This window comes from Chelonia mydas, chromosome 9 (genome assembly GCF_015237465.2).
Source record: "Chelonia mydas isolate rCheMyd1 chromosome 9, rCheMyd1.pri.v2, whole genome shotgun sequence".
NCBI lineage: Eukaryota > Metazoa > Chordata > Testudines > Cheloniidae > Chelonia > Chelonia mydas.
In genome coordinates this window covers 27806498-28064990 of record NC_057855.1, presented here as the reverse complement: position 1 = coordinate 28064990, position 258493 = coordinate 27806498, and the positions used below count along the sequence as shown (strand labels likewise).

General features: G+C 41.9%; 4 protein-coding genes, 1 long non-coding RNA gene and 1 pseudogene across 7 annotated transcripts; 2 read left to right on the top strand and 4 right to left on the bottom strand.

Moving 5' to 3' along the window:
- Window positions 1-28134: 28134 nt before the first annotated feature.
- On the bottom strand, window positions 28135-43723 carry LOC102941625 (annotated as a pseudogene).
- A 15241-nt stretch (window positions 43724-58964) lies between these two features.
- On the top strand, window positions 58965-68836 carry TM4SF4 (transmembrane 4 L six family member 4). Its single transcript, XM_007057442.3, has 5 exons — window positions 58965-59299; window positions 59587-59676; window positions 62722-62855; window positions 67426-67615; window positions 68318-68836. The coding sequence occupies exons 1-5, from the start codon at window positions 59126-59128 to the stop codon at window positions 68333-68335; spliced, it is 606 nt and encodes a 201-aa protein (XP_007057504.1). The 5' UTR covers window positions 58965-59125; the 3' UTR covers window positions 68336-68836.
- A 12514-nt stretch (window positions 68837-81350) lies between these two features.
- WWTR1 (WW domain containing transcription regulator 1) lies at window positions 81351-202640 on the bottom strand. Its single transcript, XM_037908471.2, has 6 exons — window positions 201142-202640; window positions 132908-133044; window positions 108033-108238; window positions 93539-93672; window positions 92487-92599; window positions 81351-84914 (listed from the first exon to the last, which is right to left on the bottom strand). The coding sequence occupies exons 1-6, from the start codon at window positions 201555-201557 to the stop codon at window positions 84730-84732; spliced, it is 1191 nt and encodes a 396-aa protein (XP_037764399.1). The 5' UTR covers window positions 201558-202640; the 3' UTR covers window positions 81351-84729.
- A 329-nt stretch (window positions 202641-202969) lies between these two features.
- On the top strand, window positions 202970-212089 carry LOC119567031. Of its 2 annotated transcripts, none has more exons than XR_006284086.1 (3): window positions 202970-203264; window positions 207219-207304; window positions 211668-212089. It is a non-coding gene; the product is annotated as an uncharacterized LOC119567031 (long non-coding RNA). The 2 variants fall into 2 exon arrangements; XR_006284085.1 differs by having other exon boundaries at window positions 202970-203573.
- Window positions 212090-214268: 2179 nt separating this feature from the next.
- Window positions 214269-219685, bottom strand: COMMD2 (COMM domain containing 2). The gene is made up of 5 exons (XM_037908472.2): window positions 219502-219685; window positions 218956-219033; window positions 217189-217271; window positions 215456-215629; window positions 214269-214855 (listed from the first exon to the last, which is right to left on the bottom strand). Exons 1-5 carry the CDS (start codon window positions 219566-219568, stop codon window positions 214658-214660), a joined length of 600 nt encoding a protein of 199 aa, XP_037764400.1. The 5' UTR covers window positions 219569-219685; the 3' UTR covers window positions 214269-214657.
- Window positions 219686-223009: 3324 nt separating this feature from the next.
- ANKUB1 (ankyrin repeat and ubiquitin domain containing 1) lies at window positions 223010-256305 on the bottom strand. Of its 2 annotated transcripts, none has more exons than XM_043523170.1 (6): window positions 252982-253154; window positions 251971-252114; window positions 242881-243097; window positions 236514-236628; window positions 233364-234293; window positions 223010-223938 (listed from the first exon to the last, which is right to left on the bottom strand). In XM_043523170.1, the coding sequence occupies exons 1-6, from the start codon at window positions 253087-253089 to the stop codon at window positions 223854-223856; spliced, it is 1599 nt and encodes a 532-aa protein (XP_043379105.1). In that variant the 5' UTR covers window positions 253090-253154; the 3' UTR covers window positions 223010-223853. The 2 variants fall into 2 exon arrangements, with proteins under 2 accessions (XP_043379105.1, XP_007057503.2); XM_007057441.3 differs by lacking the exon at window positions 252982-253154 and adding an exon at window positions 254218-256305 and having other exon boundaries at window positions 223012-223938.
- Window positions 256306-258493: the final 2188 nt, after the last annotated feature.

Sequence of the window (258493 nt, the reverse complement as noted above, 5' to 3'; positions counted from 1 at the left end):
GCCCTTAATGACCTCTGGCACCTGCCTCCATCCACAGCTTCTCCTTATACAAACTGAAACAGACTCACACATGAGCAGCCAACCTCCCAATACACAGGTGCTACATTGTTCATGTTTTCCACAACCATCCATAAAATCTCTACGCTGTAGCTATTATTTTCCCCAGCCACACCGCCCACGGACATATATCAATCACCACACCCTGCAAAAGAACTCTCAGTGAGGACCTCAGTTCTGCTAACATCAGAGCTGGCCAGGCTCTCCTGCACAAAACTGACTGCAAAATTTCCATATTATCTGCTGCCAATTAGTTGATTCAGCCAAGGAATTCTAATGTAGTTACTTCTGTGGTGGAGGTACTAACGCAGCCCCAGCACCAGATTTCTTTGGACTGTCGAACAAAACTGGATAGCCATGCCACAAGTAACATTTAATATACACACATCCCTCTTGCAGGGACACACAAGCTACTTTGCAGCACAAACCAGCCCCCACAAACCTAGTATTTGTCAGATCACTGACAGCTACATTACATAGGAACTACACTTGTTAGTGTGCAACATCATTGCCAAGTATAGCCTCACAGTGCCATGGTGTGCGTGATAGGCATATAATGCTTAGTGTGCAAGTAGTAAAGCTGTTGGAAGATTGCCAGCAGTACTGAAATTCAGCAAAGAACAGAAAAAATAATTGCAATTTTTGTCTCACCAGCATTATTAACCAGCCAGTTTTGAGAAACTGCAAGGCTACTGCATTTTGCTAAAAGAGTATAATCACTGAGTCTGGGCTCTAATGATGTAATGCTGCTACTGGAATTGTTTGTGCTAGTGGATTCTGTGGGTGGAGTTCTGTGAATCTTATTCTGGATTGGTCTTGATAGTTTAGGGAACAGCCCAATTTTCCTGCTTGGGCAGCTGAATTACACTTCTTAGTCATTAGCTGTTTTTTCTTTTTCTTTCTGTTTTGCCTTTGTCCGTGTTAATACTCTTATTGAGTGTTCTGTTGCACACGATGGTGCTATACAGCCAGTTTCACCAACGCAACAATTACACAAAATGGTCATCTTTGGACATGAACTAATGCCTTGGTACAACCGCCCTGGGACTCAGAATGCTCTTAGAGCCCTCGTTCACAGTGTTCTCTGGTCAAAATATCTGTTTCAACAAGAGCTACTTTTTGACCGTGTGTATGTATGACTGTGATGTTGCATACAACACTGAACCTGTGTCAGTGTTTAAAAGATAAAAGCAGAGGACTAGGCTAGCTTGAGCTCTATTCGTATTTCTGCCACTGATTCACTTTGGACAAGTCACTTGATGACTATTAGCCCGTTTCCCTCTCTGTAATACAGGGACAGTAATACTTGCCCACCTTTCTAAATGGCTTTGAGATTTTCAGATGAAAGGGGCAATGCAAGTGCAAAGCACTATTAGTAATGTACTGCAAGCAACTTGTACTGCATACCGTGCATGGTAGTGGCAGCATGTTAATCAGCACAAACTAGCATATTGCTGGCACCTCCTGGCTGGGTAAATTGTATTCCCCCAATGCAAGTGGAACACCTGATACAGTTTCTACATGTTCACGGTGGTAGCACACAGCGCTGTGGAGAACCTTTCCCTTTAGACTGAATGGCTCAGAGGCTAGCGCAATGGACCAGGAGCAAGAAAACCTGGGTTGTACTCTTAGCTCTGCCATTGATTTGGCAAGTCATTAAACCTCTCTGAGTCCTTCTGCAAAATGGAGACAATATTAACAATGGAGGGGGGGAGGGAAACATTTACCCACCTCTGCAAAGTGTTTTGAGATCTATAGTTTAAAAGGGATCAGTACTGTTAATCATATCAGATTTTAAAATATATTTGCAGAATCAGAAAAATTGTACCTGTGCTCTCTTTATTAGCATAGGCTATCTCAGGTAGTAGCAATTAATAAACAAGTTGCTGATGATAGTTAAATGTTTTTCTAATTATTTTTGCTGGATAATGTCATAACTACTTCTTTGCAGTGTTGTTGTAGCTGTTGGTCCCAGGATATGAAAGAGACAAGGTGGGCAAGGTAATATTTTATTGGACCAATTTCTGGTGGTGGAAGGTTTCAGAGTAACAGCCGTGTTAGTCTGTATTCGCAAAAAGAAAAGGAGTACTTGTGGCACCTTAGAGACTAACCAATTTATTTGAGCATAAGCTTTCGTGAGCTACAGCTCACTTCATCGGATGCATGGTGGAAAGTACAAGCTTTCAAGCTACACAAGGCACTTCTTCAGGAAGTTGAGGGTCTCAGCTAATTGCAAATTAGGACAGATTGTTAAACAGAAGGTGTAACGCATGTTGGAGGCAGTTACCTGAAATAAAGTGGGCAACTGTGGGTTAGATTATTATGCATATAGTGTTTGAAGCAGGCAATTAAGTGTAGCAGGCAGTTTGGTGCCTTACAAACTGTAGTAATGAGCCATAAAACCAGTCTCCCTGTCCAGTCCCTGGTTTTTGGTGTCTCATAGAGTTATGAACATAAGTTCCCAGGCTCGCCTTCTGAAGGTGTTATGCAGGTTTCCTTTGAGGACAAGTATTGAAAAATCAGATATGAAGTGATTGCTTTATGAAAAGTTTCAGAGTAACAGCCGTGTTAGTCTGTATTCGTAAAAAGAAAAGGAGTACTTGTGGCACCTTAGAGACTAACCAGTTTATTTGAGCATGAGCTTTCGTGAGCTACAGCTCACTTCATCGGATGCATAGCATATCGTGGAAACTGCAGAAGACATTATATACACACAGAGACCATGAAACAAAACTTCCTCCCACCCCACTCTCCTGCTGGTAACAGCTTATCTAAAGTGATCATCAAGTAGAGCCATTTCCAGCACAAATCCAGGTTTTCTCACCCTTCCCCCCCCCCCATACAAACTCACTCTCTTTGAAACCTCTCTTTATAATGCGCATGATAATCAAGGTGGGTCATTTCCAGCACTAATCCAGGTTTTCTCACCCCCCCCCACACCCCCCTCCAAAAACCACACACACAAACTCACTGTCCTGCTGGCAATAGCTCATCTTACAATGTGCACAGCAATAATCCAAGTTTAACCAGAACGTCTTGGGGGGGGGGGTTGTAGGAAAAAAACAAGGGGAGATAGGCTACCTTGCATAATGACTTAGCCACTCCCAGTCTCTATTCAAGCCCAAATTAATAGTATCCAATTTGCAAATGAATTGATTATCATGCGCATTATAAAGAGAGGTTTCAAAGAGAGTGAGTTTGTATGGGGGGGGGGGAGAAAACCTGGATTTGTGCTGGAAATGGCTCTACTTGATGATCACTTTAGATAAGCTGTTACCAGCGGGGGAGTGGGGTGGGAGGAAGTTTTGTTTCATGGTCTCTGTGTGTATATAATGTCTTCTGCAGTTTCCACGATATGCTATGCATCCGATGAAGTGAGCTGTAGCTCACGAAAGCTCATGCTCAAATAAACTGGTTAGTCTCTAAGGTGCCACAAGTACTCCTTTTCTTTTTATGAAAAGTGTGTGCCCACAGATGATATGGGTTTTTTGTCTTTTTCTGTGCGAGTTCATTCAAGAGCATAGTGATTGTCTGGTTTCACCCATATAAGTTGTTTTTGGGGAATTTGATGCACTGGATGAGGTACCTCACTATGTGCCTGCTACCCTTAACTGCCTGCTTGAGTGTTGTGTGCAGGGAAAGTGCTGGGAGTTTGAAACATGGTGGCCACCTCCTTCTCCCACTTTCTTAAAATTCATGGAATTTATTTATGTCCATTCCTACCTCCAATGCAGCCGTGGAAAGAATATGTTAATTGTGTTAACAGACTTGGACAGATTGCAGAAAACTGCTAAATATTGATTCCATTAAGGCTGAGTTTCAAATTAAAGTTAATTTCAATTGTACATGTAGCATTTTATGAAGTGATTTAAAAAAACAGAGGCATTGAAATTTTAAAACTGATAAGTACCATTTTAAACATTAAATTGAAGCTTATGATCATTGCATTCTATACTGAAGGGCAGCAGAAAAGTACACTTGAGAGAAAAATACATGATATGTTAATGAGAATGGTGTTTCCCTAAAATGTCTCTTAAGAAAAAGCATTGTTCCTTACTTTTCATGTACTTTTCCCTTATTTCCATGCAACAAAGGTGGTCACTCTAGACAGGAAACCAATTCTTAGGGCACATTGGGCAATTAATTTTCCCTCTCCTTCAGTTTATATTCTCTTTCAATTACTAATGCACCTGTCAAAGTGTCAAGGCACAAAACAAGATAATCGAAAATGAGTTACTGCGGTCCAGGAATGGACTTTGGTTTTTGTTTTGTTTTTAAAACTCCCCTGTTTGGGTGAGTGTAACTCTAAGCGCTCTTTAATTAGTTTTCCACAAATATGCTGCAATAGTCAGCTAACATTTGCTGTTAATATTTTTGCCATTGTTAACTAGAAAAATCATAGAAAGTGAACACAGGCAGAGGGAATTCATTTAAAACTTCAAACCAAAATTCACACAAATTTTAACTGAAGCATTTACCCAACTCTGCTTGCTACCGATTCCCCAAGCAGGCTTCAAAGAGATGATTAAAGTAAGCCAGATTAGACTCTAGGAAAATATCCTCATATCAATCTTTAATACACTTAAAAATTGCATGCAGTGCTTGTACACTGTCTTTGAAGAATGAGACCTTTGATACAAATTATACAGTGTTTAACATCTCCGAGTCCTTTGGTAGAAACAGAACATGAAGCTGATCTGAAACTGGCTGATGGCTGATCAGTCAGCACTGGGATAAAGCACATAGATCAGCAAGGCCTCTGCTCTGCTGTGCTGTGTGTTTTCATGGCCTGTCCAGAGGATACTGAAATGAAAGGCTCTTAAATAAGCAGTGAATCCTTCTGATGTTCTGCCACACATCCCAAAGGACTTACATTACTTACATCCTGCACGTGTCATGGAGGCTGCATGAACCCACCCATTACTTCAAAGGAGCACAAGAGGTCCCCAGTGTCTGCTGCAGGAGCAAGGGCAGGAATGATCATGTGGTACGGCTGTTTTCTCGGGGCGAGGCAGTTCAGGTGACTGGGAGATAGTGAGAAATTGAATTCTCTATTCTAGAAAACAAATACAAACCCTTACTAATAGAATAAACCCCCTGGGATTGCCAAACACAATTCATGTGGCTGGACAAGAACCACGCAGCCTAAAGTAAGCATGCACAATAGTTACTAGCTTTTCCAGTTGTTGGCCAGCTAGTCCATTGACTGACATCACACGTGGCATCACCAACATGTACCCAAAGCTGGGCAGCAGTGAGAGCAGCTCACAAAAGCTATTCCTATGCAAGACGTGGAGCACTCAAGTAGGCTCTTGGATATAGGCAGGTGATGAGACTATACACAAACGAGCCCGCCCATGCACTCCTGGGGAAATGGCCTGAGCATGATCATACTAAAAACAGTGAACAGCTCTCAAATGGCAGCATTTTAATAGTGACCACTGTAAAACTGTTTGGGCCTAGCATCATGCCTCCAAAGTGTGGGGTCCATTTCTGGGCCTCATCACTGAAGTCAGTGACTGTCTGTGGAGCTCCTGCTCCCCTCTATGGGTAAGTTTGGCCTGGAGACACAGTCAGGAAAAGTTCTAAGGGAGTGTGGGTTGGGGAAGGAGCAAACATGCTAAACAATGACCCAATACTTGCTATTTGCAACAATGGTCACATGCAGTCTGTTCCCGGTCCCACCTTTCCACTCCAATCAGCAGAAACTATACAATGTGTCTCACACCCACACAATATGCATTCTGCCAGCTGCCAGACATAAAACCAACACATCTGTGCAGAATACAACACAGTACAATGGCAACACAGCCCCTCTGCAAGCATGTACTCAAAGCTTAATATCTGTCTACTCAGTATACTGTATATTTTGTTCAAAGGGTGAAAGTGACAATATTGTGCTGAGTGACCTGAATAAGACTAGCTAAGGAGACTATATTTTCTTGCTGTGTGGTTTAGTACTGTTTCTGCTGTGTTGGAGCATCCTGCCTGTCCAGCATCTGTCAAATGTATTCGGGAGTTTACCATTCTTATGATGGAAGCCATGTGCAGCTGTTGTAAGTGTTCCAGATGTGTACATTCCAAAACACGTCTCTGCTTGTGGAGAGTGTCTGTATACTGAAGCACTTACAATGAGTGTATTCAAAATCTGCTATACAGTTCTGACTCCCCCAGCTGTATCATGACAGCAGAGCTTAGCTGAGTAGTCTATGGTTGAACAGGTGTTGCTGATTTAATGATCAGTGCATGCATGAAGTAGGACCAGCCATCAGTACAATCCCCTCATGACCAACGTCAACTACTCCCATAAACCTGCATGCTTGTGCATATCCTTCCATCTATATAATGTATGGGGTATGTTTGATTTTCTGTATTGCATAACCACAATGTTCTGTTCTTTTATGTTCACTGGGCTCTTTTTCTCTGTCTACTCCCCTTTTATATAACTTGGGACCACTTCCCCGCAAAAGTTAACCTCATTTTCTTTCCCTCTTTCACCTGTCATCCCTGTGCAGCAACTGCATTCTTTGAAGGGAGGAAGCAGATATACTTAAGGATATCTTGCATTTCATAGGGCATGCACATGGTACGCAGGGCAGCACACAATTGTGTTTCGTATGACAAACCCAATACAGTATGTTACAAAGTGTGAAAGTAAAAGAAAGTGAAAGAAGGCAATAAATAAAAATACCATACCCAAATGAGGTAAGACAGAACAAGGCAGAGAATCTGAAGACTGATAAAAACAAGAAGAAAAAGGCACACGTAGAACAGTTAGTGCCAACATAGTCAATTCAAGAAAAATTTATAAGTAGTACCATGCCAAGAAACAAGTGTATTACAAATGCGTTGGAGATCACAGATTCAGTCTTGGGGTACAATTTTCAGAAGTGCCTATGTCACTGAGGGTATGTCTACACTACGAAATTAGGTCGAATTTATAGAAGTCATTTTTTTAGAAATCGTTTTTATATAGTCGATTGTGTGTGTCCCCACACAAAATGCTCTAAGTGCATTAAGTGCATTAACTCGGCAGAGTGCTTCCACAGTACTGAGGCTAGCGTCGACTTCCAGAGTGTTGCACTGTGGGTAGCTATCCCACAGTTCCCGCAGTCACCGCTGCCCATTGGAATTCTGGGTTGAGATCCCAATGCCTGATGGGGCAAAAACATTGTCGCGGGAGGTTCTGGATACATGTCATCATGCCCTCTGTGAAAGCAATGGCAGACAATCGTTTCGCACCTTTTTTCCTGAGTTACCTGTGCAGACGCCAGAGCACGGCAAGCATGGAGCCCACTCAGCTCACTGTCACCGTATGTCTCCTGGGTGCTGGCAGACGCGATACTGCATTGCTACACAGCAGCAGCAACCCATTGCCTTGTGGCAGCAGATGGTACAATAGGCCTGAAAACCATCCTCATCATGTCCGAGGTGCTCCTGGCCGCCTCGGTAAGGTCGGTCAGGAGCGCCTAGGCAGATATGGGTGCAAGGACTAAATTAGGAGTGACTCGACCAGGTCATTCTCTTTAGTCCTGCAGGCAGTCCTATTGTACCATCTTCTGCCGAGCAGGCAGGAGATGAGGATGGCTAGCAGTCCTTCTGCACCGTCTGCTGCCAGCCAAAGATGTAAAAGATAGATGGAGTGAATCAAAACAAGAAATAGACCAGATTTGTTTGGTATTCATTTGCTCCCCCTTCCTTCCTCCCTCCGTGAAGTCCTGCCTGAAATACCAAAGGGAGGGATAGCTTAGTGGGTTGAGCATTGGCCTGCTAAACCCAGGGTTTTGAGCTCAATCCTTGAGGGCGCCATTCTGTGTGACAGTTGTTTTTGTTTCTCCTTGATGTAAAGCCAGCCCCTTTGTTGATTTTAATTCCCTGTAAGCCAACCCTGTAAGCCATGTCATCAGTCGCCCCTCCCTCCATCAGAGCAACGGCAGACAATCGTTCCGCGCCTTTTTTCTGTGCAGACGCCATACCACGGCAAGCATGGAGGCCGGTCAGCTCACTTTGGCAATTAGGAGCACATTAAACACCACGCGCATTATCTAGCAGTATATGCAGCACCAGAACCTGGCAAAGCGAAACTGGGCGAGTAGGCGACGTCAGCGCGGTGACAAGAGTGATGAGGACATGGACACAGACTTCTCTCAAAGCACGGGCCCTGGCAATGCGGGCATCATGGTGCTAATGGGGCAGTTTCATGCCATGGAACGCCGATTCTGGGCCCGGGAAAGAAGCACAGACTGGTGGGACCGCATAGTGTTGCAGGTCTGGGACGATTCCCAGTGGCTGCGAAACTTTCGCATGCGTAAGGGCACTTTCATGGAACTTTGTGACTTGCTTTCCCCTGCCCTGAAGCGCATGAATACCAAGATGAGAGCAGCCCTCACAGTTGAGAAGCGAGTGGCAATAGCCCTGTGGAAGCTTGCAATGCCAGACAGCTACCGGTCAGTTGGGAATCAATTTGGAGTGGGCAAATCTACTGTGGGGGCTGCCGTGATGCAAGTAGCCAATGCAATCAAAGATCTGCTGATATCCAGGGTAGTGACCCTGGGAAATGTGCAAGTCATAGTGGATGGCTTTGCTGCAATGGGATTCCTAACTGTGGTGGGGCCATAGACGGAACCCATATCCCTAACTTGGCACCGGAGCACCAAGCCGGCGAGTACATAAACCGCAAGGGGTACTTTTCAATAGTGCTGCAAGCACTGGTGGATCACAAGGGACGTTTCACCAACATCAACGTGGGATGGCCAGGAAAGGTACATGACGCTCGCATCTTCAGGAACTCTTGTCTGTTTCAAAAGCTGCAGGAATGGACTTTCTTCCCAGACCAGAAAATAACCGTTGGGGATGTTGTGTTGGATCATATTAAAGAAGTTCTGTATTAAAATCACAAATGAGTTTGATTCCCCATAGTTTAAATTCCAGGGTATTACTAATTAAGAGGTCTCTGGGTTTTTGGTACTGTTTCTCTCCCTCTGTGTGTGAAACTTCCAAGCTGCTAATTGTGTTAGTACATTCTAAGACAGAGTCTGTTCTCAAAGCAATTCACAGAGAGAGAGACTCAAAGCAATACTCTAACAACAGAAACAGCACTCAGAGACTCCCCGCCCTTTTGTTGTATTAACAATTGTGATTAAAATAGAGATAGAGGATGTATGTGGATGGATGCTTGGTGTGGATAATAACTGAATGATCAGGGAGGTGCCAGCCTAAGAATCCAGTGTCCATCGGCTGAAGAAGGCGTCAAGTGGAAATAACCAGAGGATCCCCAGAGGGCAGACTGGAATCCACCCAACAGCCTCAAGAATGGGAGAATCAAAGAACAAGATAACATCTAGCAGCAGGGAGCCGTCAGGAATGTGCCATCTGCTGATTGATTCAGCAACAGCATGATGAAGCAATTCCCATAGACTGGCATAGGAAGAAATTCCTATAAAAATAGACTCTAAAAAGTGAGAACTTTGGGGTCTGATTCTGCAAAGCAACTTCCAGGAGCATCAGATGAGCATCTGACAAGGCCCTGCTCCCTCCTCATGTCCAGGCCACCTGGCCAGTGGCTTGGCATGAGCAACTCTAAGGCTGGTAACTATGATAACAACCTTGCAGAACCTGTGTGTGTGTGTGTAAGTGTGTGTGTGTGTGTGTGAATGTGTGAATAAATATGAGATTGAATGGAATGTTATAGCTATAATTAACTGCTTACTATGATAACAACCTTGCAGAACCTGTGTGTGTGTGTGTGTGTGTGTGTGTATGAATGAATGTGTGAATAAATATGAGATTGAATGGAATGTTATAGCTGTAACTAACTGCTTACTATGATTCTTTCTGTATTCACAATAAATGTGGTATTTTGCCTTTTTCCCTTTAATAGATCCTGCTGGTTTTTAATTTATTGGTATAACATTTTGGTGGAGAAATGCGAAAGGGGGAATATTGATAAAAAACCTCAGTTATTGTAAATATTGGTGTGCACACCGCCAGCTCTATTGAGCTAGGCATTTCTATTAGGTTAACCAGACCTGCTGGCCTCCGAGAAGGTAGCAGGAAAAACAGATTAAACCAGACCTGCTGGCCTCCGAGAAGGTAGCAGGGGACCTGCTGGCCTCCGAGAAGGTAGCAGGGAAAACAGATTAAACCAGACCTGCTGGCCTCCGAGAAGGTAGCAGGGAAAACAGATTAAACTAGACCTGCTGGCCTCCAGGAAGGTAGCAGGGAAGAACAGGTTAACCGGACCTGCTGGCCTCCGAGAAGGTAGCAGGGAAGAACAGGTTAACCGGACCTGCTGGCCTCCGAGAAGGTAGCAGGGAGAAATAGGTTAACCAGACCTGCTGGCCTCCGAGAAGGTAGCAGGGAGAAATAGGTTAACCGGACCTGCTGGCCTCCGGGAAGGTAGCAGGAGAAAAACGCATAGATTAAGCTATGATTTCAGAATCTAGGCTGTGTCACTTGCTAAGTAATACCATCAGTGACAAAGAGATTGAAATATCCATATTAAGATGTTTAAAAGAAAACAGGGTAAGCCAGTACCAGAGGGAGGAATGGAGTCAGAAGGAACTCCAACCTCACCTTTTGTTAAAGAAATTACACCTTTTAAACAAATCCTTCAAAAATTTGGCCACAGTCCTTGGACTAAACAAGCCCTAGCTGATGTCTGCACTATTTCGGACCTAGAGGATAGATTGGCTCAGTATATCCTCATATACAAACCTTCTAGTGCTGCCAAAAGAGATGCAGCAGCAATTTGGTTGTTGTGGGAGGCATGTAAGGATTCTTCCCTCCGCTTGTCTTCACGTAAAGAGGAAAAGGCACAAACGGAAAAGGGAGCAGACAATTGGAAGGTGCTGGCTACAAATACCCAAAGCTAGCTGAAAATAGTGAAAGAGGCACTCCAGGAATACAAAAAGAGTGAAAAAGTTAACTCTGCAGAAGCTGGAGGGAGGCAGGTAAAGGGGGAGAAGGTCCTATGTACGGCACCCCCAGGCATAATTACAAAGAGAAAAGAGAGTAAAAAAAAAAAAGTTAACTCTGCAGAGGCTGGAGGGAATGAAGCAGTTAAACTTTGTGAAAATGTTAAAAAGGAAAAAAGTGTTAGAGAAAGAGCATTCTTGGTTTCTTTGCAGCCATTCTGAAAGAAAAATGGGCCCTTTTCCAAAGGAATGTCTGTAAATTAGCCAGGCAAAAATAAACTATCTGATTAAAATCATTTGACTGGACAATTTAGTCAAATTTGCTAAAAGAACATAAGAGGGTTCTATTGGAACTTAATTGCCTCAAATGTATAAAGGGAATGTAAGATGTAAAAAACAGAGCAGTGTGGAAGGGATGTTAAGGAAAAGAAAATGTGTATGTATCTGTCTGTGTGTGTGTAAATATGTAAAGTTCTAAGGACCAGTTGGTTTTGTTTTTGTTTTAAATAATGCCACTAAAAATCCATTTGACTCTTTAAGTCAAAGTTGCAAAACTGACAGACCTTTTTGCTAGACACAGGTAATTAGTGTTGTTTGGCTTTGGGATTTGGCATTTAACCCTTAAAAGGTAACTCAATGCTTTACAAAATTTAAAATGTTTTTAAGTTGTGGCTGCAGCAGGGCAGTCAAAATCAGGAGAATATAAAAAAAAAATTCTGGACTCTTTTTGTTTGTTTTTTTTTTGTTTGTTTGTTTTTGTAACAAAATAGCAGATGAGAGTTGTAGAAAAAAAAATTAAAAAAAGACAGTGCCTCTCTGAAGCAACAGCAGGGGTGAGGTGCACAAAACAAAAAGAAGCAATGTGAGAAACACTGAATCTTAAAATGGCTCTGAGTAATCAGACTGTCACTTTGATAAAGGTACATGAAATCTCTGTAAGCAAAAAAAGAAATAGTGACACCTTATGTAAAAATGGATCTGGATAATGTTATAGAAGTTAAACTATGGAAGGAATGTGCATTTGCCCCAGAACATGTGCAGGGTATATTGTAGAAGGGGCAAAAGAAATGCAAAAATACCATGCTACTTAATTAAAATGCTATTAAGGCTCCAAAGGGAGCCACAATAAGTTGGGTTTTCTTTTTCAGATTGCTGTGTGTTTTGGAAGCAGAAGTTAAAAGTAATCAAAACTCTGGTGAAAGTTGATTGTGTCCCTTTTAAGATAGAGTCTCTGAGGTGCTGATGGCTTTAAATCCAAAAGCAGGAAGCTTCTGTGAAAATGCAAATTACCTAAATGATAAAGGAAGGAAAGAACTAGCAGCACAAAGGAGCTGCAGATAAAGGACATACCTGGTCAGCAAACAAATTGTCTAAATAAAAGGCATGGGATAACAAGATAATTTTAATAAATTTAATGATAATAAGTATCCCTGTAACAACATATAGTGTGTATGATTTTTGGAAAAACCCTTTAAGGTCATATGGTAATGATGCTTCTCAGTTATTACCTGTAAATAAAACTTAAAGCTTAACACAGCAGGAAAAACATTATAAACTTGGTCTGCTGTATAAGAAGGAAAACTCAGGGATTTAATGACTAAACAGTGGGATAATTTCCCCATAACCCTTAAAAGATAAAAGCCATTCAAACCTGGCCTGCCTATAGAACAAAAACAGGACAATGTGGGGGCAATTCCTCTGTTTTGCCTACAATCAGCAAGGGTATTTGCAAAAGAAATATTTTAAGCAATAATCTGCCACCCCAAAAGGGGTAGAAACATGTTCTTTTTGTCTTTCAGAAAATCAGGAAAAGCTGATGCCAGCTGAAAAGCAACCCAATACCATGAATCTACTGTCACAATAGAAATTGTGTTTTGTGTTCTATGTTTTGTCTTGTGTTTCTCTTGTTGCTAGCACTGTTTTGTATTTAAAAAAAAAAATACTGAAGACCTGCAGGAACTTAAAAATAAATTAAGCTTTCTGTCCCAGCTACAGGACAGCCTGATACAAAAACAAGTACATGCCAATGTAGACTTGGTCCAAATTGGTCTGGGTAACCTAAAAGGCTAATGGAATCTTTAGTAATGGCTTAATACTATCACATGGCTTATCCATAAGAAAAAAAAATATTAGAAATAGGAAACTACACAGCCATAGCTATGGGATGCACTGAAATGCAGATACTTGCACTAGCTACTTTGGAACACAAAATGTTCTGGGTCATATTGGGAAATATTAAGGGTTTGATGCATTTGTTAAAACAAAGAAAGAGATCATTGTTTGACACTTATCAATATGAATGGATGCAATATGTTTCCAGTATTGTAAAACCAGACTTGTTAATGGGAGAAATTGTTGTCAAAATTGCACACCAACAATCCCTGGAGGCAAAGGTATTGAAGGTTAGCCCACTACCCATATTACACATGGGATCCTTCTGGCTACCCTGGACCTCGAGCCAGTGGGCTGGGGAGGGAGGGAAGCTATTGGACACTAGAGGTTGTACCGAATGGACTCCTCAAAAGTGGGTGTGCCTCACCTTGCCTGTTGCCCCAGAACCTTGTAGTAAAGATACATCACTAGGATCGTGTATGTGGCATGAATTGGAATCACAAACTCAAATTGCCTCACAGTACCTTCTCTTGAATAGGCTACATAGAAAGTGACACTGACGATTATAAATCTTAGTGTCAAAAGGGGGATTATGTTGGATCATATTAAAGAAGTTCTGTATTAAAATCACAAATGAGTTTGATTCCCCATAGTTTAAATTCCAGGGTATTACTAATTAAGAGGTCTCTTGGTTTTTGGTACTGTTTCTCTCCCTCTGTGTGTGAAACCTGCAAGCTGCTAATTGTGTTAGTACATTCTAAGACAGAGTCTGTTCTCAAAGCAATTCACAGAGAGAGAGACTCAAACAATACTCTAACAACAGAAACAGCACTCAGAGACTCCCCGCCCTTTTGTTGTATTAACAATTGTGATTAAAATAGAGATAGAGGATGTATGTGGATGGATGCTTGGTGTGGATAATAACTGAATGATCAGGGAGGTGCCAGCCTAAGAATCCAGTGTCCATCGGCTGAAGAAGGCGTCAAGTGGAAATAACCAGAGGATCCCCAGAGGGCAGACTGGAATCCACCCAACAGCCTCAAGAATGGGAGAACCAAAGAACAAGGTAACATCTAGCAGCAGAGAGCCGTCAGGAATGTGCTATCTGCTGATTGATTCAGCAACAGCATGATGAAGCAATTCCCATAAACTGGCATAGGAAGAAATTCCTATAAAAATAGACTCTAAAAAGTGAGAACTTTGGGGTCTGATTCTGCAAAGTAACTTCCAGGAGCATCAGATGAGCATCTGACAAGGCCCTGCTCCCTCCTCATGGCCAGGCCACCTGGCCCATGGCTTGGCATGAGCAACTCTAAGGCTGGTAACTATGATAACAACCGTGCAGAACCTGTGTGTGTGTGTGTGTAAATGTGTGTGTGTGTGTGTGTGTGTGAATGTGTGAATAAATATGAGATTGAATGGAATGTTATAGCTATAACTAACTGCTTACTATGATAACAACCTTGCAGAACCTGTGTGTGTGTGTGTGTATGAATGAATGTGTGAATAAAGATGAGATTGAATAGAATGTTATAGCTGTAACTAACTGCTTACTATGATTCTTTCTGTATTCACAATAAATGTGGTATTTTGCCTTTTTCCCTTTAATAGATCCTGCTGGTTTTTAATTTATTGGTATAACAGTTGAAATTCCTGTAGTTATCCTTGGGGACCCAGCCTACCCCTTAATGCCACGGCTCATGAAGCGATACACAGGCAGGCTGGACAGTAGTCAGGAGCTGTTCAACTACAGGCTGAGCAAGTGCAGAATGGTGGTAGAATGTGCATTTGGACGTTTAAAAGCGCACTGCCGCAGTTTACTGACTCAGTTAGACCTCAGTGAAACCAATATTCCCACCGTTATTACTGCTTGCTGTGTGCACCACAATATTTGTGAGAGTAAGGGGGAGACGTTTATGGCGGGGTAGGAGGTTGAGGCAAATCGCCTGGCCGCTGATTACGCACAGCCAGACACCAGGGCGGTTAGAAGAGCACAGGAGGGTGTGGTGCGCATCAGATAAGCTTTGAAAACCAGTTTCATGACTGGCCAGGCTACGGTGTGAAAGTTCTGTTTGTTTCTCCATGATGAAACCCCCCACCCCTTGGTTCACTCTACTTCCCTGTAAGCTAACCACCCTCTCCTCCTCCCTTCGATCACCACTTGCAGAGGCAATAAAGTCATTGTTGCTTCACATTCATGCATTCTTTATTAATTCATCACACAAATAGGGGGATAACTGCCAACGTAGCCCGGGAGGGGTGGTGGAGGAGAGAAGCACCAGGAGGGGTGGTGGAGGAGGGAAGGACAAGGCCACACAGCACTTGAAAAGTTTAAAACTTTAAAACTTATTGAATGCCAGCCTTCTGTTGCTTGGTCAATCCTCTGGGGTGGAGTGGCTGGGTGGCCGGAGGCCCCCCCACTGCGTTCTTGGGTGTCTGGGTGAGGAGGCTATGGAACTTGGGGAGGAGGGCGGTTGGTTACACAGGGGCTGTAGTGGCGGTCTGTGCTCCAGCTGCCTTTTCTGCAGCTCAACCATATGCTGGAGCATATTAGTTTGATCCTCCAGCAGCCTCAGCATTGAATCCTGCCTCCTCTCATCACGCTGCTGCCACCTTTCAGCTTCAGCCCGCCACTTACTCTCCTCAACCCACCACCTCTCCTCCCGATCATTTTGTGCTTTCCTGCAGTCTGACATTGTCTGCCTCCACACATTTGTCTGTGCTGTGTCAGTGTGGGAGGACAGCATGAGCTCAGAGAACATTTCATCACAAGTGCGTTTTTTTCGCCTTCTAATCTTCACTAGCCTCTGGGAAGAAGAAGATCCTGTGATCCTTGAAACACATGCAGCTGGTGGAGGAAAAAAAAGGGACAGTGGTATTTAAAAAGACACATTTTATAGAACAATGAGTACACTCTTCACGGTAAACCTTGCTGTTAACATTACATACACAGCACATGTGCTTTCGTTCCAAGGTCGCATTTTGCCTCTCCCCACCACGTGGCTAGCCCCTCCGCCCTCCCCCCACCCCATGGCTAACAGCGGGGAACATTTCTGTTCAGCTACAGGCAAACAGCCCAGCAGGAAGGGGCACCTCTGAATGTCCCCTTAAGAAAAGCACCCTATTTCAACCAGGTGACCATGAATGATATCACTCTCCTGAGGATAACACAGAGAGATAAAGAATGACGTTGTTTGAATGTCAGCAAACATACACTGCAATGCTTTGTTCTACAATGATTCCCGAGTACGTACTACTGGCCTGGAGTGGTAAAGTGTCCTACCATGGTGGACGGAATAAGGCTGCCCTCCCCAGAAACCTTTTGCAAAGGCTTTGGGAGTACATCCAGGAGAGCCGCAAATGCCAGGGCAAATTAATCATTAAACATGCTTGCTTTTAAACCATGTATACTATTTTAAAAGGTACACTCATTAGAGGTCCCTTCTCCGCCTGGCGGGTCTGGGAGGCAACCTTGGATGAGTTCGGGGGGTACTGGCTCCAGGTCCAGGGTGAGAAACAGTTCCTGGCTGTCGGGAAAACTGGTTTCTCCGCTTGCTTGCTGTGAGCTATCTACAACTTCATCATCATCATCTTCCTCATCCCCAAAACCTGCTTCCGTGTTGCCTCCATCTCCATTGAAGGAGTCAAACAACACAGCTGGGGTAGTGGTGGCTGAACCCCCTAAAATGGCATGCAGCTCATCATAGAAGCAGCATGTTTTGGGCTCTGAGCCGGAACGGCCGTTTGCCTCTCTGGTTTTCTGGTAGGCTTGCTCCTTAAGTTTCACGCAGCACTGCTTCGGGTCCCTGTTATGGCCTCTGTCCTTCATGCCTTGGGAGATTTTGACAAATGTTTTGGCATTTCGAAAACTGGAACGGAGTTCTGATATCACGGATTCCTCTCCCCATACAGCGATCAGATCCCGTACCTCCCGTTCGGTCCATGCTGGAGCTCTTTTGCGATTCTGGGACTCCAACATGGTCACCTCTGCTGATGAGCTCTGCACTCACCTGCAGCTTGCCACGTTGGCCAAACAGGAAATTGAAATTCAAAAGTTTGCGGGCCTTTTCCTGTCTACCTGGCCAGTGCATTTGAATTGAGAGTGCTGTCAAGAGCAGTCACAATGGAGCACTCTGGGATAGCTCCCGGAGGCCAATACTGTCTAATTGCGTCCACAGTACCCCAAATTCGACCCAGCAAGGCCGATTTCAGTGATAATCCCCTTGTCGGGGGTGGAGTAAGGAAATCTATTTTAAGAGCCCTTTAAGTTGAAAAAAAAGGGCTTCGTCGTGTGGACGGGTGCAGGGTTAAATCGATTTAACGCTGCTAAATTCGACCTCAACTCCTAGTGTAGACCAGGGCTTAGGGACTCAAGTCCCATTTTCAAAAGTGACTTAAGCCTTAGAAACCTAAGACTCCTTGAAAGTTAACAGGACTGAGGCTCCTATGTGCCTAAGTCACTTCTTAAAATGAAACTTAGACTCCTAAGTCACTTAGACACTGAAAATATTGCCCTTAGTCTCTATTTATTTTTAACATGATAAAACTGACCATTTTATGATATTCAAGTGAGAGTTCAATCCAACCATTAAAAGCCAAATGGTTCTTTAAGTATTATTCTTTAATTCTAGTGTGCTAGGTAAGGAAGGTGGGGTGGAATACGGCAAGGGAATGTGGGAGTGAGGAGAGGGGCATGGGATACTGGGGGAGGAGGATGAGATGGGGAAGAAAAGAGGATAGGGGAATCGCGGGGGAAAGTGGGAGCCCGGCATCTCCCTGGCAGCAGCTGGGGCTCCCCTGTTAAGGAGGCCCATCAAACTGGAGCCAAAAATCAGACACCTGGCAGACACTAGCTGGATCCCCTGGGCTGAGCCCCAACCACTTTCACCTGGATCCCCGGCAGAGACCCATTGCCCCTGCCCCTGCACGTGGAACCCCCTTGCCCCCATGACTCCTGGTGCATCCGGATCTCCCACTGAGCCGCCCGCACCCAGCTTGCTCCACACAAAGAACTCTCACCCCACACCTGGATCCCCCCACACCAATCCTCTCCACACTTGGATCCTTGGAGCCTGCCCACCCAAACCTGGTGCACCTGGTGCAGAGGGGAACGGCCCCTGGGTGTTTCTGGGGCAGGCCCAGCCCTTGCACTGTGTCAGGGTCAGGTGCAGCCTCCCTGTCGAGTCCCTGTACTGGTGGTGGCTTCAGGGTGATCTCCCACCTCAATGCAGCCAGTGGCCCGTGCGTCCCCACTGCCATACTGGAGCCACGTTTATTTATTGACAAAATTGCAATGCATATTGTGTGCATAATTTTTATTTTTTTGGTGCAGAATTCCCTCAGGAGTGTATAGGGTATGAAAGGTACTTTAGACAGCAAATTCTCAAAAACAAAACGTATGAAATAACCTCCATCTCTCAATAGTCTTGGCAATATTCACATATATTTATAATTCATAATCTCCAAATTATTAATTTTTGAACTGCCACTTCTAGTCTTTACTTCTGTTTAATGCATATTACTTAATGTGATGTGGCTTAGCCATTTTGCTAGAGAAAAGAACAAGATATTTCTACATATTTTATCTAGGTATAACACTTACAACCAGTGATGAGCTGCCAAAATCTTAACAGTGGGTTCCCTCCTCACCCCACGAGGGGGTCATTGCCCACCCCCGCCCCCCGGGACTCCTGCTCCATCCAACCCCCTGCGTTCCTTGACGCCCCTCCCAGGACCCCTGCCCTATCCACCCCCCTCCCCTGTCCCCTGACTGCCCCCAGAACCGGGCAGGAGGGTCTTGTGGGCCACCGTAGTGGGTGCCCACCCCGCCCCATCCCGCCCCTAAGAGCCAGAGGGACCTGCCGGGGGGGCGAGGTGGGGAGTCCCAGAGGTGCTTACCTGGGGCAGCTCCCAGGAAGCATCCAGCAGGTCCCTCTGGCTCCTAGGGGCGGGGGAGCATAACTAGGGGGGAGCAGGGGGAGTGGCCGCTCCCCCACTGATCACATCAAAAGTGGTGCCTTAGGCACTGACTCCCTGGGTGCTCCAGGGCTGGAGCACCCACGGGGAAAATTTGGTGCAGAGCACCCACCGGCAGCTCCCCACCCCGCGCCCAGCCCCAGATTGCCTCATCTCCACTCCGTCTCCGCCCCTGAACACACCGCCCCGCTCTGCTTCTCCGCCCCCCCCCCGGCTTCCCGCGAATCAGCTGTTCAGCGGGAAGCCTGGGAGGGCTGAGAAGCAGGCAGTGGCTTCACACTGAGGCCGAGGGTGGCGGAGGTGAGCTGGGGCAGGGAGCGATTCCCCTGCGTGCCCGCCTCTACCCCCGGGTTACCTGCTGTGGCGCGGGTGGCCCTCCTCGCGCCCCTCCCCCCCCCGCCCCAGCTCACCTCCGCCTCCCTGGGCCTGGGCGGGAAGCTGCGGCCTGCTTCTCAGCCTGCCCCAGCTTCCCGCGCGAACAGCTGATTCGCGGGAAGCCTGGGGGGGCAGAGAAGCAGAGCGGAGCAGCACGTTCAGGGGAGGAGGCAGAGGCGGAGCAGAGGTGAGCTGGGGCCGGGGGTGGGGCGGAGAGCTACACCCACCCGCCAAATTTTCCCCTTGGGTGCGCCAGGGCTGGAGCACCCATGGAGTCAGCGCCTAAGGCGCCACTTTTGACGGGTTAAATTTAGAAGCCCTTTTAAAACCGGTTGTCCCTCGCGGAACAACCGGTTCTAAAAAGGCTTCTAAATTTAACAACCGATTCTAGCGAACCAGCTCCAACTCACCACTGCTTACAATCTATTATGGTTCTCTCATGTGCCAAAGACTTTTTATAATACAAATTCAAATGAAAATGTACACTCTAAAAATATAAAATTTGAATGTATCACAAATGTATACCAATTTTTCTTGGCTGTGGGGGATAAAATAAAATTTGAAAATATGAATTTTGCAATTCCATATCCATAGTTACTTATAGCTAATATTAACTGGCCAAAAATAAATTAGCAAAGGCTAACTCATTTTCACTGCCCAAGAAATGATCCAAGGAAGAATGTATGTAGTTTATGTAGGAGAGTATTGAAAAATCTATATGGGTCCCTTTGTTCTCCATCTACTAAAAACTGACTGGACATGTCATTATGGTGACCTGCTGACCATGGCTGTTTATGCTATTAACAGCAAGTGTCAGGCAAGTCTGAGCTTGAAGCATCAAACTTTGTTTATAAAGAATTTATCATGCAAACTTGGTATAAAGCCAAAGAAATACCTATGAAGATTTGTTTATTTGTTTTTTAAACACTGGTCAACTCATTTCACAGTCTGATCTAAATTAATAAGAAAACATACATTAAGCAATGTAAGTTTAGGATACTGTATAGCAAAGCACTCTAACTGCTTTTTTGGAGAGTTTTCATGCAGACTAAAACAAGTTATGTTTGGAAAAAATTTCTCACTTGTAAAGTAAATCCACAGCCACCTGGTTCCAGTCCTATGCCAAAGCCCATATAGTTGCTATTGATGAAAGAACTGGCATTGCCTTGAGCTACGACAACAGTGAAGTAAACTGTGTCACTTCCTACTGGTAGCAAGTTTCCTTTATTATAGTTGTCACTGACTCTAAAACAGCGAACATAAAAATCATTAGCGTGCAACAAAAATCATTATTTTATGGCCCAATTTAAATTGCATCGTAAGGTGTTGCTCACCTTACTCCTACAAGTAATCCTAGTTGAAGTCAATGGGAATATTCCTATAAGTATGATGAGCAGCATTTGGCCCTGAATTTTTTGGGGTGGGTTTTGTTTATTAAAACAAAGGGCCAGATTCTGGTCTCTACTTGTATAATCTGGATTAACTCCAAAGACAGTAGAGTATAACGAAGATCAGAATCTGCCCGCAAAGGGACATCATGTAAAATTCAGCTGATATCATTGAAAGATAAGGCCCAGGAAGGATCCAAAGTCTGTAGTCCTTTTATGACCAGGTAATGCCTAGATCAATAAGTGGTTTCTATTGTATATCGTATGTTTGGTTAAGTACAAACATAGTACTGCCAACAAATTTAAGTAAACACTCTTATCTAAAGTACACAAAAGCAGGCTAGCACGCGTTGGTACTTAAAAAAAAAATCACATTTAGAAATACCCTGTTTTAGTCACTGTTCTCTTAAATTTTGAGACCTGTCATAAGAGTCTTTCACGCAGTTCATGCAGGTCATTACTTTAAGAAATATATTTAAAATATCCTTTAAAACCACCCTCAATCCCCTGGCTTTGCTATCAACTAATGGAATTATTTCTCACACATTTCAACTAGAAAGAGGGACATAACAGGGTTGTCCCCTCGTCCCTCCTTTTTAATGTCTCACTTGAACCACTGGCAATAGACATATGTCAGCACTCAGCTATTGAAGGCGTAACTATAAAGAGGAAAAAAATACAAAATCAGTTTATATGCTGATGACATTTTTGTACTATTGAAGAATCCATCCTCATCTATCCCATCATTATTGAATCTAAGTTGACATTTTTTGAAAGATCTCTGGTTTTTGCATGAACTGGAATAAATCACAAACAATGAAAATATCCAAAGACCAGCTCCTTCTCAGTTTCAGCATTTTCCATTTCAAATATACAAGGCAATATGCAAGGTGCTAATATCTGTCCTAATCGTCCCAAAATTGTTTTTAGAAATATGAACTATATATAGAAGTTTCTAAGGATGTAGAGAGGTGGTGTCTCCTCCCACTATGCTTTCTAGGGAGAATAGAAATAGCCAGAATTGATATCTGCCCAAGAATGACTTGTGTCATTAGTCTATTGCCTTTCAAGGTCTCTCTTTTGCTCTTTGCTCAAATAAATAGGCAAGACCATTAAAAAATCCTGGGCAACTGGAAGTAGGGGGTTCCCAGATTTGTTTCTATATTATCTAGCATTCTAAATGCATCCCATTGTAAGGTGGTTCCCTTCCAGCAGCTCTCTGTATACACACCGACGTGGTTGGAGACTGACAAAAGCTTAGCTATGCCATTTAATTCCCTCTCTCCTTTTATATACCGTAGGAGGCTACCCACACCATTAAGTAAAAATCCAATCTTTGCCTTTACATGGGGTATTTTGCAACTTGTTAAGATGATTACAGCATCTGATCTTTCTAATTCTCTTCTCATACCACTATGAGCTACCCCATGCCTCAGGATCAAGGCCAATGGCACATTTAAGACAACTTGGATAGAAAAAGGATTAACAAAAATTAAAGATACAATACAAGATGATAGACTGGCCTCCTTCAATTACATTGTGTCACAAATATCAGATACTTCTGCCTCACAGTTCCTTCTTTCAGTGGCTAGGCTCAAGAATTCATGAAAAGATAGGGGACAATTGGTCTGTTTCAACTCTCTCATCTCTAGAACATGTTAAGAAATAGGGAAACAAAAGTCACTTTGTAGGAATTACTTATAGTGCTCTGCATTACCCTCAATCTTGGTGTCAAACAAACATGGGAAAGAGAACTTAGCCTTACTCTCACAACAGAAACCTGGCAGGATCTCTGGCTTCATGTGAGAAATACTTCAAGTTCTTTATCCTTGCAATTCTTCCAGAAAAAGATATTGAACAGATACGACTAGACTCCCGAACATTTGTTTAAGGCCATGTCTACACGACACAGTTTTGTCGACAAGTCAGCTTTCGTCGACAAAACAGTGGTGGAGTACACATTGAAATGCTCCTCCCACCGATGTAAATCCCCTGCTGTGCTGACATGATAAAACCACCCCGACAAGAGGCGTAGGGCTTATGTCAGTGTAGTTAGGGTGACATAGACACTGTGCAGACACTACATTCCTTACATTGGCTGTTGGCTATCACTCTTGTCAATTTGGAGCCATGAAATTGACAAGAAAGCTGGCTCCCAGTTCCCTAGGCGGGCCTCTGCTGGGTCATTGCCCCAAGCCGGGCTACTGTCCTGGGCTCCCAACTTCCCTCCCCACACACACCCCAGAGCTCTGCTGCCGACCGGGAGAACGGCAGCCAGCCGGGAGAATGGCAGCCAACTGGACTCCAGGTGTGGATCTCCCCACTGGAGGCGAGAAGCCCCAGGTGTGAGGGCAGCTGGGCTGCTAGTGGGGAGCTGCGCGGAGCTGAGAGCCCTGGCTCTCAGTACCCCATAGTGCCCCTCTTCAGTCGGTGGAAGTGGTCCTGGTGAGGACGCGCACCACGAACAGAAGGAGGGTAGTGCGGACATCAGCCACTGCAGTAATTAATGCCATGGCTGTAAGTTGACCTAACATGGGTCAACTTAGGCTACATCTACACTACAATCTAAGGGCTAGTCTACACTGGCCATGTTAAAGCGCGGCCATAGCAGCGCGTTAACGTGGCTGTGTAGTCGCGGCAGAGCACTGGGAAAGCCAGCGCTTTAAAAAAACCACCTCCACGAGGGGCTCGCAGCACTGGGGCACTGTCTACACTGGCACTTTACAGTGCTGAAACTTGCTGCACTCAGGGGGGTGTTTTTTCACACCCCTGAGCAAGAAAGTTGCAGCGCTGTAAATTGCCAGTGTAGACCAGCCCTTAAGCTAGATTTGCAACACACAGTGAATGTTGGCGATGCAAACAGTCACATGCCAATCATTCACACATCCTCTATACCTGTCAAAAAATGCATGTGGCCTGGAACACAATATTCAGTGCTCTCTCAAAAACTTAAAGTGTTGTTATCTTTCCTTCCCCAAGCTTGTGTATTTTACGGGTGCTGGATGAGTTGGTATTACATTGCAGTAACTATTTTAATGGCCAAAAGAGTTATTTTGATAAAATGTAAATCTGAAATTCCTCCCTCGTACACAGACTGATTTAGTGAGTTCTCTACGACTGCATTAATGGAAAAAATGACTCTGTCTAATAGAAACATTTTTGGGGGGAGGAGGGAAAGGAGGATGTCTGGTCACACATGAAACTATTGCATAATTTTGCAGTTTAGTATATATTAGTCCCTGATACTTATAGGTTATGTTCTCGACAACTGGAGAAGCGTATCGGCTGCCACTGAACATGGTGCGAGGAACGCCAGGAGCTGGGAGTCCTGGTGCCAGAGGTGAAGAATACAGATCACACTATCATCACTCCGAGAGCCAGAACCATGCTGGCGGGGACGCTGAAGGATGCCATCCGCTGCCAATATGTGAAAAACCTGAAACAGAAGCCAGATAAGGGCAAAGCATTCGAGGTGACGTGCAAGTGGGACGCCAGCAACCACTTCCTCCCTGGGGGGCAGTTTCACCCAATTTGCCAACTGGAGGTTCATCCACAGGGCCCAGCTCAACTGCATCCCACTGAATGGAGCCGTCCGCCATGGGAATCGGGACAAGCGATGCAGGAAGTGCAGCTACGCCAACAAGATGCTACCTCACGTCCTGTGTAGCTGCAAGCCCCATTCGAGAGCTTGGCAGCTGCAACACAACGCCATCCAAGATTGCCTGGCCAGAGCCATCTCACCACCCGTGGGGAAGGTTACCATAAAATCCGCCATCCCCAGAACTGACAGCCAACTGCAACCAGACATCGTCATCACCAACGTGGACTGGAAGAAGATCATCATGGTGGATGTCACAGTGCCGGCCGAGAACAGGAACCCGGCCTTCTAGGATGCCTGAGCTTGAAAGGTAGAGAAATATGCCCCTCTGGCCGAAACCTTGAGAGCTAAGGGTTACCAGGTCCAGACGCACACACTGATCATCGGAGCCTTAGGCATATAGGACCCCAGTAATGAGCGAGTGCTGAGAGAATGCGGAATCAGTCAACACTATGCTCGGCTGATGCGGCAACTCATGGTGTCGGATACTATCAGGTGGTCGAGAGACATCGACATAGAACACATCACTGGACATCAGCAATACTAGGAGGCATAGGCACCAACTTTCCGCAGCACCAGTGGGTGCTCGCGCCCCCTGGCCTCAGCCCCGGCCCCACCCCGACTCCATCCCTTCCCCGCCCCTGTCCCGCCCCCATTCCAACCCTTTCCCCAAAGTCCCTGCCCCAACTCCACCCCCTCCCTGCTCCTATTGGACCCCTTCCCCAAATCCCCGCCCCGGCCCCGCCTCTTCCCCTAGCGCGCTGCGTTCCCCCTCCTCCCCCCTCCCTTCCAGTCACGTTTCGTGGCACAAGCGCTGGGAGCTAGGGTGAAAATGCAGGCATGCAGCATGCTCAGGGAGGGGGTGGAGGCGGAGGCAAGTTGGGCGGGGGGGGCGGGGCAGGGAGCTGCCGGTGGGTGCAGAGCACCCACCAATTTTTCCCCATGGGTTCTCCAGCCCTGGAGCACCCACGGAGTCGGTGCCTATGCCAGGAGGGATGAGCTGGAGTGACGATGAGAAGCGCAGTCAGGAAAGTAACAAATATTTTCCTCATGGATTGTATTTTCTAAATGGACAACCAACCTAATTCTCAATTACTGAGGGACAATCTCCAATCATTGGTATATTTTGCTTTCCACAACCAAATCTCTGTAGAACTTTTCATGAGTGATCTACCCAAGTATTCGGGTTCTAATATCTAAACTATATTGTTAAATCTATTCACCTAAATGTGGGTTATTGCTGATTATGTACTCTATGTATCATATGACTTTTAAAAACTAACTTTGTATTTGTGGATAATCTAAGCACTGTAACCAGATGTACAGACACTCTTTTCCCAGCCTATGTATTATATAATGTTTTTAACTTTAGTTTTAATATATTAGTCCCTGATACTCATAGGTTATGTTCTCACATATTTATCTCTTTAGTCACTTCAATAATTGATGCCCTGCATGCCCTCTATCTGGTCAGGGGGTGGGGGATTGTTTGTTTTTGTTCTGTTTTTTCCAGGCTTTACAAGTAATGAACACTGCATTTTGTTTTTGTATGGTATTTCCATCTTGTATATGTATTTAAATATGTTTTATTTTGTGTTTATATTTTATATAAAAACAAAAGAAATAAAGTTTAAAAAACCCACCCTAAATGTCTATGCTTAAAAGGGCACTGTAGAGTTTGACCAAAATGAAAACACCTCCAGCCTCCAATGTTTTATTCCTCCCCTCCTGATACTAATAAAACTATCAGCCATACACATAAGTAAAAGAACAGTGTTAAAACTCCAGCTGTTAAGCTGGATGAGCCACCAGCGATGTGCTCAGGGAGCCGGATTTGTTGCAGTGTTGGATCATATTAAAGAAGTTCTGTATTAAAATCACAAATGAGTTTGATTCCCCATAGTTTAAATTCCAGGGTATTACTAATTAAGAGGTCTCTTGGTTTTTGGTACTGTTTCTCTCCCTCAATGTGTGAAACTTGCAAGTTGCTAATTGTGTTAGTACATTCTAAGACAGAGTCTGTTCTCAAAGCAATTCTTTGTAACAACAACTACTCACAGAGAGAGAGACTCAAAGCAATACTCTGTAACAATAGAAACAGCACCCAGAGACTCCCCGCCCTTTTGTTGTATTCATCTCACTTTGTTAACAATTGTGATTAAAATAGAGATAGAGGATGTATGTGAATGGATGCTTGGTGTGGATAATAACTGAATGATCAGGGAGGTGCCAGCCTAAGAATCCAGTGTCCATCGGCTGAAGAAGGCGTCAAGTGGAAATAATCAGAGGACCCCCCGGAGGGCAGATTGGAATCCACCCAACAGCCTCAAGAATGGGAGAACCAAAGAACAAGATAACATCTGGCAGCACGGAGCCGTCAGGAATGTGCCATCTGCTGATTGATTCAGCAACAGCATGATGAAGCAATTCCCACAGACTGGCATAGGAAGAAATTCCTATAAAAATGGACTCTAGAAAGTGAGAACTTTGGGGTCTGATTCTGCAAACCAACTTCCAGAAACATCAGATGAGCATCTGACAAGGCCCTGCTCCCTCCTCATGTCCAGGCCACCTGGCCAGTGGCTTGGCATGAACAACCCTAAGGCTGGTAACTATGATAACAATCTTGCAGAACCTGTGTGTGTGTATGAATGAATGTGTGAATAAATATGAGATTGAATGGAATGTTATAACTATAACTAACTGCTTACTATGATTCTTTCTGTATTCACAATAAATGTGGTATTTTGCCTTTTCCCCTTTAATAAGATCCTGCTGGTTTTTATTTTATTGGTATAACAGCAGCGGCTCATGCACTGCATGTCACATTGTTTATTGTTTAGTCTCCTGCCACCTTTATTCTATACTAGCTGGCATGGGACTAAACAAGAATCAATTTTCTGCCACTCTGTCAGAGCAACAAATTCAGAGCCCGGGAGTCTGTTTTGCAGAGGATTAGGAGTTTGAGTGTTTCAGTCCTTCTTTCGGAGAGCTGGCAGATTTTTCAGTATCGGGGGCAGTGGTGTATTTACATATGCGTCAGATGGGCCAGTGGCCTGGACACCAGCACTTGAGAGACAAAGAGAAGGGTTGCACAGATGATTTTTCATGCATTGTATGTTTCACTATGGCCTCTTGGATGGCTCTCGGATCACAGGGATCAAGATACAGGGCCTTTTCTTAAATAGAGCAGGCCAGGGAAAACATTCTTAGTCTGGGCTCTGAGCAAGAGAGAAGGTCAATCACCGTTGGGTGACTTTTACATTAAATTGTTTCAGGGATTCATTTGAGGGCTGTCAAACTTATTTTAAGATATCTGGGCTGCTCTCTACTTTTTACACAATATATAGTACATATTTTAAATAAAATCATCCACTGCTGGATTGTAATAAACCATTATTGCTCTAATTCAAAGAGAAAACTGCCACTTTTATCAATTCATATGGTGAATCATGTTTGATAGTTTCCTGTCACATTGCATTTTATCTTTTAGATACAACCTGGGCTAACGACATAACATTAAACAGTAAACTCTTCGTACTTTACACTGAGCAGTTTACCACAGAGACAGATTAGTGTTAAAATAAAAGGGTATTCAGACCACAGCGTTTGCAGAAATAAACTAAAGACTCCAGCTACTCTTACAAATAGAGCCTACTTAATACTATACAATGGACTTTTCTTTTTCACCAAGATCAGAAATGTACTCACACTAATAATCCACAGAAGCAAGCGAAGGAAGAAGCCTTACCTTTGCAAAGTAATTTTCTCCAAGCATCCTTTAGCATATGTTTTAGAAAGAAGTTATTTTGTAGGTACTGGAACTTTGTCATGGACAGCACAGAACCAGAAAGTAACAGAGAAGCTCAGTTTCAAGGCTTCAATCAGTACATGTAAATAGTCAGCAGTGTTATGGCCCATGTCTAAAAACGGCAAGAAAAATGACAAAAGTTTTAGTTTATTTTTAACCTTTCAGTGTTATTTCATGCTATAATGACATTGTTTACCCTGCTGTTATTGGATGACATTAATTACTGAATTGATTTCAATGGAGTATTACCAGGGATGGATTTGATCAATTCTTTCCAAGGATACTAGGGAAATATTCATTCATTTTGGACTTAAGAGTTCTTCAGAATTTGGCTCATAGTCTTCAGTGGTATTAGGTGTTTTGAACCTATCTGAACAATTCAGAATTTTGAACTGGTATCAAGCTATTTATAAAATATCACACTATTTTTGAAGTTATATGAGGGCCTCTCTTCAAAGTTGATAGGGTAATTTGCTAAATTTTCAAATTTGTATTAAATTTTCAAAAACATAAATCTCAGAGAGGCTGTTTCATATTAGAAAATTTCCCAGTCCAGGTCCCACTGAACTCTCTTTACTATATTTTGATATTTAGTAGAGAATTATCCACTGTAGAGTGGAGTCATGTCTAGTAACAATTTTATTTCCCCTTCTGCTTGGCTTTGAGGAAAATTTTCCTCAGAGTTGAAAAAGAACATTAACATGTCTGGAAATCTTCCTTTTGTGTCTGCTTAAATCATCCTCAAAGGAAAATATCACAGACACAGAAAAATTCTTTCCATTGGACATAACTCAGACCTTTAATATTAAAATTGTCTAAAATGTGCAGGGCTATCAAAGCTGTGATTCCTTATCCATTTGGAGGGATTTCCCAAACATTCACCTCCTGGAATAGCAAGACATGTTGTTATTCCCCCATTTAAAAAAAAAACTTTCTAAAGGTTTCCTGAATAGTATCACATATTATATACCAACAATGACGTAATAAAACTGGGTATTTCTTCAAGGCAAAGAGAAACCAGGTAACATTAAGGTGGTATAGCTTTTCTTTCACTCAACCTTGTATAACAACAATATGCAAACCCTATAAAACAATACACTATTCTACAGCAATGGCCCAAACCACTGTCATTACACAAGTGTAAGCAATATTGTTTCCCCCTTTTTTTGTTGCCATAAAGGATGTAATACTGGTCCTCTGTCTGGGGGTGGATTTTGCCCATAAACTAAATACAGACATTGGCTTTGTAAAACACTTTGAGAATTCCCATGTATACTCTTTCCTAAATATACATTGGCACAGTGGAGTATGTGGGAAAATGGGAGCCTATGTTTCAAATATCATAAATAAAACTTATTACTTTGAGTGCTTATGCAAACTTGTCCTCATAACATTGAACTTATCCAGTTCAGCTTGTTAAATCTAACGATAAAACCATTAAGTTCTATATCTGCTTCAGAAGGTTAAATACCTATTTATCTGAAAAGTTTATCAGCATTAACTGAGTAATATGTAGAGTTCCCTGTCTTTGAATATTAAATTATACGCCATAACCCTGTGAGTTTATTTTTAAATTAATAACAAATGAGCCTGCCCTGAGTTCTTTGACAACCCCCTCACTTATGTCAATTGGAGTTTTCCCTGAGTAAGGACTATAGGTTTGGATCTAGACGCATCCAATTATTTCAAAATAGCGTGCGTAAGTTGCTTTGGGTATGTTCCCTTGTTTCTATATTTCGGAATATTACTCAGTGTATAGTGCGTGTGTATCTATGACTAATGATTTTATTAGCAGGTCAGTAAGCATTGACTGTCTTTTGACATACTATATAGCTGGGTGTGAAAGCACAGAGTTTGCTTACGTTTGTACTCCATGAATAATGCAAGAATCAACTGTTCACATGGTGAGAATAAAAACAGTGCACTCCAAAAATGCTGCTCAGCAACCCTGTGACATTGGATTAGTGAGAATATTAAAATATCCAAAATATAATTTCCAAATCTATGTGACATCACACACAGCCAGAGAATACTGCATTTGAAAACATTTAGGGCCCAATCCCAATGTCTGTATTTTTTTATGCACCAACAGCTCCTGTGGCATTTAATGGGAGTCTGGGATATGCAAAGAATGCAAGATCAAAACTAGGAAAACACCACCAATCCCTACCATTAAAAATATCTTTGTCTTTTGATTTTCAGTGAACGTCGTGCTTTAGGAAGGCTCTGCACTGACAGCTCTGGAGACCTGTACCCACAGAGCTGGTAAAAGCACATGAAGTCATAGCAAGCCTATACTGCACTACAGCTCTGAAAGGACCATCTTCAGAGGTGGGGAAGTAAGGTAGTTTCCATGCCCATTCAATAGTTAGCGTCTCTGCTGAGACTGCCAACATGAGGACCAGTGCTGTATGAGTTGTGATAGTGGTTTTCCAGGAGAGGAATCCCATCCATTAGGAAAAAGAAAAGGAGTACTTGTGGCACCTTAGCGACTAACCAGTTTATTTGAGCATAAGCTTTCGTGAGCTCATGCTCAAATAAATTGGTTAGTCTCTAAGGTGCCACAAGTACTCCTTTTCTTTTTGCGAATACAGACTAACATGGCTGTTACTCTGAAACCATCCATTAGGAACTGTGCTCAGGCCTCCCAGGTGGCTGGAATTTAAGTCAGCAAAGTGCAGAAAGAAAATGAGATGTCTGTTTTTAACAGGGAAGATAATTAGCCATTGGAACAGATACGAAGGGATGTGGTAAGACTCCAAATGATGGAGAATTTAAACCAAGACTGGATGTTTTTCTAGGAAATATGCTCCAGTTCAATCACAACTTGATGGGCGAGATGCAGGAGTCCCATCATGAAATTCTGTATGTTATGCAGGATGTCAGACTAGGTGATCACTCTGGCTATAAAAATCTATGAGTTTCATAGCATATGAGTTTCATGTAAGTCACTGAACAAAGTTCAGGTGACAATTTTCTACAATTGCCTTATTAGTGTCCTCCCTGGACGTGGCTGAACTCCCTGCAGCTGCAAAGAACAGGATGTTTTTGTCTACCTTCAGGCTGGGGAGGAAGAGGAATCTGCTTGTGTGACAAGGGAGGAGACAGAGTCAGATGGAAGGAGGGTGTGAGAAAGAGCTGTTGAGATAGTAAGGAGGAGAGAGGGTACCTGGATATGGGCTTCAAATATTTCTGAAACTCAATTCTGGTCAATATTCAGTCTTATTCCATCTCTTGATGCGTAGCCTCAGAATAGTCCCTTTCCAACCACCCCACAGTTACACATTCCCAAATCCAGCCCCTGCTGGAAAAGCAAAGAAGGGGAGGGTCTGATTGTGATCCCATTGTGTAAAGCTATGGAGAATCTTCAGGCCAGCAGTGGGCATAGGGGAAAGGAAGGGTTTTGATTTTGCCAATCTGGCCACCACACAGAGGAGAAGTTGTGGGACAAAGGGAAGAATTCCAAAGATGATCTGGCAAGGAAACCTCAGTTCCGTTCCAGTCTAGGCTGCGTGACAGGAAAATCCAACTCTGAAGTATGAGAGAAGGGGAGGTAGGAGAATATAAAAACAATGAGCAATATATGCTCTTGCAGAAAAAACTATGAGCGGGAGGAGGGATAAAAGGCCCAGGTAACCACAAGGCTGAATTTTCTCCTAATGCTCCCTTTTCTGGCCTCAGGGCCCAATTCAGCAAGATACTTAACAACTTGCCTAATTGTAAGCATGTGAGTAGTCCTATTGATTACAATAGGACTGGCGCTTAAGTTTAGGCACAGGCTTGCCACCCCTTGCTGAACTAATGCCTCAATATTCAGCATATTTTTGGGGACTGAACTCCTAAGTACTTACTCAGTGAGAAGTCAATGGGAGTTTTCCCAAAGTAAAGACTTTGGAAAAAAGTCTACTTCAGGAGGTATACAAATAGTGCCTAGAATTCACAACCTGAGTGAGAGAGATTCACTGGCAGGCAGAACACTAGTTTGCTTTCTTTTTAGTATGAATGTTTTCAGATGGATCCCTCCTAAGTGGCAAAGTGCAGCTCCTGGTTACCTCAGCTTTGAATATTAAAACAAACTCCTTTGCTCCTGTAAGTCACATAGAAAGTTGCACTGGACAGCAAATCTACTCAGCTACCCCACACTTCCCCCCTTCCCTGATAAATACTGCCGCTCAGTGATTTCTTGCTGAATTCCTCGGATGGATACAGAAGCTTGAAGGGCATGGAGCTTTTTCCCCACGCTGAACAGACCGTCCAATCTACATTCTATTAAAAATAATTACAATTAAAAGAAATAGTTTCCACTCTTGACTCAAAAAACATTTATTTGTTTTTTAGTCATTCATTAGCTCATCATATTCACATTTACAGTAAGGCAAGCTTGAATCAAACTCATGGATCAAAACACTTCAAACCTCAGTGTTCAAACTTCAGATCTGAATCAAAATTTTGCAGCTTGAGTCCATCTTTAATTTATAATTAATTCATTAGCTAATTGCTAAGAAACAAACAAACAGGGCTATGTTTTCTATGTTAGACCTGCACGACTGCACACACACACACATAACCCATAAATAGCTGCTGTGAACATATACCTAGGATATTTGTATGCATATATAGTCAGTTAGGCACCAAGGTGGCCTTATGCACACAAATGGCATATGCATTCACAAGGACAAATACTTGAGTTATTAGTGCATGGTGGGTATTCGCGGATATAAATTAGGCATGCAAATACATAAGTATACTTCTTCATGCCTAACTTGGTAAACCAAACTCACAATCTCTGTCGGGTTCAGAACACCAAACTGTCCAGAATACCTTGTAATTTGTGAAAATCGATTTTACCTCATCAGTGACATGGCTTTTTAAATCTTCTAAATCCATTAATCCTCCATTTCTCTGAACAGTTTCTATAATAACTTCTGCAACACAACCTTCGGAGAAGCTTTTCTTGCCAGATTTTGCCAGCTCCTGAAAGAGTTGTATCTTGTAGCCTGGAAACTACAAAACAAAGAAAAGGAGTACTTGTGGCTAGCAGGAGACTAACAAATTTATTTGAGCATAAGCTTTCGTGAACTACAGCTCACTTCATTGGATGCATTCAGTGGAAAATACAGTGGGGAGATTTATATACATAGAGAACATGAAACAATGGGTGTTACCATACACACTGTAACCAGAGTGATCACTTAAGGTGAGCTATTACCAGCAGGAGGGCGGGGGGGGATGGGGACGGGGACAGACGACGACCTTTTGTAGTGATAATCAAGGTGGGCCATTTCCAGCAGTTGACAAGAACGTCTGAGGAACAGTGGGGGGTGGAGGGGGGATAAACATGGGGAAATAGTTTTACTTTGTGTAGTGACCCATCCACTCCCAGTCTCTATTCAAGCCTAAGTTAATTGTATCCAGTTTGCAAATTAATTCCAATTCAGCAGTCTCTCGTTGGAGTCTGTTTCTGAAGTTTTTTTGTTGAAGTATTGCCACTTTTAGGTCTGTAATCGACTGACCAGAGAGACTGAAGTGTTCTCCAACTGGTTTTTGAATGTTATAATTCTTGACATCTGACATTCTAGTGAGGCAAGTTTGTTTTGGTCAAAGTTAAATTGGCATCTTCTTGTGGATTAAACTATTTAACTCTACTGGTTACATCATTTGGATGATTTAGGTGATCCACATTTGGTAATCCACAATGCTTCCTCTCTCTCCACCACATCATTAGTTTTGATTAGTGAAAACATGACATATTGGCATTGGCAGCACATAATATTACATCAGCAATGTACTTTGCATTATTCATATATAGGGAAGGTGGGGCCCAATCCTGCTCCCCCTGAAGTCAGTATCAAAACTCTCACTAACTTCAGCTCAACTGTGACTGAGCCCAAAGTCAGAAAAATACATTTCCATTGAATGGTGAGAATGGAGAGACTAAGCCAGGTAAAGAGAAACTAAGTTTATTAAGATGAAGAAGCCAAGGTATTACAGATACTGGTGCTTCAGCAGGTAGGGCAAGTAGTTTTGACTTATAATTATATGTGCATGTATGTGTAATGCATTTATTCAAAGAAGCAAGGGTGTGACAGATACTAAAGAACTAGCATATAGGTCACACAGCAATAACTTAATGTTAGGAATTGAAGGGAATTCCATAGCTATATAAGTAGGCAAAAGACAGGGCAAGGGGCATTATTAAGCTACAATAATGAGATGCTTTAAGGGGATAGCAACAACCATAGCTTGTCATTACTAAGCCAGGATGCTTACTGTGACTTTAGAATGTTAAATTCTAAAGAGGAAAACTTGCAATATGAAAAAAACACATTTTCAGATTGAAAAAAATGCAGCAGCCATACGGTTACATCTGAGAGAAACAGTCCCAGCTACTTTAAAAGTTTTAGTGATAAATCATTACCAAGTTTAAAAACTATTCATTCATTCATATACGGGACTCAAAATTACTAAAAAGAAAAGGAGTACTTGTGGCACCTTAGTGACTAACCAATTTATTTAGTCTCTCAGGTGCCACAAGTACTCCTTTTCTTTTTGCGAATACAGACTAACACGGCTGCTACTCTGAAACCTGTCAAAATTACTAAAGGAAGTCTTTAGGACCCTGGTGTTTCCTGAGTCTGTTCCTGCCTTTCACAGAGTCTCTCCTAGCACAGTTGCCAGAGATAGCAGGGTAAAATAGAGAACCAAACAAACACTAACATATTTGCATACTCGTTTAAGATGAAATGATGTTAGGTCTTGACTGAATGGATTTTAGCCAGTTTCTGAATCTGTGGAGTTGTCACACTGTTTCCTCACATATGCAGGAAGAATAATTTGCCCGTCTAATGATAGCAAATGTAATCCACACATCTTCTGGGTGTGGTGTTCTGTCCCATCTAGTGGCACCATGACCACTTAGAGAGACAGATAAAATGAGTCTGTTCTACAGCCTTAGCTAACAGCCAGTTAGTTCATGCACTAAGCTTTTAGCTCAGGAGGTAGAGGCTCATGCACTAAACTCCAGAAGCTCCAGGTTCGATCCGACCCGCCGATGACTGGGATCTGTCAGCATTACACAAACACTTCCAGCAACGTCACAGGGATGGCCTTTGTGAGCAAAAACTAAAAGTCTCTAAGCAACACTGTGCATTGTTAGGACCCAGTCCTGCTACTACTGAAGGCCAAAGGCAAAACTCTCTATGCCTGATTCCCCTCTCATTTACACTGGTTTTAAAGCACCCTAACTCCTTCACCTTTGGTGGTGTCACTACTGACTAGCGCCAGGACAACCAGCAGCCTTTCTCCTATGGGTCTGAAGCTCGTTAATATTGAGAGGGTGTGATCAGAGAAACCCATTTTAATGAAAGGGGGAAATATTTGAATTTAAGACTTTTAAATCTTGAATCCAATTAGAAAAATAATTTACCTCTTGCAAAATTCAGAACTGTTTATTCTCGGCTCCATAATGAGAGGCCTAGGCCTGGACCAAGAGAGGGCAGATTCTCAGCTAGTTAAATGGTCACAGTACCGTCATTGCATAGCTATGACCTCTGACATCAGCTGAAGATCTGGCCCCTGGAGTTTATGTGTTTTGGCAGAGATGAGGGAGACACTCAGCTTGCCCTGTACTCCTTTTCAGAGATACAAAGTTTCTCCTTTCCAGAAGCAGAACATTAGACCCAAAGTTTCTACAAATTAAAAAAAGAAAAAAAAATCTTGTTTAAATATTAAAAGATGCAACTAGAAAAAAAGGGAAAAATCAAAGAAATGAACTGACAAGTGACACAGAGAATAGAGTTTCATGAAACATTCACTCTCAAATGTGATTTTAGGTGTTTTTTTTAAATTCATGTTTTTGCCACTTACAGAGAAGCCTTCTTTGGTATTTTTCTTATGGCGGTCTCGTTCTTAGATTCAGGAACATCTGGATTTATTGCCCTCTCTTATCTAGACTATGGATCCTATTCCTTCTATAGTCTGACAACAATGACTGATTACATGATGACTAGATGTTACTCAAATGATCAAAACAGACAAATAAACTAATCTCAAAAAGAGAAGGAGTACTTGTGGCACCTTAGAGACTAACAAATTTATTTGAGCATAAGCTTTCGTGAGCTACAGCTCACTTCATCGTGTAGCTCACGAAAGCTTATGCTCAAATAAATTTGTTAGTCTCTAAGGTGCCACAAGTACTCCTTTTCTTTTTGCGAATACAGACTAACACGGCTGCTACTCTGAAACTAATCTCAAATCACCAGGAACTGAAGTCCTAATGGGGCTGTGTCAAGATGGGAATCCTATATTTTTCCGGTATAGAAATCTGCAGGATTTGTCCTGTAGTTTTACAGACTTTACTTCTTCAAGCTTCCTAGGAGCATCTAAGCTTTAGGCTCATATTAACCACAAGGCTGTCAGAAGACAGGATACTGGGCTAGATAGACCTTTGGTCTGACCCGGTATGACTGTTCTTATGTTCTCCCAGGTGAGTGCCCTAACGACCAGGCTATGGAATATTATGGATCTGGGTACCCTCAGCTTCCCCTGTTTGAAGCTGCTCCACTGCGGATAAATCATCAGAGAGTCATTGGGCCAGAGAGAACGAGCACAAGCATGAGAATGACTCTATGGCCTCGTAGTACAAGCATTCACCCAGGCTGTGGGGGAGACAGCATCCAGTCCACCTGCTCCAATGATTCTTTAATTATTCATCCAAAGTAGAACTGCAGAGTGCATGGTCATGGCAGAAACATGGCGTCTAAGGAACTTTTACTGGAAAAATTTATGCACCGAGAGAGTTTAGGTCCCTACAGGGTTCGGCAGGGTTTTGGACATACCAGTGGAGCTTGATTCTGAGGTTTAGATGCCTAATGTGGTAGTCAGGTGCCTAAATCCTGTTGTGAATATAGCCCTTGCTGAACAAGCCAAGTAGAGAAAAGTCTGCGAACAGAAAGGGGTAATAGCTGTGGGAGAACTGCAATCTATTGACCTCAGATGTCTGCATTATGTGCCCTTTTACTAGAGGATTACAAACATTGGGTGGGATAGGGAATTTGAGGGCATAATTAATTTCATTTCTGGTTAGTGATTGCTGTAGTTGGTGCTGACAGCACAGTTTACATTTGAGGATTTTTTAAATTTAAATTAATCTGCCATATTTTTTACTATAGCTTTATTTGATCTATGTCTGGAATTTAAGATGTGGGTATACTTGTTATACCTTTATGAAATTTCTTTTGTTCAGCTTTCAAGAAATATTATTCTTTTATTTGTATTGCAGTACAACAGAGGAACCTATTGTGCTAGGCACTTGTACAATCACAGAACGAAAAGGTGGTTTCTGCCTCAAAGATATTATAATCTCACTATAAAACAAGACACAACAGCTGGATAGAGACAGACAGATGGAGGACCACAAGTGAACAATGAGACAATATTGGTCATCATACTAAGCAGTGGTCTCAGGATTATAATTTAAAATAGAGTGCATCTACAGAAAGAATGGATGGAGTATACAGAAAAATGACCTCTCCAAATGAGAAATATGTTCAATGAGTTTTTTAACATGTAGTATGAGATTATTCAGGAGAAGAATCTTCATACAAGACCAATTAGTACAGCTATAATCTTGGCCCCATATAAGTCAATGGCCAGAGTCCCACTGACTTTAATAGGGGTTTCACAAGGCTGTTTTCCACTCACACCAGTGTAACTCAAATGACTTCAAGAGTTGCTAATGGTGGTGTAAACCAGAAATGAGATCAAAATCAGGCCCTATGAATCTTAACTGCTGCACTCTGGGGTTTCACCACAGCCTCTTTGATGTGACAGTGTTTTAGCACTTCAAAGGCAATAGTGGATCAGCCAGCACATTTTTCCCCAGGAGGTACCTGGTACTGAAGGGATGAAAGGACAAACAGTGTGATGAGGTGTATCATCTCTCTATATAACAAGGGAGTGTTCCCTTAAGTAACAGGTTACAATCTGGTACCAAGTTGTTAAATATTAACAGGAGACAACTAATCAACTGAAGTTCAGTGAACTGCTCTCCTTAATCATCCAGACAGATTAAGAACCAAAGGAAAAAGAATGTTAAGCATTTACAAAAAATATATCTATTAGACCTGTCCCATAATAATATACACATTTCTGCAGGCTATACGACATGGTAATTTTGGGGAGAAAGGTAGAGTTGTGCAAATCATGTACTTTTTAAAAGAACACAATAAACATTTAAAGAGTTACTTGCTCGTATTTTTTGCATCCAGACCTGTGTTTGTTAAGTTTGTCTCCTACTTCTGATCTCCTGGTTACCTGACCCTCCCTGATTCCTGCTCTGACCACTAGGTCAGACCACCCACATCCCAGTTATGACATTAATAAGGAGATGCATGCTAAAATAAGTTTAATTTTACAAACAAAGCAAAACGCCTGTTTGTTACTCTGTTGGTTCCAAATGTCCCAGGGACTGTAATCTAAAAACAGATTTCCTTATGCCAAAGGTGTCCTCACTGGGGGGGAGGGATAGCTCAGTGGTTTGAGCATTGGCTTGCTAAACTCAGGGTTGTGAGTTCAGCCCTTGAGGGGGCCATTTAGGTATCTGGGGCAAAAATTGGGGATTGGTCCTGCTTTGAGCAGGGGGTTGGACAAGATGATCTCCTGAGGTCCCTTCCAACCCTGATATTCTTTGATTCTATGAAAGGTGTTGGCCAAAAAGGGATGGCAGAACCCTTGTCCATGATGAGGAGCTTAGCTTGGCCATGAATCGGCAGTAGCTCTTTCCCATGAAAAAGAGAAGACACAGACATCAAAAGGAAACAGAGCTGGATTAAACAGCAGATTTAACAAAGATAAGATAATGGGTAAAAAAACTCACAATACTGCTAGCAGAATTTGTACTGATATTGTACCTAGAACAATCTCTAGGTGTATTAAACAACATTTTTAAACAAACATTTTCACTGAGCTTCACCTTTTTGCTTCTGTATAGGGAAACAGCTTTGTACCAGCAAGCTGTTGTATTCGGCACGGTGATACTATGAGCATGAAATGGAGAAAGAGGCTTTGTCTCATTAAAACTTGCATTTTTAACAGCTCAATGGTCAATGCCCCTGGAGTCCTGCCACTGCAAGGCAAACAGAAGTGCATATGTAACATAACAAAATATCAGGCCGTCAGGTTCAGTTGACAAAAGAGTGATAGTATCACCGAAAGCACAGCACAGCAGTAGTTTCAGCGAGTCCAGCAACAGCATGAAAATGCACTGGAACAATTATAACAAAGTCACATTTTTCACAAAACAGTTCACTATGGCCCATATCCTGCAGTCCTTACTCTGCAAAAACTCCTATGAAATAAAACACATTAGTTGACAACCATATTTAAAAACAAGTTATTTGAATTGCCACCCTGACTTTTCCCCTATTTCATTTCTGTCATAAAGTCAGCAGTCATCCTGTCAGGGACACTTTGTGTGAGGTGTCTTAGCACAACTGACAACTCACTGGGAATGTCCGTGGGAGTTGAGAGTGTGTGTATCAGAACCTCACAGGATATAGCTCTTTGAAAGTTTGATTTCCCACCTGCATAAAATACTGGGGTCTAGCCGTTTCTGAGATAGTCACTGCTATAAACAGATCAGAACTGAAATGGGGCGAAAGAAGGTAAGATGGAAATCAGAAAAATGTAGCTTTAAAGTCTGACATCTTATGAACCACCGGGGGTAGAAGTAAATGTTGTATCATGCTAGTCAGCAGGTTTCCAATGAGATACAGCATTAGGCCCAATCCTACAGTCCTTGTAGAGCCAAAATTCCCCTGGAACTTCATTTCTAGCCTTAGTGACTTGTGAAAAAACTGAACCTTCAAATTGTCACTGGTCCCTTCAATTAGTAATGTTTCAATTTTTCATCAGACTTTATCTCATATTTATTTCAAAGAAATTATCTTTATTTTGCTATCACTTTTATATCGTTGATGCAGTTTGTGCAAATTATTGCAATGAATAATGGAAAATGTTTTCCAAGGGAAAGGATTCTCTAATGGTATTTCCAGCAGAGAGCCCAAGGACCCTTAGTACAATTGGATATAACTCAGAGTTACATCATTAAAATAGTTTCCTGATACTTTGCAGATAGGTGAAGAAAATCAATGTTATCTGCATTAGAGTAGTCATTGCTCTCTCCCATGACCATAACAAACAAGAATGTAAGGGCACCTGGAAGTGATATTCTTTCCACAGTAATACTCTCTGGTAGGCTATAAAGCCAACTGCCTGTCTCCTTGATAGCTTCTTGATTACACGTACAATAAAAGTCCACTGTGGAAAAACAGTTATTTCTTTGCCGTTATGAATAATGCATTTGAATAGAATTCAACTATAGGAAAATTAAACAAACAACTGAAAAGGAAACGAGGTGCAAATCTGGACTCTGACCTCTCCCTAACAAATGTCTCTCCAGTGAAACTGGTGCTGGAGACTGGCTAGCCATCTGGAAGTTCGGCTGTAATTCAAAAAAGGCATTAAACAACTTAGCCTGAGGGCACTCATGTAAAAATGAACAAAGAGGACATGACAATGATGTTATGTATGTTTTCAAGCCTCGTGTAAACAGAGCCTAACTCTGTACACCTTTTTTTGGTGAAATTCCTATTGAAATCAGTCTAAATTCTGCTCTGTTACACTTATACAATCCCAGGAAAGCCTAGTGGTTTGAACTGGAGTTTTGCCTGAATAAGGGGCTGAAAGATCAGATTCATGGTGACCCTCTCATCTGAACTAACTCACCCAAAATAGCCGTCTAGAGTTTGATCCTGTGCGGCAGCTGAGCACTAGCTGCTCTGACTTCCACGGAAGAGTCTAAGGCTCAAGCCTGCTGCCATTCAAGTCAATGGGAGTTTTGCTACTAATTTCAAAGGCAGCAAGATTGGGCCTTTATTTAGGCCATGTCCACGCTACAGCTACTACAGTCGCACAACTATGGTGCTGCAGCTATGCCACTGTAGCACTGTAGCATAGACGCTTCCTACATTGACGAAAGAGGTTTTTTTATCGATGTAATTAATCCATCTATCTGAGAGGCGGCAGCTCAATCGTTGGAAGAATTTCTTCCTTTGACCTGGCTGAGTCTTCACTGGGGATTAGGTTGACCACACTATGGCACTCAGGGAGTGACATTTTTCACAGCCCTGAGCGAAGTAGCTTGGTTCATCTAATTTTTAAACGTCAACTGGCCCTTACTCTGAACTCAATGGGAGCTCTCTCTGGAGTCATCCAGTCCCCAACAGATGAATAAATTTTGTTGTTATACAAGGAGGATTTTCCCAAGCTCAAACAAAAGCACTTCTGAAAGCCACAACCACTCCAATCTGGCTAACAAATAACACTTCCCTTTTTTGTATCAGCCTCCTGTGACTTTTAGTAATGAGTAAAAGTCTTTAGTTATTACAAGGAAATCCAAAAGACCTTCCCTTCTGCTCTGGATTGTGCTTTTATAAAATGAACCCTAGAGGTGTGATTCGGCAAGCCTTCTGCACATGGAATCCCTTTTTAAGCCCATGGGAGCTTTCCCCACATAGAGGGCTTACAGCAGCAAAGACTAAATCAGAAGGTAATTAATGTTATTACTTTTATTTTTAATTTGCAATAAAGTCAGGCCAATGACAAGTGAAAATTTGCAGAGACTCCATCAGGAAAACATTTTTTTCTAATCTGGTATGATGTTCTGTAACCAAAGACCTAATCTTCCCTCAAAAATCAGCATTTGGATCAGCAAAACCCACAGCTTATGAGCCCCAGATTCAAGAGTAATAAACTGGCCTCAATTCAGCAGAGTGGTCTGGAAATAATTCTGTGCCTGACAGTAACATTTCACCCAGATGCTTCTTCCCAGAACAATTACAAATCTCTTGCTGATACTGCCCTTTTCATCCCTGGTCTTCAACCCACAGACACTCACTTTTCTTTCACACATCTGAACTAATTCCATGGAAGGGAATCTAAAGCAGGAAGGAAGGTGCAAGAAGAAATATCAGAAAGTAACAGAGAGATTCTGGGCCAGATTTGCTCTCATTTATAACAGTGCAAAACCAAAATAACTTCCTTTAAATCAGGAGTTACTCCATATTTATACTTGTCTTAAAATCTGCATCTAGATATGGATTAAATAGACCACAAACTCATCAGAGCATTTTTCCTCTCAACTGCATTTGACTCCAGCACAGGATCGTTACTCTCTGTCCTAATCTTCGGAATTTACCTTCCATTGAGACCTTGCACCTGCTTTGTGTTTGCATCATAACAGAGACAGAAGCAGGCCCCACCTACGCCAGTACCGCACAGTTCAGTGACATTTAAGGCAGCAGCTATAGCCATGGCAGCATCTACAACATTGCCACCATTCTTTAAAATATCTGCAAGAGAGAAGCCTGTTAAAATCTGATAGCAGTCTCAGAATTTCCTTCATGGTGCAGGGGAAAATCACAGCCACACTTAAAATAAAGAGTCTAGTAAACACCGGTTTAGCAATCATAGAACCAGAGGATTAGCTAGGAGTATCTTTATCTGCAAAGGAGAATCCCCTAACTCAGGGGTTTTCAAACTTCCTTGCACCGCGACCCCCTTCTGACAACAAAAATTACTACATGACCCCAGAAGGGGGGACTGAAGCCTGAGCCCGCCTGAGGCCTGCCGTCCTGGGTGCAGGGGCCAAAGCTGAAGCCCAAGGGCTTCAGCATCAGGCAAGGGGCCTGTAACCTGAGCCTGTCACCCAGGGCTGAAACCCTTGGGCTTCTGCTTTGGCCCCGGGCCCCAGCAAGTCTAAGCCAGCCCTGGTGACCCCATTAAAACGGGGTTGCAACCTATTTTGGGGTCCCACCCCACAGTTTGATAACCTCTTCCTTTACTGTTCAACAATAAAAATTCTGAAAACTGTTTTATGTTTAAAAAAGGCTTTGTTCCTTAGAAAGATAGAAATCCTAGGAACTAATTTCTAAAGCAAAAGTATGAGAATACTGGCATGTGGGGAGGGAAGAGGAGACTGAGAGAAAGGAAGAAACAACATAACCATCCATCAGAAACTCTGACCAATACAAAGGGTGAAATCCTGCCTCCGCTGAACTCAATCAGAGTTTTGTCATTGACTTCAATGGGGTTGGATTTCTTCTACAGAGCTTAAGGAACAGATAACAGAGCCTCTTGTTTTTTACTCATCCAGGGCTTTATATCAGTGGTTATCAAATGTTTTCATTTATACCAGTTCATTAGAGGAAATCCTCTTGGGGGCCATCTCCCCAGCTTCCACCTTCCCAGCATCAGTATGAAAAGGACTCTGCAGACCATCAGAAAAGACCCTACAAATAGAGACCAATGGCCCGGGGAGACACTTTATGGAGGAACATTCCATATTGCTACATACCACTGAAATTTACTATGTCACAATAAACATTGTACTGCTCTGAGGATACATGATGTTGTTAACCTCCTGCAACATGAATAACCCCAGAAAGAACAGGAAATTTACATGAGACTGAAAATGTTGACAATAGCCAATTAAATTTCCTCTGAGGGAGATGAAAGACTTAATTTTGTTCCTCCAGTGAATGATCCGGTAGAAATATTAAGCAGTTTCATGTAAATGTTTCTCCTGCTTAAAGCAAAGAAAAGCATTTTTATATCCTGCTCTGGCAATATGTCTGACTCCATCATGTTGAATGGAAGGAGAAAAACTAAATTATACCAGGCAAGAGGATTGAGACATGAAACAGATAGTTGCTGGGCTCTGACACTGATGAGAACCCTGTCTGTGAGTGAATTTGTAACTAGCCAGACACAAAATCAGGGAAATAATTCTGATTTTTGTAGGAATGGGTTATGACAACATTGTAAAGTCATAAAACTAGCGTTTTAGAAAGCATGTGCTCACATGCATACACAGAAATGATTTACATCTAACCCTAAATGTAACAGGTCTTCCATCTCTATTGTTTCTGCTTTAGCCACTAGGTGAAATATCATCTATTCTTGCTAATCCATTCTATTGTTGTTCCAGTAATACACAGAGGTCAGAATCAGGATTGAGGGTCCTTTATGTTAAAAGTATACCAGCCTGGACTAGAAAACACAGTCCATACCTCAAAGAATTTACAAGCTAAATAATAAAGATGCAACAAGTGAGTATAACAACAACCAAAAGGTGTTTACATAGGCACAGCTAGATGGTTTTGAATTGATTTGTATATAAACAAATTAGAGAAACATCTGAAAGTCCTACTGCCCAGCTACCTGGCACAACTAGATGGTTTTGAATTGATTTGTATATAAACAAATTAAAGAAACATCTGAAAGTCCTAGTGCCCAGCTATCTGGCTGTTAAATTGTTAGTGGGCAATTTCCTATAGAACTAAGTAGGTTTTAAGGGTGACAACTTTATAAGCCAGTTCATCAAAGATGTTTGTCTGGGTGGCTGGCCCCTTTAAGAAGAGTCAGGGTCCAGTCTATCTGTGACAGGCTTTTATAAGGAGAACAAGCCTTTCTTGAGCCACCTGTACTAATTAACTGCCTAGGTGGCTGGTTGGCAGCTAATTGACTAAGGAGCACCTGTACCCGATAAAAGGCTACCAGAGTTTTGTTAAGAGGGGGTGTTCCTAGCAGGAAAGGAGAATTATCAAGAGCTGCTCGAGATACAGGCTCAGAAGAAGGCTTAGTGATGCTGTGCTTTCCCAGTGCTAGGTGGGATGGCTGACTAATTAGCATAGAGCCCAAGAGGAGAGCTGTGAAACTTTTCAGAACAAGAAGGGTAAGCCTGCCTGGCTTGTACTATGCAGGCTCAGGACTGTCAGACTCCTGAAGGCATTGAGATAGAAGGCCTGTGGGAATTAGCACCCAGGCTCCCAGATGGATGACCTTCAGGGGCTAAAAAAATTGTACCGTAAAGAAGAGTGAACAACTAAGTCCTTTGCAGGGGGAAGCTTGTCTGGGAGAGAATCATTGTGAGATTGCACAGGACAGGGTTCAAGGGGCCAGGAAGACTTTTCTTCTTCTAAAATATCTTCACTGACAGTAATAGAACAGGAAGTCCTCAGTATAGTGCAGTTTTGTTTTAAAAACTACGGGCCAACATATAGTCAGACAGCTAATGCTCAGGTTCCCAGATGCTAAAGTGATGGGTGTGGAATAAGACATTAAAGATCATCTTCCCCATCTGCTCTGCTTCCTTGTCTCAACACTAATATGGAGGGGCCATCCACTCCAGGGCTAACAACTATTTACTGGTAGTTTGGTCCCTAAACCAGCTCAGTCTTCAGTGATAATAAGAACTGGGCCCAATTTCTGTGATTTTCTTTATGAATGGAAATAATCTCCACGAGGGGTTGAGTCAAACCCACCAAATATGTCACTTAGAGCACTTGTCTGCTCTAGCTCGGGCCAAAATAAATCACGCTTGAGGCCCTACCTAGAAAAGACGAATGCTCTATCTATAAAGGTTCCCCCAGCCTAGTTCTTCTTTTAAATATTCTAAACATATCTGCTTTCCTATGTTCATGATGCTATTAATGTGTAACTCCTAAAATAGCTGTCTGGAACGACATATGTCACAGGCCCTTATCTGACCAGAAATGTCAAGAACAAAGGTTAAACAAGATATAGGGGAGGTGGTGCATGTTGCCAGCCTCTGCTGTAGGAAGTGGCTGGGGGTAATCGAACAAGTAGTAGAACCCACTGCAAGGAGAAAGCTTTCCCCTTCCCTTTTGATATCTTGCTTTCCCCTACAGTCTATTTTATCCCACTGACTATCCTCCATATGCTTCACTATGATCGCATCCCCTGCCTTGCCTGATGAGAACATCAATCCCATACATGCTCATCTGCCCCATAGCCAGGTTGTCTAGTAACCTGTCTGACCCCTGCCCTGGAGATAACTGGTCTCCACTATGGCTTCCCCTTCTGTGATATACACTTCCACTTCTAATATGTGACTCCTTCCCTCAGACATCCCTGTGTATGCTCCCCTCCTTTGTGAGATGTGCAGAAATGGGCCCTTGGCCTGACTCACCAATGAGGAAAAATGGAGTCTATCTCTGTGTTTACACATGCTCACTGTCTTGGTATGTGGGTGCCTAAAGGCCTGTGTTCCCTATTGACCTGATCCTTCCCCCTACTGAAGAATAGGGTAGCAAGAAGGGAGGAATGGTCCTTTGCCTCTCCAAGAGGCAAACCAATTACCTCTAGCTTCCCACCCAACCAAACCCCCCTATTGCCTAAACTGAAATGATGCCACAAATAGGGAAAGCTGTTGTTGTGTGTACCTTTTTTTAAAAAAAATTCTTTCAAAATATGCCAGTGCCCCTAGTTATTTTATGCAGATTTCCTTGGGTATTTCCTTTTTTTTTTTTTGACTATATATAACTTTTAAACTGCACAAACCTAAATGGGTTGGGTTTTGGTGCTGGTATGCAGCTTTGGCAAAACTCATAGGCTGTAGAGCTGGTGTGGGGGGAGGGAGAAGGAGAGGGAACATGGCCAAACCACGGGACATGGCCCAACCATTTTTTGGCCAGGCCAAACCTGCGTGGTGCTGTGACTTGGTTCATGGTATCTCAGTACCACTCACTCAAATTGGGATTGGCCACCCTTCCAACATGATGGAGTAGCACGTGGGCCAAATTTGAGTGAGTGTTGTGAGCTGGTGCATGGGATCAGTGGTGCTGTGGCCCTGTGTGGCAAGTTGCAATACCACTCACCCCACCCAATTTGGAGGGGATGGGCGCTGGAGGTCAGGCTGTTGAGGGTGGGGAGGGGAGGTTGTCAGCAAAAGAGGGTCAGGTGGGCTAGGGGGGCAAACCTAGGGCGCCCTGCAGCCACTGACAAAACTCCCATTGACTTCAGTGGGATCAGAAGCAGGCCCCGAGGCAATCTGAGAACTCATAACACATACTGAAATACAAACAACGCACAGTGACTTGGCTACAGAAATTATGGGGCTGATTTTTCACAAGTGCTGAGCACCCATAACTTCAGCTGAAGTCAAAGCAGTAGCAAGTGCTCAGTTCCCCTGAAACTCAGGTCATAACTGCACAAATAGTACAATCATCTTGTAATCCAAGTTTAAAAAATGTGGGTTATGATGCGAGAACTGACAGTTTGCTACATTTTTTTTAAAAGTGTGAAGTACAATTTTCTTACTCCATCTATTCAATCAGAGAACCAAAAGACTATTCCCAAGACCAGTATTTGTTGCAGGGAGCTGATTCCAAGCAACACAACTGCTGGTCCAAACCACTGGCGATCTTTGCAAAGAGAACTTAAGCTATGACATAGTTTCCCGGCCAATAAATGTATGTTGAGTCCAACAGACAATCTAAAAAGAAAACACAAACACCCACCCCACACATTAGAGAGCTGATGACTGAACACAAATCTATCTGTGGTCATCTCTATTAATAAACAGGCAAAATCTTAGTACCTGCTCTCTTCTGTTTTAACTTACACACTGGAATAGTACTTTTGCCTATCACATTTCCAGCTATGCTCAGAACTGCACAGCTGTATCCAATTTACTGCAGTTAGAATTTTTTTGAATAAGTCTAGTTAGATTATTTATTCAACAACTACATTTTTCTCTGTGAACAGATTGTGGTTTCTCAAACTTATTCTTCATTTTAAATTATTTGCAAAAATTACCTAGTGAATAATTCTAGGTCTGTAACTTGTCTGTATAGCGTTCATTTTTTAGACTGACATGCCAAACCTTAGCTGTTTTAGGTGGACGCACAAGTTGTGTAGTATGTTTCCACCTCCTCAGTAGAGAGCATAACTCTTTTCAGAATCAGGTTCCCAGTGTTGAAAAGCTGCAATTTGAAGTAATAATTGTGAGATAATTAGCCTGTAGAATTCATTCCAACAAGCTACTAATATAACTGAGCCCAAAAGCATCCTAGAGTTTGGGTATTTATATGGCTAACAAGACCACACACCGAGTTAAAGCAGTATGGATTTAAAAAAAAAAAATCTTGGAGGGCTCATTCCCCTCAAACACAGCACACAGGCCAGCCTCTAACTTATGCTTGGATAAAACTTTCCCCGCGGTGAGGTTATTCCCTAACTACCACCTGTGTGGCTTCTTGTCCTTTCCCTTGGAGAAGCTGTACTGCTGGAGCAGATTCCAGCCTAGCTGGACCACACGCTCCAGTCTGGTATGACAGGTCCCAGCTTCACAAGTCTGAAGGGCGCTGTCCATTGCTGGGGTGAGGGCTGCGCTGCCTTTTCCGGCAGAGGCCTAGTGCGCGGGCAGAGACAGGGCAACCCCACAGCACATCTGCACTCAGTGTGGGCAGAAGCTTCTCGCCACCTCTCCCAGCCTGCTGCTGCAGCGGCGGTGGGAAGGGAGGCCCTGAGCGTGGGAGACTGTGGGGCTGACGGTAAGTGGCTCCAGGGAGGAGGGCGCCTTGGCAGAGCACAGGTGAGAGGCTGGACCACCCTGCCCCATGCCGCGTGTGGGACGGGCCTGGGGAGCACCCAGCCAGGCCCTCGCACACTGGGAGCCTGCATGGGCAGCAGCACTGCTAGGGTTAGTAGCTGGGCCGGAGAGGCAGGGTGAGCCCTGGCAGTTGGAGCACTCACTCCAGGACCGCTAGCCAGTAGCCCTTCCCTCCCTGTATGGGCTGCCCCAGTACTTGCTAAGCCGTGCTGTGCACTCTGCCGGGCCGCAGCCCAGCCGTGGCTGCCTGGAGAGGCAGGCACAGCTCCCCTTGGGGCAGGGAGCAAAGGGCTGGCGCTCTTCGCATGACAGAGGAGGAGCAGAGTGTCCAAGGAAGCTTGAGCGTCCCTTGTGGAAACTAGAGCGGTCACCTCCCAAGGCGCCCCTGTCCCACTGACTGCCCCCGGAGTGAAATCACAGGCTGTGTTCCAAGGGCTAGGGCCAGACTAGAAGCCTGCCAGTGGGATCCCCAAATCAGGTGCCCAGAAGGGACGAGTGCAGTCAGAGAAAAATAACTGATTTGACTTGGTCTGTTTGCAAAAACCTTCATTAGAACATGGATTTTGGTAGAGTTCTTTGTAGACCGTTGATGAGAGATCAGATAAATTAGCTCACAAAGGTTCTTTTTTTATTCAAAGACAAAACAGCCCAACAGAGGAAGGAAAGGATTAATGCTTTGATTCCCAGAGCAGATTGGTAAAGTCTGGCAGCATTCAAATCTGTTCTGAAATTATGAGTTTAACCCTCTGTGGGTGTGGGTGTGGGTGTGTAAAACACGCACTTAACTCATGTTCAACAATGGAAGGTTACACCCACCTTTTGATCAATTTCTTATCTTGTTTTGAATATAGCTTTTCAGAAGTCGGCAAACCCAGAGACATCATGCACCAGCACTAGGCTGGTACAGATTGCATATCAGTACAGCCGCCACAAAATCATCTGTCATCTTCTGTGTGAGCTGTAGTTAGCACACTGTCATATTTGGCAAGCTTTCACAGAACATGCAGCCCTCTCACAGGTTCTACGCATACAGGAAACTGGGGGTACACACAGTTCACTGTAAGCTTAGCATAAGTAAAAAGCATGCTGGGAATCTGATTCAGAATTACATACTGTGAGCATAAGTAAAAAGAATACAAAGCCTTCTAGAAATATATATCGGCTAACAGTTTGAACTGACTGAAGTTTTCTAGTGCAGTCATGTATTGAGGTTCACTTAATACTTAGAATTTTTCTCGATAACACACTGCCCCACTAAGGGCGTGTCTATACCAGAGCAAGAAGTTATTTTTAGAATGTGGTGCTAGAATGTTTTTAAACACAACATGCCCTGTCTATGCTAGAGATGCAGTTGTATTTTAAAATCAATGTTTGCCAAAGGAAAAAAGGGAAGTTGGCAGGGAAACAATTGCCAAGAACCAAAGAAAGTATTGCAAACATTTGAGATCACCACCTAGAGATGGATCACAAGTCCCTCCTATCCAGAGGGCACCTAATGCACTGGGACTGATATAGCTCCACCAGTTCATTGGGAGCCACAGTCGTTAAAAGCTTTGGGAGTCAGCATCCCATCCTCAGCCCAAAAACTCGTGGAACTATGTCAGTCCCGGTATTTTAGGTGTCTTCCCCAGCTAGACGTTCAGTGGTGTGACACCAGGCCCTTATGCTGGAGTGAGAGGAGAATCAGAGCCATTGTATCTTTAAATGTGAGTTAGTTACTTTTAAAAGCAAAGCACTGCAAATTCCCATGGCATCAAATCCTGAGGCCATTACATGACATTTTGAGCCAAAATTCTCAATGCAGCCAATGGGTGTTTGACTGACCAAAGGCTGAGTAAAAACTGAGTTTGCAGATGAAGGACCTCTGCTGCACTCCTCTTAGGAAAAGTTAAGCACCCTGAAACTCTACTGAAGTCAGTGGGAGACGCAGGTGTTCAGCAGCTTACAAGAGTTCATTCCAATGTAGGAACAGGCCCTCACATACTTTTTTCCTGAACACACAAAGTGAGGTGTGTGGTTATTCTGGGAGTTCTGCTTAACCTCTTTACTGAATTTAAGATGGATTTTATATCATGTAAAACATATTCTCCTTCCAAAGCAAAAAACCACTGGTGCAATCGGAAAATTGAACAAATACAACAATTTTAAAACTTCTTATCCATTTAAATAGCCGTAAGGATGTAAAATAGAGTTGGAGCTTTGATTTAGACTTTCATACCTTAATCATATGATCTGGCAATTGGTAAAAATGTGCTAGGGTTATTAAAAATATGTGAGTTTCTAATTCAGTCTTTCCTGGAAATGGCCTCATGTTGGCCAGCACAGCTGGCCAGAGGTCACAAAATAAACATAAAAGTCAGCCTTTCAAATACAAGTATGGAAAAACACAGGCTCTGTGGCCCAATCTGCAGAAAATGTCTGCAATCTGCTGACCAATATAAGCTCTGGAAGGCCATGGACGCTGGCACCACCAAACCCTATGCTGTCAGGGGAAAAGGTCAACCCACTGTGGTAGGTACAATGAAAAACAATCTGTGGCTCCACGGTAGGGAGTGGGACTTGCAGAGCTACAGGGTAGAGGACATCATGTAAATAAGCTCCTCCTGGTAGCTCTGCATCTTCCAAGTCTCAGGGCCGCACAGTTTGTGGAATGAGAGCATCCCTGGTCATGACAAAAGACATGTTTTTAAACCACAAGAAGCATACGGCGCTACCTGTAACATTCTGCCTTGTCAGCCAGCCTAGGTTTAACAAGCTGTGGACCTACTGCCCTAAAACTCTACCTGGTCCACAGACATTGCTAAATACATCCTTTCATACTTCTCTAGACTAACTCCATTTTTTTCTGGTGTTAAATATTCAGATTATTCAATGTAGAAAGTTAGAGCCTGCTTCTGCTGTGACTTACACCAGTCCTACACCATTGTAACTCCATTGACTTCAGTGGAGTTACCTTGTTTTACACCAGCATGAGGGGAAGTATCAGGGACTTAAAAGTACTACTGTGATTGTGAGCTAACGGCCAACCTCGCTCTTCAGTTTTGATCACAATTCTCAACATGTGCTTCTTTAGGCGGATAGGTCCATCAGGGCCTAAAAGCACAGCATGCAACTGTACATCATTTATAAGCCTGAACTTCTTTGCAAACAACAGTGGAATGAAGTCAAAAATGGTGATGGATATGGTAGCAGAATAAATAGAGATTAAAAACTGATTTGTCCTAACACTTTTTCTGATAATCTCTTAATTTGTCCAATTTAACACATTAGACTTGATCATCTCATCAGTTGTTTGCATGCAAGCCTATCTGTCCATCTATTTATATGGCCCTCATTACCATGATATGTGAGCACCACAAGTATTTAAGAGAAATAGTAACAATTGCAAAATATAAACTTTCCCTTCATAACCTGTCAGAGAAAACTTGACCAGACAGTTGGGTTGTTTTTTTCTGCCTGTGAAGGAGTTTTAGGAGGTTGAGTTTTGATTGTGTATGTGAAGAGCTATTGAGGGAAAGCTAAATCCATGAAATAAGTTTTGCAGTTGGTTGTGAACATTGTGAAATTTGGGGTCATCCTTTTCTTTCATGGGAATGAATTTCTGGCCCCCAGGAATGTCCTTTCTCTGGCGCTCACAAGCCACTCCCCTCCTGACTTCAGTGGGAATCCCACACGCACAGCTGACAGAATGACCATGCTGCTTGAGTTTCAAAAAGAGCCAGGAAAGGAACATGGCAAACTAATAGCAATATTACTACTAGGACTGCTGCTAAGAGTAAAGTAATATGAATTCATAATAAGGACAATACTTTGTAGTTCTTGTGCGTGTTGCAGTCCTTGGCCAAAAATGACTACAATTTTGTGTACAGTCAATTCTGTGTACATTGCTTGGAAAAAGCCACGTAAAATACAAATTGTTCTGATGGGCCTTCTCTGTGCTCCTGGATGAGTGAGCGAATGGCAAAGGTGGCATTTATCCTGGTATAGACAGTGGGCCAAATTGAGAGGTGATGTTTAAGGTGGCATAAATTAGATTTCTTTTATGCTCAGAATCTCTTGTACTCTGAGGCATACTTACATTCTACTCATGTGTAAGAAGGCGTATGTTGAAACAGCCCTCACCCTCCTCTACCTGCTTAGAACATTTTACACATCCTGAGCATGTTAAATGCGCTGGCTTGGGTCCCATTACACATGGGTAAATTAGCTGTAAGTAGGTCTAATGGAATCTTATAGATTCCAAGGCTACCAGATTATCATTGTGATCATCTAGTCTGACGTCCTATGTAACACAGGCCATAGACCTTCCCCAAAGTAATTCCTAGAGCACATCTTTTAGAAAAACATCCAATTTTGGTTTAAAAATTGGCCATGATAGAGAATCCACCCATGACTCTTGGTAAACTGTTCCAATGGTTAATTACTTTCACCATTAAAAATGTATGCCTTATGTGACGCATGGCTAGAAAGCGTTAAACATCCTGCAAAATAAATAACCCTCAAAAGACATGTGGGGAGATAGTTTGTGTTTTTGTGTATTTACATATGCAGAAGGGTCGACAATGTAATCAACAGTCCCGGTCTATGCTGTATTCTGATAATCAGAGTCCCCCCTTCCTCTGACGTTCTTGTTAAACCCTGGATTTGTCCTGGAAATGGCCCACCTTGATTATCATACACATTGTAAGGAGAGTGATCACTTTAGATAAGCTATTACCAGCAGGAAAGTGGGTTTGTGTGTGTGTGTGGGCGGGCGGGGGGGGGGGAGAAAACCTGGATTTGTGCTGGAAATAGCCCACCTTGCTTATCATACACATTGTAAGGAGAGTGATCACTTTAGATAAGCTGTTACCAGCAGGCGAGTGGGTTTGTGTGTGGGGGGGGGTGGGGAGAAAACCTCGATTTGTGCTGGAAATAGCCCACCTTGATTATCATACACATTGTAAGGAGAGTGATCACTTTAGATAAGCTATTACCAACAGGAGAGTGGGTTTGTTTGGGGGGGGAGAAAATCTGGATTTGTGCTGGAAATGGCCCACCTTGATTATCATACACATTGTAAGGAGAGTGATCACTTTACATAAGCTATTACCAGCAGGAGAGTGGGGTGGGGGGAGAGAAAACCTTTTGTAGTGATAAACACCCATTTTTTCATGATTTGTGTGTATAAAAACAAACATCTTCTGTATTTTCCACAGTATGCATCCGAAGAAGTGAGCTGTAGCTCACGAAAGCTTATGCTCAAATAAATTGGTTAGTCTCTAAGGTGCCACAAGTACTCCTTTTCTTTTTCCTATAGTAGCACATTTTCACCTGTGTTTGTTTGTTTGTTTTGTTTTCCTAGTTTATTTCATTTATATAGAATCTATAAATTATTGTGAAATATCGGCTAGATTCTATCCATAGTTTAACTCGTGTAAATCCAGAGAAACTCCATGGACTTCTGTAGAGCTACTTAAAATTTAACTTGTAAAACTTGAGAACAGAATTTGAACCAGAGAAAGATTACAGAAATTCTTACTGTTGGTAGAAATGCTGATTGAAAACTAATTCTAGTGGATCTTAAAGCAGAGATGGTCCATTGAAAAGCCAAATAAATCAATATTTGCTTAAATATTACCTAAACAGTCCTTCAGATCTCTCTCTCTCTCTCAGGGACATATTCAGTTCTTTTGCTCTTACGTATGCATATCTTTATCAGGGTATATGTCTCATCATTAGTTCAATTTCCCCTGTACTTTATCCATCTGACGTTTAAATTGTCACCTTATAATGGCCTCTAGAGCCAAACCCTGTTATGTATGTCTTATCACACATTCTATGTAGCAAGGAGCAATTAACTTATCAACTAGTAAATGCAAGAAATAAATACTTGTGAATAATTTAAGCAAGTCATTTTTTGAAGTATGTAAGCATCTGATTTAAAGAGACCTTCTGAACCATCTGATTCTGCCCCCTGACGGAGACATTATGCTGGATTAGATGAACCACTAATGTGATGTACTGTGGCAAATCTTATGTTCCTACTAAGAGTTCTATCACAGAGAAGAACTTTCCCAGAATCCATTTCCAAAATTCCATATGCTGCTATCACTGAGAGCTTTTGAGCTTTACCTTCTGTTGTTTCCAATGTCCCTTAGTAGACTTTGTACTGGCCCTGTCTCACAACCTGGGGAAGAGCTGACTTGCTGCTCCCACTGTTTCCAAAATGAAGCAGAAGAAGAAGAAACATATTTTACTATATCAGGCCTTTCATCTCAAAATGACCCCAAAATAGTGTCATGGACATGCATCTGCCTCTGCAATCAGTGGCATGCTGGACAATGGAAAGAGTTGCCAAGGACAAGGGAACAAATTCCTACTTGGAAAAAAAATGCCACTGGATCTTTAATATCCGTACAGTCAAGACCAAACCTTGTTTATTAAGGTCTCATCTAACAGATCCCAATAGAGTAAACAGTGTAGGAACAAATCCTGATCTCATTTATACTGGTAAAAATCTGGAGTAATTCTACTGAAATCAGTGGAATAGCTCTAGATTACTCCGGGGGTAAATGAGAGCAGAATTTGGCTCCTAAAAATATCTTCTCAACATTGGAAGGATGAAAAGCTGATTTTTCATCCTTCTCAGTTTGTATTCGTGATTCCACGTATGCTCATATGAACCCCAACCTGGTGGTAACCACACTAAGCCATCTGTACTAATACTGCTCACCCCTCAGCCTTTTTCAACCAATTTGATTTGTGCTGGAGCATTGAAGTATAAAGAGTTTGGAGACTAAAACACCTCAAGGAGAACAGAAGGAGGGGCCTCTCTGTGGTCAGGTCTTGACTCAATCAAAGGCTTCTGTATCAGCAGTGTTCAGATTGAGAAGATCTTTGGGGAGCCTAACGCAAAAAGAGCAACCATCCAGTATGTGGATAGCATCCTCCACAGCACCACAGATACACAGTGGGCTGTCCTAGGCATGGTTGGTCTTGGTGCAGAGAACCATGCCACACCAGAATTAGTTAAGCTGACTCCAGAGGGGGCATGGGAATCCACAGCCAGATAGCATTTTCATCCAGCCTGATGTAGGAGTTCCTGGTAGATTGTTCTGTTTCTTGTAACATGATCTCATTTCATGGCCATGTTATGCCATGAGACAGCTACTCCATGGAGAATGTTTGAAACAGGAAATTGAATGGAACCTCCCATATTGAGCAGGCACCTGACTCACTGTTTTATTGATTCATGAGGTCTCTTCTATAAATGAACTAGGTCTTTTGTGCCTCAAGCTATTATATTTTACTCAGCAGTTCTTGGATTTCCATATGCTGCCAATAAAAAAAACAGTTTTCAGTGGGTATCTGAGTTTCTAGCTATATACATAAGCATGTTCATTTCTCTTAATTAAGGCAACAATAGGCATATTAGAAACATACGATTATCAGTTAGCAGCCAGAATTCTAAACTGAGTGCTCAGTACTTGCCTGGCTCCCAATATCTCATGGACAGCAGTGTGTGGAAAAATCAGGAGATTATTACTAGTATTTGCTCAATCAGGGGAGTAGTTGGCTTAGGGGGTTAGCGCACTAACCTTTCACCGGCAGAGGTTCAAATCTCAATGGTTGGACAGATTTGGATAGTCTTACACACGCTGAAAGTACATTACTCCTCAAGCAGGCTCGCTAAAGTCAACTTGAATAAAGGGATCAGAATCTGACCTGAAGTCAGATGTGAAAATGCGTTTTGTAGTTTCCTCCATTAACCACCTGCATCACTGGGAGAAGGACTGTACTCAGTACTACCACCAGTATTGTTAATGATTAAAAATGAATAATTATGATGTGTAACGTTTGTTTGTTCCTCGTATTACAGTAGAACCCAGAGACCCCATTCTTTGCTTAGGAGAAGCAAAGGCTGGAATAGCAGAGTTATATGTCAATAATAAGTCATACTGGGGAAGCCTACGCAGAGCCTGCCACACCTGCTCAGACCTGTGCTTATTGTCCCTCGCTTGTATAAACGTTACATTTAGCCACAAAGAAGATTTCTAACATCACAACTTTTGGCTTAAATATACACTGTCAGGCTTGGCATATGTGAAACATGACCTATTTTTCATTTTTGTAAACAAGTGCTGTTCTTTATACACACTAGGTCAGATCCCCCAGTACAGTAACGCTACCTTACTACTCTGATGGTGAAAACAGCCCTAAAATTGACAGATTCGGCCACTTGAACATCCTCTGCCTAAGGAAATCTTTGGGTTGTGCAATGACATGGTTAGTGGCCTTTATGCTACCTGCCCTTCTGGCTTCTGATGCATGGGACTTGGCAGATGCAAAGTCAGGCTGGCTGGGGCCCTTTACAGTCAACAGCAGCCAGTGTAAATTAGAGTAGCCCTGAGGCACAAAACTGCTATGAGAAGAAAACTTGTTCAAAGTTTGAATGATAAATACTTCAATGGTATCCTTCTGGGAAAAGTCACTTGTTTATGAACACAACTCAGAATCTAAGATGTCACCTTAGAGACTTGACTAGAATGAAATCCTTGACTTTCTACCAGTGCTGAGCATTAGTGTGAAACTCAGAAGAAGAGGGTCTTATGTAGAGGCTAAGTGTGAAGGAAAAGGTCTGAAGTTTAGCACATGTATTAAAAGGCCCTGAGGCCTGTTTTTAACTGAGGCACTCGTTTGAGGGTCATTCATTGCTCACTTTGGTTTGTTCCACCACATTTTGCACATGGCCTAAACCCTATTTGTAAGCTGTGCAGCCTGCTGTGTGCTAGGTTTCCTGGAGTGGGAATTAAAAAATGCTAGGGACCAAATTTTGCACTGTTACACCCAGGAAACCCCGTTGGCTTCATTGACATTTTCATGGATGTAGTTCAGAGGATAAAGCCAGATTCAAAGACCATTGAAGTCACAGGGAGTTTTTCCATTTCCTTCAATGGACTATCGATCTGGCCCACACTTTGGCTCCACCACTCAGTATTTAACTGAAGAGCCCAGCAGCTTTACTGAGGTCTGTATAGAAAGTCCCAAATATCTGGTGTGAGCATGAACAGGGTGTTCTGTAAAACCAGGTTGGATTATTTGGGGGCTCTCCTTACTCTGATTGGCCCAAAGTCCTGCTAAGGGGCATAGAGGGGACATATTATGGGAACGTAACGGGAAAGGTTCTCATAATGCACATAGTCATATCCACTTCAGAATTCTAACTATGCACAAATGATATCTCAGCACTAAGGCTGTAATCCTCCAACTTGTGTGGATACACACCTGTGCCTGCATGGAGCCCAAGCAAAATCAACTAGGCTCTTCATGAGCTCAGGGATCTGCCTGCCACAATTCTGCTTGCAGGATTAGGATCTAATGCCTATTTCTGTTTAAAGGGCTCAGACTTACTGTCTTCACTCAGACAAAACTCTAACTCATGTTAAATGTAAGCTTTGCCTAAGGAAACAGAACTCTACGAAATTCTCCTTTAAGACAACAAAGAAAAAACCACAAAGAAGGAGGACGTTTGGTGCATCTTTTCTAAATGCCCCCCATTACTCCAGGATGCTAGTGGCAGAAGATGCCTTTATAAATTCTGCACACCTGCTGACAGAATCCATTAAGTATTTACAGCTTTGATTGTGCACTAATTCTTAGGATATTTCAAAATAAGAAAGGTTTCAGAGTAGCAGCCGCATTAGTCTGTATTCGCAAAAAGAAAAGGAGTACTAGTAGCACCTTAGAGACTAACCAATTTATTTGAGCATAAGCTTTCTTGAGCTACAGCTCACTTCATCGGATGCATCCAATGAAGTGAGCTGTAGCTCATGAAAGCTTATGCTCAAATAAATTGGTTAGTCTCTAAGGTGCCACTAGTACTCCTTTTCTTTTTTCAAAATAAGAAATGCTTATTAGCTTGACCATCCTAAGCCGTTTACTGGGGGATTCCTGACTGCAGCTGGCTATAGCCATCACAAACTGATTAATGACATGTTTTCTTTTCAACAACAGCTAAGAATTATTTTCCAGTGTGGGCACGGACAGCGTGTTACAAAAATGACCATCCAGAACTGAACAAGATATTTTCCAATAATTGGACTCCAAATAACTGACGGTCTAGTCTGCACTGGTAGAACATTAACAGAGGCTATTGGTCGTCATGGTAAAAAAAGAGGTTGGTCTGACTGTAATCTCATTTATGGGGGTTCAGAAAATTGACATCATGGCAGTGAGAGCTTATAAATAACTGGAGCACTGGCTTACTAACAGACTGCAACCTCTCCAAGGGAAACATTCTATAGGCTGAATTCCCCAAGGGCAAAACAGAATTGGATTTTGTAAATTACGCTGAGACACTCCTGTTTAAAACACTGACAAGAATAAGGGGTTTTCATTTTTCTTTAGTTTAGTTTGTAATTTTGTTTAGAAAGCATGTGTTCCGGTGGTTGTGCCAAGTGCCTGGGAATCACCCTCATTCCTCTGGCTCTGCTATGTACTCTAGCTAACATCTTGCTATTTTTCCCTGGAGGAGAAGTCACCAGCAATAATGAACACATCACAGACGAAGTCTGGTACTTTGGAGGGATCTTGGGATCCGGTGTACTGGTAAGTAGACAAATCCTGAAATTTTCACTTTTATTTTCTAAAGTAAAAGGTTAGGGTTTTACTGTAATTCCCCTGCACTTCAAATACAGTAAAACCAACATTGCAAATGACTCTTGATTGTGCACTTTGTTTAATAAGTAAATAGGCAATTTAAAACTTGTTTTGATTGAGTAATGAAAATTTCAATTTAGTGATAAAAAACAAAAGACACTGGACTAATAGATTAAAACATAAGGTTAACTCAGAATGGTCCAACCTAATCAAACTGTATTTTTTATTGTTGGTAGATGATCTTTCCTTCCTTGGTATTTTTGGGCCTTAAGAATAATGATTGTTGTGGATGCTGTGGTAATGAAAGCTGTGGAAAGAGATTTGCGGTAAGTGGAAAAGAAGGGTGTGGCCAAAAAAAAAAGCCAAATGGTTACAAACAATGACATTTATATCATGTCTGTCCATGTATATTTATGATGTTCTAGAGTGTGACTATGTAGTGCATGTGTTTGTTGTCCATAGCACAAAGTGCAAAATCCTGGTATCCCTTTGTGCCTTAAGTCAAGGATTAATGATGTGCCAAGATGTTGTTCTAGCAGGACCCCTTGATAGTACCAAGACCACTTTTACCGTGCTGCCTTGTTGGCATGCCAATGTGATACAGCTGTAGCTCTGACATGGCTTGTTAAAAGTGGGTGCCAATAAAACAAATTTCTTAAAGACCCACATTTTGCTTTTCTCAGATGATAGGACAGTTATTTTTTTTTCTTTTTTGACAGATGTCTCTTGCTCCATTACAGTCACAGTATAGCTTTACTGTGGACCCTACACATATGTAATGTGGATCTTCTGAAAAATATTACAGCCATTTCCATAGTATAGTTATTTCTTCCTTTTAGCAAATCCATGTCACACCATAAGAAAGACCTTCAGCACCCAACAATATTAAGCAAAGGGTTGAAAAGGGTGGTGGTGTGGAGCATCTGATAGCAAAATAATAGGTTAAAGTAACAGTGTGTTGAAAGCAGTGTTGTTGTAGCCATATTGGTCCCATGATATTAGAAAGACAAGGTGGGTGAGGTTATATCTTTTATTGGACCAACTTCTGTTGGTGTGAGACACAAGCTTTTGAGCTACACACAGCTCTTCTTCAGGTCTCAAAGAGGAAGAAGAGTGCAAGAAGAAGAGCTCTGTGTAAGCTCAAAAGCTTGCCTCTCTCACCAACAGACGTTGGTCTAATAAAAGATATTACCTCACCCACCTTGTCTCTCAGTGTGTTGAAAGGCAGCTGACAGGGAGCAGGTAGGGCATATACAGTGGTTGCTTCGAAATAAGGTACAGCATAAATTGTGTACCTCAAATTGAAGTTTAAAAGTCAACTCCGTATCAGAGCCAGTTACAGAGCATGATACAGAAGCACTCTGCAAGACTGCATTTTGTTTTGTAATAGGTCTCCAATCTTTTAAGTATTATGACTTTTAAGGTGGGTGAAAAATTGTATTTCAAATGGAGGCAGGCCCAAACAACCCCCCTTCATCTCCCCCAGCATGAAAATCCCTACACTACACCACTGCCACGTTCTGGGGAGCTGAGATGTAGAGTCCAGTTCAAACTTTTTCTATAATGGGCTAAATTAAAAATATGGATCCAAACACCCTGAAGACATTGAGGAATTTTGGCTCTGGAGCCGAATGTGGCGCTGAACTTTTTGGCTTAGGCTCATTTTTAATTTCAGATGCTACTTCCTCCATTTTACACAGTGGAGGGGTGGAGCAGCTAGCACAGGAGATGGCGTAGCTGCTTCCATCTACTCTATGCCCATGGAAAATACCTCTACTTAGGGACAGCAGACTTAGCGGGCTGGAGAATTTGGTCCAGAATCTTTGTGGAAGAATGCACTTCTCATACTCAGTAGACTAGAATGGGCCAGATTCTGATCTCAGTAGCATGGTGTAATTCCAGAATAACTCCACCAAAGTAACAATTACTCCAGATCTGAATACCTTCCACTAGCGCATTAAGTGACGTGACTACACATCTCTCACATGTTGTTTGTTCTCTCATCCTCTCCCCAGGACCTGGATCCTGCATCAAGAATCACTAGCACAATCCCCCCATGTCTGTGCAAAGTTGTGGTGATTTAACTAGGGCTCTGCGTAGGTGCAGAGGGCTGCAGTAGTGGATCCCAGTGTAGTTTAGGGTCCAAGTCAAACTTTTCTTCTTTATTGCTGAATTAACACTGGAGGGAGTTAGTTAAGCTTAGAAGCCACACATTCCGTCCCACGAGAATCTTGTTGCCAATTTTCTGTCACAACAATTTATTATCCTAAATCAGTTCAGCTGTTGGAGACCTTTAATATCTACCACATATTTTGAACGGTTAAATACATTTAATGCTTTGCAGACAGATTCTACCATCATTTCACCTAGGCAACTCAACTGAATTTAGCTGGATTCTATAACTGAGAACAGAATTTTTCCTTTCATGTTAATTTGAACACCAGGCTTATGTTATGGAATTAATATTGTCTTGGAATGATTTAAAGATTTGATTACGTGAAGGTAACAAAATGTTTTCGAAGTCCAAGCAAAGGCTTTGGTTTCTAAGTGATTTTTTTTTTTAAATAATCATGAAGAATGCCAGAATGACGTTCTTTGAAAACAAAGTCTTCATTTAGCCACAGAACAGATCCAGCATGTGTAGTAGAAGCACAGGCTTCAGTATAGTTTTCCCACCTATGTACTTCAACTCTGTCCTAAAAGGGCCTTAACCATTTGGTATAATATAATGTAGTCCATACCTCATGTCCACTCAGTCCTTTGCCTCTCAACTGAAAGTGCCATCTCTGCATTAGTGCCAGCTGTGATGTTGGTTATGATGAGGACAAATACACAATAGGAAGAAAAGAATGTAAAAGGGGAGGGGAAATTTACAGAGGCAGAATATAATTAACCATGCCGAAATTTGATCAGGATGCCAAAATTAACAATTCTGCTCTTGTGAAATGTGCCAAGGCATCTTCACAAAGGGTTGGGACTTCAATTTTGGCCATGATCTCATCTGACAGACCCTTCAGTGTGGCACAGTGCCCCTGAACACCAGACAGGGTTAGTACTGATTGAGGGAAGTGTGTCATCTACTGAATCACCACTACCACTTCCTGTAGTCTCAAGGTGTTCCTTTGAGGTCTCCTATGCAAATACTACTCCAGTCTGACTTGGTTTAAGCTTTTAAGGACCAATGGGAATTGCAGGCACATAGTGGAATGCCTGCAGACATATAATGTACATTAGAGTCTAGTTACATCATGCATTTATCTTAACTGTTCAGGTGTTAGGGTTGAGACTGTACTACACATTCACTTAAGCGGGCTACATTTAATTGTTTGTAAGAGGTCAAAAATAACTTCATCTTTTTCTGTCTCTATCAGATGTTTACTTCTATAATATTTGCGGCTGTTGGACTTCTGGGAGCCGGATACTGCTTTATTGTGTCAGCAGTTGCTCTAAATAGAGGCCCTAAGTGTAACACTGACAATAGTTGGACCTATCCATTTGAGAATGGGTAAGATACTGCACTGCATCATGCATGGGTTAGCTACAAAAGATGTGATATAGCCACTCACTGAAGCGGTGCTGCACTAAGGAAGTTTGTGATGTCATTTCTAGATTTAATTCTGTTGTGTAAATAGGGAATTGCACACAATCACATTACTGAGACTGCAATGTGGCTGCCTGCTGGATGAAGCACATTAGTGTTGCTGTGGACTGTTACATGGCTACACAATATTCTAGAATAAGAATACCATCCCCAGCTGAAACTAGAGGTTTCAAAGACCCCAATTAAGATAAATTTGCCATTTGTCAGTTTATTCCTTAGATTTTTAAAGCAGTAGGGGGGATAGACTAGAGACATATGACTGAGTGTCTTTAGTGGGAATCTCAGATCTGAAACTGAGGCTATTAATATTTAAGAGTTAGTCTTTATGTAATTTTATTTTGGTTATGGAAATTGGAGGGAGTTGTCCACACTATGCAGCTGAAACTTCTTTGGTATCATGCATTTGTGTCACTTGTTCAGATCCCTGGATTCCCTGGCGGGAGTTTAAGTCAGCAAAGTTCAAACTGGAAATAAGATGCACATTTTTAACCATGAGGGCTGTTAACCATTGGAACAGATAGCCAAGGGATGTTGTAAATTCTCTGTTACTTGGAATCTTTAAACCAAGGCTGGAGCTCTTTCTGAATGATGTGTTGTAGTTCAGCTGAAGGATGTTGGTCAAGGTGAAGGAACCACTGGATGAAATCTATGCTGGAGGTCAGATTAGATCATCATAAATATCTCTTCTGGTCTTAATACTGTTACTCTCTGAATTAACAGAGCATTAGGAGTATCCAGAGGCAATATTAAAAAAACAACAACAACCAGAACTGGGTTTTGAAATAACCTTCACATTTTGATTGAAATTGGCAAAGCCCAGAAAATGGCAATGAGGTCTGCCATTCCATCCTTCTCTCATTCTACGGTGGCTCAGGGCTGGCTTTTAGAACAGCAAGGGACGTGTTTGTGCTGCTGTGTTATCTAGGCATGAGATGAAATACAGGTGACTTGTCAGCATTTGATGGTTGGTTAGAAATGTTATTTCCCTTTTCTCATTGTAGTAGAATTTCCTTTGTTTTGTTTTAATAACAATGTAAAACCATAAGAATTAAGAAAAATATTTGAGTCTGAAAATTTACCATTGTTTCCCTAATCGCAACTCCCATTGAAGATAATTTAACATTTTGTAGCACCAAAGTCAATGAGAGTTGCATCCTCTAATCCAAGGTCAGACTTTGGTGCTTAAAGCATTAAAATCTGCCTAATCTATCCCTGAGATGAAATGAGAGCAATCGATGTACACTAAGGATGAATTTATCTCCTGTGTTCTAAATGCAACCCTATGATTAATTTCTACGATTCTGTCATGGAAGTCATGGATTCTGTGACTTTCTGGGACCTCTGTGACTTCTTCTAGGGCAGGACTGTGGAGTAGCTGTCAGCCCCAGGGCTGCAAGAACAGGGGCCAGCCCTGGAGCAGCAGCCACCAGAACAGCTGGCCAGCGGCCAGCTCTAGAGCCACAGAGCAATGGCCACCAGAACAGCAGCCTTGGTCAGCCCTGGTGCCACCAGAGCAGTGGGCATCGTGGCCAGCCCCAGGCCCACTGGAACAGCAGCTGCCAGAACAGCTGACCAGCCCCAGGGCCACCAAACAGCTGACCAGTGGCCCACTGCCAAAGCAGTCTGCTGGAGCAGTGGTTGGAGCTGGATTAGCCCCTCCTGGGCTGGAGCAGCAGTGGTCATCCCCGACGCAGGATCAGTGGCAGGGCTGGAGGAGCTGTAAGCCCCACAATGCTCTGTTTGTCCCCCCTCCCCAAGATATTTTTAGTAAAAGTCATGGACAGCTTGCGGGCTTCCATGAATTTTTGTTTATTGCCCGCTGTGACAGGTTCCCCCTGGGTTGCTACCTGGAACTGGGGTACCACTGGGCCCTCTGACCCACCAGCCTGGGTTCCTCTCACACTGTGACAAGCTATAAAGTCCTCCAAGCTTGCACTTTGACCAGCATTAACACAGGTAGGGACACACCCAGCTGCAGTTACACACAGGCTCTCTAACCCCCAGTCTACAACACCAGAGCAGTACCGTCCTGCCCTGGTCAAATCTGGCCAGTATATGGGTTTAATATCCGGTCCACCTCTCCCTCAATGTGAAGAGAATCATGCACACTTGTGGTAACCAAGCTGAGATTTTCTCCAGAAACCTTAGTCAAATGCACACTGGTTTAGATTAAAACATAAAATAAGTTTATTAACTACAAAAGATAGATAGATTTTAAGTGATTATAAGTGATAGTAATCTGCTTTGATCTGTTTGCTTAGTAAATAAAAACGCAAACTGAGCTTAACATACTAGATAGGTAGGATATGAATTAGCAAATTCTCACCCTGAGTGATAAACAGGCTGGCAGATTCTTAAGGCACTAGCTTTGAAGCTTGCGTTTCCCAGGTGTGCATACACAGCTGCACATTCCATCCCAGTTCAGTCTTTGTTCCTCAGGTGTTTCCAGGTGTGTTGTTGTAGGGAGAGTGAGGTACCACCATGATATCATTTCCCCCTTTTTTATCTTCTTTCCACTTGCTGGAAAGCTCTTTTGCTGTGACCTGGGTCAAACAGTTCCCATTGTGTAGTGCTATCTCTGAGAGGTTTCTATGGTACATAGTTCCTGGGGTAATCCTTATGCTTGTGTGCATTTCCTCAATAAGCCATTAACATTGTTTGGCCTTTTTACTTTTGCACCTGAAAGGCTGCTTGTGGGTGTTTTCAACCTCACAACATGTTTCAGTAACTCATACATAGCCAAACTTCATCACTACACATATGATGATAACACATACAATCCGAGATATTAATGTCTAGCAGATCAAGACTTTTAGAATGATACCTCACACGGCATACTTTGTACAAAACACATCCTAATTATATAACAGTGGTGAATAAGGGGGTACCAGGGTGTCACCCCTGTGACCTGTCCCAGACTTTTACTAAAAATACCCATGACAGAATCTTAACTTTATCTATGATACGCGTATGCATATTAGATGTACTGAATTTACCACTAGATGTCAGGGTTGCTCTATACAACTGCATAACTGGAACTGTGTTTAGTAAGAAAAAACACTTCACTTTCAAAGAAAGAAGAATACAAGCTTGGGTGACCACTGAACAGGCAGATCTTTGGCGTTGATCTTATTTGATGGTCCTTCTCATCTTCTTCCTTGCTTTAATCCCATTAGCTGTAGTTCACCCTACAAGTCCTCTCCCTCCAGAGTGCTGTGTTCGATGCCATATCCTCAATCACACCACATGCTAATATGTTTTCTTTTATGACATCCCACCACTTCTTGGGTCAGTGTCTGTCTGTTTCATTCAGTCTTGATCTGTTGGGCCCTCTTACCCACATTGTTGTCAGGACTGTGCTTTACATGACCCAAGCCATCTGAGCCTGCACCCCCTCATTTTTTCATCTAGGGGTGTTACTTTGACTTTGTCTCTAACATACACATTCCTCACGTGTTTTTTTCTGTCTTACACCACTCATCCATCTCAACATTTGCATTTCTGTGGAACAGATCATTTGCTCATATTTCTTCTTTGTCCAGTACCCACCACCATACATTCAAACTGGATGGACTGCCATTTTCTAGACTTTCCCTTTTACTCTTCCTGGTATCCTCCTGTCACATACTACACCACTTATCTCTCTCCATCTGAGCCAGGCACTTATTATCCTCTCTCTCATTTCAGCCTCCATTTCCCCATTTTTCTGGATTCTGGAACCCAGACACTTGAAACTTTGCATTTTTGATATTGTCTGCCCAGCCAGTTTCAAGGATAATGCTTCAGTGCTCACATTACTGAAATTACATGCTATATGTTCTGTTTTTTCTCTCTGCTTATTTTGATCCCTTATCTCTCCAACACATCTCCCTGTTTATTATCTAGACCATGTTTCTACTCACTGCATAGAACAATATCTACAGTGCACAACATGCTCCAAGGTTTCTTCATTTGTGAGTTTGTTGTGAGGGTATCCAGGATGAGGATAAGCAAGAAAGGGCTCAGTGCTGATCCCTGATGTACTCCCACCTTTATCGATAGTTCATCCGTTTCACCACTAGAAGTTTTAACTATTAATGTTGCATCTACATACTTGGCTTGAACAAGCTTCATATGAAGTTCTGGTATATCTTATCTGACGGTTCCTAACTGACAGAATAAAATGAAGTATTTAATTGCCTTCAGAACATATTTATTCTTTCTTTACCTGCTCTTTGTTCATGCTGTAGTCAGATAGAGGATGTCAATTTTTTGTAAATGCAATTATTTGAAATCAAAACTCTTTGTATTTCTGCTTGTGGAATAATGAAAGTGCCATTAATAGTGATATGGAAATTATTTTAGAGTCAAGTGGATACAGTGACTCACTTTTCAGATTACAATAACAACAAATTAGTAGCTACACTAGTACTGCATTACTGATTTACATTGACTTCTATTGTCTTTCTCATTTGCTTTTTTTCTTTTTACACAGGAATTATCTAAGCAACACCACCATTTGGACCTTCTGCACATCACCTGAAAACATAGTTCCCTGGAATTTGACCCTCTTCTCCTTGCTGCTGATAATGAGTGGAATTCAAATAGTGCTTTGTGCCATTCAGGTTGTCAATGGACTCATTGGAACAATCTGTGGGGACTGCAACTGTTGTGGATGCTGTGGGGTAAGCAAATTTGTGTCTTCTGTGTGTGATTACATTAATCAATAATGGATGTAAATATTCTTACATTAAGCTATTACATGGGGCAATTGCAAAACTCCCGAGTGTGTTATGGAGAAAGGACTTCAATGTTGTTTTAAGTGACATACTGTGGAAGATTTAAAAGATACTGGGCCAGATTCTCAGCACTGCAAACTTCCCTTTGCAGTGCTCTAGTGGCTTAAGGGGGACTTAAAACTGCCCTAAGTGGGCATCTATGGATTTCCAGGGCATAGGGGAATCCTTAAATGGCATAAAGCTGGTGGAGCCAGCTCTGCATCACCCCCTATTAGCCCTCATGAGGTACAAGGCATGTCAGAAGCATGGGTCATGGGTAAGGGGTAAAGCCCAAGGCCACAGCACTCTGGTGAACTCTACCAGCACAACAGTTCTAAGGTGCATTTTGCAAGTTGGTGCAATTTAGACCAGCCCTGAATCAGCCCCAAACAGCCTTGGGATAATTTGTACTAGAATAATTCCAGTTCAAAACCCCTAAAGCATTTTCTCTTGCTGAAAACATAATCTGAGTCTCTGACAAATTACAAAGATTGAAACAGCACACATTTATTGAACATATTCCTGCAGGGCTTGCAAAATAATAAAATCCATTAAAACTCACATGAATATTAACCAATATAAGTGATCTTTGTATTTTTATCCTTCTAGGGAAACGGAGCTATTTAAAGAGAACGAGGACTGCAGAAATCTCTTCATGTGAGGAGAATCCCTTTAGAGGCACTTCTTTTGTATGTTATTTTGGTGAGCCATGTTCATCTGCACACTCTCTGACTAAGAAGGTCTAGAATGAAGGGCATTTCACGCTATTGCTATGAAGCCCTGACTGCCCTTTGCATGCCATTTAAATCCCACGTCCTAGAATGAATTAAGCCCAGCTATTCCATTTATATTTATTTTTGTAAAACAGCTTCCATTTGAAAAGAGCCTCTTCAGAGTGGACATTCATCATTGCTTATGAATTAGCTCTCTGACTGGGGACTGATGAATGCTGCTAATACAAGTTCAGTTGTAATTTAATTGCATCTGTTTCTTTTTGACACTTATGAAATGAAAATGCAACAAATCTGTAACTTTCTTTTGAACTCTGGAATAAAGTTTTATTTGTTTCTACATACAAAAGTGAAGATTTCTATGCTCCGGACGCGAGATCATTAAAATGCTCTTTGTAAAAAGACTTTGTGGTGTTAATGATTTTCATTTGAAGTCTAATGGGATTTTCCTTTTCATTGGCTGTGATTGACGCATGGCATCGATCCTGCACAACATGATTATTTTGCATATAAATACAAGGGTAAAAGCGATGAGCACACTGGGCAGTGTGGAATGCAATCCTGCAGGAATGAGTGTGTTGTTACTAAGCCCCCAAGTTATTCCTGACTCATATCAGGAATTAAGCCAAAAAGGGAAATACATGGCAATTAATTATGATGATGATCTTGCTTATTCCAACATTGCCTTAGAGTCACCCACTCTCTGTCTTATTCCAGTCACGGGGTATGTCTACACTGCAGTCAGAGATGTAACCACAGACACACCTGAGCTAGTTTTGATCTAGCTAGCTTGAATAACAATAGCAGGGAATCTGTGACAGCACCTGCCAGTGCAGCTTGTACAGCCCCTACTACCTGGCTTCATTTCTATTCATTTCCGTTATTCAAGCTAGCTAGATCAATGCTAGCTCAGGCACGTCTACACCCATGCTGCTGTCACACCTCTAATTGCATGGCAGGCATAGTCTATCAACTAATGAAGTCAGCACACGGGACTGGAGACTTACTGCTTACTGTGAAAACTTGTTCTTTTTTCTACTTGCAAAAGGCAAAATTGATAGCTACAAAGATAGTGACAACTCCGCATGCTAGTCATAGGAGACCAGTACTGCCCTCAGATGCAATTCCCACAGAAGTCAATTGGCCAAATCCTGCAGTACTTGTTCAGTCAGAACTTCCACTGAAATCAAGAAACCAAGCCATACAGACCTTTCTCAGTCAGAACTCCTGCTACAGTCAATGGGAAGTTGATCTGAACAAGGACGATAGGATGTGGCCAGTAGGAGTTATGCGTGTGTATCTCGGCTTGAAATGTTTGCAGAAGGAACTATAATACTCTGCATAACCAGTAACTTCTTTTCACTAGAAGGAAAGGGTTTTGGTTTCCCCCCCGTCAACGGTATGGGAGAAGAAAAGATCCTACCTTGTCAGCTACTTCTCAGTGAGGAGTATTCTTCTTCATAGGCTAGGTCTACACTATAACCTTACATTGGTCTAACTACATCGCCCAGGGGTGAGAAAAATCCACACCCTGAGCCATGCCATTATACCAACCTAACCCCTGCGTAGACAGTGCTAGGTTGACGGGAGGGCTTCTCCTTTCGACGTAGCTACCGCCTCTCAGAGAGGGAGATTAACTTTGCCCATCTTCACTGAAGTGCTACAGCTGAAGCATTTTAAGTACACACCTGCCCAAAGTCTCTTCTGCTCCCTTCAGAGCCCCTCCTCCACCACCCAGCCCTTTCAGCCCATTCAAGTCCCACTTGTCCTTTGCTCCCACACCTGCACGCTTCCCTACGCACCGTGTGCTTCTCTCACTTCCTGTTGTTCCCCTTTGTCAGCAAATAGCTAAATACTTGTTGTAAGCTGGAGCCCCATGGCTGACATGAAGGAATTTAGCATCTCTGTGCTACAGTGATGGGCATAGTAGGAACAGCCAGCTACTAAGGGAAACATTGGTAAGGTGCCTAAATGACTTAGGTGCCTGAGTCCCATTTTCTGAAGCACCGTAGGCCCAGCCCCTCAGAGGTATTGAGGCTCCTGCTAACCTCACTGAAATCACTGGCAATCATTGGAAGCTAGGAGCCTCAATGCCTCTGAGAAGCTGGACTTTAGGAAACTGGGTGGCTGGCCCTTCAAGGGGAATGGGGCCCAGCCTCCCTTGCAGCACTGCCAATGTCAGTGACTCGGGCCCTAGCAAAGGGAAAGCCCAGGGCCCCACAAAACCATAATCTGTCTCTGATAATACTACACCTGTGACTGCTCAGCTACCTCCCAGCTGAGACTAATCAGAGCAATAGAAAAGTCTGCAGGTGGCTCAGTTGGGGTGGAGAATTGTTGGGCCTATGTTAGTGCCTATAGCAGGTTCTGGAGCAGGGTGAGTCTCAGGCAAGTAGCTGGTGGGAGCCTGTAAGGAATAGAGAAGACCCTGCAGAAGATCCTGGGTCCAGGGAAAAGACTGGCTTTATATGTGGAATTTATGTTAAACTGTTTCATTGTAAAGGATTGGCCTGAGAAAGAGGCCCTGAACCAGACTTTGGGTGTGGTGCCTTCCTGGCCTGGGAAATAAGACAACAGCCCCATTCACTTTCAATGCAATTTAGGCCCCCTAAGTGACTTTTTAAAAATGAGGCATGTCACTTAGGCACTCCCAAAAACTTTACCCAGTGAGATTATGGTTGACTGTGTTTGTGGCCAGGTGTAGGGTGGACTATCAGCCCCTATTCTAACGTGTGTGTAGAGGTAAATGTTTTCAGTCCCTATAGGAACTTTGATTGTTGTATATCTCAGTAGCAACCTGACCAGTTGGTCATGGATGCTGTGAGAGAGCTCATCTACTGGAGTTCTTTCCTGGGCCAAAATGATAGTGGACAAAATGAAGGCCTAAAGAATTGTGACGGAGGAGACATTGGGGGCAATAACTTACTATAGAAAGCTAAGTAGTACTGCATAGTGATGGTTTTAACAACTACTGTAACAGCAATACAATTGCCAGAGGTAAAACTCACAAATAAACTAATGTAACCCTGCTATGAACAAAGCTCTTTAGGAGATAAGATCTTTATTTTAAAGGAACATTGCAATGCTGGACTAGTGGTAGAAAGGCACGGTGTTCCAGTGCCTCCTACCTCTTCCCCAGGGACCTGGTGCCTTTCCTACCAACCCCCCAGAAAATCTCTGATAGGAGAAGTTGACCTTAAAAACACCAGGACCTTAAAACACATTGACCTTAAAAACACCAGGAAAGGAGAGAGAATCAAGAGCCACTAGGCTACCTTCAAAGACATGTGACGGAAAGGCGGGGGTTCTGTGGCTTTGGGGCCTTTAAATGCCTATCAGCAGGGGTGAAAGTGAGCCAGTACGGTACTGGTAAAAAGCAGGTACTGGCTGTACGCAGCCCACATTACCATGTGAGAGCAGGTCCAACCCTTAAGGTATGTTTACACTATAATAAAAGACCTGGGGCACAGCCACTACTAGCCCAGGTCAGCTGACTCAAGCTTGCAAATTGCAGTGTAGACATTTGGGCTGGGGCTGGAGTCCGGGCTCTGAGACATTCCCCCTGGAAACCCCTCACAGGGGGAAGGTTTTAGAGCTGGGGTGGGCAAACTTTTTGGCCCAAGGGCCACATCGGGGTTGTGAAACTGTATGGAGCGCCGGGTAGGGAAGGCTGTGCCTCCCCAAACAGCCTGGCTTCCGCCCCCTCCCACTTCCTGCCCCCTGACTGCCCCCCTCAAAACTCCCGACCCCTCCAATCCCCTCTGCTCCTTATCCCCTGACCGCCCCATCCTAGGACCCCCCACCCAAACCGCGCCCCCCCCCCCGGGACCACACCCCCTATCCAACCCCCTCTGTCCCCTGTCCCCTGACTGCCCCGACCCCTATCCACATCCCTGCCCCCAGACAGGCCCCCTGGGACTCCCACCCCCTATCCAACCCCCCCTGCTCCCTGTCCCCTGACTGCCCCGACCCCTATCCCCACACCCCTCTGCTCCCACAACAGGTCCCTCGGGACTCCCACGCCTATCCAACTGCCCCTGTTCCCCATTCCCTGACTACCCCCCGGGACTCCCTGCCCCTTATCCAACCCCTCCGCACCCTTACCATGCCACTCTGAGAGGCAGGAGCTCGCAGACGCGCAGCCTGGCCGGAGCCAGCCACACTGCCCAGAGCGCCGGCAGTGTAGCAAGGTGAGGCTGTGGGGGAGGGGGACAGCAGGGGAGGGGCCGGGGCTAGCCTCCCCGGCTGGGAGCTCAAGGGCCAGGCAGGACGGTCCCGTGAGCCGGATATGGCCCGCTGGCCATAGTTTGCCCACCTCTGTTTTAGAGCCTGGACTCCAGCTTCAACCTGAACAACTATGCTGAAATTTTATCGCCCCCACACCCTCTGAGCCCCCAGGAACCCTTCAGCTGACTCAGGCTCTGAGACTCAGTGCCATGGTTTTTTTATTGCAGTATAGCCATACCCGTAGTCTCTATTCTAGTAGACGAATACGCTTTTGCATAGTTACAGTCAGCGATATCAGTTATGTAATAATAATAGCCAGATTACTTTACCTATTCCTCCTTACTTAATGAACAATACAAAGTAGACTATATCTAGATTTGGATGACTTCCAGTGATCAGGTCTAATTGTACTGACATTCTATTGGTTAGTTCTGATTACCATTTTTTCCCATCCCCTCTTAGAATATACTAACATGTTCTGTAATGACAGTGAATCTTGATGAGTCATCAGCATTGTTCTCACAAAACTCTGCGCTTGCTGCTTGAACCCTCCACTAAGCAGAAACAGAGTCTCAAAACTCAGTCGTCTATTCATTTATTTTAGATTTAGGCTGAATTTCACTTGAGTTTGGGGTTAGCATACAATTATCATTGGGCTTGCTTAGTAGCAAATGCTATAGTTAAGCCTGAAAAAACAGTTTATCTTGTGAACACACGGGTTGTAATTTTCCTTGTCTTGTTCATCACAAGGTGAGCTGGATTTTTTGGGGGCGGGGGGGTTGGACGGGGAGAGAAGGGGAGGAAAGATGGAGTCAGCAATTTGAGTGAGAGAACATGGGGGAAAGTGATTCTGCTCTCCAAATTGAAGATAGTGACTATCTTTTTCACCTCCCGTTTTTTTCCTTATCAGTATAATAGCAACATTGATGTAGCTGGAAGCCTGGGATCCAACTTTGCTCCAGCACTGCAATAATGAACTGTGTATGTAAATCCACATAGGAACCAATTTTGTCTTCACTTCCATGGGAGCAGCTCAACAGGACTTTGATGGGAGGTTCATGTAACTAGGAACAGAACCAAGCTCCTTCTGCATATAGAATATTATAGAATATAGGTAAATATGCTCTGCCACCCCAGCCATGCTGGAAGACTGATAATTAGTGCCTAACCTTGTTTTGAGAAGCAAATTTGTTTATTCAGGAATATTAATCAAGGGTTTTTTTTAGCAAAAACCTCAAGTGTGTGTTTTCTCAACAAGGTCTTTCAGCTGAGTCTTGAAGAATAGCTCTGCTTTAACTCCATGTTAGGCCATATTGCTCAAGACAGATTACATCTCCTATGTCTTCTCATGACAGACCTGTTATAAAACGGTTTCTTTATGAGTAGTCTCCCAAGATTGTGATCTATGGAAAGCCTCATCCATTTAGGAGGGGGGAAGGCTCAACATTTTGGCCTTCCCAGATGGCAATTTAATAGTCCCACTTGCTGGCCTTCTGTGCTTGCTTTTCATCAGCTGCTCCACTGTAGGCCACACCAAGAAAATTATGTCACACACAAGAAACCTGCAAGGGATTCCATGGAAATGCCTTGCCTCTGTGCAACTGTTAGTCCCACTTTTCCCTTGAGAATCTTTACTGGTAATGCTTATTGCCGCAGAGATCATGCCTAGAAAAACTTTGAAGACATTCCTGTGAATCCTGCATTTCAATTGCAATCTTTCCTAGCAGGGCCTCAAAGCTCATCTTTAGCAACAACAATAAAGTTTTTTGCTGTTTCTTATCAAGCTCTTTAAAAAAGAATTCTTTCAAGTGTGATGACTAGAATTGTGCACAATGCTCATGTTTGATCATATTAAAGAAGTTCTGTATTAAAATCACAAATGAGTTTGATTCCCCATAGTTTAAATTCCAGGGTATTACTAATTAAGAGGTCTCTTGGTTTTTGGTACTGTTTCTCTCCCTCTATGTGTGAAACTTGCAAGCTGCTAATTGCATTAGTACAATCTAAGACAGAGTCTGTTCTCAAAGCAGTTCTTTGTAATAACAACTACTCACACAGAGAGAGACTCAAAGCAATACTCTGTAACAATAGAAACAGCACCCAGAGACTCCCCGCCCTTTTGTTGTATTCATCTTGCTTTGTTAACAATTGTGATTAAAATAGAGATAGAGGATGTATGTGGATGGATGCTTGGCGTGGATAATAACTGAATGATCAGGGAGGTGCCAGCCTAAGAATCCAGTGTCCATCGGCTGAAGAAGGCATCAAGTGGAAATAACCAGAGGACCCCCGGAGGGCAGACTGGAATCCACCCAACAGCCTCAAGAATGGGAGAATCAAAGAACAAGATAACATCTGGCAGCACGGAGCCGTCAGGAATGTGCTATCTGCTGATTGATTCAGCAACAGCATGATGAAGCAATTCCCATAGACTGGCATAGGAAGAAATTCCTATAAAAATGGACTCTAGAAAGTGAGAACTTTGGGGTCTGATTCTGCAAAGCAACTTCCAGGAGCATCAGATGAGCATCTGACAAGGCCCTGCTCCCTCCTCATATCCAGGCCACCTGGCCAGTGGCTTGGCATGAGCAACTCTAAGGCTGGTAACTATGATAACAACCTTGCAGAACCTGTGTGTGTGTGTGTCTGTGTTTGTATGAATGAATGTGTGAATAAATATGAGATTGAATGGAATGTTATAGCTATAACTAACTGCTTACTATGATTCTCTCTGTATTCACAATAAATGTGGTATTTTGCCTTTTCCCCTTTAATAAGATCCTGCTGGTTTTTATTTTATTGGTATAACACTCACACAGCATAACCACCTCTTAGTTTCTTTGCGGGGGGTCTCGCGGTCTGCGCCACCCAGATTTTCAAATTTTATGACAAGAAAACTAGGCTAATCACAGTTAACTTCAGGCCGGAGCAAGCACTCTGTTCCTCCATGGTTCTAGTCAGTGTCCCTTTCACAGCTGTGCCACTTGCGGCCCTGGCACCTACAGCTGCAGCTGCACTGAAAGAAAGTTCTGAGATCTTAGTGGTGGTTCTGCATGTCTGTCTCAGCAAGAAAGGCTGAAGTTAAGCAGCCATGAACTGCTTCTTTGAACAAAGATGCAGGAAGGGAGGGTGGCTGCAAAATTGGGGGTGGGGGGTGTTAAAAAAAGAAAAAGGCACCTTTTCCCACCCCCTACTAGTCCTACCCACCCAGTGCTGTCAAAACCTTGCCCTCCCACTCATCTCTGACAAAGACATATGAAAATGCTCCTTAAGAAAGTACCAAGAAAGGCCCCAAACCAGTTCTTTTCAGTTTAGTCCTATGCTAACTGCATATGCAAATCTTTGTCTCAGTTTTATTTCCAGAGCTGAGCTGTCACCAGAGGGCACCAGATAATTTCTTTCCAGCTATGTTTGACCAGTGAGTACTAGACAAGATGCTGCATTCTATGGACCAGTGTGTCTCTAACACCACTGCCTCCATTCCCCAATGCTCAAACTAAAGCCTGGGGCATGTGACAGTAGCACTTTTAACCTGAAGATTGTTCTGCTGCCATGTTTAGCTTGGTAACTTTCTGGCTTGTGGTGTTGTCTCGGGGGAAAACAAATGGAAGAAAGAGAATTGAAAATGTAGTATGCGTGGAGGAGCAAGTCAGAGCTGCAAGGGAACAACCTGGAAGGGCCGAGTATGGCCATAAGAGGTGAGACTCTGGCAGGTCCCTCTTGCTAGGGAGCCTTTGTCTCTTATGGTTGGTGCTTCGCTCACTGGGGGCCTTTTCTTCTTTGTTAGTCCACTTATAAAAAATGGATTTTTAAAACATTTATTGAGGCTGTTGTGATTAGTGATTGTACATAATTACTGGGTGTCATTGGATTTACTAGCTGGATCACAACAGTTCTTAATATGCCCCACTAAAGGGGCTGTGGGGTGGTGTGTGTGTGTTTTTTTTAACCTTTAGTGCTGCCAGAAAACACTTCCATGGAAGCTTGTCAGGAACTCAGTCATCCTGGGACTTCGTCTTTACCCCACATTCTGTTCTATCACATTGTTTTATTCATGGAGATGGTTATGATGCACATTTGCTTGTTGGTCACAGGTGTGCCTCAGGGCATGGCTGTCAGGCCGTGAGATGTTTACAAACACAACATAAACTTTAAGTGGCATTTCTTTTGCAAGAGTCCTTTTGCAGTGATAATGCAATTACAAGTAATATCACATGCTGCTGGACAATGCCACACCCGTTACAATGTGCTGGAAAGGAATACCAGCTAATAGCTGCCAGAATTCACCAATAGGCTACATATGTATTTTTGCGTGGCAGACACCTATTTTGCCATTTCATTAGTATCACGTGCACTGCAGTGGCTTTCAGCACCTACACAAGGAACACCTACTTGCAGGTTTATATTTCATGATGGACGTGATCGACATTTCAGCATAGGGGGCTGCAAATGCCAAATGCCAAGAGCAGTGTCTGGTGACAAATAATAGTGCACTGTTGAAGCTGTGAGATGAAGACTTTACAGGAAATCCCCATCATATTATCCCAGTCTTCTCCCAGTGGAGCACTTTTGGTTCCAGTTTGATTCCACATTTTGGGCTATATTCTCTCCTCTTGCAGTCTGTGGAAAAAGTGCTTTGAAATCTCTGCAAGTTAAAATTTGTCAAGTTTCAGAGCTATGCTATTCTATTCAAGTTCTTATTGCATGCCCATCACCATGGTATCCAAGCCCTTTCTCCATTCAGGGCTAGGGGCTTGTGCTCATGTTGTATGAATAGAAGGTCCATCCACATAGATCTCATGCGGACAAGCCATTGGCTTCCCAACTGCAACTGACATCTCTCCCCGAGCAGGGAAGAAGCCATGAATGGGGAACTAATGCTACACTCGATTCCCAGGAATTAAGGCATTGTAAAATAAGAACATTAGCCTGAGCTAACAGATGTGAATGACTGGAAACTGATGCTGTTGGCTCTTGGCTAACATGACCATTTTAAAGGAAGCACAAGCATCTTTCGTTGGGTAATTGTTCCCTTCTAAATTCAGAAACAAAACTTCTGAAAAGACTCACCAATAAAGAAACATATAGATTGCCCGATAAATGACATTATGCTGATTATTGTATTTGACTTGATGCACCTGGAGTACTAAATACAAATGGAGAGATACAGCATTTGACCATCCCAGTGTACCAGCCTCATAAGACTGAGCTTGAAGTTAGCCTCAAGTCACCAGTCCTGTAGTCACTCTGAGGCAGGCAGAGCCTGTTATGTACTACTGCACCAGATATGGACTGGCTACAGAGCTTGCTTATACACACCAGATGTGTTCATGATAAGATATTTTAATGCTCTTCCAGGTACAGCTGAGGTTCCTTTAAATAGGACATTTTACATACATTGCCACCTACTGGTGGAACAGTATAATACAGCTTAGTATTCCATTACAGAGCCAATGAAACTCAGGTAACCCATTGTTTCATGTTCTCTGAGTATATAAATCTCCCCACTGTATTTTCCACTGGATGCATCCGATGAAGTGAGCTGTAGCTCACGAAAGCTTATGCTCAAATAAATTTGTTAGTCTCCAAGGTGCCACAGGTACTCCTGTTCTTTTTGCGAATACAGACTAACACGGCTGCTACTCTGAAACCTGTCATTATGCAAATCAGAGACCAAACCGTAATCTGAGTTATTAAATATATTTGTGCATTTCCCATTTAATAAATGTTTCACATTAAATGATTCCAAACACCTCCCTTCAGCATCCTAGTCAATCATTCACAGGGCAACCAATTTTTTCTGAAAGGATTAATCATGATTCAGAAAGCTATAAAATGCCAGGGACTTATGAATTAACTGATAGTGATGGTTTTGTTCGGCTGTTAGCTGTCAGCGTTTCTACGCCCCCATTGCACTGTGCTGTTCATATGTATTTAAATATTTTCAGCCACTGTATAATGACTGTAGGGTATAAGCTGTCATTGCTTCTCCAGTTCTTCTGTGCTCCCATGTCCTCCAATTCTCTCACTACTCTTTCTTTCTGCCCCTCACTTCTTTGAGTCTCCTTGCATTTTATTCTTGTCTCAGTTCTATCCATGTCTGAACTAAAATCTGCCCATCCCCTTCCTTGTCTTAATTTTACCTTTCACTATGCTGCTGTGTTCACTGATCAGCCCCCAATCGTTATTGAATTTACATTAGAAATATGGGTGCGATTTCCTTAAGAGGTAACTTGAGGTGAACCACACCACAGAAGTGCCAGTTGTGACATATGCCATAAGGAACTGGAACTAGGCATCAAGAAGCATGGATACTATGTTCCCTTGGAAATCCAAAGTTAACTGGGCCACCTGTTTCTTATCTGTGTCCTGTAGGATTGATGAATTCCACATGACTTTGAGACCCCCTAAGGTCAAATGCAGCTTTGATTAGAAAAGGAAACGCAAGTGTGAATCTTGTCTTAGTCTCTGGTGGAGAGTAGCTCACATCACATAATTATCGCACAGTTGGGCCCATTAGGAGCTTCTGCTCAAGATGAACTAGTTATTTTTAGATACCATCTACAGTTTCATGTTGGATATTCATTAGTCCAACTCAGATTTATATTATTAAGGGCATTAAACATTTGAGCTGTGCAGTTACCCATCACTTTACAGATCACAGATAAGACACATTCCTTGCCCCCAAGTCAAGAACTATCAGGCATAGGACAGCTGTTAACCTTTAATGGAAAGATACATGTAAGATAGTTACATCAACAGGTGCTAGAGTAAAGGATGATATCACATTCCATAGTAGCATAGTGGAGCAGATGGATGCGGCAGCTGTTTCCAGCTACCTTTTATGTCATCATTTTATAACTACTTGTGCAATGCATTATTAAGGCCCCTCTTTTTTTATTAATTCAAGTCACAGTAAATGGATTCTATCCTATTTGACATCTCTGTGAACAACTTACCAGGCTACAGTGCTTTTAAGTCCTTGAAGTACTTTACATTCCTCTGGTGTAGAGTTAGAGTACATAAGTAGTATTTGCTGTAGACAAAGGGCACAGAATCAGGGTTCCAGGAAGACAGCCTTATGAAAAAAGATGTAGTTAAGATTCAGAAAGGGACTTGAGAAAGCCCGTCCAACAAGCCAATTGTTTGGGGGATCCTCCAATCCTTCGGTCTTCCTTCACCCTGTGGTCAGCATGTCTATGTTAAGTTCTAACTACTTTTTTAAAATTATCACCTTCAAAGCACCTTTCCAAAATAGTTACTTAAGCCTCACAACACCCCTGTGAGATGTAGAGGAAGAGAAATTGTTTATTCAGCTGTTAATGAGGGAAAACATTATGTGATTTGCCAGTGAGAGAATCTGGGTTAAGTCTCAGGAGCTCCTGGCTCACAGGGCTGTGTTCAGGTCACTAGTCCAAATCACCAACAGCACTTCTGTTATAGTTGGTGACACAATGTGTTAATGCATTAGCCAATCACTCTGGGATCAAATCCTGATTTCATTCACAAATGGGGTAAACTCATAGTTCCTATTGTGAATGTTTACCCACGTCATAAAGTAACCCCCAAGTTTTCCAAAACTGGTAGTCTTTGACCAAGAGTCTCAGGATTAGAATGCAGGAGTGTTGCAGATCATGGATTAGCACAGGGGTAATTTAAGGAAATTTGTATACTGCTTATTCATAATAGGATTAAAGCCAAGCAGGCTATAAGGGCTTCGTTTTCATGAGCACTGAATTCAGACAGCATTACAGATCTTCAAGTTCATTAGGTTGGCTGAGCTATCGTCATTGGAAGGTACGGCTTCATTTTATCTTTAAATATTGGATCTAACTAATGGGTAGTGAAGGCAGAGCTTTAAGGATGGTCCTTTGCCGCGGCAGCACTTTAATGTTGCTGCCCCGTCTCCCCCCTTCCCCCATGTCGGTGGCCCTGCCGGTACAGACCCTACTGTATGAGAGCAACATATGCCACAGCACAGTTGTATGAGTGCAGTAACTGATTTTACAAGATACAGGATGATATCCACTTCACCCACATATCAGAGTGCAGGATATATGGCCTGGAAGCACAGGGAAGTCTAAGTTCATAAGCATGCGTTTAGAACAATTTCAGTATTAGTCTTAACAAGATGTGGTAGAAAAGGCCAGATTTTCAAATGTAGGCCTGGAGCATACAAGCTCATTGATTTGTTTTCAGCAAATGATGAAAAATATTCTGTTAATGTGAAATTCAGATCCTGGGCAGAGGGGCACTCCCAGGCCAATGCACGACTTACACTGTGTTGTGAGGGCTTAAGTGGTACATGGATCTTAGGGTGGTGGTCCTCTCTGGAAATGAAATTCATTGAGTGACATTGTAGTGAAGCACGAATAGTGGTGAGTTAGGAGGTGGTGTGGGGACAAATAATTAGTGTGCCTCTGGGATGTATGTTGGATGCGGCATGGGTGGGTTTAACCAGGATATATATCGCCTAATACCTACTCATAGCTATTAATAACCTGGACCATAATTCTGTATATTAAGGTTTCTTTTGTTAAATGTTGGCCACTTAATCCAAAGGGAATCTCTTTCCACAGAACGCTTCTTTACTTTATTCCAAGTGGAGTTAATGCTCAGCAAGTTCTAAAATCCTCCAGAGAAGAAATAATAAAAAAAATCGTACGGAACAAAAATGCAGCCAAAAGCTTTAAATTCATTTATTTATTTTCTCTTGTATAAGATCAAAGAAATAAAAACCAGAACCAAACTCTGGGTACAATAGTTTGATCTGACCGATTCTGATGCATACCCTCTGTATGTAAAATAACCTAAATTAAAAACAACTGCTCACACATCATAACATACAATTAAAAAGTAAATAAAAAAGTTAAAGTACTAGCACATACATGGATGCAGTGTATTAAGAAACAGTTTGTTTTATCACCCATTTTCAAAAGACATTTTAAACCCCCCCAGCCCCCCCAAAACACCCCAGCATTTGATTTCATCGTCAACCCATCCTCCCCAAAAAGTTACATTCTAATAGTGTTATCAGAATACAAGTTGTAATTAACATCCTATTACTCGGTATCCGCAACGTTTATGTATGTCACACTCAGTGATGGTCAACAGTACAACTGTCCCACTAGAATATTTACTGTATTGAGACAAGTGTGAATTCAGTAAAATAAATGTAATTTCACAAACTGAAATAATAGTGAAATATTGTAAAAAATTAAATTGTTTCAATAGAATTACAAATACATATGCTTTTTGAATACTTATACTTCTGTCACAGCCTGTTTTTAAAGTCAGAAAACTCCTTGAAAGGAGGACTTCACAACAAACTGGATAGTATGGGGGTTGGGGAGAGTGTCTGTGCATGTGATCCAGCACATACTCTCTGTAGAAACAAGAACATGTTATGGTGTAAAAAATTACTTTATCTTCACCATCATTTGGTTCAGAATGAAAAAAGGTTTGACCTAACTTACGGGCAGTTGCTTTACAGTAGCAATAATGTTTTACATAGCACCTTTCCATTCAACTCTGCTGCTGTTTTATTATCACAGGAATATGAAAACAATTACAAAATTTAATGTTTCTGGGCTTTATTCTCTTCACTCGCCCCTCCCAACCTACACCAGTATGTGGAGAAGCAGGCACCAGCTTTAGAATTCTGATCTTTGTTTTTTATGAACAAAAAAAACAATTAAAAACATTGACTTACTAGTAAATGCTTACACTAATTTTGCTAAACTTTAATTATAATATTGACTAAATCATGGCAGGGTACAGATCCCCTGGTGTAAATTATACTAACAAGCCAGTGACTTCAATGGAGCTTGACTGATCATACAGCAGCTGAGGATTTGGCCTTAAAAAGTTTTACAATCAAAATCAGATACCATAAATCCCAAATTCTCTGACTATATAAACCATTTGTGTAACTAAACGAACAAAACCGTAGGACCATCTGATTTTCATTTAAGTTTATAACCTGATACACTTTAAAAAAAGATTCAAGATAATACAGTAATAACGTTCAGCCCCATTCGGTCCTTTGTTTGTTCAGAAAGATAATTTCTAATATCTTAAGGCTTAGTTCTAGCATAAGTGGAAAGAAAAAAAAAAGTAAAACAATGCCCATTCAGCAATATTCTGTGCAGACGCAACTCTGCCTCCTCATCCCGTGTTATATTAAAATATATATAAAAAGAACTAGTCTTCTCTGTATAATAGAACTTCATTGGGTAGCTCTCTCCCCTCTCCTGCTTAAAAGACAAGACAGCTTCCATGCTACTGTGCTAACATGCAGCCAAGCAGCTCTTCTCTCACAAGGAAGTTTCTTGTATTGGGTTCATGGTATGGTATTCTTTAAGTGAACACGGCTGGTTCTTCTTACATGTGTGTCCCTATCTGTAGCCATCCGTCCCTCTCAGGTACTGTTATTGTTTTCTGTTACATAATCATTCACCTTTCCAATCTAGTCCATATTTCTGCCACTTCATCTCTAACCCTTTCACCTGCCTCTTTTCCAACAAGATAGAAAAAATCCTTTAGTGTCCAATATTCTGGTGCATAGATAGGATCTTATGGATTAGACCTGACAAACAGACATTTACACTGAGTGCTACATCTCTTGCTTTCCCCACATAAACTGGATCAAGCTCAGAGACTTGTATTAATGCCTTTCATAAACAGATACATTTTTTTTCAAAATAAAAAGCTTAAATTCATAGATTATAAATAATAATAGCTCAAAATACTTAAGAATTTCAGGACTTCATTTGCATTTCAGGGAAACTTTGCATGCTTTCTGTCCTTGATGCTTTCTCAGCCCCAAACATTTGAAAAAGAAACCTTTATAGGATATACAGTAGATATGAATATACAGGATAGTATGCCATGTGTCTTGTATACCAACTCTAGCAAGCAACAAGGATTAGGATTTTAGCAACTTTACCAGACATACAGGCACCTGCCTGGTTATCACGGATCTGATAAAAGTGACCATCTGATTACAAGTATTCAGTTACCTGTACAGTTTCATTGATACTGTCAGTTAAAAACCATTACTACTGAAAACAGGAAGAACAAGGCTTTTTTTTTTTTTTTTTAACTGCATATGGTATTGTCAAGTTGTGCTAGTCTTTTCTGTCCTGATTTTTAAGTGTATTTTTGCCGTTGTCAAAAATAGTTGCCACAGATTTATTTTAAAAAATGCGTTCATGTATTTAGTTAAAAAATTGTAGTGCTTAATAAAATAAACATCAAAATCTAAGATGTATTTTTAAAAAATGACATGTTTATGACTTTTTTAAAGGTGGTAGTACCAGTCTGGTTATTTTACAATATTATTGTAGTGTAAAACTGTTACTGAACCACTCTGCTACTTTCAAATTGGAAGTATTTATCTGGAAGCTATACAGTAATATACTGAAAAATAAACTGCAATAGTACGGTTTGTGCCTTTGCAAATGTATAATAAGGATTAGTATGGTGGCTATGGAATCAGAATTATTCTGTATTCCATACTGCACAATCTTACTAATAATACAATGATTTTAAAGCTCAAAGCTCAAGTTAAATAGATAAAAAAGCATTTGGTACTATTGTCATAAATATAATTATAAAACTGCACTTGTGGTCTGATTCTGTGCAGGTATTTTTTTTAACCAAGCTGCCTATGTGTGGTCAGCATTTTTGGTTCATTAAGAGTCGTAATTTTAACTGAGAGCCCATGAGTTTAGTCATGGACACAGATCTCTATCCCATACTCTGCCCATCTGTGATTCCCATCCCCCCAAAAAGAAACACTTCTATATGATCTGTAAAGGAAACACAGGTTACAGATGTGTAGAAGCAGTTCTTGAAAAACAGAAAGAAATATATAGTTTATATTTAAATTACTGTCAATCAAATTCAGGCACAGGTTAAAATGACCATAAAGGTGATACAGCAAGTCATTAAGGCAGCAAGTATATATCTGAAGATTTTCAGATGCTCTACCTCTATTTCAAGAGGGAAAGGAAATGTTGGGTTGTATTAAGGGCTGAATCAGCATTGAGTGATTATTGATTACAGCCAGGTGAGGAACGGCTCACTCTTGTTGAGTACGGACTCCACGTCATTGAGGATAGGGATCAGGTCTTCAGACTCTAAAGTCCCAAGATCTACATTTGTTCCTGGAAGACAGTCGAGGAAATCAGGGAAACGTGTCTGTTGTGAACTTACGTTCATGGGAGTCTGTGCCACAGTTTCGCCTGTAAAAGAAAGAAGAATCATAGTGGCGCTGGCTCCCTTCTAAAAATGATTCTAAAAAAAAGCACAGGCTGAAAATTGTAGGCACACTTCCCCCCCACTTCCTGCAATCACCACATTACAGGTCTCTTCTATAAACACTGCTATCAAGCCTCCTTTGCTTACAGAAAAGCATATCCAGAGAAGGATTTCTCTTTTGTTGTGCTGTCAAAAGCACAAAAAAGTTCTTTTCAACAGTATTTGAATAATCAGCCTCTGTTCCCTCATTTAAGCAGTCAGTGAAATTCCTCCCTGTGCAGAGGGCTAATGGAGTCAAATCCCACTTAAGCACTGTGCTCTGGCTCTCTGCATAGGAGTGAATTTCATCCATAGCCCACAGTTCAAACTAAGGCTAATGACGGTTTTACAGGGACTTTCCTTTGCAATGTTATTACTCTATTTTTTGGCTCAATTAACAATAATGAACAGTAAAATCATTAAGGGCATGACTGTGTACTCACTGCACACCCAGAACTCCCACTGATTCCAAAGGTAGTCTTGAGTCCCATTGACTTCACTGACTTATTTCAGTAGCTGGAGAGAACTGGTGTGTTTTCTAATAATTTACTTTCATCTTTTAAACAATGTGAAGATAGTAACAAAAAAAAAATTCAATATCTAAATGAACTATGCACATGTTTGGAAAGGAAATCCCAATGCAATGGCTCTTCTTAGGAGACTGTTCTCATGACACAATGAATTCCCACAGAACTAGACAACGCAGAAATTCGGAAGAGCTAAAACCAATTCACCTAGGATTAGATTCTGCCATGCTTACTCATGTGGGGTAGTACTTTATTCCCTGAACAATTCCACTGACCTAGTGCAGTCAAGTATTAGGCCAAATGAGTAAAGGAAGAATTTGGTCCTGAAACACTGCAAATCAAATCTGGGCCAGATACATAGGAAATCCTTCCAAAAATCACTGGCTCACTTTTGGGCTATATCTTCAATTTTCTGTCAGGGGGATTCACACACAACTCTCCACACTGACAGATGAAAAACAGGGCCCCTTATTGTGCTCCCTTTCTCAAGTTGCCACTGAAGAACTTGACCCTACACATTCCTTGCATGCCCCAAATTCCCACTGAAATCAGTGATTGATGTAGATCAAGATGCAGAACTGTGAGCTTGAATTGGGTGCTGTTTGGATTGGAGTCAGAATATTATGGCCCACATTGTGAATTACACCCATATATGAATAACAGCCCTGCAGCTAACCATACCAGTAATAAAGTGGAATCCTGAAATCACTAATACTGTTAACAGAAAAACTATAAGCAGAGTTCACTCTAACAACAACTACAATTTTTCATTTGCATGACCATGACCACAACCAAATACTGGGGGGAGGGAGAGCTCAGTGGTTTGAGCATTGGCCTGCTAAACCCAGGGTTGTGAGTTCAATCCTTGAGGGGGCCATTTAGGGATCTGGGGCAAAAATTGGGGATTGGTCCTGCTTTGAGCAGGGAGTTGGACTAGATGACCTCCTGAGGTCCCTTCCAACCCTGAGATTCTATGACCAGGGAAACAATAAGCAGGTGTTATTCTTCAATATAAATAGAGTTTTACTATATCAGATTCCACTGTAAGCAGTTGAGTGGTATATGCTTGCTGGAAGTTATTTATATTGTGATAGCTCTCATAGGCTTCAATCATGGATTAGGGCCCATTGTGCTAAGTACTGTAGAAGTGCAGCACTGTACTATGTTATATTAACTTTTCAACAGTCCTACATACATTGAGGTCTTTCAAAGCCACCGAGAAGATCTGGTTGACAATTTTAAACTCTCACCCTAAGCATCCAATTCATCATTCCTTGCATACCTCTGCCTTGGTCTACACTAGGAGTTGAGGTCAAATTTAGCAGCGTTAAATCAATTTAACCCTGCACCCGTCCACACGACGAAGCCCTTTTTTTCAACTTAAAGGGCTCTTAAAATCGATTTCCTTACTCCACCCCTGACAAGGGGATTAGCGCTGAAATTGGCCTTGCCGGGTCGAATTTGGGTACTGTGGACACAATTAGACGGTATTGGCCTCCGGGAACTATCCCAGAGTGCTCCATTGTGACCGCTCTGGACAGCACTCTCAACTCAGATGGACTGGCCAGGTAGACAGGAAAAGGCCCATGAACTTTTGAATTTCAATTTCCTGTTTGGCCAGCGTGGCAAGCTGCAGGTGAGTGCAGAGCTCATCAGCAGAGGTGACCATGTTGGAGTCCCAGAATCGCAAAAGAGATCCAGCATGGACCGAACGGGAGGTACGGGATCTGATCGCTGTATGGGGAGAGGAATCCATGATATCAGAACTCCGTTCCAGTTTTCGAAATGCCAAAACATTTGTCAAAATCTCCCAAGGCATGAAGGACAGAGGCCATAACAGGGACCCGAAGCAGTGCTGCGTGAAACTTAAGGAGCAAGCCTACCAGAAAACCAGAGAGGCAAACGGCCGTTCCAGCTCAGAGCCCAAAACATGCCGCTTCTATGATGAGCTGCATGCCATTTTAGGGGGTTCAGCCACCACTACCCCAGCTGTGTTGTTTGACTCCTTCAATGGAGATGGAGGCAACACGGAAGCAGGTTTTGGGGACGAGGAAGATGATGATGATGATGAGGTTGTAGATAGCTCACAGCAAGCAAGCGGAGAAACCGGTTTTTTCCGACAGCCAGGAACTGTTTCTCACCCTGGACCTGAAGCCAGTACCCCCCGAACCCACCCAAGGCTGCCTCCCGGACCTGCCAGGTGGAGAAGGGACCTCTGGTGAGCGTACCTTTTAAAATACTATACATGGTTTAAAAGCAAACATGTTTAATGATTAATTTGCCCTGGCATTCGCAGCTCTCCTGGATATAATCCCAAAACCTTTGCAAAAGGTTTCTGGGGAGGGCAGCCTTATTCTGTCCACCATGGTAGGACACTTTACCACTCCAGGCCAGTAGCACGTACTCAGGAATCACTGTAGAACAAAGCATTGCAGTGTATGTTTGCTGACATTCAAACAACATCGTTCTTTATCTCTCTGTGTTATCCTCAGGAGAGTGATATCATTCATGGTCACCTGGTTGAAATAGGGTGCTTTTCTTAAGGGGACATTCAGAGGTGCCCCTTCCTGCTGGGCTGTTTGCCTGTAGCTGAACAGAAATGTTCCCCGTTGTTAGCCGGGGGAGGGGGGAGGGATGAGGGGCTAGCCACGCGGTGAGGGGAGGCAAAATGCGACCTTGGAACGAAAGCACATGTGCTATGTATGTAATGTTAACAGCAAGGTTTACTGTGAAAGAGTGTACTCATTGTTCTATAAAATGTCTCTTTTTAAATACCACTGTCCTTTTTTTTTTCCTCCACCAGCTGCATGTGTTTCAAGGATCACAGGATCTTCTCCTTCCCAGAGGCTAGCGAGGATTAGAAGGCGAAAAAAACGCACTTGCGATGAAATGTTCTCTGAGCTCATGCTGTCCTCCCACACTTACAGAGCACAGACGAATGCGTGGAGGCAGACAATGTCAGAGTGCAGGAAAGCACAAAATGACCGGGAGGAGAGGTGGTGGGCTGAGGAGAGTAAGTGGCGGGCTGAAAAGAGGGCTGAAGCTGAAAGGTGGCGGCAGCGTGATGAGAGGAGGCAGGATTCAATGCTGAGGCTGCTGGAGGATCAAACTAATATGCTCCAGCATATGGCTGAGCTGCAGGAAAGGCAGCTGGAGCACAGACCGCCACTAAAGCCCCTGTGTAACCAACCGCCCTCCTCCCCAAGTTCCATAGCCTCCTCACCCAGACGCCCAAGAACGCGGTGGGGGGACCTCCGGCCACCCAGCCATTCCACCCCAGAGGATTGCCCAAGCAACAGAAGGCTGGCATTCAATAAGTTTTAAAGTTTTAAACTTTTCAAGTGCTGTGTGGCCTTGTCCTTCCCTCCTCCACCACCCCTCCTGGTGCTTCTCTCCTCCACCACCCTCCTGGGCTACCTTGGTAGTTATCCCCCTATTTGTGTGATGAATTCATAGATTCATAGATATTTAGGTCAGAAGGGACCACTATGATCATCTAGTCTGACCTCCTGCACAACGCAGGCCACAGAATTTCACCCACCACTCCTGCGAAAAACCTCTCACCTATGTCTGAGCTATTGAAGTCCTCAAATCGTGGTTTAAAGACTTCAAGGAGCAGAGAATCCTCCAGCAAGTGACCCGTGCCCCATGCTACAGAGGAAGGCGAAAAACCTCCAGGGCCTCTTCCAATCTGCCCTGGAGGAAAATTCCTTCCCCACCCCAAATATGGCGATCAGCTAAACCCTGAGCATATGGGCAAGATTCACCAGCCAGATACTACAGAAAATTCTTTCCTGGGTAACTCAGATCCCACCACATCTAATATCCCATCACAGGCCATTGGGCCTATTTACCATGAATATTTAATTACCAAAACCATGTTATCCCATCATACCATCTCCTCCATAAACTTATCGAGTTTAATCTTAAAGCCAGATAGATCTTTTGCCCCCACTGTTTCCCTTGGAAGGCTATTCCAAAACTTCACTCCTCTGATGGTTAGAAACCTTCATCTAATTTCAAGTCTAAACTTCCTGGTGGCCAGTTTATGTCCATTTGTTCTTGTGTCCACATTGGTACTGAACTTAAATAATTAATAAAGAATGCATGAATGTGAAGCAACAATGACTTTATTGCCTCTGCAAGTGGTGATCGAAGGGAGGAGGGGAGGGTGGTTAGCTTACAGAGTGAGCCAAGGGGCGGGGGTTTCATCAAGGAGAAACAAACAGAACTTTCACACCGTAGCCTGGCCAGTCATGAAACTGGTTTTCAAAGCTTATCTGATGCGCACCGCACCCTCCTGTGCTCTTCTAACCGCCCTGGTGTCTGGCTGTGCGTAATCAGCGGCCAGGTGATTTGCCTCAACCTCCTACCCCGCCATAAACATCTCCCCCTTACTCTCACAGATATTGTACTGCGCACAGCAAGCAGTAATAAGAATGGGAATATTGGTTTTGCTGAGGTCTAACCGAGTCAGTAAACTGTGCCAGCGTGCTTTTAAACGTCCAAATGCACATTCTACCACCATTCTGCACTTGCTCAGCCTGTAGTTGAACAGCTCCTGACTACTGTCCAGACTGCCTGTGTATGGCTTCATGAGCCATGGCATTAAGGGGTAGGCTGGGTCCCCAAGGGTAACAATAGGCATTTCAACATCCCCAACAGTTATTTTCTGGTCTGGGAAGAAAGTCCCTTCCTGCAGTTTTTGAAACAGACAAGAGTTCCTGAAGATGCGAGTGTCATGTACCTTTCCCGGCCATCCCATGTTGATGTTGGTGAAATGTCCCTTGTGACCCACCAGTGCTTGCAGCACTATTGAAAGTACTCCTTGCGGTTTATGTACTCGGTGGCTTGGTGCTCCGGTGCCAAGATAGGGATATGGGTTCCGTCTATGGCCCCACCACAGTTAGGGAATCCCATTGCAGCAAAGCCATCCACTATGACCTGCACATTTCCCAGGGTCACTACCCTTGATATCAGCATATTAAAAGACAGTGCACTGCTGGTAGGACTGAATCGCCATGAAACGAAACTTAAAAGGGAAATGACTTGGCTGAATCACTTCCATGTTTGCCCAGGTGCCCCTGACCTCATCGAGGTCGGTTAAAAGAGCACCCTGGACTACGTCGACGACGGCTACCAGCCATACTGCACTGTCTGCTGCCAAAAGGCAATTAACTGCTGCTGTGTAGCAATGCAGTACCGCGTCTGCCAGCACCTAGGAGACATACGGTGACGGTTAGCTGAGTGGGCTCCATGCTTGCCGTGGTATGGCGTCTGCACAAGGTAACTCAAGAAAAAAGGTGCAAAACAACTGTCTGCCCTTGCTTTCACGGAGGGAGGGAGGGAAGGAAGGGGGGCCTGACGATATGTACCCAGAACCACCTGTGACAATGTTTTAGCCCCTTCCGGCACTGGGATTTCTACCCAGAATTCAAATGGGCGGCGGAGACTGCGGGAACTGTGGGATAGCTACCCACAGTGCAACACTCTGGAAGTCAATGGTCGCCTTGGTACTGTGGACACGCTCCGCCAACTACATGCACTTAGAGCATTTGTGTGGGGACACACACAATCGACTGTATAAAAACGCTTTCTACAAAACTGACTTCTATAAATTTGACCTAATTTCATAGTGTAGACATACCCTCTGAGTGTATTGGGAAGGCAAGGAATGCAGGACTGGGCTCTCAATTGGTAGTTCATGCTCCAACTATATCTTAAAGCATCTTTTTATTAGTTAGGCTAATAAATAATTTTATCACGGAGGTTGTGGAAGCCAGCGAAGGCACTGAGCACCCTGCAGGCGCCTGGAAGCTGCAGGGTACCACTGCCACCCGGGGAGACCAGGAGCCACAGGGTACCACTGCTACCCAAGGCAGTGGGCCCCCCCGAGCTCCAAGGTGGTGGGAGTACCCCGCAGCTACCGGCTATCACAGGTGGTGGGAGACCCTGCAGCTCCCAGCCACCACTGGCGACTGCGGGACCCCGCAGCTTCGCAGGCTAGGGGCGCTGGAGGGCTCCCAGCGGCTGTGGTCAAGGGGAGACTCCACAGCTCCTGGCTGCCCCCCGCAGCTGCGGAGAGGGGGGTACCCTGGAGCTCTGAGCCCCCATGGGTGGTGGGGGCCCCTGGAGCTCTCAGCCAGGCCCCTGGAGCTGCCCAGCAGCTCCTCATTTTCTGATGGATATTTTTAGTAAACGTCAGGGACAGGTCACGGGCTTCTGTGAATTTTTCTTTATTGCCCATGACATTTACTAAAAATATCCGTGAAAAAATCTTAGCCTTATTTATTAGTACTGGGGGAAATCAAGGCCCCAGTGAAGTGAGCTGCAAAAGGTCTATTTATTTCAATTATGGATGTAAATAGCGGTTAAAAAAAGTAACCGTGTAACCGATAAACATTTTATTGGTTACACAGTTAAACATTTAACCGGGTAACTAGCGGTGCAGGGGGTGCTGCAGCACGCCCATGTTTTACGTGGGACCCCACTACTGGCCCCCATGCCCTGGGTCCCGGAGGCCAGCCCCACGCCTGGGACTCCGCTGCTGGCTGTGCGTGCGGGATCTCTCCTGGCTGCCACCCCTAGGGCGGCAGCGGAGTCCTGGGCTCCGGCTGGCAGTGGAGTTTAATCATTAACCATTAACCGAAACCGATAAGACTGATGCTTATCGGTTAACCAGTTAACCGGTTAATCTTTTACATCTCTAATTTCAATAGGAGGAGGCTTTCATGCATTATAATTTAAGGGTTCCAGTACAGACAATACTCTTCATAGGCCCCATCCTGTGAAGTGCTGAGTACCTTTAACAAATGCTGGCATAAATGTGAGCGAAGGGACTGAGCACCTTGCAGGAGGGGGCCCCATAGCCTGTCTATTCCTATATGTGGAAGGATGAGAGATTATTACTCATTTCACACAATTAGAAATTTGGTTATAAAACACAATTTATGAAATTTTAAGCAAAATAAGCACATTCCTTGTTCCTACCTGTGTCCATCTCATCTACATTGCTGAGGAAATCTTCAGGTGTTGTTGGTATACTGTAGCATCCTAAGCCTAGGCCACTGTCTGTGCTCTGTTCCCTGGAATGGTATGGCCCACTATGAATTGAAACATGAAGAAGCCTCAGTAAAGATATTCTTGTCAGAAATAATCCCTGAGGGTGGTGGTTGAGAAAAGGAGAACAATAGTCCAAACACTAGACTTAAATACTTTGTTAGAAGGGCACCATTTGTGGTCATTTGCACTAGTCCACAATAACAGAGAACCAGGCCCAACCTAGCTATCTCAGAAACTGCCAGGTAGGCATTTTCAGAGCAGTGCATAGGATTTGTGCACTGTCTTCCCCATACCATTTTGTATATATTTAGTCAGGCCTCAATCTGGCCTCCAGCACTGCAGAGACAATTTTGTTTCTGCAACTGCACCCATTTGGAGATTTAAACACATGACTTGTGAATGTAGTCAGGCTTTTACATGGGTGTAACCGTAAACATGAAACTCAGCCTACAATTGGAGGCCATTTTTGTAAAGTTTAGAGCCAAATATCTAGTGGTTGCTGTAGAACCAGTTTTTATTTTGGAGGGAAAAAACCCCAAAACTTTCTCTAGATATAAAAATTGCATTCCAATAGTTCTGCAGTCTAAAAGAATAAAATCTACCTGTAATACTGTCTCTAACATACACTTACAGTACTACCCACCCAGCTATAACCCCCTCTACCTTATGCTTGGCTTTTTTTTTTAAGGTCCTCTTCTGTCATCTGAAGCATGAAAAAAGTTTTCATCTCATCTGGTCTCCCTCCTGGACAGTACTACTGTCCATATAATTTTCATCAAATAAATGTCTGAATGGTTAAGATATGGCCAGTTCCTTCTTGAGACAACGCCTCTAAGTTTTCAGAGTTGCACTAGAATTTTGCCAATCCTTATAAAACTTTGGGAATTTAGGAGTTTGCTTGGAAAATGCATTTGCAAAACAATCTGTGCCACAGATAAAACAACAGAACCAAACAGTTGATGAAGAGGACATTAACTTGCCTGTTCAGGAAAGGATCCGATCCATTATTTGTAATAGTCCTGATGTCTTGTGTCATAGCAGGTGTGTTCACAGCAGTCTGAACTGGGGCCATAGTCTCTGATTCCATGGGAAGTTGTCTGCATAGTGCAGCTTCCTGAATAAAAATTAATAAATAAGAGAGTAAGAAAAAAGGGAAAGTTACTCAAACATCTCAGAGACATGGCAGCAAAGTGCCCTTACATCTGAAATACCCATTCTAATAAGAAGTGAGTCTACAATTCAATTGTTTTTACTTGGGAACTTGATTCCAATCACTATAATTCTGATTGCTGGTTTAAGAAGTCACATACTGGCTACAGGGGCAGATATTCTCCAAAGCTACAGCCCGTGACTAGGTCTTCACTGCAGAGTTAACTACACTGGAGTTGGCCTATATCAAGTGAGCACTCATGCTGCGAAATAACACAGAGCTGCCCACAGCAACTGAATTAGTGCACAGCAATTGCATTAGCACCACAGAGTGACTGTGCTAGCAGCTGACAAAGTTGTACAGTCTTGAACTGTAGCCTACGTACTCCCCAATGAGCCAATCAACTCGAGTTAAAAGCATCACACATTCGAGTTAAGGGGTTTTGTGTGTCAACAGGACATGAGTTAGGAGCCATGCCCAACTTATAACTTGAGTTAACTCTGTATTGAAGCCAAGCCCTTTGAAAGAATTAAGGCATGACTCAAAGTGGCAATTATAAAACTTTTTAAGAACCTGATTCTGATCTCACATTTGTTTTATAGCAGTGTAATTCCATTGATTTAATGGAATTATTCCTGATTTATTCTGGTATAAAAGAGATCAGAGTCAGGGGCTAAAAATAGACTGTCAGCTACTAGACAGACTAATTTATTAGCTCTTATAACAGAGCCATCTGGATGAGTAACAGAGTAGCTAAAACATTATCCAGGAATCCGGAATTTGACCCAACAATCTTTAGGGTGAACTGCTATGTTGTTAATGATCTGTTTCATGTACATTATACAGAAGATGATAAATCAGTAATTAGAGCTGAAGCAAACATTTGAAACTTGTTTCTAAACTCTCTTTTTAAAAGACAAATCCAGAGAAACACCCTTGTAACTGGTTTCAGAGTAGCAGCCGTGTTAGTCTGTATTCGCAAAAAGAAAAGGAGTGCCGAGCTGTAGCTCACGAAAGCTTATGCTCAAATAAATTTGTTAGTCTCTAAGGTGTCACAAGTGTTACAAGTCCTACACTTGTAACTGTAACTGTATTTCTGTGGAACAACAGTGACATCTAATGGCAAAATGGACTATTACATAGGGTGTATTATTCCCTAGGGATGGCCCAAAGGAATACATCTCCTATTCAGAGGTGTAAGAATCAATAAAGCCATATCGGTTATTCACCTCAATTACTAATTTAAAAAAAAATGAATTAAAGGAGCAGTTTCTATAAACCCTGGTAGAAAATCTTTCTCCACTCAACCACTTTCAGCCACTTTAATAGGAAAATATTTAACTCCTTCAATATGACTGTAACTGTTCCTACTACTACTGTTTTGAAATTAGATTAGTAAAGAAGACTTTATGAAAAGCTAAAATTAAGATTGTCTCAACTAATACCATAAGCATGATGTAACAGAATATTCAGAGCTTCTTTGCCCAAGGACCGGGGTGGGCAAACTTTTTGGCCCGGGGCCACATCTGGGTATGGAAATAGTATGGCAGGCCATGAATGCTCATGAAATTGTCGGTTGGGGTGAGGGCTCTGGCTGGGGGTGCAGGCTCTGGCTGAGGGTGCAGGCTCTCGGGTGGGGCCTGAAATGAGGAGTTCAGGGTGCAGGAGGGGGCTCTGAGCTGGGGCAGGGAGTTGGGGTGCAGGGGGGCAGGTGAGGCCTCTGGCTAGTGGTACGGGTTCTGGGGTGGGGCTGTGGATGAGGGGTTCGGGGTGCAGGAGGGTGCTCTGGGCTGGGACCAAGGGGTTCGGAGGGCGGGAGGGGGATCAGGGCTGGGGCAGGGGGTTGGGGTGCGGGAGCGGGGCAGGAGGGCAGGCTTCAGGAGCGCTTACCTCAAGCTGCTCCTGGAAGCAGCGGCATGTCCCCCCTCCAGCTCTACGCAGAGCCGCAGCCAGGCGGCTCAGCGTGCTGCCCCTGCAGCTCTCATTGGCCATGGTTCCCTGCCAATGGGAGCTGCAGGGGAGACGCTTGGGGCAGGGGCAGCATGTGGAGCCCCATGGCTGACCCTACAAATAGGAGCCAGAGTGGGGAAATGCCGCTGCTTCCAGAAGCCGCGCGGAGCCACAGCATGTGCAAAGCAGGGCAAGCCCTGGACCCAGCTCCCTGGCCAATGGGAGCTCAAGGGACGGATTAAAATGTCTGAAGGGCCGAATGTGGCCCCTGGGCCATAGTTTGCCCACCCCTGCCCTAAGGACAACTAACAACCCTTCTTTACTAGTGTTTGAGGAAAGCAGTCAGTCATGATCGCAATGAGGACCTTTTAGTGTTTTAAAGGGTTGTTAATGACGTTTATTGCTGTTTGCTCAGGCCTCTAATCTCACATGATTATACTGTAAATTTCTCTTTACTTGAAGCCACATTTTCTCTTTACTTAGGGCCAAATTCTTTCCTCGCACATACACTTGCAACTTCCTTTAAAATCCAGGTCAGCTGAACATGTGTACCTGAGGGCAGAATTTGGTACCATGTGTTTTATTGTACCTGTAGCTTACTCTTCCAGTAATACTGGCCAATCTGGACTCTTCACTCGTAAGTGAGTAACTGTTACCTTAACACCATATTTTAGGACAGGCACTTAGTATTATGTTTCATTTCATTGTTAAGATATGAGTTGAGTATGCGAAGAGTAAACAGACTCAGAGCCTTTTTGTAATACCATGTCATCTTGTCTGCCATGCTAAAATTATTATAAAGCCTGCTGGGCAGTCTTCCCACTTACAATTCAAATCAGGTGGATGACAGCAGCAGATACACCTAAGTTCACTCTCATGTGAGTGACATACGTGACACTATTAAATCTGAATCCTAGAGCACTGTCAAATTTCTACTACTGCACCAAAGCTTATTCAAAAGGATTTTTTTAAAGCATAAAGATCAACAAAAATAATCAAGCTGGGAGAATAATGGGGCAGAGGGACGAAAGAAGAAGAAGAAGAACAAAAAAAGATGCAGATGGTTTGCTAGGATCTGTTTTGCTACAATGCAGTCTTTAAGCCATTCAAGGCCATATTTTAGCAATTTGGGCAATATGTTTTCCCGTCATAACTGGGGCCTTCATACATTATTAATGATAAGATTTTGGCATGGGGCAGAAAATACTGACTCAATATGGGAACTATTTATTCTGTTTGCAAGGATGTAAAATAATTTTCAAGTAAGTTTAGCCAAAACTCTAGAGTAGAACTGTGTCTGAGGCCAAACAACTAAATATTATGGCCAGGATGGTAGTATACTTCTCTCCCAGGCATTTGGGACCAAGTCCTATTCAGAATGGATGGCATCTTTTTACTGGCTCAGGCTTGTGTCACTGCTCTTGAGGTGTTCCCCCCAATTAAAGGAAGGGAAGAAGGCAATGGATGAAAAGCATAGGACATGACTTGCATATAACTTATTTGGTCACTGCCAAGCAGAACGAAAACCAAATCACTTTTGATATCCATTTCTCAGGTAAAACACACAGGACAAAAAAGCAAACTTTGGGCCTGCTCCTGCTGTCACTGGGAATTTTCTCACTGGTTGCAATGAGATCAAGATTGGGACCTCATTGTGTACATCACCAAAAATAGTGAAGGTTTAAAAAGTGACATTTTTTAATTTGGTCACATTCATTACCTAAATTTTGTTCCTGCTGGATGTCATGCCAGCTTTTCAATTTCCAGAATGCAAAATAAGTTCATTGGAACTGTAAGGAATATCAGACTGAATAATCCTGTCTGTGCACAGGTGACTGGGAAACCTTCCTGTATGCAGCAGCCTGTACTCTCAAGGGACCACAGTACATAAACCCAACATTTTAACAAGTTCTGGTGTCACTTATAATAGCAGAAGTCCTTGAATATGACTAGAAATAGAGAAAAATGAATGTAGAAATAGACTGGTCTATAAAATATACTTTGCTGGAAAAAGTGATATTAGTGATGAACCAGCAATGACTGTGAGAATCTACCAATTATCTATCACAGGGAATCTGCATCACAGCCCAGCCAAAGAAAATCTACTGAGGTAAGAGTTATCCAGGTCACACGCTGGTTGAGGAGAAAGGCCATTACTGAAGTGAATGTTTGTTGACAATCAGTAGGTTGATGCACAGCAAGGGAGTTTTGAAACTCTTTTGATTAAAACTGTCAAATGCCTAGCAGGTATGCTATTCCGGTCTCCTGTGTTTCTACAACAGGTAGTGACATACTGGCTGCTGAAAGCTCTCTCTAAGTAATTTTCCATAATTGTTCTCAAACACTGTCAAAGACATCGTTAATTCATAGTAGCTAGTGAATTCCATTACTCAGGAAGATGTCTTCACTCCACTAGTCTACCAAGTCATTGGGAAAGTGTTATGTTAAATCAAAACGATGGGCAGGAGGGAAGTGGGGGGACGTCAAATAAGATTTTGAACAATCTGTACATACACTTACATAGACTCTGTTTTAAGTTAAATGGAGGATGGAGATAAATACCTTCTCTCTCTATGGAAGACTTTCTAATTAACCTATCCCAGGAATACTGAGGTACCTTCTTTTCCCATTTTCTGCCTTCTTCCATGAAGCCCCATATGATTGGAACTGCCTCCCTCCTCTCAAACACACCAAACAACCTGCACCTCATCCTTCAAGACCCTGATTCCCTTGGTACCTTTCCAGTGTTGCAGTCTCCAAGGTTATGCAACGTGGCCACACATGAGATCAGCTGCTTGTTAAGGAAACGCAAAAGGGTCAAAAGAAAAGAAAAGCAACAGTCTAATTTGAGCTTGAGGCACCTATATAAATGGCTGTTGCTCCAAAGGCTGAGGAGAGAGGGGTTGCAGATGTAACCCAAGTAAATTCATCATGAACCAGATGAAGTGTCGGGTTATTAATCTACAGTCAGTAATGACAGTTGTGCTACTAATGCAGTTCTCTCAAGAAGATAAGCCAACTCCCAACACCATTGTAGTCTGTTCCAGGGGCTGCAGAGTGCCATTAAAGTGTTTGCGGGGGAAGGGGGCACAGATTCCCTGCCAACCTGACCCTCCTCTTCCATCTTTCAGGTGCCCAGCCCTGCAGCAGCTTAACCCATCCTTATTCGTCCCTGTACCTACCTACTACAAATCTGAGCAAGTGGTGTGGTGACTTGATGCATGGGGTCACAGAGCCACTCAGGTTTGGCTTGACTGCCCCTCCATCAGAGGCAACACGTAACTGTTGATAGTGGTGGGGGGACCACACAAATTAAAGGTTCTGGTGGAGTGCAACGGTGTTCAGAGAAGGGCATATAAACCCTGGCCAAAGGGGCGGACAAGCCAAATTTGAGTGAGAAGCATTGTGACCTGGTGCCTGGGGTTGCCACGCCACTCAGGTTTGGCTTGGCCAAAAAGTGGTTGGCTCATGGCCTGGGTACCCTCCACTGGCTCCACAGCCTATGGTCTGTTCAACACTGGTTTGCTATACCATACTATTACAACCTAGCCCGGTTCTCCTCTCTGGATAGACCAGTCTGTTCGTGAACCCAACTGATGAATTCCCCATAGTTATAATAACCCTGCTGGTTCTGGGCAGAGGCTGGCCACTGTTCGTAGCTCTGGGTCTCACAGGCATGATCTTAGGTGTAGACCATGTGTATAATATCCTTCTTGGGCAATGGGAGTCTTGCAGTTGGGCCTTCTTAAACCTCAGAACCAGGGCCTCAGCCCACCCATCCCAAGACCTCAGTTGCTTAGACAAGATTCCCCAGAGTCCACCTGGCTGTGTGAACTCCAGTTTCTAGTTAAATCCATCAAGACAAGGTGGCTGGAAAGCAAGGAACACAGACTTAACAAAGGAATTTGTTTAACTATACAGTTTACTCTTAACAGAGCACACGACAGAGTTACAGATCTTTGGAAAATAACTAAATCCTGAACATAGCCTGTTCCGCCCTATCCCCCTGGTCTGATCTCACGCCTCCTGTTTGTCCTGGGTTTGAGCAACATCCTTAGGATAAGCAGCCCTGCCTGCCTTCATTATCCTGATCTTCTTTCCTGTGCTTGTGGTCTGGCCCTTTGCTTAGTGAAGCATCCCTCTTTTAAAACAGTCTCTGTCCCCTTTTTGCTCATGTGCTTCAGATGGGAGATTTTTGGGGTCCACTTCCCCACAGCGGTTGGCTTCTGTGTAGAGATTAATTAAAGGTCAATGGCCCTACCACTAGAAAAGAGTTATTCAGCTTTGATGGCCCTTTATTGCTTTGTCATAATTTCTCAGACATAAGTGTCAAGCCCCTGCTATAAAATGGATACTCTAATCCACAAAGGAAGTTGCAATACAAAATATGAGTCCCTGAAACAAATTGGGATTCATAAAACAAAATGGAATTCACAATTAGACACAGACATATCCCCAACCGGTCACAAATACCATACAGTGACAGGACAAAATTCTGCCCTTGCAACTCTCAGGTACAGAGAGGCTGCACTGCAAATTTGACTCCCAGGGAGAAATTCTATCTGGCTCAGGCCCCTGTTCCTGCCTTGGCTCCCAAAATGCACATGCCAGAGCAGCAGCAGCACCACCCCATGAGAGGACTTAATGTGCTCCTGGCTCTTTGCTCAGCCAGCTCTGTGAATTGGTACAGAAAGGGTGGTGGGTGATGTTCCCAGCCTAACACTGCCCCCTTTGGGACAGCAGCTAGATGGAAGCAGGGGCTGCACTCCCCAGTGGAATGCTGGCCAACTTGTGCAGAGGAGAAGGGAGAGTGAGGAAGAGCAAGGCTCCCTCCCTTATGCTCAAATAAATTTGTTAGTCTCTAAGGTGCCACAAGTCCTCCTTTTCTTTTTGAGAAACAGGCAAGAATCCAGCCTTTGCTCTTTCCTGAGAACTGTGATGCAAAATACTTTACAGAACTAAATGTATTGAAGAGACCAGACAGTATATGGTATATATTGCTGTCTGCCTCTTTCCCCGATCCATCTCCTTAATAAATAAATAAATAAATAAATAAATAAATAAAAGGGTTCACCAGTATAACCTATGGTGTAGCTGTAAAGGAGAAAATTCACACACCAGCATGGCATATGGAAGGAAAGCTCTTGTGGCTGGTAGAAAGAGAAGGAATTTTTGAGAAGTCACACTTTCTTGAACTGTATTTGTAATTTTTTGGTACACTGAAAACATACCCACAAACCTTCTAATATAAATTTCAGTTAATGTGGAGTTACTTTGGGTTAACTTCCGTAACTCTCTCCCGGTACTATGATTATGGTAATTTCATTTTTGGGAGAAGATAAGAGTACACTTAACAAAATAACATCAGGCTGTTTAACAGCTATGGTACCTCATGTTCATCAGGCTGGGCAATATGATAAATGGTCAGCTCTTTCAGAAGACTTTTCTCAAAACATTCCTTCCACAACTAAGAAATTTTTGACAAAATGGCCATTCTTTCCAGAGCACTGGACTCACTGCTCCTGCACAAACTACTGAGAGTCTTGCAACGTGTACTTGGAATTTAATACTGTCTGGGTGTTTTCTGTGCTGCAGCTGAACTGGTATAATCACTTAGCCAGGGAATTCAGATACTGAGCTCTCTGGAAAATGTGGTGCCAACTACTGATTGGTCCAACTAGGAGAGATTCATGCCCAAATTAATTGACTACGTAGCCAGATATAGTATCTGGATTCAGACTGTTCTACTTCAGAGCGATAGCATAGTCAGCAATCTATTTGAGGATTGCTTACTCCACTCCAGGATTTAGACAGGCCCTGAGTATCAAGGCAGTCTTTGAGCTACAAAGCAAGGGAGCTACAGCAGTGGTTTTCGAACTTTTTTTCTAGCGACCCAGTTGAAGAAAATTGTTGATGCCCGCGACCCAACAGAGCTGGGGATGAGGGGCTTGGGGGGTGGGAGGGGCTCAGGGCTGGGGCAGAGGGTTGGGGTGCGGGAGTGAGGGCTGTGGGGTGGGGCCGGGAATGAGGGGTTATGGGTGTGGGAGGGGTCTCTGGGGCAGGAGGGTGTCAGGGCTCTGGGCTGGGGGTGCAGGCTCTGGGGTGGGGATGGGGATGAGGGGTTTGGAGATGCAGGAAGGGGCTCTGAGTTTGGGGGGGGATCAGGGCTGGGACAGGGGGTTGGTAGCTCCCGGTCAGCGGTGCAGCAGGGGTGCTAAGGCAGGCTTCCTGCCTGTCCTGGCACCGCGGAACACGCTGCGCCCCGGCAGCAGCCAGCATCAGGTCCGGATCCTAGACAGAGGCGCGCAAGCAGCTCCGCGCAGCTCTTGCCCACAGGCACTGCCCCCTCAGATCCCATTCGCAGGGTACCGGCCAATGGGAGTGCGAAGCCGGTGCTCGGGGTGGGGGTAGCGCACGGAGCCCTGTGGGGCCTCCCCCCTCAGCCTAGGAGCTGGACCTGCTGTGGCCGCTTCTGGGGCACCGCATGCTGTCAGAACATGTAGGGACTAGCCTGCCTCAGCCGGGCAGCACTGCCGACGGGACTTTTAATGGCCGGTCGGCGGTGCTAACCAGAGCTGCCGCGATCCAGTGCCTTATATTCCAAGACCCCGTACTGGGTCGCGACACGCAGTTTTCAAACCACTGACCTAACAGACCCATTTCCAATCACAAATGGGGTGAAGCAACAATGTGTCCATGCTCCTAGCCCTTTTGGTGTATTCTTAGCTGTGATGTTAGAAGAAGCCATTCATAGCTCTTCAAATGGCATCACATCTATCAAAACAAGTCTTGTATTCCAAATTAAACTCCGCCATTATAACCACTGAGGGTATATTAAACGTTTCAAAGGCACCCTGACACAAAATCTGTGCAAAACCAACATTTCTGACTCGACCATTGAGCAACTGGTGATGGATCTTATTCCATGACACCATGTCTTAAGGGTGGGTGTCCACACTTTTGAGAAGAATCGCACTGAGCTGCTGGAAACACTGCGTCAGGCATGGAAACAACGTGCAGCTCAATCAACACAACTAGGCAAATGGCTCTTTGGCCAGTGCTAACAACATTGTTCTTCCTGAATTGTTCTATGGAGTCATGCAACGTCCCATTAGTACAAACTCTGATTGTCCATGTTGTCCTTGAAATCAAGGTGACTAGCCTCATTATCATCATTACTCCTTCCCTGCTCTGGTCCAACTCTGCTTTCTGGTGCAGGGGATGCAGTGTGGGGCCCCCTTATAAGCATTGCTGTCAATGATATATTCTCTTGTTCCTTGGGTGATAATGCAACAAAGACCATGACTTCCTGAACAATGCACAGGGGCACAAGGGAAAAGGCTCCTGATGCTCCTTCCTTCCTTCGTCGGACATGCATCCGACGAAGTGGGTATTCACTCACAAAAGCTTATGCTCCAACACGTCTGTTAGTCTATAAGGTGCCACAGGACTCTTTGCCACTTCCTTCCTTTTGTACAGCACCGCAGGACTAGTTACTATCTAGCCCTGCAACACAGTATTAGGCATCCTTATAACTGAAGTGCCTGGCAGTGTGCTGTTCCAGTGCCATGTGGATGACAGGTTTGGAGACACATGTTGTCGGTCTCTAGCTTTCTAGACAGTAAAAAGCTGAAGGAGGAGTTCCTCCTGCTGACCAATTCAGGCAGCCTTTGGCATTCACTTCAAAGAGAAGTGAATGCCCATAATAATCTGCCTGGCATTGCAGTGGATGTTGTCAAAAAGGGAAGAGGATGGGGAATCAGTGGAAACAAAAAGAAAAATAAATGCAGTATCCTGAGATTACAACATTGTCAAAATGCCTGCTTCTTCGGTGGGTATTTGCTAAAGCTGCCAAAATCTTTATAGGCTTCAAAGGGGTGCAGCATATTGAATTATTCATTGTATTTGTACATACTTCTGATGTAAACCTCCTTTTAACTGTATCCCAAAGGATTCTAGAGATCCACTGTCACATTTCCTGCAACCCTTCCTGAGAAATATCTTACTGCACATGCTCACCTTCCAAACTACCCTTTCAGAATGGGAAGAGAGACTGGTTTTATATTGCTAGTCATTATAATTCCTCTCCTGCTGGTCCTCTCACTTATGATAGAAAATTGAGCATTTAGACATTGTGTGTGCTTTCAATACATAGGGCTAATGACCAGGCTGTGCACGGGGTATACTCACAGGGAATGGAGAAAAGGAATCCTTCCCTTTGGACTGTTGCTGCAGCCCCAGGACTCTAGGAGCCCAGCAGCCAGTGAGCTCCCCCCACAAGGACAAAATGCTGGTGGATCTGCATCTGGATCCTCCCCCATGCTGCTTCTCCCTTGTTCAGGCTCCCCATACCTTCCCTTTTCTGAATTAGAACTGCAGAATTCTGCTGGTCCCTCTGCACCCATGAAGGTGACATCTGGGATGAACCCAATGGGAAACATGACTTGGCTTGGTTTCCCCTGCACTTCATGACAAGGTGAAAAGTTTCTGAAGTTCAACACTCTTACACAACCATTCAGCTCATAAAGAGAGAATGGAAACAGGACACTTTCTTTGTGTGACCCTTTCAGACCTTTCCCACTGACAGCTCCTCTAATAACTTCCATCTCCAAGGGATTTTAGAAAGGCTGGTTTGCCATTTTTTCTCTGCAAGACTGACAAAAATAATCAGAGGGAAAGAAATTGGGAAAATGAAACGCTTCTGAAATGACAAGGCAAGGGAAGATTCAAATGAAAACTGAGTCACATTGTGCTTTATGAAACAAAGAACGCTTCTTAAACATCAACTGCTCAGCTCCCCATTCAATTGCTGAAGGAAAGAGAATTGTTACTTTTTCAAATGCTAGCCTTCACCTACTAAAACGAAGGGGAGGGGAAAAACAAACACTCTTAACTACAAACCTCCTAGAACTCTGTATTCCTTCACTGCTGGGTGTGTCTCTCCAGCAGAGCAGCTGCAGAGACAGGAATGACTGGAAAGAGCCAGCCAGCCAGCAGCTGCTGTCAAGCTGAAAGGAGATTTGAGGGACCTGCCAAAAGAATTCCACTCCCTTTCACCCAAACCCTTTTCACCTCATTTCGGTCGCCTAGCAGCAAGCGCATACACTTACTCAGCATTTTTTCCTTAGACAGGTTGCATTAAAAAAAGCAAAAGCAGCAGTGAAGGATTAGGATAGGAATAACAATGTGTCAACAATGAAGCCCTTCAGGGGTTTGCTACACTAGATCATCCTGCTAGGCCTCAGTACTGCTATGACTGCTGACAGGAAGTTCATAAAGTTCCTGTCTATTAAGACTACAAGCTATAGATTGCAAAGATACATTTTTTTTCTTTACACTTTATCTTCTAGGGCAGTGGTGCCCAAACTTTTCCTGTCATGCCTCCCATTACCAGTAATGGGATCTGTCTGCGCCCTCCCTCCATTACTGCACAGTTGGCTCAGAAGAGGCGCACAAGCTGGGGGGCAGAACTGGGGATGGGGGAGGAGCTGGGGCTAGAGGCAGAGCTGGCCTGGGGGAGGAGAGGGAATGAGGGCAGAGCTGGGCTGCGGGTGGACCAGTGGGTGGAATGGAGCTCTGACTGGGGCCAGCTGGGCTGGGGTCAGAACAGAGCTGCAGCTGGGGGCAGGGTACAGCTCTGTCTGGGGTTGGGCTGGGAGTGGAGTGGAACTGCGTATGGGGGTGGAGCAGACTGCTCAGTGTGGAGGACTACACCTAGTGCTTCATCATACTTGTATTCACGTGAAAAAGCATATGACGACTCCCTGCTGCTTGCCACACACGTACTTGCAGCATCAAAGGGACTTATATGAGGTGTGAGAGTAGAATTTGGGTACAAGATGTTTGCAGGATTAGGTCTAAACTTTAAGGGCCAAATTCAGTACTGGCATAAGCAGGTGAAATTCAGTTGGCTTCAGTGGAGTTGTCTCTGCTTTGTGGCCCCAATTCAGCAAGGTACTTAAGCATATGCCTAACTATAAACATGTGAGTAGTTATACTGAAGGCATTGGAACTATTCAGATGCTTAAAATTTGGCATGTGTTTAAGTGCTTTGCTGGATCCAGGCCTATAACAGGATTGCATTTTGATCTTTGATTTTTATTCTTGTTTTTTACAAATGTAGCTAGACTGTGTTATGCAAAGTTTCAAAGTGTTTTGATGCAATCTGAAAAAAAATGTTTAAATGTGTTCATACAAATTTGCAGAAAAAAGGATGAAAGGAGTTGTAAACACTAGTGAAGCAAATTAACATGTTTTATTAGAAAGGGTATTTGCAAATTCTCTTATGCTATATTTGTCCAGTTCTACTCTTTACATCATATAGTTAAAATAGGTGTCCTTCCTCACTATGTCAGCAATCCTTCCTGTGCTGGTACAGAACACCAGTATTTGATAGCAGAACCTGTAACTTTGAGCCAAAATCTGCACTAACAGCTACCCATGGGAAATCCCCAAATAGAGGAAAATTGTTGATTCTTTGCAATTCTTCTGTAGATACTATTGTTACAGTGATAACTTAAATAAGACTCCAAGAAAGAAGAACTCCAGACTGGAGATGTCCCAAAGTTTTGATGGCAGAAATACACGGTAAAATGTTCTGGAAGGACCTTGAACTTCTTATTCCTTTTATCAGTAATGCTCCTAGCCACTTTGAGGCTAACAGAGGAAAAGGAGGTAATCACTATTCATTACATTTTTGCCACATATTGGCAAGGAGAAACGAACCAGCTTGCTGTTAATCTGTGGCTTTGAGGAAACTTTCCATCTGTCCTAAAATAAGTTAGGTCCTACATGGGCAGGCGAACATCCCTTTCTGGTAACATCTGCTTTGATAATCCAGATCTCTGTTTCCCTCTTAAAAGCTTCAAAGACATGATGACTCTTTTGCTCCTTGCTCCCCACAATATGTTCTAAACATTCCAGTCTGTTGTCATCACTAACACATCTGCCCTCATTAATTCACCTCCCTAGGTAAAAAAAAAAAAAAAAAAGTAGAGATCAATGTTGTTCACTTAGTTGTGGCAAGACAGTCAGAGGCCAGATTCTGCCACAGACTAGGGGCGTTTACATAAGGAATTTTGATGTGAGCTCCTCTTTGCTACTTGCACCAATCACTATAAAAGAAATATCTAATATCAAAATAAGGACTTTCAAAATTATATTGTGACAGTGACTATCACAAGCAAACAAACACTGGTACAATTTATAGTATACTTATAGAACACTAGAAATATTATGCCAATTGGTGTCAATAGCGTAAGAGAAAACATACTTTTATTTGCTGCCAAGAAATGTGATACTGTATTTAGAATACAGTATAAACAAATGTTACCCTGAAATAACCACATGTGTTTAGGCACAAAGCCCCAGTCAAGAAGACTGTAGTCATGAAATAATAATTAAAGCAACAGATTTCTAAGATTTTTCTTTGGTGAAAGTACATTTTTTTGACATGTTTGGAACTCTGACTGCCCATACACAAGGCTACAGTCTATGACCATAATATCCTCAATAAAACGTACTCAATTCACACTGTGTTCCCTAAGGAAGTTGATTAATATACTGTGTAAAACATAACATCATCAGCAGAGTACTCCCTAACAGAAGGAACACATCCTTTGCAATTGTTAAAACTGTTTATTTCCTTAAAGCAGTGCAAAGGAAGCTACATATCTATTTGTACTGTATGAGTCATTATAAAACTGAGCCTTAAAAATAAGAATACACAAAATGTAAAAGAACAAAAAAAAAACAAACCAAAAAACCTCACTGCCCCTGGAAAAATTACCAGCCAGACCACATTCATGTGAGATGTAACTCAAAGTTGTACTGTAATCAAAGGACAAAATGCCACCAGTAACAAAATTTGGCCCCAAACCCCTAAGACAGACTGTTGGAAACAAGTTCTGGGAGTTTTGCCATTGTCTTTAATGGGACCAAGATTTGGCCCACAGTGTTAAACTAGAGCCAAATTCTGCTTTTACTCAAATCAGTGTAAATTCAGCTGAGATCAACAGAGTTACTTTGGATTTACACAGTTGCAAAAGAGCAGAATTGGATCCGTACTCTCTGCTGTTATAGCTATTGTGTATTTAGTTATGAAACTGTCAGGACTTCTTCTTTTTCTGTATACTGCACCTTTACATTTCTAAGGGCTGCTAGATGCAGAAATAAGTAGCCACTTTGCGTTCTGTTCAGTGCAGTTTGTGAAAAGAAACACAAACATCGTGTACTCGCTAAGACTATTTTCTATTTTTGTTCTCTTTATCGAAAAGAAAAATTAATTCCGCCTGTACTTGTTTGCTGTTTGTGCATAGAAAAAAACATAATTTGATGCATCAAATGAAAACTGTTTGCAGAAAGAGTAACAGTACCTGTCGCAGGAGCTCCTCCTGGCGCATCCTAATTCTCTCCCTTTCCATTTGGATCCTTTGAAGCCTCAGCTTCTGTTGCTGCTGTTGCTGGGTAGTCAGTGCATTGGGCATGTTCAACAACCCACCTTGGGGGTTCTGGGTAGGATGGCTCTGCTGGGACATGGCTGTACTTGGTGTCATTTGTTGCTGGTGTTGGTGATTCATTACTATGAAAGAAAATGATTAGACCTGTTATGTTAGTGTCTGAATTCTACTTTAAGACAAGAGAGGGCACAGTACATATGTTCTCCATCTGCATTCAGTGTATAGTTATTGTTCACACATAGATAAATAGCAACTACTCCCTCTGATGAGATTTGACATAAGTAATTATTTAATAATTAGTTGTCATCGTTTAAGATTCAAAACCAAAAGTTCAGTTTAGGGTAAGCCCTGATATGTTCCAATACTTATCTAATGTTATATTGTAAAGTATATAGATTTTTAAAAATTCAATACTTTCCCTTGTACGTGACTAAGTCTACAGCATGTAATAACCTGGCTGAAATATTTTCATGATTTAGATGTTTATTTTATTGACGAACCTAACTGAATTTTTGTAGAATGAGTCAGTGGTCTTGACAGTTTTGTAACAGTGGTGTTTTTCCACAACTGGTGGAAAAAGAACTTCTGTACATCATTAGAGGAGATAATGCTTTCCCATGAGTTAGGGGGCTAGCCTGTGATGCAGGAGACCCAGGTTCAATTCCCTGCCTTACTACAGACTTCCAGTGTGACCTTGGAGAAATGACTTAGGCCCAGATCCTCACGTGTGTTTAGTTCCTAACTCCCATTGATTTCAAGCCTTACTCTCTCTCAGCCTCATCTGTAAAATAAGAAATAATAGCTTTTCCCTACATCACGGGAGCATTGTAATGATAAAACACATTAAAGATTGTGAGGCACACTGATACTAAGGTAATGGGGGCCATAAAGAATCAGAGAGAGAGGGAGTGTTATATGATGAGAACCAATGACAAGCCTGGCTCTTAGAAGTAACAAAATTAGTTCAACAGAGGATGATACCAGATACCAACAAGAGTTGCAATGAGACTAGATAGCCTTTTAGTGCGTTTATTAAAGCTCTTACAGTTCACATTTCAAGGTAGGTGAAACAATAATAAATATGGTGCAAACAGAGTTAATCTGAATCATGAGGACTTTCATAAATAAAAAAACAAAGAAATAGTAATAAATAAAGATCAGCTCGCTGTTGCCCACTTTTCCTGACAGATGTTTTTGTGCCTTTTGAACAAAGAGTACCTCTTTTTTCCCACATGGCATCAGCCATTTTGTTTTTTGGCTGCAGTCAGTGGAAAGTTAGCCATCTGTGCTTATAGTATGAGAACTGTTATGAATAGAAAAACAGTGTAATTTACAAGTTGCTGGTACATTAAACCAATCTCTTTAGCAAAATTAGGAGGGAAAACACACCTTGCATTGAGAGAATATACCAGGAATAAACTGGATTCCATGTGCCTTTCAAAATGCAGACTTTAAAAAGTTTTTACTAAACAGAATAGCCCAAATTCATCACTGGTGTAACTACATAAGGTCAACTGAATCAGATAAGACTGACTTTCAAGTTCACAATTTAAGTCCCGGTGTACACTATAAACTTATGTTGGTATAGCTATGTAGCTCCAAGTTGTCGAAAATCCACACCCCTGAACAACACAGTTATACTGACATAATCCCTTGTGTAGACAGTGCTATGTCGATGGGAGGGGAGGTGGAGATCTATACAGATGGGAGCAACTCTCCCGTCAGTATAAGTAGCATCTTCATTAAACTCTACAGTGGTGCAGCTGCATCGATAAAGCACTGTAAGTGTAGACAAGCCCTTAGACTCTTTTCAAAATGAAAAGTATAATAAATGAGAGATTACAAAGACTAATTTAGATCTGTTTACAACAGAGGCACATGTAAATCTTTCAAAATTTTTGGGTTGTATGTACAGAGTGTCTGATATAGTTAATGTCTTACAAAAAAGATCTAGATACTCCTCAGCAAATTTTATTAACATTTGAAATCTTATCTGTGGGAGCATTCAGATTTGGAGTAGACTCATCAAACCGCGCCCTTGATGGAGTATTCAAAACATTTGTCTTTGGAGGATAGCTCTGCAGACGGAAGGTTAGGAGGGGAAGCTTTTTTCAACTAAAATTGATTTAACTCCACTGAAACTAACTGAATGCTCCCCAAACAACACCAGAAATAGACTGGTCAGAGTGTTAGGCTGTGTCTACATTGCCACTTTCAGTGCTAAAACTTTAATCGTTCAGGAGTGTGAAAAAACACCCCCCTGAGCAACAAAAGTTTTAGCGCTGAAAAGCGCCAGTATAGACAGCGCTTCATCGCTGGGAGTGTGGCTACTACCGCTCTTTCGGGGTGATTTTTTTTTTTTTAATCACCAGGAGAGCTCTCCCTTGGTGATAAAGCATGTCTACACTGCCCACGTAGGTAGGGAAGCCTGCACTACTGTTTGTGCTCCATATTATCCATGGGTTTGTGCTCCATATTATCCATGGGTGGAATACTTCAGTTTCCAGTGTTGTCAATCCAATACTTTTCATGAGCGCTAAAACAGTGCACTTAATTTCCCCTGTCCCCACAAAAACAAAACAAAAAGCCAACCAATGAATAACAACAACTAACAATAAAGTTCTCCACATGCATTGTCTGAATCCAGATTGGATAATGGTTGGCAGCCACAAAGTTCCTTAAAAGTTTATTGACCTTCTCTGGACTGTTCCATTGCCAATCTTTTAAGTAAGGAATAACCCAAATAGACAAGCTTCCCTCTCCAAACAAGAACACCCCTAATCTCAGAACACTGTCTTACAAGGAAAATGTTAAAGAAGTTTTTCCTTCCAAAGGAGCAAGGATTTTTATCTCTTATCTTTTTCTCATTGTTGCTCCTATCACAAAGAAAGCCAAAATTTTAACTGGTTTCTCTTCCTGTCTTCAGACCAGGATGAGTTTATATTATGTGGATGTCTGACCTTCAGCGTATCTGGTCTTTCAGTATTGTAGATAACAATAAAGATAGAATGAGCAACTATTGCAAAACAGCAAGCACTGCTCAAACTATGTTTCTGAGGCCTTGTCTACACTACACAGTTTTGTCGAGGCAAGTTACCCAGACGATCAGAAACTGGTTTAATTACATCACTTGTATGTGTCCACAGTTGGTGCTCTTGCATCAACAGTGAGAGCAGTGCACGGTGGGTAGCTATCCCAGGATAACCGTGGGTGTTTCACTGACATCAACACAGGGTGATCCAGGAAGGTGCATGACACATCCATCTTCAGGAACACTAGCATGTATAGAAAGCTCCAAGCAGGAACTTTCTTTCCAGACCAGAAGATTCCAGTGGGGGGATGTTGAAATGCCCACAGTGATCCTGGGAGACCCAGCACACCCCTTAGTCCCATGGCTCATGAAGCCTTATATGGGAAACCTGGACAACAGCAAGAAATGCTTCAACAATAGGCTGAACAGGTGCAGAATGACTGTAGAATGCACCTTTGGCATATTAAAAGCATGCCGGTGCTGCCTTTATGGCAGGTTAGACCTAAATAAGGAAAATATTCCCATGGTCATAGCAGCCTGCTGAGTGCTCCATAGTATTTGTGAGGCTAAGAGTGAAAAATTTTCCCCAGGGTGGAACGTGGAGGTGGATCGCCTGGCTGCTGAATTGGAGCAGCCAGATACCATGGCTATTAGAAGGGCACAACAGGGGGCTATCTGAATCAGAGAGGCTTTGAAGCGACATTTTGACAATGAGCACCAGTAATGTGTCTTTCAGTACAGTACTCTGCCATGCTTTTGTTAGCTTGCTGCCTTGCATGAAAATTCTGATGATTCCTGACCAGAATTTGTAGTCAGCAAATGATCAAATTGCTATTATGTATTACTCCCAGCAGCAACCACTACCTGTAGGAGACAAATAAAGATTGGTTATCTTTCAGAGAGTTTGTTTTTATTTAATATCAGTTAACAACGCACACAAAAGGTTTGGTGGGAAGAGAGATAAGAGGGCTGGGCAGTGTAGGCTCTCATAGCTGTGTGTAAGTCCAATTATCATTTTGGATGCTGTCTGAAGGGGTGGAGTGAATGGGCTACCGAGACGTTCTGGGAAGTTGCAAGGAATGTGTGGGAGGAGTTTGGGGAGGACATGGAAAGCAGTTCTGTATCAGCTGCAGGGGGAAGCGAGTATGCATGTGTTCTACCTGGAGCGTGATTAGGGAGTTCAACATCTCTGTTTGCTCCTCCATCACTTTTATCATCCACTCCTGACCCTTTACAATGTGCTCCTTTCTCTCCTGTCTTTCTATTTTAAATTTTTCCTTCAGGGTCTCTCTCCACTCCCTGTGTTCTCGGCAGATACAGTGAGTTTGGCCGGGGGAGGAAAAGGGGGAGCAGTGGGAGATTCGGTGCTCAAGATAGGGCAAAGGGTCTAGGTGTTTTTTAAGGGGATCACTGCAGGTGACTAAGGACAATATTGTAAATCCTGCCACCATTTTTCACAGGTGGGGGTCACTGAAGCAGATATCTCACTCCTGAGCGTTAGCAAGGGCGCATCTCCTGCACACGTGCGGCTTCAGATCTGGTCCCTATGCTGCTTGCCTGTGTGCCGCTTTGGTCCCTGCACAAGTGATTGCCGATTGGCACGGGAAAGTTTCCTACAACGGGGGAAGGAACAAACCAGCTCTGCCAAGGAACCTTCAGCAGAGGTTTGGCGAGTACCTTCAGGAAAGTTTCCTAGAGATCTCTCTGGAAGATTCCAGTGAAATCTCAGTGTGCATTAATGCACTGCTTAGCTGCACAAGGAAATGTGGAGCACACAGAAACACATCTTGTCTTGTACATTTCTATCCCTTCTCCCACTTCTAGAATATCCAGAGCAAAGGACAGCCCTACCTCATATAACCAAGCAGCATCAACTCAAAAAGGTCACTTACCAGGGCTCTCCTCTCCTGCATCATGCACGCTAGAGACAGACTGCTGGGACTGGCTAGACCCTGCTGCGTGCTCCACATCATCCTCCAACTCGACTTCCTCGTCCAAGACTTCATCCTTGGGGTTGAGTCCACTGTCTGCCACCTCCAGTCCCAAAGAAGTATTAATGGGGCTCATGGAGGTGGGATTGCCACCAAGGATGGCGTCCAGCTCCTTATAAAAGTGGCAGAGCACAGTTGGCCTCCCTTGCCTTCTGGTATGCCAGCCTCAGCTCCTTTATCCTCGCATGGCACTGACACGTGTCCCGGTTTTAGCCCTTATCCAACAAGCCACAGGAAACCTGCCCAAATGTATCAAAGTTCCTAAGGCTGGAGCGGAGCTGGGACTGCACGGCCTCCTCTCCCCATATTACCAGCAGATCCAACAACTCAGGTGTGCTCCAAGCGGGAGAGCGTTTGCTGCATGGAGCTGCCCTGGTCAGCTGGAAAGATGCGATGTGAGCTCGCCACACAGAGCAAACAGGAAGTGCAATTTCAAAAATTCCCGGGCCTTCAAAGTGGGAGGGGCGGATGCCTGTGTATCTGGGTGCAGGGCAGTAGAGTTCGAACTGCTGACCAGAGAGGTCAGGATGGGCATTGTGGGACATCTCTTGGAGGCCACTTACAATGACATAACCAAGTGCGGTGTCTACACTGACACTTTGTCTATATAACTTTGCCACAAAAAGCTCTATACCTCTCTTCAAGGTGGCTTTATTTTGTCAGCAAAGCAGGAGAGTTTTGCCGGCAGAAGGACCATTGCAGTGTGTACACGTCCACTGTTTTGTCAACAAAACCGGCTTTTGTTGACAAAACTGTGTAGTGTAGACAAGGCCTAAGACATAGAGGATCTGATTGTCTTCTTATGTAAATCAGGAATAACTCCACTGAAGTCTGAGTTACATCATGTAAAACTGGAATAAGTCCTTAATACTGCAAACAGTTATGCAAGTACTTAACTTCCCATATGTACGTAAGCATGTGTTTAAATCTCTGCAGTATCTGGGCCTAAGTGAGAGGAAAATCAAGCCCAACATCATTGATCTCTTGAGGAAAATTACAATATATGGGATTCTTCTTAAGTGCAAAACTTTTAAAACAATGGGACAAATGTAAAATGCTAAGACTGAAAAAGGCTATGAAAATATCACTAGACAAACATCCTGCCTGTGCAGATTCTCTGAGGGAAGAGCAGGGTGACAGCCTGAATTGTAGCAGTCTTATGGAATGTGTTAGTCATGGATGTCTACTGGCACAGCTACACTAGAAAGTTTACAGCAGCGCAGAGCTCTCTAATATAGCTGCTCTAAGCTGACAGGAGAGAGCGCTCCCATCGGCTTAACTACTTCAGCCCCTGCGAGTGGCAGAAGCTATGTCGGCAGGAGAACTTCTCCCGCCCACACAGTGCTGTCCACACCAGAAATTCTATAGCCCACAGCTCTCCTGCCTCTAGCAGATCTCAATACTCTTTTTGCACCACAGATGGGCTTCTCTGGGGCTAGAAAAGAGAGAAGGGGAAGAATAGGACAATGCTGTGGAGGTAAACCTCCCAGTGTTATGACCCCCTTCATCCCTCCAAAACAGATCCGAGTCTTTCGCTTCATGGAAGTGGAATGGAAAATCGGTTCTTTTTTTGTAAAATAGTCACTTAAACTAGTCACTTCTGAATACTGAGTCTGTATTTGGGAATTAGGTCACTGAAATGTACAACTTATAATGTACTTTCTTTCCTCTGCTTTCCAGCAATTTTATTACTGTTACATGCTATAAGCATGGACTTGGATGCTGGTGTTAGTGCAGTGAACAGTTTAAACAGGAATATAAAAAATTACATGACACTGTTTGACCCATGAATAATTAAGTACACTACACAGCATACGATTATTTTTCTGATAAACAAACTAAACAATAAATCAGTCATTCCACGTCCAACAATAAACTACTCCTATCAGCTGAATCTGACATAATGATTTACCTAAAGGAAAGTTTTGAAAGTTTCACTGGAAGAGATGGTAGTATCTTATATGAGAGCCCTTTATATTAGAACATTGTGTAGGTTAGGTGTAGACAGGCAGCATCAGACCAAGGAGGAAAGGGCTTCTAAAAAAGGAGAGAAGATAAGCCTCTGATGGTGTCTGGGCCTCTGGTGACTGTAGCTGTGTCTACCAACCAAAACCACTGGGGCCTGGATGTGGGAGGCAGGAGGGGATGTCTTTTCTTCCCTTAGATAAGGAGATGGAAGTGCCAACTGACTCTGCTTCATATTGTGATTTGCTCATGGGCCCAGCTGACTCTGTGTTTTCACTGCAATATGTGTCCTCCAGCCATTATCTGCCTCTCTTGTGTTTGAATTTAGGGAAGCACCTTAGATCACGCCTATAATGTACAAAACAACACAATACTGATTTCAAATACAGCCAGGAACAAGGGAGAGGTAGGACCACTCCACTGCCTGTGCTCTCTGGGCCGTCTCCATAGATGGCTCTCTGGATCTCAGTTCTGCTGGAACATTGGTCCTTGCCAGGCAGAACTTGGATTCACAGAGAAATAGTGCTGTTCTAGAACTGTCACTCCTAGGATAGGTCTTAAGAAGGGCCTCCAAGTTCTGGATCACCTGGAACTATTCCTGTAGGTCAGTTTGAGTCTTCAGACAAGTCAGTTTTTCCAGCCTACATTGCTTGTGAAATGGGGATGAGATAATTATGTATCAGCATAACTATCAGTTCTACAGGCATACAGTTTTTCCACAGTCATAACTCGCAAGACACATTGAAGATGTCAGATATAGAAGGTTGTTTGCAGTGTTGCTATAGCCATAGTGGTCCCAAGATATAAGAGACACAAGGTGGGTAAAGTAATTGGACCAATTTCTGTTGATGAAAGAGACAAGCTTTCAAGCTACACAGAGCTCTTCTTCAGATCTAGGAAAGATGCTCAGAATGTCACAAGGTGTAGCAGATTGTTTAGTGTAGTAGTGTGACAGGGCCAGGCTAGATGGCTATAGGAGAGTAATAGAAGGCAGATATATTAGCCCCAGGCTAAGTGGGTCCCTTTTCCCTGGGTAAGGTAACAGGGAAGGTTCCAGATCAATCAGGAACCTTCTGGAGACAATTAAGACAGGCTGATTAGAACACCTGCAGCCAATCAAGAAGCTTCTAGAATCAATTAAGGCAGGCTAATCAGGGCACCTGGGTTTTAAAAAGGAGCTCACTTCAGTTTGTGGTGTGCGTGTGAGGAGCTGGGAGCAAGAGGCACTAGGAGCTGAGAGTGAGAACGTGGACTGTTGGAGGACTGAGGTGTACAAGCATTATCAGACACCAGGAGGAGGGTCCTGTGGTGAGGATAAAGAAGGTGTTGGGAGGAGGCCATGGGGAAGTAGCCCAGGGAGTTGTAGCTGTTGCACAGCTGTTCCAGAAGGCACTCTAGACAGCTGCATTCCACAGGGCCCTGGGCTGGAACCCAGAGTAGAGGGTGGGCCCGGGTTCCCCCCAACTCCTGGTCAGACACAGGAGAAGTCGACCTGGACTGTGGGTTCAGAAAAACGGCCAAGCTGAGGACTGCCGTGAAGCTCCAAGGCGAGCAAATCCGCCAATAAGCGCAAGACCCACCAAGGTAGAGCAGGAACTTTGTCACAGTAGTTAACACATATTCTAAGAGACCATTTAAGGTGAAGTGGCACCTCTGCAGTCATAGGACAAAAAAGGAGGGTTACTGAGTTACAGATTGTTATAATAAGCCATACATCCAGTGTCTTTATTAAGGCCATGTCTAACCGACAATATTATGTTGACCTCACTTATGGTGGCATGCAGCCACCAGAATTATTAAATCGCTTGTGTATGTGCCACTTGGCTCTTTGTGTCGGCGGAGCATGCCCTCACCAGGGAAGTTTGCATTGATGGTATTGTCAGTGGCTCCTGAAAGTCAGTAACAGTCAGCATAAGAGTACACTTATAAAGTCTGCATATGATACCAAGCTGGGAGGGGTTGCAAGCGCTTTGGAGGACAGGATTATAATTCAACATGATCTGGACAAACTGGAGAAATGGTCTGAAGTAAACAGAATGAAATTCAATATGGACAAATGCAAAGTACTCCACTTAGGAAGGAACAATCAGTTGCACACATACAAAATGGGAAATGACTGCCTAGGAAGGAGTACCGCAGAAACGGATCTGGCGTCATAGTGGACCACAAGCTAAATATGCATCAACAGTGTAACACTGTCGCAAAAAAAGCGAAGATCATTCTGGGATGTATTAGCAGGAGTGCTGTAAGCAAGACACAAGACTCTACGCTGATCGGGGAGGTGGTGTTACTAAATCGGCATAGAGAGTCACTTATGTTGGTGGGAGCCAAATATAAGTGAAGACACTTTCACAGCTAGATTGATGCAAGAAAGCTCACGTTGACCTGACCATGCAGTGTAGACCAGGCCTCAGATCGTGATTTTTAGTTATGAATTTAAGCTCTCAGGCTCAACAGATATGTCAGCTTCCATTTGTTTATCTGTACTTTTTACCAGGGTATCTGCTGGCAAGTGTTCATAGACAAAGTCTTATTTAAAATGGGGAATTACATCACTATGACATGAAAATCAATTTTCCCTGATGAGAAAATTCCCTTCAAATTCTTAAATGGTTCATATATAGACAAATATGGCCCTGACTCTTATCTAACGAGCTTTACATCAGTGTAACTCCATGAGAGTTACCTCTGATTTACACCAGCATAAATGCAATCAGAATGAGGTCCCATAAATCAGTTCAAGACATGCTGTGTCTTACTTTTGTGAATTCAACTCAGAGGTCTAGCTCCTCAGGTTTTATGTATGTGCAACTTGCACACACAGCATGCAGCTTCTTCATTATGGAACTTTAGCAAATCAGAAATCTAAATCAGATCAAAACAAATATCTCCCTGGAATAAACAAGGGAAAATAAGGATGTTTCCAGTATGTTTTTAATCAGAACCTCTCAAACAAAAGGATTTTGTACAACCATTTCACTTATAATACATAAGCATCCTCCAGCATCACTGGAAAAAAACCTCTACCTTCTTACCAATGGGAGAAACTACCCTCTCACCCGTTATCACCCGTTCAGAGGACACCCCATACCATCTCCAGACCTGCATCTGAAATTAAAACTTCACTCCACACAAACCTTGCTGGGCATTGTTAAAAACATGAGACATCTGTAATCCCACCTTACATTTCAAATGCTGAAGTCCGACTCACCTCAGAGGCCCCTTGTGGTGGGATTCACCCACTATTACGGCTGGTGGGATTTCTGCCAGAGGAAGGCAGCTTTAATTCCTGCAAAGGACTCTGCCAGTTGGGACTTCTGAGAGGATAAATTGAATCAGTACATCCCCCATACACCCAGACTTCTTTCCTGGCCAGCACCCAAATTTTCTGAGCTATGCTGGCCCCAAACAATCTCTCTGATGCAGAGACAGTAGTGGATGCTTTCTGATGCCTCAGCTTACCCTTGTGCACTTTCTGCCTCTCTTCTAAAGTCTGTGCTAGCAAAAGCCAGCAGAAATGATGGAGTGATTCATCTTCTAGTAGACATGAAAAGAGCACTTCATCCAAAAACTTATGGTGGCATCAATTTCCCTTATTATATAAAACATCTTTGTATGCCATAAAATCAGATGGTTTGCTCACATTGATCATGAATAGTTTCCTCTTTGTCTTATGATGGAGAAAAGTAACCGTCTCCCTTTTTTTACTTTGTGGCAACGTCTATGACTTTCCCCAATATATTATGTATTTGCTCTGTCACTTTCACTATTGTTTAGACCTTCAAGAATCTAAACAAACAATTACTCAAGTCATTATGGCAAAAGTCAAAGTTCATATTCCCAGGAAACATTTTATTTGGGGCTGCTGGATGAACCCCAGTGTATACTTTTACCAGGTCTATACCAGCAAAGCTGATTCTCAGCTTTACAAACATTTATAAATTAAATATTGCAATGGACATGGTGTCTACAACATCTAACTCTTCCAAAAGTTAATCTCTGTGGGTATGTTTACAATGCAATTAAAAACCTATGGCTGATCCCTGACTCGGGCTAAGGGGCTGTTTAACTGCAATGTAGACATTTGGGCTCCGGCTGCAGCCCAAGCTCTGGGACTCTCCCACCTAACAGGGTCCTAGTGCCCAGGCTTCAGCCCAAGCATAAATGTCTACACTGCAAGTAAACAGCCCCTTAGCCTGAGCCGCACAAGCTCAAGTCAGCTGGCATAGGCCAGCGATGGGTGTCTAACTGCAGTATAGACATACCCTATAAGATAATTTATAACAAATTAAGTACTTCCCCAGAGAATTACCAGCATTTTGTTAGCAGTTTCCTTTAAAGCAGTGTTTCCCAAACTTGGGACACCGCTTGTTCTGGGAAAGCCCCTGGCGGGCCGAGCTGGTTTGTTTACCTGCTGCGTCCAAAGGTTCGGCCGATCGCGGCTCCCACTGCTTTAAAGGGTCAACACTGCTTTAAAGGGTCAACACCAACATGAAAATCACATTTCCATCCAAAAATCTTTTAAGTGCTATTTTATCAAAACCCAAGATTACTATAATTGAAAGATGAGAGAATACAAATATATTTCTCTCTATTATTTCAGTTTGCTTACTTTGACATTTTACAGCACATGGTATATAGTCAGTGTCAAGATTTGCCCTGTGTACTCAATTACGTGCCTATCTTGCAATGAAATCAACTTGGGCAAATCTCTGCATGCATGCATGCATAAATTACTTCAATGGCAAGTTTCTCCTATTGTTTGTAAGGGTCATCCACAGATCAACAGGGGAAAGAAACTTTAGGGGGGTGGGAAGAGGAAGGACAATGCAGGTGTAGCAGCTGAAACTACTTTGAACTCATTTGTTTGGTGTTGGCTAGATTTCAAGTTGACAGTGTCCCTTACATTGGCAATTCAGTATAAGAAGGATAGTTCTCATGTATTACCAATCAATGGATAAACAGCTGGTCTACCTACAAATCTGAGATTTATTTTGAAAAAAATGTCCAACCAGCTTGTCTTTCATCAAACTTGGCTTACTATTCAACTTTTCTTGGAATGACCCCAAACTCTTATGGATTTCCTATCTCCTTTCTCATGTGAACCATGTAGTTGACCTCTTTTTTACCAAGTAGGTTACAATAAGACTTTTGTGGCAATATTTAATGCCACTCTCACTTATGGCCTGATCTCACCCGCTGAAGTCAATGGAAAACTCCCTTTGATGCCAACCAGCACTGGATCACTCCTTTTCAGTACAAGTATATTCTATACATGGTTAATCTTTAGTATATAATCATATTACAATACAAACACTTATTGTAGTACTTGCTTGATTTCATTGTCACAGTATTAGTTTTTGTTTTTATTTATGTTCATTTCCTACTGTTTATTCTTGTTCTAAGAACTTTAAGAACAAAATTTATTTTTTATAGATGGTTTATGGATCTATTAAGGTTTTACTATGCATAAAAGAAACAGAATTTGGGTCACAAAGAAGAAAAACCTCACAATTCAAGTATAAACCAGACTACTCAACATGAATGCTGGTTTTAGTCCAGTGATATTCATCAGGCAATCCAGCGGTGTTGTATAACATAAAATGTGCAACAGTATTCTACCCTGACCTATTCCAAAAGGGAAGTTTAAGGTGGCATTTCTAATTTGACTCTCTTATGATGAACAAGTTTGTTTTGAAGAATGATGCAAGCCTGCTCAGTGAGCAGCTATTATGCAATTTACCAGCTTAAATGAAAGTGAACAAAATGTATGGGACAAATTGAGACCTGCAGTAAGTAGCTATAAGTTCATTAGAGTCAATGGAATTGCAGCCACTTAGTCCAGGTCTGAAGTTGGCCCAATGTGATTTTCTTTATCCAATTAATAAGTAAGTTAGATTTTCAGACATTGGCGGAGAGACTTTTAAAATAATGTTCTTTGCTGGATATAAACAAAGCAGAGATCATTTTGTGGTCAAAAGAATCTGCAAGCAGCAGAAGCCAAATAATGCAGGTGTAAATTATTTCTGACATATATGTCCAACTGATTGTACCAACTTTTATTTATTTCAGTGTCAAGCATCTGAGTGCAGCTGTGGATTTCTTTTCCCCCCACTCTGTTTATGGGCAGTCCATAGCCTAATCCATATGAACTCACCAGCATCAGGTGTCACGCAGCACAGTCTGATGAAAAACATATGTCTGCAGAGGTAAAAGAAAAATCTAGCCATATTACAGTTTGACTTAGTCACGACATTGTGAAGAAAAAAAGACCAGTCTTTCCCTCCTCTCTCTCTCTCTTTCTCTCTGCTCCTGCCAACAAAGAACTGCTTGTTTCACTTATTTCCCAGAAACTGCATTAGCCTTCCAACAAGGTCAGCAAAAATGCTGCTTTTCAGTTCAGTGTGCATTTCGTTCCAAAAAATCTGTAAAGTATTAAACAAAAAAGTTTCACTATCCCATTGCACACAGAGCACCTTCACTCAGCTTTCTGGGCTGAGAATGACCATGTAGAAATTTCTCAGCAGTTCCAGCTGAAAATGTAGAGGGGTCTGTGATTTGTACTTTTAGCAACACTTTCCTGTCTTCATTGCTTCAGGTTTAAAACAATCTTCAAGTATAGCATCAAAACTGAATGTAACACAAAACTGTCTGACAGATCTTTTAGAATAACTGAATAAATACCCGGAGTGTTGGCTTTTCTTTAGCACAGCTGGTCTTAAAGTGGCAGAGGCTGGTTAGAACTATATCTTAAATTCCTTAGCAGTGTTACTAATAACATCTCTTACTTAAAAATTAATAATTATACAAATGTTGTTTATTTTCCTCATTTTTGTTGTTTCTCTGCTTTTTGCATTTCATTCTGTTTGGACTAGGAAAATGAACTAGTCAATTCCACTTTCTGGTTCTCTTGTACTAGCACAATGCTGAAATGTTTGGGTTGCTAGCCGTGAATGCTTATATCCGAACAGAAACATGTTTTCATTTAAATTAAAAAAATAGGCTTTGAAAAAAAATCTAGTGTCTTTTGAACACATTGTTCTTTGAATGTTCCAGGTTCATGCCACTGAAGTTAACTCCTGTTAGTTCCTGTAGCTTTACAGCTGCTTCTCTGTAAAATGTGAATACATGACTCTCATCTAGTCTGTACTAAATCTGCCTAAATTGCTTCTTGGTGGTTTTAATTTCAAATAACCTGAAAACGTGCTTTCCCAGAAGGAGGGTTGCACACGCCTCATTTCCATGTAGTATACGGGGTCCTCCAGGAAGGGTTTCACCTCTCATATGAATCATATTTCATTAACCATAAACATCTCCTAACACTATTCACCGCAGCCACATCTGACTCCTGGCTATACATTTCAGGATATCCAATAATCAAAAGTTATTTGAAACAGAAAGCACTTCTACATCGCTGGTGATGTATGGATACAGCCCAATGGGGGAAAAAACAAACTCTTCCTCTCAATATTACAGATTTCTAGCCAGATTTAAGCAAACTAAGTCTGGCTAAACATAGACAATTCCAAAACACCAAATATTATGTTGGCTATCACTGAAATACATCTTGCCGGTCTTAAAACCTTAGGTGTTTGTGTGGCCTTATCCCTGGAGTCCCATAGCGGTAGTATAACCGCAATGACATTTTATCATCATTTTCAACAATAGCACAGTCACACCCCCTTTTATCCCGGCAGGCTATGGAAACTTTGGTTCACGCCTCTATTAGTGCTAGAGAGAATTACTGTAACTTTTTATTGATTGGACTTCCTGGCTGATTAAAAACACTAAAGCAGGTGCAAAATACCATAAACCACATTATTACCAGGCCCAAATTAAGTTACCACAGACATTGTAGTGGTAGGCCAAATATTTTAGTTCACAAGTGTATTTTTGTAATATAAGCCATTGCTAGTATAAGCTGCTTTCCCTGTTAAAATTTACCCTTTTAACATATAATGTCTTCAACTCCCTAAGAACAATTTATTTAAGCTGCTGAAGCTGTACATCTAAGACCACTGGGATCATACTTGCTGGTAGACCTTTGCTCAGGGAAAGAGCTCTCTCTCTTTGTAGTGAAATTCTGAAGCTCTCTTCCTCCAGAGTTTAGTGCAGCTCTCTTTCATACAAAGAGGAAGCATGGTCTAATGATCACAGTATAAGACTAAGGGTATGTCTATACTACCCGCCGGATCGGTGGGCAGTGATCGATCCAGAGGGGGGTTGATTTATCGCGTCTAGTCTAGACGTGATAAATCGACCCCCGAGCGCTCTCCCGTCAACCCCTGTACTCCACCACTGCGAGAGGTGCAGGCGGAGTTGACGGGGGAGCAGCCGCAGTCAACTCACGGCGGTGAGTAGGTCTAAGTACGTTGACTTCAGCTATGTTATTCACGTAGCTGAAGTTGCGTAACTTAGATCGATCCCCCCCCAGTGTAGACCAGGCCTTACAGTTAGTGTGGATATAAAAGTTAGAAGTTCTGGAGTTTGTTCCCGAGTCTGCTACCTACTTTGCTGTGTAAACCTCGGATGAGTCACTTAGGGTCTGATTTTCAAAGGTGATGAACTCTCAGAGACCACACTGAATTTAAAATCAGGCTCTTCACTTTTCTATGCCTCAGTTTCTTGATCCGTGCCATAAGGCTAATATTATTTCCCTCCTTCAAAGGTATGATTTGAAGCTTAATTAGTTAGCCCTGGTCTACACATGGGGGAGAGGGGAGTGTCAATCTAAGTTATGCAATTGACGTACTTAGACCTACTCACTGCGGTGTCTTCACTGCGGTGAGTCGATTGCTGCCGCTCCCCCATTGACTTCGCCTGCGCCTCTCGTGGCGGTGGGGTACAGGAATTGACGTGAGAGCACTCAGGGGTCAATTTATCGATAAATCGACCCTGACTGGATCGATCGCAGCTCGCCAATCTGGCGGGTAGTATAGACATACCCTTTGTGTGTGTACAGCACCTGAGATGCTCAGCTGAAAAATGTTCTACAAGTGCAAGCAGAAGCACATACAGAACTACCTGCCCTGCCAGTAATTGATCCCTTAAAAATATATATAGTGTGCTCTGAAATTCCATCTTCTGAAGCTCCTTGTGTAGCATCTGTTTATTTGTGATGCCAGAATCTTGTATTTGATAAGGAAAAATGTGTGAGGAATTATTCCAGGCTGCCATGAACTTAATTTTCACCAGGCCCATTTCTGTGGAAACCCATCTAGTTTCCTCCCCATATTAGACCAGGCTGCTTCACCTTTGCCTACCCACAGCACTTCTTATCACCTCCCAACAGCTTTCCCTCAATTCTCTAGGTCAGTATGAGTCCACAGCCTCTGGTGACCCTCCTAACTGGATGACAATAGCATGTAACTGATGAAGAAAGTGGTAGCAGAGACATAAATAACTTGATCCGGATATGAAAGGAGTATGAGAATATTCAGGTTCTCAGGAATGACAGTATTTACACAGTTGTAATACTACATATGTTCACATCAATGCATTTATATTGGTGAATTAATCCTTACAAAACCTGTGAAGAAGGTATTCTCACTGAACAGAATTCCATGAGGCAGCCTTTCTGCAGAAAGACTAGACGGCAAAAGTGGAGCTAGCTGGGTCAGATAAACGCTGCAGATCAGGGCAGAATTCAGAAGTCTGGCAAAGCACAATAGAAAACATGTTATGGAGGAATAAATATGACAGCAGGAGTAAGAATAAGTAGGAAGACTGTCTCAACACTGATGCAGGGGGTCTGGGACCCACAGGGACATGGCTCTGCTCCAGTTCTCTCTGGGTGACTCTGCTTCATCTCGCTGACACTTCTGGCCTGCCAGACAGCTCATATGCGACCACAGCTTTTGCATTTGCACCCATCAATCACATCTCAGGGCAAAGATTGCTGAGGCATACAAGCTGTCTGGCATGCCAGAAAAGGAAAATTCCAAGTGGGGAGGGTCAGGCAGGAATGCCATTTCTGGGGGTGCTGCTGCTGTTAGATTGCCAACAGTGAAGAAAGAGACAGAAAGGATGGTCTAGGGCACTAGAGATAATGATGGGACCATCCAGAGGGACTATTGTTTTACTAGTTTATTTAGATTGATCCGCACATTTTACCAACACACTCTGAATATGTATATGGAATGCCTAAATAAATAATTAAACCCAGAAACATTTACAAAGTGCCAACAAACTCCTCCCAAACTATCAACCCCAGGACCCCACTTAATAATCCTCAGTCCTCTAGAAAAAGCATAATAGAACAATTGGGCCTTGCAGTATGCCCTGAAGGTCATAAAATCTAGGCTCTGACAGACCAAAGCAGAAAAAAAAAAATCTAGATATGAGGACTCCTCCTTGAAAAAGAGCTGCCATCAGCTTCTCTCATTCAAAATGGAAGGGTACAAGCGGGAGCTCCTTGGTTACTTGTACTACTGTGAATCCATAAAGAGAGACACGGTCTCTGAGGAGGGCAGGCCCATGAATATTATGGAATTTTGTAGTTTAAGGCCATGCAGATCATGGAGCACAGGTACAACGAGCTCCATTTAGAAGATAGACACACAGATTCTGTATTAGTTGTACTTTCAGAATAGCCTTGAGGTGTAGCTCCATGTAGAACAAGTTACAGAGATCCAGCCTTAAACTAGCCAAGGCAAGGATGACTATGGTGAGGTCCACATCTGAAAAGAAAAATCAAACCCCCAGGCTGTATATCTGACAACCAGCGGTAAGCATATCCTCTCAGATGAGGGTGCCAATATTATCTCTGCCATTCTATAAAAGAACCTCATCCAGCAAAGACCTTAGTCACATCCTAATCTCTGATTGTGGATAAGCTTTTCCAAAGCACTAGCCAGCACTATTGAACAGGGGGATTGAGAGAACAGATTGCTGTGGAGCCCCTCATCATAAGGTCCTCAGAGCACATATACAATTACCCCAAAAACACTCTGAGTACTCACAGAGAAAGGAAAGGAGTCACTCAGGAACAACTACCCCTCTAGCCCTCTCCTCACTGGCTCAGTTGAAAACCATTGGAATACCATTACGAGGACAAAGCAGGCGAAGAGAGCATTTAGAAGCCACTATATCATTTTATCAGTCAAAAAGAAAAAATAATTGTAACACTTTACAAAGTCATTGATAGTAGTCTGTCTGCAAAACTATTCATCCGCAGAGTCCGCATAGCCAACTGGTTCCCTGAGCCTTCAAGGGCAAATCATCAAAACAGGCCTTTTGCCCAAGCACTGTGGATGAGGGCCTGGTGTGTGCACATAACGCCCTATGCAACCATTAGAGACTCGAGGGCAATGAATGCCACTGTCCCTTGTATGGGAGTAGAACTTATGCTGACTTCCTCACCACAAATTATTTAGAAAAAGCAGGCTATAGCAGTTGTTACTGATCGCTGCCAACTAGAAACATTCACTGGGAAGTATTTTAGCTCTACAAAAGAAGAAGATAAAGGACTCTCACTTTAAGCTGGGAGAAGAGGGAAAAAAGACCATCTGCACTCATGAAACTTCAAAAACTGTACAGGAATGATGAAATTGGAGGTTCAAGACATGGCTCAAAGAATGTTGTGGGAACTTCACTGGGAGTGGTGACTTCATTAGTGAGCTATACAAATGGCTTAATGACAGGACATTTCAGCTTCACCTTTCTCGGATAGAGCATTTCATTACAAAGCCCTTCAAACTCAGAGCAACAAAAATGTTCCAGTGGGTCAGAAAGGATTGAGCCATGTAAGAATTCTAGTCATTACATCGACAAAACTATTAATTTAGCACAGTAATTATTTTAATTGGTGGGTGATACAAAAGCTCCAAACTTAGGGCAGCATTTACAACTTCAATTAAGGAAAAACTGAGCTGTCTTACATTTTGATGGGGCTGTCCTGAATCCTGAGAGCAGTAGTTATGGGAAGATAAAATAATCCTCCAAATATATCTGGGGCTTATGCAACATAAGGATGCAAATGACAATATGCCATGTCAGAAAGGTGCAAAGCTATGCCTTGAATAGGGTCAGAGATGTTAAGGGAAGCCTATGCTTGAATATCTGATATTCATAATAAAGTGGACTCTTAAATAACTAGGTAAGAAAAACCCTTAAAAATTTTAAAAAGGTGATTAAAAAGCAAAATTTACTGTAGTTCATCTGTGACCTTCTATATCTAAGCATCTTTGGAAGGATTAATCAAAAATTCTAAATAGAATATTAAAGACAGAAATAGAGACTGACTTCTTTTACCAGTCATTTATTCCAAATGTATCTAGCATTTGTAGTACGGCCTCAGTCCTGCAACTGATGGTACACAGCTGTGTGCCTGTACCCATGCTGAGCCCCACTGACTTCTTTGAAACTTGGCCTAATTTTTGGTTAGACATTTTCTAAATGAGCAGCTACTCAGCCATATAAACACAAACTGAATTATATCAAAAAGTGAAGCAAGTAATCTGGTGTGTTTTCATTACATTTCATATTAAAGCAATTTGCATAATGATAAATCTGGGCAATATTTAATTAAAGGCCAGATTGTGTTCAGCAACTTCAGTCAGGGTTGTACGTATGCACCAAAGTAGTCCGACTGAAATAGCTCCAAGGAACCAGAGTGAAAATCTAAATGATTCTGTGTGTTGTATGATGCACAGTATAGAAAGAAATCAAACATTCATGAGGGTCTACTTTAAAAAAAATACTTGCCTACATACAGCCCATAACAATACTCAGCAACTCCAAGGATTGCTATTCCAGGGATTGCTATTCCAGGGATTGCTGTTAAGGCCACTGCAGATCGTATTTCTTTACAACCCCAAGTTTCAAATAATCCCATCGGGGTCACAATTTATATTCAAGTTCCATTTATAAATGGTTTATAAAAGGTTAATAACTGATTAATAGATGTAATGAGCATGATACAGATGTAAGTAATGTCTGTTATACATTATAAGCATCATATTTATCTGTCTGACTATATAACAATCTATTAATCATTTATTAACCATTTATAAATGGAACCTCATTTATCTCCATGATAAAGTGATCTCCATGAGTTAAACACTTGGGCAAATTATTAAGAAATAATACAAACAAATAATATACACTTAACAAAGAAGGCTGTATCCTGTGCCTAGACTGATGTTAGCTGATAAGAAAAGATAGCAGACTTGTGTCTCTAGTCCCAATGAAGGTATTAGGCAGGATTCATAGCCACATGTCAGAATGGTTCACTGTAAGCCCTTTTTTATTGGGGCAGATCAGTTTGGAGACCACTTTTAACTCACTTTGGAGTAATATTTTTTTCTTTCAGTCATTTGAGAATGACAGCTAGTCTTCTTCACCTGATCCATTTATGTTAGGTTAGACAGAAACTGGATTCATGTGCAGATTCAGCATTAAATAAATGGGGCATATCAAGTGTTGATGAAAGGAAAAGAAATACCATGTTTCACTGAGGTCATGTCTACACTGCCACTTATGTCAGCAAAACTTATGTCACACAGGGGTGTGAAAAAACACACCCCTGAGCGACATATGTTACACCAGCATAAGTGGCAGTGTGCACAGCGCTATGTCAATGGGAGAGGTTCTCTTGCCAACATGGCTTACCGCCACTGATTGGGGGTGGTTTAATTATGTCAAAAGGAGAGTTCTCTCCCATTGGCATAGAGTGGCTCTATGAGAGATCTTACAGTGGTGCAGCTGCATTGGTACAGCTGCGCTGCTGTAAGTTCTCTCGTGTAGACATAGCTTCAGGTCTTCAGAGACACTTTCTTTGCTCCACACCAAATAGAAAAACTTTCATCCTATAATTAGAAAACTCCTCCTGTTAAAGTAATCTGTTCTTTGCACAGCCAGATACTAACAATTTTGGAGATACAAATGAGTGAGAAGTTTAGAAATGCCAGGCTTAAAAAAATCTCCAACATTTGCTAGCCAATTCTATTGATTTAAAGATCAAATTCTGCTCTCAGTTATACATGTGCAACTTCATTGACTTCTGTGGAGTTGGACTAATCTGACCTAACATAGAAGCATATATTGGCTTTACATGACTATGTCTAGAACTAACATGATCCATCAAAGAGAGAAATGCCTTCAGTTTTCTATATTAAATAGCATTTATAAAAACAAACTTTTAAAAGGTAGTGAGAGCATCAGAACTGGTAAAAGCTATATGAAACAGCAGATGTTTAGCTCATAAATTTACCACATAAACCACAGTTAAAAGGGTGGGGGGGGGGGGGGGGCGCATAGAAAAGGGCTGCAGATTCCTTAAAGCATGTCTTCAAATTTCAGTGACCATTCACTATAGATTTCTCTATGCCCGAAGCCACGAGCATATTAGGATGTGCTATCATTTAGTCACATTATTTGCTTTTGATAAAAAGTTTATAAGTGCCTTTGCACATTTCCCAGAAAATATAGCTGAAGGGACGTTATAAACCAGTACAACAAGCTGTACAAAACAGACCTCGTTTTCCATATCATCACAAGAAGCATAGCAAGAAAAACACATGTTAGTAATTGGAAGTGCATTCCAGGACTCAGACCTGGAATACTTAAACGTCTTGCTTGTAGGTGGCATATCTTCAAAAGAAAAACTTATTTTTTAATTCCTATAGTGGTGAAAAAGGCAACAGACAGAGGCGTAGACTGCTTTTGCTAAAAGGTTAGGAACGAACTATTGCCAGAAGGGTGGTTTATCTTGTTATCCAGTTTTCATTTTTCCTGTGATGTCTGGTAGGATGTTGGCACAATAGCTTCTGGCTCAGGGGCCGGAGCACTATTCCAGCAAACTGCACATTTAAATGTCTGACATGAACCCAACAAAGCAGGTTTTATAACAACAATGGTAGTGTCACAAAATAGTAAAGGGACATGTCATTTTCCTTTGGCAAAAATGATTTCAAAACAGAGACATCCTGATATGGAACTGAAAACTGGTTATGTGTACTTTGAACTGTCACATCCAGTATCCAAAGTGTGTTTGCATGAGGAGAGGTGAAAGTTTTTGCGGGGAAGGTTTAAATCACAGTCTTGCAGTTTCTGTAAGTATGAACACTTTCCAATTAGCCTAAACTGAATTATTTGTTTTTGTTTTCAAATAAAGTGCTGTTCCTGTTCTTATTTTGTAAATTAATACAATTTTCTTTTTAAGGATTTTAACACATACATTTCAGTGGTCTATCTAGATCAGTACTTGGATTGTAAAACCAGAAATCATGATATAGAACCTGATACAGAGCTGAGGAAAGAAAAGAGTTATCCTACTGTGCAGCCAAAACTCCCAAGGACTTGCCGTACCATCTCACAAAGTAGCAGCTAGGCCCAGAAAAAAACCTGTAATTTGTGTTGAAGAAATCACCAAATTGATTAAATTAATGTTGACACTGTGGAAATTAATATTTTTTACTTCTATCGCAGTAGTGCCTAGGCCTAATAACAGACTAGGATCCTATTGTCCTAGACCAGAGATTGGCAACATTTGGCCCACAGCCTGCCAGGGTAAGCCCCCTGGTGGGCTAGGCCAGTTTGTTTACCTGCTGCATCCGCAGGTTCGGCTGATCGCAGCTCCCACTGGCCGCGGTTCGCGTTCCAGGCCAATGGGGGCTGTGGGAAACAGCGTGGGCCCAGGGATGTGCTGGTCGCAGCTTCCCGCAGCCCCCATTGCCCTGGAGTGGCGAACTGCAGCCAGTGGGAGCTGTGATCGGCTGAACCTGCAGATACGCAGGTAAACAAACTGGCCTGACCCGCTGGGGGTTTACCCTGGTGGGCTGCGACCAAACGTTGCCGATCCTTGTCCTAGACCCTGTACAAAAACAGAAAAGATTGCTCCAAAATATGTGGGGGTGGGAGTTTGAATGAAGTGTACGGTGTAGTTGAAGTCAGTGGAGTTGTCTCGGGATGAACGTGACCCAAAGTATTTTCCTTTCACTATATTATGGCGTCCAAATCCCTTCAAGAAGAAATCCCCAACTAAACCAATGGGTGGTGCCCCACCTGGCTTTTATTTTTAATCTCTTGAATCCTCATTAAGACCCCTCCCCCCCACAACCTTTAATTTAAAAATACTTTTTTTGTTTTGTTTTCTTTTTTAAATCACTACTTAATGGATTTGACTTTCTGCCTTGCCCCCAAAATCTTTGGGGAAATCTTGTCTTAAAAATTATAATGTGTGGGTTCCCCCCCCCTTTTTTTTTTTGGTACTATATAGAGAAGATAAAGGTGGCAACAACAGCTGAAGGGTTGACATGAGCAAAAGAAAAAATGTTCCCATCTTTTTCCTTTTGAGTCTTTATTTTAGGATTGCTAAGAACAGAAAGTGAACCACAGGCAGCTGTGATTTTAAATAATATGCGCAGAGCAAAGTGTTGGTATTACCATTTAGTGTGACTCACTAGCCTTTTGGAGTTTATTCAGGTTTCTTCTTCAGATGTCCATTCTCGTGACACATCTGCTACTGTCCACTGACTAGCATAGCACAGCCAACAACAGGTTTGTACTGTAAATATCCAAGCAGTGACAATTGTTGGGAAAAAAACAAGTGGTGAGACCGTGGGGTGATTTACCTTAGAGGACAGTCATCAGTAAAGTACTTATTATAAACAAAACATGAAAATGAGTATATCTTTAGCATTGCTGCCATAGGTAACTCTTTACAACTTAAAGATTTCTGGAGTCTTTTCAATGTGCGAAAAGAGATCCCAGCTGAATTGCATATGCACAGAACATATACACATAAACTCAATGGCCAGCTCTCCACTAAAATCTGGTTTATACTTCCAATCAGGACTCTTTGATCTAATTGTCTGACCTTGCGCAAGTAACCTGACCTCTCTATGCTTCATTTTCTCCATATGTAAAAGAAATTATATTACTTACCTCTGTAAAGTACTTTAAGATCCTCAGATGAAAGGTGCAGTATAAATGCAAAGAATTATTAATTATTCTTATTATTTCTTAAGCATATAAGGAAGGTTTTTCTTTTCATTTTTAGTTTCCTCTTAAATCTTCATGGCTGTTATATTCACTAAGGCCCAGATTCAGCAAAATCGAGAGGACTTAAGCACATGCTTAAAGTTAAGCACATACCTAAGTGCTTTGCTGAATCAGCAGGTACCTAAGTACGCAAGCCATTCAGCAAAAGTCTTCAGATTGTTTGTTTTTTTCATTATTGAAAATCTAGTATTTAAACTGTTTCTTTTAAAATCCATTCCATTTGTAAGTGGTTCTCACATCCCTCCACCTGACATTGATCAATGTAAATAGAATAGCTTTATTTTGAAAGCATTTAAGCAACTGCTGCTGCAGAATCTAATAATCTAATACATTCAATGGCCCGAGAATAACCTTTGACTTGATCAGATAGAGGAAAGGCTCAAGGCAGATTTCTTCTACCAGAACTTTGTACTGCAACTTTGAGAATGATAAAATGTAGTCGTGGTGAATGCATGTTTTATAGCACACTTGAATGGAAAAGTATTGGGGTGATATATTTTTCTGTCCTCCTCAATACCACAAAAGGGATTTGCCATGGAAGTTCCAAAACAAAAAGCCTCTTGACAATGTCAGAACCTTATCTCAAGCAGTAACAATGTTGTTATTCCCTTGTTCCCGAGATTAGAGAGAGAAATAATAGACAGGAAATGGGGAATATACTATTTGGCCTGATGACAGGATCACTGATGTTCACAGTTACCTGCACTCAAGCAAAAAGTACATTGGAAAATGGTAGTATAATAACCAGCCAGTTCCACTCCTTTTTTTTTTTAAGTTAGGAAATTACTTGCAATACTTACCCAGATTTGGCTGGGACATTGCCATTGATCTCTGCGGCACTGGTGTGGAAGTTGCTGCAGGATGATGGTTCATATGATTTAGTGGCTGATTCATGGTCTTTCGAGGGTCTTGCCATGTTGTAATTTTTTCAATATGACTGCAAAAGGGAAAGAAAGGGAGATCAATTTAAAAGGAAAACCTCAGGCATACTATGCAGATTGTCAGAGCATAGGAGCCATAAAAGGAACCAATTATTCCTCAAATCCTTCATTTATCCACCCTTCTCGATTCACCGCAATCCATTTATAAACAACTATAATGCTGTCCTTTACTTTTACTCTTGAACGAATTGCAGCCCTCCAGTCTTCTATCTGCTGTGACACCACTTTGCTTATCTTTCCATATGGATCACCTTCACTAACCTGGACAAATGATGGCACTCACAATGATGTCTTTGACAAGTTAGATGTCTTCAAGTCACCTGATAAAGGACCTGATAAAACACAGCCTAGAATACTCAAGGAACTGACTGAGGAGATATCTGAGCCATTAGCGATTATCTTCAAAAAGTCACAGAAGATGGGAGAGATTTCAGAGGACTGGAAAAGGGAAAATATAGTGCCAATCTATAAAAAGGGAAATAAGAACAACCCGGGGAAATACAGACCAGTCATCTTAACTTCAGTCAACTTAACTGGAAAGATAATGGAGAAAATAATTAAGGAATCAATTTGCAAACACCTAGAAGATAAGAAGACGGAATAACAGTCAGCATGGATTTGTCAAGAACAAATTGTGTCAACCAACCTAATAGCTTTCTTTGACAGAGTAACAAGCATTGTGGATGGGGGGAAGCGATAGATGTGGTATATCTTGACTTTAGTAAGACTTTTGATGCTGTCTCACATGACCTTCTCATAAATAAACTATGGAAATACAACCTACATGGAGCTACTATAAGGTAAGTGCATAACTGGTTGGAAAACTGTTCCCAAAGAGTAGTTATCAGTGGTTCACAGTCAAGCTGAAAGGGCATACTGAATGGGGCCCCCCACAGGGATCAGTTCTGGGTCTGGTTCTGTTCGATATCTTCATCAGTGATTTTAGATAATGGCACAGAGAGTCCACTTATAAAGTTGGAGGACAATACCAAACTGGGATGGGTTGCAAGTGCCTTGGAGTATAGGATTAAAATTCAAAATGATCTAGAAAAACTGTAGAAATGGGTCTGAAGTAAATAGGATGAAATTTAACAACGACAAATGCAACGTACTCCACTTAGGAAGGAACAATCAGTTGCACACATACAAAGTGGGAAATAACTGCCTAGGAATCGCAGAAAAAGATATGGGGGTCCCAGTGGATCACAAGCTAAATATGAGTCACCAGTGTAACACACTTGCAAAAAAAGCAAATGTAATTCTGGGATGTATTAGCAAGGGTGGTGTAAGCAAGACACGATAAGTAACTCTTTCGCTCTACTCGGTGCTAATTAGGCCTTAACTGGAGTATTGAGTCCAGTTCTGGGCACCACATTTCAGGAAAGGTGTGGACAAATTGGAGAAAGTCCAGAGAAGAGCAACAAAAATGATTAAAGGTTCTCTACAGTTTTCACAGAATCATAGAAATGTAGGGCTGGAAGGGACCTTGAAAGTCCAAACCCCTTGAGATAGGATCAAGAAAGCCTAGATCATCCCTGAAAGGTATTTGTCCAACCTGCTCTTAAAAACCCCCAACAATGAGGATTCCACAACCTGCCTTGGAAGCCTATTCCAGAGCTTAACTACCCTTATAGTTAGAAAAAGTTTTTCCTAATATCTAATCTAAATCTCCTTTTCTGCAGATTAAGCTCATTCCTTCAGTGGACATGGAGAACAATTGATCACAGTCCTTAACATACCTGAAGACTCATCAGTAAGGCTATGATTTAGTCATGGGTATTTTTAGTAAAAGTCATGGACAGGTCACGGGCAATCACCAAAAAGTCACAGCCAGTGACCGGTCCATGACTTTTACTAAAAATACCCCTAACTAAATCTTAGGTGCTGGGGGAGGAGGGGTGCACTCCAGCAGGCGCTGCTGCTCTGGGGTGGGTGCTCCGGTGGTCACTGTTGCCCCTGGGGGGTGGCCTGTGGCCCCACTGCTGTTCCTGGGGTAGGGCAGCCCATGGCCCCGCCACCGCTCCTGGGGTGGGGTGGTCCGTGGCCCCATCGCCGCTTCTCCAGCTGTGGGAGAGAGCGGGTGGCCCTGAGGCGCCATCGCTACTCCTGGACCACTGCTCCGGGGCACCGCCCGGGACCAGCTGCCTGGGGTGGCCCAAGCTGTGGCCGGTGTGGCTGACCCCAGGGCAGCCAGACCAGCGGCCAGTGTGGCTACAGCTGCGGAAGTCACGGAGATTCCGGAAAGTCGTGGAATCCGTTACTTCTGTGATCTCTGTGAAAGACTCTCAGCTTTACTCATCAGGTCCACCCTCAGTCTTCTTTTCTCAAGACTAAACATGCTCAGTTTTTTAACCTTTCCTCATAGGTCAGGTTTTCTAACCCTTTTATCATTTTTGTTGCTCTCCTCTGAACTCTCTCCATTTTATCCACATCTTTTCTAAAATGTGGCACCCAGAATTGGACACATTATTCCAGCTGAGACCTCACCAGCACCAACAGGACAGTTGCCTCCCGTGTATTTCACATGACACTACTGTTAATATACACCAGAATGATATTAGACTTTTTTGTAACTGCATCACATTGTTGACTCATATTCAATTTGTGATCCACTATAACCCCCAGATCCTTTTCAGCAGAACAACCACTTAGCCAGTTATCCCCCATTTTGAAGTTGTGCATTTGATTTTTCCTTCCTACTCATAATACTTGCACGTCTATATTGAATTTCATCTCATCAATTTCAGATCAATTCTCGATTTGTCAAGGTCATTTTGAATTCTCATCCTGTCCTCCAAATTGCTTGCAACCCCTCCCAGCTTGATGTCATCTGCTAATTTTATAACCATACCCCACTCCATTATCCAAGTCATTAATGAAAATACTGAAAAATACCAGACCCAGGACTGACCCATGCAGGATACCTATATGCACTTCCCAGTTTGACAGTGATTGACCATTGACAACTATTCTCTGAGTACAGTTGTTCAACCATCTTATAGACCATTTCCTTAGTTTGCTTATAAGAATGTCATGTGGGACTGTGTATAAAGCCTTACTAAAATCAAGATGTATCAAGTCTATTGCTTACTTCCTACCCACTAGGCCAATAAGCCTGTCAAAGAAGGAAATTAGATTGGTTTGGCATTATGTGTTCTTGCCAAATCCATGCTGGCTAATCCCTATAACCCTTTTATCCTCTAGGTGCTTACACATGTCTGTTTAATAATTTGTTCCAGTATCTTTCCAGGTATTGAAGTTAGGCTGGTCTATAATTCTCTAGGTCCTCTTTGTTCCTGTTTTTAAGGACAGGAACTATGTTTGCCCTTCTCCAATCCTCTGGGAACTCACCGATCCTCTATGAGCTCCTGGTTCCGAGACTGCTTCAGCTAGTTCCTTAACTACCCTAGGATGAATTTCATCAGGCCCTGATGACCTGATTATATCTAATTTATCTAAATATTCTTTAACCTGTTGTAGCACTTTAGAGTGCTCTACAATCACCTCAGCCTGTGACTTGAGTGGTAAATACAGCACTCCAGCCCCACTCAAAATCCTTGTGGCTTGCCTCATTTCAGATCTTGACTGCATAGTCTGCGCAGATGTCTCAGAAGCGGTGGAGAAGAATGCCCTGACGCTGTTACTAAATATGAACTGGAAACACAGCAAATTGATAACAGACTGCTATAGATTTGCTGTGTTCACAATTCTCACACACACACCTATCTCTGTGTGTTTTTGCATATTTACGGGAAGGGGGTGTCCCATGCCCTCTATACAGGACCCATCACTGGTATCTTCACTGGACTCTATTCCGGACCTATTGTCACCACCTTCCTGTTATCACAGTCTCCACCCCTCATCCTTAAGGCTCCAGATGCCTTTCCCTCTCAACCGATAATTGGGAGAGCTGCAAATCAGGTTACAGCTGTCAAGCTATCTGGAGTGGCTCACAAACGCGAGTGCCAACCTCAGAACAGACTGTTACAAACCAAGGCACAACCCCAAACTGGGTGTGAGTTCTATACTTAGATTTCACCAACCAAGTATCAGGTGTGAACTCCTCAAGCACTGTAACAGCCTTAACATGGACTCACAGTCCCCTTGATCTGGTCTATCTTGCCACCCTGGCAAGCTTGTTTTTGTGATCAATGGCCCCTTGCACTAAAAATCACAACAACATTCAGGTTACTTCCAGTCCCCAAGGACCAGTCACCTACCCTGGGTCAACTGTATGTGAGATCTCATACCAAAGACAATGCTTGTAGCCAATCCTATAATAAACTATCTAAAGATTTATTATCTAAGAAAAGAAATAGAGTTATTTACTAGGTTAAACACACACACGCATTAATTACAGGCTTAGGTTTCAAAAGTAATAGACGCTGCTGTAATGTGCAAGCTCTCTATGTCCTTTAGGGCTAAACCAAGCTAAACAGCCGGGGATCCCGTGCTTACACTTAGAAGTCTTGCCCTCTCATGAAGTCCAGGGGATAACAATTTCTTCTTGGCAGGGATTTTTATTCCCTTCCCCCAGAGCTCAAGTTGATGGGAGGGACTGTGCACATCTCCTCTTCATAGGTGTGGAGGTAGCAATCAACTAAGTCTTTTGTCCACTGATGTTCCACAACGGCTTGTCTGGTGTCTATGGGCCCTCTTTTGTTGGAGAGGAGGTGACACCTCTCAGGGTAAGCTAGTATTTCATAGTTGGTAATGCTTCTCTCCTGACTGTGGAGAGCTTTAGGGCAAACGCTTTTTTAGTTACAGACAATATTAGCTTATAACATGGGGTACAGGTGTTATATGTAAGATTAATACATGGAGCATCCTACAAGCATTTCATTAAAATTGAAACACCAAACACATTCTTAAAACTTTAATATCTACTTTACATAGGTGAGCCACACTGGTTTCCAGCTATGCATTTGTAGGTGTTCAGTGAGGCCTAGGGGGCTGTGGCATTAGCTAGCCCCGGTTCGCCAACGTCACAACGGCCTACTGTGATGTTACCATCCCACTCCTCCAAATGCTCTAAAGTCAGGTTTGGATATTGCCAGAAATAATATAAACCCCAAGCAGAAAAAAATCCTTTAAAAAATGAACAACTAGTTTTGAAGCTGTCTTTATACCTCTGATAATTGTTTGTTTGTTTTTACTTTTCATTTCACATTCAACCTATTCCCTCCAAGTCTCCACAACTGTAGATTACACACCTGAGTCACTTCCTTTCAAGCCTCGCCTTAATACTTTCTCCTTTGCTGAAGCCTATGATCAGCTATACACCTCTCTCATGTTTCCCTTCCCCCATTATTTCATCTTGGCCTCCATGCAAGCCTTTACCACTATTAACATTTCAGCTTTTTTCTTGTATTCTACTTCACTTTGCCTTTTGGTCAGTATAAGAATCATTGTAGCCAGTTCTGCGAAATGATCTCTTTCAAGCCTACCTCCAACTCTGAAGTGTTATAAATGGTTTGTATGAAAGATGCAGTTATAAAAATAAATTTGGCAATGCTCTCTAGTGTATAGTCCAATTTACTTTTATATAGGGTGGGGGGTAATTATATCAACTGTCAATTACATTTAAAGGCACACCATTCTGTTTGATCTGGCACACTAAATTCAAGTAAAAAGATTAAATGTAATCAGGGTTGTGCATTTGGGATTTCTAACAAACATATGGGGGAAAATGTACTGCCCAAGTAGGGATAAGCATGTATTAAAACATAATCTTTAGAAATTTCTGAAATACTATCTTAATTAATCTTATGTCAGAATAGATTCTTCACTTTAAAGTTATTTTACAATCCTTTAAAATGTAGTCAAGATAAAAAAATTAAGCCAGATTAAATTTTCCTTCTAAGTGACTTTCAAAGGCAGATACAGCTTTATAAACTGGAAGCATACATTCCTTTAGAAGAACTTGATGCACAAGTTAAAGTATTTATGAAGCCAGTTGTATTAGGTAACCCATAACTTGTCAGAACGTGCCTGTGATTCTTATTACAAAACAGAAACCTTAAACTGCAACTACCAATTATGTACAATAGGAAGGGCTCTTAACAAAAAGAAAAACACACAAGAATACTAAAATGCCTGGCTTGAAAATCCTCCTCTCTTATCAAAGTTCCTTTCAGTATTAGCATTCTTGCATTTTAATTATTTCCTGCAAGCAACAGACATTAATATACTAAGAAACATGATCACTTTTTTCTCATTCAGACCAGAAGCAGTGATCACATACAGGGTTGCATTACCTGAGTCTGTACTGAAGATATTGATGATATTTGCAATTTATATGTTTATTTTATTTCTTTTGATTCATGTGTATAACAAAGGTACCTATCCCAAGCTCTTAGTAATTTTTATAAACTTTAACAGCATCATTATATAAACAATACATGACCCTATTAAATAAGCCAGCAATTTCCACCCACCCGACACAGAAAAATCAGCAAGAAGAAATAAAGTCAAACGCAAACTGTACTCTACTTCATCCATAAATACCAGGCCTTATCAAGCCCCTCCTCTTCTCGAAGCCTGGGTAAATAGACTGGCCTTGCAGAGTGCCCTGGACTATTTCAGACTTTGTGTATGGAGACCAAACTCCAATGTTAGGGCACTTTAGGATGAGACAATATATCCTTACAGGTAAATATATTTTTTAGTTTAACAAAACAATGGAATTGAAACTCTTTATTTTTATGAATACATCTATCCTAGTACTATCTGTGATATACTATAAATGCCACAGTCAAGTGATAGCTGTTCTTTTGGAAAAACATTTGTCAGTCAGAGCACTTGATTTCTGATCACCAAATTAGGATGAAATGAGTTGCAGTTTTGTAAAGGAGGTTTTTTCTCCCTCTTTGTGTCATGAGCCAATTCTCCGCCCATTTCATGCTATTTAAAATATGCCCTCTGAAGATGCCCTGCCTACAAGGGATTACAAGGAACAGCTCTGCCATTTGCTTCCTGTGAACTTTATGCCTTTTCTTAGCTATTAGTACAGTCAGGATCAAAACAGCACAAAACATGAAGAAACCAAACAACATCTGGTATAAACAAACAAAGAATCATTTTATTTTTAAGTGAAGACATTTCTAGAAAGTATTATTGCACTCTCAGACAAAAATCAGCACAGCCTGTACATTTTGTCTTTACAAATTTAATCAAACAAGCCATGTCACTGCAATAGAACCCAAAAAGACTTGCAAAAACTGATGATAAAAATGTTCTGCAAATTGCCATGCAAAGCAGCTAGTCACAAAACTGTAGCTGCAACTGATATTGATATTATTCAAAAACTTGATCCTTTTTACATGAACAACACTAAGCTGTGCCTTAATTATACATGTGAGAAGTAAAGCAATGATAGCCAAGTGACAAGGCTTCTGAACATCCCAAAGAATAGAGAAACTGATCCAAAAATGTAGGGATCACAGATCTAAAACTATCAAGCCGCATGAAAAAAACCCCAGGAATGCTCTATGTAAATACGAAATGTTCTCAATAGCCTTAGCCAAAAGCCACAAGTGCCCTGAATCGCCCGTGTTGGTGCCAACCTAGCAGTGTACAAACATATCTACTCTATTCAAAAACATGAAGACAGAGTTTCAAATATAGGGGCTCAAGTATGGCATTCATATTGTGATTCTCAAGATTAAGGAACTGTTGAACACTACTGGAACTTTTAACTAAGCCCACTAGACAGGTTTTTATCCCATTATTCAAGGAAAAGACTGTGATTGGCCAACACTGTTTATTTCATATTACTAGATGTGAAGAGCTATTGTTAGTAAAAAGAAAACTAGTACCAGTACAGGTTTAAAACTAACACTCACTGTAAAAATTAGATTCCAACTCTAAGGGCTCTTGCAAAAAAAAAAAAATATATATATATATGGCTTTTAGAGAGGCAGCAGCAAGTATGAAAACAGGAAGATGGTTCATTTTCCACTTATATCCAATATGGTTTTTTTTAAATAAACAATAAATCACAGCTCTCTAGATAGTTACTGTTAACCTTTTGGAGACCAAACTAAGCCCTTGCAAAAGCAGGTGTATCCCCCCACTTCATTGAAATCAATGGATTTATACCAAGGTAACTGAAATCAGAATTTGGTCCAATGTCTTGTTACCTGGACCAGCAAGCTCTAGGTTGGAGCACTGCAAAAGCTGCATGGGGTGAGCCTTATACCAATCCCAATGACCTGTTGGTTATCAGAACTGACAAGTTTCAAATCACAGCAATCTGTTTTATCTTAAAGGCTGATGAGCAGGACGTGGAACTTCATGAGTGGGTTTCAAACTTTCGAATGCAGAACATCTGGGTAGCTCCTTGTGTTCAGTCTAAAGTTCAAACGCTCCTTTAGAGGAGAATCCAGGCAACGCATGAAATTCAATTAAGATATATTACCAGCAGAGAATCACAAACACTGAAGGAGACATGGCTGTTATGCAGAACACTATTATAAAAGTATAATAGCATGCATTACGTTTAGTGGCCAACCTGAATTCAGCAGGGCTGTGCAAGTGTAAGTAAGGGTTAACTTTGGCATTATTTGTGGAACTGTGTTCCTTAAAAGAATGATGCCGGTCCAGTGCTTGAAGTAAAAAAAGAGGAAACTGTTTCACTAATACTAGTGAAATGTCTTTGTAACTAAGATTCATTTAAGTATTTCAGCTCAAGTCTGCATTTCTATGCAAAATGGAGAGAATCACTATGCAAAAGACTCCAAACACCCCTAACTGAGGGTTTATATCAGCCCAGCTGCTCCCTGTTTTATTTCTAGAACTACCAATTCCACAAGGCAAAAATCAGAGAGAGAGAGAGAGAGCGCAAAGCTTCAGACAAAAGCAAGTAATATAAAACACAAATCATCCCTTCAGTGCTCAGAGGACAATACTGCAATGCAATTTTACGTTGTTACATGGAAAAGACAAACTACTCCGGAGATCGACAGCAAAGCTTTAACTGCTCATACCATTTGATTATTATGGCTTCACTGGCTAAAGGCTAAGTATGTATTTATCTTTCAGTATTAAAGTCAACATTAGGTCTGAGTCTGGGTGACAATGTGTAAAAGCCCCTTGACAACAAAGCCTTCTCTAAGGCCTTGTTTATGTGGAAAAGTTTTAGCAGTTAAACCAATATGGTTATACAGACATAGCACCTGTGCAGACACTTATACTGTAATATAACTATACTGGTTTAAATTTAGACCTTAAGTTATAACGTAAAACCTCTTTTGGGTAGACAAGGCTGAAGAGTTATGACTTGTTTCGGCAGTGTAGTTGTAGCCATGTCAGTCATTGGACCCACTTCTGTTGGTGAGAGAGACAAGCCACTCAAAAGCTTGTCTCTCTCACCAATAGAAGTTATTTCTATTTCTAAATTACTGTGAGGCACTCACATATTATAGTGATGCGGGCCATATAAGTAGACAGAAAAGACAAAATGCAAGGGTAGGATTTTCAAAAATGCTCAGCTGTGGGCTAACACTCCTCTTCCTGATGTCAAAGGGAGCTTTCCCATTCATGACTTCAAACATGAGCTCTATGCCCATGAACTCTGGGATCTTAGTGGCTGTCCCATCTTCGTAACATGGTAAAACAAAAGTCCTTATCTATTTTTAATAAGATTTTTATGATTCTGTTCCATTTCTAACTCCTAGTGCTTTGTGACAAGTTTCCTATCTGAGTGTGGGCTTCCCATTTTAAAATGTTAAAGTTCTTTAGAATTTTGAGCTAATTCATGTATCATATTTTCAAACTGTTAGGCTCTAATCCCTGACTTCCACTGCTGCCTTGCCAAGAGGGATCAGTTAGTTTAAATTAGCAAGCAGTAGCATGAAAAATCTGTTAGTCTTCATTTTGCCATTACCCACTCTAATGATAAATTGACCTCACTGGTTTCTGTTTCATGAATTTTTTCCCCCAGCCCCATGAGATTCAAACCCACTCATCTAAAAAGATGAAGGGGAGAGGAGGAGGGATGAACTAATCTGAAATCTATTATTTTGCAAGCGTGCTGTCACATAAAATAATACAAGTTTATAATTTGGCTATCACTGTAGTAATCATATGGGCTTCTTTACCAAGGGTTTGTCACAGGGACGAAAAGAGTGGATTTTGTGACTGAGCCACATCAAAGTAAACCTGCTTTAGGACAAGGGAGAAGCTGATGACTCATCATCATCATCAACAACCCACATGTTCTGACTCATTTACTGCTCTTCACAGGGTGACAGCTCACATTGTGCTAGAGAACAGTCATCCACTTCCGGCTATACAACCATTATTAAACATTGGGAAATCTGTTTACATCTCTGTAAGCAGAGCCAAGTCATTGCCCAACTCTTTTTTTCCTTTCTGTTCCCTGAAAGAAAGGAAGGGGGTGGGGGGGAGGGGGGAGAGACGTCTTTTCTCAATTCAGAAGTAATGGCAAGTGCTTTAGTATTGTACCATGTGGTGGGCAGAGTTTTATATAAAGGGATAGTTTTTTGTTTTGTTTTTTAATTTAAAAAGCTGACCTCGGGCCACAACACTGTGGTCTAGTGATCTCACTCACTGAGCTACACTGCAATTTCTGGTAAAATTACAGCCAGATCCAAGCCACACAAAAGTTCAATGACCCCTAGTATGAAGGATCCAATAATGAAAGAGTAACTGTACATCAGGGAGTTAAGAGTGCAATGGAACTGCCTTCAATATGTTAGTATTTCAGGAGCTTATTTTAGAAAACAATCTATTTGCACAGAACAGACATACAGCAAATATCTGCACTAAGAGCCTCCATTTACTGCCAAGCCAGTGACCTCCAACGTGAAATAAACCGCTCTTTCATGCAATAAGGTAACAGCTCGTTCCTCCCCAGAGCGATAGCTGCTACTTTGGGCAGATTGTTATGAATTATACATTTTAATCACCATTTTCCTTCTCTCTAAGTGACATTGTTTCAAGTAACTGTTAATGTCAGAAGCAAGCTGGCCTAGTATTCTCTCAAGATCAAGGTGGGACACACCTCACATTCAGAAGGCCTGCATTCAATCAAGGCTCTCGCTTTGCATGACCAAAGTATATACGCATATGACCAGCAGAAATCAAGTACTAATTTAAATGTTCTTCACCCTACTATTGTCTAAACTTGAGCTGTAGGCCTGATCCTGTGAGGTGCTAATATTGAGAGTGTTCAGATTCTTGAGTGCTATATGGGGTTAAGCTTCAGCAGACCATTTAAAGTTGCCCGAATGTCCTGCAGGACACTCCCCAGTGCCACACTTCTTGTGAATTCTCACAGACTCTGTCACACTCAGGACTGACTAGAGAATTTTAGGAAAAAATTCCCATCAGTGACAATGGGAAGCCTATATAAAGATAAGGCACCAGCAACTTTCGATATTTCTACCACAGCAGTTAAACCTATCCGGTAGGGTTCCTCCTGGTATTGTTTCCTAAAATTGCAGTATAGACTTGGCCTCAGAGATGGGAACTAGTTGCAGGGACAGAGACAGAATATAGCCAGGATGTGTTTAATTTATAACTTATTTCTTGTTGTTAGTTAAGTAAATTATTCCCAAACCTGTCTCAGTTATCATTTAACTACACTGCGCCTGATTCTCAGGTACAATACAATCCCCTTTTATACTGCTTTGACAACATCAAGCAGCCCTAAAATTTGCACCCACTCTAAGGTTAGGGTTGCTAACTTTCTAATCGCACAAAACCTAACACCATTTCCACACCCCTTCGCTGGGTGCAGGTGGGAGGTGATGGCTTTGGCTGGGGGTGCAGGCTCTGGGGTGGGAATAGGGATGAGGGGTTTAGGGTGCAGGAGGGGGCTCTGGGCTGGGGCCAATTGGTTCAGAGTGTGGGAGGGGGTTCCGAGCTGGGTCAGAGGGTTGGGTGTGGGTGCAGAAGGGGGCTCTGGGCTGGGACAGGGTGTTGGGGAGAGGGAGGTTATGGGCTCTTGGGTGGGGTCATAAATGAGGGGTTAAGGTGCGGGAGGGAGCTCAGAGCTGGGGCAGGAGGTTGGGTTCTGGGAGGGGGTGTGGGCTCCAGGTGGCGCTGACCTCAGGCGGCTCCCAGAAGTGGCAACGTGTCCCTCCGACTCCTAGGCAAAGGCATGGCCCGGCAGCTCTACTTGCGCTGCCCCCATCCACAGGTGCCTCCCTGGCAGCTCCCATTCAGTTCCCGGCCAATGAGAACTGCAGAGCCAGCACTCAGGATGGGGGCAGCACATGCAGAGCCCCCCTGGCTGCGCTTCTGCCAAGGAGGGACATGTCACCACTTCCAGGGAGTCGCGCGGAGCCAGAAAGGGAGCCTGCCAGCCCCACACCAACTGGACTTTTAACGGTCCAGTCAGTGGTGCTCACCAGAGCTGCCAGGATCCCTTTTCAACCAGGTGTTCCGGTCGAAAACCGGACACCTGGCAACCCTATCTAAGGTCCCTTTACATTGCCAGAATGGTGTAAAGGCACTTTACTGCGATTGACTCAGGCAAGCCTCCATCTCTAAAGATTGAGCCCAAGGTTGAGATGTTTGGTTTTGTTTATTTTTATGTGTGTGAAGTCATCTCATTTACCGGTATTTCAGCAACTGTCTTCTATTATAGAGTACTTTGATTTAGAGCACAGATGAGGAGGAAACCTGTATTATTACCTTCCTAGCTGTTGTTTCCTTTTGCAAGACAAGTTCTGGCCTGCTGCAGCTACTGTTCCCCCAAGCTCTTTGGACACTCCCTACCCAAAAGGAAGTCCAAAGGCTCTCACCTCACCAGGTGCTGAGCAAATGCTACACAGAATTCTCTGTGTTTGTGTTTGCTCTTACATGCACATGTGTATTTCTAACAAGAAAAGAAGTCCATACAATCCTTTTTTCTTTTCCTAATCTAATTTGCTTTAAGGTTTCACTACTTAACTACCATATTATATAACAACAGTGCTAGGAAAGGATTCACCATATGAAATCATATGAAAACGCAATATTTAATTTTATTAAGTGAATGTCAACAGCAAATCAACATTTCAGCTGGCATGGAGTATACAATGTCACAGGGAGAGAGAACTAATACGATTTTTTTATCCATTTGTCAGCGTTTCCATTAGATGTCTTATTTTCAGGGTTTTGTAACAGAGCTATAAAAATTTTGCTCCAGACAGAAACATGGCATCCAAGGTCTCAACATGGGAGTAAACTTTATTGCACAGCTAAAGGGGCGAGGAGGAAGCAAATTACAATGATTTTACATTTAAAAAAATTTACACCAATTTAGGTTTTTTTGTTGTTGTTGCTCTCCTGAAACTACTGTAATGCTATTTATATACTTCTGATGTTCCACTCCTTTACTATTGGTTTTATATAATTTTGTTTAGAAAATGAAAGAAAAATTTCTGGTGCAATATTCATTTTTGGCATTTAGTTAAATTAATATCGTTGGCACATTTAGGCCCCAATTCAGCAAAGCATTTAAGCATGCAAGTAGTCCCACTGAAGGCAACAGGACAACCCATTTGCTTAAAGTTAATAAGATGTGCAGATCTTATATTTGTTATCCTGTCTTCCCTATCTCCATTCCACCCGTTTATATCATCCAGTTGTTATATCTGATCTTTTAGACTGTAAGAGCTTTGGGTCAGGGACTATCATTTACAATATGTTTATACAACACTTAGCACAATGGGGCTCTGGCCTGGATGGCTTGTAGGCTCTACCATAATACAAGTGTTAAATAATTGTGAGTAGGGCCCTACCAAATTCACTGCCATGACAAATATGTCATGGACCGTGAAATCTAGTCTTTTGTGTGCCTTTACCCTATATTATACAGACTTCATGGGGGAAGACCAGCGTTTCTCAAATTGGGGGTCCTGACCCAAAAGGGAGTTGCGGGGGGGGGGGGGGGGTGCACAAGGTTATTTTAGGAGAATCATGGTATTGCCACTCTTACTCGGTGCTGCCTTCAGAGCTGGGCAGCCAGAGAGCAGCGGCTGCTGGCCGGGCACCCAGCTCTGAAGGCAGCGCACCACCAGCAGCAGCACAGAAGTAAGGGTGTCAATACTGTATCATGCCGTCCTTACTTCTGCACAGCTGCTGGCGGTGGCTCTGCCTTCAGAGCTGGGCTCCTGGCCAGCAGCTGCCACTCTCCAGTGTCTCAGCTATGAATTCAGCACTTCCCCCAGCAGCAGCGCAGAAGTAAAGGTATCAGTACCATCCACAACCCCCCTCCCCACAACTCCTTTTTTGGTCAGGACCCCTACAATTACAACACTGTGGAATTTCAGATTTAAATAGCTGAAATCATGAAATTTATTATTTTTAAAATCCTATGACTGTGAAATTGACCAAAATGGACCATGAATTTGGTAGAATCCTAATTATGAGAGTGAGCAGACAAAGTGTAGTGCCTGAACACAGAGCCAACTTTCAAGACAATGGGGAGAAGAGAACAGGGTTACTTGGATAAACAATTCAAGACCCAGAAAACGAATCAGAAAATTTACTTTCTTTTTTCAAGTTAATATTTGATATCTTCTCTCTTCAAACTCTCTCTCCCCCCCGCCCCCCCGCAACCCTTCCAATAAGTACTTTCTCCTTCAATTCCCCTCCCCTTTTCTCTTGTCTCTCCTCTGCAAACCTCCGGACATTTCTAACATAATCCATTGCCTCAAGAAAATTACCTCTCTTGACTCACTTTCTTCTCCCATCATTTGGTCCCCATCTTAATGTCTTACAATAATTGTTACTTGTTTATTGCATAGAATTCATTTGCCCCCAATACCTTCACAGCTCTCTAAAAACCTGTTCCTGCCCACGCCCTCCCACTTAAAAAATCCACCACTGACCAGGACAATCTCTAATCTTCTCTTTCTTAGCAAAGGGAGTAGCTTTCTTTCATATCACTTCAAATACTTCATGTACAACAGTATCCTTCACCAGATCACTCCTATCTTCAAACAACTTCACTGACTTTCCATTTATTTCAGGATCCAGTTCAAAAGAGCTTTCCATGTTTTTAGAACTTTCCAGGGACTTGCTCCAGTCTATTTCACAATACTTTTCTCATTTTACTCCTGTCCCCATATCCTCTGCTCAGCTAGTGTTAGCCTTCTTTAGGTCTCCTTGAACCATCCCATTAGTAATGGGCATGAGAACTTCCTCTTCTGCAGCTCTTTCCACCCAAAAGAACCTTCCTATATATCTCTACCTTATCAACACCCCATCTGTTTTCAAATCTCATTTGAATACACTAATGCAAGGTAAACTCGTATTGTACTAAACGCAAAGCAGGCCAAGCAGGGAAGAAGCAAGTGGGAGTATGTCAAGTTATGCTGTACTGGGGAGGAGGGACATCTCACTAATAATTAAAAGAATAAATCTCAGTTCTTAGTTGATTAGGCCTTGGCCCCCTCTCTGATAGGTTGGAAAACAGCACAATGTACCTTCTGCATCCTCAGTGGACAGAGAGATGTCCCATTTCTTTTTCAGACTATACCCTAGTCAACCGAGCCTATCCTAACTACTAAAAAGCTGAGAGAAAGTTGATTTATTCAGGCTGTTGATCGGTTACTACACCATGTCAACAAGATCTTTTATTTTGTTTTTAATTATTGTTGTACTGATATTAGCTTTTCAAATGCCTTGAGATACTGTTCCAATCACTAACCAGCACTATATGTTAAATATTCCACATACAGAGTTGTTTTTCCAGCTGCAAAACAGTTTTGACCTTAAAAGCCATTTTATAAGAAGCTGTTTTTCCAGTCACTGAGCTATGCTAAATGTTAAGTGTTTTAACAATTGCTTTTTCAGGTTCTGTGTGGCTGTACATATTTTTAAAGTTATTTTTCCAATCATGCAGTGGTTCTAAACGTAACTGTTTAAAAGCTGATTTTACCGAGCCATTCCAAATGCTAGTTATTTTAAATCAGTAATTGCACCTGCGATTTTTGTTCATTTGCTTGTTTGTTTGTTGATTCCTTTCTAAACAGATTTATAAGGTGGCACAAAAAGGAAGTGCAAAACTTTGTTGAAAATAACCATCTTTTTTTGCTTGGTCTTTTACTTGAAGTTAACAAGTGTGTAAAAATATAATTGTGGTTTTGATATGTGAACTCTAAATTCTGGGCAAGTCACTTCACTTCTCTGTGCCCCAGTCTCTCCACGTGTACCATGGTGATAATACTTACCTGCACTGAGCTATTCAGATGAAAAGTGACACAGACAGAAGTGCAAAATCAAATTTATTATTATTTTAATACTGTTTCATGATGGACTGTAGGAGGCCATGCAGCTGATCTAGACTGATCCATATGTAAATATAAGTTCTATTAGCCTTACAGAATCCTGCTCAGCGGGGGAATGTCTGACCAGTGCCTTCAACTTCTTCAGTATCTAAGTTTTCTTTTTCAAAATAGTGGCTTCCTAGTCTGTATGGTTAGGGGAAGAAAGGGTCCTTAAAACATGAACTTAATGCAACTGGTCTTGCAGCTGCAGGGGCAGTGTGAGAGCAGCTGCTGTTATACTGTCTGGCCTGTAGCAGGAGCTCCAGCATCCTGCCTCAGTTCAGCAGTGGAATGAATGGAGGAGCAGCTGCGAGGGTTGCTGCTCCCACCATTCTCAGACCTATGGTAACGGAAGTAAAGATTAATGATTTCCCAAGGACCCTGCTACCACAGGCCTTTCCCTTCTGACCATGTGAGGCCAGGGCCAAAGCACTTCTGTGCTGGTGCCCTACAGTGTTCATCATTGTCTTTCCTTCTGCCCAGCTACAGCTTATGGGCAAGACATACCTAGGCTAGTAAGTTTTCTTGACAATTTTAAATAAATGCAGTTACATCTCTGTGGGGCCCTTATGATTCCTAGGCTTTCAAGCAAGAGGAGGGCCAAAGATGCTGTGAGTAAGAAAACTTCCCCGTCCAGTTCTGTTGTCAACTGTTTGGGGAACAGAGCAGGAAAATAAAAATAAATAAAATGAAAAGACCCAAACCCACCTCATTTACTTATACTACCATTATACTACTATACTATATGTATATATCATTGGCACTGCCTATTTGGTAAGAGCTGTGAGAAATTTCCTGAGTTCTTGTACAATCACATTTGACAGAAGGAGAAAAATTAAAGGCCAGAATGGAAAACCTAAATTTTTTAGCCTTTGGACATAATCAGAATGCTGGTGACACTCAGGACAGTGTTTCCTACAACTTTACAAATTTCAAAAAGGATTAATAATTCCTGAAACATGAATTTTTAAGTTTAAGTCATTTCTAAGTAAGCTGTTATTGAAAAAGATTAGTGAATAGCGGCAGCAGAGTGAATTGTTTATAGAATTTGGTTTGCGTCAACATACATAAATATTGAGGGTTTTGCATTAGCACTGGTTAATTTTATTTAACTGAAAATTCCTTTTAATGGGGGAATAAAATGATAAATCAATAGCAATTGTAATTCCTCAGTTATAAAAACAATGAGCTAAATTGTGTCTATGGTCACGTAGCCAATTCCCACGGAAATCAGTGGGAGCTGTGTGTGTATATATGTCCATGGACATCCAATTTTGCCCTATTTATAAAATTCACCTCTATGCAAAAGCAGCCAACACAACCTATGCACTACTTATGGGATCAAACTTACCCCTGGAACAAGCAAGTGAAGTGAATTCAGGAGTATGCTTTTGGTCCTTTACACTTAATAGGAGTAAATGTGAGTAATAGTCTGTCCACATGCAACATTTTGGGTGAAAGAGTTACTGCATGTGTAAAATCGCCCTTCTTTCTTTAAGGAAAAACTTGGATTTCAGTTTTCCTCCTCTAAAAGAGGAGATACAGCTATACATAATGATCTCTCAAGGCCTGTCTATTCTCTGAAAAACTCCCAAAAGACTTCAGTGAGAGAAGGACTGGGCCCACGTAACTATGTATAGAAAAATAAAAAAATCATTTAAAAAGAAATTTTGAAACTCACAAGCAAGTAGATTAAAAAAACATGGTTTTAGCCCACAGCAATGATATTTACTGGCATGGCTCTGCATGGGAACACCAACAGTTCCCTAACTACAGTGGCATAAACGGCGCCACTATAATACTACCATGAATGCCTTGCCTGAAGGTAGTTAGTTTGAAAAAGGGTGGGGCCAAAGATCTCTAAAGGGGATAAAGGGGATCAAGGAAAATTCTATAATTAAGCAATATTTCACAGCAACCCATGGCAGCTGTTAAAACTAGTGGGAGAACTGGGTGGGGGTTTCCAGATTAGCTAGTAACATTCTCCCTCACCAGATCAAATGTAGCCTATCACTCTTCAGCAGTGTGTATCACTGCTTCATAGCACTACCAGGGACATCTTATATCCAACACCTGTCAGTGCTGGAGACTCATGGCTGCGCTTCAATTATTGCTGTCATCTTCCTAATCCAGACAGGGTGGGGGATTTATTGTGTTCAGTAAAAAAGATTAAACTGAAAATATTTTTGATTGTCATTATTAAGAAAAGTGTACGATCTCAGTGGGGCTTTTTATTCCATTTCAGCATGAAGGGAAATCACACATGTGAGAATCCTTCTTGATAGCTGTCTTTTCAATGACTGAAAAAAGCCAGCATGTTAATTTCATCTCCACCTCAAATAGTTTGAATTTGCTAGCTGAGCCACCACACAGGGCCTTACGAACAGATTATCCGTACTGCATGTGCGGAGACACCCGCTTATCTGTATGGTCATTCCATGTGCAGAACGGGGACAGGACGTGACTCAGTAGTTGTACAAGGAAACAAAGTTTTCTCTGTCAAATTCAGCTGGGTTTCCTTTTGTCCTCCCATCCCTCACTTTTGAGGCCTGGAAATTTCTGGCCAACTCCTGAGCTCAGATTGCAAAGTGAAAATGCAGCGAGACTGCTTTATAATGACAATTTTTTGCTACTGCTGGAATACCATGACACAATGGCTTGCGTAACATATACCAACAATACTCACTAGAGCCACTGATATTACTGTTACTCATTAATTAGACTGCAGTAGTTCCCACAATGTGGGGCAGGGCCGGCTCCAGGCACCAGCGAACCAAGCAAGTGCCTGGGGCGGCAAATGTAAACGGATGGCAGGAGGTCGGGCTCTGGGGCGGCAATCCGCCCTCGGCGGCAGCAGGAATTCGGTGGCCGCTCCACCACAGTGCGTTTGTCGCTTGGCGGCAATTTGGCGGTGGGGGCACGACTCTTCTTCGGTCGCCGGCAGCAATTCGGTGGCTGCACCATCACTCCACCTCTGTGTTCGGTGGCAATGTTTTTTGTTGGTTTTTTTTTTGCCGCTTGGGACAGCAAAAATGCTGGAGTTGGGGGGAGGGATAGCTCAGTGGTTTGAGCATTGGCCTGCGAAACCCAGGGTTGTGAGTTCAATCCCTGAGGGGGCCATTTAGGGATCTGGGGCAAAACTTGGGGATTGGCCCTGCTTTGAGCAGGGGGTTGGACTAGATGACTTCCTGAGGTCCCTTCCAACCCTGATATTCTATGATTCTATGTGGGGGGCACTTTCCAAACAAATTAGACAACAGTAGTCACTACCCTGAAGAGATTAAGATCTTTTCTGGTTTTCATTAGGAAATAGGGTGACCATATGTCCCATTTTGGCCAGGACAGTCCCCTTTTTTAAGCCCTGTCCCGGCTGTCCCAACTTTGTTTTTCTAAAGGAGGCATTTGTCCCATTTGCTCTTGCTGACTTGATCAGCTGGCAAGTGCAAACGGGACAAATGCCCACTTTTGTCAAAAAAAGTGGGGTGAGGTATGGTGGAACGAGGGGGTGGGTGAGGTTGCCAATTCTGACTGGAAGAATTCCTGGAGATTTCATCAAATGACATAATCTTTAATTAAAGATTAATCTCTAATTCCTGGAGAGTCCAGGCCAATCCTGGAGGGTTGGCAACCCAGTGAGGGGGTGAGCATAGTTGCCAGCCCCCCGCAGTAGCGGAGGCAAAGCTGGGAAGGGGAGGCAGCATTCCAGCATGGGGGGGAGGGGGCCTGCAGGGTTCCAGCGACAGTCCGACAGTCTCCCGAGGGGGCCCCCTGCAGGGTTCCAGCAATTCCACTGAAGAAAATGGGGTTTCACGGAATAACTAAAGGCAGACCACAGCAATATCCGTTTGCCTGGACTGTCTTTCATTACCGTACCTAAACTCAGAATCATAATTTTGTCAACAGCCAATTTTCCCTCTGACCTCCACACAATTAAGGTCTAGTGTTAATTGGAAGAATGCATTCTCACACATTGAGAAGAAATTAGATCATGGGTCCTTACCTTGTGTGTACAGTCTAACGGTAGTGAGGTGATTGCCGCATATGTAGACATACTTGAGCTAGCTTTAATCTGGCTAGACTGGGTACGATTATCCGTGAAGCCACAGCAGCACAGCCTGGGACCCTGGGTGCCTTGAGTGGCTACACTGAAGTCCCTGCTGTTGCAACTGCACTGCTATTGGTACACATGCTATCTAAATTAAAGCTAGCTCGGGTATGTCTATACATGCTGCAATCACACCTCCAACTGCCATGTAGACATACCCTTAGTGTCTTCACAGTCTGTGAATCTGTGTGGTATTCCCTCAATTGTGTTGGGACCAGAAGTAAAATTTTCTTTTAACAAAATTATAATTTATGCCCTATTTACATTAAGGAAATTCACATAGTTAACAACCTTGCAGACCCTTAGAATAGATGTGTTACATGCCATTGCAAAGCAGAGCTTATACCAGTGCAGCTTGGTCCACCAGTAATGACAATCAAGCCACACTTACAGAGACCACAATTCACACTCTGCCCTTGGCAATACCCATGCAATTCAACTCCCGTTTTCCTCAGTGGAAGTGAGGTGTAATCACAATAGTGACTTCAGAATTAGAAAAGATTGTCAGTTTAAAGGAGGCCCCAAATCAAGATGAAAACTGTCATAGCTGTAGAGGAAGATTAATATTTTGGAGTCAAGGGAGCATCTCACACACTCTACTTCAGATAATTAGATGGGAGTGGGACATCCTACCCACAGATGTCCAGCCAATGGGATATTACCAAAAGTTAAAAGAGCAGGACTGTAATACAGAAAATCTTATGTATATGTAAGAAGCCATTAGAGTCTTTTTAAAGAAATAAATGGTGAGGAGAGAAAAGCAGTTTTCCATGAACCTACTCTTTACAATAAATTTCCACTATAACATTTTTTATCTGTACCACAGTATGGAAATTTGTCAGGTCAGCAGAATAAATGTTTTTCCACTACTGTTCTTTTTTTCTGCATCATTTAAAGGAAATATCATAGGCCTGGTTTTACTTTAGATATTCCAAAGAAGAGAGTTTTATGACTTTTTCAATATACACAACTACAATGTTCAGTTATTTTAGGCTGTTCCACCTACCCACAAATGACAGGTGAGAAATAATGATAATTCCTGTGGAAAATTATTCAACATCATGTACTGACACCACAGTGATCAGTGCTATATAGGACAGATTAGACTTCAATACATAACCTTAGGATAGACATCAATAAATGTACAGAGTGTATGCACATATTGGTGCTGATCCAGGGTTATGCTGCAGCTTCTTTGTGCCATCCCACTGGCACAGAGTAGCCATAAGGGTGGCAAACCTGGTCACTGGAAGATTCTTCCTGCATAGTGCAATCCTCTTGTGCTGGAGGAACACTGTAGCAGCTTGTGTGTGACACCGAGCTCCTAACACAGGGGGGTTGCCATAACACTGCTGTTTCTTGCTGATCTTTTGCCCGTTGAAAGAGACCTTGGGGGCAGTAGGCTGCTGGGTGTAAAACAGAATAGCTCTGAGGGCACACTAAATTACAGTGGCCCTGAAACTGTGAGAGCACAAGGATGATTTAATGTCACACCTTTGCTGCCACTCATTGCATCCCTGGTCCTGTATTGAGCACAGTTCACTCCTAACAAAGGGGCTGGCTCATAATTTTGTAAACACCATTCCTATTTTCTATAATTAAATTCCTGAAACAAGAGGCAATCTATGGGTGGATGCTACACAGAATAAATGGGTGAGTTTAGGTTTGCAGGGCAGTGTATGCTTCAGTACAAGTTCCGTTGTGGTCAAGACAATTTGAAAACAAACAAAAAGAAACAATCCAGTTAATCTACTATGGGTAGATTAATGGAAATCTACGAACAAGTTTTATCTTTGATATCTGAAACATTTTTCACGAGTGAACGGACACTTTACTTCATGAGTTTAAAAAAGTAAGCTTTTTCCAATTAAACCTTAAAATTCCTACCTCCTAAATGTAACAGATTGTGTCTATTCTTAGTACAGTCTCAAAATACTTGTTGGCACTCACAATAAATGAGTTTCCCTTAGCCCATGTATACAGCTGTTGCAAAGCACTATGGGTGGCTCCTCTCAATAACCTTGAAACAACTGGTGAGAATGGAGCACCAGGCAGTGAAAACAGCTGTTAAATCTTATTTTCTAACTTTAGCATGTTACTTATCTCCTGATACTAACCACTCACTGTAAATCAGGAAAGCAAAGACACCTTGTGTTACTCAAAACCAAAGTATACTAACAGCATTTTACAGGAGGATACATATAGAGAGATTACCCGATAAAATGAAGAGTTTAAATTTATATGCCAGTGATCCGATTTATACAATTAATTTCAGCAATTGGAATGAATGAGATTTTGTCCCTTTTGAGACCACTAGAAACACAAGATCAGTAAGTCTCAATCTCTTCTCCTTTACTACTTCAGTAATTAGGATTATGCCTACTACCATCATTAAATAGTTCAACTATTCATGTCCACTTTCTACCAGAAGATGACATTATTGTGGGTTCAAATGACTGTATATCGTATGTTAGCCTGCAGACTTGTCTAATAAAATTCATGTCACTTGCTTTTGCAAGCACTGTTAATGTTTCATGAAAATTTCATGAAGCTGTAACAAGGGGACACAATGTAATTATTTGTATTTAATTGATTGAGCCACAGTTCCTGTTTTCCTATTGCACGTTCATTATAATTACTTATCCTGAAGCTGGAACGTTACAGAAATATTTGAATATTTATTATCCTATGAGAACTACTAATTAAAATAATTTCTTCACTGAAGAGTTGCTCTTTTTCCTGAATTAGTTTCAACAGTGTTTGCTACTGTGAAGAGAACTTTAAGAATGTCTTGCTAAGCCTCCCTGTAATTGACTGATTCCATTGTTAGTATATGCCGTGGACTTAAAAACATTAAACTAGTTATACAAATGGAAACAAAACACCCTTTGAGTTCTATAGATAACTTAACCTTTAGAGTTTGGATGAAATCCCAATTCTTGAGAGAGGGAAAAGAGGACATTGAATGAAACTATTATATACAACATTGTCGTGGGATTTTTTTTTTTTAATATATACAGTACATAATGGTATAGATGCATTTGTTTGATGCAGTTTTACATTAGTTAATATTTAAAGATACATATGGTTCTTCTACATTTTTCCTATATTTTTATATGGTCTATATGTAATAAAAAATCTGAACACAAATATGCCTTTTCTCAAAGATAGTTGAACATCTCTGATTTATGGAGATATAGAAGGTGTTAAAAACATTACAAAATGAAAAATAAGCAATTGTTCTCTGTTTGGGGTGGACAGTCATACAAAATTTCCCAGTGATCACTCCTTGCTACTTACAAGTACAACAATTGTGTCAAAAAGAGAAACATCTAATAGCAATCAAAATTTAAATGAAAAAAATGGGGCTGAACTGTAAAAACAGAAGCATTAGAAACAATAACTGATAATTTACTACAGTGCAGATTATCAGGCAGATTTTAGAATTGTTGCTATTAAAAATGTAATAGTAAACTTTTTTTTTTTGTAATCAACAACTACATAGCAAGAAATGCACCTTCCTAACCAAAGAGCTAAATTCTGCCACTGAGTCAAAGGGAGTTGTGTGCATATGTATCCCAAGGCAGAGAGTGGCACAGTCCTTACAAAGTTAGGGCAAAATTCTCCTCTTAAAGCTGTACTTCAGGGACTATTAATGCCACCAGAAGTTTTGTGCACAGCAGCATGAGTACAGAAAATCCAATGCCTTTCCCACACCATTTCTTTCTGGATCAGATAAGTAACCAGGGTTCAGTATATTACTGTTTGAGTAATCTGACTAAAACTTCAACACTTGCTATATTTATATAATTTATAATGGATGAATTATTTTTTATCTGAGATTAAAAAATAACCACAAACATTTTTACCATCATTACAGTATTACCAAGCACCCGTTTTGTTTTGGCTCTTTCTTTCTCTCTTTCTTTGTTGTTGTTACAGAAACAAAATTTGTTTTCCACTTCAGAACCTCATGTTGGACATCTTTTCGTTTTTGACATATTGCAGAACTAGGAATTTCATAAAAAGACAATAAAATGGCATTAAAGGAGCCTCTGGAATCTTTAAGTGTACATAGCCGTTGTTCTAATATTTTCCTATGACAAGTTTTCTTTTTCTTGCTCTGCTCAGTCAGAGTTTCCAACTGATAACACAAAAGGCTTTCAGGAATTCATTTCTCTAATGGACAATTCTCTTCCACTGGAAAATTAGCACTACAGCTCAAAATACACACACTTGTGTAAAGTAGGTCCTGGTACTGCAGCTCTCACTTAGAGATCATTCTCATAACCTCAGCTTTCAGGTCAGCACATTGATTAACTTACAAAAAAGAGGTAACAGCTTCTGGTCTGTAGCTCTCTGACCTTGAGAAGCAGTAGTCTTTAGATTTTAATACAAATGGCAATTGCAATAGTGCACTAGACATGCAGAGCTGGAGTAGGCCCTAAAATATATTTTCTCTGTTGTCATGACAGCAGCTTGTTTTCCCTCAAAGCTCAGCATTCCTAATTCTTCAGGACATAAAGATTGTCAATAAGCCTTTAATTAGTTTGCCAGATTTACTTTGGCAACAGTATTTTCCCCAGAGATTTATTACAAATTAAGATGTTAATAATGTATATGGGTAAGAAGTGTCATGCATTAATGGATCTGATCCTGGAACTACTCACATGAGTAGAGTTAGTCAGGTGTATATATATTTGCAAGATCAGGCTCTACACTGTAGTTGGAATTATGTAAAATTGCAAACACACATCTCAACATTTTAGAAAATATTTTGTGGGTACTAAAAAGATAAATGCCAAGAGAAACTCTGCAGTAGTAAACAGTAGACAAACATTAAAATTTATCCATTTGTCACTGCTCCAATACATGAAATTTTTGTTCTGCAGATATATTCAATGAAACAGACAGACATATGAGGTACATTGGGTTGCATTTCAAGATCACCTACTGCTTACGCAGGCAAAACTTCCATTGACTTCAGTGGGAGTTCTGCTTGCAAAGGAAGTATGTGATCAGCCCCTTAGGTGGCGAAGAAAGAATTTCAGCTTGTGCTGTTTCAAGTACCATTCCTCCTTTCAGTGTCAGCCAGTCAAAAATAAGACATTCTTTCAAACCTATATGTGGCCCATCTCAACATTTAAAATAAGCTTAAGAAATATTTCTAGATTAGTTTTATAAGATATAACAACATGCACTTCAGCAGGTGGTATCCAGTTTCTAAACAGATCTATGCTGCAGCTAGGGTCATTACCCACCCCCCATTTTTCCCTTGCTTTGCACATCTCCCTCCAGCCTGTCTGCCTTGGTGTTGGTTTGAGAATCCTGCCTTCCCACACTGATCATCCTGGGGCCTCAGCCCTCATTGGCCAGCTAGTCAGCAGCAAACTACACAGAGATTAACATTCTTGAGGCCAATCACAGCTGGGGTGCCAGGTTTAAAAAACAAAATCGACAACCAAACAAACCCACAACACTCGTATCTCATTCAGATTTTAAAAGAATGTGATTCACACCCTGTGGATGATATGGGCAGAGAAAGGGGATATAAGAATCATTCTTGTGCCTGGTGTTAACAATCCCCACTAATCAGAGGGATGCATAGTTACACTTCCTTTTTTCTATGACTTTTTGCCTAAGTGCTGAATGCCCAAGAACCAAATAAACGCCATGAGATAAATTCTGGGCCCATTCAAGTCCATGGTAAAGCTTCCGTGGACTTGAATGGGGCCAGGATTTCATCCCATGTTTTCACCATTCATTGTTTTCTTTGTCCTGTACCTCTAAGAGTCTCATAATCATTAGGGGCAGTAAAACTATTATAGGGGCAAAATTGCTTGGTATAAAGAAAATTAGAGGGAACCTAAATACTAAAAAGTGAGAGCAAGATCCTGCCCTCTTCAAAATCCCACACAGGGTGAGAAAATTTTTTAAAAGTCCACAAAATTGGGGCAGTTGTTGCTAGAGAGATTAGACTGACCCTAAGCATCATCAACCCCAACCCTCATGCTGTTCCACTGACTTTATGAGTTGACGCCATAGAGATTCCTGCTCCCCAAGAAATCACCCATCCCCTCAAGCTTGTACAGGTTTCCCAATAAAAGATAACAGTGATACTTGGCCGCAACATCCATTCCCCTGGAAAAACCCAAAAACTTCAGAAGGCCTGAAAGTTCCACAAGTTTCAGCTTGAGACTTTTCATGGGATCATCCATTTGAGTGGCTTCTCGGACTTGTGAAAACTCCAAGGGGTGCACCCATACCTGCTTTTACACACTTTTGTTGTCCCTATGTTTTTAACTGTGGTTGTCAGCTTGCAATGGAAAAAAAGATTAATTTAAAAAAAAAATGTTCCTTCTTATTAACAGCTGGTCATCAATTGTTTTCTGTTTATATAACTCCTCCTCCTGATGGCCCGATCTTGTGAGGTGCTCAGCACTTGTTCAGCTCAGCACCTCACACTATCAAGCTACATGAGAGCCAGAGAGACTATAGAATTTCAATTTCTGGAGTTTACAGATCGATCGTCAGTCGTTCACTAAATCCTAAACTTTGACTTCTAAAATGCTGGTTACTGCACTTTAGAAAGTTTTAGTTCACCAAATCTGGAGACATCCAATTTCAACTATTTTTTGTTTGTTTGTTTGTTTGTGATGGAGAGGTTCAGCTAGCAGATGGGTTATTCTTGGACCCCATTTCTATCCTCTAAATGATAAGCTGATTAGTTCTCATGGAAGAAAAAGCAGTACAAATAACCAGGCTAATCACTAAAGTTCAGAAAGTTGGCCTTTAACAATCTCAAACTACTGTGTATCCAGGAAATCCTGCCAGACAGTTGCTGTTTGCAAATGGCTGGGAAATATGGTCTTTTGCCATCAAAAACAGATGAAAAGCAGGATCTGGTTAAAAGACTGAGTCTTTGCCCAAATGAACCCTTTCCAAAATAAAGAAACAGTGTCTGCTAGCTGCTAATTGACCTCAGCTGAAGAAGGGTGACAGTTCTGCATTGGTGCTCACTTCAAGAATTTTAAAATGGGGCCAGGATTTGAAATGAGACTTAGTTGAACACAAGGAAGTGCTGCCAATTCTGACACTGTGGTAAATCCAATGTAAAGTACTCCCTTCTGAAGTAAATCGGCCTTTTTTTCTTCCATCTAAGAAAAAACTTAAATTAGGAAGGCTTCCATTATGCGGAGAATAATGGGCACACTAAAAAAAAAAAAAAAAAAGCTAGCTGCAGTTGGTTACAATTGTGCAATTATTTTTAAAAAATAAAATAAAACCCCCAAAGGTTTTCCGAATTATTTTGCGCTGGTGCAAGTCTGAGAAGATGCATACACTGCAATAAAGCATGCAGCATTTAAACAAATTAATGCTGTGATACAGAATATCACATAATGATTAGGATACAAACTCTGGCTCTAAATCTGTTGATTCCATAACGCTAAACCAAATGTATAGTCTGATCTCATGGAGCCAATGTAACATCTACAATAAACCTGCAAATTGTTTTTTCAGCATTTATCTAATCAAACCAAGTTCTGGAAAACCTAACAAGAGCATTTGAATCCATAGTAAAAGTGTGACCAATCTACACTTTCAATGTTAGAATACAGCAATGTAACTTTGTAAAAATAATATTTTAAATGATTGTGAAAGGTATTTAAATAATAGTGCGAATGTTATATCAGGTTCATAGTAAATTAAAATCTGATGCTTAATTTATACTTATAAATAAAAGAAAAAAATTATTTGGGACAGATTCTACCATGCTTACTCATGTTTAGTATTTTACTCAGCAAATAGTCCCAGGTACTGTATGGGACTACTTGCAGAACTGAGAGTGAGTAAATACTTTTGGTCGATTGTGTTATATTGTTTTGGGGGCCTTCAAAATCCCTGCTTTAGAGAAAACATAATGTGCAGTAATAAAATTCAATAAAATATTTAATGAAAAATTGAATCCCTGACTGCAATTAAAGTAGTAGGAGGCATAAAGAGCTCTTTGTCAATAACTCTACAAGAGAATGCAAATGAAGATAGGTTCCACAAGGAATTTTACCATCTAAAACGAAGATTTATGATGATTTTTTGGCATGTTGAACGCAGACAAGAAGAATAGATCTGTTAAAAAAACTTTCTGAATTCAAATTATGCTTTTTTCAAAAAGTCAGCCATGTTGAGACACTTTTGAAACTAACAATAACTCTAATAATCAACTTGTCAGCTAACAGAATGATGTGAATTATCATTCTATTCTTTTCTAATGTACTGTTTTCACATTAGCTTCTTTCATTCAAACCTAAAATTACAGTCTCTTTCTTTAGTTATTAGTTAATCATGACCTGGGGTATAGATAATTTCTGTGCCCTTAAGGCTATGATCTACACCACAGGTGAAGTCAGAGGGTGTTTACATTACTGTAGTCTACACAGACAGTATTATATTACGTACCTTTCTTTGTGCATGTATTTAATGACGTTGAACAATAACGGATAGTTTCTTCAAATAATGCATGAATCATGCGATATTAACAATGGAATAAAATGCTGTCATAGTAAAATAGTCTGCTGCATACATATCAAGGCAAAGTCAAATTTTCTGGAATAAAAATGATGAGGTGAAGCAGTCTTGTTTTCAAAGGAGGAGATGATGCTGTAGCAATGTTTGGCTGCAATGACATATTCAATCAAATGACTGGTGCTGGTTCAATTTTAGGGATATGGACCTTTGGACAGGGAGATACTGGGTAAGATTTTGCTCTCAGTTAACCACTATTAGTCCTCAAAACCACCATTACAATCAGTGGAGTTTCTGAAATTTACACCAGTGAAACTGAGCTCAAAAGTATCTTTATTATATTAGTCTGGATGCATTCTGATGGTTTACAACACTAACAAGACCAGTTTAATGATATACAGTAAGTTATTTTTTTAAAAATATATTATAATTTGATTAATCTGCTGGATTGCAAGTGGATTAAATTTTATTTTTATGTATTAATTACTGTTAGTTCAAAATGTCTATTACCAAGCAAGTTGTTCTGATTGGGCCTGGACCTGTTCCTATTAAAGACAGTGGTAATATTTCCATTTACTTCAGTGGGAACAGGATAGGATCCCCTATAAAACATTCAAATAAAACCAAACATTTACAGGAGGAAAAAAAGAGGTGGCATCTTTTCTTTAATAATAATAATAGTCTACTTTCACAAAAAACAAAATCCTGGGCACAGGTAGAGTAGAGCCCACTAGAGCTGTGTGGATATTCCACACTCTACATTTATGGAGGTCACTACATATCCTAAGTGAGAGCCCCTTCAGAAGTGACCATATAAAATTTCAATTGCCCAACGTCTCCCCATGATTGATGCTCCGTTTGGGCCCTGGAGGATGACTTTTGGAAGGCACCATATGATTAATTAAAGAGGAAGAATGTGTTAGATTCAAAAAGAAAAAGGAAAAACATTACACTTTAGGTATTTTCTTACAGTGTTCTACCTCAATAACATGCAAATGTATCTTCTGCTGTTAAGTGCCAACAATACATGGAAAAAACAGATTTCTTTTATATGGCATATTCTTGGGAGACCTTACTGACTTAAGTTTATGTATGTTTGGGGTCCATTGTATTCAATGAAAAGGTTATGTATTATTGTGGGTCGGGATTGCATGTACTCTCTCAATGAGGAAGATGTGATGTGAGGCCTAGGAGTTCAAAGTATTATACTGAAAATGTGCCAGACAACAATGGACTTCTGGGACAATAAGCATGAAGTGGATTTCCTGGAAAATACCTAGGGAGTGGTTAATACTAATTCCCTATTTTCGGTTATGCAAAATCCCAGCCTTATCTGCTACCTGTTCCTGAAGACTGAATCAAAGACCTGAGCTGTATAAAGAAATGGCTGAACTGCCCAGGCTGATTTTGGGTCTGTATCTGAGACAGTTATTAACCTGTAACCATAGAGAAAACCCAGTTGTGGATTTTGCAGGACTGACACTTACCAGAGCCCGAGGCTGGAGTTGGGGTTGACCTCTGGTAAGCTTTTTAGCAATCGGGTAGGTTCTTTTATTGTTTTGAATATGTTTTCTCTGGAATGCTGTCACTTTAAGAATAAACAATCTTGCTTATAAAGAGCTGTGTGGTAACTAACTCCCAGCAATACACTGAGCATAGCCTCTCAAGAGAAAGCAAAGCAGAGATCTTTTAAACAGTCTGATTTGCTGGGGACATCACAATGTAGACAGGAAACTGTGCAGCCTTAAATATCATATCGCCCAATCATGAAGCAATGAGATGCAGGTCTCTGCCCATGAGTGGTGACACCTGAGAACCAGAAGCATGGATGGACGACAGAGGGGCAATACAGATGCAGCTATGACAGGGCTCTTACCTCCAGTATGAAAAATGTACATACCTATATATAGCAGCTATTGCTAGGATTCCAAGGACTCAACAAATAGTCCACAGGACATTCACATTATGGGCTTGATTTTGAAAGATAGCCGTTAAACTTTGTGGATGCAATTTTGCACCTGCAATTAACGAGACTACATTTTGGAATCCAGAAATTGCAGGCTCAAATGAGAGAGATTTAGATACTATCTGACTGAGTCCAGAGATAAGGAAATTAGATTACGAAATCCCTTCATAATCTAAGCAGATGCAAATTAATGCCCACAAATTTAGAAGCCAACTGAGAGGCTGATTCATTATGTTATAGTCCATATATCATAACTAGGAAAGGGACTTTGAAATGATCTATAAATCAGTTTCAGAGTTTAACAGGCTATTTGTAGGTTTACTGTGGATACTAGATATTTTTGTTTCAGTATTTGAATTATTATGAAAATATATATTTTACACCCATACAAAAAAACCTACACTAAAACATTATTAAGGTCAAAGTCAAGCACTCCAAAATTCAAAATGTGGAATATTTTGACCAGCTAGAAAAATGTCAATTAAAATCTTTGTCAACATTTTTGAGGGTTTTTCCTCCCCGTATATCAAAAACTTTTATTGGGAGTTCAGAAAACTTCTTCCTGCTCTAGTCAAAAATCATAATCATTGCAATTTAATAAGCAATATGTGCTCTTATAATAAAACTCAGGCATCTTTGTCCTTTGACCAAGTTCTTTCTTTTCATCTCTTCTTAACGCTTGTCTTCACTGACAAAAAAGTGTTTTTACTGTGGGATAACTAATACACATTGACTATCCCACTGTAAAATCACAGTGGAGACAAGGCACTAGGTTTTACTGCGAAGTAAACTAGCCAAGGTCAACCCTAGTTGGGGATATAGTGCTGACCTTGGCTAGCTACCTTGCAGTAAACATCACACGTGTATTGTTTCCACTTAGGATTTTACAGAGAAATAACTATGGCAGATTTGTTACCTTGTTGTTTAAGCAGCAAAGACAAAGGCAGAGCATCACGGTGGCCCACCTCTGAATCAATGATCAGCTGCATGACCATTCTCATTGTGAGGTCATCATTTGTATTATCATATTAACAATAAGATTTGCTCAGGTTTAAACACCAAACACATTCTTACAACTCCAATATCTATCTTAACAATATTAACACACAGAAGAGCCAGACTGGTGTCCAGCTATGCATTTGTCAGTGTTCAGTAAGGCCTGGGACCTTGGCTTGAGGTGGTCTGCCAATGCCACATGTAGTGTCTACGCTAAAGTGAGAGAGTGGCACAGCTGCACCACTGTAGTGTTTTAAGTGTAGACATACCCTTATTCTCTGTTTAATTACAGTAAATCAAGCATGTAAACAAAACAAAACAAAAGGATTGTTCCAAATCTTCCTCATTCAATGAAGGCCTTGTCTTCACTAAGAAAAAGATGTGCTTTTAACTGACACAAGTTAGTTGTCACACGATAAACCCTACTGTAAACATGGCTATTTGTATTTCAACGTTAGATGGGGTGGGGGGGGCACTCAACCGTAGGGTGTAAAAATGTCAGTATCTTGACATTTAAACTTCAAATGTTTGATCTTGCATTGTGGAGGAAAGGAAGCAAAGGGTGTGAGGTGAAAAAGATTTGTATGTGGCGAACGGTGGCCAGACACTAGATCAAAATTACTTAAAATAAAATGACAGTTCTTATATCTTAGGTAGTTAAATTAATACTAAAAGTATGTACCTTAGTTACTGATATTTCAAAGCATTTTTTAAGTAGCTGTCATTGTTTTATTATGTTGGTCATATGAACAGTTCTGGTATCTATCAATGAGTATTGACATTTTACTGTTTATTTCCTACAAAAAGTCCAGTCTGCTGGTAATTTTTTGACAAAGGAAATTCTCAATTGTTTTAAATAAGTTCAATTTACTAGAAAAATTATACTTTGTGTATGTGCATATTACCACAAATGAAGCTCAAAGTGGAACTTTCCAGCTTCATATCTCTGTATTTCTTGCAGGAAGTATGTCCCAAAGAGGGCATGAGTCACATTATTTTTAAAAAAGAGTAACTGGAGTATAGATAAAATTGCAAATAGTCTCTCCCTAAAAAATAAAGGGTTTTAATACCATGTGTCTCATATGTAACTTAAGTCTGTAGACTAGGACAGATTTAAAGACACATCAACTTCTTTCTTGCATCATTTTGGCACACCTTAAAATGAGATTAAAATCTAATACAGTACAACATGCCACTTTAATTTCTAGAGACTAAATTTACCTGCATCATCCCAATTTACATCTGCAGAATAAATGAGATGAGGAAGAAATGAATAGAGCCAAAGTCCTTCAACAAAGCACTTTCCCCACAGCAACAGTTGAATAGCATTGCCCTGCACTTGAGGAAATCAATAACATAATGTAATCCCCAGTATTATGCTTCATTGTTTTAGAGGGGAGCATTACAGAGAGGGGCTGGAGCTGGTCTTCAAATGGGGTATAAAAGTACGGGTTTACTTATTTCAAAATGGTTAGAGAACGGGGACCCTTGTATACTCTTGTCTTGAGTTCTCCTACAACACAAGAAGATTCCAAATAGTCCCGAGCTGTTCTCTCTAAGAGCCAAATATTGAAGACCTTTAATTCACCTAAACTCCCAGTGACTTCAGTAGAGTTTTACTCAATTAAGGTAGAAAGAATTTGACACAAAGTCATTAGACAAATATTGAACATTTTTAATACAAGAAGTATCAGTCATGGAAAAGAAAACCCTTTTGATCATTGCTCATAAAAAGCCCTATCCTGATCCTACAGAAGCAAATGGCAAAATTCCCATGGGCCTCAAAGGGAGTAAGAGCAGGCTTGTCTGCTGCAGGACAGCAGTGCATAATATGTCTAACAGCTATTCTCCTCTTTTTGAGAAGTAACTGTAGTACGTAGTCATGAGACAGACTACTCTCGTAGGCCTGGTCCTCCTATAGATCTCACTTGAACAGTAACTCCCATTCAAGTAAAAGGGAGTTTTGTGCATGCAATGCTGCAGCACCAGGCCCTAATACAGATTTGTTTTTCTTGTTTGTAAAGTCACAGTGTGGTAAAGATTTTAAGTATATACTAATAACTCCTTTACTAAAGAATAGCAATCAGCTCTGAGTAAATAAGTCAAGTGAAAGGAAAATAAAATTGAAGAGGGATGATTTATTATTTTAGTTCCCAGTTTAATGACTTCAGTGTAAAAATAAAGTACTGTTTACAACTAAACAAGCAAAACAAATTGGCAAATTAAATTAGCCTTTAAGAGATTTCAGCAAAGATCTATGCAGGGTTGGTCTTAAAAACAAAGCTTTTCAAATGAGTAAACCTCGATTTTCCCCCTTCAAGAATGACTTTAAAGGCAATTGTATTCATTTACGTCACTAGCACAGCTGCTAATGCTGCTAGAGTTACAAAACACCACATTTCAGAGTAACAGCCGTGTTAGCCTGTATTCGCAAAAAGAAAAGGAGGACTTGTGGCACTTTAGAGACTAACCAATTTATTTGAGCATGAGCTTTCGTGAGCTACAGCTCACTTCATCGGATTCATTCAGTGGAAAATACAGTGGGGAGATTTATATACATAGAGAACATGAAACAATGAGTGTTACCATACACATTGTAACCAGAGTGATCACTTAAGATGAGCTATTACCAGCAGGAGAGCGGGGGGGGGGGGGGGGGGGGAAGGGGGAGTGTGAGGGGGGGACATGGCGGGGGTGGACACGGACCTTTTGTAGTGATAATCAAGGTGGGTCATTTCCAGCAGTTGACAAGAAGTCTGAGGAACAGGGGGATATGGAGGAGGGGAAATAAACGTGGGGAAATAGTTTTACTTTGTGTAATGACCCATCCACTCCCAGTCTCTATTCAAACCTAAGTTAATTGTATCCAGTTTGCAAATTAATTCCAATTCAGCAGTCTCTCGTTGGAGTCTGTTTCTGAAGTTTTTTTTGTTGAAGAATTGCAACTTTTAGGTCTGTAATCGAGTGACCAGAGAGACTAAAGTGTTCTCCAACTGGTTTTTGAATGTTATAATTCTTGACATCTGATTTGTGTCCATTTATTCTTTTACGTATAGACTGTCCAGTTTGACCAATGTACATGGCAGAGGGGCATTGCTGGCACATGATGGCATATATCACATTGGTAGATGTGCAGGTGAACGAGCCTCTGATAGTGTGGCTGATGTGATTAGGCCCTATGATGGTGTCCCCTGAATAGATATGTGGACACAGCTGGCAATGGGCTTTGTTGCAAGGATAGGTTCCTGGGTTAGTGGTTCTGTTGTGTGGTATGTGGTTGCTGGTGAGTATTTGCTTCGGGTTGGGGGGCTGTCTGTAAGAAAGGACTGGCCTGTCTCCCAAGATCTGTGAGAGTGATGGGTCGTCCTTCAGGATAGGTTGTAGATCCTTGATGATGCGTTGGAGAGGTTTTAGTTGGGAGCTGAAGGTGATGGCTAGTGGCGTTCTGTTATTTTCTTTGTTGGGCCTGTCCTGTAGTAGGTAACTTCTGGGTACTCTTCTGGCTCTGTCAATCTGTTTCTTCACTTCAGCAGGTGGGTATTGTAGTTGTAAGAATGCTTGATAGAGATCTTGTAGGTGTTTGTCTCTGTCTGAGGGGTTGGAGCAAATACGGTTGTATCGTAGAGCTTGGCTGTAGACAATGCATCGTGTGGTGTGGTCTGGATGAAAGCTGGGAGGCATGTAGGTAGGAATAGCGGTCAGTAGGTTTCCGGTATAGGGTGGTGTTTATGTGACCATCGCTTATTAGCACCGTAGTGTCCAGGAAGTGGATCTCTTGTGTGGACTGGTCCAGGCTGAGGTTGATGGCGGGATGGAAATTGTTGAAATCATGGTGGAATTCCTCAAGGGCTTCTTTTCCATGGGTCCAGATGATGAAGAGGTCATCAATGTAGCGCAAGTAGAGTAGGGGCATTAGGGGACGAGAGCTGAGGCAGCGTTGTTCTAAGTCAGCCATAAAAATGTTGGCATACTGTGGGGCCATGCGAGTACCCATAGCAGTGCCGCTGATTTGAAGGTATACATTGTCCCCAAATGTGAAATAGTTATGGGTGAGGACACAGTCACAAAGTTCAGCCACCAGGTTTGCCGTGACATTATCGGGGATAGTGTTCCTGACGGCTTGTAGTCCATCTTTGTGTGGAATGTTGGTGTAGAGGGCTTCTACATCCATAGTGGCCAGGACGGTGTTTTCAGGAAGATCACCGATGGATTGTACTTTCCTCAGGAAGTCAGTGGTATCTCGAAGATAGCTGGGAGAGCTGGTAGCATAGGGCCTGAGGAGGGAGTCTACATAGCCAGACAATCCTGCTGTCAGGGTGCCAATGCCTGAGATGATGGGGCATCCAGGATTTCCAGGTTTATGGATCTTGGGTAGCAGATAGAATACCCCAGGTCGGGATTCCAGGGGTGTGTCTGTGTGGATTTGTTCTTGTGCTTTTTCAGGGAGTTTCTTGAGCAAATGCTGTAGTTTCTTTTGGTAACCCTCAGTGGGATCAGAGGGTAATGGCTTGTAGAATGTGGTGTTGGAGAGGAGCCTAGCAGCCTCTTGTTCATATTCCGACCTATTCATGATGACGACAACACCTCCTTTGTCAGCCTTTTTGATTATGATGTCAGAGTTGTTTCTGAGGCTGTGGATGGCATTGTGTTCTGCATGGCTGAGGTTAAGGGGCAAGGGATGCTGCTTTTCCACAATTTCAGCCTGTGCACGTCGGCGGAAGCACTCTAAGTCCAGTCTGTTGTTTTGACCTTCAGGAGGAGTCCACCCAGAATCCTTCTTTTTGTAGTGTCGGTAGGAAGGTCTCTGTGGGTTAGTATGTTGTTCAGAGGTGTGTTGGAAATATTCCTTGAGTTGGATTTCAGTGGAGGTATGATTAGTGAAGAGTGAGAACCAGTCCTCCTACAAATGTTAGCTAGAGATGGGTAAATTATTTCAAACACTGTGTAAGTAAAGAGTCCTTTTGGTCACAAATAGTAACTGTTTGAAGTGGACAAATGTGTTTGAAAGGGATCTTCTCTTTCTCTCACTCTCTCATTATGTAGTGTTTAAGTTAAGTATTCTTCATGGGCAAAACTATTCTTCCTCTGACATTTAGCGAGACATGATCAATCTCTCATGGGTCTCATATTTTACCAACCTCAAGGAAGATATTCTTGGAGGCTTTTAATAACAGAATTTATTTTTCTCTCTTATGACTCTTGAGGAACTGCCCATTTAAAAAATATTCAAACAACAATACATTGGCCTCCACATTAAAGTGATCACACCAGGAGATCTGGCCGAGATTTTCCATTCTCAAGTGGAAGGATGCTGGGTTTGTCTGCACATTCACCAATACTGGGCTTGAATTTGCAGTCCCTTCTCTGGCAGAATTCCCACTGAAATCATGGGGAGTTTTGCCTACACAGAGGCAGCAGGATCAGGCCTAGTGTGTGCACTGGCAGCTCTAAACATAAACACATACTACCATTTTAGCTTGCTTTAAATTACTGGCTATTTCAGCAAACACACACAGGTTAGGAAATGAAAATGGGTAAAAAATCAATTCTGCTATTATGTGGCTCACGGAATGTTTGCAAGTCTGGTGTGTTTTTAAAAAATGGCTACCCAACTGACAACGTATCTTCCAGGGGAAAACTACTGCAATATAAAATATATTCTAATCATTACACTGACTACACAGAAAAAGATATCACTAAAAAAACTTTGTTTTTAAGAAACAAACAGGTAGCTGCTGTGTCACCTTAACAGCTTGCTGATGTAGATTATGCTATAGGAAATGTACTTCATCAACTGAACATATCCCGTAGAAGATGACTTTCACAGTAAGAATAATGATTCAAATCCCATCAACAAGAGTGGGAATTTGCCTGAGTAAGGAATGAGTAAAACCTGAGTAAGACCTCAAGGTTTATCATAATGATAAATAATAATAGCAATAAGTGTTTTGCACTTCCTTAGCACCTTCCATTTGAGCAGCTCAATGCATTTTGCCAGAATTAATTAATTAAACCACTCAAAACCCCTATTAGACAGGCATTAGTACTCCCTTATTTCCAGGTGGGAAAAAATGGGGAAGAGAGAGACTGAATAATTTGCTGAAGGCTCTCAAAACAAATAAGTGATGGAGCTGGGAATAGAACCCACATCGTTTGACTCACAATCCTGTGCTTTAATCACTAGATAGCTGAACAGTAAATTCCATTCAGTTTTTTTTAAAACAGATTGAGCTAACAATGTACACTTGCAAAATAGATTCTAAATATTCTCAATTTTTTTACAAATACAAAATGTGCACTACAAGTCCTCATCACAGATTAGCATTTACTTATCCGAGAATATCTGTTTTGTTCAAGAGCAGAGAATTTCAAATAAAATTATTTTTATACTGAACTGCTGAAACAGTACTGTTACTGTATACCCACTATCTGCATGAAGAGTGAAAATGCATAGGCACCTTTCTGAATCAATATCCTTCTCTTTAATATAAATAAAAGTCTTGTGTATCAGCAGGTCCATATAGCCTTCCTTTTAAAACAACACAACAAACAAAATAGTTAGGCTACTTGTGGTTTGCATTGTCCTTTTCATCTTTACTATCTTTCAGAGCAAAACTTTGTCCTGTAAATTCAGACTGTCTCAGAAAGAAAACCAAATAATGAGATACTTAAAAATACATTTCCCATATTTATTACTTGTTTTTAAGTAGTGTTTAGTCTATTCGTTTTGTGGAAACCCTATGTTTTATTGATTCACACTGAGGTATCTTACCAGGATTTTAAACTGAAACAAAATAAACATGTTGTTTTTTTTTAAAGGAAGATACAATTTTAGGAATTATTTTGGGGGCTCTGCTTTGATTTAACAGAGATAATCTTTTGGCCGATCAAGAACCCTGCATGGCCCCTTTAAAAATGGATTGTTCCAACAACTAGGACTGAATGAGTCATTTCTAAACTGCAACTCTGCCAGTGGAATAACAGCTAATAAAAGAAGCTACAGTGCCATTTAAAGGAAAATTCCAATGATCAGTTAATATTTCAGAGGCAAACTGGGAACAGCCCTATGCACCTGCTAAGCGGCTTGGGAAATGAGGGCAAGAGAAGCCTTTCCTACTTGTGCACCTGTGTAAGGGTCAGACATAATATGGCTGGGGAGCACCATCACGGTGTTAACTTGGTGATAGCCTTACAAAAGGGACACATGGTGAGGCCCTGACCCCAAACAGCGGACAACAGAGCTGGCCTGTGCAAAGAGGAGAAGGCCAAACATTTCATCCACAAAAAGTATGGTGGAGCTTCAGTGGCAATATGCACTTCCTCATAACCTCAAGAAGAATTTTAGTGAAGTCAGCAAGAATTCTTCCTGCTCTTCCCACTGTAGCACAATCCCTGTGCTTGCCCAATACATGGGTATAACTTAGAGGCAAAGTATAGCCCCAAGTTAGTTAGATAAATATTTACTCTGGATAGAATTCATGTCCTCTGATCAAAGCCCAAGAAGCAACTAGGGGTGCAGGACATGTGTGTGTTGGAGGCACGGCTCAGGGTATCTGTGCATAGGAGCCACAGCTACTGTCCAGGTATTATAGAAGCAGCAACATGCTGCTGCACAGCCTCTCTGTGGGGTTTTCTTCTATGGATCAGCCAAAATTGTGGAGCTAGTGGCCATTCCTTCCTATCTGCTTATCTATCTAAAACTTCCCCACATGCTACTGCAAAGATGGGTGCCAGATAATTTAGCTCCACAGAGGAACAGAGTTCCATGTATTCTGTCCTTCCCAATCCCTTTCCACACAGTGGAAACACACTTTGCACTGCACAGAGCACTTACCTGCCTGTGGATCCGGACACAGAATTTCACATATTCTGAACACATCATCTTCAAAACTGTTTTTAAGAAAAACTGTTTACACTGTTGCCCCTCCATGTCTGGGGCTTTTTCCATTTCTCTCTTCATTTGGGTTGCTATTTAATGATACTTCCTAGCAGAAGGCCCAGTCGAATACAGAGGCCAACTAACAGAAACAGCTTTACCCCATGATGAACTATAACATTTTGCATTTTTGGTTAATTTACTCTAACAGGTGGTTAAAACACTGTTTACCAGTTCAGTGTTTTTTAACCATATGAACACAGATTAGAAAGTATCTTATTTCCCGGGCATTAAAAAGATGACTGTTAGACACAGATGGCACTCAACAAACTGTTGAGGTGGCAGCATCAGTACTAGCTATTCTTTTTTCATTATACTCATAACACTATCAAGATAGTACAGTATGCTTCTGAGTGCCTGAACAGCATGGAGGATAAAGATTTTCTTCTGCTAATTGAGAGTTCAGATAATCAGAAGGGCAGGCGATCTGTAGCCATTCAGCAGAAAGGTGGCCTCTCGCGCTGCCAGAGGCTCATCCTCTTCCTCCTCGCAACCCTGGCCAGCGGTTTCTGCTGTGCCCCACCAGGACTGCAGCCTCTGTAGCTGGATGCAGTAGACAAGATTCACCAGTGTGGGCACCTGGAGGTGTAAATTAGACCTCCTTGTCAGCTAGGCCTCTCCATTGCTTTTCTCTGTACCCATGAAGGCTAGAAACTACAGGGTGACTTAAACTTTAAAAGTTTTACTGGTATAACTATCCGATGAAGTGAGCTGTAGCTCACGAAAGCTCATGCTCAAATAAATTGGTTAGTCTCTAAGGTGCCACAAGTACTCCTTTTCTTTTTGGTATAACTATGTCCATTAGGGTTGTCAGTTTTTGCTGACATAGATATACCAATAAAAGCCCGAGTGTAGATACAATTATACTGTTATAACTGTGCCTACAGCTTATTTTGGTTCCTGAAAAGGAATTATCTATCATGGAATAAACATTTTTAGAACTGTGTAACTGCAACTACACTGGGAATGGGGGAGTTGATGCTTTAACTGTATTGGAATACTTAAAATGGCAACACTTTCTACTGTAGACAAACTTTTACTTTTTTAAATGAACACTGAGATGCTCACCTAATTCCAAGATGGCAGGAACTGAATTTTTAAGACAAACACCAGATATTGTGAGATTAGTAATAAAATCGCAAGAGCTGGCAACTCTGAGGTATCAATAGTGAAGCTCTCCCAGTGATTGGAATAACTTTTATTATTACATTGGTGTTTTCCGTTAAACAAATCACAAAGCAGATCAACACATCTCTGCTCTGACATGGCGTGAGAAAGTTTGGGGAGGAGAGTGCCTGCTTACTATTTATTGATTTAGTCAAGTTAGACACGATGTGAGACACTTACCCTTTCTAACTGATGATCAGTAGAAATAATAATTTATTCTGAGATAGTTAATAAAAATAGTTATGGAATGAATGCAAGCCGGATTAACAGCTCTGTATTCAGAAAATAAAATAACTCACATATTACTTGTAATAATGGAAGCCACGCATGCCATTTGTATACAGACACTGAAATCTCTGCAACTCCTGGGACTGTATTTTTTGCAAATTTTACTACGGAAACATTTTTTTATTTTTCCAATTTGGACTCTTAAAGCCCTATTTTTATTTGGAAGCTCTTAGTGCTCATAAAGCAAGATATAAATATAACCCTGGCTAGACACTGGTATAATGCAGACTAGAGCTGTGCTACATTGGCATAATGCACACACATGTAGCTCTGCCAGTATCATTCCTTTTTTACCTGCAACACACTAGCCTTACTTAAGCAGCACAGACTGCTAATTATGCCATGCTGGTTTGTGGATGTGGTCAGATGTCAACAATGGAGAACACAGAGAACTCGCGGCTCTTTGTGACCAAGCATGCATGAACTTTGGTCCACAGAGGCTGGAAACACAACTAAGCATTAAACTCTTGTGGAACAGACTAATAACCCTTTTTCCTCTCAAAAACATTCTGATCTGGAAACCTTCTTTGTTTTCTGTATTATTCTGAATATTTTTAAAGGAAGCGATAACAATAGCTACTGTAAAAATATTAATCTCAAGATTTCCTTTTGTAAATTTTTTGACTCTAAATTAAGTTTTCCCCACAACTTGCCACCATTATCTTTCATCCAGAGGCAAAATCCATGAAATATAAACTGCCATCCACAAGGATTTTTATTACATTATTTCACAAATAAGCAGTTTTGTAGAAAATTGTATCATTTGGAACCACTCTGTTCTGTTTTGGGTGAAAACATCATTAAGTAATTTTATGAAACAAGTATGTAACAGAAAGCTATCCATGCCTACTGGGCTCTTTCCAACACTGATCCGTCAAGGCAAAGACAAGGGACCTCACAGGATATGACCCCTGAACTGTAAGTTCTTCTGGGCAAGAACTATGTGTTTAAGGGGTCCACAGAGTACCATACACACCACTGGGGCTGCAAAAATAAATAAAAACTTCACTAACAGTAAAGTACATATTACATAGAAGTCAGAAGTGTAGAGTTTATTCCCTTCTCTGATTCATGTGGTAGAACATGACTCCAATGCTTGGTTCTCCCTTTATGCATGTTGTCATTCTGCTTCCTACATGTGTTTGCAGTGGGTGTTTGCAGCATACAGGAGACTGGAATGGTAGAGTTGAGGTTTCTGTGCAGAGAAGGGAATTTTGCCCTTGGGATGAATGTTTTCCATAGCAAAAATCTTTCTGTGCATATGCAGTAGCTAATTTTTAATAACACAATAATTCATGTTTTCTTTTTTCAGAGGACCAGAAGCAATTATAACATATTGTCAGCTAACAACCTTGCCTCATTCCATTTATAAAATCAAAGCTGTTTTTTAAATTAATACAAGTGAAAACAAGCATCTTAAACTGGTAAATTTATTTTTCACTTGTTCAGCTTGAAAATGTTTAATCACAGAAGTGCTGATACGACTGTATGTATACCGGTTTGACCAGTGCCGTTGGTTGTTTTGCCATTATCTACAGTGGGGAACAGATTCAAGCAATCTTTATTAACACAAGTAGTTCCACTGAATTCAATGGGACAATTCACATGAGTAAGAGTTGCAACAGGAGTTCTTTAGTCTGTAAATGTTAATATAGCTGAGGCCTCACAAACTTATACAGACTGGATGTACTCTAAAGGTAATTCTTTATTTGCTCACAATTTATTCTGAGCATTGGTTTAGTCAAGGATTTGTATACTTTTATTTAAGGCGGAATACACTGTGCATAGAACTGTTTTATATATGGTTCAGAGTGGTTCTCAACCTTTCCAGACTACTGTACCCCTTTCAGGAGTCTGATTTGTCTTGCACACCCCAAGTTTCACCTCACTTAAAAATAACTTGCTTACAAAATCAGACACACAAAAATACAAATGTGTCACAGCACACTATAACTGCAAAATTGCTTACTTTCTCGTTTTGTCTATATGAAATTTTAGTTTGTACTGACTTTGCTAGTGCTTTTTATGTAGCTTTTTGTAAAACCAGGCAAATATCTAGAGGAGTTAATATACACCCTGGAAAGACCTCTGCATACCCCACTGGTTCAAGACAATATGTGAGGAAAGGAAGCAATCACAACACAACATGGATAACTGGCACACATTTACACTCATATTGTTTGGTACCTGTATAAATTTAATTGTGGGTAATGGAGTCTATTTCACTGTCACTTGGGGTGCTTAACAGCATCCTGTTTTTCTAGGAAGATGAACCAGGCATTTCTGTTTCTCCAAGATAAAAAAAAAAAAAAAAGACTGAGAAAAATATTTTTCTAATAGAGGCCAGCCTGACAGAAAAAGGAAATGTACATGAGACAATATCCTCAGCAACAGCCATCCCTTTAGTAAAGTAAACCAGACAATATTCCAAAACTACTCAAATAAATGCAAACATCTGATTAAATCTACAGGGAAAATTTGCAAGATAGCACAAAATGGAAACTGAAAAAGCTCCTATAATAAGGGATATTCATTATACTGTTTTATTTGCAAGACTATGTCTTATTTTATCCCCTTAACATACAGCTTTCTCTAAGATTCATATTGCAGAGAGAATGAAGACGACAGGTGATAATCACCAAGATACCCTATGTCAAAAATTCAAAGTGAAATGGATGTTTTAAGAGATATACTTTGCCAGAGCCACACTGCACCAAACAGTAGGAGCACTTACAGTGCCAAGTTTGGGCATTCGTTTGAATAGAAAAATCAATATAAATGCCTCCATATGACTTGTTTTAGTATGAAAGCCCAATGGCTTTTATTTAAATTTCGTTCAAAACAGTGTTAATTAAACAACATTCAGTCTGTGGCAGGTTTCTGTTTTTAATAGGAGCAACTGCAAATCATGAAAGAGCTGCTTGCTGGACATTCACAAGTCCTGAAATAATTTTTGGGGCCCACAAACTGTCAGCACATTATTATGCTACATCACAAGGTGATGATAATGCAGCACAGCATGATCTTCACCCAAATGTGATAGTAATGCAATGACATGATGGCAGAGTTTGTTCCATCAAACAAATTCATAGAGGTGGCAACTATAGCTTGTGACACAAACAATACAAATTACGAAACTCCAAGTTACGGCCATCTCTCCATCCTTCGCATATGCCATTGTGAAAAGTGGACAAAAAGAAAAGTATGAATTGCTCAGGAATATATAGACAACTGGGTGAGGTAAGAATAAAGTTAAGCTTTCGGTGCTCTATGTCAAGAATGTAATAGCCTGTGAATGTAGTTTTTGCCAGACATTATGTCTCCCTCGCTGCCACTCTTCCACTAGGGATTCTGAGAAGTTCTATCCTCAGTACTTTTAGGAGTATAATTAAACCTTTTCTTTGCAATTTACAGTATGGATTAGATATGTTGATTTATTTTTGATGTTATTATACTATGAAGTAGTTTGAGATGTTTGCAGCATGAGGCTCTGTATATATATTATATTGTGTATTGTAATATTTTTATTGCATGCACAGCAAAATAAGTCATTATAACAAAAGTGTAATAAACAGTTTGTACATTATGCATCCTTAAAACTAAAGGTTTTTGCAAAGCTGTTTAAGTGTCAATTACTCAACCTTCCCACTCCCAAGCACATATCGGGGGGAGGGGGTTGAGTTTGTTTGTTCATTTACATTGCTGTAACGTAACGAAGTTGATCAATCTTTGTTAGGATTTGCTTACACAGGAAAATACCCTTCACTTTTCTGACAACTGTTAGCCCAAACTTAATTTTTATGAGCAAGTTATAAAGCCTTCAAAATAGGTCATTGTTAGTTTGAAGTTTAATGACACTTCCCATAACTCTAGAGATGTCACAAATTGAAACCTCATTCTATCTTCGCTATTGTCTACTTTCAGTGATTTGATAGACTAAAGATGCAGGGAGAAAAATAGATATGAAACCACAACTAATAACTTCTGGTGATATAGTACTAGTTATTATGATGGAATGAAAATCATGCTTTTATTAAAATTTGCCATATGCTCTTTTCACTCTCACCATTTACTTTCTGAAAAGGCAGGAATTGTTTCAAATCACAAAAGTCTGCATAAAAAAGTTACAGTTCAAGAATTTTACAACAATTATGTAGCATTAAAGGAGAAAACTGTACTGCCAACATTTCAGTGATTAATCTTGGGGTAATAAATTAAGTCATTCAGACTAATTAGCTATTGAAGCATTCTACTTTTTGCCAGTCAAGTTCAAAGTGTTGCAGCAACCATAATTTGGGAATTTTAAAGTTTTTATTCCCCCAAGCTAATGTGATGATCAGCACCATAACCTGCAGGTGCACTCAGAGGGTATTGCATGCTAAAAGCAGTGGCCTGCCATTAAACTCTCCACATTCCTGTACTACTGTTTCAACATGTTGTTGGCACAGATCCAGCCTTGATCATCATTCTGCTGCTGCATTAGGATGATTTTATATTTGCTCTGAAACCTAAAGAACAGAAACTTTATGCATAATATTTTGCCTCCATTTCATTCTACTTTTACTTAATTTTTCCTTTACCTTTTATTAAATGTTCACAGAGAAATCCTGAAAATAAAGTCTACTTAACAAAAAAATACATATGATTGATCAAAAGAGTTTTATAAGATAGTATAATTGACATTATTTTTTCATTAATATGAAGTCTCCACTTTAAAACAAATTTTAAAAGTACCAGTTAACATTTTTAGGCTGATCTTTCAAGCAGCCTAAAATAATTAAATTAATTACTTATGCTTGGTTCTAACAAATTAAGTGGCGTCCACATGCTGTGATAGCACTGCTTTTCTTGGGCCAGTGCTATATTCCTAGCATTAATGATCATCCCTGTTGTGTTAGGAGTAAGTCAACTGTGTGTATGAATTTTCTTTTTTAAACTTTTATTTGAAGATTCCATTTCAAAGAGAATTCTACTGGGGAAATGAGAGACATAGACCGCACCAGGGGAAAAAAAAAAAACCTACAAAGGTAAATCAATTTGGGGGCCAAAAAATCTAGATAGAATCCTTCAAATCAGAATAAGATAAGATAAGTAGATAAGTAGAAGCCAGGAAAAAGAAAAAAAAAAAAATCTGCATTCTAGCCATTATTGAATAAGAGTTATCTGACCTATTCCACGACTGGGGAAGAGGAAAGAAGGTCTCAGTGACAAAGTCAGCTCATTCATCTTGCCCACAGGTATATTTAAATTAACAAAACCTGGTCCGATGAAGTGAGCTGTAGCTCACAAAAGCTTATGCTCAAATAAATTGGTTAGTCTCTAAGGTGCCACTAGTACTCCTTTTCTTTTTGCCAGGTGAAGCTTGACCATCCCCAAGATAGGAGCATTAGCGTTCGTTTTCCTAGTTCAACAGCTTCTACCAAATGGAACCAAACACTTCTACTGTTACAAAAAATAACGAAAAAACAGAAGGGAATTTTTTAATTTGAAAACTACACTTCGTGCCTTATCCTGACAAATGTTGAACCTCTACAACTTTAGCTGAAGTCCACATTAGGTCTGGGGCTCAACATCACTCAGGATTAAGTCCTATAGCCTACATTTTCAAGAGTGAAAAGTGATTTTGGGTGCTCTACGAGAGTCACCTTAGAAGACCCTGATTATTTCCAGAAAGTGCTGAGCACCTGCTCTCTGAAAAATAGTCCACTTTCAGATGCCTCAAGTTGAGTGCACACATCCCGGAAGAAAGCAGTGCCTTTGTTGGGAATGGGAATTCAGCTTTCAGATGGGTTGCTTCAATGGATTCAGGGAATTCAGGAAGATAAATATTGCATATAACTCATGCATGACCTAAGGATTAGGCTATCTGTAAAACTGGTAAATCATTAGAAGTACATTAGACATTATAGTTTGCAAGATAAAGATGAGTCCAACTCTCCTGTAAGCCCAATGAAAAACTGCCACATGCACGTACTGTGGGTGGATCCTCACATATCAGTATGGGTCAAGCCTTTGCTAGGAAGAAGGTAGATCTGGAGCAAAGTCACTCTTGGAACAGCATTGATTTCTACTCTTTTGTCTTCGTCACACATATGGAAAGGTGAACGGGATGAAAACACAGTGGGGGAACCAGAGGTGAAAGTAAGCCGGTCCGCTCCGGTATGGCATACTGGCAAGAGCCAGTACGCCATGTCAGACCGGACCGGCTTCCCCAGGCTCGCGCTTTAAAGGGCCCCGGGCTCCCTGCAGTGGCCGGAGCCCTGGGCCTTTTAAAGCGCTGCCGGAGCCCCGGGGTAACGGCAACAGGACCCCAGCGGTGATTTAAAGGGCCCAGAGTTCCGCTGCGGTAGCTTTGGCCAGAGCCTGGGGCCCTTTAAATCGCCCCAAGGCTCCCAGCTGCCTCTGCTGGGAGCTCTGGGGGTGATTTAAAGGCCCCAGGGGCTCCCAGCTGCAGCTGGAGCCCTGGGGCCTTTAAATCTTGATTTAAAGGGCCTAGGTATTTAAAGGCCCCGCCTCTTCCGGTTGAGGCCATGCCCCCCTGTTCAGGACTCCAGAGTACCAGTAAGTTCTTTAAATTACTTTCACCCCTGGGGGGAGCCAATGGCAGAATGGATCGTCAGCAAACCATTCAGCCAGGATGGGAAAGGTAACTCAGGGGACAAAGCAGAGGGTCTAGCCCCTCTGCTGGATAGCCTCACAGTTACTCAGGGTCCATGTACGAAGCCTAGACCCATAGCCCTTCTGTGAAGCCACAAACTTCTTTCTGTCGGGGGAAAATATGATGCTAACTCCATACATTCAAACTCAAAGTTTTGGAAGCTATATTCCACTTCTGGAACGAGAAGGGAGGGAGTACTTTCTATGGGATACTGTATCCCACTCTGGATCCAATCCTGTAATCCCTTACTCAGGTGAGAAATTCTTACTCACAGGAGTAGTCTGGGTCGATGAGACTATGTGCCTGAATAGGCATAGCTCACTTGAGTAAGGATTTGTGGAATCAAACTCTTTGCCGGTAACAGAAAAAAAGCTACAACACACCTAACCAATTTTATTTTGTAATGTCATTTTTCCAACATTAATGTTTCTTGGTATCAGGCAGTTTATCTAGTTAAATGTTTTACAATATCTTCATTAGATTGTAGTGACGATAAATAAATTTTAAAAACCTATCAGATCACATGATTTGTTAAGGCTGTGCCTTACTATTACAGCTTGTTTTTTCCCACTGCCTTTTAAGATAAACAGTCATAAAGAACAAGAAAAAGTTCAGCAGCACTGATCAAACAAAGCCTCAACTGATAGTGTCTTTTAAAAAAATACTTTAATAAAACCTCAACCCCTAAATAGGACTATTAATTCAAAAGTAAAATGTTTGGCCAACTAAAAAGAGGACTTAAAAGAAATTACAGAAAGCCATTTGTCAATTCATGTCTCAAACTTTCCACATAGCTTTGTTTCCCCTCTCCAGATGTAAATTAAATGCAAGGTAAAAACAATAACCACTGCTCCCAAGGGTGGAAAATGTAATATCTTATTGTGTAGTATTCCTGCTGAGTCAGTTGCAACGGAGTCTCTGTTACAGCTGATCACGTCAATAGTCCTTGAACTAACAATTCTCTAAAAAGGCCTTGACAAGATAGATCAGAATAACTCTGAAACCCAGATTTAACTCTCAATTGTTTGGGTTTGTGAATAAATTGTCAATAAAGAATTGAAAAATACTTGCATTTTACAGGGAAAGAATATACTCAAAGTCAAAAATTACCCAATAGTACCAAATAAATACCTCCAGGAATTCTCAACAGCCAGACTTTAAAGTTGACCTGAAAAAGATTTTTTTTAAATTGGGCTTGTGCCCATCTCTGTTTCGATATTATGTTTAAAGAAGGCATTTTATTGTTGCTTTAAAGTCTGGGAGGTTCTTTCTCTCTTTCTTTTTAAACTTTAGGAATATCAGGAGTGTCAAGTTTGGTCTTTCCTGGCTTTGCCAAAAGATCTCCTAGATGCTCAGTCTATAAGGTTGCCAATTTTGGTTAGACGTTTTCCTGGAAGTTTCATCACGTCATAATCTTTAATTAAAGATTAATCTTTAAATCCTGGAGACACCAAGGCGATCCTAGAGGGTTGGCAACCCTATGCTCAGAGCATATATACTGTGAGCTCTTCAACATTTATTAAATGAGCATAAGTGTTGAATCTTTAACACATTTAGTTTCTGGAAAATATTAGTCAAGCACTGGAATTAAATGTGTTATATAAAGTAAAAGTGTTTTAAACACTTAATTCAAAATCCCTTCCCCTCTGCTTGCTCAGTTTCACTCTCTTGATTCTTCTGATGTCATCATTTCACTGATTCTCCAGTCACCATAGTGTCGCACAAGCGTAGACAGAAATCTAAATTTTTAATGTAAAACATGATCAAACAAGTAGACCCTCACACCCCTTCTTAAAAAAAAAAAAGTCATTTCGATGATAGGTACAACCTACAAACCGGGTGACGCCAAGTTGGGAGACACTGTGGCCAGGCTAGCTGGGAAATGAACTGATTCAGCACGTCTCTAGCACTTATCGTGAAGCCCTGGGCTGTTAACTAAGCTGCCCTCCACCTGGACCTGGAGGGAAAGAAGTAGAAGGGTCAGTGGCTCTACCACCTATCTTCCATCAGCAAAGCTGCCCCTGCTGGCACAGGGATTATATATTGCACGTGCACAAACACATGTGCCTGCCTATAGGCTGAATCTGGTCCATCGTTTTTTATTCAGATTAACTTCACCTTGCCTATTCGTTCTTAACCTAGGCATGGGCAGTGAAGTAATATGAACGTGCAAAAAAGCATTTTTCCCATCCTTATTTCCAAGCACAGTTAAACTTCTGTCTGCGTAAGCATGCAATAAGATGCGTAAAATGTCAAAACAATTAGGAAAATGTAGTGTCAAAACCAAAATTGGAAAGAATAAAACCTTTTGTAAAGAACTCCCACACTAAATTCTAGTCTTGTCAGCTTGAAAATCTTGACCTTTTAATGTAGTCCCAGACAATGCTGTACAGTACTGGCCATGTAATGCAGGCTGTATAATGTAGTAAATGCATTTACTGCTGCAAAGCCCGCTTTGTTTGAGCTCCATAATGTCTATTCTAGGTGGATTATGGGACAGGAGCTGCAAAGGGATGGTCCAGAGAATGTCTATATCAGACTTTCTACAAGGTTTAGGCAATAGCACAAGTTATACAAGAACTAACTTTCAACTGGAAAAATTACTTTTGTCCAACTTGTCCAATTATCTGGACAAGCCATGCCTGTTTCAAGTGGAAATGACTGTTTCTTTGGAAGTTTTTAGAAATCCCATATTTTGATAAAGTTTTGAAAAGCAGACTCCGCATTGACAACCACAACTTGATGCATACAGAAAACCACATTTATGCACATAAATCACAAAACACATATTTAGATGACCAACTACCCAGTTTGCGTACCCCAAACTAAATTCCCAAAGCTATTAGCCAGGTACGGAGTCCTTTAAAAATAGAATCCATAATCAGCAATGTATTTTATGATCCTATTAAATACCAGTGGTATGAACATATTTTATGAAAGTGCCTTCCTCTTATTTCAATCAAGTCTCTTCCTATCACTCTGAATTCAAATAAGCAGTTTGTTTTGTTCTATAACAGGATGCATTCAGGACAAGTATCATAGCTTGCACAGAACATGCTAAGCTTCTAAAAATAATCCTACAGGAGGTGCCTCTGGTGGAGGAAATCTCTGTCCTGTCAAGGAAGTGCCACCTTCAGAGAAGGCCATGAGATCAACCTCATCGATCCCTGGGGATCTAGGTTAGGACCATTCATGTAGAAGCACCAGCTCCACCTCCAGGAATCTTGGGATGGGGGCTCTGCGGAAAAGGTACCACGACTTCAGGCTGCATTTTATCTTTTATAACGGAGACAATTTACCATCCATTGTGTCTGTTTAGTTTTCCGTAGTGTGAAAGTAGAATGAATTATATTGAAATTATAATTCATTAAAGAAATGCTGCTTGAAAGGTTTGTTGAAATATAGTTGTCAGGAAGAGAAACATTAAGGAGTGTGAGACAATGGGTCCTCAAACTAATTAACTTAGAGCTCCTACTGAGCTAGGAAATTGGTAAACGTTAGTATGCAAATAAGATATTTATGTATATTTGTCAGTTTCTGCTTCCTTTTGTCTCCTATGTTAAATTGGCTTTGGCTTATCTGTATAAATAAGTTAGCTTGAGCTTTTGCAGGGGGCTCACCTATATCTGGGTGCATTGGCAAAGCGCTTTACTAATAAACAGAGTGGTCTGAAAAATTCAGTGAGTCTTGAATCTGACTTTGACAGTAGTCAAGGACACTGGGCTAGTCAATTTCTAATCCATTCCAATTTCTGATACTCATGAATGCTATCTTTCTTCTATAAAAGAAAAGGAGTACTTGTGGCACCTTAGAGACTAACAAATTTATTTGAGCATAAGCTTTTGTGAGCTACAGCTCACTTCATCGGATGTTCAAATAAATGTGTTAGTCTCTAAGGTGCCACAAGTACTCCTTTTCTTTTTGCGAATACAGACTAACACGGCTGCTACTCTGAAACCTATCTTTCTTAGGTACTTATGCCCCCATCACCATTGTATCTTAGTGCCTCCTAATCTTTAATGTATTTGTCCTTACAACACCCCTGTGAGGTAGCAAAGCACAATTATCCCCATTTAACAAATGGGGAACTGAGTCATAGAGAGACTAAGTGACTTGCCCAAGGCAGAGCAGAAAATGAACCCATGTTTCCTACAGCCCAGGGCTAGCACCCTGACCACTGGGCCATCCATCCTCCAGGATACTGTTATGTTTAGGTTTACCACACTGCATGTGAACGCTTAAAGCTAAAAAAAAACATATTATTCAGATTTGTACAGCTGACAGTAAATGTCCTTTGAAGTTTTAGGAAGTTATGAGACATCTTACAGTTTACCAAATTAAAAACATATTATATTCCAATTTAAAAAAATACAGACTTAAAAAAATATAAATTACTTCTTGATTAAGAACTTCTATTTCAAGTTCATTTTGTGAGGCCTTTCTTTTTATGGCTCACTAAACACTTGAAAAATGGGAATGAGGAATACTGAATAGAAATGGTGAGAGTGAGTGAAACAGGAAAGCTGACCTTGGAAGAAAAAAGATGGAGTGGAACAGTAGGATTAATAATAGTGTGGAGCGTAACTGGGCCACTCACTATGACTGGGTGACTTTTATCCTCTACTGGATGAATCATTGGACAGTCAGAGAAGCTCAATCCGTAGAGGAATTGGGAAAAGTCAATATTTAGAAGAGCTCCATACAGAAATGAAAACCCTGCCCCAGAAAACTAAGAAGGCATCAGCATAGGTGCTGGAACTAGGGGTGCTACTGTGCCCCCAGCTTGAAGGAGTTTCCATCATACACAGAGGTTTACAGCTTGGTTCAATGGCTCTCAGGACCCCCACTATAAAAATTGTTCCAGAACCCCTGAGCATAAGGAGATGTCACTGTAAAAGTTTAGTCTAACTGCAGTAAGCTCTGTTCAGCTTCCCAAATAAGGGAAGAATATACAGGCACAGGCACAATTATGTTCAGAAAGCAACATATTTTTAAAAAACAAAAAAACCAGAAAACAAACTAACAAAAAATAAAAAAAGAGGCTCTCCTCAACTGCTGGAGCCACATCTGCCTTTTACAAATTATCATAGGAAAGAAATACTAAAGTATGGTATAAATTTCCCTAAGATTTACATTATTCAAGAGTTCATATGCCGGGCACAGGCATTAACATAACACTGGGTCTGGATTTTGATTTAACCAAATGTTAAAAAAAAAAAATCACTCTCCCCTCTCTAAATAAAATGAGAAAAAAATTAATCAATGCCACAAGTCTGTACGTTTAAATTCAGCCCACATGACATTTCCTTGTAGTTTAATTGCTTCCATACAATTTATATCTTCTAGTCACGCTAGGCCCCAGAGTACTATATATGCTTTGTTACAAAGAAGCTCTTGTCCTATAATAACCTCCATAATCAAAGTAAAGGAATTATGGGTAAGGCTGAGCAGACTGAGTGAAATAAACAGGTTTTCAACTTCATCCAAAGCATACTTAAAACAGGAAACGAGTCAAGCCTAACCACTGGCTCTTCCATCAGGATCTGAGAGAGAAAACAGCAGAGAGCTGCAAATGACAGACTGTGTAGTCTCTACATAGTCAGACAGTTGAAATCAGACACATTTATCATTCGGGTTCAGCAGATTACCCTGCATACTGTAGCCTATTTATGCATTATAGAGTTGAGGTGTTCAGGGAGATTTTCTTTTCAATCAGCTCATATCACTTTAGTGAGTTTTAAAAGTTGGTAACACCAACTCACTAAAAAGATTTTAAAAAACCAAAAAAATCCCATACTGATACTTCTCCCTTCTTATTCTGATTAGCCCATATGAGTTATAAATCCTTTACTCGTTTAGTTAGGTCAAGTACACATTTTCTGGAATGATCCCAAACAAAAAGTTTAGTGTTCTAGGTTAATAGTATGAAAATATGTAAAAGGTATTTGAACAGTCGCTTTATTTTTGTTACCCTTCAGCATACAATATCTATTTGCAGGTTTTTCTCCCTTTAAAAAAGTACTAGCTGATATTTGTTTTGAACACTACTGTATGTGGAGCAATCAAATTTCCTGCTGACACCAACAGATAGATACATAGGTGATTGGTGTCATCCATTCAATACACACAAGGACTTTAGGCCTAACCCACAGACAAAGTTGCACTAAATGTGCAATTTTATACTAAGTGAGCTAAAGTCGTGCAACTCTGCATGCAGACACTTAGAATCATATAAATGTTGGACTGGAATGGATCTTCTATTGGTTAAATCAGTTTTACTTGTGCCATTACATTTACAGGTGCAAGCTAAACAGATATAACCAGTTTTAAACTGATATAAGAGTATCCACACAGGGATTTGCACTGGTTTTAAAATAAATCATTGTTAAACCAATTTATGTTAAACTGGAGCAACTTCTGAGTGTAGACAAGCCCTCAGTGATAGGTTTCTCACATATTTCACCCAAGAAAACCTTTCTTGGCAATATTTCTGAGGCCTACCGCAGGGCTCATGTTTAGCCATCTTCAGCTGGAACTTCCAGCAGAGTCATAAATAAGCATTTTAGTCCCCGGGGGAAGCAATCATATCCTCCCCCCCCTCCCCGATTTCTGCCTTCCATTTAGCACAGAGGTTTTCAAATTGTGGAGTGCGCCTCCCTAGAGGAATATGCCCCACAGTTTGAAAACCGTCGCACCCTGCCAGGAGCCAGCAGATCAGAAGCTGATGGAGTGGCCTTAGTCCACTCAGGCCCCCCCGGCTCTCCATGCTGTGGGAGCCGGAGTACTGGCTGGCTGCCCGCTCAGCAGACCTCCCTGCCGTGCTCCCGGAGCCAGGCTGCCTCTGCACAGCCTAGTGCTCCCAGGCAGAGCTGGTGGCACAACTTCAAGCGGCGCCCCAACATGCTCTTGCCTCTGCCCTGAAGGAGCTCGGTGCTGGCTAGCAACACCCCCTGAAGCCGACCGCTGCCCATGGAACCTGGCTGCCATGAGATGCTCCCCAGGGTGCTCCCTGGAGTACTCATTCCTCTTGGGTACCCGGCTCTCAGCAGCCCAGTCACACTCAGCTTGCTACCTGGGGACCTGCCATTGCAACCGGGTCACTCTCCCCACACTCCCTGCGCGCAGAGCGGAATCACCCCTTTCTCCCCTTGGCTGCCCTACCCCAGCCCCATGGCTTCCGGGCTCAGGGTCACACAGACTGAACTCTGAACTTGGTCACACGAGCCTGGTGCCCAGCCCAGGGGGCAGGCGGCTGCTGGCAGAGTGGACTCACTCTCACCAGCTCCGGAAACCAAGGCCGTGAGAACAGAGTAACTCCTAAAGTTACCATATTTCAAGTTCCCAAATAGAGGACACTGCCAGGGGAAGAGCAACTGGAAAGGGCATTTGGGGGATGCCGGAGGGGTTATTTGGAGGGCACTGGAGGAGGTACCTGTGGCAGGGGTACCCACTGGAGGGGGGGGTTGGGCCGGCTTACCCGGGGGGCCCCAGCTGCTACATGCAGAGCTCCTGCTTCCCCCTCCCCATTTCCTCCTCTCCCTCCCTCCATATCCCCCACCCCATTCCGCTATCCCCTTCTCTTCCCTGCCCTATCCCATTCCCCTTCCTTCCCCACTACCTCTTCCGCCCCCCATCTCACCCCCCTTCCCCTCTTACATGAAGAGAAATGAATTAACTAATCAGATCACATATTTACAATTTCCTCCAGTGAAACAATCTGATTTTAAAAGCATCTACTCTAAGTATTCATATATGCCTTTGGAAAAGAAACCTTATATTTCAATGGAATTAGATATTATTTGTTATGCATATTCCTTCTTTTCATTTAACTCTAAACTATAATTGTATGTTTAATCTTACATTTGGCAGCCCTTGCTCTTAGTATACAAAACAGACATTGTTAAATAGTCCATTTATAACCAGTGTCAGTAAATATGATCTGTCACTTCAGCTGCAACAGCTCTGTGGAGTCAGCTTACAAACACACTACCTTAGAACTCCAAACTCTGCTCTATTCAGCAGCTCTCAAATCAAGACCCAAAATAGATACCTCTCAGTCAACAAGATGTCAAACAGCTTTCAAAAGGACTTTCTAAGGCCTGGTCTACATTTATAATTTAGGTTGATATAGCTATCTACACCCCTGAGTGCTGTAGCTGCACTGACCTAACCCTCGGTGTAGATGCAGCTAGGTTGACAGAAGAATGCTTCAGCCAAACTAGCTACTGTCACGTGGGGAGGTGGCATTCCTACAGTGACAGAAAAACCCCTTCCGTCACTGTAGGTCGTGTCTAAACTACAGGGTATATTGGAATAGCTACAGCTCTATAGCTATGCCACTAGTCCCATAGTGTAGACATGGACTATGAACGCTAGACATTGTTTCTTAATTGCCTCTGGGTTTCTGCTATAAGAGTATTGCCATTATAATTCAATCTACATGACTGATTTATTCTTATACCTTTGCATACAAATTTCATAACTAATGGTTACAAATTTCATAATATGCTTGTATATTCCAATGATTTGTCAATTCAAAATGTTTAACCCAAATAATAGTTTGCTAACTAACATCTGGCGAATTATGAGGTGAAATTAAAAACATTGCTTCAAATTCTGAATTATTAAACTCTTGGTAATAATTACAAAATGTTGTGCTACTAAACCATAATGTTTTCATCTGCCATTTTTCATTTAGTTTGAAAGTCTGAAAAGTTTTTAAGTTAACCTGAAAATGTTTTTGTCTCCCATTTGAGCAACTGAAAGTATCAAATTTCCTTTAATGATTTTGAACCCACTTCAACACCTAGAATTAAACATAAGCTTGGTTAATAATCACCACAGCTCAATAATTATTAAAATGTAGCTACAGATAAACACAAAGAACAATTACTTTTGCATGTGTGATATTGGTGGAACATGTTCCTGTGAGTATAGCTTTTTCAAAGTTTCAACACAGGCCCTGATCCTGCAAGATACCAAGTGCTCCTACAAAGTGGAGAAACCCCCAACTCCATTGAATTCAACAGGAAGTAAATGAGAGTTGAGAGAACTTCACAGGATCTGGCGCCTACAGTGAATTTAGGTCTGGTCTATATTTGAAGTTGCACCACTTTAACTGAAGGTATTATTGTAAGCCTATTTAAAATTAAATTAGTGCACCTTTGAATATAAATGTCCTTTTTTTCTTGCATTGAGTGTAAAGTTCAATTTGAGTGCCACAAAATTAATATAATGTTGCATCCGATGAAGTGAGCTGTAGCTCACGAAAGCTTATGCTCAAATAAATGTGTTAGTCTCTAAGGTGCCACAAGTCCTCCTTTTCTTTTTGCGGATACAGACTAACACGGCTGCCACTCTGAAACCTATAATGAAATGGTGTATGTGCTAAATTAAAAATGACTAAACTTTAGATCAATGGACCTCATTAATAAAAGAGATTTTACATTCACAATAGTTCAACAGGACAACTCACCTAAAGCGAAGACATAATTGAAGACAAATTGTTACTTGTCCTGTTAAGCAACTCTATAATTTACAATAGTGAAGCTTATCCAAGTTTATACCCTCTTGACTGGATTATAACAAATTAAAAAGAGCTAGCTGATACCTGATGTCCCTGTATCTTACTTACTACTTTCTACTATTTTCTCTTGTATATTCTCTGTAGTTTGACTAATTGCACACCTTTGCAGCAATACAAATAAAAAGGGCCTAAAAACGAACTATATTTATAAAACATGTTTTATTTCTAATTAATCTGTATGCATGGGAGAACCTACTGCAGTTTTTCAGTTCTTCAATTCAATGTTTCGGAGGTAACACTTGGCTTGAAAATTAATTTCTTAAAACTTGGAAATCAACCAAAGCAACACAATCAGCAAACTACCAAGTCCCTGCCAATCTCCCTCATGCAATGCACTTTATCATTAATTGTATGGAAGTTTGCCTGTACCATATATATTGTATATACTGTGTAATACATTTAAAAATTACACAAACATAAAAGAGACATATAAAATGTAAGATGACTACACTCAACAACTAGTCTTCGGGAAACTAGTGTAAGCTTTTGAATAATCATTCATGAAGTTTCCTTCCTGTTCTATTCTATTATTCTTGACCATCCCTACTAACTCACATGTTTATACAAGCAAATGCAACCCTGGCAATGTACTCTTTGCAATTTGTGAGATATATGTAGACTACCTTTAAACACCATTATTAGCTGGGAAAAGTACCTAAAACTACCAGAAAGTCAGTTTTACCTTCATGCAAGACAAGAAGTTTAAGGACTTTGTACTAAAGAGTATTATTCCAAGAGTAAACGGACATATTATACCTACAATTTTTACTATTAAATTTATTTGCCCGAAGACCATAATTAGGCTTGGCAGAATTCAACTTTTATTTTTTTATAATTTTGTTAGATAATATTGATTTTACTTTTAAGCATTATTTCAATTTTTTATCAATTTTCACATTTGTGCAAAATTATGGGGTTTAATTTTTTTTTTCAAATTTTATCAATTTAAATTTGCACAGTTACATGAAATCATGGGGAGGATCAGATGTTCTTATACATAATTATATAATGACAGATGTTGAGACTCAAAAAGTTAAAGTTTTATAACCATTAAAACAAAAAATTGTCAATACTACATGTCAAAATATACAGAGCCTTATATCAAACTCTAATAAGTTCTCAAGCTCCACATTTTTTACTTTGCCTATCTGTAAATTTCGGTTATCAATGGAAATATTTTTTGTTGGTTTATGTGTACAATGAAATTGACATTTACCTCTATTTACCATAAAAATTAAATTATTTCAAGTCTAACTATAATCAAATTAGGTGCTCAAACTCAAGATGTGAAAAGTGAGTATGTATGTGAAAATACAGTTGCACATTTTTCTGAGCAGTGGAATTCTCATTTGTTACTATTAAAACACAAAAAGCCAAATTTTGCTTTCTGGTACTTGCGTACAACCACATTGAACACAGTAGGGTTCCAAATGTGTAACTGTCGGCAGAATATGGCCCACCATCTACAGCTTTTATTAGTGTTTTCTATCATAACTTCCAGGACCAGTGTTACTGGCCTGCAAAAGAAATGTATTAAGGTTTCTCATGATTGATTCCCAAATATTATCTCTACTGAACTTAAATTACATTTTTCATAATGACTTTTTCAAACCAAGTTTAAATGTGTGTGTGCCTGTGTGTGTATACACACACACACACACACACACACACAGAGAAAACTCTTCATTGTTGAAAGTGTAAAAGATATTTTATTTGCACTGTAATAAAACAAACAATCTTCTTCAAATAATACAAAGCCAAATCCTGAAGTCCTTATTTAGTCTTTAATTAGACAAACCATAAAGGACTTTGCGATTTGCACCTTATCAAACTTTGGTTAAGAGAATCAATTTTCAAATTTCACTTGGATTTTCTTTTGTATATGGTACTACAAATTACCAAATCAATGGAATCTATAGACTATGCTGTTCCTGATCCTGTAAGCGTTCTCCATGTGGAACTGAATGAACTGACTGTGGGGTTATGTATGACCACCTGCTTCTTAAACTATATCAATGGATTGTTTGCCTCTCCTATTGGATTGCAGTGTATCTCTCCTGGGCACAGCCCAGTCTCCCAGGTTTTGCACAAAAATGAGGGTCTGACCCAAAGGTGCCACAAGTACTCCTCGTTCTTTTTGCTGATACAGACTAACACGGCTACCACTCTTAAAAATCACAGAAATTAGAAATGGAAAATACTCAGTAGCTCAAGTCCATCCCCATGAAAGTGGAGAGATAAAGTCAAATTCTGTTCTCAGCTGCAGAGAGGCTATTGAAGTTACTCTGGATTTACACCAGTGTAACTAAGAAAATAATTTGGTCCATAGACTCATGATAAGTAATGCATTAGATATTAAAGTGATACTACTCTTAAACCTGATCTTAAATGAAAGGTACTTTAGCATATATTTAGGAAAACTACTGTAATGGTCTAGACTGTATTTCATCAATTACCAGAGTCATCAGATCTGTTTAGTTTTGATGCATACATTTCGACACTCAAATTCTCTCTTAATAAAAGTCAGACATATTTGAATTGTCATAGAATAAACTTTGGTTTTGTATCAAAACTTTCATATCTATAAAGGACTTTGTAAAGTAGTTAAATACACACATTGATTGTACACAGCAGCCACTGTGGACTCAGAAATAGATACCATACACCCTGGGACATTATAACCCCTTTTTTATTGAGAGGGGACATTGGCAAGGGGATCAGGATTATCCCCTACTCATTCAGAAAACTGTCATGGAATCACTCTACCTTCTACCTGGACAGTCACTAGAGATGGGGAAAAGGCACCTAGATTCCAAAGCATGAATGAAATACTCTAAGAGGCATTGCAAAAAGTGAGTAGCTTTCTAAATCACAAAATTAAAAATAGTGAATATGTATGACCTCTTGCCTAACACCATCACACTATACATTAATACCAAAGTAAGCCACAGTGTTGCTGCACTTTTACATCAGTGGTTGGCAGTAGTTTAAATACATTTATATTGTTCCCTGCTGTAGACAGGCCCATAGTGTTTTGGACCAACTACTGCAGAATACTGTAGTACAAGGACACTATTTTTTTTCCTGTTGTGGAACCCAGTTTAATAGAGAGATTGTAAGGTTTATATTACTCCTCTCCCTTTTGGAACTAACTAACATCTTACAATCATTAGGGCAAATAGTTTTATTTGTGAGTACTGTACAGCACTGAGTACATTGTCTGCACTAAACAATAATAAACAGTAATCCCTATGGCACTTTCAGAAATTGCTTTGGAATTTGCTATGGAAAAGTAGTGTTAGGAAAATATGTATGTATAATAACTGCCTTTAATACTATACATCTTGTTGGTCCTTTTTGGAAAAAGCATAATTATACTGTCTCCTTTTGCTTCCTATCTCCTCTCCCTTTCCCTACTCCATGCACATGCTCAATAATATAAAACGGACCAGATGTGAAATCAAGCTTCCAGCCCCCATTGGCACTGGAAGGAAAACTTGGGGCATGCCATATAAACGAAACACTACCAACAATTACACTTCTTTTTCCCTGAGCAAGCTTTTACTTGTAAATTTTACTTTAAACTGCTAGTATTTACTATAACACTTTTTTGAAATACACAATGGTAAAGATAAAAGTTGCAACCAGTTCCACAAATTTGTTCAGTGCAAAAACTGTACTCTATGCAGACCTGTTTATCCCCTGGAATGAAATCACAATCCAAACAGAAACACTGAACACACAAAGAGAAAACACTTGAACCTTAGACTTCATTTGAAATATTAGGCTATGCCTCCTATAAAAATAATACCATAAGTGGAAATAAGTACTAGCTGAAGAATCCTTATTACTACAGACACATTTCTGCATGTTGAATAATATGAAATTGATAATGTCATGTACCGAAAAAATGACCATGCACAGGCATGCCTATCTTTCCAGAAATCCTCCTTATTAGAAGAAAAATCACACTTACGGTTTTTCCACACATGCGCACGCAGCAAAAATGTTTTAGAGAACATTACTGCATGAGTGAATGTGTTTATTAGTCTGCTTTCCATCCCCCCACTTCTGTGGTTTGGTATATAATTACAGGGTGGAGCGGTCCTGGGGCTACTTATGTTTCTTCCAGTCATAGCCAGAACACCCCTACAGGAATTAACATGCAAGACTGCGATCTCTACAAGTCATAGCTGGTTCTTGGTCAGCAAAGCTAACCAAAATTTATTGTTCATTAACATTTCCACCATTACTTTCATTTAATCATCTTGAAAATATAGATAGATAGATATCTGTATATGCTGAATTTACATTAAAAACCTTAACATATACAAAAATATAATGTGCTTTGATAAAAGTAGGACAATTTTATTTTTGCTGTTCGAACTTCCTTCTGCTCCTCTCCCTCACAACTGATTTATGCCAATGACTCTGCACAAATAAATGTTGAAGGCTGGATGACAATGTAAACTTTTGAAAAGATAGCCCCTAAGAATACACAAAGTTAACCTTATTTATGCGCTCTGAGCAAAACCATTTTTAAAATAAGTTAATCTGACTGACCAATCTTATTACTTGTCTCTGACATTACAGATTATTTTTCACTTGGCTCTTAAGAAACATCATTTAAGACTATTTTAAATCAGGATTTCTCCAACAAATATTATTTTCACTCAAATATATTATAGTCAGTGGTAATATTTGATAGATTAAAAATTGATTTTTAGATAGCTAGGTGTTATCCTAAAAAAAATACCACTTTGCCATATAACAACTTTCATTCCACAGATTTTTAATTATAATAAAAAAAACCAGCAATGTAATGATTAACAAATTCTGTTGGACAAATAAAACCCTAACAAACAAACAAACAAACAAAAAGTCCACAACACACACACACACACAAAAGATTCCAGGTTAGACAGCGATTCACACAATGTAAACCTTAATTAAAGGTTTCAGAGTAACAGCCGTGTTAGTCTGTATTCGTAAAAAGAAAAGGAGTACTTGTGGCACCTTAGAGACTAACCAGTTTATTCATCCGATGAAGTGAGCTGTAGCTCACGAAAGCTCATGCTCAAATAAACTGGTTAGTCTCTAAGGTGCCACAAGTACTTAATTAAAGGAAAGTATAGTAAACTGTGAACCAAGACACGCCCATTTTAAAAAGTACAATAAATAAAGCACTAAGTAATGTAACAAAACAAAATTCCCCAAAACCTGTCCTGATTTTCTTTTTATTATTGTTATAGGAGAAAATATAGAAGATATTTTTATTCGGGCTTACATGTGCAGGAGATGAGGGCCATACTCTTTTGGCCTATACAGCAGGAATGCATCTAACTTTGTGGGGTTTTCTTGGCTGAATATGAGTAGCTCTGTGTGTCACAACTGTGTGACATGGGCTTGGAGGTATAGCTGACAACCAATTTTAAGATCAGATGAACAAAATGAATAATGATAAGTAAGTACTGCTCCAGGATAACTAGGCCACCTAAATGACACATTGCTTTTTACACTTTATCATAACTTTTAATACTTATTTATCAAATGGAATGTAGAATACTAAAGAAAAGAAGTGCAACTTAAGAAGTGGACAGTCATCTGCAGCAAATGGACTTGTGTGCTCCCATGTAAAATTCTCTTTCCCAGGTAAAACTAGAAGCATGATGGGAAATTGTAAATACTGGTTTTGCACGGGAGCCATATTTGCAGCTGGGTCAGCATTATACGCAGAGCACAGGAGATCACTTTGATGTTAACCAAAAGCCAGATTGCTGACAAAAGTATAGTAACTCATCATGTTTAATGCCACCATCAGCCAAAACCTGAAAATACCTGTTGGCTGAGTCCTAACAGGTATTAACAGAAAAACCTGTATTTAAGGGTGATTGTTTACAGTGCTGTTATCAGTCTCTTTTTAATCTTTTCCTTCTTTCTATAGCTTTGTCATTGCTTGGAAACTCTCTTGGGAACTAATCCTGAAAGATACCCAGTGACAAAGTCTCCCATTGCCTTAGGTGAATGCATCCGATGAAGTGAGCTGTAGCTCACGAAAGCTTATGCTCAAATAAATTGGTTAGTCTCTAAGGTGCCACAAGTACTCCTTTTCTTTTTGCGAATACAGACTAACACGGCTGCTACTCTGAAAGTTACCTTAGGTGGTAACTCAGAGCACTCAATAACTCACAGGCTCAGACCTTAGATGCATGCTTATTTGAGCCATCAGAATGTTATCACCAGTGTAGATTAACATAAAATGGCAGAATAGGGGAGGTGTATTTTCATGTTTCACAGTAACCTGGAGTACAACCAAAGGTGGGACCTCAATTCCACAGGGGAAGTGCATAGATGGTTTGGGTTGGGGGTTCCGGAATCATCCTCAGGTTCCAAAGTGGTCAAGTGATGAAATCATCATAAAACCATGTCACTGATTTTCTGCAGAATACAATCTTCACTACCTTTACTTCTAGCCCTCTCATACATTGTTGATACAGATGGCATATATTATGTCATTGCTGGGTTCAAGCTCAAGGAGCTTCCTATTTCCCTTGATGGGAAGTTGCGCTAAATGGATATAGATCTCCTGCAGCCTGAACAGTTGAACTCCCACACTATTCCTATGTATTTGTTACATTAACAAGGTTTTCTGTCACTGACTGTTTACAAACTGAATATTCTACCACTTTGTTTACAATGAACTCTGGAGTACAGGAATGAATCTATTAAAAGAAATTTACCAAAATAAATACAATGATTATCAGGCCTGCTTCACTACTATGCACCAGTTTGATGTCGATGTCAGAAACAAAATATAATACTCTTTTGGCCAGAATTATTAACCAAAAAGATACTGGATGATGTTGCCATACATATGTCTAAAAAAATAAATTAAAAAAAAAAATTCACTCATATAAGGAAGCATCCAATGTCACTAAAGATATGGAAGCTAAAATTATAATTTACACCAGTTGCACTGCAGAAATACATTCAATTTTCAAAAGCCACCCAAGATATGAAGAAAGGCCTTGTAACTAATGCCAGGAGGCCTAGGTTATGTTCCTATATCTACCACAGACATTCACCATAGGCAAGTCACAAAACTACCCTATGCCTGTTTCTCATTTCTGCAAAATGGGGATAACACTTCCCTACCTGACAGGAGTGCTGTGGGGCTTAATTAGAGAATGTAAAGTACTTTTGGATTCTCAGATAGGAAGCACTACAGAAAAGCACAGTAGTGCAGCCTAGTAGATAGAGCACTGGACTAGGCCTCAGGAGACATGGGTACTATTCCTGGCTCCCCCACTGGCCTGCTGACCTTAGGCAAGTGACTTCACCTCTCCGTGTCTCAGTTTCCCCATCTGCGAAATGGGGATAATAATGCTTACCTCCTTTTGTAAAGCGCTTAGCAATATACTGATGGAAAGTGTTATCAAAGCGCAAGGTAACTTTATTATTTTTGTAGTGTTACAGAACTGTCTAATAAAGGATCATGTTGTTGTGACTATGTTAATAAAGGATTGAACTAAGGACACTAAAGCAACTTAATCTGAAGACCCTCATTTTTGTGAGTTTCTATCTCAGTTATTTAACCTAGTTTATTTGAATGCATGTGCATTAATACTAATTTATGTGGAAACAATGGGAAAGGATAACCTTATATCTCACTGAAATAAATGTTAATATACTGCAACATTTAACCTGTGATACCATTTAGGTCATATTTTAATGCCTGCAACACAGCATATACTCACCTGAGATCATGAAAGCAATCATACCTATATTTTTCTCTTGCTCTTGATTAAGTTTTCTCATCCTGTTTACATCCAAGAGTCCTTTGATAAATTTATCATGAAAAAATCATGTGACAAACCATGTCAATTGTATTATGGTGGAGTGAATTGACTGTGGTAATCTACGTAAATGTCTCTTTTTCAGTACTAACAGTCAAGATAATTTGCAAGTCAAGGAGATAAAACAAAACAAAAAACAAAAAAGCCTACAGGATACAGAAACTTCACAAATGGCAAATTATCTCCTATCCATATTCGGCCCAGCCTTTAGGCAACTTCATCATTCCTTATAGACTCACTTGTAAACGGGTGTGCCCAGGTCCTCCTGAATGAAATTCCTTAAAATGGAGTGATCTGTAGAATGTCTCTCTGTGATTTCTGTGGTCTCTATACGTATGTGGCTTGTGAGAGTTTCATAAACTTCTCCATGGCACCCACACCAATTTCTGACTTTCAACAACCTACATAAGACCATTGGCAACCATCCCATCCCATAGCCTTTACTATCTCCACTTCAGCATCAACATGTGAGAAATATGGTAACCAGCCAATTATCCCTTCCCCCTTCATCATCAAGCCCTGGCAAGCACCTTAAAGACCCCATAACTAACCCCCCCCCCCAACCGGCTTCTGTGTCAACATAAAGAAAAGGAGTACTTGTGGCACCTTAGAGACTAACCAATTTATTTGAGCATAAGCTTTCGTGAGCTACAGCTCACTTCATCGGATGCATACTGTGGAAAGTGTAGAAGATCTTTTTATACACACAAAGTATGAAAAAATACCTCTCCCCACCCCACTCTCTCACACACTTGCGCTATATTGATGACATCTTCATCATCTGGACCCATGGAAAAGAAGCCCTTGAGGAATTCCACCATGATTTCAACAATTTCCATCCCACCATCAACCTCAGCCTGGTCCAGTCCACACAAGAGATCCACTTCCTGGACACTACAGTGCTAATAAACGATGGTCACATAAACACCACCCTATACCGGAAACCTACTGACCACTATTCCTACCTACATGCCTCCAGCTTTCACCCTGACCACACCACACGATCCATTGTCTACAGCCAAGCTCTGTGATACAACCGCATTTGCTCCAACCCCTCAGACAGAGACAAACACCTACAAGATCTCTATCAAGCATTCTTACAACTACAATACCCACCTGCGGAAGTGGAGAAACAGATTGATAGAGCCAGAAGAGTTCCCAGAAGTCACCTACTACAGGGCAGGCCTAACAAAGAAAATAACAGAACGCCACTAGCCGTCACCTTCAGCCCCCAACTGAAACCCCTCCAACGCATTATTAAGGATCTACAACCTATCCTGAAGGATGACCCAACACCCTCACAGATCTTGGGAGACAGGCCAGTCCTTGCCTGCAGACAGCCCCCCAACCTGAGGCAAGTGCTCACCGGCAGCCACTAACCCAGGAACCTATCTTTGCAACAAAGCCCGTTGCCAACTGTGCCCACATGTCTATTCAGGGGACACCATCACAGGGCCTAATAACATCAGCCACACTATCAGAGGCTCGTTCACCTGCAGATCCACCAATGTGATATGTGCCAGCAATGCCCCTCTGCCATGTACATTGGTCAAACTGGACAGTCTCTATGTAAAAGAATAAATGGACACAAATCAGATGTCAAGAATTATAACATTCATAAACCAGTCGGAGAATACTTCAATCTCTCTGGTCACGCGATTACAGACATGAAAGTTGCGATATTACAACAAAAAAACTTCAAATCCAGACTCCAGGGAGAGACTGCTGAATTGGAATTCATTTGCAGATTGGATGCAATTAACTTGGGCTTGAATAGAGACTGGGAGTGGCTGGGTCATTATGCAAGGTAGCCTATTTCCCCTTGTTTTTTCCTACCCCCCCCCCCCCCCCCCCAGACGTTCTTGTTAAACCCTGATTTGTGCTGGAAATGGCCCACCTTGATTATCATACACATTGTAAGGAGAGTGGTTGCTTTAGATAAGCTATTACCAACAGGAGAGTGGGTTTGGGGGGGGGAGAAAACCTGGATTTGTGCTGGAAATGGCCCAACTTGATTATCATACACATTGTAAGGAGAGTGATCACTTTAGATAAGCTATTACCAGTAGGAGAGTGGGGTGGGGGGAGGTATTTTTTCATGCTTTGTGTGTATAAAAAGATCTTCTACACTTTCCACAGTATGCATCCGATGAAGTGAGCTGTAGCTCACGAAAGTTTATGCTCAACTAAATTGGTTAGTCTCTAAGGTGCCACAAGTACTCCTTTTCTTTTTGCGAATACAGACTAACACGGCTGTTACTCTGAAATGTGTCAGCATAGAGGAATATGGCAATGACTAACTTCATTTTAAACAGCCAGTAACCCCAGGGTCCCTTTATCCCCACCCCCTGCCCCAGTGCCAAGAATCTCCTTTGCTCCCATCATCAATATTCCCTATACGGAATTTAGTAAAAGCCCTCATTTGCCCCTGGCCCAAGTCCCTCTTACATCCACCTGTCCGTCCTCCCCTCCCCAGCCAGCCCATGATCCCTTTTACACACCCCCTTACACAGCCAGCTTAAGGTCCCTTTTACACTCCTCCACACACACATAGCAGGCCCAAGGACCCCCTCCCCCCAGAGCCGGTGCAAGGCCCCTTTAACCTCCTCTCCCCACCCACACCCAACGAACAGCGGGCTCAAGGTCTCTTTCAGCCCTGTCCTTACAGCTGCCCCCAGCCCCCTTCGCCCCGCCCGGGTCTCCAGGGCACCCTGGGCCCCACTTACTTGAGGAAGTATCTCTGGCCCGTGTGGGTGAGGGCCATCTCCCAGCCGGGCGGCAGCGGCAGCTCGTCGGTCACGTCGTAGGACTGCTGGCGGAGGTGAGCGTGCTGCTGAGCCGGGCTGGGGGTGGCCCCGGCTCCGGCGCCTAGCAGGGAGGCGGGCGAGGAGTGCGAGCGGACATGCTGGGCACCAGCGGCTGCCAGCCGGGGCGGGTGGCTGCCCGAGTCAGTGCTGGACTGGCGGGAGTGCGAGCCCGAATCGGGCTCCTTGAAGAAGGACTCGGGCAGGATCTTCTTCCTCCAGGAGCTGGGCTTGGGGTTCATGACCGAGTTGAAGAGCGCCTCGAGCTCCGTGTCCAGGTCCTGGGTGACATGGATCACTTGCTGCCCCGGCGGCGGAGGGACGGGAGTAGGGTTCATCTTCTGCCCCGCAGCACGAGCTCAATGCAACAAACTTCCCCACGGGAGGCAAAGAATCAGCAGCGGATCAGGGATCCAGGGCAGGTCTCCCCTAAAAACGAGTCTGTACCCAGTCAAGGGGTGGGCAGTCAGCAGCGACCGGAGGGTGGTCCCAGGCAGCACCCGCACAAACGAGTCTATATCCTCCAGGGGAAGGACAATCAGCGAATGAGGGGTGCTGGTAGTGTCCCCCAAATGCCTGTATCCTACAAGGCCCTGGGCGATCAGCAGCAGATAAAGGCACTTCAATCCAGCCCCCCACAAAACGTCACTGCACCCCTCCCTCAAGTGCCCGGCGTCCGGACACCCAGCAACAGACCAAGCAAGAGGTCCGAGCCAGTCCCCTCAAACACGAATCTGTATCTCGCACGATCGAATGCATCCGAGTCAGACCCCACGCAAAGTTATGCAACTTTCTCTGAAACTTTGGCTACTTGCTGCAATTCCCTGGGAGGAGGAGGGGGCTCCTTTAAAGGGCGAAGGAAGAGTTCTCGCGGCTGTCACCGGGCGAGAGCTGGCTGCTGTCCGGATTCCAGCGGGGAGCAAGGCACGCGGGGGAGGGGGGAGGTCGGAGACGTTCCGAATCCGAACGTGGGGACCCGGGGAACGTTCTATTTACCACCAGTGCCCGGATCCGGGCCGGAGTCGCTGGCTCTCCGCCTCCTCCTCCCCCAGCTGCAGAGGCGGGCAGGATCAGGACTTTGCTTCTTCTGCGCTGGCACCGCGTTGCAAGGGCGAATTGGAAGGCTGGGGGTGATTCTGTCCTCACATCCTCACAATCCAGGCTGCCTAAGCCTGACGCACAAGGCGCTTTGCGCTACGGGGGCTGCGCCGCGGCTGCTCCCAGTCCCGGACTGTCCCAAACAAACTTTGTGAAAAATGCTCAAGCCTGAGAATAAGGCGGTGCAAAAAGTTGGGGAGCGGCATTATTCATGAGCAGGGTGCCCGGGGCAGCCCGAGCCCCGCCCCCTTCTCCTCCCTTCCGAGCGCCAGCCTCCGCAAGCCGTCCTGGAGTCTCAGCTATGCGAGGAGAGGCTCTCGGGGGTGAGACAGGGGAGGTCTGCGGGGCTCTCTTCATTCAGAGTCCCCAGCGGCGGGGTTGGTTCAGATTGCAACACTTAAGGGCACGAGAGGCCTTATTAGGCGGAGCAAAGGTGCCGCCTGGTCTGCTGTAAAGAGAGATCGGCCCGCAGAGCCCCTACGGGAGCCGCAGAAGGGCACAGACTCCCCCGGTCTGCTATACCAGCCCCGATTGCAGCGTCGGGCCAATGTCCGAATAACAAAGCCAAGCGGTGCCGTTTTTCCATTGTTACCATATTTGGTATCCTGAAGAGGAAACTCGATCTCCCACCCCCGCTTCCCAGCTCTGTGAGACACACCCGGGCGGGTAGAGCGAGCTTTGACCTGTGGGAGGACCCCTGCCCCACGGGGCGGGGGGGGAAGAACCCTCGTCTCCTGTGTCTCTCTGGGGAGAAGAGCCCTGCCCTGCGGGATCCCCTGGGAAGGGCTGTTCCCCATGCGATCCCCACAACTTGGGGGAGGATGGAGCATGCCAAGTCCTGCTAGGGGAAGAAGAGCCCTGGCTTACTTAGGGTCCCCCAACTCTTTAGAGGAAATCTCTTAATTCCCCCTAAAGGAGTGAGGTGGCACCAGCTCTCCATCTTCCTGGTAAGGCTTCTCACAAGAGACCCCAACACCCCCCTCTTCCCTTTAACTGTTGCAGTCTCTTTGGGCAGATATTAGCAAGAGAGGCTCCCTGGCCCCTTGGAGATGGAGTCCATCTGCACTACAAACACAAGTGTACTTGGGGACCCTGCAGAGTTAATTAATCCAACAGAGTTAATTCCTTATTGTAATGAGGGGACTATGGATATATCTTCAAACAACGCTGAAGGCTCCAGCTGGAACGTGATCCGAGGTCACAGTTAAGGTCTCATCCATTCTTCAATGTGGGGGTTAAACCATGCTTTAACAGAGGTGAAGAAAACTGTTTTAACTGGTTGCCCTAACAGTTGTAATTTAGTTGACCTATTTTTTAAAAATTGCCAAATATGAACCCATGCTTTATTTATGTGGGGAGGGACAGGGGGAAACTAGGATGTAACCCAAGCCCCCAGTATGGGTGTCATATTATGAACAGGGGGCCTCAACCATTCTACCTAACACAGTTTGGTATAGAGGTGGCAAGTTAAAGTTTGTGTCTTTACATTTATTTCATGCAACAGATATTTTATATTAAAATGGATTTTGAAACTTCCTTTCCATCAACATTCTATGTTTCATTCAAGGTTGCAATTCAAAGAAGTTCCTATAATGCTAGGAAACAGTTTTTTAAAAGTGGTTTCTAAATTGTTTCCTCGAGCAGCATTTTGGTTCTAATGGAGACAAATTATTACTTTAAAAAAAATTCTCAAGACTGTTCAAAAACTGTGTGATTCAACACTCAGAGCAAAACATTTCTTAGATGAAGCCATTTTTAATGGCAGTTTCCTAGCATAGTGTGCTTAGAGCTGAGATGCTATGATGACTGGTGCCACTATAGGAATCTAGACAAATAGAAATGGATGGTAGTGAGATGCTGAGATCCATAATGACACAAATTATCTGTTTCTAGTTATTTCCTCTTCACTTTGTCCCATAGCCACACAGAATCTATTTTAAACCGTTTATAAAGAGGTTGGCTTTATGACAACAGGTCGGCTTTATGACAACAGGTCAGATCTGAACTTTCTCTAAAATTTTATCATAGATCCACCTCAGTCTGATACATGCATAAGTAGTAACATTTCAGCTCTAGCTCTGATATTCTTCTGGATCTGTCCTTACCTCTATTCATCAGGCACATATATCCTACAGTAACAACTAGTTAGGTTTGTCATAGAATACATTTCGCTCCATTTAATTTACATCCAGTAGCCTAGCTGCCTTCAGAACTTTTTCCTCAGATTTCCTATAAACTAAAAGGTCATTCATATAAAGTTCCACTACCTTCAGGCCTTGCAGAATCTCACTTATTTTCTCAGTGAAGATTCATGAGGTACTTTTGATGCTCTAGCTTGTCTTTGTAGCTTTTAAGCATACACTGATAGGGTATGCATTACTGAGCTATTTGCACATTTCACAGGTAGTCAGAGACATTCAGCCTTTGGCTTTGTGCCTCACAATACACCCAGGGTGTGTCCCAAATGTTCTACTATTGCCCACCCTGATGTGGTTTATTTAGTATTATAACAGCCATGTAAAAACACTCTCTAGCAGACATAGCTAAGCTAGCAAAGGGCAACCTCTTCCCTTCCCCACTACCACATGGATGCAACTACGTTGACAGAAGAGTGCCTCTCGTGGCATAGGTAATTTTGTTCAGGATGGTGGTGGCCTTACGCTGGCAGAAAAACTGCTTTGGGTAGTGTAAATTGTGTCTACGCCCAGGGGGTTCTGCCAGTATAGCTATACCAGCAAAGTGTTTGTGGTGTGGACAAGGCCTAAATTTGACTGGCATAGCTATTCTAGTACATTTCACTTGGGTATACAAGGTCCTCAAAGCATTTGCTGGTATAGTAATGTCAGTTAGGATATGATTTTCTTAGTGCACCATTTCTATACCAGCAAAAGTCCTACTATAGGCACAGACATACCAGCTTAAAACTGCTTGTATTAGTATAGCTTATTTTGCATGGAAACTGGCACAAGCTATATCAACAAAAGGACATCTTTGCTACTCTGAGCTATGCCTACATTAGCCATACTCTTGTACCTATTATGGCAAACCTTTTCTAGTATAGACCTGGTTGTGATTCAAAAACCAATAGATGCAAGATGCAATTTGCAAATGTGCCTGAGGAAGGCTCCTCAAGTTTGGATTTCCTTCCTCTCCCCCCTTAAGGAGGTTATATGACTTGCCCAAGATCAGCAAGTGAATGAAGAGTAGAGCCAGATATCCTGACACACAGGCCTGTTTTGTATATGTATTGTAAGCCCACTAGGGTTGCTGGGAACATGATGTCATAAACAGTGGCAGTATCACATTTCCTAAAACATCTAGAATGCACATGTTTGGTTACAACTGAACAATCTAAACATATGTTGTCAACCAACAGAATACAGCAATATTTTCTTCACTTCCTGTCCTAAACTGTTGGGTAATGTTGTGCACCATTAAGCAGATGTTATGGTCCATCTCAGAAATAGCTGCCGCTATTGAGTGAGTAAAATTGGTAAGGTGCTTTGTAACTGTTGGGGTAAAAAGCTACAATATAAATATTAAAGGATTGTTTCTAATACACTATCCAGCAAATCATACTTTGATTTATACCTGATTTGATGCTGTGATTTTCAATAAATTATACAAAGGACCATAAAGTAAACCACAACTTTTAGCTTTTTTTCCCCTGTAAATGAGAACGAAACAATTCTTAAATCTAAGTATATAAAATGCTAATCACTCATCTAAAACAGTAATTAAAACAATTTATACCTATTTTAAAAATACATGTATTGCTTTCTCCTGAATCATCCTTTGGATTCGGACTTGATCCTGCTAACCCTTACTCAGGCAATTAAGGGTTTCCAGATTTGGGCCCTAGGATATGTGGTTTATAACTGATTTATACTCCATAGCATCTTTCTTACCAAAGAACTTTACAAACTATATACATCCAATACATCTAAAATGCAGTCATCATTGGGGGTGTCCGGTGATAAACTCATCAGTATGTGGGACATCACAACGGTTGAGCAAAGATGACATTTTTGCAAAGGACACCAAGGTAAATGTCTATGAAAAGAATACTATGGAATCTTTAATGTTCATACGGCACAGGCAGGACCTAAATTTTTACGTTCGCTTCTGAGAAACCTGATCAGATAGCTCTGTATTAACATTTTATGGATGAAGGTCTGAGTCAGCCTTGTTGGGATTTGAACCTTTCGTTCACACAGTCTAGGTAACTCAGACTGCAAGCTGAGACCCCCCCTACACCATCCCCTGAAGTAGAGAGAGAACACGATCAAGTGATTCAACTATATGGTTTCCGGAAGGGAATGGCAAACTTGCAACATATCAGCTTTTTTACACCGTAAAACCCAGACATTTTAAAAAACAGATACGTTACATCAGGATGAGTAAAATAAGGGTGGCTTAGCCATTAGCCTCTCACTTCAGGACATGAACAAACCACTAATTCCTGGATTTAGGAAGAAATCTTCCCTATGGGCAGTTTATTCCATATCTGTCCACTGTGGATTTTTTCCAGGTTTCTTTAACACAGCTAGTACTGACCACCATCAGAGATGTTGACCAGATAGAGGATGGAAATTGCTATGTTTCTACATCATGATGGGCCAATGAAGATGACAGAATATGCAGAAAAGGCAAACTGTGAAAATGAGAGTGAAAATGCTAAGCAAAAGATTATATGAATGATAGCAATGCAAACAACTCAACAAGTGAATCAAACAACTGAATCAAAATATATCTTATGTTAGAATAAAAAATGTTTAGGGACTAGTTTAAGTGATGCCTGTACTTTGAACTTGCATAATTAGAAGCTATCCTGATTGCCATTTTTATGTAAACCATATATGCAAAGTTTTCCGTACTAAAGCTATCATTGTTTGCCATAGGTTCATGGAGTAACATTAGCCTTGTGCAGATGTTTCCTGACTTTTGCATCCATGATGTATTAGCCATCTGATCTGTCATTAACAAGGTAAATTCCTTTTTGCTCATTTGTATATTTATAAATTAAAGTACATAAATTCCAAAATTGTTATGCTATTGCTAATGAAAGTGTATTAAGCTTTACAAACAGCAGAGTTGGCTAACTAGTGTGTGTGTGTGTGTGTGTGTGTGTGTGTGTGGTGGTGGTGGGGTGGGGGGATCTTACACCATTTGAAGTGTGGCAGAAATGTTTTCCATATATTCTGAAGCATGCTTGGTCATGGTGGTTTGTATCTTAGCCTGAATGCTATTTTCACTTAGGTAAAATTGGGTGTATATATATGTTGTTTTTCTTGAAACAGGAGCTTCTTGCACTTTGATAAATAGATTGAAAGGTTGATTGGATTGATATAATTTACTGTATAGTATGTGTCTAATTCATACAGTCGATAGTCACGATAATCAAATTGAAATTCTTTATTACACAAATCATGTAAATGGCATTTGTTTTGCTCTTAGTAACTGCCCATTAATCCATCTCCAACAGGACTGCTAGTAATATTTGAAGCCTCTGAGCAGGTTTCAAACTACCAACTTAAAACAAAACCTGCCGTAAAAATGTCCCCACCACTCCCACCACACACTGACATTGGTCATGTGCAAGTCTACTCTCCAGAGAGCTGAAGGCCCAGTGGCTGTTCTAAATTGTGACGTCTGCCAAAGGTCTTGAGACAATCAGAGATGTTCTAGGCATGGTCCCTTCCCACTGGCCATGCTCTCTGAATAGCAGGCACCAATGATAGTGGTGATGTAACAGTTGCTATGGTGGCTTGACACCAGCTGATCTTTCTCTTTGCTGGGAAATCCATACATGGCTAATTAAGCTGGCTCCATAGAAGGTTTGAACAGGCTGACCAGCACAATGCTGCCCTAATGCATCAATGGATTAGGACCAGAGACTGTAATTGATTTTTATGAATGATTGCAGTCTTAAGTATCGCCCAGATTCAGATACCCTTATACATGCTAAATAGCACTTTTCTCCACAAAAAGTCCCATTGAAACTAATGGTACTTACCTATAGAGCAAAGGTACTGAATGTTGCTCCTAATCAAAATCTGGCATTAACCTAAACATACAGATTTTAGGGATAAATCTTATTCCCTTATTCACACAAGCAGATTGCATACAATGAGAGGCAACCAAGAGATCTCTTAAGGGTGCTGTGGTTTTTCTTTTCCTTTTTTATATTCAAGATACCCTTTACTCTTCTTGCAGAAACAAGACCACTTCCTATTCCTCTGTGCATTATTATTTTTTCAAGTTCTGAAAGTGACCTCAGAACCAGCTCTTTATTTTTAGTGGCAGAAAATGGAGCTGATAAATAGGTAGCCTATTTAAAAATTAACTGGATTAGAGTTAGGGACATTACCTCAGTGTTTTTAATAATTTATGAGAAGAGAAGAAGGCCATGTGCTCTCCAACACTTGAAGGGTTGATTCTGGAAAGCAACAGCAAAGTCATAAGGAAGGAAGGAAGGAAATTTTTACTTATTTCCTTTAAAAGAACTCTCATTCTGTGTGCTTCAGAAATGGGTGAAATTTGAAATGAGCACTGTAAAAATTCCAGATCCAGATCTGTATTTCAACTTTACCACAGCTCAGGGGTTCTGAGACTGGGTTGCTAGTTCAGGTCCTTGGGTTACATCTGCACTAGAGAACTGAACCATTGGTAATTCAATCAATGGAATTATACTGGTGTAAGTGGCCCTGCTGCAGTGCATCCAAACTGGCCAATATGTTTCAGATGCAGTTTTACCCTGCCTCCACACGGGTACTCTATTCCATTGTTGCAGTTGCTGAAGCTTCCACCTTGAACTAGAGGCAGGAAAAGGGAGGAATTTGCACAGCTGGGGAAAAGGGCCACTTTTGCCTTCATTTGAATCTGAAACCACCCATTTAAGAGTCAGATTGCATTAATTAGAATACAGAAACTGTCCCTGCAGCCCCCATGCCTGCCTGCAAAACCAGCCCCAATAATACAAATAATAAAAAGCAACATACTTGGTGCAAGGGGGTCTTTGTCTCCCAGTTTCTCATCTTGAGCCTGCAAAGCTTGGGACTCTCTAAACTGGGCCTCGGTTCCAAGCATAGTCATGGGCATCTCCCAATCCAGCTCCTCCTCCTGGGTCTCTGCTGAAGACATGAAGCTGGTCTTCTCTTTCTTCTCCTCCACATCTTGGTCCTTCACCATCATAGTATGGAGTACCTCCATACTATCAAGCAGCAAGAACTTGGTTCAGTGCATCAGACTGGGCAGGTTTGCTTCCATGCCAGCTTTTACTTTGGACCTTGTTATACTGCAACTTTCTGCACTAGCACTGAACTGGTGGAGATCGTTTACAGAGGCCCACCATGCAGCGATTAGCTTTGCTGAAAACAAGTGACTATAGCAGAATATAGCATTTGCCTGTGCACCACTGAGAGAAACTGCATAAGCACATGAGACATACAGGTATGCCTGTGGGATATGTATTGATTATCATCCCCAAATTTTCTATATTCCCAAGGTCCAGTTAGAACTCTCCATTCTATCCAGAATCTGGTGGTAGAAAGACAACAAAAATACCCCCATACCTTACCATGATGCCCCACGGACATGGTCACAGAGATTACAAACAGTTGCACATGGTACCAACCGGTCCACAGTAGCTGGGAATAGCTGCAATAAAATAGGTTTTCTTTAAGATGGAAAAGATAGGCATGCTTAGACCCTCATGGGGATAAGGAAGTGAATGACAAGAGCCTTCTTGGATCTGACCCAAATCCCACTAAAGTAATGGAGAGACTCCCATTCATTTCAGTGGGCTTTAGAATGGAGCCCAACTGAAGGAGAGGTAGGTGGGGCAAAATATGAATTGGCTACTCAAACTAATCTTGCACTTACTCTAAAAATATGGAAGACCAGCACTGACGCTGAAAAGAACAATTGAGATACCAAGTAACTCAGCTTGATTGTAGTTCGCTACTTTATACAATCCCCAGATGTGTGATGTGCAACACACACAAAGGACACACGGATGACAGACTGAGAAAAGCTTGACTATTCTTTCTCTTCTGACAATCAAAGGCTAAGCTATATATGGTCTCTCATTTTGCATCCATTTTCTAAACTAGCAAATAGTGGTTCGTAAGCATCCCAAAGAATCTATAGTAAACAAGTCTTCTCATGGATCAGAGGCATAACAAATATGACACTGGCATCCATGGAAAGGGAAACGCCATTTATTTCCTACTCACACAACACCCATTAGCTCTTCACTAATCTTCCCAAGCAGTGGTTCAAATGAACGTGCAATAGGCAGTGGTCCCTACCCCTCACTAATGCAAAGCCAACTCTATCAACCTCCACTTTAGCACAGAACTTTGTGTTCTGAATTTAATCCATTCAGAGAACATCCCACTATTGCAAAAGATATATCCTCTGCACCTAATCAAACACTTTTTCTGCATCAAATGATAGCAACAGCAGCCAAGTCCCAGAACAAGGCTAGTGGATCAAATTTAGTCAATAATTGTCATCAGAGGAACATATGTGCTTAACAGAACCCTTTTTGATCTTCGTAGATGAGATACAGTAACCCTCCTACAACCTGCTAGCTGCTCTTAAGTAATGAAACTGAACAAGACTCCACATAGAGGGTCTGCGATTTTTTAAAATAGGAAACAATACTGATATAAGCCTCTGTTGCAGATGGGAAAGGACATTAAGTAGCCATTGTGTGAGTGAACAATTGTGTGAGGGAACCATGAACATTGGCTATTCCGCCCTATGCTGCCCCCCCAAAAAAATCAAAGAATAAAATAAAATAATTAAGCTTTAAACTTCTAAATTGAGCCCCTTTTTAAATGGTAAGAACTGCTACAGTTTAATGCACTTCTGCCGTCTTTGGCTTTAAATGCTACTTTCCACAAGGAGCAAAAACCCAAAACACTAAGAAAATTACAACAGATTTAGCAATAAAAAGTGTATTTTAAACCATAAATCCTGAACAGCAGCAAAGGAGCATTATTATAACATCAACATGGAAGGAGGGGAGACAGCACAAATCAAAGCCAAATCATATGTACAAAACTCCCCTTCACTATCTGTTCTCTCTTCACTACAGTTCCCATGGTGTATAATGTATTCCCACGGTGTATAATGTATTCCCACCAGTAACAACAAATGATACCAACATCCTATTCGCTGAAGCTACAAAATGTTATACTAAAGCATGAATGAAATGTTAGAAGTCCCATTTTTTGGTCATCCGTGTTAGATGCTAAAAGCCACTGACATTTCTTAATTAAAATAACATTCACATGCAATAATTAAGTCAATGTTTCCATTATAAACCCATCTTTCCACAGGCTGGAAAACTTGCTACCACTGACCTGTCAGAGAGAAAAATCCAAGCCATAGAATGTTTTAATCAACAAAACTGAAAAAAAGATGAAGCAGCAGTTGCACTTTTTTGCTTTTTCCTAATAGCTTTCTTTAAAAACGATCATTGCTTAGCCCATAATATTGCTTTTGCTACTGTTCAGATCACCTGTATTTACAGTAGAACCTCAGAGTTATGAGCACAGCAGGAATGGAGTTTGTTCGTAACTCTGAAATGTTTGTACCTCTGAACAAAATGTTACAGTTGTTCTTTCGAAAGTTTACAACTGAACATTGACTTAATACAGCTTTGAAACTGTACTATGCGGACGAAGAATGCCGCTTTCCCTTTTTTTAGTAGTTTACGTTTAACACAGTACTGTACTATATTTGCCTTTTTTTTTTTTTTTTTTTTGGGGGGGGGGGGGGGGGGGGGGGTCTCTGCTGCTGCCTGATTGCATACTTCCGGTTCCAAATGAGGTGTGTGGTTGACTGATGAGTTCATAACTCTGGTATCCGTAACTCTGAGATTCTACTGTATGAACTTATGCAGAACCACTGGGGTTTACACGTACAAACTATTGTCTAAGCTAGCCATTACTAGCTGGTTGCCAGGACCTGCCAGTAGTAACTACTATCCCTGAGTCAAAGGGTGCACTCACCGCTCGCAACGACTCCTGCTGGCCGTTCTGGGAAATAGCTCTGCCAGCTTGCCCTCTCCCTCCAGTGTGTCTTCCACCCATCCAGGGAATAGCATAACTCAAATCGACATAGCTTAGATCTACTTACCATGGGGAACACACTACGCGATGTTGACAGGAGATGCTGTCCCATCGACTCCCCCTGCTCTTCCCGATCTGGTGGAGTACAGGAGTAGACGGGAGAGCGATCTGCGGCCAATTTAGCAGGTCTTCACCAGACCTGCTAAATCAGGAGTGGGCAAACTTTTTGGCCTGAGGACCACATCGCGGTTGCAAAACTGTATGGAGGGCTGGGTAGGGAAGGCTATGCCTCCCCAAACTCTGACCCTATCTGCCCTCCCCCCCACTTCCTGCCCCCTGACTGCCCTCCTCAGAACCCCTGACCCATTCAACCCCCCTGCTCCTTGTCCCCTGACCACCACCCCCCCCGGGAACCCCTGCCCCAACCCCCCACCCAGGACCCCACCCCCTATCCAAACCCCCCGCTCTCTGGCTCCCTGTCCCCTGACCGCTCCCCCGGTCACTCTTATCCACACCCCCACCCCTTGACAGGCTCCCCAAGACTCCCATGCCTATCCAATCCCCCCTGATCGCCCTCCCCCCCAGAACCTCCGCCCCATCCAACCACCCCCTGCTCCCTGACTGCCCCCCAGGACCTCCTACCACTTATCCAACCCCCCCCCCCCCGCTCCCCTTACCATGCCACTCAGAGCGGCAGGACTAGCAGCCGCACACCGCCGCTGAGGCTGCAGGGGAGGGGGGACAGCAGAGGAGGGGCCGGGGGCTAGCCTCCCTGGCCGGGAGCTCAAGGGCCGGGCAGGATGATCTCACGGGCCATAGTTTGCCCACCTCTGCACTAAATCGACCACCAATCTATTGATTGCAGCTCATCGATCCCCCGGTAAGTGCAGACAAGCGCTCAGTCTGCAGCCCCACTCATGCCTGAATCTGCAGCCTACTCTTCGTGGCTTGGCCCTCTGGCCAGGTCACTAAGGTCCTCCCCTTCCAGGGAATTCAGAGTCTTTCCAGACCTGTTGTCTAGTTGGCATCTCCATTGCCCTGGCCACTCCTCAGGGGCTGGGAGGGGAACCCAGGCCCACCCTCTATACTGGGTTCCAGTCCAGGGACCCTCAGCTCAGCAGTCCTGGACTTTCCTTTCCTAGCCCTCACTCCTCATTCCATGTACTGCTTCCTACCATTGGTTCCCCTTCTCTCTCTCGGAGTCTACCAATTCCAAAACTGTCCTCCCTCTTTCCAGGGTGTGACTGCATCCAATGCACTCTGCAGTCTCCAAACACTGCTCCCCCTTTACAGGAAGGGACTGGCCTTGCCCAGCAGCAGCCTTTCCCAGAACAGCCACCTATCTCTGGCTCCCTGCCTGGCTTTATACAGGCCTCAACTGTTCCTGCACAGCCTATTCCTGTAATCAGGGCTTTCTTCTTAGCCTCCAATCTACAAGGTTAATTGGCCCATCTGGCCTCCATTAACCCCTTCCACTCCTGCATGAGGTAGCCACCCCATCACACCCTGCTACAGTCAAGGAAGTGCTACCATATTACACATCTTTTCAGAAAGTTAAACAGTAGTAGAGTGCTTTGGCTAACATAAGTTAAACTTAAAAGTGGACTGACTCTCTTATTTGCAAGTCTGGCCAGAAACATAGGAAACGATATCTAAAACAAACCTACTATTTGTCTGTAATGTGATTTTTGATGATATATGCAGCATTACAGAATTTGTTGCCACTACTTCATAAAACCATCTTAGCAGCCACTAACAGAAATTATGACAGGGAAAAGAAGTGGAAACTTTAAGAGTTAAATTCAGTGGTTCTATAAGCATAAGAATTTAGATGGAAGACCAATCCTGGTAAAATATCACTCCTTCTCAGCATAAGTATTTTTTTATTTTAAGAAGGAACATGAGAATAAACGTTGCTTGATAAACATAGCAATGAATACACAACTTTGTATTACATTGAGGCAGCCCTATATAATTTTAGAAAAGCTCACCAAAGAGAGTTAACTAACGTAGAGCTGCCCGGACTGATTTCTATATAGGGAGTTAAAGCACAAGACAATTATCCTAACTCACATCAGGCAGCTGTGTAGTTAGCAACAAAGGAAGTTCAGCCTGTAACCACTGGCTCAAGATCCTGGCACAGGAAAGCATTTCATCTGATCCAGATGTTTATTTTCCTCAAAATGTATATTTGTGAACATTGTTTTCTACTACTGTTTCACAAATTACTTAATGAGATAAGTCACAAATTAATGTTATTTGATGTTGCGGACTATTCGCCTACAATGATTTGTTTTCATTTCCCCCAAGGCTTGTTCCAATTGCTGAATTAGGTGGAGCAGAGTAGCAGGGTCAGTTTGTAATATTTTGGTTGTCTGATCTCCATTTTGATCAAGGTGTAGCTTTATAGTGACAGCTGGTTTAATCTGTTGTCTCAGACTTCTGCTGGCAAGCTGTATGAAGAAGTTCAAATGAGATGAAATGGGGAAGTAAGGGGAAAAAAAGAAACATTACAAGTTAAAACAAAGAAATATGCTAGGAAGCCAAGTGTCACATTTGGAACTCACAACACTTATGCAACTTTATTCATAGACTGACACATAGTTTACTCTTTACATCTATATCTAGTTTTATCATTATTAGATAATGATTGCAGTTTCTGGTTTAATCAAATGCAGTTTTTTGTAATGCTGTCATTTGACAATGCTTCATTATATATTACACCAAAGACTTTAAAAACAATAAAAAAAGACTAAATAAAGTTATACTTTAATCTAGTATATAAATCTCTGACTGAACACCACATTGTAACAGAGCATAAAACAATGAAATCATTTTGCAACGTTAACTATACTCTTTATCTATCTTAAAGCCCACTGTCTTGCAATGCAGACTAGTAAATAAGCATCTGCAAATATTTATATAAATGCAAATACTGCAGCCTCAAGCATTTTAAGAACACTGAATTAATCTTAATTTTTTCACAACAGCCTGTTCTGCTAAAATGTGCTAAAATGAAATTCAGATTATCTACTAAGACTAGGATATGTTACCTGCACATCTAGTCTCCATTCAAGGCTGTGGTAACTGTGGAGCTTTGGTGCCAGTTCACTAAGAATGCTTCTGATCTCCTTTCTGTTGTCAAGGTAAAGCTGAAGCAATAATTTGTTCAATTCCTCTGAGAATCCCAGAACAAGCACGGAGTCTTGGAAGTCTATCTCAGAAATCTAGAAATCATCAATTTAGAATGTAATCAGGAATTGCATAACTGTTGTTGCTATTACTATGTTACGTGCTCCCCAGAATCTATATATTACATTTTCTAGTCACATTACCTAGTTACAAACCCTTTCATGCAGAAATATAAGAGAGGAGTTCCGTATCTAGAACCCATCAAACCTGTCACATGTTAACTAGTGTATAAATGCTGATACGATATTGCTACCAACGTACAACAACTTCAATAGTAATATTCAAATGCAACTACTCAAATAAATTAAAGAGGGCAAAAAAAAATGCTTAACATTTTGTATTTAATCATTTTGATACACCTATTTGAAAGTAGTAGGAACCAAAATAGTGTACCCATAGAAGGAGCTTATAACAATGACTTATTGGGCCTTGACAGATTCTAGTACATTTCTAGATATCAGATCAATTTATAACATATTGTGTAGCATCGTTATTAAAATTTTAACATACTCTGAAATTTCTAAAATGCCTATCTATGTATGTAAGTGCTGGGTCAGAACTCACATTATATTAATCTAGAATGGCCCTTGTACTTTGACAGTCCCAGATCAATGGTTTTCTACATGTATGTTTTATTTTATGGTGTGGTTCAGTTTCTGTTATTCTGGAAGCAGTCAGGTACTTGAGAGAAGAGTCTTCCTTTTGCACTATTGTCAACAGTTTTCGCATACTATAACTGTTGCATGGCAAGCTATATCCCATCAAAATGCCAGGAGGATTTATTTCATTTTTCAGGTCACCCTACTTTCCAAAAGAAGATATTTCACTCTATTCCAAGAACTGGAAGCAATACCAGAAGAATACAAGTGAATGAAGTTAACTCAGGACCACCACTCAACTGCTCCACTTATTTCATACGTTTGCAATATTCAAGTATCCTCTTACTTCTTGAACAGTCTTCCCAATGGGAAGACAATTTATTATCCAGGTGCCTTTCTTTCTTTCCTATTTTCCTGTATTCTTATTACCTTTTATGGTGAGTTAGTTAAAATCTCACAATCTAAGCAGCATCAGGCCAGTAGTAGCCTAGGTAGCTACAAGGAACCCCGAATAAGAGGAATTAATCTAGTCTGTATTCAGTACAGCATTTGAACAGTGACAGAACTCAAAAAATAGATTTCCCTTCACTTACAGTTGGATAGTTTATTTTTTAAAACATTATTATTTTTTAAAGCATTATTCCTCACTTTCTATTCTTTACTCTTGTGTATTGTTGCTATATGCTGTTAAAAAAGTTTAACTCCAGAGCCACTGAAATGCATATGCTAGGCAAAGTAAAGTGAGTCACATATACAGTGCTTTGGGATGCTTAATATTACAATACTATGTAAAAATGATGTTGCTTTTATACATACCCTTTCATTCTCCCATCATCAAGAAGTTGTCAAATTTTGAAAACCTGACTTGGGTCCCTTGTCTAAGTGTTTCCAGCATTGTAGGCATATTGTGGAAGCCTTTGTTTTCCAATAAAGAAACTGGAGGACTTCTCTCAAACTTTTACCCCTGATATATACTATCACGACATTATCCTTACCAGGAGCTTGGAGCCCTCAGTGAGAAGATATGTTAATCCCTCAACTCCATGCTGAATAATGTCACTACTAACATTAAGTTTTCCTGAAAACAAAACAGATATTCAAGACAAGGTAAGGTGTATCTGTCCAGGCTATAACATACAGGGCATCTAAATAAATAAATAAATAAAATAATTTTAAAAAGCACAGCAGAACTAGTACAGAGTTAAGCATACACTGCATGGTAAGTCACAACGGGGCCTGAAAGAACTTTAGAGTTTATGATATGATTTAATAAAATAATATGCTCACTTGTGTATCACTTTTTAAATCTAACCAATGGTGACCAGACTGGTACTAGAGTTGCCAATTTTCAGACTTTGCCCTTTGGAAAGGGAGGCATTGCATTAAAGGGACACAAACACATAATCACACCTAAATTATTTAAACCACAGTTACAAGTATAATTTATGATTGCTATAGATGAAAGATTTAAAAAAGAAAAGTGGTGTTTTCAGTTGGTTTTCTTTATACATTTGATAATCCTTTGGGTACAGCAAATTTCATTCCTCCATCTCCCAGATATAATCCACTAAACACACAATTTTACCCTGATAGTTGGATGGGCCTTTCACAAAGCAACAGGAGACAAAAATATTTTTTGAAAACCAGGAAAGTGTTACTGTAAAACAACAAAAATTGGAAGAGAAATTCAGAAGCACCAGAAACGTATTTTGTTAATTGCATATTTCAAGTTGATGACATCCATTTAAGTCATGATGTTACATCTGTCTCAAACATATTTCTGGATTTTATATTGTTGCTCAACACTGTAGTACAAGGGAGGCCAAACTACAGCCTGCGGACCGGATCCAGCCCGTCATGGCTTTCAATCTGGCTCTCGGGATTGCCAGCCCTGTGACGCAGCAGGACTAAGGCAGGCTCCCTGCCTGCCCTGGCCCCGCACTGCTCCCAGAAACAGCTGGCACCACGTCCCTGCGGCCCCTGGGGGAAGGGGTGCAGAGGGCTTTGTGCGCTGCCCTCGCCTGCGGGCACCGTCCCCCACAGCTCCCTTTGGCCGGGAATGGGAAACCGCAGTGAATGGGAGCTTCGGGGATGGTACCCACAGGCGAGGGCAGAGCACAGCAGCGCTGCCTGTCCCACCCCAGCAGTCACCGCTGGACATGCTGGCCACTTCTGGGAGCAGCGCAGGGCCAGGGCAAGCAGGGACCCTGCCTTAACCCTGCTGTGCGGCACTGCCACCCAACAGCCACTCAAGGTAAGCGATGCCGTGCCGGAGCCAGCACCCCTCCTGCACCCCGCACCCCAACCCCCTGCCCTGAGCCCCCTCCTGCACTCCAACCCCTTGCCCTGAGCCCCCTCCTGCACCCCACACCCCAACCCCTTGCCCTGAGCACCTTAACACCACACCCCCTCCCACACCCCAACCCCTGCCCCAGCCCTACATTTATGGCCCTGCATGCAGTTTCTTCACCCAGATGTGGCCCTCGGGCCAAAAAGTTCACCCACACCTGCTGCAGTATCTAAGCACCTTCTGCATGAAATCATCAGCAACAGCCAAGTCCTTAGTGGACTTCATGGAGTCTATGACAATTCTCCCTTTTCAGGGTAAAATACTCCTTAGAGTAGGGCATACGTTTTTGATTAATAAAATATCCAATTTTTAAAATCAGTATTTTCTTTTTAAATCAGTTTTAACAATTCCCCTTCAGTCCAGCAAGGTCCTAGGCAGCATTACCCTTCTGCCCCGCTTCTCTCACTCTTACTTGCGGCTCCTTCGTAGATTTTCGGGTTGGTGCCTTTTCTTAAGAACTCCACTGCGATACGGCCAAATTCACCAACAACTGAAACGAAAGGAGAGAAACGCTCTGCGGACCTGCCTAGTGACTCCTGCGCTGCGGGGAACTCTCTCGGGCAGTTACTGGTGTTGCAGTGCCAGGGGCACATTTCACACCTCGGCCAGGCCTTGGCCAGGTCTCCTTCATTAACAGAGCTGACCCGTGGCCCCCGCAGAAGGCCCTGGGCTCTTAGGGGCCCCCTCAACCCCAGCGGGCTCCGGAGACGGGGGTGACTGTCAGGCGCTTTGGGAGCAGGGCACAGGGCCCTGTTTCAGTTTCTCCGGGCAAAAGATCCCACTTCGCCGCCCCAGGGGGGCCCCAGCAGGAGGGCTGCGCTCGTGCTGGGGCTTGCTGCCAAAGGCTGCTGCGTGGTGCTTGTGGGGAGAGAGCTGGAGCCTGTGGGGCCGAAGGAGCCCGCCCAGGGCGGAGGAAGGGTGCGGGGCAGCCCGGGGAGCGGGGGCGGGCGAGCCGGACCTGCGCTGTCCACCTGGGTCAGGAAGCCCAGGTGCTCCTTGTGCTCTTCCGATAGCACCAGCAGCATCTTCCCGGGGGCCGCTCGCCTGCTCCGCTCCTAGGCCGGGCGCCTCCCCGCCGTCAGCTGACCCGCTTCCTGTCGGGGTGGCTGCGCCCGCGCGCTCCGGCGGTGAGCGCAGCCCGGCACGCGGGTTCCGGGGCCCCAGGGGCAGGCAGAAGGCCGGGCGTGGGCGGGGGGGCAAGGCCCGTTCGGGGGCTCCTCTGCACGGAACGGCGGCTGGGGCTGCCGGAGGCGATTCACCTCCCCCCGCCCTCTGCTGCGGCCTGGCCCCTTCGCCCCAGGCGCCCCCGAGGGCAGGCGGGAAGGGTCCCACGGTCGCGGCCGGCGTCCCGCCCAGGAGCCCTAAGGGTCCCCAGAGCGCGTTAGGACGCGACGCGGGGTATCGGCGCCACAGGCCCAGCTAAGAGCCGCATCCAGATTTCAAACCCCGCAACGGCAGGAGGGTCTCCTCGCCCGAGTGTGGGTCAGATTGATCGCTGCATTCGGCCCACCTAGAGCGTGGATTAACATCTCGGCAGTACTGTAGGGAAACTCTTTCAGTGCTGCTGCTGTTTTATAAGTTCGTTAGTTCACACATTCAGGGTTTGATCCCGCATAGCGTGAGGTTAATCGAGTCCAGACAGTGCTTTTTACAAGTGCAAAGCGCTGTACAAGCCCTCACTAGTGAAGAGCTAAACATTAATTAGTTTCAAACATTGTTAATAATTGGGGGCGGGGGGGGGTGTAGCTGTGCTTCACCTCTAGCTTTCAATTTACTGTAAATTACTCAAAAGGGAAACGAGAGAATAAAGCAGCTAATACTTATTTGTGGGTGCCCTGTGTACCTCCTCTTCTGCATGTGGTGCACACTAAAATTCCCACAACTGGCAGATTTGATTTGGGAAGAAGTTCATTTAGAAATGGAAAAGGCCTGTGGATACCAAGTAAAATATTTACAAATTTAGTTTAAAAGTCACCCATTCATAGATATCCATCCCCACCCCCACCCCCGAGTTTTTGATAAATTTGGTAAAGGCATAGGGTTTGCTTATCCCTAAATCCACTGTCCCCTCCAAAAAGGGCAGGAGGAAAACAATCAAGTGTTTATCTGCCTGTTCCTTTTGTCTAATTTTAAATATTAATAAACAAAATATTCCAAATGAAAATATTTCCAACTGGTCTGAGAGACTGCCTGGGATGAGTAGGAGAGGTGTTTGTTTTTGTTTAAACAGTACCAGTCATCTAACACAGGGGTAGGAACTGTAAAAAATTCTATAATAGTTTCATCGTGGATATCTGAAAACAATTATGTAAGCAAAATAGATCAGATGTTGATTTTATCAATGCGCTATAATGATACTATGCAATTTTGTGGCTTTTTGTTTATTGATGACGTAATTCCTATAAAGTGAAGTCTAGTGTAATACAACCACAAGGGGACCAATTCTTTCATGCCACACAAACAACGAGGAGTCCGGTGGCACCTTAAAGACTAACATTTATTTGGGCATAAGCTTTCATGGGTAAAAAATCCACTTCTTCAGATGCATGGAAGAAGTGGGTTTTTTACCCACGAAAGCTTATGCCCAAATAAACGGACTCCTCGTTGTTTTTGTGGATACAGACTAACACGGCCACCCCCTGATACTTGGTTTCATGCCACAATGGACAGACTTGGTTTCATGCCCAGAGATTTAAATGGGAGGAGGAGCAGATCCTAGATTCGTAGTTAAAAGGTAGTCACCAACTGGTTTTAAGTAAAAGTATGGTATAAATGCAGCCTTGAATATAAAGATATTATATGCTAATACCTGTCAAAAGAAGAATATAAAAAAATGGAAATACAAAGATTGTAATCATTTTTAATTTTTACAGTTCTGTAGAAAAACAATCTTTTGTGTGTATGTGTGTGTGTGTGATTCATGTTGACATTGGTTGAGAAGAATACTGAGAAATCAAAATCACAGGCAATATACAGTGCAATCAGTTGCTAGACCAACAAATGTATTCCAGTAGTTAATGTAATAGCTCACCTGCCCAACTTTTCTCTCATAGGAGTGAGAGGGGCAGAGGAGAAACACACAGGAAGACACACATACTCAGTTACTCCTGCTTCCCACAGAACCACTGAAGGTTCAATCTCAGGGCATATCTACACTGCCCTACAGTTCGCACTACGAGGCTGTGAACAGCAGTGCACACCAAAGTCCTGTGCTGTAACTCTCCTGTGTGGATGCTGTGGGAACAAGTTTCAGAGTAGCAGCCGTGTTAGTCTTCGCAAAAAGAAAAGGAGTACTTGTGGCACCTCAGAGACTAACCAATTTATTTGAGCTTAGGCTTTTGTGAGCTACAGCTCACTTCATTCCCAGTTCTCATTACCATAGTTCTGTTTGAAGAGGACTACGTTAATGTAAATGAAAAACCTTTTCGCTTGTGCCTGCAGCATCCACATGAGGGAGTTATAGCACAGCACGTTGGTGTGAACTGCTCTTTACACCCCCATAGTCTGAGGCAGGCAAGGCAATGTAGGCATGCCCTCAGACGTGATTTTATCATTTTATATTTCAGGAAAAAATTTCAATCTGAAAGTGCTACCTGTATATTGGGGACATTTTGAGAGATGGAAATGATTTATTAGGCGATCTTGTCCAGATGCCTGCCAATGCAGGAGATTTCATTTTATGAAATGGCAGGATTTTAAACGTGTGACCCCTTTTTCTTTGTGTATTTTACAGTACTTCTAATTCAGTTCATGAGACAGAGTATGTAATAGAATATTTCACACTAACTGTGGTCCTTGTTCTCCTATTTAAGTCAATGGTGAAACTATGATTTCTGTGGAAGTCAGGCTCTACACCAAAATGCTTTGCAGAGACAAGTAATACAGTCTCAGTTACAGCCTGATCATGTTAACTCTCTCTAAGTCTTATTCATTGTAACATTAGCTGATCAAGTCAGTGGATAATCACCCTTTTTTTAACCCTTTCCCATACCAAATGACTGGGCTGAGACAATAAAGGCCAGTCCCTTAGGCCAGGTCTACACTCAAAATTTAAATCAATCCACCTAAATCAGGAGAATGAAAAATCCACACTCCTGAGTGAAGTAGTTAAGCTGACCTAACCCCCGCTGTAGATAGCACTGGATTGATGGAAGAATTCTTCTGGTGACCTAGCTATTGGCTCTTGGGGAGGTGGATTAACTATGCCAAGGAGAGAATCCTTCATATCACTGGTTTCAGAGTAGCAGCCGTGTTAGTCTGTATTCGCAAAAAGAAAAGGAGTACTTGTGGCACTTTAGCGACTAACCAATTTATTTGAACATAAGCTTTCGTGAGCTACATCGGTGCATCCGATGAAGTGAGCTGTAGCTCACGAAAGCTTATGCTCAGATAAATTGGTTAGTCTCTAAGGTGCCACAAGTACTCCTTTTCTTTCTTCATATCACTGTAATTAATTTCTACACTGAAGTGCTGCAGCTGTGCTGCTTAGCATTTCAAATGTAGACAAGCCCTTGCAAACACTCCTGTTCCTCACACATTGGGTTCAATGGGACTGCACAGTAAGGATTACTCACACAAGTAAGGTTTGGGAGAACAAGGACCCTAAATAATAAATCTCTCAATGGAAGAGAGAAAGAAAGTATGCAAGAGAGAAATTTATGCAAGATAGATTTGCAGATGAGACTTAAAAAGGGACAAGAGAGTCAATGAGGTAGAGAGACACAGAGCAGTCTGTTCTGGAAAGCAGGAGCTGCAGAAAACGTTTTAATCAAAGTCATTTTGAAACTGTTTTAGAGATAGGAGGTCTTTAAACTTGGAGGGAGTGCTGGAGGATGAAGTCTGCTAGCATGACTAGAGGTTCAATGGGAGATTCTCACAGGCTCTGCTTGGGACACTAAAACTTAGTCCTAGGTGATCTAATTTTTCTCTCACAGTGGTGCTATTCAGTGCTGAAAATCTTTGGTTCACAGTAATCTAATGAGTTGTTCTTTTTCCCTTACACATTACGTTCAGTTTTTCAGAATTATTTTTGTCACATGATTTAATCTTTATTCTCTTTAGAGCTACAGAGATTAAATATCTGTTACAGACAAAGCCCAGAGCATCCACTAATGATTTATACATTATCTTCATGTAATGTATTATTAATATACCTTCATTAACCATATCCGTTTACTATGTCAGTGGAAAAAATTGAATTTAGGATGCATGTCGAATAGGACATTATTGATATTGTTAGAGCATTCAAACATAGGCTCTCTTCCCAAACTACAGGTTCCTGGAAACATTCAATATGAAATCAGGCCTTTATCAGTATACAGGTTTGCAGACACTCTTCTTAGCTAGAGTTCTTGCAATTCCCAGTTGTTGAAGCCATGGTTTCTCTTTAAATGCACTGCAAGACAAGTGACAGGACAAATTAACTGTTTCCATATATATAGATAGATAGATAGATAGCCTGCACTTTTTGCACAGGCAAAACTTCCATTAACTTGACTGTGTATTTTGCCCAAGTAAGCAATGCAACATCAAGTTCATAATATACAATTCTTCTCACTAATGGCCTATCAGTCTGACTATGCACAATTAGTTGTTTAATTTGTGTGTTTCAGAGTAGCAGCCGTGTTAGTCTGTATCCGCAAAAAGAAAAGGAGTACTTGTAGCACCTTAGAGACTAACAAATTTATTTGAGCATAAGCTTTTGTGAGCTACAGCTCACCTCTTTGGATGCATGCAGTGGAAAATACAGTGGGGAGATTTAATATACACAGAGAACATGAAACAATGTGTGTTACCATACACACTGTAACGAGAGTGATCAGGTAAGGTAAGCTATTACCAGCGATGGGGAGGGGACAAAAAAAACCTTTTGTAGTGATAATCAAGGTGGGCCATTTCCAGCACTTGACAAGAATGTGTGAGGAACAGTAGGGGGTGGGGGCAATAAACATAGGGAAATAGTTTTACTTTGTGTAATGACACATCCACTCCCAGTCTTTATTTAAGCCTAATGTAATGGTGTCGAGTTTGCAAATTAATTCCAATTCAGCAGTCTCTTGTTGGAGTCTGTTTTTGAAGTTTTTTTGTTGAAGAATTGCAACTTTTAGGTCTGTAATCGAGTGACCAGAGAGATTGAAGTGTTCTCCAACTGGTTTTTGAATGTTATAATTCCTGACATCTGATTTGTGTCCATTTATTCTTTTACGTAGAGACTGTCCGGTTTGGCCAATGTACATGGCAGAGGGGCATTGCTGGCACATGATGGCATATATCACATTGGTAGATGTGCAGGTGAACGAGCCTCTGATAGTGCGGCTGATGTGATTAGGCCCTATGATGGTATCACCTGAATAGATATGTGAACAGAGTTGGCAACGCGCTTTGTTGAAAGGGTAGGTTCCTGGGTTAGTGTTTTTGTTGTTTGGTTGCTGGTGAGTATTTGCTTCAGGTTGGGGGGCTGTCTGTAAGCAAGGACTGGCCTGTCTCCCAAGATCTGTGAGAGTGATGGGTTGTCTTTCAGGATAGGTTGTAGATCCTTGATGATGCGCTGGAGAGGTTTTAGCTGGGGGCTGAAGGTGACGGCTAGTGGAGTTCTGTTATTTTCTCTGTTGGGCCTGTCCTGTAGTAGGTAACGTCTGCGTACTCTTCTGGCTCTGTCAATCTGTTTCTTCACTTTAGCAGGTGGGTATTGTAGTTGTAAGAACGCTTGATAGAGATCTTGTAGGTGTTTGTCTGAGGAGTTGTATCATAGAGCTTGGCTGTAGACAATGGATCATGTGGTGTGGTCTGGATGAAAGCTGGAGGCATGTAGGTAAGTAATAGCAATTAGTAGGTTTCTGGTATATGGTGGTGTTTATGTGACCATCACTTATTAGCACTGTAGTGTCCAGGAAGTGGATCTCTTGTGTGGCTGGTCCAGGCTGAGGTTGATGGTGGGATGGAAATTGTTGAAATCATGGTGGAATTCCTCAAGGGCTTCTTTTCCATGGGTCCAGATGATGAAGATGTCATCAATGTAGTGCAAGTAGAGTAGGAGCATAAGGGGACGAGAGCTGAGGAAGCATTGCTCTAAGTCAGCCATAAAAATGTTGGCATAATGTGGGGCCATGCGGGTACCCATAGCAGTGCCACTGATTTGAAGGTATACATTGTCCCCAAATGTGAAATAGTTATGGGTGAGGACAAAGTCCAGCCACCAGGTTTGCCGTGACATTATTGGGGATACTGTTCCTGACAGCTTATAGTCCATCTTTGTGTGGAATGTTGGTGTAGAGGGCTTCTACATCCATGGTGGTAGGATGGTGTTTTCAGGAAGATCACCGATGGACTGTAGTTTCCTCAAGAAGTCAGGGGTGTCTTGAAGATAGCTAGGAGTGCTGGTAGCGTAGGGCCTGAGGAGGGAATCTACATAGCCAGACAATCCTCCAGTAAGGGTGCCAATGCCTGAGATGATGGGGCATCCAGGATTTCCAGGTTTATGGATCTTGGGTAGCAGATAGAATACCCCTGGTCGGGATTCCAGGGGTGTGTCTGTGCGGATTTGTTCTTGTGCTTTTTCAGGGAGTTTCTTGAGCAGATGGTGTAGTTTCTTTTGGTAACCCTCAGAGGGTAATGGCTTGTAGAATGTGGTGTTGTAGAGCTGCCTAGCAGCCTCTTTTTCATATTCCGACCTATTCATGATGACGACAGCACCACCTTTGTCAGCCTTTTTGATTAGGACGTCAGAGTTGTTTCTGAGGCTGTGGATGTCATTGTTTTCTGCATGGCTGAGGTTATGGGGCAAGTCACGCTGCTTTTCCACAATTTCAGCCCATGCACACTGGCAGAAGCACTCTGTGTAAAAGTCCAGTCTGTTGTTTCGACCTTCAGGAGGAGTCCACCCAGAATCCTTCTTTTTGTAGTGTTGGTAGGAAGGTCTCTGTGAGTTAGTATGCTGTTCAGAGGTGTGTTGGAAATATTCCTTGAGTCGGAGACGTCGAAAAATAGGATTTTAGGTCACCACAGACCTGTATCATGTTCGTGGGGGTGGAGGGGCAGAAGGAGAGGCCCCGAGATAGGATAGATTCTTCTGCTGGGCTAAGAGTATAGCTGGATAGATTAAGGGAACCACTGTGGTGGCCCCTTGTGGCATGTAGTAGTTTAGATAGTTTAGTGTCCTTTTCCTTTTGTAGAGAAGCAAAGTGTGTGTTGTAAATGGCTTGTTTAGTTTTTGTAAAGTCCAGCCACTAGGAAGTTTGTGTGGAGGGCTGGTTTTTTATGAGAGTATCCAGTTTTAAGAGCTCATTCTTAATCGTTCCCTGTTTGCTGTATAGGATGTTGATCAGGTGGTTGCGCAGTTTCTTTGAGAGTGTGTGGCACAATCTGTCAGCATAGTCTGTGTGGTATGTAGATTGTAATGGATTTTTTATCTGCAGTCCTTGTGGTATGATGTCCATCCATTTGCATTTGGAAAGGAAGATGATGTCTGTCTGTATCTGTATGAGTTTGATGGATTTCCACTCCATACGGCTAAATTCAGTGCCTTGCATTATGACAGGTTTCAGAGTAGCAGCCGTGTTAGTCTGTATCCACAAAAAGAAAAGGAGGACTTGTGGCACCTTAGAGACTAACCAATTTATTTGAGCATAAGCTTTTGTGAGCTACAGCTTACTTCATCAGATGCATGCAGTGGAAAATACAGTGGGGAGATTTTATATACATAGAGAACATGAAACAATGGGCGTTACCATACAAACTGTAACGAGAGTGATCAAGTAAGGTTAGCTATTACCAGCAGGAGAGAAAAAATATAATTCCATGACTGAAAGTCATTGAATGTCCATATGATATGGTTAGATACAAACAGGCCAGGAGCAGCAACCTGATATGAGTGCACACTGGAACTGCTGTCGTCGTGTGCACAAATTAGACACACAATTGCTCACAGGAAATTCAGAAAATCAGGTAAATGTATAGGAAATAACAGTGAAGATCAAATATCATAGATTTTATCTAGTGATAAATTAAAACCATTTTTCACGCATCTTTTATCTACAGTGTCCATCCATCCAGTATTATTTTGATAACCCCAAAAACCCCATTCACAAAGTATATTTTGAAGCATTTTTATCATATTACCACATCATTCTTTTAAGCTAGATACATATATTGCCAGTACTACTATTAATATATTTTATACTGAAATCCTCAAGGATTGTTTAAAATTATTGCCTAAAAAGAAGCAGTTTTGATAGCGCATAAGCCCAAAGTCTGAATGAGCAGATTCATTTACACAATGCGTACACTACTGTTGTGGTAATAGAACGTGTCTGTCTGTGGCCCTGATCATGTCCTTCAGATTCAAGCATCTATCTCCCCTGCTAGAGCAGGGATCCGTGGCACCTATAGCTATATGCCTGTTATGCATGGTGTGTAATGCTGAGAGCAGTGAGGGAGAACAGCATTGGCCATTCCACTGCCCATTCAGATTTGGTCATAACAGCAGAGTGGGGAGTGCTACTGGGATTAAACTGAGTGAGTGGTGTTGTGACCAGGTGCGTGGGCATTGCTGCACTATTGAAGTTTAACCTCGTGTCATGATGGAAGAGACATGGTGCCAAACCTGAGTGGCACTGTGACTCCCCTGCACCAGGTTGCAATGTCATTTATCCCCCTCCCTGTCATGACAGAGAGCTGGTGGTAGGGCCAAACCTGAGTGGGGCAATGGGGTGGCCAGTTCTGCTCCTCTTCACTGCTGCTGTGGGACTGTCTCCTGCACAAGAGCTCCTGGGGAACTGTCTGGCCTCGCCCCGCTTCAGCACTCTGTGTCCCAACTCAGAGTTGGGGACTTACATTGCACCTGGGCAGGCCAGGCCCAGGAAGGCAATGGTGCAGTGTGGTGCTAGGGACAGCAGCTGCAGCAGGGATGGCTCTGCAGCAGTGGTGGGCAACCTGCGGCCTGCAGGCCGCATGCGGCCCATCAGGGTAATCTGATTGTGGGCCGTGAGACATTTTGCTGACATTGACCATCCGCAGGCACAGCCCCCCGAGCTCCCAAGTGGCCACAGTTCGCTATCCCCAGCCAATGTGTGTGCGTCGGGGGGGATCCTTGGGGGCAACCTGGGCCAGGAAAAGTCTTGTTTGTGCATCTCCACTGAAGCGATGGGGAGGTGCAGGCCTTCTGTGCAGGGATATGGAGGTGGAGCAGCCAGTCATTCCAAAGACAAGGCAAAGACCTACCCTCCCTCTTCCAACAATTAATAGAGAACTCTATGTGGAGTGTTCCTCCTCCAATACCCATACCATTGGTTGTACCACATAAGAACAGCCATACTGGGTCAGACCAATGGTCCATCTAGCCCAGTATCCTGTCTTCTGACAGTGGCTGGTGTCAGATGCTGCGGAGGGAGTGAACAGAACAGGGCGATTTACTGAGTTCCAGTCCCAGGTTCTAGTAGTCAGAAGTTTAGGGACACCAGAACATGGGAAAGGAGGTTGATCTGACAATAAAGTGCCACATTACTACTTAAGAATGGCAATTAGAATCAGAAAACCATAGAAATGTAGGGGGACTGGAAGGGACCTCAATAGGTCATCTAGTCCAGTCCCCTGCACTGAGGCAGGACTAAGTATTAACCAGACCACCGCTGACAGCTGTTTGTCTAACCTGTTCTTAAAAACTCTCTATAGCATTATCCAAATCATTTATGAAGATATTTGAATAGAACCGAACCTAGGATAGATCCCCAGGGGACACCACTTGATATGCTCTTCCAGCTTGATTGTGAATCACTTATAACTACTCTCAGAGTATGGTTTTCCAGCCAGTTGTGCACCCACCTTATAATAGGCTAATCTAGGCTATATTTCTCTAGTTTGTTTCTGAGGTCACGTAAATCAATATCAAAAGCCTTACTAAAGTTGACATACATCACCATCTGCTGCTTTCCCCCTATCCACAAGGCTTGTTATCCCGTCAGAGAAGGATATTAGGTTTGTTTGACTTGATTTGTTCTTGAAAAATCAATGTTGACTCTTATCTTATTCAAATTGATTATCTGAATTCAGGTACTGAAGTTAAACTGACAAGTCTATAATTCCCTGGGCTGTCCTTATTCCCCTTTTTATAGATAGGTACTATATTTGCCCTTTTCCAGTCCTCTGGGATTGCTCCTGTCCTCCACAAGTTTTCAAAAATAATCGCTAATGGTTCAGAGATCTCTTCAGCCAGTTCCTTGTAGGATGTATTTCATCAGGCCCTGCTGATTTGCAGACATCTAAGTAATTCTTAACTTGTTCTTTTCCTATTTGAGCCTCAGATCCTATCCCATTTACACAGATGTTCACTCTGTTAGTTGTCCAGCCACTGCTAACTTCTTTGGTGAAAACTGGAACAAAAAGGGCATTTAACACTTTTGTCATTGCTGCATTTTCTATTGGCTTTCCCTTTGAATTCATCACTGAGTGAGGGGCCAACCTTGTTCCTGGTCTGCTTCTTGCTTCTCGTGTATTTATAAATACACTTTCTTTCTACCCTTTATGTTCCTAGCTAGTTTCATCTGGTTTTGTGAGCTGGTCTTTCTAATTTTGTCCCTATATGCTTGTGTCATTTTTTTCATATTCATCCTTTGTAATTTGTAATTACCACCTAAAAGCAATACCTTTTTTTCGGAACATATATTGAACCTGAGCCTGCAAGATGCTGGGCATCTACTAAGAGATGCTGAGCACCCTCAACTCAAAGCCAGGAGATGCCCCGCAGCCTGGGTCTAATTATCACAGAGTTTCTCAAACCGGGGGTCGCACCCCCATTGCAGATGGGGTTGCAGCAATCCCTAGTGTGTGGAGGATGCCAGTTTGCTCTGCACAGTGCAACTTCACATGTACGGTATGTAGGAGGTCACGGTGCATGGAGGATGCCATTTTGCTCTACAAAATGGCATCCTCCACATAGGGTGACCACCTTTTCAACATGCAAAAATGGGACACATGCAGGAGCCCTGCCTGCCCCCCTGCCCCTCCACTTCTCCCTAAGGCTCTGGCCAGGCCAGAAGACAAAGCTGGACAGTGGTAAGAGCTGCCTAGGGAGCCTGGGCTGCTGTGGAGAGCACTGGACCCTCCACCTGCCCTGGGTGGGAGGCTGGGGTGCCCAAGAGGAGTCCCTGGCCTGTTTCCCTGCCCCTGGGGTATGCCGCTCAGGGCAGGGGGAATCATCCATGGCTCCACACAGCATTTCAGGCTCCCTGGGTGACTCTTATTACTGCCCGGTTCCAGCTTCTGGCCTGGCCAGGGGCAGGGCTTTGGGGGGAAAAGGAGGAGCAGGGGACAGGACTTCATGGCTTGGGGGGTGGCTAAAGCCCACCTCAGCCCCGCCCCCCCCCCACCAGGAAAAGGCTGGCATCATCCCTGAGCCTCGGGCAGGCGCGGAGTGGTGCTGCAGGAAATTTGGGACAAATGGTGACCTGAACTTGAAATGTACATTTGGGACTGTCCTGCCCAATTAGGGACAGGTGGGTTACCCTGCCTCTGCACAGTGTGACCTTGCGTGTGCCATAAGTATGAGGTCACACTGTGCGGAGAGAAAAATGGCTTCCTCCATGCAGTATGACCTCACGTGTATGGGGCATGCAAGTTCACACTGTGCAGAGAATGCCATTTTGCTCTACAAAATGGCGTCCTCCATGCTGTCTGTGGTCTCAGGAGGAAATAATTCATTAAAATGGGGTCATGCCAGCAAAAAGTTTGGGAACCTCTGAGTTATCGCTTCGTGGAAATAGACTCAAACTTAGCATTGGCTCTCTTCACGCTTTTCAGTGTTTCCATTTGCACCTTGGAATTCTACATTTCTCCTCTCCCTGTCTTTTAGCCATAAAAAGAAATCTGACAGATTCTTCCTGACACCTATTACTAACAGCAATTCAAAATTATCTGTTTTTCTTGACATTTTTCTGCCCTTTAATAGTTTCACACCCTCTTTCTTCCCCTGAGGGTGAAGGAGTCCACCCTCCTCCCAGCAGTTTTATTTTTAAAATGAAAGGGAACAATAACAAATGTGCCAGATCTGAGCTCCTCACTCAACATTTACTGAGACAAATTGCCATTGACTGAATAAATACTAACACCCTGATTCATCAAGACACTTAAGTCCATGCGGAGTGCCTTTGAAGTCAATGGTGCTTAAAATTAGGCATGTACTTAATTCCCTTCATATCGATCCAAATTCTGAGGTCTTCACTTAGTTGCAGATTCAACAAGGTAATTACTTTTCCTTTAAAAGTGTCTTCTTCTGCATAATTTACATAACCCCCCTCTTATTGTGCATGTTTAATGTTCCTGGGAATATGTAGTACTTCCTCACTCATAATTTACTGTGTTACCTAGTTCTTCTGTTTGTTGTTTAAGAATTTTTTCAGCCTTCTCTGAAGCTTCCTATTTATATTTCTAGACTCAAGGGCATTGGCTAAGTGCAAGGATTCTGGTCAGCTAAAGATGTTCTTCCATCAACAATTATTCTCAGTACGAGGCCTCAATTGTAACTGATATGTACGCTAATAATTGCTACCAGTAGGTGGCAGTAATCCCTCATCAAACATATCCTACAAAAATTTCCTGCAAATATCTATCCACAATGTTGTTGTAGCCACGTGGGTGCTAGGATATAAGAGAGACAACGTGAGCGAGGACCTCTATACACCTCAGATTCATTAATTACAGTAAAGGAAGAAAAAGGGAAGTAAAAGGAAAATGATCGTTCTTTTATTGGACCAGCTTCTGGTGATGAAAGAGACAAGCTTTTGAGCTACACAGAGCTCTTCCTCAAGTCAGGGAAAGGTATTCAGAGTGTCACAGCTAAATACAAGGTCAATCAGATAGTTTAACGTAAGTTGTTAGTACATATTCTAAGGGACCATTTACCTTAGTACCTTTCCCAGAATTGAGGAAGAGTTCTGTGTGGCTCGAAAGCTCATCTCTCTCACCAACAGATGTTTGGTCCAATAAAAGATTTACCTCATCTACCTTGTCTCTGCAAATATCGGTTATTTGTAACTTCCAAGCAAGTGCCATTTATAATTCACCAGTCCATTATTAAAGAACCTTAGTGACCAGTTGTAACGTCACACAAACAAAATACAGCTTTAAAAAACAAGATAGTTTTTGGATCCGCTTCTACACATTTTGGTTCCTTTTCTCATGCATTTTAATAACGAGGGCAAAACAGAACTGTAAATCAAATCACGTTATTATACTTAGAAAATACAGTTTCTTACCTGTTGTAACAGTTGTTCTTTGAGATGTGGCTGCAGACATGTATTCTACAACCCACCCTTCATCTCCTAGGGAGATGGACTGTGGCAGATCTTGCACATGAGCCTCCCCCAGACACTTCAGACAGCTGGAGTCCGGGTCGCTCACTGGCATAGGCTTGCCACAGGAGGCACAGGGTTTGAAGTCTGGAGACTGGGGCATGTCCTTCTATGCAACTGTGAGGTCTACCTATATATCTACTACTAAGAGAAATAAACTAAAGGTAACTAAACTTGCGAAAAAAGAAGAGCATAACAAAGCCACTAGATGAAAGGCTTGCCAAGGCAAGAGGAGTTGTTCCAGTGACCATCAAGGGCGGTAAGAAGGAACTGAGAGGGTGTGGGCTGTCCGTGGCCCTTCTACCAATGCATGAGCGCGTAGCATCAGAGGGCACTAGAGCTGGTTCAACGGATACCACTGAAGGAAAAATCTCCGACTGTGCAGTGTGGAATGGACATCAGCAAGCACCCGAAGAAGAAAATATAAACACCTGGGAGGGACATAAAGAAAGAAGGAAAACAAAAGAGAATACCATACCTGGCAATAGCTAAGCAGTAGATTGCATTATCTCTTGGAGTTCTTCCATTGTGTTCTGAGAAACACTCAGAGGAGGAATTTAAGAGCAATTGAGCATTAGGTGTTGAATAGTAGAAAGGAGGGCGTGAATTTCTGAGGCTTGAAATAGGGGGCAGAGGAACTTTAGCTAAACACATATTTTGGTCCATACTTTCATCTTTTCTAGGCTGTGCAGCCTTCTTTCTAATACTCTTCTTTTGGTGAAGTCTGTGTATGTTAGGGAGCTTATTCGCATCTTCCAATGGAGGTAATCTGAGCTTTATTACTGTTTGGTTCCCCTTTGTAACTGTCAAGGAACATGAATCTTTCTCATGTGGAGTTTGATCAGTTAGGTTTGGTAACTTATGGTCCTTATTGCCTGCTGCCTCGATCCTGGCTTTGGAAGTCATTTTCGGCTTTGTGAAGCCATCCACGATAACAGTGTCCCCCACTCGTGTTCTGAAGACTATAGCCTGGTTAAGCCATTTCGTGGTAAGGATGTGACTCTGCGCCCTAAGCAGCCACTGCTTTAATTTAATGTAGATCTTCATGGGAAGTGAAAAATTAGGATAAGAAACCACCGACCACATTTTGGTAACTAAATATAGCACACAATCCTTATGTTTGTGTTTGATGCATATGTTCAGAGGAATTTGCCCTTCTGGATTTTGGCACTCTACGCACAAGACACTATAATTGACAAAGGCCTTCAGTATAATTAGTTGGCCTGCTTCTGCAGCTGCGTGAACTGGACATTTAGTTACATCTGGATGATGTGTTTCCTGACACCATTCTCGGTAGGGATGAACACCCACTGCCTCATTGGGTTTCACTCCCTGTTTCAGTATCCATGCCGTGAGTTCAAGGTGGCCAAAAAATGCTGCCATGTAAAGAGCCACCCTCTTTTGATATCTGACAAAAAGAAACATGCAAAAAAAAAAAATTAACGGAAGAAACTAAAGAAATCCAACGTAACATAAGCATTAGAAAAATACTACCTTTCAAAATTATGTATATTTCTTTGCAGAATGACAGCACAAAAATATTCAGCCAAACATATGCCAAGATATGTCTTTAAGTCTCATGATTTTGTGCTCTAATTGGCTGATTAGATAATATGGTCCCCATATGAATAAGTAATTTGTACCTTTGTTAAAAGGGCTTAGTTACTGTTGATCATATTTGTTATCCACAAATGAAAGAGAGGCATATGCTGATTTTATAGTCTGAAGAGAGAACATTTTAAGATGACCCACTAGAGGTATCGCGAGTGAAGAAGGGTTTCATAAAGTGAAACAGGATTTACAGTTTACACAAGGTAAGGTGTTTCACATCCACATGACATTCAAAAATGTGAGAAGATGAGTACACAAGATCTTTAAAGGCCAGTGAAAAAAGAGTACAAGTATTTCAGAGGCAAATAGTTGGACATTTTAAAAGTGGGGGAGGTGATTAAATGATACAGGTACAAAATAAGGGACAAGCGTTAAAATACATGTAAAAAGGATAGACTTGTCCAGCTAATTCTTATCTAACAATTCCTTATGTTCTGTGTGTCCTTGTTCTTGGTAAAGACAGTAGAAACCACTTGCTATACAAAGCCACTGCCACTAAATAGAAAAATAAACCATAGACTATCACCACAATCTAGGTATGGAGTAATATTGACACTGAGCTACTATCTCATACACTGTAATCCATATGACAATTATTTTAATTATATTGCATCTTTCATTACATTTCCACTGATAGAGAACTACTCTGTTCTAGCTTAATACTCCATTCAAGTCTGTTATTCATACATTGCCCTTTTATATCCTACAGTGCATTCATAATTAGATACCACAAAGGGGTACTGTGTTTATAATGCCCAGATTTAAAGGAAACAGATTAAATTCAGATGAGATATTGCCATTTTCTGGAAAGTAGTATGACTTGTAAAAAATTGATGGGGTGACGTACTGTTCCTGTCAGCAATAAGATATTTGAACTCAGGACAGATTCTATAGTATGAAGGCACTAATTAATTATTTCCAAATCTATAGCGTCATTTGTTAGCTAGCATCTAGTGTAAAAAGACACCATTTGTTTATATTTCTGACACTTTACATTCTGGGTTTTTAATTAGTAAATTAAATATTGAGAATCTTGTGCTCCACTCCTGTAGTAACCCCACAGGATGGGGGAAACAAAAAAGTTGATAAGGTCAAGTTCCACAAGGTGTGAAGCAATGTTCTAAACATGGTGCCACACTTTCATGCAGTGCTTTTATTTCTTACAGGGGCAAAGGGCCAGTATACTGTATTTCATTTAGAATAAATCTTAATGTGTTATGTCATGCCTAAGATCTTTCACAGTCAAATGATCTTCTTTATCCAGTTAGGTCAGTAATTGGATGCTTTTCCCTTGCACTGATAACATCTGGGATCCTTTCTCTCCTTTGTATCTCTCACCAAAGCTACGCACTGCTATACAGTTTAACTATACTGTAAGGAATGTGTGTTAAGAGTTATTAAGGGGGCATTAAATATGGCATTGGCTTGCAAAATCTCCATGAAAATGTATTGGCACAGTCACAAAATCTGCCTGGTCTTTACCCTTTATCATAACAACTTAAAACTAATAACCCTTTACATAACAACTTAAAACTAATTGTCTAGGAAAAACTCATTCCAGGTGAGTGGGCAAGTAGAATTTTACAAGGCTAGTATAAACAATGCTCGGTTGTAAGAACAGTTTACTAAAAACAATAGTGAAGAAGTAATGGTGATCTTTAGGGCAGCCTTCAGAAATGTCATTACAATTCCCAAATGTCCAAATAAGAGTGACTTTTTAAAATACATACACTTCTGTTGTAAAATAAGAGCATGATCAACTGAAATCAATATAGATCAGACAAATTACTAAAATGGGATCTGGTATATTTTTTATATTATGAGGATATTTTTGCTATACTCCTTTTAGGAGATATTTCAATTGCTTGAATAGCACCTTACATTAAAATACTAAAGTAAACTGGCAGTTAAATCCAAAACATAATCAATTTTCAAAAGACATTGTTAGGGAACAGAGGTGCTTGGACTGGAGAAGTTTTAAAATGGGCAAAAAACCAAATGCAATTAGTTACCGTACTTGAGTACTGGTTCTTCATCAGACAGGAAGCGTTGGACTGTATGCTTGTTTCCCAAGAGGCACCCAGTCAGGAATTCTTTCCATCCATCCCACACATCCAGGCGAAGTGTTGTGCCTAGCAACAGTGAGCGAGATGCAATCACTTAGCTTGCTTCCAGCTTTGTTATTTTTGCAATTTATACATGTCTAAACCTCTTGGTTTGCATATAAAAGATATGTCTGCAACCTACTGGCTGAAGTGTGTGCGTACCAGAACCCTCTGCTGGAGGGAATGTCAGGCCACACCTGCGAATAGCTTGTCCTCTAGTGGCTGGCCAGAAAAGAGAATATAAACCCCCTAACAACTGTGAATTTACCAAACTACCAAACAATCTGAAAAGGTGTTAGTTTTGGCTAGTTTATATTAAAAAAAGGGGATGTTTGTAGTCTATTGCACACAGATGAGATATTGATTGGTTACTTGGTCTGATATAGCCTGAATTTTGTGACCTTCCAGGCATGTAGCAAAAACTGTCTATTGGAAGGGGTGTTAGAGAGGGTTGAGGATATGTTCTCAGAATGATGGGTGGATGTGAGGAGGCTGAAAGGAGCTTTTTGTAGCTGGCTGGCTAGTTGAGTTGTGCTATTGTTCCTGTCTGATGGTTTGCTTTTTAATACCACTGGAAGTATTATGTTGTAAATGTGATTGAGTGTCAGGGCACATAGAGCCTGTGTACAGATGTCTTTTTTATTATTTAAATCAAAATAAAAAAAAACAGATAAATGGTAAGTAAGACAGGACCTTGAGGGTCGCTCCTAACAATCCACTATAATTTGATATTCACATTTTAAACATAGTCACAGACCCAACTTCCCGTAAAAGATTTGGGGCAGTGAAGTTCAGCAGGATTTTCCTGTTCTAGGAGGTATTGTAATTAAAACTTCCATGAGAGGGCATTAAAAATACTCTGGTCTCAGTCCTGATCTTTTTTTCATGGCTGTAACATCCACTGGTTTTTGGGGGTAGAAGTGGGCCCAGTGTTAAAATTGCAAATATCAGAAAGGCTGTGAGATTCTAAATGTGATCCTTTAGAGCCTGTTCCTGGCAGGCTGATTTGATGTTTACACTTAAACACTATGGAGTTATGTGGGTGTTAAATCAGCATGAGTGTGGACAGCTCCCACACACAAACCCCCACATCTGTAATGATTGCAACAGCAGTTGTGAATGCATCAGGACTGCAAAACTGGGCCTCTAAGTTTTGGATCTCTAAAGTGTTTCTGTTCTGGTTTGGAATGTTACTGTGTATATACTGGGTTCAGGACGCTGCACCAAATATCCACACCCAAGATAGCAGAATTATAGATCAGATTACCTAGCTCATGATTTCAGTGGTTCAGTTTCTGTATGTGTACTGTTGACCAAGTCTTTGGGCTTTTTTTCTGAACAGTTTTATAAGCAGTTTACATTTAGATTGTCTGCTGGTGAATGTTTATTTTTGTAATACTCTATACATGGTATCAGATATATGTTTGACCAGCAACTTAATTATCCATCTTTTGTAAATATACTCCTAGAAACCAACCATTATTTGCTTGTTGTAAGTTTGTATTTGTCTGGGTTATTTTATATTTATTCCCTTTCTAAATATTGTGGTTATGGGGCCAAACCAAACACTGCCCTGTACCTTGTGTAGTCATCCACATTAATGCAAATTCGAGTAGGTATAAAGCATTGTCAGATCATAATAGTAGTATTTTACACTCATTTTATACTGGTATAAATTGACTATACAAGGTGCAGAATTGGTCTGTATTTCATATTCACTCTCCAGACTTAGGACGATGGTATGTTTAAGTCTATATTAACATGCTAGTTTATTCCATACACTTATCCACAAACTTACATTTTCTACTTCAGGGAAAAATGAACCGTATGATAACCTACTGCTTTTCGGAAGTCAAAAAGTTATGGTAGGATAAATTCTCCCTTTACATAGGCACCAATTCAGCAAGGTACTTAAACACATTCCTAACTTTAAGCAAGTAAGTAGTCCCATTGAAGCCTGATCCACCTCCACTAAAGTGAATGGGTTTATATGGAGTAGACATGAGGGAAGAAATTATGCCCTTATCTGTACTATTGGTTGTCATCCATAGTTATACATGTCCTGTGTGATTAATTTCATTATTATTTTTTCTTTCTTACCAGTGGGTAAACCAAAGTACAGGGAGGCTAGGTGCTATACTCAAGGTCTCATAGTGGCTTGTTGGCATACCCAGAAATAAAGACTAGGAGTCCTGACTTCCAACCAACCAGTCTAACCACTAGTGCCTCAGAGTATGGGGCAGGGGGGGTCTATGTGCCTTCTAAAAAACAAACCCAAAAACTGTGGATGTCCTCATTAGCCACATAAATGTCTAATCCTTTTTCAGTGCTACTAAACTCTTAGTCACAGTGATGTCTTGTGGCACAGAGTGCCACAGATAATTTACATGCTGTATGGAATGTCCCTTTGTTCTTATTATGAGAAAATGTAAATAAAGGTGCCCTGTTAAATATCTTTCCAGCAGTCATTATTACATACAGCTATATCAAGTCCCATCTTATGTCTCCCCTCAAAACTAAACAGTCCCTGTCTTTTCAGTCTCTCTTACAGAAATCTCTCCATACACAATCCCATTTTTGTCACTTCTCTCTTAATCCTCTCTGCTATATTTTTTGAGATTGATTGATCAGAACTGAATATAACAGGGATTGGCAACCTTTGGCACGCGACCCATCGGGTAAATTCACTGACAGGCCAGGACGGTTTGTTTACCTGCAGTGTCCGCAGGTTCAGCAGATCGCAGCGCCCACTGGCCGCGGTTCGCTGTTCCAGGCCAATGGGGGCTGCAGGAAGCAGCTGCCAGCACATCCCTCGGCCCACACTGCTTCCCGCAGCCCCTACTGGCCTGGAACGGCGAACTGTAGCCACTGGGAGCTGCAATGGGCCGAACCTGCAGATGCTGCAGGTAATTAGAATATATTGTAACTAATTGGGCATAAGTACATGCACACTATGAATTACTGAATCACAGAAATGTAGGATTGGAAGGGATCTCGATAAGTCATCTATTCCAATCCCCTGCTTGAGGCAATAGTAAGCATTAACTAGACCACCCCGACAGGTGTTTGTCTAACCTCCTTAAAAACCTTGTTCTTAAAAACCTCCTGTGGCAGATTCCACTACATCCCTAGGTAATTTGTTCCAGTGCTTAGCTACTCTGACATTTAGGAAATTTTTTTCCTAATGTCAAACCTAAATCTCCCTTGCTGCAATTTAAGCCCATCTAAGTCCTGTCCTCAGTGGTTAAGAAGAACAATTTATCACCCTCTCCTTTTTATCAACCGTTTACACTCTTGAAGATGGTTATGTCCCTCCTCAGTCTTCTCTTCTCCAGACTAAACAAACCCATTTTTTTCAATCTTTCCTTGTATGCATAAACGCCGACTTCCCCTCTTTCCCTGGGGTGCTCGACCTCCCCCCGGTGCCCCCACTCCATCCCTTCCATGAGGCCCCTCCCCTGCCCCACCCCAGCAACCCTGCGGGAAGCGCTGGCAGGTAGGCAGAGGAGTGGGGACGTGGCGCGCTCAGGGGAGGAGGAGGAGGTGGGGCGGGGGGGTGAGGGGAGCTTGGCTGCCAGTGGGTGCAGAGCACCCACTAATTTTTCCCCGTGGGTGCTCCAGCCCTGGAGCACCCACAGAGTCGGTGCCTATGCTTGTATGTCATGTTTTTTAGACCTTTAATCATTTTTGTTGCTCTCCTCTAGACTTTCTCCAATTTCTCCACATCCTTCTCCAAGTGTGGTGCCCACATTGGACACAGTTCTCTAACTGAGGCCTTATCAGAGCTGAGTAGAGTGGAAGAATTACTTCTCATGTCTTAGCTTACAACACTCTTGTTAATACATGTGACAGAGTGCCGAGCAACAGCACCTGATCCAGCAGTCTGACCATAGCAACTTCAGTTAGTTGCCTTATAAACACCTGAATGTGGGAACTGAGCCAAACTGATAGGCTGGAAGAGTTAATAACTAATTACCTCATTAACTCAGAAAGTAAAAAGGCCCAGGAAGGAAGAACAATGTGTGGGAGAGAAATTGCTGTAGGCTGGTAGAACCAATGACATAGGAGATTTCTCCCCTACTGCGCTTAGAAGTCCCCAGCTGGCCTGTGCCAGCTAACTCAGGTATAGATGTTAACTCATGAGTAGTCCAAAGACTTCAATAGACACGTTGTCTGAGTAACTGCTCATGAGTGGGACTAAGGGATTCACAATCTAGCCCTAATTAATCAATGAGGATCTTATTCTTCCATTGGTAGCAGGGTGCAGTGCGGAATGAACACCGTTGTCATAAGATACTACCAAGAAAAGTAGCAAATCCTGTGTGCTTTTTTTAAAAGCAGCTATGGGTAGTTACAAGATAAAATGGCCACAGAGTCCCATCCTGTAAAGTGCCAAAAGGGGATACAGTCAGAGGGAAGGAGGGGGATAATCCACAAAGATAACTGCTTGCATCAAATTATTCCCCTTTGAGAACTACAGGAAGTATAGATAAAGATATAAGTGACAGCTACCTTTTCTTATGATGCTACAGTTAATAAGTTCGGCAGGTGGGGTACAGAATATTAACACTCCCTGAATGAGCCAATCACACTAGTGAGGCAGTGCACCCTAGTAACTAGCTCCCAACACCTCTCCAGATCCCCGAAATGCTTCTCGTCTAGCACCTACAAACTCCTCACCCAGCATCCAAAGTCAGCCATGATTTCTTGCCTTGATATTAATCCTTCAATATTTTCTGACCACAGCAGATTGAGAGATTTTAGGTTGTTACAAGAAACTGTTGCTGGTTTGGGGACAAAGGTGGAAGAAGTTTGAGTATCTCTGGTCTAGTGGACTAAGCAAAAGAGCAGAAGCTAGGAAGCCATGAAATCTAATTCTGGCATGAGGCTAACACACTGGGCCATATCTTACCCTACATTTAGACTGGTTTGTTGGTTAGTCACCAGCATAGTGACCTAACAGAAGACTTCACTGTCATTTTTTTCATTTACAGTAAAAACTTTGTTATCCGGCATGTTGTGGGAATGAGGGGTGCAGGTTAGTCAAAAATTCCTGTTAACTAAGAGTTATACTTACCAATGGAGGGAGGGAGTTTGCGTGCAGGAGGGGATTGAGGGCTGGGGGTTGGGCAGGGGCAGCGCACAGAGCCTAGGAACAGGAGGGACAACTGGACACCTGGCAAACCTATTGAAGATTTGTATCGGGAGATATCAGAAATGCCAGTTTCTAGAGCTTTCTGGTTGGTAAAGTGCTGGATAACACAGCTTTTATTGTATTTTTTAAATTTAAAAATGACAAAACTGTGGTCAGCTGTCTGTAACATACAAAGCCAGTATGCCATCTAAGGAGTAATGTAATGCAGGGGTTCTCAACCTTTTTCTTTCTGAGGCCCCCCTCAACATACTATAAAAACTCCGCAGCCCACCTGTGTCACAACTGTTTTTCTGCATATAAAAGCTAGAGCCAGCGTTAAGGGGTATCACGCAGGGCAATTGCCCGAGGCTCCATGCTGCAGGGGCCCTCGCAAAGCTACATTTCTTAGGCTTCGGCTTCAACCCCGAGTGGTGGGGCTCAGAGCCCCAGGCTTCAACCCCATGCAGTGGGGCTTTGGCTTTCTACCCTGGGCCCCAGAAAGTCTAATGCTGGCACTGCTTGGCGGACCCCCTGAAACCTGCTCGCAGCCCCCAGGGGGACCCAGACCTCTGGTTGAGAACCACTGATGTAAGGACAAGATTAACACCTTTGGGAGGTGGACTGGGACTATAGCACAGTGGACTTGTAGGGGTAATATTAATTTTATATGTTGGTATGCAAGATTTCTGCAGCTTTCTGTGTATTCTCCCATCTTACAAGCAACACCCAGTCTGATAAGAATCCTCATTCTTCTCTCCCTTACACCAGTTTTATACCAGTGCATCTCCAGTGAAATAAGTCCCAACTTACATTTGCACAAGTGCAGGCCCAATATTATTACAAGGGCATGCAGAAGTGCATTACAGGTTCCTTTTGTGCATCATTCATTTTTGTCTCTCCACCTGCCTTTCACATTGTTTTATTTTGAAGAGTATCATTTGACCCAAAATGGTTTTTTTTAATACTGAGATCTGCATTAGAAAAGTATCAATAATAAATAATAATAATAATAATGCTTTTTCAGGTTTCCCTAAATATAAACAATGATAAATATTCCTTAAATACAGAAAACTGACATGTTATAGACACATATTGGGTCACCATTGCTCTATTTAGTAGGTAGTGAAAATAAAACCATCTTATACCTATATCTAACTGGTAATCGTTCAGTGTGTTGCAGTCGTACATCTCCTTGCCCTCTGGAGTCCTGAGACAATAAACACTATTTGGAAAGCCACATTTCAGGGTTACCAGTGTTTTCAAAAGGGACACTTTTGTAGCAAGAAGATAAATACTCCCCTTAATGGGCACTTTCTCTTGGGTTACAGCATTGTACACATAGAAGGCTGGTTTGTCTTCTTCCTAAAAGCAAAAATAATAATGACATAAGTACTCCAGCAACAGTGCTCTTGTAAATTGTGCCTATAGTTTAGGTACTCTCTTTTTACACATCTAAGGATCTACTGTCCTTTTTGTTTGAGCGTGGTCCAGTGGACAGAGCAGGAGACTAGGTTCTATTACCAGTTATCCCTCAAACTGGCTGCTTGACCTTTGTCCAATCATTAAGGGCCCAAACCTACAAGATATTGAGCGCCTCTTGTGAGGTGCTGAACAACGTAAGCGCCTTTTGACATCAGTGAGACATTAGGGCACTCCTCATCTCTTGAGAGGGGCTTCTGACACCTGGAGGAGAGGGCCCTGAACTCCTCTGTGCTCCAGTTCACTCACCTATGAAATAGATCGAATAATATTTATTTCACAGGGATGTTGTGAGGCTTAGCTATTTCAGATTTGTAAAATGCTGTCAGATGCAAGGATGAAAGTCATGAGCATATATTTTTTGCTTCATTTATAACAGTTCCAAGGTAAGGTCTGTCTATATTTTACGTCTTGTACAACAATTAAAACACAGTCACTGCTTAAAAATGTAAGCCTAATTCTGCACATTAGTGCACCCCATTAACTTCAGCTGAGTAGCATCTGTGAGTTAGAGCAGAATTTGGTTCTATTAATGAAAATACTAGTTGATTGTTAGCATGAATAGAGGTTACTGCACTGAGGTGCAATTCAGGAATATCCCATTGGAGTCAGAAAAGCACAAGGAATTTCATTGAATATAGAAGGCCACTAGGAGAAATAGCGAGATGGTGCAGGTTGCAAAACCATCAAGATATGGATAAGGATGACATTTGGCTTTGCACCTGTTGCACCAGATCTAAGGAGTTTGGTTTTCTCAATGCCTGACCATAACTGGGTTTTAGATGAAAGACAGCTGGCTGAAACTTAATCTCGATAAGACACAGGTGATGCAGTTCACTAATAAGAGGAGACGGCAGAGAGGATATCTTACAATTTATAATCTAGAGTTCCAATAGGATCTTCGGCTGCTTCTGGATGTTCAGATAGCAGCCCCTCCCCCCTGCCCTACCCCCCCCTTATGGTTGCTTTTGTTATCTCTGTGCTTGACTAAGTGGTAGTGACAGGATTTTCCCATCAGATCCAGGCCTTGTCAAAAGCCTGTACTTTTGTCTTCTCCAGATTGGCTTACTGCAATATGTTCTTTGTGGTGCTATACCCGATGATAAAGTTAGTCAAAATTTTCTGAGTCTGAAATTTTCAGTTAAATTTTTTGGGTTTCCCAAGTACCACTAGCTGAAGATCATTCACATTTCAGCTAGCAGAATAAGGCTGGCTACCCACTTGAGATTTCAGCCCTTCACACAGTTTGGGTTTTGTGTCCCTTATTATTTCTGTAGTGTCACTAGCATGCTTGACACTTAGGACTTGTTTTCACTAGAAAATGTTATTGTATTTGACATGACTGTTAAGAGTAGCATTAGATGACAGCATTAGACACTTACGGTAGAGGCTGTTCTAGATTTGATTTTTGACAAATAGGGAGGAACTGGTTGAGAATTTGAAAGTGGAAGGCAGCTTAGGTGAAAGTGATCATGAAATGGTAGAGTTCATGATTCTAAGGAATGGTAGGATGGAAAACAGCACAATAAAGATAATGGATTTCAAGAAGGCAGACTTTAGGAAACTCAGGGAGTTGGTAGATAAGATCCCATGGCAAGCAAGTCTAAGGGGAAAAACAGTTCAATCAATTGGTAGTTTTTTAAAGAGACATTATTAAGGGCACAATAGCAAACTATCTCACAGCATAGGAAAGATAGGAAATATGGCAAGAGACCACCTTGTCTTAACCAGGAGATCTTCAATTAACTCAAAAAAGAGTCCTACAAAAAGTGGAAACTAGATCAAGATAAAAAGATGAATATAAACAAATAACACAAGTATGTAGGGACAAAATTAGGAAGGCCAAGGCACAAAATGATATTAAACTAGCTGGAGGCATAAAGGGTAACAAGAAAACATTCTACAAATACATTAGAAGCAAGAGGAAGACCAAGGACAGGGTAGGCCCATTACTCAATGAGGGGGAGGGGAGAACACTAACAGAAAATGTGAAAATGGCAGAAGTGCTAAATGACTTTTTTGTTTCAGTTTTCACCAAAAAGGTTTTGAATGGACCTCTAACATAGTGAATGCCAGTGAAAATGAGGTGGGATCAGAGGCTAAAATAGGGAAAGAACAAGTTAAAACATTACTTAGACAAGTTAGATGTCTTCAAGTCACCAGGGCCTGATGAAATACATCCTAGAATACTCAAGGAGCTGACTGAGGAGATATCTGAGCCATTAGGTTAGCGATTATCTTTGAAAAGTCATGGAAGATGGGAGAGATTCCAGAGGACTGGAAAAGGGAAATAAGAACAACCCGAGGAATTACAGACCAGTCAGCTTATCTTCAGTACCCAGAAAGATAATGGAGCAAATAATTAAGGAATCTATTTGCAAACACCTAGAACAGTGTTTCCTAAACTTGGGACGCCACTTGTGCAGGGAAAGCCTCTGGCGGGCCCGGCTGGTTTGTTTACCTGCCACGCCCGCAGGTTCAGCCGATCGCAGCTCCCACTGGCTGCGGTTCGCTGTGCCTGGCCAATGGGGGCTCTGGGAAGTGGCCCGGGCCAAGGCACGTACTGGCCGCTGCTTCCCACAGCCCCCATTGGCTGGGCACAGCGAACCGCGGCCAGTGGGAGCCGCGATTGGCCAAACCTGCGGACACAGCAGGTAAATAAACCAACCTGGCCCGCCAGGGTCTTTCGCTGCACAAGCGGTGTTCCAAGTTTGGGAAACACTGACCGAGAAGATAATAAGGTAATAAGTAACAGTCAGCATAGATTTGTTAAGAACAAATCACATCAAACCAACCTAATAGCTTTCTTTGACAGGATAACAAGCCTTGTGGATGGGGGAGATGAAATAGGGGTGGTATATCTTGACTTTCGTAAGGCTTCTGTCTCGTATGACTGTCTCATGAACAAACTAGGGAAATAAACCTAGATGGAGCTACTATAAGATAGATGCATCACTCACTGGAAAATCGTTCCCAGAGAGTAGATATCAGTGGTTCAGAGTCAAACTGGAAGGGCATGTCAAGTGGGGTCTTGCAGGATCAGTTCTGAGTCTAGGTCTGTTCAATATCTTCATCAGTGATTTAAGATAATGGCATAGAGAGTACACTTATAAAATCTGTGGGTGATACCAAGCTGGGAGGGGTTGCAAGTGCTTTGGAGGATAGGTTTAAAATTCAAAATGATCTGGACAAATAGTCTGAAGTAAATAGGATGAAATTCAATAAGGGCAAATGAAGGTACTCCACTTAGGAAGGAATAATCAGTTGCAGGCATACAACATGGGAAACGACTGCCTAGGAAGGAGTACTGCGGAAAAGGATCTGAATGTTATTCAGTATTGGTCAGCATTTTGTCAGCTGACTCAACTCTACAAAGTCATGTTCAAACCACATACCATTTTCTAGTGAAGGCAACCTTCATGAGACCAGCTCTCTCCTTATATTCCATTCCAACAATTGGTATCAGCTGGGACAGTTGGTCTAACAATGCCTAGATTTCCATGTTTAGGGGTTGCTGACAGAACATTATAGGATGTAGGCTTTCACCTCCTGAAATTCATGTCACCCTTTGTTCCAACAAAACCAGAATTTGTGGACCTTCACGTGCAAAGCTTTTCTATTATGCAAGCTTTTTCTAAGGGGGTGGATTTAGTGGAGAGGGTCTCAGTTTTGGTGAATTGATAAATCAGTTATTGTTGTTGCTGCGTCATTTTGCATATATTTTGTAAATGGTGTTTTTAAGTACTGATTGTTGTTGTGTCTAGTGTTTTATGATAGGTGTTACGGAAATGCATGTAAATTCTCAACCCTAAAGAGAGCCACATGTTTAAGACCTACTCCCCAGAGGTGTTGAGCATCTCAAGCAAAATACTGTGGCCTCTCAATTTATTGACCCTCTGGAGGCGGTCACTACCTTGCAGGAATGGGCGGTGACTATACAGATTTACCAAGTAGGGGCTGCATATCAGGGTTTAAAGAGGCAATTTAAAAAAGAATTCCTACCATCAAATCTCTGCCTCTTCTGAAGAAAAAGCAAACACACAGCATGCAACATGCATACAGATCAAGGACTTGATTAAATTAAATTTATCTTTCTCCCCAGGGAAACAGCAACAACAAAGCTAGAACCAGAAGACTTGGAGTAAACAAGCTGCTAAGTTTCTCAAAGACATCTGAACACTGCAGTCCTTTTGCCTCACTGTTCCGCTCCTTGTTTTTATACACTGCAGCCCTAGTGATTGCTGTGCCAGGAGCAGCAATAATTCTGGCCAACTAATCCTATGACAGAGAGTGGAGCAATAAGCAAGACTAAAAATGTTCTTTATTGTTTATGGACTGAGGGACCTACATACAGCCAAGCTATCTTCAGGATCTTTTCCGGCTTATATAACAACCATGGCGAGAAGCCAGGCTTGTTAGTGCACAGAAGCTGCTGCCTTGCAACAGCCCACCTCATTAATTACTGCACATGGCTTTGCAGTTTGCAGCTAATCAAAACAAAACAAAAAAAGCACACTCTAAAAGACAGTCTTCCCTGTGTGTATGAAACAGAAATCTAGGTTGCAGTGCTGTTGTGTACTTTTATCATGTCTGTTTCTACAATGCTTTGTTTAGCCTTGTATTGTTTTAGCCTCAGCACTTTTCTCCCTTGTGACAAACAACTGAAGGTCAAATTGTGCGTGGCCCTGCATAGATGAGCTTGTGGGGACAGAACACAGGGATCCTGTTCTCCCTCTTTCCAGCACCCATGCAGGAAGCATTGCTGAAAATCAACTGAAGCCTACGGCCCTGAAACTCAGATCTGGATGAACTGTCCTTGGCATAGGACCTGGGGTAGTGGTGATCAGAGGTGGCTGTACACCAACATTACATCCCTCAGTCCTGAGGCTAGCCAGGGTCTGGTTTTATCCTCAGGGCTGCTCTAAGTTGTGCTGACTGGTAATGGTCCCCAAGAGTTTATTGCCCCCTCAGCGTGGCCACACCGCGTCCGCTGGAGGCTGTAATAAGGTGATGTAGGGGTAGTTACTCTGGCACTACATCTGTTTAAGACAGCATTTGGCAGTTCAAAGAAATGGAATAGGGCCAAGGATCTGGTCTGATTAATGCATGACTTTTGCGTAACCCCCACAGCAGTGGTAACATGGACATGATTACTTGTATGGATGGCAGGTGCACAGAGTATTCTAATTTAGTAGCTGAGAAGATCCGATATGCTTATAGACAAGAAGGGTAGTTAGGAGCCCCATGACACAAAACCCACACAAATGCCACCCTGGAGAGAATAAAAGTGTTCCTCATGATGGATGAAAACAGCCAAGGTTGTTACAGACATTGACTGTGAGGGACAGAAATAGTTGTTTTGGATTAAGATTTAAGACCAGCCGTAAAGGTCTTGTGCAAAGCCTGTCACCAGACATATTAAACAGTCTTTTTTTGTTTTCTGCAAAGGGTAACTTCTCCTCCTTCCAGCCAGAGTGAAAATCCTCCAGGAGGAGGAGTTGTATTTTCTTTAAAATAAAGGCAGCAATCAGCCACCTCAGAAAATTAAAGAAAATGACCTGTTATGGGATTTAGGAGAGGGAGAAGACTCAAGAAAAAGGATACAAGGGTCATTCAGACACTTAAAAGCCCTATATAAAAAAATTTTTTTACACCTTCTTTGACTGAAGTACTTTCTGTTTTTCTTGTAACTGGGAACAATCCAGTCAAAATATTGTTTAAAAATAAATTTATGTGATGGCAATTGGTAATTATCTCATTTTAATTTGTGTAAGCCTCACTCAGCTGTGTTGTACACTTCCCTGGAATTACAGACTTTAAGTGAACATGGGTTAAACGTTAGCCCCCAAATGCCATATTCTGTCCTTAGGTCCATGTGTGCAACAGCACTGAAAAAGGAGGACCTTTTGGTTAAAACACAGTATTGAGAATCAGGCAACCTAGACTGTATTCCTGGCTGTACCCAGATTCCCTGGAAATGTCTCTTAACCTCTGTGCCTCTGCTACCCAACAAGTAATATGGAGAGAATACTTGTAATAACTAATTATATCTGGCTTACAGGGGTGCTAGGAGATTTAATTCATTATTGCTCAAACAATGTTTGAAATCCTCAGATGTGTGCACTGTAGAAGTGAGAAGTATTATTTATTGACTTTCAGATTGTAAGTGAAGGCAGAATTTGCCCTAGGCAGCCCAATTTTGATGTCTAAATATATTTTTAATAGCCTTTATAATCACTGATGTGTCTGAACCAGGTATATATAAACGGCTACAGTTTAGACCAGGGATCGGCAACCTTTGACGTGCGGCCCATCAGGGAAATCTGCTGGCAGGCCAGGATGGTTTGTTTACCTGCAGCATCTGCAGGTTTGGCTGACTGCAGCTCCCAATGGCTGCGGTTCGCCGTTCCAGGCCAATGGGGGCTGCAGGAAGCAGCGTGGGCTGAGGGATGTGCTGGCCACCACTTCCCACAGCCCCCATTGGCCTGGAACAGCGAACCGCGGCCAGTGGGAGCTGCGATCGGCCGAACCTGCAGGTAAACAAACCGTCCTGGCCTCCCAGTGGATTTCCCTGATGGGCTGGGTGCCAAAGGTTGCCGATCCCTGATTTAGACAGCTAGATGCAGGTCTAGGTGTCCAAATTTAGGCTACCAGGTCTAAAAATTATGCCCAAAAGACATCATATATGTCATGTTTTCCTTAGTTATATATTAAGGATATAGTTATTTTACCAAACCATACCAGCATGAGAGGCTATTGTATTGCTTATTTCCTTTAATAGTGTTGGCATAGAGCTGTAATACAAAACTAGGAGTTATTCCCCTGAAATTCTAACTCCTTCTCATGTATTCCAGCAAAAGTGTGACCTTACACAACAAGAAAAACCCAGGTTATTTCAATATAGATGCATTTAGAAAGCAAGAGGAAATCATGTGTTCTACTTCCTGAGAATGAAGGAAGAAAAGATTTTCCAGTTACAGCAGAATTGCAAAGTAAGATTTTGGTGATCTGATTTTTGCATCATACATGCCTTTTTAGACAGTACAAGGCAGGGAGCACCTGTTTGATTTTTTTTCCTTTTTCACATTTCACACACAAACTGAAATAAACTAGTTCCTGATATGCAGTTTTATTTTGAGTTGGACTAAGGCTGGAGCCAGGGCCTAAGCAAGGCATTCTTCCACTTTCTATGACACTGTCCCCTCCTACCACACCAGATTTCCATGCAAAAATTCAGCAGGAAATTAATATAGCTGGGAGGTCTGTTAACTCCCACTCATGTCCTCTGCAGCTGCTACTAAGCAGCTACAGGGGGACCCAGTCAGTGACAGCATGTCTCCTGGTGGAGTTGTGTTACTAGAGGAGAGGGAGGCCAATGGAACCAAATAAAAGGTGAGCCATCCACATGGATGAGTTCCTGCCTCTATAGAGAGAGGGATGGGGAAGAGACCTTCCCTGCAGAACCACAGGGTCAGGAGGCCTTACTCCACAGATCTTCAAGCCTCCACCCTTCCTGCTCCCAGATCCTTTCCCTTTCAGGGATTATGTAGATGAAACTCTGCAAGGAAATCTTGCAGTTCCCTGATCCTCTCCCATGGTATTCTCCATGGCAAGGAGGGAGCCAAACCATGATGCTAAATTATAATGAATGATAATTCTTCTTAGAGGCATTGTTGTAAGAAGAATTAACTCAGAACGCTTGGTTCTCACTATATATAAGGATAGGTTTTGGTTAGGCTTTAGAGTTCAGTTTAGAGGCCTAATAAGGGCCAGGGCTCATCTTTGTTTTTAATGGTCCCAAAATGTCAATAGTTGTTTTTGAGATTTCAGCCCCAAATGGTGAAAGTCTCATGAGATCAGCAGTTTATGAGATTTTAGTCATCCTGAATGCTGGCAACCTTGCAAGATTAGACCTCTGAATGGTGAGCATTTCTCACAAGAGTTTGGCCACAGCTGAACCATGAATGGAAAAATGGTTCATTCTGATTTAGAATCCAATTCAGAACCAAAACCAATGGGGTAGGATTGGAGCCAAGGATTAGGATATAATCTCCACCCTCTGAAATTCGAAGGGGTTCAAATTCAAGGTTCCAGTTGTGGCCTCTCTCTCTATTCTCATCAATGGTATTCTAAAGACTATACTATGTGCTGTATTTAAAACTCGCTGCACTTAGCTTACTGGAAGCCTGTGCAAGTGGGAGTAGAGAGACTAGTGCTATTTTTCTATTTAATGCAATTCAGCTTTAGCTTTTCTGCATCTCATGAAGGAGCAGCAGCAACTGACTGCCAAGGTATATATTCAACAGAGGAAAAATGGCAGATCATGACCTAAAGTCAATTTGTGATCACAGATACTGAGGGAAGGAATGGATTTTGGGGGTGACAGAAATATATGGCTGACAACATCCTCCTAAATCTATTTCCCACAGTGGGAAATCAGTATAGTGCTGTATCGAAGAGGCTTTTTCTCCCTATTTGTAAAGGTCTTTCATTCCACAAATCCAATTTCTGTAGAGACCCTATGTTTACAATCTTTAAAGTTCCATGTAAATAAATATAAGCCCAATCATTCGTGTTACCATAACAACTTTTTACACTCATTCTTTGACCATCAGGGTGGCTACTCTTGAGGTCAGATACTTTTTACTGCTGCTTAGTGATGTTAAATTTAGCACAAGGTCTAGAAGGAGAACCAAAAAACACAACAGAATTTCTGGACAATTTAAGACTATCAGTTTTTTTTAATCATACTGTACCTTAACAACACATTTAATAGTCGAGGAAACGGATATCCCTATGTCAGCAAGGATCCAGTTGTCCTTCAGTATTGCTCCTGCATAGATCAGCTCCAAATATTGTCTGCCTTTTTTGTCTTCAGAAAGTGGAATGTGGAAATAATCCTAAAAATGAATAACAAATTGCGAAAAGGATGTCTATGCAGCAGTGATTCCTACCCACAACAAATCTGCATTCATTATTGGTGTTATGTATATTACAGTAGTGCCTTAGAAACTGCCCTTTGCCCCTCAGGGCTTACAGTCCAAGTAAAGTGTTCTAAGAACATACAACTGCTAGATACAAGATTTATACCTTTTTGTTTTGAAAAGAAAATAGTGTTGAGATCTAAGAGCCTTGATTTAGGCTAGGTTTATTTTTTGCTTATAAATTACAAAAATTCTATGTGTCTAGGAGGCTAAAGAACGTGATGAAGTTTTGCTGCTACAAATGAATACATCTGATCCATTACAAGTGACACAAAGCTAAAACAAAAATACACAGGCTGTGATCTTCCTGCTGGGGACTTATGAAAGCTCATATTTTCCCAAGTGGCCTCTGCTTTTGGTTACCTCATATGTCTGAGTGCCCAACTTTAGGCACCTGTACTACCAGCTTCAAATGTTGGTGCCTAAAATGAGGCACCTAAATGAATATTTAAGTACCTGAATTAGATGTCAGATGGGATTTTCTAAAGAGCTCAGTATTGGCCTATCTGATCCCATGTAAAAAAACTCTGATTGACTTCAGTGGGAGCAGAGTTAAACCAAAGTGAGTGCTTTTGAAAATCTCACCCTACATATTCACAGCTGGCAACAAAACTTGAGGACACCAAAATTAGAAGCCATTTTTAAAGTGTGGGCCTGACTTTGTGCAAGAACTCTGGACTCTTTCCTTGAAAGGATGAACGTGACATAAACAGTGCTTTTCCTGGCTGTGTCAAAGTAAATGCATAAAACAATATAGGGTTAATTCAGACAAAGCAGCCAAACCTGCAGCCACAGGGACTCCTGACTCACAGGCATCTCACAAGAAGCAAGTTGAAATGTCACTGTGATCATTCTGATGCCATGTAATGTAGAGTGCAAGATGCTCCACATGTGCCTGGAGTTCAGTGGTGACAATTTGAGACCTCTGGGGAATCAGGTCTCTCTTTTAATCCCAGTCTTACAGAGGCATCTCACAGAGTCTTCCTTTCTCCTGTTTAAGAGAAAATCTCCATTGACTGTTCCCTTGACTATCTACACAAACACACATGCCAGCTCTGAACACTGTCCCGGTTGCTCCCATGAACTGGAACACCCTTCCCAGAGCTGCAGGTGGTGAAGACAATCAGATTTCACATAAAATTGTGGCACTTGTTGTCAGTGGTTCAAAAAGATGACTTAGCAGAGAGACCAATGCTTGTCTGAATCTGCTCTGACACAATACCACTGAGCCTGTAAACCATCATGAAAAGTGAACAACCCCCAAAAGTAAACTCAGATTTATGTATCCACTTTAATATTTCTGTCCTGATTCCAGAACATGCTACATTGTATCAGCACCAGATATGAGCCCTCCTCACTTGCTTTCCCCAGAAGATGAAGTGCCTAGACATGTTATGTATGTTACACATGTAAGAAGTGAACGTTATCTATCTCCTGTACTTTTACAAGGTAAAAGTTTATTTCTGAATATTTCACTGTTAAAGAATAATGGCCAGATTTTTATGCCTTTCTAGTAGCATAGAGGGACCATAAAGCTGGCAGTTCTGATCAGGAAGGGATTCCATCCCACTTGTACCATAGAGTCTATGTGAGGAACATGGACCAGGGAGAAAGAGATGTGTAGCCAGTGTGCTACTGAACTCTTGAGGATTCTCACTTGTGGGAAATGCCCCTTGGGGTTGGCTGCTGGCAGCCAAATGCAAGTTAAAGTAGCCCCGAGAATGCTCTAACTTTCACCAGGAGCCTGTCTATTATATTGGTAGTATAACAGCAGCTTTGCCTGCTGCCCCCATCTTTCATATTGCAGTGCTTGGCTAAATCTGAAAATCAGGCAGTAAGAGTCTCAGAAGCCTTATGCAGAAATCAGGGATAGACAGCCAGAAGATCTATAAAATGAACTCCCTTACATTAGAATAGGGAATACTATGTAGTAACATTTATATTATACATGTATTTAAACCATAAGTTAAACATATCAAAATTTAAAATAATTAGCTTGATAATTAGTTAAGCACCTACCTTTATCATCAGTTTTACAGCTTGCACAGTTTGGTCTGATGAAATGTCAAAAGATTCACAAAATCCTTCAAAAGCTATGAAAATCCTCATCTTGTAAAACGCTGCTAAAAACTGCTAGGAGACCTTCCTGAGCTAACAAAACACATGCCTTGCCAAGTTCATATCCACAATTAATGACAAAAGACAAAAACAAAAAGCAAAATCCATACCACAACAAGCCAGAGAAGACTACAAATATCCAGCCTAAATGCAAAGAGTTTCTTCTCTTCAAAACAAATGCCTGCCAGAAAAAGCCCTGCCGTAACAGACAGCAGTGACCCTGAGATACAATGTCATGAATGTGTTTCTCTAGCTCAGCTGAATTAGGGGGGAAAATCCCCCCCCCCCATGTGTTTAGTGAAACCAACAAACCACATATTGATTAAGGCAAGTGTGAACAAGTTTCAAACATGTACATACAGGATCCAAGCTAATCATACTTCTACCATCATACCCACTATCCCTGCAAGCTGGTAACTTTGCTTAGTCAAAGTGCCACTGATTAAAGCACTGAGAGTCATCAAACAAGGATCCTTGGCAGCTGTTAAACTGAAATGTTTGTTTATTGCCATCTGCAAAGTGTTTTGTAAATAAGTCTAAGCCACATTTATTCATGTTACCATAACAACTTTATTCATCTATTTACACTTCTGAATCCACTGTGAGAAACATTAGCTACTTATATATATATATATATTTTAAAGTAAATATAAAGGCCAGTAGTTTGCAGTGTGAGAGCTAGTGTTTAGAACATGGGAATAAGCTTTAGGATTCTTGAGTTCTCCACCAGAAGCAGCAGCCATGCACCTTGAATAGCAGAGTGCGGAAAGATACCTTGCCCCCACCCACTGCTGGAGGGTAGGGATGCTGGCCATAACCTGATTGTTTGGAAGTTGAGAGCTAATCAGCCAATGGAGAGGCAGTAAATGGAGCTGGGGAGTGTGGGGTGGAGCCAGACGGGATGGGGAAGCCGAGTTGCAAACATAAATTAGCTCTGACAGTATTTCTATTGTGGGGGCATTAGCCCCCATTGTCTTCCTGGTTCTACCATCCTTGTTCTCCTTCACATGCCATTAACTTACTCTTTGACCTTAGACATACCACAGTCTCTCTATGGCTCAGTTTACACCCAGGCCTTCATTCTGATCCAGCAGACAGGTAGGACCTCTGGTCTATGGAGAGCCTCATACTCAGGGAAAAGTTGGAAGGACTGACACTGGCCAGAACCTTTGTGGAAATGGGGGTTGGGAGGTGATCTCTGGTAAGCTTCTTAGCATGTGTGTAGATTCTTTAATTGATTTGAATATGTTTTCTCTGTAGCGCTTTTAGTTTAAGATTAAAATATGCTTGCATAGAAACAACTGTGGTAACTTAACTGTTGGCAATTACAGTAGAACCTCAGAATTACAAACACCAGAGTTTGGCTATGTCTACACTACTGCGGTAAGTCAACCTATGCTATTCAACTCCAGCTACATGAATAACTCTCCTATCAACTTGCCTTACTCTTCTCGTCTGGGATAGAGTACAGGGGTCGACTGGAGAGTGATCTGCCGTCGATTTGATGGGTGTTCACTAGACTCTCTAAATCGATGGCTGATGGACTGATCTCAGAGCATTGATGTTGGCTGTAGTGTAGACCTAGTCTTATAAATTGACTGGTCAACCACCCACCTCATTTGGAGCCAGAAGTACACAATCAGGCAGCAGCAGATACATACACACACCCTGCAAAAAAAAAAAAAAAAAAAAAAAAGGCAAATATAGTACAGTACTGTGTTAAACACAAACTACTAAAATAATAAGGGAAAGTTTAAAAAAAAATTTGACGAGGTAAGGGAAATGTTTCTGTGCTTGTTTCATTGAAATGAGGATGGGTAAAAACACCATTTTTCTTCTACATAATATAGCTTTGAAACTTTGCTAAGACAATGTTCAGTTGTAAACTTTTGAAAGAACCACCATAACATTTTGTTCAGAGTTATGAACAAACTCCATTCTTGAGGTGTTCGTTACTCTGAGATTCTACTCTCTTGTTAGCTTCTGAAGAGAAAGTAAACAGGCCTGTTTAGGCAGACTGTCTTTTGCTGGGACTAACACAGAAGGCAGGCAACTGTTCAGGCTGGAGATAGCCCAGTCAGGAGGGAGAGAGAAAAGGCAATGGCTAAGGAGCCAGAAGCCAGAGAGTGGTGCCTATGCTGAACCACTAAGAGGAAATATATAGTTGCCCTGTGGCTCTCAGTTCTTCAGATTAAAAATGCTATCTACACTAAGTGAGAAGTTGAGCTGGCATACTCTCTCAAAATGACTAATGGGAGTTTTTCCATGGACTTCATTAGGCTTTGGATCAGACCCAGGGTTTTGCTCTCCTCCCATCTCCCTCTGGTGCTCACCCATGAATAGCTTATTGTTGAATGGTAGGATTGTGACAGATGCAGCTCCTTCACTTCACTCTCTGCTGTTACCATCCTTGGAGCAATGTACTGGTGAACGGTGAGAATGGCATGTCAGAAGGGAGTTGGTGTTTGTGTGTCTGCATTTTCTCCCAAATCCCCATCCTCTTTCATAATTTTACTTCTATACTCCATTGGGGAGCTGAGATGCTCTGTCCGCTTGCGGCAGTAAGGGCTTCTAACTTTGGAACAATTCACAAAATATAACCCTTTAATTTTGTTTCAAGTTTCGCTGTTTATATTTTTTGTTGTTTATGCCAAAATGTATTTACTAAAGCAGGTTGAAAGTCATGTTCAGTATTGTTTGAATATAACAAAAATATTGTTGCCTTCTACTGAGATATACATGACAGAGCCTTGCAGGCTGGCTTTTCACTGGAGGAGAAATCAGTAAGTCTGGATTTTTTTCATTTTATTTTTTTTAGTGTAAATAAACTATATACACCAGTACTGGAACAGGGAACAAACAGCATGCAGGCAGTAGATGGAGAAATTAAGAGCAAACTCTTTTGCTGTTTGCAACAGCTGCCCCTAAAAAATCTCCATCACAAAAAACTATTAATAGAGCTTTTCTTCAAAGGCTGTACACTGCCTTCATTCCAATAAAAACAAAGTGTAAGTCTGTGTGACAGTGCTATCACAGTCCTGGCTGAGTCCTCCTAATGAACAGTTACCAGACTGTTAACTGGACCCAACCTTTGGATCCCACATACATCCAATCCAGGTCGGTCTCATCAGAGTTCACTCCCTGCTTCCAATTGTGGAGCAGAGCTCCTAAGGCTTTCTCCCAGGGTCAGACTTCTTGTCTGGCATGCTTCCTGGAACAAGGGACTAGAAAACAGACCCTGTGCTAGAAGGGTATTAATGCTGGTAATGGGAGATTCCTTTTTAACTCAAGGAGAAAAGGCATTGCTCTACAGCCAGATTCTGCAGCTCTTACTCAATTTAAGTATTCTTGCTGACTTCACTGGGACTAATTGTTGAATAAAGACTACATAATCAGCCCCACTATCTAACTCTTGCAGGGTGGGGATTCCTGGCACAAGGAAAATAGATTGATCAATCCTTTAATCATAAGAGCCACTTCTGTGGTGTTTTGCATGTGATAGTAAAAACAATTGGGGATGAATGGGTTAAAGAGATTGATTTTACTACTACTATGTGGCTCATCTTCTTGTATGGTTTACGGTTAAAATTTCATTTTTGGGTTTTGGAGATTTCTTTTGTAAACAAAAAATAACTTGTAAAAAAGGAATAAGGAGATATGTGACCCAGTGTGATGCCTTTCATGCTGCAGCAGAGTTTCTGGGGTAAATGTGATGTCACCAACACACAGAGCAAATGTGTGCTGGGAAGTCACACTTAGCAGGAGTCAGCAATGGGAGTACTATGAGTTAGGTAGCTAAATCAGACTTTATGGTTTTGTCTACTATAGGAATCTTACCAGTGAAGTTTTTGTAAACACCTGCCCAGATGTGCCAGTGTTGGGAGGAGCCCTAATGGAGATCTCTCTCCAGCAGCTATTTTCAGCATTGTGTCAAGCAGCCCTGCAAGTCTAACTGGCCAGGTGGTGCTGAAAATGGCTGCTTGAGCTAGAGAGACATCTATGCTGGAGATCCCAACTTGGCTAACATCAGTGCATCTAAAAGAAAAGGAGTACTTGTGGCACCTTAGAGACTAACAAATTTATTTGAGCATAAGTTTTCATGAGCTACAGCTCACTTCACTGGATGCATGCTGTATCAGTATTAGCAGTAATGGGAATTCTTACAAAAAATGGAATG

Coding starts and splice junctions, on each gene's coding strand:
- WWTR1 (XM_037908471.2), bottom strand. CDS start 201,557: ATGAACCCTACTCCCGTCCCTCCGCCGCCGGGGCAGCAAGTGATCCAT. Junction 92,600..93,538: donor TCGGATCCTTTCCTGAACAG/GCAAGTTAATGT, acceptor TTCAATTCATAG/TGGGCCATACCATTCCAGGG. Junction 84,915..92,486: donor TGTAGATGAGATGGACACAG/GTAGGAACAAGG, acceptor TTTCTTTTACAG/GCGAAACTGTGGCACAGACT.
- ANKUB1 (XM_043523170.1), bottom strand. CDS start 253,089: ATGTGGAGCATCTTGCACTCTACATTACATGGCATCAGAATGATCACA. Junction 252,115..252,981: donor AGGAGTCCCTGTGGCTGCAG/GTTTGGCTGCTT, acceptor ATTCATTTTTAG/GATTATTTCCACATTCCACT. Junction 234,294..236,513: donor GATGAAGAACCAGTACTCAA/GTACGGTAACTA, acceptor TCTTTTTGTCAG/ATATCAAAAGAGGGTGGCTC.
- TM4SF4 (XM_007057442.3), top strand. CDS start 59,126: ATGTGTTCCGGTGGTTGTGCCAAGTGCCTGGGAATCACCCTCATTCCT. Junction 59,300..59,586: donor TCTTGGGATCCGGTGTACTG/GTAAGTAGACAA, acceptor TATTGTTGGTAG/ATGATCTTTCCTTCCTTGGT. Junction 62,856..67,425: donor ACCTATCCATTTGAGAATGG/GTAAGATACTGC, acceptor CTTTTTACACAG/GAATTATCTAAGCAACACCA.
- COMMD2 (XM_037908472.2), bottom strand. CDS start 219,568: ATGCTGCTGGTGCTATCGGAAGAGCACAAGGAGCACCTGGGCTTCCTG. Junction 219,034..219,501: donor GACCCAGGTGGACAGCGCAG/GTCCGGCTCGCC, acceptor CTTTCGTTTCAG/TTGTTGGTGAATTTGGCCGT. Junction 217,272..218,955: donor AATCTACGAAGGAGCCGCAA/GTAAGAGTGAGA, acceptor TTTTGTTTTCAG/GAAAACTTAATGTTAGTAGT.